Here is a 288,358-nt window from a genome sequence, read left to right as displayed (position 1 = left end):
CTCAGCCGGCGCCTCCTGCTGACGCTCGCCGGGGGGGATCATGACAGCGCTGGCCCCCCTCGGGATCTTTCGGGGGGCCTTCCCGCCCTCCGTATCGGAGGGGGGAGAGGAAGCCCGCGAACGGCGGGCTTTGCGCTTCCCCCGGACGAGCGTCCAGTCCTCCAAGGTGGAGGTGGAGGGCTGGTCAGCAGGGGCAAGGCCGGGGGGCATGTTTGATTTTCGGGGGGGGCGTTGTGGCAAAGGAGAGAAGGAGGGGGATACCTCCACCTGGGGAGGGCCCTCTCCCTTGCCCGGCGGCAGCCGCGCCACCCTCTCCTCCTCGGGCCCCGCAGAGACAGATCGTGTAGAGGCGGGGCCCGCCTGCCCGCTCGGGCACGTCGGAGGGGGCGCCTCCGGCTCCCGAGCAGGGCCGTCGGTTGGAGGAGGGGCGGCCGCGGATCCCGGACTACCAGGGGGGCCGGCGGTGGTGAGGCCGGCGCCCTTACAGGCCCCGGGGGGCCCGGACGCCTCCTCCGACCGGGCCAAGGGACAGTCCCTCCGGACGTGCCCCATCGCCCGGCAGAGGAAGCACCGGGTCTCCCCCGAGGAGTAATGAATCCGATAATGGGCCCCCTGGTAGGGCACCAAGAAGGACCCCTCGAGCGCCTCCCCGCCACGCGCCGCCGGCGGCAGCTGCAGTTGTACCTGCCGGCGGAAGGATAGGACGTGGCGGAGGGCGGGGTCCTTACAGCCCAGCGGGAGAGGGCTGATGGTCGAGATGGGCTTCCCCAGGGTGGAGAGGGAAGGTAACAGGGCGGCATTAGGGAGGAAGGGCGGGACGGAGGTGAGCACCACCCGTACGCCCAGGTCCTCCAACGGTTCGAGGGGCACGTGCACGCCCCCCACCGCCAGGCCCCTCTCCACCGCCTCCTGGGCGGCGGCCTCCGAGGCAAGGAAGAACACCGCCTTGCCGTACATCTTGGAGGCCGCCACCACGGCCGAGGCCCCCACCACCCTCGCCAACGCCCGCACGTATGTATGTTTCCATGTGGGGCGAGGCGGCGACCAGGAGGCAGCGGACGCCGTGCCTCCTGGTCATGGTGGGAAAAGGGCCCCGGCCACCAGGGATGGAGCTGGAGGCGGCAGTCGGGGCCGATGACGGGGCAGGTGAGGGGGTAGCAGCGGCCACCTGGGCGTACGCTCTGGGGGCCTTGGTTGTATCACCCCCAGAGCTGGTGGAGGGAATAGCAGGGGAAGGAGGGGCTGCGGAGGGCGGGGCGGCTTTGGCCGTGATGGATTTGGCCTTTGGGGCCGGGCTTTTGCCCTTTTTCTTCCCCCCGCCCTTTTTTCCGGCCGAGGTGATGGTTGCTCCCGTGTCTGAGGGAGCGGCGGCCGTGGCGGCGGCGGAGCTCGGGCCTACGGTCGGGAGGTCAGCCGCAGCAGTTGTCGGGCCTGGTGGTAGCGAGGGGGCCGTTGTAGGGACTGCCTCCATCATGGAAGGGGGGGGTAGGAAGGAGGCACAGATAACAGGAAGGGGAAGCAAGGGTTTACCGCTCCTCCCCACCAGACAGCGGGTGAGGGAGGAGGGTGTCTGAAATGGAGGGGGTGGGAGAGAGGGAGGGTGCTGGTTTTGGGGAGGGCAACTGAAGATATGGGGGGGGGGGGTTAGCAGCCTCACCTCCCTGCTGAGGCTGTAGCAGAGGAGGAGGGCGCTAATACGGGGGCGGGGGCACGCAAGGGAAGGGAAGGGTGGGGGGGGCGTATAATTGGGAGGGAAGGGGAGAAGGGGAAAAAGGGGGGGCAACTACTCCCTCCCGCCGACTGGTTGCTGGGAGGGAGAGAACCAAAAGGGGCGGATAGAGCAGGGGAACCGAGGGGCCAGCAACCACTCCTCCCCGCAAGGCTGGAGCGGAGGAGGAGGGTGCCGGCAGGGCAGGCAGGGGGCAAGGTAACGGGTACAGGGCGGGGGCCGGCTCCTCCGGCTGCACTGGGATACGGGGGGGGGGGGGTTGTGGGGCCGTTGGGGAGGTGCAGTGAACAAGGGGGCTAACTAAAAGGGGGGGGCACAAGCGCTCAGGGCAGGGAGGGGGCGAGGCAAATCAGGTGGTGCTCAAGGGCTGGGGGGGGCTGGAGGGTGGCTGGGGGGGGTGGGAAGGGATAAAATGGAGGCAAACAACAGCTGGGTGGGGCGGGGCACACACTCTTGGGCTGGCTGGGGCAGGGGCGTGGCAGATGACTTTGGGAGCAGGTGTGGTGGGTAAGTGGATTTGGGAAGGGAGGGAAGGAACCAAACTAAGCTAACAGGGAGGGGCAGGCAGTGGGGGAAAAAAAAACCAAGCTGCTGGGGTAGGGTGGGTGACCGGGGGTAAGGGTGGCCCCCCAGCCAGATGTAGCTGAGGGAGGGGGGCCAAGTCCAGAAGAGGGGGGAGGGAGCACACCCACGAGCGCTGTGTGGGGCTCAACCTCGCCCACCGCTGCAGCAGAGTCCCAGGTGGCAGGCAGGGCAGCAAACCCCACCAGGGGGAGAAGAGGCAGTCCAGGTGGCAAAGGGTGGTGGAGGGGGCCTTGGGGGTGGTGGCAGCGGGTGGGGGGGGCAGCTGGACTGGGGGGAGGGCTCCGAGCCTCTCCCCCAGCCCCCCTTTTAACAGTTCAATTCACCACCACCCCGGAGCAGATTGAAAAAGCTCAGTTTGTGAACAAACCCCCTCCACAGTTCTCGGTGGCTTCCTCCTCTCCCCCTCAGCGGGGTGCAGCAGCAGCAGCAGGCAGGCGGCAGTGGAAGGCCTCCGGGTGGTAGGTGCTGGTGGGGTGGTCCTCCTCCTCTGGAGCAGTGGTGGAGGGGAGAGGGAGGGCAGCTGGCAGGCCCCCCCTCTCCCCCCAGGCAGCAACAGCAGCAGGTGGTGGTGGTGGTGGTGGTGGTAGCGGTGGTGGTGGTGGTGGTGGTGGGGTGCAGTGACGTCCGGGGAGCAGGCCTCAGCAGACGGGCGGGTAGGCAGGCAGCTGGGTGGGGAGGGCTCCGGCTGGTGCAGAAGCAGGAACCAGGAACCAGCGGGGTGGGGGGAGAAGGAAGAGAGCAGCCCCTGCACCCTGCTGCCTCTCCTCCTTCTCACGAGTGTAGAGGGGTCTATTTGAAAACATGGGATGGTGGGCGGGCGAAGCCCGCCCACCTTCTAAAAGCCCCTCCCCAGCCTTATGGGAGGGACACTGGACCCATGTCCAACTAAGTGCTTGGGGCAAATAATGAATAAAGGATCAAGGAGTGCGGGTTAAAGGTTCAAAATAAGGGAGCCGGATGGGGACACCGAGCAGAGAACCCCGGACAGCGCCCACTGCTCCTCAAAGCTGTCGATGGAGCCAGTGGACGCCGCCCAGAGGAACTCTGCCCGGATTCGTGACACAAGGGAGGAGCGGAAATAGGCCCCACAGTCGCAGAGAACCCCCTCGTCTAGCATCCTCCTCCTGGTATTGTAGATGGTGCTCTTAGCTAGAGCCAGGAGGAGGTTGACGAGGAGGTCTCGCGACTTTGTGGGGCCACGGATAGGGTGTGCATAAATGAATAGGTGGGGGGAAAAGTGCAGCCAGAACCTCAATAAGAGGTTCTGGAGGAGCCGGAATAGGGGCTGCAACCTGGCGCATTCGAGGTAGGCGTGCGCCAGGTTCTCCCTCACGCCGCAGAAGGGGCAGGTGTCTGGAATGGGGGTAAACCGCGCCAAGTACACGCCCGTGCTCACGGCTCCGTGAAGGAGCCGCCAACTGATGTCCCCGATGGGCCGCGGAATCAGATCGGAATAGACGCTGGCCCACCGGGGTTCCCCACCCTCTACGGGTCTTAGATAGTCCCGCCATTTGGTATCAGGGCGGGACACGAGGGTGGGGAAATGCAGGGTGTGGAGCACGAGCGTGTACAGATGTTGCCTTGGCGCGGCTTGGAAACAGACCGGCTGCAGATTTTGCAGCCGGCTGGGGGTCCAAGGGTGGGGAGGCCGGGGGGGCCCGTGGAACAGGGGCCCAATAATAAGGGACGGAGGCTTTGCAGGAGGGGAGGGGCGGGGTGTACCCTCTCGCAAGGACCGCTGCAGGAAGTCGAGAGCGGGCCGCGGCAAAGCCGCCTTCACCTCCTGGAGTAGGCGCAGAGGGGTTCGGGGGGTGGAGAGCCCCATGCGCCGAGCGAGCGCTCGGGGATCCACCCAGTCCCCCCTGTCGTAGTCCAGGAGGTCTCCGACCGTGGTGGTTTCTGCCAGGATCAGCCTCCGGCGCACCGAGGGAGACTCCGCCACCTGCACGCACAAGGCTGGATTGTGGAGCAGGGGCTCCGCGAGGAGGTCTGCCCCCTCGGAGGCCACAACGGACCTGGTCGCCGAGAACAGCTTCCAGGTCTGGAGGAGGTCCTGGTAGAATTCCGGCAGCTCTGAGAGGTCTCGCGGAAGACCCCTCGGATGGATAAAAAAGAGCTGCCGGTCGTATCGGAGCCCTCGGAGGCGGCGGAGGAAAGCGCGCGCCAAGGTGCCCCATGCCGGACTACCTGCACTGAAGAGGAGTCTCTGCAGGGCCTGGAGGCGGAAGGTCCGGACCTGGCTGCGTATGCAGACCAGGCCCTGACCCCCCCCCTCCAGGGGGAGGGACAGGACCCCTGCAGAGACCCAGTGCAGTCCTGGCCAAAAGAACCCCAAAGCTGCCCTCTGGAGCTTGGCCAGGACCTCCGGGGCCGGGCGCAGGGTGTTGAGCCGGTGCCAGAGCATGGACAGGACCAGCTGATTGAGTACCAGCGCTCTCCCGCGAAGGGAGAGACACCGGAGCAGTCCCGTCCATCTCCGCAGCCGCTCACCCACCCTGGCCTCCAAACCTTGCCAGTTTTCCGGCGGAGAGGGATGCGTGGCGGATAAATAAACGCCCAGATAGAGCAGCGGACCCGCGCTCCACCTGATGGCCTGAAGCGCGGGTGGGAGGGAGCCGGCCCGCCACCCGTCCCCGACCACCAGGCCAGAGCTCTTGACCCAGTTGACCCGGGCGGAGGAGGCTGCCGAGTAGACGGCTTGGCAAGCCTCCACCCGCGCCAGGTCGCCCGGGTCCTGGACCACGAGGAGCACGTCATCGGCGTACGCCGACAGGACCAGCCGCAGCTCCGGCTCCCGAAGCACCAACCCCGTCAACCTCCTACGGAGGAGACAGAGGAAGGGTTCGATCGCCAGAGCGTACAGCTGGCCCGACAGCGGACACCCCTGACGTACCCCCCGCCCGAAGCTGACCGGCTCGGTCAGGGTCCAGTTGAGCCTGACCAAACACTCCGCGAGGGCGTACAGCACCCGGAGAAAACCCACAAACCGGGGCCCGAAGCCGAAGGCCTGCAGGGTGCCCAGGAGATACCCGTGGTCCATCCTGTCGAACGCCTTCTCCTGGTCCAGGGACAGGAGGGCGAACGACAAGCCGTCCCTACACCCGAGCTCTAAGAGATCCCGGACCAAATACAAGTTATCAAATATACTACGGCCCGGGACGGTGTAGGTCTGGTCGGGATGGATCACGTCCGCCAGCACGGACCGCAGTCGCAGCGAGATGGTTTTCGCTACGATCTTGTAGTCCGTGCTGAGGAGCGAGACGGGACGCCAATTCCGTAGGTCGCGGAGGTCCCCCTTCTTCGGCAGTAAGGCGAGCACCGCTCGCCTGCACGACAGAGGGAGGACCCCGCTCTCCAGGGACTCGGCCCAGACGGTGACGAGGTCCGGGCCGAGGACGTCCCAGAACACGCGGTAGAACTCCACGGTCAGCCCGTCCATGCCCGGGGTTTTGTTGTTGGGCATGAGACGGAGGGCTTCCGAGAACTCGGCCAGAGTGAGAGGCAGCTCCAGCCGGTCTCGGTCGCCCGCGCTGACCGTCGGGAGCTCGGTCCAGAGCGCCCTGCAGGCGTCGGCTTCGGTCGGATCCGGGGAGAACAAACTGGCGTAGAAGGCCCTGGCCCTTCCACGCATCTCCACCGGATCCGTGAGGGGGGTGCCGTCCTCCGCCAAGAGGCAGGTGACGTGCTTTTTTGCCCCCCTCCTTTTCTCTAGGGCATAGAAGAAGCGGGAGCCGCGATCCATCTCCCGAAGGAGGTGGATGCGGGATCGGACAAAAGCGCCCCGGGCCCTGTGATCTTCCAGGGCTCGGAGCTCCTCCCGCTTCTCCCGGCACGCCTCGCGGAGGAGTGGATCCTCGGGGGCGGACGCCAGGCGCCTCTCAAGCTTCAAGACCTCCCGCTCCAGCTGCTCTATCGCCGCATCCCTCCGCCGGCTGGCGCCCCGGGAGTAGTCACGGCAGAAGAGCCGGGCGCGCACCTTCCCCACATCCCACCATCGCCGCGCCGAGGGAAAGGCGGGCCGCTGCCCCCGCCAGGCCTGCCAGAACTCCCGGAAGGACGCCACGAAGCCCACGTCCTCCAGCAAGCTATTGTTAAAATGCCAATAGGCCGGCCCCAGCCTCTCCGAAGTCAGAGAGGCCTTCACGGACACCAAATGGTGGTCCGTGAACGGGGCCGGCCGGATGCTGGAGGAGTGGGCTCGTGCCAGATGGAATCGCGACAGGTAAATGCGATCCAACCGGGAGTGGCTCGACCGTGTTTTCCCCACCCGGACGTAAGTGAAGGTGGTACTGTCGTCCGGGTGGTGGTCTCGCCAGACGTCCACCAGGGAGTGATGTTCCACGATCTCCCTGAGGACGTCCGCCGCGGCCTGGCAGTTCGCGAGTCCTACACGGTCCCGGTCATCGAGGGTGGTGTTGAAGTCCCCGCCCAGGACCAGGCCCTCGCGAGGATCCAGAGTGCCGAGGAAGGTGGCCGCCTGCCGATAAAAGGTAACCTGGTCCGGGCCCGCGTTCGGGGCATAGACGTTGACCAGGTTCAACGTCCGCCCCTCCACGCGGGCCCGGACGTGCAGCAGGCGGCCCGGGACAACCTCGGCGGTCCCCAGCACCTCGGGCCGTAGGGCAGGGGAGAACAGGGTGGCCACCCCGGCCGAGTGGGCGCCGAGGTGGCTAAAATACACCCCGTCCCCCCACTCCAGCCGCCAGCCAGCCTCGACGGCTGGAGTCGTGTGGGTCTCCTGCAGGAAAACCACCGAGTACCCCCCCTCCCGAAGGAAGGAGAGCACCCGGCTCCTGCGGAGACCCGCCCTACAGCCCCGGGCATTCAATGTTGCGAAGATGGTACAGTTCATAGTGAGGGCTGGGGTAGATCCTCGCGGACAGGCGAGTCGGCGGCCTCACGCAGGCCCCGCAGCAGACCGCTCCCCGACCCGAAGGTCAGGAGAGCGTCCCGAAACCTGCGGGTCTGACGGTAGGCCGCGTCGTCCTGCCTACTGGTCCCTCTCCCCTCCTGCAACAAGGCTCTAGTGGCCTGGAGGATGGAGTGGAAGTCCCCCCAGCGCTGGAGGGCGAGCTGCACCTTTCCCTTCGCCCCGCGGTTATCCGCGAGGAATTGGCGCAGCTCGCCCCTCAGCACCGAGGGGGAACCAGGATTCTCCTCCGTCCGGGCCCCCGGATGAAGCTCACGGGCCACGGAGACGGGCAAACAGGGATCCGATCCCCGACGCGGCGCAGTTGCTGCTGGCGCCGCGCTGCCCGCCCCCGACCCCGGCAGGGAAGGAGGCGGCGGAGGGAACAAGGCAGCCCCTAACGGGTTGGGGACCGGGGATACAAAAACGACCCCCGAAGGGCCGCCCGCAGCTAGCGGGAACGAGACGGCCCTCGCGGGGGTGGCACTGGCGGACGTTTGGGGGGGTAGTAGGGACGGATCGGGCAACATAACGGGGACCAGGATGGGAAAAGAAGGGGGGGACGGCGAGGGAGGGGTTACCTCCACAGCAGAGCCGGGGGGAGGGGTAGGTTCAGGGCCGGACAGTGGGTCGGGGACAGGGAATGGGGCAGAGGTAGGGGTAGGGAAGGGATCGGGAACAGGGGAGGACTCGGGGCTGGAGATGGGTTCGTAAAGGGCGGAAGCGGGAGTAGGGGGAGGATCGGGACGTGGGAGGGAATTGGGATCCTGGACGGGGTCTGGGAAAGGGTCCCCTGTGGCAATCCCACCGGGCTGCGGCGCCTCCCGAATGGGAAGTTGGGGGTCGGGGACAGGAAGGGGGCCCGCGCCGACGCCGGGCTCAGGTGGAGAGGCAAGTGTTAATGCCTCGGCGTCGGCCTGGATGGCATTTTCTGCTGGGCCCCCAACAGGAAAGGGGGATGGCTGCCCCGCCTCGGTAGCTGGTGAGGGGGCACCCCCAACCCCGGGACCCGGCCGCTCGGCGCCAGCCGTCGCCCCAGAGGGCTCGGCGGCATCCGTTCCGGCGCTCGAGTCGGCCGGGCCAGTGGGCAGTATCAGGGGCGCCCCGAGCGTGAGGACGGGGTCAGCCACCTGGGACACGGGATCGGGGAGAGGAGGGGGCGGCGCCACAGAGTCGCCGCCCAGACCGAGGCCCGCTGGCGGAGGGTCGTCCTCCCCCTGGGTGAGCGGGGTCAGACCCAGGGCCTCGATCTCCTCGAAGATGGAGCTAAGCTCCATCCCCTCGGCCCCGGAGCCTTCCCCTCCGGCCGCCGAGGCACCAATTACCTCGGCGGGGACGGAGGGGGTCTCAGTTGAACTCAGGGCCGGGGGGGCTCCATCAGAGGCCTCCTCGTGGATTTGCTCCTCAGGGGGGACTTCATCGTCCCCCCTCGCTGCCACGGCTTCCTCGGCCGGCGCCTCCTGCTGACGCTCGCCGGGGGGGATCATGACAGCGCTGGCCCCCCTCGGGATCTTTCGGGGGGCCTTCCCGCCCTCCGTATCGGAGGGGGGAGAGGAAGCCCGCGAACGGCGGGCTTTGCGCTTCCCCCGGACGAGCGTCCAGTCCTCCAAGGTGGAGGTGGAGGGCTGGTCAGCAGGGGCAAGGCCGGGGGGCATGTTTGATTTTCGGGGGGGGCGTTGTGGCAAAGGAGGGAAGGAGGGGGATACCTCCACCTGGGGAGGGCCCTCTCCCTTGCCCGGCGGCAGCCGCGCCACCCTCTCCTCCTCGGGCCCCGCAGAGACAGATCGTGTAGAGGCGGGGCCCGCCTGCCCGCTCGGGCACGTCGGAGGGGGCGCCTCCGGCTCCCGAGCAGGGCCGTCGGTTGGAGGAGGGGCGGCCGCGGATCCCGGACTACCAGGGGGGCCGGCGGTGGTGAGGCCGGCGCCCTTACGGGCCCCGGGGGGCCCGGACGCCTCCTCCGACCGGGCCAAGGGACAGTCCCTCCGGACGTGCCCCATCGCCCGGCAGAGGAAGCACCGGGTCTCCCCCGAGGAGTAATGAATCCGATAATGGGCCCCCTGGTAGGGCACCAAGAAGGACCCCTCGAGCGCCTCCCCGCCACGCGCCGCCGGCGGCAGCTGCAGCTGTACCTGCCGGCGGAAGGATAGGACGTGGCGGAGGGCGGGGTCCTTACAGCCCAGCGGGAGAGGGCTGATGGTCGAGATGGGCTTCCCCAGGGTGGAGAGGGAAGGTAACAGGGCGGCATTAGGGAGGAAGGGCGGGACGGAGGTGAGCACCACCCGTACGCCCAGGTCCTCCAAAGGTTCGAGGGGCACGTGCACGCCTCCCACCGCCAGGCCCCTCTCCACCGCCTCCTGGGCGGCGGCCTCCGAGGCAAGGAAGAACACTGCCTTGCCGTACATCTTGGAGGCCGCCACCACGGCCGAGGCCCCCACCACCCTCGCCATCGCCCGCACGTAGGTTTCCATGTGGGGCGAGGCGGCGACCAGGAGGCAGCGGACGCCGTGCCTCCTGGTCATGGTGGGAAAGGGGCCGCGGCCGCCAGGGATGGAGCTGGAGGCGGCAGTCGGGGCTGATGACGGGGCACGTGGGGGGGCGGCAGCGGCCACCTGGGCGTACGCTCTGGGGGTCTTGATTGTGTCACCCCCAGAGCTGGTGGAGGGGACAGCAGGGGAAGGAGGGGCTGCGGAGGGCGGGGCGGCTTTGGCCGTGGTGGATTTGGCCTTCGGGGCCGGGCTTTTGCCCTTTTTCTTCCCCCCGCCCTTTTTTCCGGCCGAGGTGATGGTTGCTCCCGTGTCTGAGGGAGCGGCGGCCGTGGCGGCGGCGGAGCTCGGGCCTGGGGTCGGGAGGTCAGCCGCAGCGGTTGTCGGGCCTGGTGGTAGCGAGGGGGCCGTGGTAGTGACTGCCTCCATCATGGAAGGGGGGGGTAGGAAGGAGGCACAGATAACAGGAAGGGGAGCAAGGGTTCACCGCTCCTCCCCACCAGACAGCAGGCGAGGGAGGAGGGTGATTGAAATGGAGGGGGTGGGAGAGAGGGAGGGTGCTGGTTTTGGGGAGGGCAACTGAAGATATGGGGGGGGGAGTTAGCAGCCTCACCTCCCTGCTGAGACTGTAGCAGAGGAGGAGGGCGCTAATACGGGGCGGGGGCACGCAAGGGAAGGGGAGGGTGGGGGGGGCGTATAATTGGGAGGGAAGGGGAGAAGGGGAAAAAGGGGGGGCAACTACTCCCTCCCGCCGACTGGTTGCTGGGAGGGAGAGAACCAAAAGGGGCGGATAGAGCAGGGGAACCGAGGGGCCAGCAACCACTCCTCCCCGCAAGGCTGGAGCGGAGGAGGAGGGTGCCGGCAGGGCAGACAGGGGGCAAGGTAACGGGTACAGGGCGGGGGCCGGCTCCTCCGGCTGCACTGGGATACGGGGGGGGGGGGTTGTGGGGCCGTTGGGGAGGTGCAGTGAACAAGGGGGCTAACTAAAAAGGGGGGGCACAAGCGCTCAGGGCAGGGAGGGGGCGAGGCAAGTCGGGTGGTGCTCAAGGGCTGGGGGGTGGCTGGGGGGGGGGGAGGGATAAAATGGAGGCAAACAACAGCTGGGCGGGGCGGGACACACACTCTTGGGCTGGCTGGGGCAGGGGCGTGGCAGATGACTTTGGGAGCAGGTGTGGTGGGTAAGTGGATTTGGGAAGGGAGGGAAGGAACCAAACTAAGCTAACAGGGAGGGGCAGGCAGTGGGGGGAAAAACCAAGCTGCTGGGGTAGGGTGGGTGACCGGGGGTAAGGGTGGCCCCCCAGCCAGATGTAGCTGAGGGAGGGGGGCCAAGTCCAGAAGAGGGGGGAGGGAGCACACCCACGAGCGCTGTGTGGGGCTCAACCTCGCCCACCGCTGCAGCAGAGTTCCAGGTGGCAGGCAGGGCAGCAAACCCCGCCAGGGGGAGAAGAGACAGTCCAGATGGTAAGGGGTGGTGGAGGGGGCCTTGGGGGTGGTGGCAGCGGGTGGGGTGGGGGGGCAACTGGACTGGGGGGAGGGCTCTGAGCCTCTCCTCCAGCCCCCCTTTTAGCAGTTCAATTCACCACCACCCCGGAGCAGATTGAAAAAACTCAGTCTGTAAACGAACCCCCTCCACAGTTCTTGATGGTGATGATCTCCTCTTCTCCCCCTCAGCGGGGTGCAGCAGCAGCAGGCAGGCGGCGGTGGAAGGCCTCCGGGTGGTAGGTGCTGGTGGGGTGGTCCTCCTCCTCTGGAGTGATGGTGGAGGGGAGAGGGAGGGCAGCTGGCAGGCCCCCCCTCTCCCCCCAGGCAGCAACAGCAGCAGGTGGTGGTAGCAGTGGTGGTGGTGGTGGTAGCGGTGGTGGTGGGGTGCAGCGACGTCCGGGGAGCACGCCTCAGCAGACGGGCGGGCAGGCAGGGAGGCAGCTGGGTGGGGAGAACTCCGGCTGGTGCAGAAGCAGGAACCAGGAACCAGCGGGGTGGGGGGAGAAGGAAGAGGGCAGCCCCTGCACCCTGCTGCCTCTCCTCCTTCTCACGAGTGTAGAGGGGTCTATTTGAAAACATGGGATGGTGGGCGGGCGAAGCCCGCCCACCTTCTAAAAGCCCCTCCCCAGCCTTATGGGAGGGACACTGGACCCATGTCCAACTAATTCCTTGGGACAAATAATGAATAAAGGATCAAGGAGTGCGGGTTAGAGGTTCAAAATAAGGGAGCCGGATGGGGACACCGAGCAGAGAACCCCGGACAGCGCCCACTGCTCCTCAAAGCTGTCGATGGAGCCAGTGGACGCCGCCCAGAGGAACTCTGCCCGGATTCGTGACACAAGGGAGGAGCGGAAATAGGCCCCACAGTCGCAGAGAACCCCCTCGTCTAGCATCCTCCTCCTGGTATTGTAGATGGTGCTCTTAGCTAGGGCCAGGAGGAGGTTGACGAGGAGGTCTCGCGACTTTGTGGGGCCACGGATAGGGTGTGCGTAAATGAATAGGTGGGGGGAAAAGTGCAGCCAGAACCTCAATAAGAGGTTCTGGAGGAGCCGGAATAGGGGCTGCAACCTGGCGCATTCGAGGTAGGCGTGCGCCAGGTTCTCCCTCACGCCGCAGAAGGGGCAGGTGTCTGGGATGGGGGTAAACCGCGCCAAGTACACGCCCGTGCTCACGGCTCCGTGAAGGAGCCGCCAACTGATGTCCCCGATGGGCCGCGGAATTAGATCGGAATAGACGCTGGCCCACCGGGGTTCCCCACCCTCTACGGGTCTTAGATAGTCCCGCCATTTGGTATCAGGGCGGGACACGAGGGTGGGGAAATGCAGGGTGTGGAGCACGAGCGTGTACAGATGTTGCCTTGGCGCGGCTTGGAAACAGACCGGCTGCAGATTTTGCAGCCGGCTGGGGGTCCAGGGGTGGGGAGGCCGGGGGGGCCCGTGGAACAGGGGCCCAATAATCAGGGACGGAGGCTTTGCAGGAGGGGAGGGGCGGGGTGTACCCTCTCGCAAGGACCGCTGCAGGAAGTCGAGAGCGGGCCGCGGCAAAGCCGCCTTCACCTCCTGGAGTAGGCGCAGAGGGGTTCGGGGGGTGGAGAGCCCCATGCGCCGAGCGAGCGCTCGGGGATCCACCCAGTCCCCCCTGTCGTAGTCCAGGAGGTCTCCGACCGTGGTGGTTTCTGCCAGGATCAGCCTCCGGCGCACCGAGGGAGACTCCGCCACCTGCACGCACAAGGCTGGATTGTGGAGCAGGGGCTCCGCGAGGAGGTCTGCCCCCTCGGAGGCCACAACGGACCTGGTCGCCGAGAACAGCTTCCAGGTCTGGAGGAGGTCCTGGTAGAATTCCGGCAGCTCTGAGAGGTCTCGCGGAAGACCCCTCGGGTGGATAAAAAAGAGCTGCCGGTCGTATCGGAGCCCTCGGAGGCGGCGGAGGAAAGCGCGCGCCAAGGTGCTCCATGCCGGACTACCTGCACTGAAGAGGAGTCTCTGCAGGGCCTGGAGGCGGAAGGTCCGGACCTGGCTGCGTATGCAGACCAGGCCCTGACCCCCCTCCTCCAGGGGGAGGGACAGGACCCCTGCAGAGACCCAGTGCAGTCCTGGCCAAAAGAACCCCAAAGCTGCCCTCTGGAGCTTGGCCAGGACCTCCGGGGCCGGGCGCAGGGTGTTGAGCCGGTGCCAGAGCATGGACAGGACCAGCTGATTGAGTACCAGCGCTCTCCCGCGAAGGGAGAGACACCGGAGCAGTCCCGTCCATCTCCGCAGCCGCTCACCCACCCTGGCCTCCAAACCTTGCCAGTTTTCCGGCGGAGAAGGATGCGTGGCGGATAAATAAACGCCCAGATGGAGCAGCGGACCCGCGCTCCACCTGATGGCCTGAAGCGCGGGTGGGAGGGAGCCGGCCCGCCACCCGTCCCCGACCACCAGGCCAGAGCTCTTGACCCAGTTGACCCGGGCGGAGGAGGCTGCCGAGTAGACGGCTTGGCAAGCCTCCACCCGCGCCAGGTCGCCCGGGTCCTGGACCACGAGGAGCACGTCATCGGCGTACGCCGACAGGACCAGCCGCAGCTCCGGCTCCCGAAGCACCAACCCCGTCAACCTCCTACGGAGGAGACAGAGGAAGGGCTCGATCGCCAGAGCGTACAGCTGGCCCGACAGCGGACACCCCTGACGTACCCCCCGCCCGAAGCTGACCGGCTCGGTCAGGGTCCAGTTGAGCCTGACCAAACACTCCGCGAGGGCGTACAGCACCCGGAGAAAACCCACAAACCGGGGCCCGAAGCCGAAGGCCTGCAGGGTGCCCAGGAGATACCCGTGGTCCATCCTGTCGAACGCCTTCTCCTGGTCCAGGGACAGGAGGGCGAACGACAAGCCGTCCCTACACCCGAGCTCTAAGAGATCCCGGACCAAATACAAGTTATCAAATATACTACGGCCCGGGACGGTGTAGGTCTGGTCGGGATGGATCACGTCCGCCAGCACGGACCGCAGTCGCAGCGAGATGGTTTTCGCTACGATCTTGTAGTCCGTGCTGAGGAGCGAGACGGGACGCCAATTCCGTAGGTCGCGGAGGTCCCCCTTCTTCGGCAGTAAGGCGAGCACCGCTCGCCTGCACGACAGAGGGAGGACCCCGCTCTCCAGGGACTCGGCCCAGACGGTGACGAGGTCCGGGCCGAGGACGTCCCAGAACACGCGGTAGAACTCCACGGTCAGCCCGTCCATGCCCGGGGTTTTGTTGTTGGGCATGAGACGGAGGGCTTCCGAGAACTCGGCCAGAGTGAGAGGCAGCTCCAGCCGGTCTCGGTCGCCCGCGCTGACCGTCGGGAGCTCGGTCCAGAGCGCCCTGCAGGCGTCGGCTTCGGTCGGATCCGGGGAGAACAAACTGGCGTAGAAGGCCCTGGCCCTTCCACGCATCTCCACCGGATCCGTGAGGGGGGTGCCGTCCTCCGCCAAGAGGCAGGTGACGTGCTTTTTTGCCCCCCTCCTTTTCTCCAGGGCATAGAAGAAGCGGGAGCCGCGATCCATCTCCCGAAGGAGGTGGATGCGGGATCGAACAAAAGCGCCCCGGGCCCTGTGATCTTCCAGGGCTCGGAGCTCCTCCCGCTTCTCCCGGCACGCCTCGCGGAGGAGTGGATCCTCGGGGGCGGACGCCAGGCGCCTCTCAAGCTTCAAGACCTCCCGCTCCAGCTGCCCTATCGCCGCATCCCTCCGCCGGCTGGCGCCCCGGGAGTAGTCACGGCAGAAGAGCCGGGCGCGCACCTTCCCCACATCCCACCATCGCCGCGCCGAGGGAAAGGCGGGCCGCTGCCCCCGCCAGGCCTGCCAGAACTCCCGGAAGGACGCCACGAAGCCCACGTCCTCCAGCAAGCTATTGTTAAAATGCCAATAGGCCGGCCCCAGCCTCTCCGAAGTCAGAGAGGCCTTCACGGACACCAAATGGTGGTCCGTGAACGGGGCCGGCCGGATGCTGGAGGAGTGGGCTCGTGCCAGATGGAATCGCGACAGGTAAATGCGATCCAACCGGGAGTGGCTCGACCGTGTTTTCCCCACCCGGACGTAAGTGAAGGTGGTACTGTCGTCCGGGTGGTGGTCTCGCCAGACGTCCACCAGGGAGTGATGTTCCACTATCTCCCTGAGGACGTCCGCCGCGGCCTGGCAGTTCGCGAGTCCTACACGGTCCCGGTCATCGAGGGTGGTGTTGAAGTCCCCGCCCAGGACCAGGCCCTCGCGAGGATCCAGAGTGCCGAGGAAGGTGGCCGCCTGCCGATAGAAGGTGACCTGGTCCGGGCCCGCGTTCGGGGCATAGACGTTGACCAGGTTCAACGTCCGCCCCTCCACGCGGGCCCGGACGTGCAGCAGGCGGCCCGGGACAACCTCGGCGGTCCCCAGCACCTCGGGCCGTAGGGCAGGGGAGAACAGGGTGGCCACCCCGGCCGAGCGGGCGCCGAGGTGGCTAAAATACACCCCGTCCCCCCACTCCAGCCGCCAGCCAGCCTCGACGGCTGGAGTCGTGTGGGTCTCCTGCAGGAAAACCACCGAGTACCCCCCCTCCCGAAGGAAGGAGAGCACCCGGCTCCTGCGGAGACCCGCCCTACAGCCCCGGGCATTCAATGTTGCGAAGATGGTAGAATTCATAATGAGGGCTGGGGTAGATCCTCGCGGACAGGCGAGTCGGCGGCCTCACGCAGGCCCCGCAGCAGACCGCTCCCCGACCCGAAGGTCAGGAGAGCGTCCCGAAACCTGCGGGTCTGACGGTGGGCCGCGTCGTCCTGCCTACTGGTCCCTCTCCCCTCCTGCAACAAGGCTCTAGTGGCCTGGAGGATGGAGTGGAAGTCCCCCCAGCGCTGGAGGGCGAGCTGCACCTTTCCCTTCGCCCCGCGGTTATCCGCGAGGAATTGGCGCAGCTCGCCCTTCAGCACCGAGGGGGAACCAGGATTCTCCTCCGTCCGGGCCCCCGGATGAAGCTCACGGGCCACGGAGACGGACAAACAGGGATCCGATCCCCGACGCGGCGCCGTTGCTGCTGGCGCCGCGCTGCTCGCCCCCGACCCCGGCAGGGAAGGAGGCGGCGGAGGGAACAAGGCAGCCCCCAACGGGTTGGGGACCGGGGATACAAAAACGACCCCCGAAGGGCCGCCCGCAGCTAGCGGGAACGAGACGGCCCTCGCGGGGGTGGCACTGGCGGATGTTTGGGGGGGCGGTAGGGACGGATCGGGCAACATGACGGGGACCAGGATGGGAAAAGAAGGGGGGGACGGCAAGGGAGGGGTTACCTCCACGGCAGAGCCGGGGGGAGGGGTAGGTTCAGGGCCGGACAGTGGGTCGGGGGTAGGGAATGGGGCAGAGGTCGGGGTAGGAAAGGGATCGGGAACAGGGGAGGACTCGGGGCTGGAGATGGGTTCATAAAGGGCGGGAGCGGGAGTAGGGGGAGGATCGGGACATGGGAGGGAATCGGGATCCTGGACGGGGTCTGGGAAAGGGTCCCGTGTGGCAATCCCACCGGGCTGCGGCACCTCCCGAATGGAAAGTGGGGGGTCGGGAACAGGAAGGGGGCCCGCGCCGACGCCGGGCTCAGGTGGAGAGGCAGGTATTAATGCCACGGCGTCGGCCTGGATGGCATTTTCTGCTGGGCCCCCAACGGGAAAGGGGGATGACTGCCCCGCCTCGGTAGCTGGAGAGGGGGCACCCCCAACCCCGGGACCCGGCCGCTCGGCGCCAGCCGTCGCCCCGGAGGGCTCGGCGGCATCCGTTCCGGCGCTCGAGTCGGCCGGGCCAGAGGGCAGTATCAGGGGCGCCCCAAGTGTGAGGACGGGGTCAGCCACCTGGGACACGGGATCGGGGAGAGGAGGGGGCGGCGCCATAGAGTCGCCGCCCAGACCGAGGCCCGCTGGCGGAGGGTCGTCCTCCCCCTGGGTGAGCGGGGTCAGACCCAGGGCCTCGATCTCCTCGAAGATGGAGCTAAGCTCCATCCCCTCGGCCCCGGAGCCTTCCCCTCCGGCCGCCGAGGCAACAATTACCTCAGCGGGAACGGAGGGGGGCTCAGTTGGAACCGGGGTCGGGGGGGCTCCACCCGAGGCCTCCTCGTGGAGAAGCTCCGCAGGGGGGGCGGCGTCGTCCCCCCTCGCCGCCGCGGCTTCCTCGGCCGGCGCCTCCCGCTGATGCTCGTCGGGGGCGCTCTGGGCAGCGCCGGCCCCCCTCGGGATCTTTCGGAGGGGGGCCTTCCCGCCCTCCTCATCGGAGGGGGGAGATTGAGCCCGCAACCGGCGGGCTTTGCGCTTGCCCCCGACGAGCGTCCAGCCCTCCAAGGTGGAAGTGGAGGGCCGGTCAGCGAGGGCAAGGCCGGGGGGCACTTTTGGGGTTCGGGGACGGCGTTGTGGCAAGGGTGGGAAGGAAGGGGATACCTCCACCCGGGGAGGGCCCTCTCCCTCGCCCTGCGGCAACCGCGCCACCCTCTCCTCCTCGGGCCCCGCGGTGACTGACCGATTAGAGGTGGGGCCCGCCTGCCCGCTCGGGCGCGCCAGGGGGGACGCCTCTGGCTCCCGAGCAGGGCCGTCGGTTGGAGGAGGGGCGGCCGCGGATCCCGGACTACCAGGGGGGCCGGCGGTGGTGGGGCCGGCGCCCTTACGGGCCCCGGGGGGCCCGGACGCCTCCTCCGACCGGGCCAAGGGACAGTCCCTCCGGACGTGCCCCATCGCCCGGCAGAGGAAGCACCGGGTCTCCCCCGAGGAGTAATGAATCCGATAATGGGCCCCCTGGTAGGGCACCAAGAAGGACCCCTCGAGCGCCTCCCCGCCACGCGCCGCCGGCGGCAGCTGCAGTTGTACCTGCCGGCGGAAAGATAGAACGTGGCGGAGGGCGGGGTCCTTACAGCCCAGCGGGAGAGGGCTGATGGTCGAGATGGGCTTCCCCAGGGTGGAGAGGGAAGGTAACAGGGCGGCATTAGGGAGGAAGGGCGGGACGGAGGTGAGCACCACCCGTACGCCCAGGTCCTCCAAAGGTTCGAGGGGCACGTGCACGCCTCCCACCGCCAGGCCCCTCTCCACTGCCTCCTGGGCGGCGGCCTCCGAGGCAAGGAAGAAGACCGCCTTGCCGTACATCTTGGAGGCCGCCACCACGGCCGAGGCCCCCACCACCCTCGCCATCGCCCGCACGTAGGTTTCCATGTGGGGCGAGGCGGCAACCAGGAGGCAGCGGACGCCGTGCCTCCTGGTCATGGTGGGAAAGGGGCCGCGGCCGCCAGGGATGGAGCTGGAGGCGGCAGTCGGGGCTGATGACAGGGCAGGTGAGGGGGTAGCAGCGGCCACCTGGGCGTACGCTCTGGGGGCCTTAGTTGTGTCACCCCCAGAGCTGGTGGAGGGGATAGCAGGGGAAGGAGGGGCTGCGGAGGGCGGGGCGGCTTTGGCCATGATGGATTTGGCCTTCGGGGCCGGGCTTTTGCCCTTTTTCTTCCCCCCGCCCTTTTTTCCGGCCGAGGTGATGGTTGCTCCCGTGTCTGAGGGAGCGGTGGCCGTGGCGGCGGCGGAGCTCGGGCCTGGGGTCGGGAGGTCAGCCGCAGCAGTTGTCGGGCCTGGTGGTAGTGAGGGGGCCGCGGTAGGGACTGCCTCCATCATGGAAGGGGGGGGGTAGGAAGGAGGCACAGATAGCAGGAAGGGGAGGAGGGGTTTACCGCTCCTCCCTACCAGACAGCAGGCGAGGGAGGAGGGTGTCTGAAATGGAGGGGGTGGGGGAGAGGGAGGGTGTTGGTTTTGGGGAGGGCAACTGAAGATATGGGGGGGGGAGTTAGCAGCCTCACCTCCCTGCTGAGGCTGTAGCAGAGGAGGAGGGCGCTAATACGAGGGCGGGGGCACGCAAGGGAAGGGAAGGGTGGGGGGGGCGTGTAATTGGGAGGGAAGGGGAGAAGGGGAAAAAAGGGGGGGCAACTACTCCCTCCCGCCGACTGGTTGCTGGGAGGGAGAGAACCAAAAGGGGCGGATAGAGCAGGGGAACCGAGGGGCCAGCAACCACTCCTCCCCGCAAGGCTGGAGCGGAGGAGGAGGGTGCCGGCAGGGCAGGCAGGGGGCAAGGTAACGGGTACAGGGCGGGGGCCGGCTCCTCCGGCTGCACTGGGATACGGGGGGGGGGGGGTTGTGGGGCCGTTGGGGAGGTGCAGTGAACAAGGGGGCTAACTAAAAGGGGGGGCACGAGCGCTCAGGGCAGGGAGGGGGCGAGGCAAATCAGGTGGTGCTCAAGGGCTGGGGGGGGTGGGGAGGGATAAAATGGAGGCAAACAACAGCTGGGTGGGGCGGGGCACACACTCTTGGGCTGGCTGGGGCAGGGGCGTGGCAGATGACTTTGGGAGCAGGTGTGGTGGGTAAGTGGATTTGGGAAGGGAGGGAAGGAACCAAACTAAGCTAACAGGGAGGGGCAGGCAGTGGGGGAAAAAACCAAGCTGCTGGGGTAGGGTGGGTGACCGGGGGTAAGGGTGGCCCCCCAGCCAGATGTAGCTGAGGGAGGGGGGCCAAGTCCAGAAGAGGGGGGAGGGAGCACACCCACGAGCACTGTGTGGGGCTCAACCTCGCCCACCGCTGCAGCAGAGTCCCAGGTGGCAGGCAGGGCAGCAAACCCCACCAGGGGGAGAAGAGGCAGTCCAGGTGGCAAAGGGTGGTGGAGGGGGCCTTGGGGGTGGTGGCAGCGGGTGGGGGGGGGCAGCTGGACTGGGGGGAGGGCTCCGAGCCTCTCCCCCAGCCCCCCTTTCAACAGTTCAGTTCACCACCACCCCGGAGCAGATTGAAAAGCTCAGTTTGTGAACAAACCCCCTCCACAGTTCTCGGTGGCTTCCTCCTCTCCCCCTCAGCGGGGTGCAGCAGCAGCAGCAGGCAGGCGGCAGTGGAAGGCCTCCGGGTGGTAGGTGCTGGTGGGGTGGTCCTCCTTCTCTGGAGCAGTGGTGGAGGGGAGAGGGAGGGCAGCTGGCAGGCCCCCCCTCTCCCCCCAGGCAGCAACAGCAGCAGGTGGTGGTGGTGGTGGTGGTGGTAGCGGTGGTGATGGTGGTGGTGGGGTGTAGTGACGTCCAGGGAGCAGGCCTCAGCAGACGGGCGGGCGGGTAGGCAGCTGGGTGGGGAGGGCTCCGGCTGGTGCAGGAGCAGGAACCAGGAACCAGCGGGGTGGGGGGAGAAGGAAGAGAGCAGCCCCTGCACCCCGCTGCCTCTCCTTCTTCTCACGAGTGTAGGGGGATAAGGAATGGCCACCCTCTGAGCCGGAAGCAGAAGAAACCCTCTGGGAGCCATTTTGGGGCCAGCCTAGCTCCGCCCCCTCACCTGACCGGAAGTCAAAGGGCGGGGCTAGGACTATAAGAAGGCTGCCTGGGAGCTCAGTCAGAGGCCAGCCTCCGAGGGAGCCAGAGGCCTGGCTGGAGCTCCTGCCTGGGGAGGCTAAGACCCGGGGTAGGCCGCCCTCAGCCACCTTCCCAGAGGCGGGCCAGAGACTCCCTGCCCCGGCTACTAAGGCCTGGCCCGGCCCGTCAGCTGAACCACTCGCGGACCCAGAGGACGGGACCGCACCGCTGGACCAGCTGGACCCCTGGTGGGTACGGGAACGCCGGGCTGGACAAGCCCCACGGGACATGACAAAGCTCCAACCTCTTAACCCCTGGATTGGGCCGCCAGCCCCTGCGGAGACGACGTGGGCCTCAACTCCCCAACAGGCCGCTGAGGCTACAGGTACTGGAGAAGGGGGGGGGGAGACGAGGAGAGGCCCAGGGGGTAGCATGGGCTGAGGACAGCCCTAGGCCAGCAAGTTGCGGGCTGGAGCCCCTGCTGAGCCCGTAGCAGCGGAACGGCTGCATCCAGGGCCCCTGGGCCGGGGCGCAGTGGAGTGGGTGGGCCTGCGCCCCCTGCCACCCACTAACCGGGTGGCAGTCTCCCACCCCCCTTGCCACTGCGACAGCTGCACTGCCCGGCCCCGCTCTTGAACTAGGAGCTCCTACAGACCTGTGGGTTTGTTTGCGGCCCCGCCTTGCGTTGGGGTCTGGCCAGCAGTTGCTGCCCTGCCCCGCTCGAGGGCCTGGGCATCTGTATAAGGGTTTTGGCACCCGGCCAGCACCCGGACCGGACCTTTTTAAAGGGCCAGGGCTCGGACTACTCTACGGCACGGAAGGGCCATAGGACGGACTAGCCATCCAGTATACCAAGGCGGAGGATCCGCCTCCTAAAGGCCGGCTGGCCTATAACGAACCTTCCCCCGGAAGGGGGAAAAGCTCAGGCTATTGTGGACATTGCCGGAGGGCAGTGTCCCGAAGAGACCGCGCCACCTGCCGGCAGATATAATTCCCCGAGCAGATGGCAGGGGCGCTGTGGTGGAGCGGAAAGCCCGCTACAAATGGTGGAGAATGTGGGCACTCCGACCCCGCCCCTGATGTAAGGGGCTGAGTGTGTGCCTCAGTGGGGTTAAAAAAAAAAAAAAAAAAAAAAAAAAAATGTGGGGTTAGGTTTTTTTTTTTTTTTTGGTGGTTGGGGTTTGTTGGGGTTTTTGTGTTCTGTTCTCCAAAGCCAGGATGGAACTGGACAGCGTGGTGAAGGCGGTGGCGGAGTGCCAGAACCAACAACTGCAACAACTGGTGGCCCGACACTGGCAGATGGCTCAGCAACTGGTCACACAACACGGGCAGTTGGTACAGCAGCTAGGGCTTCAGTTCCAGCACCTCCAGGCGCTGCAACACCAACACCTCCAACAATTGCTCAGTTCCTGGACTCAGCCCCACAGGTCAGTACCGGGACCGGCCCCTGGGCCCGCCTACCCGGCTGGAGGGATTCGGGCCCCGAGGGGTGAGGCGGTAAGTCCACCCGAAACTGGCATGGGGCAAATGGACAAGGTGGGGCCTAGGGACATTACTAGTCTAGGGGCGTGCTCTGCAGCACCCCGACCCAGGACGCTCAGTCCCACGCCCTCTTCCCCGTTGCGATTCCCGACAGCCCCCGAGAGGGGACGGTTACCTCCGAAGGGCTTGAACCAAGGGGTGACGGAACCACCCAAGGGGTGGCAAGGGAGCTGTCTGGAGGTAGGGTGCGACTACGGACCAAGGGGACCCGAGCAGAGTTACATCCTACCGGTCAACCAGGTGGAATTTGTGCTCCAAGCGCCGACGGATACAGATAAGGTGGCCGTCCTTCTGGACTCCGGCTGTGCGCAGACTCTGGTGCGACACGACCTCCTGCCGGAGGGCCTGAAGCCAGAGGGGGAGCTGTACCTGCGTTGTGTACACGGCGATGTGAAGGCCTATCCCCATGCAAAGGTCAGACTTACTATACAAGGGAGGTCAGCAGAAATGATCATAGGGGTAGCGGCGACACTCCCATACCCGATTGTCCTAGGCCGCGACTGGCCCGGATTTGCAGATTTGATGCGCGAAGTCACTCGCAAGGGAGCGGCCGGTCACGGAAAGGTAGAGGGAACCCTGCTGGGAGAAACGCTGCCGGCGGATAAGCCCGAAGAGGCAGCTGCGGAGGAGGAGGAGACACCGGTAGGTGAAGAGCTCGACAGGGCGCAGGCGCCAGTGGAGGCCAGTGCCCCGGCCCTGGCCCTGACAGACTTTCCCCGGGACCAGAGGGAGGACCCGACCCTGAGGGCAGCATATGAGCAGGTAGCCGCGATCGATGGCAGCGTGGTGGACCCCCAGAGGGCAGCCCAGTGGCCCCATTTTGAAATAAAAGGCGACCGCCTCTATCGGGTGGTGCAAGACCCCCGGACTCAAGAGATCAAGACCCAGATCCTTGTGCCCCGGGTCCATCGCCGGGCAGTATTGCAATTGGCCCACGATATTCCTGCCGCTGGGCACCTGGGAACTGAAAAAACATTGGCGAGAGTACTGTCCCGGTTTTTTTGGCCCGGGGTGCACCGGGAGGTACGAGACTATTGCCAATCTTGCCCAAACTGCCAGTTAGCCTCCGACCCGGGAGTGCCGCCGGCCCCGCTCGTCCCCCTGCCGGTAGTGGGGACTCCTTTTGAAAGGGTGGCAATTGACCTGGTGGGCCCGCTGCCCAAAAGTAAAGCGGGGTTCCGCCACATTTTGGTTTTAATGGACTATGCCACCAGATTTCCTGAAGCCATACCACTGAGGAACACCTACGCCCGAACCATCGCCTCCGAGCTGGTAAAAATCTTTGCTCGGGTTGGGCTTCCTCGAGAGCTCCTCACGGATCAAGGGACTAATTTTACATCGCAGTTACTCCGACAGGTGTGTGCCATACTGGGGATCCGTAAATTACAAACCTCAGTATACCATCCCCAAACCGACGGGTTGGTGGAACGCTTTAACCGGACTCTAAAGGGGATGCTACGGCGGTTTCCTCAAGCAGAGTTGCAACAGTGGGACCTGCTGTTGCCTCCCCTGCTGCTTGCAGTCCGGGAGGTGCCCCAAGCGTCGACCCAATTCTCCCCCTTCGAACTCCTATATGGGTATCGTCCCCGGGGAGTCCTGGATCTCGTGAGGGAAACCTGGGAGCAAACCCCTTCAACCTCACAGGGCCTATTACAGTATGTTTTTCAGCTCCAGGAACGAATAAGACAAGCCGGAGCCCTGGCACAGGAAAACCTACAAGCGGCTCAGGCCCGCCAAGAGCTGAACTACAACAGACGAGCCCAGGAAAGAAGTTTTAAACCGGGGGATCGGGTACTACTCCTCCTCCCCTCAGAGGAGTCGAAATTTCTAGCACGTTGGAAAGGACCCTATGAGATCACCCGCCAGGTTGGGCCGGTGAACTATGAGATTTATCAGCCGGACCGGAAAAAGAAAACTCAGATCTTCCATGTAAATTTCCTGAAGCCTTGGCGAGAACGGGAGGCCCTGATGATCACCCCCTACCCGTCAGAACCTGCGTTAGGGCCTGAAATCCCCGAACTGGCAGAGGAACAGGAACCACAGCTTGGAGACACCCTCTCGGAGACCCAAGTGAAACAAGCCCGCCGTCTCATCTTTGCATTCCAGAAGACCTTTACAACCCGACCTGGACGTACCGTGGTGATAACGCATAGGATTCAGACCCCTCCAGGCCAGGTCGTGCGGGAAGGGACTCGTCCTCTCCCTCGCCGGATGCGGGAGGTAGTCGAGAAAGAGGTACAGTCTATGCTGCAACTGGGAGTGATAGAGCGCTCTAAGAGCGAGTGGCGTAGTCCAATTGTACTCGTACCAAAGCCGGACGGTAGTGTCCGCTTTTGCATCGATTTTAGACGGGTAAACGCTATTTCAAAGTTTGACGCCTACCCCATGCCACGAACGAATGAACTTCTGGACCGCCTAGGGACGGCCAAATTTATATCCACCCTTGATCTGACAAAGGGATATTGGCAGATCCCCTTGGATCCAGAGTCAAGAGAAAAAACGGCTTTTTCAACCCCCTCAGGACTGTTCCAATTTACACGAATGCCCTTCGGACTTCATGGCGCACCCGCAACCTTTCAGAGAATGATGGACCGTTTGCTAGCACCACATACAGCGTATGCTGCCGCCTATTTAGATGATGTGGTAATTTATAGCCAAGATTGGGAGGAACATCTCTTGCGGGTAGCGGCCGTCATGCGGACCCTTAGAGATGCAGGCCTGACCGCCAATCCAAAAAAATGTAAAATTGGCTGGCAGGAAACAACTTACCTGGGGTACCAACTGGGAAGGGGCCTAATCCGGCCGCTAGTGGGGAAGGTGGAGGCAATCCAAAACTACCCAGCGCCGACCACTAAGAAAAAAGTACGGCAATTTTTGGGTTTGGCCGGATATTATCGCCGCTTCGTGCCGCAGTTCGCGACCCTAGCGGCGCCCCTCACTGCGCTCCTTACAAAAGACCGGCCTCAAAGGGTCACCTGGACGGCCGAGTGCGAAGCCGCTTTCCAGAACCTAAAAGCGGCTCTTTGTAGTGAGCCGGTTCTATTTAGCCCTGACTTCTCCCGACCATTCATTGTCCAGACAGATGCATCGGACTACGGACTTGGAGCGGTGCTGTCTCAAGAAGTTGACGGAGAAGAACACCCAGTGCTGTATATCAGCCGAAAATTGTTTCCTCGGGAACGCAGTTACGCCGTAATCGAGAAAGAGGCCCTAGCGATAAAATGGGCCATCGAGGCCCTACGATATTACCTCCTTGGAGACTCTTTTATCCTTTTTACAGATCATGCACCCCTACAATGGCTCCATCAGATGCGGGACACCAACAGCCGTATTATGAGATGGTACCTGTCCCTCCAACCGTATGTATTTACAGTGAAACACCGAGCGGGGAGGGACAACGCAAATGCAGACGCCCTGTCCCGCATAGAGAAAGAACAGAAGCCCAGTCCCGGAAACCGGGAACTGGACTTAAGGGGGGAGGAGTGTAGAGGGGTGGAATGGCCGCCCTCTGAGCCGGAAGCAGAAGAAACCCTCTGGGAGCCATTTTGGGGCCAGCCTAGCTCCGCCCCCTCACCTGACCGGAAGTCAAAGGGCGGGGCTAGGACTATAAGAAGGCTGCCTGGGAGCTCAGTCAGAGGCCAGCCTCCGAGGGAGCCAGAGGCCTGGCTGGAGCTCCTGCCTGGGGAGGCTAAGACCCGGGGTAGGCCGCCCTCAGCCACCTTCCCAGAGGCGGGCCAGAGACTCCCTGCCCCGGCTACTAAGGCCTGGCCCGGCCCGTCAGCTGAACCACTCGCGGACCCAGAGGACGGGACCGCACCGCTGGACCAGCTGGACCCCTGGTGGGTACGGGAACGCCGGGCTGGACAAGCCCCACGGGACATGACAAAGCTCCAACCTCTTAACCCCTGGATTGGGCCGCCAGCCCCTGCGGAGACGACGTGGGCCTCAACTCCCCAACAGGCCGCTGAGGCTACAGGTACTGGAGAAGGGGGGGGGAGACGAGGAGAGGCCCAGGGGGTAGCATGGGCTGAGGACAGCCCTAGGCCAGCAAGTTGCGGGCTGGAGCCCCTGCTGAGCCCGTAGCAGCGGAACGGCTGCATCCAGGGCCCCTGGGCCGGGGCGCAGTGGAGTGGGTGGGCCTGCGCCCCCTGCCACCCACTAACCGGGTGGCAGTCTCCCACCCCCCTTGCCACTGCGACAGCTGCACTGCCCGGCCCCGCTCTTGAACTAGGAGCTCCTACAGACCTGTGGGTTTGTTTGCGGCCCCGCCTTGCGTTGGGGTCTGGCCAGCAGTTGCTGCCCTGCCCCGCTCGAGGGCCTGGGCATCTGTATAAGGGTTTTGGCACCCGGCCAGCACCCGGACCGGACCTTTTTAAAGGGCCAGGGCTCGGACTACTCTACGGCACGGAAGGGCCATAGGACGGACTAGCCATCCAGTATACCAAGGCGGAGGATCCGCCTCCTAAAGGCCGGCTGGCCTATAACGAACCTTCCCCCGGAAGGGGGAAAAGCTCAGGCTATTGTGGACATTGCCGGAGGGCAGTGTCCCGAAGAGACCGCGCCACCTGCCAGCAGATATAATTCCCCGAGCAGATGGCAGGGGCGCTGTGGTGGAGCGGAAAGCCCGCTACACAGGCACTGGGTCTCATTGCTAGAGGGTGATTGGGTGGCCAGTGGGGGTGCTAAGGCAGCTATCTGCCTGTCCTGCATCACAGACTGCATTGTGCCCCAGAAGTGGCCAGCAACAGGTCTGGCTTCTACATGGGGTGGGGGAGAGCGCGCAGGGCTCCACTCACTGCCCCTGCCCTGAACACTAGCTCCACGCTCCCATTGGCTGGGAACCTGCTGCTGGCTGCTTCGGGAGGAGACGGGGACCAGGAGCCAGTCAAGATAAGCCCCTCCTGCCCCAGCCCTGACACCCCCAATGCTGGAGCCCACCTGTTACAGCCCTCAGCCCCACCCTCAGCCCTCAGCCCACACTCCAGTCAAATTGTGTTGGGTCGGGGGCATCAACAATGTTCTACAACTGGGTCATGAAAGAAAAAAAGTTTGAAAACCCCTGACCTAAAGAGTGAGTAGCAATGATTCGTATTCACGTAGTGTTCTATTTCTGTGCAATGGAAAAAATATACTTCTGTTTCTCATGTACTACTGGCTGACTGACAAATCCTGTGTTCAGAACAAACACCCATCAGGAATTACATTTAATGCCGGGAATTCATTTCTGCTGTTCACTGTTATCTGGGAGACATACAAACATAAGGTTGCATCACCCAATGTCCTTCAAAATATTCCTGTGGTTTGGTCTGAAAATACACAGCTTGATTTCTGGAAATAATATTGTCTCGCACATGCTCCTATCAATGGGAGAGGTTTATTTTTTTTTTATTTTAAAGGAATGGAGGAAGCATTGATTTCATGCATCTTTACATTGACTCTGTGCAACACTTTCCCCCCCTTTCCTTAAAGATCATATAATATTTGTTCTAAAGCATTAAGGGCTGACGCAGCATCCCCAGCCCTGCAACTAAACAAGGAGGGTCCTTCATCTGTCACCGCTGTCAACTTAGAACAAAAACTGAGATGAATAGGGAAAAATAAATAAATCTTTTGTTTTCAAAGCTAAATAGCCAAAAATGCAGCAAGAAAAGTTCCATAAAGGTTTAGCTTTCAGCAACGCACAGCGGAAACAAAGCTGAGTCCTCCCCTTGCTGTGCCCCCTGACCTCAGAGTTTTATATGTCACTGCCTAGAAGGCCTCCAGTCACGGCAGCCTCTGTGTATGGCTTTCCCAGGACTTTCAAGGTTTTCCTTGGGGGCTGTTTGAGTAGGGGGAGCGGAGAAGGGTTTTAGCACCAGCCTCAGATTTAAAATAGCAGGGGGAGTTTACTGATTAATATTCATGAGGAAGGAACAGTCTGCTTTTTGTTACTGTTGCCGTTTCTCATGCAAGGTGCGTTTAAAGGGAGGAATACATTAAGAAACATATCCGACTACCACAACCATCACCACCTTTAGAGACACAGAAAGGCAGGAGCCTCTGCAAAGCTCAAATGGTAAATATTTAACAGGGAAAGAGCTTGCCTTTCCTTCTGCCCTCTCTCTCTCTGTATATATTAAACTCATTATTTCATTTTAACAAGGGGAACTGTGTTTCCCTAAAATCTCCACCCCAATGAAACGCTGGGCCAAAGTGGATAGTTCACACACATGCCTATAAATCCCCTCCGCCACTGCCACCATTGATTGTGTTCCTTTGTTTGCTCGGTTTTTAAAGTCACTACTGAACATTCACTTTGTAGCTGGGAAAGCTGATAGTTCTGTTTGTTGAGACGAGATGCACAGGGACTGATCCTCCGTTCACTGACACCAACGTGAGTCAGGAATAACTCGAGTAATATTAGTAGATTTAACCAGCATAAAGCTGGAGTAAAAAAAGAAGAAGAAGAGGAGGAATCAGTAAAGCAAAACATTTCAAAAGGATACTCAAATTTGGGGTGTCTTCATTTTTGGACACCCAGTTTGAGAAACCTTGCATCTTATGTTCAGAGGCAGTGAGCGCCCATATCATCCTGGGACTTCATTCATGGCATTCAGCATCTTAGAAAATCAGGCTAAGGTCTCATGTTGGGCATCCAATAATCAGTGACCACTTCTGAAAAAAAATAAAAAACAACTAATAGTCCTGGAGCACCTTAGAGACTAATAAAAAAGGTAGATGGTATTATGAGCTTTCATGGGCACAATCCACTTCTTCAGATAAATGAAGGAAGGGGTCTGGAGGTACAAATTAATAGCAGAAAAAGAGGATATCCTTCTCTTTCCCTCCATATTCCCTCTTTTTCTGCTGTTTCTTTGTACCTCTGGACCCCTTGCTCTATTCATCTGAAGAAGTGGGTTGTGCCCACGAAATGACCCCATCTACATTTTTGTTAGTCTCTAAGGTGCTGCAGGACCATTCGTCATTTTTTAAGGTTTTTTCAGTTAGGGTATGTCTACACTACCCTCCTAGTTCGAACTAGGAGGGTAATGTAGGCATACCGCACTTGCAAATGAAGCCCGGGATTTGAATTTCCCGGGCTTCATTTGCATAAGCGGGGAGCCGCCATTTTTAAAACCCCGCTGGTTCGAACCCCGTGCAGCGTGGCTACACGGGGCATGAACTAGGTAGTTCGAACTAAGGCAAGTGCAAAGTACTGCACAGAGGGTATGTCTACACTACAGAGGAGGGTTTTTTTTTTTTGAAAAACGGTTCGTTTTTCTGAAAAAACCTTCACTTACGTCCACACTGCAATCACGTTCTTCCAAAAGAAAATCAAAAGAAATGAGGGTTTTTTCCAAAATTGGTAATTCTCATTCTATGAGGAAGAAGCCTTTTCTGAAAAAACTCTTTCGGAAAAAGGCGTGTGTGAACGGGGAAGAGGGAGTTCTTTCGAAAGAAGAGGAAAGAGGAAAAAGCACAGGTGCCCTGGTGGCCTCTCCATCCATAGTAATCACAGCTAAAATGCAAGATAGCATCCATTCAGTGTGGACGCTGTCTTTCGAAAAAGCACGTCACTTTTTTGATGCACTTTTGCAGTGTGGATGCTGTCTTACGCAAGAAGTTTTTCTGGAAGATGTATTTTGGAAAAGCTTCCTCCAAAAGAAGCCTGCAGTCTGGACATAGCCTGAGAAAGGAAACGTCGAATGCACACTATGGCAGAATGGGGAATAGCTGGCAAGGTGGAAATACTGCTGAACATGATCTGGGGGGGTATAGTGAATCCCAAATGGAATATAATCAGAGTCAACTATGTGATGCAGTTGCGAAAAAGGTTAATCTCATTCTGGGATGTATTAACAAGAGTGTTGTATCTAATGACATGGAAAGTAATTGTCCTACTCTATTAAGCAGAAGGTTTACTGAGACTAGTTCTGGGTGCCACACTTAAGGAAAGATGTAGGCAAATTGGAGAGAGTCTGAAGGACAACCAACAAGCACAAAAAACCTACACCACAAGAAAAGGATTAGAAAACATGACCTAGGAGGAAAGGATAAACAACACAGGGCATGTTAAGTCTTGAGAAAAGAAAACCAGGAGGAACCTAATAATAATCTCCAAATACATTAAGGACTACATGGCTGGATCCTTGGAGGCCAAGTAGCCTAATGGCTAGGTTGCCAAGTAGTTGGAGAGGCTGGCCCCTTGTCCTCCAGTGTCTCTGGTCTGGGAACTCTGAGCTGCTCCCTATTTCAGTCCTTACGTATCAAGCATGGGCCCAGGAGTCCAGATTTTCCTTATTTGGAGTTTTTCAATAGGCCCCTCCCTCCTTTTTCCAGAGTGGTGGGGTGAGGGCTTACTTGCTCCCATGACTGCTGGGTAGGCTCTGGTTCATGACCTCAGACAACCAAACCAATCTCCTGGCTCCTTGCTAGTCACCCCCCCAAACTCAGCCAGGCTCATTCTTTTTCTTCCCTCTATAGGCCTGGCATTGGTTGCAGGTAAAAGGGGTGGGGGCTAGGTGGGCCCAAAGGCTTTTTTCAGTCCCCGGGATGCCAGACCCTTCTTTCTGCAGCCCCTCACACACACACTCTGGTGTCCTCTTTCAGGGTGGGCCCCACCTCCAACTGTGCTCCACTCTCCCGGGAGAAGAAATCGGCACTAACATGAGCCCTCCCGGCCCAGGGTTGGACCCAGAAGGACTGGAGGGAGAGATACCACCTCATGATTCTGGGGTTCATGTCCTTCATCGCATGCAGCTAGCAGTGGGGGGCACGGTCCGTGACTAGGGTAATAGTGGAGTAAGTCTATTTCCCACTTCACCACTAACGCTTCCTTCTCAATCACAGCATAGGCCTCCTTCCTCGGAACAACTTCCTACTGATGTACAGGACGAGGTGTTTGTCACCATCCACCATCTCTGAGACAACAGTTCCTAGGCCCATATTGGAGGCATCTGCTTATAACAAGAACTCCTTTATGAAGTCCAGGCTATACAAAATGGACTCTCAACAGAGCCTGGCTTTTAGGTTTGGAAAGCCTCCTCAGAGGCCCTGGTGTACTGGATCCATTTCAGACTCTCATTTTTGAGGAGATCAGTGAGAGGGACTGCGATGGAGAAGAACCCCAGGATCGAGCAGCGACGCTAACCAGCTGGCCACAAAAACTGGTGCACTTGGGGTTTTTGACGATGGAAGGGCACCCAGCATGGCTTGGACCTTTGCAATCAGGGGTCAGGAGATACCTTTCCCCAGTGTGTACCCAAGTTAGGTGGTCTCATTCCTTATGAGGTGGCATTTCACAGGGTTTGCATTAGACTGATCTCTTTGAGTGACCGTTGCATGGCAGCTACACATAGGTGGGCCTTCCAGTTGCAGCTATAAATCAACATGTCATCCAAATAAGCAGCCATGAACAGGCTGTGGGGGCAGAGAATGAGGACTATTCACCTCTGGAACAAGGCAGGGGTGCTGTGCAAACCAAAGGACATGGTTCCGCACTGGAAGACTCCGAAGAGGTTGGAGAACACTATCTTCTCCTTGGATTCGGGTATTGGGGGGAATCTGCCAGTACCCTTTGGTTAAGTCCAGGGTAGTGATATACTTGGTCTCTGCAAGCTGGTCAAGCAGCCCATCTAGGTGGGGCACTGGGTACACATCAAATTTTGATACTGCATTCACCTTGTGGAAATCAATGCAAAAGCGAGTGAATCCATCGGTTACGGGGACTAGAATCACTGGGCTTTTTCAGTCACTGAAGGACTCCTCAGTTACTCCCAATACTAGCATCAACTGGAGTTCCCATCTCCTCGTTCCCCTTAGCTTCTGGGGAAGGGCCAGAGGTTCTCCTGAACCCTAACTTCCAGTTCCATCAGGATGTGTGATTGAGTTCAGAATGATTTGGTTGAAAAGACAGATGAGAAGGTAGCGATCAGTTGTTGTGCCTGATGTCTCTGTTCAGAGGTGAGATTGGGTCCAAAAAAGCTTCTGAACCAGGGCAGAGGAGAGCAAATACCAGCCCCCAGGTCGGATCCGATTCCCCAGGGTTAGCCCCTGGCAAGCCACAGCTGCTATATTTACCTGTGCCTCCACAGGTAGATGCAATTGCAAGCTCCCATTGGTTGCGGATCGTCATTCCCAGCCAATGGGAGCTTGAGAAAGTGGTGCCCCAGTCTGCACCATTTCCTGCAGCTCCCATTGGTTGGGAATAGTGATCCAGGGCCAATGGGAGCTGCAATTACCCATACGTGCAGAGGAGCAGATAATATAGTGGTGGTGGCCTGCCAAGGCCTAACCCTGATGAACTGCCACCCTTTTATTGCCTACTCCTGCTCTGGACCATCATCAGGACCTATTTTAGCAAGCTTGATAGGAGCAGCGCAGGCAGCTCTGCTGGGGTCATGAGCCGCAACACAGAGGCCACCTGTTGGACCAGCTGTTATTGTTGAGCTGCTAATTCACCAACAAGCTGTTGCTGTGGCTGGGCCATTTGCTGTAAGAGCTGCTGCGTCTTGCTTGGCCATCCGCCTCAGCGGCGGCTCCCCCACCATTCACAGGCTCTTTTTTTCCTTTGGTAAGTCCCTTCAGCAGGGCTAAGGCGCATGCCGACGCTCGCATTCTCTGCCACTTGTGGCCGGTCCCTGGAGGCTGGGTAACCTAGTAGGTAGGTCGCTGAGTAGATGGGTGGAAAAGTGGGGGGCTGACCCCTTGTTCCTGGCCCAGAAACCAAGCCACTCACTATTTCAGTCCTTACATTTGGAATGTAGCCCCAAGAGTCCATATTTCCCTTGGTTGCAGTTTCTTAATAGGTCCCCCCCCTTTCCCCAGAGAGGTAGGGGTGCGGGCCTACTTACTCCTGTGACTGCTGAATGGACAGGCCATCAGACCCATGATGATCCAAGCGCCTGCCTCCTCCCTAGTCTGCTAGAGCCAGGTTCCTTCCCTTTCTACCCCCTTCTAGGCCTGAGGTTGGTTGCAAGTGGGGCAGGGCTAGCTTTGTCCAGATGCTTTCTTTAGACCTTGGAATGCTGGGCACCCCTTTCTCCACTCCCTCACAAGCTATTATAAAGAGGACTGTGATCAATTGTTCTCTATGTCCACTGAAGGAAGGACAAGAAGTAATGGCTTAACCCCCAGAAGAGAGAGATTTTGAAAATCTTTCTAATAAGGGTAGTTAGGTTCCAGAAATAGGCTTTCAAGAGAGGTTGTAGAATCTGGGTTTTTTACTTGATACTGGTCCAGAGCCTGGGCTAGGTGTGATGTTGCCTTAAGGTCCTCTGCCCTACACATCTATGATTTTATGATCAAGGAACACAGAATCCCATTGAACACCAGTGAGACCTGTGCTTCTAAACCCAAATCTGGAAACTTGGGCCAGAGAGTATCACCGTGACCATCTCGTACAGCAGTCTCCAACCTTTTTATGCCCAAGATCTACCCTGCACCTTCCCCAAGGCCACGTCCTTCCCCAAAGCTCCACCCTGCTCCCACCAACCCCCCCTCTCTCCGACTCACTTTCACCAGGCTGCTTCTCTCTGCTGGCACTGACCCTCAGCTTCCGTTGGCCACAGTTCCTGTTCCCAGCCAATGGGAGCTGCAGAGGGCAGTGCTTCCAGGCAGAAGCAGTGCACTGAGACTTGTGCCGCCCCATATAGGGGGCCGTGGGGCAATGGTGTGGGGTCAGGGCAAGCAGGGGATCCTGCCAATCACGATCAACCAGTTGGCGACCACTGACCTAGTCTGATATCTTGCATGTTGTGTGCAAGAACCTCGTCCACTCACTCTTGTAATAAAGGCATAGAGGCTGTTATAACCAACAAAATAGCACCTTTGATTGCATGGCTGGGTTTTTTTGGTGGAAAAGGATAACAGAAAAAGCACATTTTTGCCACAGTAGCTGCTTCTACACAGGAAGGGTTTGGACCGTGCCTAAATCACAGTGCATTTGAAAATCCCACCCCTTAACCTCAGCACTGGGACTTTTGATTTCTTTGAAGAGTAACTTTTTTTTCCCCCTGGATTGCAGCCCTCTGTGTCCTTGCCACAACCCTAAGGCCCATTTTACAGAATTTTTTTCACAGCCCATCAATGACACTATTGGCTGTGTCCAGACTCAGGGTTTTTTTGAAAAAAGTAGCCTTTTTTCGAAAAAACTTCACCTGTATCTAGACTGCAGCTGCGTTCTTTCGAAATTAAATCGAAAGAACGCGGCTTTTCTTTCGACGGCGGTAAACCTAATTCCACGAGGAAGAACGCCTTTTTGCGAAAGTGCTCTTTCGAAAAAAGGCGTTCTTGAAAGCAAACAGGGCTTTTTAGAAAGAGAGCATCCAGACTCACTTGCTGCTTTCTTTCAAAAAAGCGGCTTGCTTTTTCGAAAGTTCCGCGTGCAGACTAGACGCTCTCTTTCGAAAGAGGCTTGCAGTCTAGACATAGCCTATTCTGTCTCCAAGAGCCAAATGCTCCCTTCTTTGCTGAAGCAAGATGCATGATGGTTTGGCCAATCCAGAGGACAGGCAGACTGGTCTTGTGAGGTTGAGAGGAGGCTTCTCAGACACTCTGCAGTCAGGGGACAAGGAACTCTGCTGGGCATCTGCATAGCCTGGCCCTTCTCTTCTACATAGGGTTGCCAGATTGCCACCTAAAATGTCCAGTATTTTTTGATTTTTCCCCCCGACAGGAGGCGAAAATACCGGAACACCTCACAACCCTACAACACACTCAGCAACCAGGCCCAGCCCCCGGATTCCCCCCCTGACCTCTCACCAGGTCCCCCCACCCACTCCTGCTTACCTGGTTCTGCAGGGAAGCTGTCTTGTGGCTGGAGCAGAAAAACAAGATGGCCACCGGCAAAAAAGCCTCTTAAAGGGGAGAGGGTTTTATATTTATTTATTTATTTCCTTAATAACTGGTGTCGGGGTCCTTTTCTGCAGGGAGGAGGGGTGTTCGGTATTTTTGGTTAAATCATCTGGCAACCCTTACTCCTACATGCAGTGAATGTGGAGGTTATTGTTATTGGGAGCCTCCATGGAGCACTTGTGGGACACAGAGTGGGAGTCCAGGGATCTGGCACTCGGAAACAGCCTGTCAGGAACAGGAATGTCAGGGGAAAGGTTAGAAGAATAGCCCAGAGCTTGTAGGGCCTGAGACTTCTTTTCCTCTGGGCTGGGGGGTGGGCATCTCCAGACCGCATGGACTCTGCACCAGAGCTGGCTCTGTCTGCTGCCACGGTGTGAGAAAGCTGACAGAACAGTTGTGCAGCTCCTTGGTGTCTCCTCAGCTGTCACTCATCCAAGGAGTCTCAAACACCATCCCATGCTAGCATCAGCTTCCCCAGCAACTCCTGCCACCTCCTGTGGCAGTGGAATGAAGGCCTTCTCCTCCTGGGGGGAGAGGAAGGAAGCCATGCCCTACCCCCATGCTGTGGAGTAACACTTAAAAATCCTACCCACGCTTCAAGTACTATGTCTGCCACTCCCCTGCTCAGGAGAACTCTGCCTGATTCTGATGTTCTTGTGAATGCAGTGCATGTCCTGGATCAAGCAGGTGGTCCAAGAAAACCCTGTTTCTTTCTGCCTTGAGGGACCTGTTCACAACCCAGAGGAATGACCGTGAAAATGTTTTCCATGCTGTTTGATGTTGTGGAGCAGTCAGTGAGAGTACAGAGAGCATTAGATGGGCGGTTATTGATTTGTTCTAGTTTTATTAAATTAAGTTAATTCAGAAGCTGAAATCCTTCCTCTGAATGCTGTCTTGAGGGGGGGGGAAGAATTTGAAGATTGAAATACTTATCTAAAGAAATCTGTGATGTTAAAATGGACTCCATAAAAAGTATATATTAATCAGTCATACTATATATTCTTTCGGGGCATGGTTTTCCCTGCACTCTGGAAAAAACTGGATGGGGGGGGTGATATTTCTAATGACAAAACACACCTCATACATGGAAACATGAAGAGAATAAAAATGAGGCTACCAAGAGATTTGTTCCTTTTGTCAAGTGAAGAGGGGGAAGGAAGATTATACCATCAGCTTCCTTCTATGACCCTGAGATGTATGGGCTTTGCAATCTATACCCACAGAATAAAGACAGACGCATTAAATGCCCAAAGTCACCAGGCCAGGCCTTTTACCCTTCCCAATTCCTCTGTCTAGACACCCCTGGAGCAAAACCCATTTCAAGGAAATTTTACTCTGTCAAATGAAAGCTGTGTGGGAATTAGGGGTGTCCTCCCACCCCATCGCCATGCAGCCCCTCCCCCCACTCGGCCTGCAGACTCTGAAGGAGCAGGGGGCAGCCACATAGACAACTGTGGGGGGCAGGGGGACAAGGCACAGGTGGGTTCAGGAGCTGGCGCTGAGCCTGTAGGCAGGTGGGGGAGGCTGGCCTGGGGATGTGGCCACGGAAATAACTTCACAGAAGCTGGTGCAGAGCTCTTGGGTGGGAGGCTGGCAGGGCCAGATTAAGAAAGGGGCTTTAGGGGCTGCAGCCCAGGGCCCTGAGCTAAGGGCAGCTGCCCAAACAATCTCTGGGCCACTAAAAGTACAGATCTTTTTGCGAGGCCCCCTTACCAAGGTAACACACACAGCCACCTGCCTCCTTGCCTCCCTGAGGCCTGGACCACCAAAGGGGCTGCCCCAGGTAAGCATGCTGCCCTCCAGCTCTCTGCCCTAGGCCCAAGCCCCCTCCCATACCCTAACTCCTGCCTAGACCCTGCACCCCCAGTGCCACTTCCTGCTCTGGTCCCCTTCCCACACCTGAATTCCTGCCTAGACTCTGCACCCTCAACCCCACCTCTTTCCCTGAGGCCCCTCCTACAATCCAAACCCCTGGGCCCGAGCCTGGAACCCCCCTCCTGGGTCCCAAATGCGTCATCCCCAGCCCCACCCCAGAGCCCACACCTCCAATCAGAGCCTTCACCCCCCTCCTGCACGCAAATCCTGCTTCGACCACAGCCCGCTCACTTTTGGCCTCACCCCAGAGTGTAAGAGCCTGCAAAATCTAATAGCCTGGGCACTCAAGTAGAGTGAACCTGGCCCTGCATCTACAAAGCATTCCGAGTTGCAAACAACCCGACTTTTGGAAGACAACCCGTTCGTAAGTTGGGAACTTCCTATACATCTGTGTGCAATAAACAGGATAGCAGTGTGAGATGTTCTCCCCATTTATATATTGTGGTTCTGTTTGCATGCTACCATCTCCTCTTCTTACAGTCAAAATTACTATAGCCAGTTCTCTAATTGAGGGTGAGGCGTTGACAACAAATCTACTATTTTTCAAGCTGCAAAGAGAACTAGGGATGTGTGGCAATCACACAGACACCTTCACCCCCCCCCCCCCCGCCAGTCCAACTCCGCCTGTAGCAGATTTCATTTTTGAGAGTGAGGCAGTTTTCCTATAAGTATGTTATTCCTTCCACCACAACACCACACATTGTTCAAAACACATGAGTGGGTTAAAACTTGCAATTCTCTCCCCTCTCTGGCACTGGATATAGTTTGAGTCAAGATGTATTTGTGTCTGAATCAATTTTTTGAAATCATTAATTGAAACTCTCTGTCTCTATCTCTCCCCGCTTCCCCCATTCTCCACACAATGAATCAGTAAATTGTAACAAGAGAATCTGGCTAAACAAGTTTCTAATTCAAACGCCATTTTCGGGACAAAGAACTCTTTGAAAATGGTTCCCATCCTCTGGCTCCCTGGGATAAAGTAGAAAGTTGCGTTTTTACTGTTGATGGAATTCATCTCTCCCCTCATCTCTGTCAAATCTCAAGAGCTGTACAGTAATGTGGGATTTGGTGAAGGAGATGAGGGGCGGAAAGAGGGCTCTCTGTTATTCGAGCCCAAGTCAAGCAATTTCCTGCCAATTAACATATGGCTGTTGCTAATAGTTCTCCCAAGAACAAAGCTCCAGCCAAGGAGGATTTTTATACCAGAGTTGATACAAGGTTATCGATAAAAGCTGCCCTTGCTAAAGCTCTGGTCTTGCTCCCACGGAAATAACTGACTTCAGTGCAAGCAGTATTGGACCCTAGGGGATCCACAGCCAAATTTACTGAGACTGCTGACATTAAATGATTGATAGAAAACTCCCTTTTTATACCAGAAGACTTCAAAAGCAGCCACTAAACTTGCACTGACAATTTACCACAGCAACTTTCGCAACGTTCACACTGTAATTAACTCAGCAGTGCCACGTACAAATTACATTTGCATTCACAAATATTGTCACTGAGCACATCACAGGCTGTCGCAAGGCCAAATTAAATAACGGTTGAGATCCTTGCTATAGAAATGCCAAGGATTATTAGACCAAGATAATAAAACTGAAAAAAAGCTAGAGATCTTGGAGACTTCTCTCTCCGCAAACAAGTGTACTCAATTAAACTTAATTATACAGGAAAAGCCAATGTGGTAGGGTACCTGAGTGAAACATAGGACTTGGAAATCAGAAGAATAGATACTTGTAACTATAACTATGGGACATTTTGAACACTGAGATGAGGCTCTTTTCCTTTCCTCTTCTGAATCTTGTAGCTTCTTTGAGAAGGCTGGTGGGAAGAGGTTAAAGGTCACACTAAGCTGCCAGTAAGAGTGAAAAATGGTGGATACTGCCTCTGAGCTTGGACTATGAGTTCCATTATTTCCCTTTGTAATGGCGATACCTTCCCATGGAAGGCCTGAATGTTGCAAATTAGCGTTCTGACTTATCTCTAATTACCTCTTCAGGTGTAACAGCAAGCCAGCTGTTGGGAAGGACAAAGGAAGTGGCTCGCAAGTGTCCAGATGCAGGCCTCTGTTACAAATGCCTGCAGAACTGTAATGGGCCTGGGTTGTTTTTAAATAATAAAATGGCTTTTTGCCTCCTTCCTGAAGAAACAAGGCTAATCCCACATTCACTTAAGGCCCTCACAGAAATGATGGTGAAAATCTCAATCTCGGGAACAGAAACTTTTACCAACAAACTTCGGAATCTGTTGTCCACATAAGTAGGCAAACCTTCGAACAACGGTAACATAAACACTGAGCTCAGAGGGGCAGACCGTACGCATTATGCAAATGCTAGAAGATGTACCTGGCCTTGCTCAGGCCCTTAACTTGATTAAGTTTTGGTTTTTGGAATATATGAAATGAAAATGTATAGGCTTCATATGAAATATGGGACAACCCCAGCCCTCTCTCACTGCAGCAGTTTGGGACCAGGTAAGAAGCACCTCCCTGTGGCCACTGCAGCTCCAGTGGGCGCTAGGGTTGCCAGGTGTCTGGTACTGACCCAGACAGTCCGGTATTTTTGGCTCCTGTCCGATAAAAAAATTCAGAAAATACCGGACACCTGGCAACCCTACACACAGTCAGCAATCGGGCCCAGCCCCCCACCAGAGCAGGGAGGGAGCCAAGATGGCCACCCGCAGCCTGTTAGGAGACGCAGAGCCCAGCTCCTCCTGTTCTTAAAGGGGCCATGCTGTTCTTTACTTTTTTTTTTTTTTTTTTTGGCTCAACAACTTTGGTCCTTCCTTCTTTTTTTCAACAAAATTTTTTCCCCATTTTTTGGGCGGGGGGGTGTTCAGTATTTTTGGTTAAACCATCTGGCAACCCTAGCAGGCAAAACTGGAGGAGGGGTGCATGTCCCTCAGCTGGGGCAGATCTAGGTTCGTCTGCCCCCCCTGCACTCCCCAGCCAGAGTGAGGAATGTAGCAATGGGCTTAAACTGCAGCAAGAGAGGTTGAGGTTGGACATTAGGAAAAACTTGCTACCTGTCAGGGTGGTTAAACACTGGACTGAGTTGCCTACGGAGGTTGTGGAATCTCCATCTCTGGAGATATTTAAAAGCAGGTTAGACAGACACCTGTCAGGGATGATCTAGATAGTAACTGGGCCCTGCCATGAGGGCAGAGGACTGGACTCGATGACCTCTCAAGGTCCCTTCCAGTTCTAGTGTTCTAGGATTCTATGAAATTGTGCACTTTCCCCTCACTCTCTGATGAAGGGGAACAGCCAGCAATATTCCCATACAAATCGGGGGGAGGGAGAGGGAGGCTTCATACCTCCCTGGCCTCCCTAAAGGGCACTTGTGGAGTGGGAGTATTGGAGCTGGAGTAGTTCCAGACATCGGGATGTGCCTCCTGCCAGCCCTTTCACCTAAGCCACTTTTGGGTATGGTTTTATGAGAAGCAATTCCATTCCAGACTAGCAGCGGTGGATACAGGTTAGGGCGAGCAGGGCAGCTGCCCCGGGTCCCGCGCTTCAATAGGCCCTGCACCGAGCCGTCACACAGGAGCAAGCAGTGGCGCAAGCGGCCATTTGGGCCCCGCACTCCCCATGCAGCATGAGGGTGCAGCGCAGAGTCCAAACGGCCTCTTGCACCGCTTTCTCCCGCGCAGTGGAGAATTCAGCCGAGCACCAAGGCAGAAGGTGAACGGCATGACAGAGGATCCAGGTCCCCCACCCTGGCAGTGTATGTCACTGCCCCACCCCACTTCGCCTCCTGCCATGGCATTCAGCTGAGTTCTGTGCTCTTCAGTTGGGCGCAAATGGCCATTTGGGCTCCACAAGTGAGAGGCAGGATGGGGAGGAGAAGAGAAAGAGAGAGTGAGAGGCAGGAGGGGGAGAAGAGAAAGAGAAAGATGGAGAGAGAGGCAGCAGGCAGAGGAGAGCTGAGAGAGAGAGGGGGGAGACAGTAGGAGGAGGAGAGAGAAAGAGAGAGAGAGAGAGACATATGTGGAGGAGAGACCCGAAAATCCCATCTTATGACGGACTATTGGCTAGTTTTTTTAATAACGAACATTTAATATTGATATGTGAAACGTGTAATGAAGTAATGTGAATACGCAACGGGCGATGGATTGAAACTGATTTGCGCACACGCTACTACCTGTTGGCTGTGGCCGTGGTGCATGCGCCATGTCACTCACTCTGTTTTTTACAGATAAATAACAATTTTATAAGTGTAAATTCGCCGAAACCCCCAAATTATGAAATGACTATCAGAGCAAGAGATGCAGGTAGAAAATATTTGTCAGGAAGCCAGAAATTAAAGAAAAAAAGAAAACTTGAAGAATGTAATCTCAGTCTAAAAGGTACTATGGAAAAATTGAAACTAATAAAGAATTACTTAAGATCTACTATGAGCCATGAGCATTTTGTAGGTCTTTCGATTATATCGATTGAAAACGACCTGTCAAGAAATGGACTTTAATGACATAATTGAAGAATGTGCTGCCAAAAGCTAGACAACTATAATAGACTTAAATACAAATGAAAATTTTTAATTATTAATGCAGAACTTTGTTTAAGAATGACTTACAATATAATTAAAATAAAAATTATCCAACTAAATTAAGTTTCTATCAAATTTACCCAATTCACGTTTAATATGAATATAGCCTTCAATCTGTGCATTTGGCACCTTTTTTCTATTTTTTCTCCAAAGGGGGGAGAAGACGCTTTTATCCACAGATGCACAGGGATTGACTGGGCAACCTTGACTCCTGTTGGTGAGCACTTACACAAGAAATGGCACCAATAGCTTGATTTCTCATGCTTTCTCAGAATAACCCTTTGCAAACCTTACACTGAAATATCAATCCTCATCAACATTTTCTTTCCTCCACCACGCACCTAGGTTGCTTTATTATTGTAGTTTTGCTCATGGTGACTGGAATCCTGCCATTTGGCGGGGGATCTTTTTGTTTAATTAAAATAATTAACATTAGAAAAGAAATCTGCCCCTGTTATGAAATTATGACTTTTCATAAGGCTGGAGAGCTTTTTAAAAGTTGATTATATATAGGGCATATGAAGGGAATTTACAAAGATTCAGAACAATGATTTGATGTTTCTAAATAAAAAGCACTACAATGTGCCCCAAAAGTTTTGTTTATGCAAAATATAGACCTTTGGTATACATCCTCTCTATGTATAGAATGTAACAGGCTTATAGAATGTAAACGTGCATCCATATCTCAAGTACAGAACTGAAAGGCATTTTCCTTCTTTTTCTCTTTATAGGAACATTTAAATGGCTAAGAGCTAAATTCTGCTGAAGATAGATGTCCTATATTTACTACATTATAATAATGCATAGTCTCTGGCAGACAGCTCTCAGGAGACAAGGATGTTGCATATTATAGATGGATATTATGCTACATGTTTATATTGTGGATTTCAGTGGCTCTATTTCAGTGACAGAGGGCATTAGAGTGACAGCACAGTGAAATAGTGATAGAAATGTAGCCGTGTTAGTCTGGGGTAGCTGAAGCAAAATGCAGGACAATGTAGCACTTTAAAGACTAACAAGATGGTTTATTAGATGATGAGCTTTCGTGGGCCAGACCCACTTCCTCAGATCAAATAGTGGAAGAAAATAGTCACAACCATATATACCAAAGGATACAATTTAAAAAAATGAACACATATGAAAAGGACAAATCACATTTCAGAACAGAAGGGGGATGCAGGGGGGGGGGGGAAGGAAGGTGATTAATTGAACACATATGAAAAGGACAAATCACATTTCTATCATTACTTAAATTGGGTGAGAGTCTTTGATAACAGCCTAATCCCAGATGTCCAGATAACTTCAACCAGCGATGCGCATGCTTAGGGCCTAGCAGAGCCACCCAGTAATTAGCAAGACTATGGAAACAGACCTCTAGAGAGTACAATTCTATTTTTACATAAGGAGTGGCCTCCCCCTGGAAAACGTAATTAAGGGGTCTCAATTATTAATATCTATTTTACACAAAGATGAGAGAGAAAAATAGAATCTTGCCTTGTTCCACTCAACTAGGAAATATCACGCTTTAACAAGAGGCTGGAGATCAGGCTGAATGCTTTGACTTTCTGATCGGAAGGGATTCTCCAATAAACAGTCCTCCAGTACCCAAAGGGTTTTACTTGTTGCTCTGTAAAATTGAAGTCCCCAAAAGCACAGATTTGCCTAAAGCACTGGCAAATCTGCTCAAGAACTCTTTACTTAGACCAAGTCAGCAGTGAGCAAAAGTTTATCACCTTTTGACGTCAGGGAGCCTCATCAAGTTCATGGTGAGCAAATCACAATAGCCATCACTCTTATTAGCATTCCTGATAGCACTCAGCATGGGCGCCAAGAAAATCAATTGCCACGGATGTGGAACTATCCCACAAACCCTACCCCAGAGATCGTCCATTGACGTCAAAACCGAGGTACATTAGACCCTGGGGCAACATGCTGCCTTACATCACTTGTGAATAGAGGGCTTCTTTTCGAGGCTTTGTCTATGCTACAAAGTTGTGTTGCCAAAACCTGCCTTTTGGCGACAAAACAGTGAGAGTGGCTGCACTGCAATGTGCCCTTTATTGGGGGAAAGCACCCCGTTTGGGCAACAAAAATCGTCCTCTCCTACGAGAGACTTTTTTTTCTTTTCTCGTCCCTTTATTGTTGACAGAAAGCCAGTGCAGTCTCTGCTGTTTGTTTCGTCCATAGAACGGGCTTCCGACAGCATCCCACAATGCCTGCACCTCTCTGTGCATGTGTAAGCATGTTCATTCCAGGGCACACATGGGCACCTGCTCACAGCTTGGGGAGGGCCCTACTCATGTCTGACCCCAGGGAGGGCTGTCCTCCCCCCACCAGGAACTGCGGGAAGCAAGCCAATCACAAGGGCATGTGCACGATACCACACAGACCACCGCAAGTGTCATACCTAGCACTTGGACACAAGCGACACAACAATCGGTTCTGCAGACAGTGCTGCCACGGGCAGGCGATGGGTGTGTGGTTGCGAGCCCTGGAAGACTCAAGCTGCTCCAGGCCCCCGTCCTACGACTTGTGACCCACTGTGGCTGGACACTTCCCTGAGCTGTATGGCCATGGTGGGGGATGGTGTGTTGGGGGGGGGATGTTGCCCTGACCACCTTGGGGCCCCTGTGAGGCTGGGGCAGCTGGCCAGGCCAGACGTGGGCTCACAGTGAGAACATTCCCAGCCCTTGTTCTAAGGACTTACTCACTGATCATAAGCAGGGACAGTGTGTGCATTCACAAAAGTGATCACATCTCCCTCTTCCCCTCCTGCCGGATCAGACCACCATACGACACCCGGGCCAGCACCCACCCAGTCCCACGGAAGCCGCAGCCACTGGCGGGTCTACAATAACCTCATGCGAGACGTAGAGGCCCTCAAAAGGATGGAAGAGACCATGGCTGAAAGGGCATGGGAAGAGGCTCGGTGGCACAACCGCTTGCTGGAGGATTTCCTCCCGCAGTGGACGGCAGTGTGTGGGAGTATCCGAGAGGCCCTGGGTGTCCCAGGTCCTGTCCCTATTGCTGCTCCTCCCACTCAACCTGCTCCAGCCTCCTCTGCCCCCCTTCCTGTCCCGCAGCCCCTGCCCCCTTCCTCCCCCTCATCCCTGCCTCCCCTTCCTACCTTCACCCCCTGACACCCTCCCCGACTAGTGCACAGCCAGCTGCAGCCCCCACACTGTCCCAGGCAGTTGCCCTATCTCTGAGGCCACGCCAGAATCCACCCCACCTCCCTAACTTGAGGACGTCCCTTATCCTGCCTTCATAGTGCTGGAGCCGAGTCCCTCCAGGAGGCGACTGAGCACGTTTAGAACCACAGACTCGAGGTGGCAGACTTTTGTGGGCCAGGTACACCCTGAGACCTAAACCGCCCTCTCTCCCTCTGTCCCTGCCTCCTCCAGGTTTACATCTCCCCTCCGACCCAGTTTTAAAAAGACTTTGGTAGTTGAACAAGAAAGTTTATTTTTGAAAAGAATTTGCAGTTTTATTTTGTTGCAAAAAGTTATTTCTTTGCACATTGTTTGTTAATAAACATAACGTTTTTTATATTAAGCCTGGTATGTGTGTGTGTGTGTTCACTGTCCGGAGACTGGTGCAGGGATTGGTTGTGGGAGGAAAGGTCTTGGGGCAGGGGACCCAGGCCTCATTGGGGAGACCCTGTGGAGAACCATTGGGCTCCTGCTGAGAATCTCTCACGCAGAGCCTCCCGGATGCGGACCTCCACCTGATGGGCTTGGCAGATGGCAGCTGTTCAGGGCTGCTCGTACCCCTCCACATAAGCCCGTATCCCCCACCCTGGGAGGAAGGCCTCCCCTTTGCTCTCCATCAGTTTGTGGAGCACGGAACACGCAACCACCACTTCAGGGATATTGTGTTCCCCCATATCGAGGCGAGTGAGCAGGTACCTAAACCTGCCCTTCAGCCGGCCAAAGGCGCATTCAACCTGCAAACGCACCCATATCAGGTGCGCGTTAAATTGTTCCCTGCTCGCGTTCAGATGCCCAGCGTATGGCTTCATGAGCCAGGGCATGAGGGGCACGCTGCATCGGCCACAATGCAGATTGGCATCTCCACATCCCCAACAGCAAAGTTTTGCTGCAGGAAGAATGTTCCAGCTGCAGCCTGTGGTAAAGGTAGGAATTTCAGAAGATCTAGGCATCATGTGCCTGGCCCGACTGCCCCACACAAATATCAGTGAATAGTCCACGGTGATCACCCAGGGCCTGCAGCACCGTGGAGAAGTGTCCTTTTCTGTTGATGTACCGGGCTGCTGGATGGGGTGGTGCACGGATCAGGATGTGAGTTCCATCGAGCGCTCCTCCACAGGAATCCCAGCCCAGCAAAGCCGGCCATGATGGTGTCTAGGTCTCCGAGGTGGACAATCCTGTTCAGCAGCTCTGAGTTGATGGTCCTCATCCCCTGCAGAAATAGACATATACAAACACACAGGATAGGAAGTTAGAGGGGTTGCCTGAGTCCTTTGGTGGCCCCCACTCTCTCCTCCCCCGAAGACCCCAAGAGCCCCCCCCCAGTGGCCACTCCCAGCAGTAGGGCAGGGTGAGGTCAGGAGCCCCCCCCTTCGCCCTTTCCTGTTACACTTCCCCTACCCCGCATTGACTGTCCCCCCCCAGAGGGACTTGCCTCCATCAACACGGCGCCAACAGTAGCTCTCCCCATGCCAAAGTGGTGTCCTACCGAACGGTAGCTATCGGGGTGGCCAGCTTCCAGAGTGCAATAGCCACCCTCTTCTCCAGGGGGATGGCAGGGCGCAGGTGGGTGTCCTGTCATTGCAGGGTGGAAGCGAGCCAGGTACACAGCTCCTGGAATGCGGACTTCCGCATATTGAAGTTCTGGAGCCAAGCCTGGTCGTCCCACCGCTCCATGACGAGCCGGTCCCACCAGTCTGAACTTGTCTCCAGCCTCCAAAATCACCTCTCATGGAAGAAGCTGGGTGGCAAGAACAGGGTTGCTGCAGCCAGAGCGAGGGGCTGAAGGCTGGGTTCAGAATCCAGACCTGGCATGAACATCATGAAGGTCTCATGGAGTTGCAGCAGAACTTGAAGCACTACAGCATGGGGCCATCACCTGCCCAGGGCAGCTCCGGCTCTATGGCAAAAAAACAATTAAAAGCACAAAAACCAACCAGGAAAAAAATGCTGTGGTGTCCCAGAAAGCAGGGCACTCCAAGCAAGCACAGCAGAAGCTTTGCTGTCCCTTTAGGAGGTAGGCAAGCCAGCTGCAGGAGCAGAGGAACGGCTGTTCAGGGGGGTCCCTTAAAGCACACGTCTCTGCAAAGAGCTTGCTGCAGGCGCCGGAAGTAAAGGCTGCCCCCATGCCCTGGCACAAGTGCTTCCTGGTGCCCTTTTTTGCCTGGACGCTCTTTTTCGAAAAAGCGGATCGCTTTTTCGATCCACTTAGTGCAATCTAGACGCTCTTTTTTGAAAGAGGCTTTTTTGAAAACACCTTTCGAAAAAGGCATGTAGTCTAGACGTACCCGGCATAAAGCTGGAGGAGCCATAGCAACTGGTATAAACACATGGGATTGGGGGAACCCTTTGTTTACCTCTATGGACCCTGTATGGAACTGTGCAGCGGGGAGAAGAGCCAGGAAGACTCTACGTGGGGCTGGTGAAAACTCTCTTAGCATGTTGTTGGACAGGAGAATCCAAGGGCAGCCCTCCACTCCTCCAATCCTAACTGCAAGAAAAAGCAAGTTCATCATCCACTAAGGATCCTTCTTTAGTTCCCAAGGAGGAGGTTAGCAGCAGGGAGGGCCTAGTTTGACTAAGATGATGTTGCTATGGAGGAGGCGGGCCACTACTGTGTACACAGGATGGGTGAAAGGCAACCCCATTCCAAGCACTAGTAGAGCCCTGCACGGATATAGCATTTGTATCTGCATCAGCAAAAGAGATCCATGGATGTGGATACCCAAAGATCTAAGGCAGATATCCATGGATTTGTAGGATTCTGCACACTTGGTGGGTTTTCTCTCTGGCTCCCTCCCCTTTGCTCAGGCATGTCCAAAGTCCGGCCCGCGGGCCAATTGCGGCCCGTGTTCCGGTTTAATACGGCCCCACAGGTAATTTGGCAATATCTATCTTTTATGGCCCCCAACGAATCCATATGTATTAAGATGAATACATTGTAAAATCTCAGTTAGTCAGTTGGTCTAAATCAGTTATAAATATATTTGGACACAACATGTATACTTGGTGTTATGTTCCTGTTCATATTTTTTGAACTTAAAAGTTGACAGACAACCTTTATTACCAATAATATGTAATGTACTTTACAATGTTCCTGACATATATTTCAGCTTCCTGGATTTTTTTTTCATCTGGCCTTCAGATATGAAAGGCAGAGTGATTTAACACCTGTTTAGATTTGTCATCCATGTGACGAAATGAAAAGTATGCCGTTTGCAATAAACTTTGCATAAAATAGTTAATTTGCATTTAATTTTAATGGTTCAAAGAATGTCAGGCAAAATGGTCGGCCCTCACACATGTTCACTTCATCAAATCTGGCCCTCTTTGAAAAAAGTTTGGACACCCCTGCCTTTGCTGAAAGGTCCTGTAGGATGCAGTAGAGAAACGGGGTGGGAGAGGGGACTTATAAAACTTCTCTTAAATGGAATTTCAAAATTTTAAAAAATGCCTGCATAAAGGGTAAACAATCAAAAATTAGGATTGTAAAAATTGAGCAACTTTTAAAAAAAGTTTACAATGTCCCCTGCAAGTATGAGTGTACCTTAATAATCACCTTTCTCATCATCTCCAGCATCTTCAAGCTCATCCTGTGTGTCTAAAAGTGTAATTACGAGTGGACTGAAGTTGATTATATTTGCACAGGGAGCTGTAAAAAACTTTCACAGGGCTGCCTAAAATGCTAAGGCAGGCTCTGCTAAGGCAGGCTCTTTAGACTTCCTCCAACTTAATTTACTGGGATAAAAGCATTTGAAAATATAAATCAGCTGTTACATTCTTTTTGCTCACTTTAGGCTCAAATCTGTATGATCTATAATGTTCTCCTACCAGTATTCTTAAAACTGCAGTAAAACTGAATGCCACTTGGAAAAAGTGATAGGCTGTCTGGATGCATCAAGAAAGAAAGCTATTGTGCAAGTATGAAAAGCGGGAGGAAAATGTCAAGAGACGGATTGGCAGGGAGATGCTGACAATGAAGAAAATTTGCAGGGTGCACTAAGGGCACATCTCTAGAAGAGATTTTTTGCACATGTGTAGTTCACCAGTGTAGCCACACACATCCCATGAAGATGCCTCCCCACCTCAGGCCAGACTAAGTCCAAATTTACACAGCTGCTGTTCAGCAACTTTGAGGGTTTGCACCTGTGTAACTACACCAGGCAAAAAATTCCCTAAAATGCAGACAAGCTCTGAGTTTTCTGCCACTGCCTCAATCACCCAGGAGTGAACGCACCAGGCTTGCATGGATGGCTGTTACTTGGCACAATTAAGTTCTCATGCCACGGCCATCAATGGCTACTACAGTTATCAGGGGAAGATCTCTTTGTATTTTGAACTGTGTATTGCAGGGAGAGGCCACAATTCTGTTTATTTAGGGCCTGATTTTCAAAAGCACGGGAACAACCGCTGCTGAGCAGAAGTCAATGGGATCTGTGTCTGGGCGACACCTTTTCAAATCATTTGTAAATGGTTTAATTACCATTATCTGTCTAGACAGTGTGAGAGGATTAACCAATCAAAAGACAAAAGCCTACATTTCCTTAGATAGGCTTCATTAATTGATTTGGGAGAAAAAGACATTAAAATATTGGTTTGAGTTCCAGATCAGAGAATGGAAACAGAACAGCGGCACAGCAGCTTTTTTGTTTGGGGTGGGGGGAGATGAATTGTAAGTGAGATCAGTCCACTTTCCAAATGGATTTCATTTGTTCATCTGTTTGTATTGAAGATATTTTAAAATGCCAGCATATTTTTTTCAGACATTTTGCAATTCTGTGTGGAATAGAAATGCACTGGTGTGGTTAGAGGGCTAAATTTGCAGTAGTCTCTATTTAATTTTTGTGTGATATTTTTAATACCGTCTAGCACCCATTTGTTACAAGAGTGGATGATGCAGAAAAGGTCATTATTAGAATTGCAAATACTGATGAAGATAGTATTGATAAATTACATCTATACGGATCATTGTGTACATTTTAACCAAAAGAATTGCATACAATTCTGTACAATATAAAAATGAAGAAAATGTGAATGGGTAAAACAAAACTGAATGGATAGAAAATGCCATATCTTTCTTTATATCTGATTTATTTAACCTTTAAGTAAAGTATGAGGAGCTGAACTCTGACACAAAAATGTTCTCCAAATTCCTTTCACCTGGGCATCTTAGTTGGAGGAAATGAATGATCCTCAGGGACAGTTCCTCAGAGGAAAGGAAGTGTTTGATGAATGAGGATACAGGGGTCTCAAAGTAGCTGTGTTGCGCATCAACAAGGGCTTCCACAAAGAAGACTGATGCCTTTATAGATGTGGAGATAGTCAGGCATCTGTGGGACAGTGTGCTCTTAAAAAAATAATTCACTGTGTTTCCATAGCTTCATCTACTGGAGTAAACCAGATACAAGTTATTCAGTTGTTGAAGTGTTATAATATAAATCAATGTTCTCTGTTAAAAAGATGGGGTGGAAGAGATGTTTTTACATACTGGGAATTACACTCAATCAGAATCTGATATTTTTGACAACCTTTCCAGACTTTCACATTCACGGTCACTCAGGGACAAAATAAGTGAATAAAGGGGAGAGAGAGCAAGAGGGAAGATATAAACAAACACAGAAAAACTGCAAAAAAAAGGGGGGGGAGGGGGGATAGAACAAGCTAATAAATAAAACAAGAGCCTGAAAGGAAGCGCTCCTTTGCTAGAATATAAATATTTCCCTTCCTCTTTTATCTTTATTGTGCTGCAAGGAGTGTATTAAAAGAAAGTTTCCCTAGGTCTCTGGAGCTCATCCACATAGCCATGCAAGAGGCTGAATTCCACAGGACTAACATAGCCATTCATTTATAAACTCTTCCCTGCTGGAAACAAATGTAATGTACCCAGTGAAAAAAGGAGAAGAGGGAATCCATTATAGTCATTAAAATTCTTATCTTGATGGGCCTGGTGTGGTGTGTGTTAATAGCTGGGCTATACCAACAGAGGCCTAGGTAGAACTGTCTGAGCTCCTTGGGTTGGAATTCCAGGGAAATCTGACATTACAGACATATTTCTACTATTACATTGTTTCTTAAGAGGAGAGAACAATGCTCCAATTTATGACAAAGGTTTTCTCTTCTAGAGAACAAAAGAGGGGAGCCCCCCAAATTTTGGAGCCCCTGATTTCCCATTTGAGTTACTTAGCAGCCTGTTTTGGAGTCCAGTCCTTTCAGTCCAGTGTATGAGGTAAATTGTTCCTTTTAACCACTGTCCAGCAAGAACTGCTTCTCACTGTGAAACAGTGAAAAGGAATTTAACCTTGCCAATGTTTCTTTGAGCCCTGACTACAGAAAAGGAAGACACTGAAACATGAAACAAAATTAAGAAGAAAGTAGCATTCCCCTAGCTCCAGTCTGTCAGAGATCTGGTTTCCAATAATGACTTGATTTCTATTCCCAGCTCTGGCACCGGCCCCTTTTTGCTGCGCCTTCAAGATGTTTCACCATATGGCTCCACAAAGCTAAACCATCAGTCAAGGCTTCCAAGTCAGGAAGAGGTATCTTTCAAATGGCTGCCAGGAGATTTTTTCCTTCTATTTCCCTTGCTTGAGCTGTCTCAGATACAGGTGTCAAGTGAACCTGGGTCCTTCACTGCTTAACTCTTAATCTCCCCCCAACAGACAATGAATCTAGAGGGGGTGGAGGAAATACTTGGCATTTCCTCTACTCAGACCTTAAGTTAAAAAATGAAAAGAATTCATTGTTGGTGCTTACTGACTCCCCGCCCCCCTGCTGCCCCACTGTAGCCCCCTGGGCCTGACCAAATGAACTCCACAGACCTAATTATGCAGCTGCTATCACACTGCAAACAACTAACTCCAACCAAAGTCAATGGAAATTTCTGATATTAACTGGATGCCTAAATTGGACCCACCATCCTTTGGTTTTGTTTCAAAATAGCTTATTTTGAAATTGGGAGCGTCTACACAGCACTTATTTGGAAATAGAGCACACTTCCTCTGACTTCCCTTACTCCTTGTACAAGGAGGGTTACAGGACTCGGAGTAAGAAGTCCTCCAGCCTGTCAGTATTTTGACATTATTTCAAAATAACTGCCTGCTGTATAGATGCAGAGTAAGTTATTTTGAAATAATGCTAGTTATTTTGAAATAATGTTGCTGTGTAGACATACCCTTATTTTCACTTCTATATTTTGTTTAAACAATTGATCAAAATCTCCTTTTAACTGCACGCAGTGTAAATCAGGAATAGAACTGGTCAGAACTGTTTTGCAAGACCCCCCACATTTTTTTGGTGAACAATGGTTGGCATTTACTTGGTTTAGAATGGTTTCTTTTTTTTTATTCTGAATTTGTGTTTTCCTGAATGCAGATGCAATGTATGTACCTTTGCCACTGAAAAACCCGCCAGCCCTTGCAATGGCAACGATGGAAATAAAGAAGTAGGAATTAGCCAAAATACCAGAGTTAATGGCCCTCGTTTTGCAATAAGCACCATTGGATGTTTAATGGCCATCGTCATATTTCAGACCTTGCATCTCAGTCTTACTGCCCTCTTCAGTAGAGATCTGCTACTGAAAAGTGCAATATAAGAACAAGATATTATTACATCTCAGCTCAGTGCCAACATCTTCAAAAATGCATCTCTCCGACAACATATTAGGAAACAGGATCAGAGAGAAGAGTGCCACCTACCAGCGTATTAATCCCACTTCCTGCATCCCTCCACACTTGCTTTGGAGGCTTTCCCTCAAAGTCCTATCATGTAAGATTTCTATGCGATTTCTGCTTGAGATAGAAATAGTCACAGGTAAGTATGTTATTAAAGCTGTGGCTTTGTCAGACTTGTGCTGCAGCTGAACAAGTGGCTTTAGGAGTTGCTACATGCATTTTAAGTGACAAACAAAAATACCCTACCTTACCACACTTTCCCCAAAGTAAGCCACCACGCTGTGTCCTGCTTCCCAGTGCTCATCCTCAAAGGAAACCTGCACAACAACGTCAAAAGATGAACCTGGGAGCTTAAATTCATAACTTTGCTAGATACTAAAAACCATGGATTGAATAGAGACACTGGATTTATCGTTTACTAGCAGCACCTCCTGCTGGCCAGCCTGGGAATTAGCCCCTCCAGGTTGTGCCCTCCCTGCAGGGGTGTCTTGCCCTATCCTGTCTCATCTTGTGGCCACCTTGTGGCCCTCTTCCCTGCCTTTTGCCCCCAGGTACATCCTCCAGCCCCCAAGCACAGACCCTTGCCCTGCCTTCCCCTCCCAGACCCCAGGCGCCGCTCCCTGCCCTCCACCTCCTGATGTGGGGTTAACTCTACACTCCGCTTCCCTGCAGCTCCCACCTCCATGGGGAGTTTAGGAGGGCGTGACTGCTGCTGCCTTGCTGGGCCAAACACCCTTGTAATCCCCAAGGTCACATCCCTCGGGGGATGGGTTGTCCAGGGAGAAGAAGGCAGGGTGATGGCTGGAAGGGACGGGGACTAGAGACAGCCCCTCCTTCCCTCTCTATAAACAACATTCCTGACAACCACGTCATTTGAGGTGATCCATTGTCCAGACGCTCTGGGAATATGAAAGGGACATTGATCAGAGGACACCCTGACATTCTGTGGGTCTCCAACTCGGCTCAGGGCAACATACATTTATCAAACTTCTCAAGTCTTCCAGTGTATTCTCAAACATTCTCTGACAGATGGCATGATGGACACCTCTCCTTTATAATAGTAACATGGAGCATTACAACAATCTATAACCCGCTTTACCTTCCTCCCCCAGGTTTTTCCCCACTTTCCACCCTCTGACTGGAGAGGTGGCAAAATAGCCCTTGGCAATATGCGTTAATTACTTATACTAAATGATCTATTCCACCTTGTGGTTCCACCTATGACATTCTGAGTACATTTCCCAGACTTGAAGAAGAGTTCTGTGCCGGCTTGAGAACTTGTTTCTCTCTCACCCACGGAAGCTGGTCAAATAAGAGATATTATCTCATGCAGTCTCACACTAAAATAGTGGCAACAACACTGCATATGACAATAACTGACATTTAAAAATCTGAAGGGCCAATCCTGAACAACTCTCTTGTAGTTGTGTGAGTATAGTGAAGATTTTGACCTTCTGGTCATTATGCATCATAGCCAGGATCTCTCATTCGGTGCTGCAAATGCCAAGCTATATAAGGGTGAGTCAAGAACAGAATTTCAGCCTTAACTCTGAATGTCTTAACATGGGAAGGTGAAAAATGGACATGCAGTGATTTCATTTTAGTTGGTGTAAGAAAACGTTATATGCCGCTGAAATCTCTCCGATGGCGTTTCCACGCCATAACAGGATTTTTCTTGTTTTCTAATGTACTGCATTGTTCCTCGTGCTCCTAATTATTGTTCCATTCAAAAATCTGTTTCACGGGAGTTTCAAAAGGCACTTCTGTGTAGGCAAGCAGTAGAGCACATAAATAATTTCACAAAGTATTAAACAGTGGAAGTGGCACAGCTCTCCACTCCAAGCTGACTGTGGTGGTGTTTCAATAAACCCCTAAGGCTTTACAATAAGTTACTACAATCTCCCCATGTGGCTGAATGACAGAAGAGAGGGAGGAGACCACTAAATATATTAGTCAACATATAATTAAGAAAATGGGCTCTCATTCCCACTAGTGACTTAACTTAGCAGGAGAGGATTATTTAAAACGTTGCTTTCTGGTCCCACCAGGGAAATCAGCTTAATGACTTCAAGGGCAAAAAAGAACCCATCATTGGCAGATCTAAACAGCTGTGTCTAGACTGGCATGATTTTGCGGAAATACTTTTAACGGAAAAGTTTTTCCGTTAAAAGTATTTCTGCAAAAGTGCGTCTAGATTGGCACGGATGCTTTTGCGCAAAAAGTGCTTTTGCGCAAAAGCATCCGTGGCCAGTCTAGACGCAATTTTGCACTAGAAAGCCCCGATCGCTATTTTAGCCATCAGGGCTTTTTTGCGCAAAACAGTTCTTCCCTGTCTACACTGGCCCTCCTGAGCAAGTATTCTTGCACGAGAGGGCTTTTTCCTGAGCGGGATCGTGAAAGTATTTGCACAAGAAGCACTGATTTTGTACATTACAAAGTCAGTGCTCTTGCGCAAATTAAAGCAGCCAGTGTAGACAGCTGGTAAAAATCTTGCCCGTCTAGATGCACCCAACAGGTTTAGTCAGTAAGGTCCACCACTGAGACAAAGGAGATATTTTTGTAATAGTTTACTGAAGAAAAGACACGATTAATTTAGAGGATCTGTCTTTTCCTGGCCTCTATTATTCTGTCTGTATCAAATTTCACATCTTGATCCTATATTTGTTGCCCTACTAGGATCACAGTATTCTGGAAGTTTCTGTTTCAGTTAAGGACTTTCATAAATTAAATCACCAGGGAACAGGAGCCAGATTACCCCTCTTGCAGTAAAACCCATAGGAGAAGGGGAGGAACGTGTTCTGAAGGTGCCTTTTCAGAATTTCTTCTCTATTGTTCTATGGAATGGAGGGTCCTCTGGGATGATATATGAGGCCTAACCATAACCCCTGTAGATCTGATCACAATGAAGCCACAGCCTACTGCATAGAGGCCTCAGTTAGCTCTGAGCTCCTAACAGTTTCTTTTCCCCTGGCCACATGACTCCACAAAAAGAATTAAAATGTTTGTTTTGCTGTTGGTTCCATTTTGGCAAGACAGTCTCTGCTATGGAATTTTTTCCCTTAACAGGGGGGCAGTGGTAGTGATTGGTCATTTAAGCATGGGGGAGAAAAGGAGAGAGGATTTTGTAAACAACGGCTTAAAGATTCCCCGGCTTAAAGACATCTGGCAAATTCTGAATCAAAGAACAATTCCTCTTCTCTCTTTTGGCAGACTTTGGAAAACAAGTATTTCAGGAGACAGTACTCTTCCTTGGCAAGTTTTAATCCAGCAAAGATAAACCAGTTGCTTGATTGTGTGATCTGTACAATAGTCTTCCAAAAAGTCCCCAGAGTGGCTCCACTACTTGGGCCATTTAAATTCGACCAGAGAAGCCACTGGGAAATTCTCAGAAGACGAGATGATCTAATAGGTCTCTGCCATCTTTTATTTGGGCCAAATCCTTCTCACCTTACCCACTCAGCCACTCCTGTTTCCACCAACCCAGGAGCTGAGCAAGAGAAAACTTCACATTTGTGAACTGTAGGGATACCTTCCATAGCCAAGAGTCAGATGGGAACTCGTGTGTGATTCAATTACATACATCAGGGTTATCAGACAGAGCTAGGAATGGACCTGCTGCATGGAGCATTGCTGTTGAAGTTGAGAGAATTGAGCAGACCGTGTTGCTTTCAGAGAGATTAATATTCCTCCCACCTCCCAGGCCTTGGCTGGATTCAAAAATTAGCTGTAGTCATCCTCTCATTGACTATTGACAGGTATTTCTCCCCCCCCCCCTTCTTTTTCTGTTATGAATTGTGAGGGTCCCCCCCTTTTTCTCTCCACTCTGCTCATCTGAGGAAGTGGGTCCACGAAAGCTCATGATTCTACACATATTTGTGTTCCTCTCTAAGGTGCTACAGGACTACTCATTGTTTTTAAAGTTACAGACTAACACGGCCACCCCGCTGAGATTTTTAATCATGGTTATCTGTGAGGAATGTTCCCCCTTGATGAAAGGGAACTGCAGGCATGGACCCCATCTTGTTTGTCAGCTCCAGAGGCCTTTACTTCATCCTATACAATGACACAATTATATCAAGGCAGGATGTTAATTGATGCCATGGATACCAGACAAAATGTGTATTGTCAATAATGCCCACAGTTAAAGAAACAAATAATCTCTTCTACATTTTATTTCATAAGCCTGACATCTAGGGCACTGCAGCTTAAAAACTGTACCGGTTACTAAACAACTGAAAAGATTCAGAGGGGCAATCATGTGAGTCTGTAACTGGAAAAACTTAAAAAACAGGGAATAGTCCTGCAGCAGGACTATTTGCTGTTTTTAAGGCTATGTCCAGAGGTATCCCGGAAAAGCTCTGCCATGTCCAAGGAATGCGTCTGCTTTTCCGAAAAAAATTTCGGAAAAGCAGATGTGTTTTTCGGCATCCTTGTAAATCTTTCGTAAGAAATGCGGAAAAAGATACCATGCTTTTTCTGCCTGTTCTTTGTACTGTAGACATAGCCTTAGTTTAAACAGATGAAATTTGCTTCAAATCAGAGGTGCCCAAAGTGTCACCAAAGGGTTAAATGTAGCTCCTTGTCACTCTCTCACCAAACTGCTGAGTGAGGATGAGATTAACTCCACATTTTTAAGTCACAGAATGCACAAAGATCTGTAAGCCAGCTAGCCCATCTCCACACCAATGCAGAACTATTCCCTCTTGCGTACTTAATTGTTTTGTCCAGCTTGATTTTAAATGTGCCAGGCAATGATGCTTCCATGGCATCCTTTGAAATATTACCCCATAGGCTAACAATTATCTTAGATAGCCATCCTGCAACCAGCTTTTACCTCTCTCTCCCTGTGGGAAGCTCCATCCATCCCCTGCAGCAATCTCCCCCTCCTTTTGTCATCTGTGTCCTCCCCATATGCTCTTTGTCAATCAGTTTGTTATGTCTTCAGTCTTCAGATTAAGCTCCTTGGGAGGCAGGGGCATGGTCTTTTTTCCCTTGAGAAGCATCATGCTGTCCTATGTCACCAGATAAATACCAGATCTCATTGATAAACTCAAACAATACGCTATTTGATTAATCTACCCAGGCTGATATAGGTAGAAGTAAATACTATTGCGGCACAGTTGTTTTATTTTTACTATGCAAATTAGAGGCACAGCATAGCTGCCCCACAAAGCCTTACATCTCACCAATTGTGATCAACTCTGCTCTGTAGCATGCCCAGTCATGGATGAATGTACACAAAATACACTTAAAAAATGCTGAGGTTAAAAATGACGGCAAAGTAATTTAGCTAAATGAAACACTAAAAACCTAATTCAGCTAGGTAAATCTGGGGCTTTAGCAAACTGAGTAGCAAAAAAACAAAAACAAAAAACACTATGAGAACTACTGAACAGCGGCACGTTTCGGTAGGACTCTGTCAATTGGGAATGAAGTAGTAAGTACAGCAAAACAGACCTTTGTTATTTGTTTGATCTTTGTTGTTTTAAAGAGCAGTGATGATTGGAACTCTTATAACAGTTCATCTAAAAATGTTCACCCTGAGGCTTCCAGGAAGGACTGGCTTGGAACACAGGGGCTTTAGGGGAGCTCCGCTAGCCTGGGGCCCTAAGCTGCAACCCCTATAACCTCTTGCCAAATCAAAGCAAGCCAGGGCCAGATCCAGCCCGTAGGCCCCCCCCCCACCTCTAAACAAAATGATGAGCTTTCCCCCCATGTGAAGGGTTCAGAATTAGATAAGAAACACCAAAGTTGAAATCCACACTGCATTACCTCAATGGGAAAAGCTGTGGGGATGTAGGGATACCTTTTTTCATTTAAAAACCTAACTCAGAAAAGAAACTTTAAAAAAAATGCATGGACGGAAAGATTCACCATGTAGAATTTCTTCCCCTCTGCAGCACTCCCCATAGCTGATTGGGTTAGCTTCCAGAGTTCTGTGTTCAATCCATCCAGCTGGCCACACGCTGTCCAGACATCTGGGTATTATTCCTGCGTCAGGGACCAATCAATACCTCCCATGATTTGAGTAAGGGCCACTCTCCTAGGGTATGTCTACACTACAGCGCTAATTCGAATTTACTTAGTTCAAATTAGTTAATTCGAACTAAGCTAATTCGAACTAACGCATCCAGACTAAAAAACTAGTTCGAATTAGCGTTTTGCTAATTCGAATTAACATGTCCACATTAAGTGGACCTTGAACCGGGGTTAAGGATGGCCGTTAACCATTGTAAGCTCAGGGCTCAGGGTCGGGGGTCTCAGTGGACCACCTTGATTTTCATGCACACCTGCTCCTGGGTGGCCAGGCTGGCAGCTCTCCTGCCCTAGATGGCCACTTTCCTGTGCCTAGTGCGGAGGTCGTGGATGAGTCCGCACTAGACCAGGCGGGTGCCCGCCTCTTGCGGTCCCGGGCAAGCTCCCGGGAGCCGCCAGCCTGGTCCCGGGAAGACGGGGAGGGCTGGGGGGCATCGGGTGGCTGGCTCGAGCCGTGCCAGGTGCAGGGTCTGCTGGCTGGGTGCTGGCAGGCTTGCACCTGGCACAGGCACCGTAGCCAGCCCGTGCCCTTTTAAGGGCTCCGGGGCCGGGAGGGGGGCAATAGAGTTTCCCTGGTGTTGGCCAGAGTGGCCACCAGGGAAAGCTGGGGAGGGCTAGCCTCCCACTAGTTCGAATTAAGGGGCTACACACCCCCTTAATTCAAACTAGTAAATTCAAACTAGGCTTAGTCCTCGTAGAATGAGGTTTTCCTAGTTCAAACTAAGCGCTCCTCTAGTTTGAATTAAGTTCGAACTAGCAGAGCGCTAGTGTAGCGCCTATCAAAGTTAATTCAAACTAACGTCCGTTAGTTCGAATTAACTTTGTAGTGTAGACATACCCCTACTGAGGCAAGTGGTTGGGATCTGATGGGCTACCCTCAGAGACTAAAGGAAGCCAGGTGCTTCCATAGGGGTCTGAGGGAGAGTAGTGGGTTGCCAACAAACCACCTCTTTACTGAGTGTACCTTTTCTTCAACTGTCGAGGAAGATGCAGAAGGGCTATTTCAGATCCATAATCACAGTCGACCATGATTTATAGCTAACCTGCAACAAATGATATGACAAGAAAGACAGAACCTAGTGGAGGACATCATGGGCTGAGCAACTGCATCAAAAAGATCTTCTGGAGTTCTTACACAGCTGCAAAGGATAGTTTCTCAGCATCTATTTCTGTGCAGCAGGGGCCTCATCTGAGAAAAAATTGGAGGAGAGGAGACCAAGGTGTGTCAACATGCAGAACATAGTGATTATATCCTGCAAAGTTGGGGGAGGGAAGGAGAGAGAGAGAGAATGACAAAATGTGGAACATATAGACATATAAAAAGTCAGAGGGGAGGAAACAAAGCTGAGGGGTCACTGCCCCCCTTGACCCACAGAAAAAGATGCCCCTGCTAGTCAACAAATTTGTTCTGGGTGGCTGACAACCCCGCTAATAATGATTGACTGCATTCAGCTGCTGATGAGAATCCCTCCTGCTATGTAAAAGTTATTTTGCAGATTAAAACTAGTGAAATTTACACTGAGCTGCCTGTATCGTTGAAGACTTGGCAATACCTGGGGAAGTAAGTGCTATGAATTTCCCGCTTGAGTTTCAACCAATATCATATAGAGATTCCGGATCTATTGCCACAATCTGCGTAGCCTCTGTTCCAGAGTGAAGAGCTGGCAGGACAGGGAATGGACTGAATGCCCCTGAATTGCTTGAAACTTGCAGGAGAACTGATCTCCTGATTTTGTAAAAGGGACGTAAAATCCCGTTTAATCAGTTAACTGGCTAACCATTATGTTTAACCAGTTAACTGCTTAAACAGGGATCAATGAGGGAGGGCTGCTGCAGTCAGGCTGGGCCACTGCAGTCAGGGGCTGCTCCAGACAGGCTGGAGCATCCCCCCCTCCCACAGTGCTCTGCTCGGGCCAGGCCAGGCCCATTGCAGGCAGGGGCTGTTCCAGACAAGCTGGAGAGCCCCCTGGCCATGGTGAAGCAGGCTGCTCTGGCCTGGCTGGGCCCACTGCACCAAGTCACGGGGCTGGCTGGGCCTGGCTGAGCTGGAGCAGCTCCCTACCCTCTGGTTAACCATAACTGGTAAGCATCACCTAGTAAGGGTGATGCTTACTGGTGAACTGGTTAACCATTCACATCCCTAATTTTGTAATGAGTCTTATGATCATTGTTTGTACTTAAAGTCCCAGCTCCATATCAACCTTCATGATCAAGATTTCAACCTTCATTCTTCAAGAAAAAAAAGTTAGTTTCTAGTCTTCATGGACATGGAGAAAGCTTACAAATATGACCTAGTTCATCCTACACATTCTTTCTGTCTGGCTGTCTCAGGGGCGGGCAATGGAAGGATTGGGCAACTACAGAGTACCAACATTTCAAGGCTCTGTTCCTGGGATTTAAGCCAAGCTTGCAGACTGGGTTATCCTCAGACCTCAAACTGCCACCCTGGGATCACTTTCTTACAGTGGCTGTTTTTTTTGTTCCCAAGGTCTGTGTTTTTTAGGGAAAAAACCTGGAATGGCACAGCATGCTTCACAGACTTCCCTGCTCAGAGGTAGATTCCTTTTGCATATTTCTAACATCTAGAACAGCCTTTCAGTGTCCTTTCACATCCTTAGCACTGTCCCTCTCTTTTCATATCACCTCAGGAACTAATTAAGATATCCTTTCCTTCTTGCCTGTATTCCAGTTTCTCTTCCCTTCTGCTATGGGCATTGTATGAGTGAACTCTATTGTCTTTCAATACAGTATTAAGAAATATGGTGCACATAAAATGTCTGACTATATATGTTGGTGAAGCATCAGAGTCTTTCATGACATTTCTTGTAAATTCTATGATGGGTTGGACCACTGGCCTAATGAAAGTGCTATTAGGAAATGAAAAACTAGGGGATCTTCAAGGTTTCCAGTAGGAAAGGACTGGGTCTCGCATTTCCCACTATCCTAAAAAAGCACTATTACATGGCTTTAGAAAAACTGTAGATGTATGTTTGAAACAGAAACTTCAAGACTTCAAAGTGAAAACTAATATTTGGGGTCATACCGACATATTTACAGCGGTAGTGCCAATAGGTGCAGCTTCTCTGAATGCAATGAATCTATACAACTGCTTCCACTGGGTTGAATTTGGCCCTGCATGCTTAATTTGTCCCATTGTGTGGAACTGCAGCAGGGCCTTCTGATTAGCCCATGATGCAATTTGCCATGACCTACAAATCAATTTTGAAGTTCCCTAGTCTTGTTGGCTTCAGTCATAATTTCTATGTTGCTGAAACCTAGTTCTGAAAAAAGAGAGGATCTGTTGCTACACCAATTCACCAGCAGTGAATCCCTGCTTTCTTACATCAACGAAGCGGAATGGGCAAAGCAGCAGGCAGAAAGTCTGCAGTTAGTTTCTCTCTTTGTATTGTAGCATTTCTTTTCATATCACATTCTTCATAGACAATACCACAAAATACTTTGCACATGAAGCAGTCATATAATCTAGAAAGAAAATTAAGGTTTTAGGGCAAGTTTTAAAGAAAACTAATTCAGTAGCTCGTGGAGCATTAAAGAAAGCTGGAGCGGCAAACACTGGAAGAGCAATCTTTTAAAGCTTTATTGATGGCAAAGGGGAAAGTGATACTGTAGGCAAGCCAATATAGTTTTTGCTGGGGGAACAAATTAAAGTTCAACATTGGAAAATCATTTTTGATGACTGGGTGCATGAAAGCAAATTAGTCAGGAAATAAATCATGCCAGACTGAAGAAGAAAAGGTTCTCCAGGATGGTCTCAAACTTCTATAAGTAAAAATAAAGGAAAGATGGGTTTCTTCTCCAGAAACTGCTCCTGCAGTAATGAAATGAGTTCAGTCTCACCACCCCATGTATTTTTAAGAGCTCAGTGTTTTTATAAAAACACAAACACTTACACTTTCAGAGAACTGAATACTTAGCAGAATGTCCATTCATTGCTGTATCTAATTTCCTTATTCAATATTTTATTAACACTGAGCTACACAGTGGCTGCTCTGAAGAAGTTATAAGTCTAGAAAACAATTTTTTCCCCACAAAACACATCGGCACAGTCAGAATGTCCCTGGGCACAATTATGAGGGCAGTGTAAATCCAAAGCAACATCAGGATTTAGTCTAGATTTATGCTTCTCTTATTGAGATCACAGTTGGTCTTATTAGTCCATGAAGTGGAGTATACACTACGGTGGCTGGGCAGACCTTCACTGACCACAAGCAACGGAGAATGTGGCTGGGATGAGTGGTGCATGACCAGGGCCAAAACAATGCTTTTTAGGGCCTCCTTCCCATTGTCACTTAGTGGTGTTCAATGGCCAATGCTCAAGGAAAGCACACACAACTTATTCTTCGGGGGAGGGGGGGGGGGAAGCAGGATGGCTCCAGTGACTGTTGTTCAGATGATGCACCTTAGACAGAAATGTGGCTGCAAAAGCCACAATGAAGCTTTTTTGTCCATAAATTCGTCCAATTTTACAGATACTCCCAGCTCTCTAATGATGTCAATGTCCTAAGCTATGAGGACATTTTTCCGAAGGGCAAGGAATACATTTTCATAGAGAAACCTTAAAAGACTAAAGAATCTTGAGGAAAGAAAGTGGGGTTTCATGCATGATCTCAGCATTCAAGACTGTTATAGTGGAGACTTTGCATCAAGATTGCAAATGAAATTTTAAATTTCTCAGTGATCTGTAACAAAAAAAGTTTTAAAAAATGCCTGAAAAATCTATTTACAAATCCATTTATTTTGCCAGCAAAAATAATAAAGCTGTATGTCATAATAAATCTGATCCCTTATGCAATAAATAACCATAGGCACATTACAAATCCCAGAGTCATTCATTCACTCCGTACCTGTGAAGAGGATGTTGCTCGTTTTTCCATTTTAATAATTCGTGGCATTTATATAGCTCTTACATTTTCAAAGCCTGTGCACACTTTACTTAATATTAGATTTTCTAAGGCCACCCAGAGCGCAATCTCTGGATCCTTCTCCGACAGGACTGCCTTTTTCCACTGCACCTTCCAGCTCAGCATCCCAGAGGGAATTTGCTGGGGGCGCCTGGTAGTCTCAAAAAATGTGTTTCCGGGCAGGGGAAAGGCAGCTCTTTTCAGGCACATTTCTCCCACACCCAACCCGTCTTCGCCACTACCCGATGCCCCCTTAACAGATGGGGGCGGGGAGGGAAGTTTCTCTCAACTTTTCAGCTGAGAGATCCCTCCCAGAACTGTCCAGGCGCCTCCTCTCCCGCCCACGCCCCTTTTTTTTATTCCAACCAATCCCGAGCAGAGCTGTAGAGGAAACAGAAGCGGCGATTGGCCAGAGCGGAGGTTCTATGCCCCGCCTGCTGTGTGGTTGTGAATGGGGGAAGGGGCGGGGTTCCGTGGAATCCTGAGACATATATGTATCTTTTTTGTGTGCCATTAGTTGGACTGGAGACGCTCGCTAGCCCGAAGACGTTGTAGTGGCTGCTGTACCCTCGCTTCGGACTGTACCCGCTGCAGAGCGTTTCGCCGGCCCTGTGAATTGAGAAGGAGCCTAGAGGGGAAACCGTCGGAGCCAGAGGGAGAACCGCGCCGTAACTGGATTTTGACAGTTAATTAAGCCCCCCAGTAAAGGACACAGATCAGTCGGGCGAACTAATAATCCGTTTAACTGTAACCTGAAGCCCAAGCTGTAGGGCTGAGCAGCCAGGCGGGGAGCGGAGCCAGCGAGTTGCCGCCGCCACAGCCACGGGATTTTCTGCACAGGCGGCTAACACTTTGCCGAGATTTGTGGGGGTTTTGTTTCTCTCCCCGCGCCCGCGGCAGGCCTCTCAGGAAACTTCGCGGGAGGGCTGGACGTCGGGGACAAGCCCCCCGACCCGTGGAAAACAGCAGTAGTGCGGCTGGGATTGAACAAGGACTCTCCGGCCCCTGGCAAGCGCACCGCAGAGCTTCTCTGCTGATGTTCCGGCCCTGAAGGGCTCCCCGCGCCTCTGCTCCCTCCGGCTGCCCCAGCAATGTGGCCTGTAACGGCTGCTTCTCTGGGCCTGGCCGTCCTGCTGGCTGCCCTCCTAGGCTCGGCGGCCCAGCAGTACCACGGCGAGAAGGGCATCTCGGTGCCGGACCACGGCTTCTGCCAACCCATCTCCATCCCGCTGTGCACCGACATCGCCTACAACCAGACCATCCTGCCCAACCTGCTGGGCCACACCAACCAGGAGGACGCGGGGCTGGAGGTGCACCAGTTCTACCCGCTGGTGAAGGTGCAGTGCTCGGCCGAGCTCAAGTTCTTCCTGTGCTCCATGTACGCGCCGGTGTGCACGGTGCTGGAGCAGGCCATCCCGCCCTGCCGCTCCCTGTGCGAGCGCGCCCGCCAGGGCTGCGAGGCGCTCATGAACAAGTTCGGCTTCCAGTGGCCCGAGCGCCTGCGCTGCGAGAACTTCCCCGTGCACGGCGCGGGCGAGATCTGCGTGGGCCAGAACACCTCGGAGACCCCCGGCCGCGGCGGAGCAGGGGCCGGGCCCCCGACCGCCTACGCCACCCCCGGCCTGCCCGACTTCCTCACCCCGCCGCCGCTGCCCCCCGCCGGCTTCACCTTCTCCTGCCCCCGGCAGCTCCAGGTGCCGCCTTACCTGGGCTACCGCTTCCTGGGGGAGCGGGACTGCGGGGCGCCCTGCGAGCCCGGCCGCCCCCACGGGCTGATGTACTTCAAGGAGAGCGAGGTGCGCTTCGCCCGGCTATGGGTGGGCGTCTGGTCGGTGCTGTGCTGCGCCTCCACCCTCTTCACCGTGCTGACCTACCTGGTGGACATGCGGCGCTTCAGCTACCCGGAGCGGCCCATCATCTTCCTCTCGGGCTGCTACTTCATGGTGGCCGTGGCCCACGTGGCCGGTTTCCTGCTGGAGGAGCGGGCGGTGTGCGTGGAGCGCTTCTCGGAGGAGGGCTACCGCACCGTGGCGCAGGGCACCAAGAAGGAGGGCTGCACCATACTCTTCATGATCCTCTACTTCTTCGGCATGGCCAGCTCCATCTGGTGGGTGGTCCTGTCCCTCACCTGGTTCCTGGCCGCCGGCATGAAGTGGGGCCACGAGGCCATCGAGGCCAACTCGCAGTATTTCCACCTGGCCGCCTGGGCCGTGCCGGCCGTCAAGACCATCACCATCCTGGCCATGGGGCAGGTGGACGGGGACGTGCTGAGCGGGGTCTGCTACGTGGGCCTCTCCAGCGTGGACTCGCTGCGGGGCTTCGTGTTGGCCCCGCTCTTCGTCTACCTCTTCATCGGCACCTCCTTCCTGCTGGCCGGCTTCGTCTCGCTCTTCCGCATCCGCACCATCATGAAGCACGACGGCAGCAAGACGGAGAAGCTGGAGAAGCTGATGGTGCGGATCGGGGTCTTCAGCGTGCTCTACACCGTGCCCGCCACCATCGTGCTGGCCTGCTACTTCTACGAGCAGGCCTTCCGGGCCACCTGGGAGAAGACCTGGCTGCTGCAGACCTGCAAGAGCTACGCCGTGCCCTGCCCCGCCCACTTCGCCCCCATGAGCCCGGACTTCACCGTCTTCATGATCAAATACCTCATGACCATGATCGTGGGCATCACCACCGGCTTCTGGATCTGGTCCGGCAAGACCCTCCAGTCCTGGCGGCGCTTCTACCACAGACTCAGCAGCGGCAGCAAAGGGGAGACCGCGGTATGATGAGCCAGCCCCTCGCTGCTCTCCCCTGAAGGCTGCTGCGGCTCTTGGAGTGTGTGCCCGGGAGAGCCACGCAGGCCCCAGAGGGACTCTCAAAGGGTGGTGAGTGGGCTCCTTTTGGGGGGGGGGGATTCTGCTACTCTGCCGGCCCCAAAGGCAAAATCCTCAGACAATGACTTGCTGGCTGGCTTGCCAACCCAGTTGAAAAGCACAGAGTAAGCACCCTTCTTAGACTGCGGATGGGGAGTCCTTTCCCTGCAAAAAGTCCCTTTTTAAAAACCACTCCTGTAGTGTCTGGGCAACAGGTTAAGCTGGATCTGCTGTGTTAGTGCCGGTAGACAGTGTGGGCCAGGAAACTGGAGTCAAGAAATGGTCAAATCCATAGTTGACCTCGGTTATGCTGCAACCAACCTTGGCTTAATTTCCTGAGTCCTATTTCATTGTCTTGTCATTCCAACCCAGAGAAAGCATGTGAGTATTTTAAAAGAAGCTGCCAATTATAACCAGAAGCCCTTGCACTCCCCTTTCTATTGGACAGAATATGGGTTGCTTTTATAGCTCATGATGGCTTATCAAGACGAACCTAACTGGAGTAGGGGTAGCCTTGCTGTTTTGAGGAGGGAGCTGCTATTTAATACTCTAAAAGACAGAACTTGTTGCTTTTCAGCAAAACGTCCCCCCCACCCCTTCCTTTGTTATAGGAGACAAAGAGGAAACAAAAGTGTTTTCTCTGTGGAAAGGCATAAGCATGAGACCGTTTTTTATGGGCAAGCTAACAAAAAGGAGTAGTTAAAATTCAACCTTGCCTGTGATTAGCATATACCTATAAACATTCTTATGAAAAAGGAGAAGGCAGATTGCTTTCATACACTGTGCAGTAGGGGTTTCTGTTCTAGCCAAAAGAAATGCCAGACTTTTGGTTAAACAAGTTTTAATTCAGAACACCTGACAAAACAGGATGCATTAAGATATGTAAGATAAGTATATACAATTTTTCTCTTCCTTCCCATAAGCCTTATTTGTTTGCTATTTTGTTTGGATTGTTCTAGGGTACAGTGAAAGAGAGCAAAGTGACTGGATTTGGGGGACAGGTGGGATAGTTTTTAGACCGTGAAGTGCAAATTTGCCTTGTCATCTAATTCCCTAAACTACATTGTAACAATAGTGCAATGTTGTTGGGGTTTTTTAAAGATGGAACTGCTCACCTTTTAAAAAAGGTGTGAGAAATCTTGTACTTTCTAAATAGAAGTACAAAGACTTAAGTTCCCAGTGATCATATCTTGAAACTTTTGCCAGAGAAGGGAAACTGATTAAAAAGAAATTAAACTTCACAGTCTTTCATATTCCTTTTGATATATGACTAGTGACTTATTCTTTCAGAGTCTTCAGTCATGTTACATTTATGTGTTAAATTTATAGATTGACTTTCATATTTTAAATACTACTTTTTAGCTTTATGATCTAAAGGGTTTGACTTTTATTTTTGCCTAAAGACTAATCAGGGAATTATGGATTTTTTAACAAGCCCTGCCCCCTAACTTTTTTCCCTAAGTCTGTAATCACTGCTCATAATGAAGAGCAGAGATTTTGAATGAAACTTTTAAAACTGTTCAGGGTGAGAACAGACTGTTACTGCCTAATGGGCATATACAGTAGCTTGAGGAGGGGGAGAAGGAAATATCCCCTCAGTCAAATCCTTCAGGACATCTGGTCCCAAACTCAGAGGGCTTGTTTTGTCCTTTGATGTGCACATTAAAAACTGTAGGAGAAATGCAGTATGTATATTTTGTAAATGTCTCTTTTTTGTAAGAAATATATATGTATTTATACATTTTTACTTGATTTTTGGGTTTTTTTCGGAAGGCCTGGATGAGGCCAGACTTCATCACATGTACAGATCACTAAATAAATTGTTTGTATTAAAAAAAGAAGTTTATTTCTCTAAAATTTAGGTTTCTGGCTACTCCATGGAGGGGAGGAAGAGAAGAGAACCTTCCATGCCCAATCTCAATTAGACCTTGTTTTTGGGGGTGACAAACACACAAGGGATCTGAAATTCAAGGCTCCAAGGTATTATTATTTTTGATGTAATGATTTCTAGCAATAGAAGAAAGATCCATTTTTTGGCTATTGCTATTCCTGGATCTACCCTTCACTGTAAAATGGCATTTTCCCAGGCTCTTTCCACACTGAGATCTATTACTGAAAAGTGCCACACCCTTGCTAAGTATTATTCATCCATATATTTAGTTTGACTAATGTTTTATGGGGTTCTTTGGTCAAGTAAGAATTCAAACTAATGATCACGGGCAAGTGGGATGGGAAGAGCCACTGCTAAGTAGCTTTTGTAATGGAAGTGGAGAAGGGTCTTATTTTCACCCCAAATCCCTCCACTGTGCCTGGTTTTACTTTCCCAAGCCTGTGGGGGTGAAGTTGCTTTAATTTTTTAATAGTCCACCTCACAGATGGAGGTGGATTATGAACTCCTCCAATCCATCCCTAACAGCATGAGCTCCACTGGCCAAGTGATGGGACAGATTCCAAATCCACACAGGTTTTACAATCACATAACATAGGTTTAGCAACAGCTTTGCTTCAGTATTAGTGACAAAGCAGTGTGTGGATGTATCTGTCTTCTGACTTACTCTGTTCAACTTCAACTCCTCCTAGAAACTGAAAAGTATTCTTAGATTAAGTTTGTTGGCCCTTTTGTTGTGGGTTTTAAGGGGGGTAAATATTGAGTTTGGACATGGCCACAGCCATTTCATGATGGGGACTGCCCTTAGACTCTCAAGTTTTACTATGAGCTTAGGCTGCCTGACCAAATCTTCAGGTCCCACAGGGCCTTTTTTCACCGACTCTTGGGAACAGTGGATGCACCATTTTTTTATGACACTTTGATCTGGGCATTGTACTCTTACGCATTTAAAAAAAACAAAATGGTTGTTTCAAGTTACTTTCAGAGCAAACCCATTTATGCTGCTCTACAAAGGACACCTTCATGATTTTAAAACTGCTAACTGCTCACCAAAACCATTTCTATCAGATTTCCTTTCCTTTCTGTTACAAGTCAGACCTCTTCAACCCGAGCCTAGGACATGAGATCACCGATAACTGCTCAGAGTGGTTTCGCTGTGTTCACTTAGGAAACCTGAACCTTTCTATAAACATTTTGCTCCCATAAATCCATCACTATTTGCCATCTGTAGTGGCTGTAGCAGTAAGGACCTTAAAAGAATAGTAACTCTCTTATACGTGTGCCTAAGCCACACTGTTTTCATAGCTCCGGTGCAAAATCTGCAATTAATATGTAAATTGTTGAACAGTTAAACATGTAATTTAAACAGATTGAATACCTGTATCATCTCCCTATTCCTGTACTTTTTCCACTGGGTAATGAGTAGGCCTCCGTTAAAAGTTGTTGTGAAACTGCAGTTAGGTGCAATAGTTGTCTTTGTCCAGGAACTAAAGAACTTCAAATAAAGTATTTTTACTGGTACAAGAGACAAGTGCAGGGTAACAACTTTGTATCTTCCTGAGAAAAACAATATGATGGTTATGTCCTGAAACCATTAATATTAAAGCAGTATTTGACTGGGTGTTCCTCATTAAGAAATATTTCTGTATTTGAAACCACCTGTAGTATACTGGGTATATCTCTAATCAACTATTCTGGATTTAATCTGAAACTTTAGGCCAAATTCAACATGAGTGTAAATGGGAGCAATTCCCATTAAGTGTTAAGCAGATGTGACTCATACCAGGACTGAGTTTGATTTGTAGATACAACTATCAGACTTGCGAGCAATGATGGTATCTGGAGTGTTGGAGCAAAAATATTACCACTGTGCCTTATATCCTGTCTGGAAAGAGGATGTTCCATTAGCATGTTACTTCTGCCTGAAATCACACTAGCCCTATCTTCTTGGTATTCTGTGAAGCAATCTTGAAGAAATGGCTAAGCGGAGGAAACAGATTTTTGCTAATAAAAAAAAAATCAGCATTGATCTCCAGTACTGACTTTCCATTAATAACTTCTCAGTTTTAACAAATTTCAGGTCTTTCACATTTTTTCACCTTCAGTTCTCATGTAGGCAGGAATTCTCACCTCACAAGACCAGCAAGTACGATCCCAAGTATTTCTACATACAGTGCGTTGCAATAACTGGTTTTACAGAACAAGTTTCATAGGCTATAGACTCATCAATGGCTATTAGCCAAGATGATTAGACATGAAACTCCATGCTCCGGGTGTCACTACGCCTCTGACTTACACATACTGGGATAGGAGGATGGGACGGTCTTTGAAGCATCTGGCATGGTCACTGGCAGAAGACCAGATACTTCTCTTGTTTACAGGTACGTAAGTGCTTTTATACTACAGCCGGATTATTTTTTTAATAGGATACCCACATGAGCAAATTATTTCCTTTGGTATTTCGGTCAGTCAGCAGGCTTATCTGTCAGAGAAAGCCACACACGTTTGTACTCAGCAACTAGCAACAATAAACTTTCTTGTCAGTTTAAAATCAAAATTGATAGCTTGTATCTTGAGCAGCTGTCTTAGTAGATCATTTTTATTGCCTTTCAGACCCTTGCATCTAACTTTGTATACAGTAGACTCTTCACATTTGCCACCTACCGCTACTATTTAAAACCCTGAATTTTTATCAGATAGATTCACTCTGTTGCTTGGAGAGGTTGCTAAAGCACCCTTTCAGCATTATGACTGCTCACTAAGGTAGAATAGTGCCACAGCTCCTCTGTATAAACGAAGGTAATTGTTTCATGCCCACATAAGTGCGTGGTTTTGGCAACTCTGATTCTCTATAAGATAATTCAGGAATGGAAAAACCAGAGTATAGGGCAAGCTCCCAAATGCCCTTTTATAAATGCCAGATTTTAACCAACATGATACCCAAACTATAAAAGTCAAACACTCACCCCAGGGCTCAGCAATTCTCAGATGTTTGCTATTTCAGTGGAACTGAAAGGGCTTCAGGCTAGCAGGATTTCCCTGATTAGTTGGGACAAATGTCTTGGAATCACTCTGTGATACAGGTTCACTCTACGGTGGCTTTCCAGCTCTAAAAATTATGCCTCAGCTCAGTGTCACTATGGTTGCAGCCAACCAGAGCTAAACTACAGCCCATAAGGACACTGTTCTAACGTAAGTCGGTCCCCTCCGCTCTGACCAGCTAAACCATGTCAGGAAACATATGGATGAAAAGCCGGAATAGGGAAGTCCTAGAGTTTTAAACAAAAAACAAACAAACAAACAAAAAACAACCCTCAACTCTCCAGGTTAGTTAGAAGTTCCACATTCATGAGGGCTGGCCAAGCCACTTCACAATTTGGCTTGGTTATATCAAGCTTCACCTTTGCTTAAACATGGTATTATTACAAATACAGCTGGAAAGACAGTGTATACAGCACAGGGGAATAGTGAATACAATGAGGCTTTGACTGCATGACTCTCAGAAAATAGCCATGTGGCGATCGGGGTATTCATGCTAAAACATTGCTAGTAACAATTGTGGATCCTTGGGATTGAATGGCACCTTGGAAAAAGGCATACATCCGTACAACCCCTGCACTGCAGAGGGGTTTGGAACTAGCTGACACAACCCACAAAGGAATGGGAGAGGGGCAGTGCTCTTGTCAGTGTATACAATGAGATACGGTTATTTCCAATGTCTATTTTTGTCACATGAACAGAGATAGGTGCTTTAGTAAAAGCTCAAGGTCAATAGGGGTATGTTTGCAGGACAAGGTTGGTGTCAAACTTGGACAGAGAGGGAGGATGGTCCAGCAGTTAGAGCACTAGCCAGAGACTTGGATTTAATTCCCTGTTCCACCTTAGATTCCTGTATGGTGTTGTGCAAATCATTCCGAGCCAGATTTGTGCAATGGTAGTTAGGCACCTCAAGATGCAGAGAAGTGTAAAACACCTGGGAGTTAGGCACCTAACTGCATCTTGAGGTGCCTAACATACCTTTCCAAATCTGGCCTTTTGCCTAGCTGTATCTCAGTTTCCCATCTGCAAAATGGGGACAACTGAATTTTCTCCTTCCTACGTATGTTGTAAAGACATTAAAGATTGTGAGGAAATCAAATCCTACGTTAACAGGCCACACAAGTATCATTGAAAATAAGAACGTAAGAACGGCCGTACTGGGTCAGACCAAAGGTCCTTCTAGCCCAGTAGCCTGTCTGCCGACAGTGGCCAGCATCAGGTACCCCAGAGAGGGTGGACCGAAGACAATGATCAAGAGATTTGTCTCCTGCCATCCCTCTCCAGCCTCTGACAAACAGAGGCCAAGGACACCATTTTATCCTCTGGCTAATAGCCTTTTATGGACCTAACCTCCATGAAATTATCTAGCTTCTCTTTAAAATCTATTATAGTCCTAGCCTTCACAGCCTCCTCTGGCAAGGAGTTCCACAGGCTGACTACACGCTGTGTGAAGAAGAACTTTCTTTTATTAGTTTTAAACCTGCTACCCATTAATTTCATTTGGTGTCCTCTAGTTCTTCTATTTAGGGAACTAACAAATAACTTTTCTTTATCAGCCCTCTCCACACCACTCATGATTTTATATACCTCTATCATATCCCCCCTCGGTCTCCTCTTTTCTAAACTGAAAAGTCCCAGTCGCTTTAACCTCTCCACATATGGGACCCGTTCCAAACCCCTAATCATTTTAGTAATCATTGATAGACTCAGAAGCTGCATTTGTGTGAATAGGTCCAATTTCAGAGTCAGTTAAATTAAGACATTCAATGGGAATAAATTACTTGTATTTTCCTCATAAATTATGCACATTAGGGAGGCTGACCACATAACTTCACAGCAGGGTTCAAATATAAGGTACTACTGGTCCTAAGCTATTGCAAGGTAATCCGAGAAGTACCATGTTATGAGTCAGATGCACAAAGTACTCCACTCCAGGTCAAACATAATGGCTACGTCTACACTGGCCCCTTTTCCGAAAGGGGCATGTTAATTTCACAGGTCGTAATAGGGAAATGCGCGGGGGATTTAAATATCCCCCGCGGCATTTAAATAAAAATGTCCGCCGCTTTTTTCCGGCTTTTAGAAAAGTAGGAATAAGATCCTTTGAAGTAGGAATAAGATCCTCCGGAAAAGGGCTTTTTTTCCGGAGGATCGGGGCCAGTGTAGATGCTCTTTTCCAGCTTTTCTAAAAGCTGGAAAAAAACGGCGGACATTTTTATTTAAATGCCGCGGGGGATATTTAAATCCCCCGCGGATTTCCCTATTACAACCTGTGAAATTAACATGCCCCTTTCGGAAAAGGGGCCAGTGTAGACGAGCCCAATGGGTGAACTTCTTCCCTCAATTACACCCAGGCCTCCTGATGGGGGAGGGAAGGGAGGGCAAAGAGGGCAACTTTTGCAGGGGCCCAGCAATTCAAGTGTCCACTACCCAACCCCCCACCCCTTCTGCGAGTATGCAGCTAGCCCCCTCCACTTTGCCAAGGGGCCCAGTGAGTCTATTGGCCCCACTAATTAACACCCATGCATTTGAGTAAGTGAAAAGTATTTGGACATGTGTACCGGTATTAGATACATTTAGCAATATACTCAGCTCTTCCAGGGCACATCAATCTTAGGTGCTGCTGTCGTATACATTAACATAGTGCTGTTCTGTACATTAATGGGCACTAAAGAACGTTTAGTTTCTGCCAGCCGGGCTTACCTGGGCCAGTTAGCCTGCGTTTTAGAAATCACACCCCTCCAGTGTGCATTGCTGCTTCATGAAGACATATCCTGAGTTGCAGCTTGCATTTGAACAAGACTATATTAAGTGTTGAGATCCAATAAAAAGTACTGGAGATGTCCAAGGCTCCAGCCCAATTCTTAAAGCCAGTTACCACCTGACAACACTGGTGCGTGGTAACCGTGGGTATGTCTAGACTACAGGGTTTTGTCAACGGAAGTTTTGTCGACAGATACTGTAGACATAGAGCGTCTAGACACATTCAGTTCTGTCGACAAAGCAAGCTGCTTTGTCGACAAAACCCTGTAGTCTAGACGCAAGCCTACAGGCAATAACACCTTCTGTCGACAGAACTCTGTCAACAAAAGGCGTTATGCCTCGTAAAATGAGGTTTACCAGCGTTGACAAAACTGCTGAGTTCTGTCGACGTTATGTATAGTTTTGTCGACAAAAGTCCACTTTTGTCGACAAAACTCAGTAGTCTAGACACACCCAGTGTGTTGGCACACGGTGCCTCACCTCAGTTAACTGCACTGCAAATGTATAACCGACACATTCAAACACACCTTTCTGTGCCATCTGGTCTTCTCCTCAGTAGAGCTATCAAGTGGGCAAATTAGATGGCAGTTTGTTGAGAAAGGAAGATGTTCAATAGGGACTCGATGAGACTGTGAAACTTCTTTCATTTGTGACCTAAATTAAATACAGAGAAATCTAGGCTGCCTGAGGTAAAAGTTTTCCACATTGCCTTACTAAATCTCTTTATAGTGAGACACGTACACCACCCACACGGTTTCATCAGACTTTACTTTTCTTGTCAATAATTTACCTTTTTTTTTTCTTTTACAAATACATCAAAGCATGTTCATGGACAAAAAAATCCAGTTTTTAAAATAGAATTTCTACTGAAGACAGACAAAGTGAATTGCTTCCCAAATGTTTGCGTAAATCATGAACCAGATCAAGTGTCTGCCATGGCCCCCTTCCAAAACTTTCCCTGAGAGGGTTTTTGGTTTTTTTTAAGCACAGCAGCTGAGAGAGGTACAACTATAAGTAAATGTAAGATCAAAAACTCCGCAAAAAGGCAAAATCAAAAGGCCCTTGCCCAGTGCAGCTGCCTGCTAATTAAACACTGGTGTTAATTGCAATATGTGTCTGGATCCCACTCCCTGTGTTTGTTGCCGTGCCTGTGAGAGCTTTATTTTGCTCAGAACTTTCACATTCTCGCACAAAATGAAACCGTGAATAAAAGAATTAAAGGCTGTGATATGTATATATCTATAGGGCTATATTTAAGGGGGGGAAGATGTATGTGCGTGTGTGTGTGTTAGTTCAAAGTCAGCTTTGATTATTCAAAGGGAGAGTCAGATAGAAAGGAAAAAAAATAAATGTAGAGGGGGAATCTTTTGTATTTAATCCACAATAAAAAGAGCATTTTCTACTCTCTCTCTCTCTCTCTCTCTCTCTCTAAATTAACAGAGAAATGTAGATGTTTGAAGCAGTATTTCCCGTCCTTACTTTATGAGCTGTGTTAAGCAGCATTCCACTGGGGCCAGCCGCCAATAAAATGGATGTCATCTGACACCCTTAAACAACTACACATACCAGTCTGAAACTGAGTGGTGTTATGTGAGTAGAAAGAAAGCCATTCTACAGAGAAGTTACTCCTTGCTTTTCTTACATATTCTCTTCTCTATGGACAGTATTTCAGCCTGTGGATCCTGTGCAAACAACTGACATGAAGTCAACAGTTCTTAGGCACAAGTAGCTGAAGGCAAAATCTGGACTATGCTAAGTAATCAATTACAACTAAGCCGTGCTCTTATTCTGAATTTTTCCCCTCTACAGAAGGAGGGTGAGTTCAGAATCCTCTTTCAAATTCTATGGCTGGTTTCTACTTCTGTGAGGAGCTAAAACAAAATCCTGGATCTGAATTTTTTTGATGTCCAGATCCAGATTTTGCATTTCCGATTGGAAAGAAACTCTTTCTTCAGTAAGGAATCACCTATCTGCATAGATGGATTAATGAGTGAAATATTTGTGCTGTGCTTTGAAGATGTAAAGCTTTATATAAGTGATAAGGAACACAGACTTTGGGGTTTTTTGTCTTCACTGCTTCTTGCGGCTTTTGCCAGTGTGTCTTAACTCTGCTCTACTTTTTAGCCTCAGTTTAAAAAGATCTGAGGGATGGAGTTAAAAAATCTTGATTAAAACCACTCAGGAACACACAAAATGAGAACAAAACAGAACAACCTCAGGGATTTAGGGTTTTATTTCAATGCTTCTGTATGGAACTTTTCTGCTTACATAAATGAAATTCATAGTTCCCTTAACAAAACTGACTTTCAGTCCAGCATTTGGCCACTGCCCTCAAACTTAAATACATTTAACTAGAAGATTTAACAGGTGTTGCTCAGATCTTTAACTCAATTTTTATTTTTTGGAAAATAAAATGAAAATGTCCACGCTTGAATCATTGCTCTGGGGTGGGGCTGGGGATGAGGGGTTCAGGATGCAGGGTGCCCCGGGAAGAGAGGACAACCCCAGCTCTCTCTCACTGCAGCAGCATGGGGCCAAAGAAGAAGCACCTCTCCATGGCTGCTGAAGCTCCGGTTGGCACAGCCAGAGGAGGCGTGCAATGTCCCCCGGCTGGGGCAGGTCCAGGTTCATCTGCCCCCTGCATTCCCCAGCTAGCCAGAGTGAGGAATGCAGCAAATTGTGCACTTCCCCCTCGCTCCCTGGTGAAGGGGAACTGCCGGCACTGTTCCCATATGAATCGGGGGAAGGGGCTTCATCCTCCCTGCTGCCCTCCTTGGCAGGTGGGAGGCTCAGGACTGGGGCAGTCTCCGATGGGCAGGGGATGAGCTCCTAGCCAGCCAGCCTCTTTCACCCGCCTAGCGAATCTGTCTCTTTTCTGTAGGGTGTTTATGAGAAGCAAGCCCATTCCAGGCACATCCCATTGTCCTGGCACAACCAAACCCTGCCCTTGCTTTAAGGAAGAAGAAGAGGAAGCTGCGTACAGAATTTGCTGGCACTAGCTCTGACCGGTTCAGAGGAGTTCTTGAACAAACAGCTGGACACAGTGACAGACAAACTCTCTCAATTATGTAGCACACATTGGACCTCTCTGATCTGGCACCCTTGGGACTTGACTGGTCCTGCACGAGGGGATTTGCCGGACCCCAGGAGGTTCCCTCTCATTGGCCTCCCAGCCCACCAACCCTTCCTGCTGCTGGCTGCTTCTGATCTGCGCCAGGACCCACTTCCCCCAAGCTTGGGCTCCAGCCTCATTACGACAGGCTCAGGCACCAACTCCACTGCTGCCAGCTCACCCGTGCTCCCTGGGCTAGAGCTCCCTTAGCTGCTGCTGGGGCCATAGCTTTCTGTCTGCTGGGGCCGGAGCTCCCCACCGTGCCCCCACCCCAACGCCATGGAGCTCCAGTCCATGTCACTGCCCCCTCCCCACTGCACTCCCAGCCCTGCCACCAGACCTTCCTGTCCCTGGACTCTGTGGTCCGGCAACATCCATGGTCCTGCTGGACTTTGCATTTTGCCAGACCAGAGAGTCCCAGGTTAGGGAGGTACAACCTGCAGATTAAATAAAAATATTAAGAGAAACTAACAAGATGGCTAAATACAAAGAAGGACAGAGAATGGATAATCTTTCGCTATTAAGGGTATAGGGCATATGGCCACTGAGAGACACAGCGTCTATAACGCCTTCTCTTTGCTAAGACAAAACGGGTTTAGTTGAATTCTATGAGCATGAACTACCTATGTGTGTCCTACTCTCCCAACACTCCCCAGAAGGAACACCCTGTGTGCTCATTTTACAATCCGTCACCCACTTTTATAAGGCCTTCGCCCTTCCACACAGGATGCACTTTCACTTACCCACCATTAATCTCACAGATCACCCTCCTATCTTACCTCACTACTGAAAATCTCCGCAGCAGTGACCCCTATGTACCACTCCTGACACATCCCTCTAAGCTGCATGCCTGTGTGGGTGCACAACAACAATTTAAGTCCCGCCCACCTCCTTAGCAGAGCCCTGCAGTGGCTGCACAGCTGCTCCGGGGCAGGGGCACGTGGCAGGCAGCTGCCCCGTGTGCCAGGACTGGAGCCAGGTTGCAGTGCAGCTGCTCCTGGACCAGGATACTAAAAATAGCACCACGGCCCCGACTCCATTCCTGGCACACAGGGCAGCCACCTGCCACACCCTGCCCTGGGAGCATCTGGGAATAATGAAAATGTAGGAAATGATACTTTTTTCCTCAATGCAACACTCCAATATAGTGTGCAACCCGACAGTGTGGAACATGAGCAAACAACAAGGAAGCCTGCTGTTTACTTGTTAACCTCAGTGTTGAGATGCATCTTTGTTGCTGCACCTAGGTATCCTGGATCAGAGCAGTTTACATGAACAACTCTCCAGCAAGGCATATGTGATATAGATATTTAAATGCTATTCTTTACACCCAGACTTTATGATACACTATGCAGAAGCTTTCTGCTGACTAGCCTTCACTTACAGCGTCACTATGTTTAATTACACTTTTACTGTGGCCCCCTTAGCAAACTGGCTACTTTTCAAGGTTTGGGAAGGTGGCATGAGCAACCAGGGAAATGTTAGTGGTGGCAGGCTTAGAATCAGAGCTGTACAAAGCTATAACTTACTCAGTCAGCTGTATCGGTGCTTAAGAGACTGAAAGCAAGTGTCATGTTCCAGCCTCAACGTTGATTTGCCTTCAGTGTTGGGAAAGCAACGGGGAAGCATTGCACCTCTAGCTGCCCCTTGTACGCAACATTGTTCAATTACACGTGGCTCCATGAGGCTGGTTCAGTTAGTCCCATCAGAGAAGTGTAATTAAGGTGTTGGAATGCGCAAGTCACACCTGCCTTGGAAACAGTATTTACAAAACTTCAAGGAAAGAAATTTTTTGGCTTGTTTGCCAGCAGGTTGAAGTTCTCGTTTCACTTTATTTTACTGGGTAAAATAGATGATTAGTTGTTAAAGAACCTTCTGAATTAATAAATATGCTTAGAGGTAGTGTAAAGACATACGACCTCCCTGCAGCCCACGGCTTGCATGAAATCCTGTTTGCAAGCAGTTTGCAAGATTCTGGGGTGTTCTCTGTGGCCATTTGAGGTGTTGCTAGCGCTGTGTATTAACTGTTGTGGTTGCACATCTGATACATCAGTGCATTGGGAAGTAGACTAGTGTACACAGATACAGATGTCATTAAATATACTCTTATGGACTATGGTTAGTAAATTACTAGATGTCAGTGTAATAATTGTAGTGTGTTATTTGGGGGTTGACATATTACCTATTCAGATCACCCTTTCATGCACTTCTCGCAGAAGAGTATTTTCTCTCCCCTATTTTCTGTTGTAAATTCACTGCGGGTCAGTAGAGCGTAGATGCTTTTCTTGGAATGCTCCAGACCAACCCTTACAAGCATGCCAGAATTTTGTTGTGAATTTGAGTGTCCTGCTGCTCGCTCCCTATATGCTGTTTTGCAGGCTGTTTAAATACATACGTCATAGTGTTCCCTAGAAAGCTCCAAAAGCCTACTTACCATACAGAGGGCTAGTGTATGCTACTCTCAGCCGCCCACCATGGGGCCCGGCCCCAGCACTGGGGGTAGAGGGAGTTGAGGGGTGCGGGTGTCAGGAAGGCAGAAGGTGAGGGAAGGGGCAGGGGGAGAATTAAGGGGAAGGTAGGTGATAAGAGGAAGGGGCTTGTGCCGAGGGAAGAGGAGGGTGCCAGAGCAGGAGAAGAAAGGAGAACGCATCAAGGAGCAGGGTGGAGGAGAGACAAATGCCCAGGGGCCAAGATGATACAATGCAGGGAAAGGACAACAGGAGTGGGGCAGGAGGAGAGGGGAAGGGAGGGGAGGAGGATGGAAAGGTGTCAATGGGGGTGGAGAAGAGAAGGGACAGAGTTCTGGGAAAGGAGAGAGGAAGAGTAGAGGGGAGGGGCAGAAGGGGCAAGAGGGGAGGAGTGGGTGCTGGGAAAAGAGGGGTTGAAAGGAGGAGTGCGCATGAGGAAGGTGGGGGATGGAGCAAGTCATCGGTGAGGGCACAGAGGGATGTGAGGAGAACTGGGGACCAGGGAAGAAGAAGGCAAGGGGGGCAGGTGTTGGGAGAGTAGGGGCAGTGAGGGAAAGGAGAGGCAGGAGGGTGCAGAGGTAAGGGAAGGTGCACGTACCAGGAGGATTGTGGGGGTGAAGCACAAAGGCAGACACAGGGAGGAGAGTGGAGAAGAGGGCCGGGCACCAGGGACAGAGGAGAGAGGCAGGGCAGGTGAATAGAAGGAAGCATTAGGGAAGGGGGAGGTGGGGCTAGAGGAGGGGTGTACCCAGGGGGAAGGGAAGGGTGGGTTCAGGGGTTAGAGAGGATGGGGACGGAGGCAGGTCCCAGGAGGACTGAGGCGAGTGAGAAGGGCAGGAGGCAGGACAGTAGAGGAGGGTGAGGGGTGAGGAGCAGCAGCAGGCACTAAGGGAGAAGATGGGGTGAGGGGAGGGTGGGAGACATGGCAGCAAAGTGAAAAGGGAGAGGTTTAAGGGTATGTCTGCACTACAGCACTAATTCGAACTAACTTAATTCGAATTAGTTAATTCGAACTAAGCTAATTCAAACTAGTGCAACTAGACCTAAAAACTAATTTGAATTAGTGTTTTGCTATTTCGAACTAGCATGTCCACATTGAGTGGACCCTGAACCGGGGTTAGGCTGGCCGGAAGCAGTGCAGGCAGGGCATCAGCTTAGGACTTAAAGTGTGGAGCTGCTGTCTCAGGCTAGCCGAGGGCTGTGCTTAAGGGAACCCAACTCCCACCCCGGACAGACAGTTCTCAGGGTTCCCCACTTGCTTGTCTACCTCGATGAGGGACAGCAAAGCAGTCCTGGCTTGGAGTGCCCTGAGAGCCCACACTCGGCACATCACAGCACTCGGCCATCAGCCCGGCTGCACTTGCCACAGGCTGCCATCTGGGTGGGAGGTCAATCAGGGGGCTGTCAGGATCCAGGAGGCCCTGCAGGAGAGCTTCCACCCCAAGGAGCCCGCAGAGCCACCCCAGTCCTCCCCATCGGGGGCTTGTGCCCCATTCCTCCCTCACCTCCTTCCACTTACCCCTCCCTAGCCCCCCTTCCTGATGTAAAAAATAAAGGACACGTGTGTTCAAAAATAGAAACTCTCTTTAGTTAACAAAACTGGGGGAGGGGGGAATGAACCTTTGGGGAGATTGGGAAAAGGAGGTAAGAGAGGGGAAGAGAGAGGGTGAGAGAGGGGAGGGGGAAACCTGGGAGGAGGGACCTGGAAGGGGGAAGCAAGGGGAAGAAGGAGGAGGCAAAATATAAAACTATGGTACGCCTTATCTTCAGTGCTGTGTACAGATGTGATCTCCTCACCCCAGAAAAGATAATTTGGCCTTGGAAAGGGTTCCGAAAAGGGCAACTAAAATGATCAGGGGTTTGGAACAGGTCCCATATGAAGAGAGGCTAAAATGACTGGGACTTTTCAGTTTGGAAAAGAGGAGACTGAGAGGGGATATGATAGAGGTCTATAAAATCATGAGTGGTGCGGAGAGGGTGAATAAAGAAAAGTTCTTCATTAGTTCCCCTAATAGAAGGACTAGAGGACACCAAATGAAATGAATAGGTAGCAGGCTTCAAACTAATAAGTGAAAGTTCTTCTTCACAAAGCAAATAGTCAACCTGTGGAACTCCTTGCCACAGGAGGCTGTGAAGAACTATAACAGAGTTTAAAGAGACGTTAGATAAAGTCATGGAGGTTGGGTCCGTGGAGTGCTATTAGCCAAGGGGTAGGAACGGTGTCCGTAGCCTCTGTTTGTGGAAGGCTGGAGAGGGATGGCACGAAACAAATGGCTTGGTCATTGTCTTCAGTCCATCCCCTCCAGGGTAGCTGATGTTGGCCGCTGTCGGCAGACAGGCTACTGGGCTAGATGGACCTTTGGTTTGACCCAGTATGGCCGTTCTTATGTTCTTATGTTCTAAACTCAGGGCTCAGGGTCGGGGGGCTCACTGGACCACCTTGATTCTCATGCAAACCTGTTCCTGGGTTTGCATGTGGCCTTTGGTGGCCAGGCTGGCAGCTATCCTGCCCTAGACGGCCACTTTCCTGTGCCTAGTGCGGAGGCTGTGGACGTTGGAGGCCTTCCCCCAAGCGTGGATGAGGTCAACAATCTCCGCACTAGACCAGGCGGGAGCCCACCTCTTGCGGCCCCAGGCAGGCTCCTGGGAGCCGCCAGCCTGGTCCCGGGAAGAGGTGGAGGGCTGGATGGCAGCAGGTGGCTGGCTCGTGCCGTGCCAGGTGCAAGGTCTGCTGGCTGAGTGCTGGCAGGCTTGCACCTGGCATGGGCACCGTAGCCAGACCGTGCCCCTTTAAGGGCTCCGGGGCCAGGAGGGGGGCAGAAGAGTTTCCCTGGTTGTGCCCAGAGTAGCCACCAGGGCAAGCTGGGAAGGGCTAGCCTCCCACTAGTTCGAATTAAGTGGCTACACAGCCCTTAATTTGAACTGCTTAATTTGAACTAGGCGTTAGTCCTCGTAGAATGAGGTTTACCTAGTTCTAATTAAGCGCTCCGCTAGTTCGAATTAAGTTCAAACTAGCGGTTTGCCTGTGTAGCGCCTATCAAAGTTAATTTGAACTAACGGCTGTTAGTTCGAATTAACTTTGTAGTGTAGACATACCCTAAGATATTTGTTACTAACTTGGATGCCCCGGTGGCACCCATCCTGACAAGCGCACACGACCTCAATACTGGTGCAAAAGACAAAACTCCCTCCGCTAACGGATGGAAAATGAGTGGGAACACTCATTTCTTATTTTTCAGATATTTGAGTTTTGCTGAACTGGATGTTCTGGAAAGGCACAGGATACCACTCGACAACCTGAGCTTTGTGGTAACTATGGTTTGTGTCAGCCAATATGTAAGCTAGGCTCTGGAACTAAAACGTTCTTGACGAATGAGGCAGAACTACTACTTAGAGCCACTACGCCAAACAAGTAACTTGGGTGTATAAGTGATGGATGTTGTTCTGCCATCATTTGTGCTGCAGTACATACTCACCATTTTCTCTTCCCTAAGAAGATTATATTAGCTTTTCTTCCCACTTCAAATACTCAGTAGCCACCATCCTTTATTCTGTGACATTTCATCTCACTAGCATCTCTCAAATATGTTCATATTTCTATTTGGCCTTACTAGTGCTACATACTTTAAAACCTATTACTTGCCCTCCACAGTACGCAAGTAACATTGAATATAACATAACATGTTAGCCTCATATTTTTCAAGTCTTTTAATGCCTGTAGCAGCAGAAATCCCCAAAGCAAACAAAAGTCCTCTTGTTGGTCGGAATACACATACTACTGTTGGCTACCGTGCTCTCTCTGCAGTTAACTGTTTTCTAGCTTTACAATTACAGTGCATTTATAACTAATAAAGGCCTGTTCCTTGGACATTTATAATTCCCCTTAATTTCACTGGGAGTTTTGAGCTAGCAAAAATGCAGAATGGGGTCTTATGTGATTTATAACATGTAAGTGATAGAATTATATTACACAATGGATGTGTCACTCCAACATTTCTGGTTAGTTTAGTCTTTTTATATGCACAAGTGGTATGTGCCGTTGTTGATATAATGATGAAATCTAGAGATAGACTACAGCTGGAACCTTGAATACAAACCTCTTCTAGTTTTAGAGATCCAGTTTCAGATCCTTTAATCTAGACACTCTCTACAGTTTTAACTGCCAGTCAGATCCAAAAATCAGAAGGGACTGATTTTCTATTCTGATTTACATGAGGTCAAAATACAGCAATATCCTGCAAGAATAGCTAAACTCACAGGATATTGATTGTTCCAGTCAGCAAAGTTCTCATGATGCCCGTACATTTTAGAACTGAAACTCAGAAAAGGAGAAGAGACTGCAATACTGCAAATCTCATCCTACACCCATAGACTCATAGACTCATAGACTTTAAGGTCAGAAGGGACCATTATGATCATCTAGTCTGACCCCCTGCACAGTGCAGGCCACAGAATCTCGCCCACCCTATTGAGGCTACCTCTGCTCTACAGCCTATGTCCACAAAGCTTATGGTACTATGGGCACAGCAAAACTACATTCCTCTTTCGAAAGAGGAATGTAAATGAAGCAAATCAAAAGTGCAAATGAAGCGTGGATTTAAATATCCCATGCTCCGTTTGTATATTTGTGTCCGAGTGCTTTTTCGAAAAAGGGTTTTTCAAAAATGAAAGCGCAGTCTAGATGGGGTTCTTTTGAAAAAAAAACAACCCTTTTTCAAAAGAACCCATACTCCTAATTTTTCAGGAGGACAGGTTCTTTCAAAAAAGAGGGTTTTTTTCTAAAGAACCCCATCTGGACTGCGCTTTCACTTTCAAAAAACCCTTTTTCGAAAAAGCACTCAGGCACAAATATGCAAATGATGCGTGGGATATTTCAATCCACGCTTCATTTGCACTTTCGATTTGCTTCATTTACATTCCTCTTTTGAAGAGGAATGCAGTTTAGACATAGCCTCAGGAGCAGGGATGTGAGTGCAATTGTTTACATGGTTAACCAATAAACCATGTAATAAACCTGGGCTTATTGATTACCATGAATGGTTACGCGCAGGCTCCCAGGAAGCCAGCTGCCACCCTGCGCTACTCCCTCTGTGTCAGAGGCAGCAGCAGCACGGAGGTAGCACACAGTTCCTCAGGAGTGGGGCAGGAGCCAAGAGTCGTTACATGCTGGCTCCTAGGAAGCTGGCTGCCACCCCGTGTTGCGGGTGTGTGTAACCATGTAACCGCTGAACTTTTCAGCGGTTACATGATTACCCCATTACCCACATTTTCACATCCCTACTGAGGAGTGTGAATATTCCATCCCCTCATGTGCACAGTGCTATGTTGGTAGGAAAACTTTTTTTATGCCAACAGGAGAACTCCTGTCGGCACAGAGCATCTTTACCAGATCACTGCAGTGGCACAGTACATATAGACAGACCCTTAGTCTCAGACTTTAACTTCCTAGCCCACGTACAATCAGTATCTGAAAACTACCTTCTTGGCAACTCTCTAGAAATAGCCATTGCATTTCACATAAATGAACTTATGACCAGCAATGCAAGTGGTATCCAATAGGGTCAATCCACTGTACCATGTATTAACGGACTACTCTTCATTTGCCTGCTTTGGTTTTCTCTGTATTGAACTCCTTCTGAAGCAGTTTCAATGTCCCATTTCTGATCTGTGAAGTATCTTTCATACATTAGATCTTAGGCCCTCTCCGGTACAGACATTCCTCCAAGAAATAAATTGTTCTGTAAACACGTTCACATTATCTGCTGAGAGTGAGAATCTTATCAGACTTGGAGAGAGAGATAAATTGAAGCTGTTTAAAAAAAAAAGATTCAGAATTTACTAAAAGCAGCTGTGATTTCAGGCAAGAATTAATTAAGCCAGATGAAACACTTCTAATAGGATTTATGCTATCAGATCATTTAATTAGTTCTGGCTTTTAGTTCATGATAAGTTTCTGTGAGGGTGAAAAAGAAATAATTGTTTTTTCGAATGGCAATAATTTGGGTTTCTCTAATTGACTCCTACTGTGACAGAGTTGATTCCTGCTGTTTTCTAAAAGGAAGGGTGGAAAAGTTCCAGCAAGAGCTCAAATTCCAGAGGCAACTCAAGCGTCCAGTTCCCACTGCCACCTCTGTCTGTGATCTCGGCTTGATTTCAGTCCTATCAATTCTCATGGTTTGCCTGTATGCAGCACAGTGACATGCTGGAGCTCAGCCCTAACAGCCCCAACCAGAGAACTGGACCTCACTGTCTTCAGCATAGTCTCTGCAGAAAACAAAACAGATAGACTGTAAAATCTTTGGGCAGAAATAGCTAGAGGGACAACTGAGGCAACTGAGATTAAGTGGCTTCCCCCAAATTTCATAGAATATCTGTGACTGAGCCAGGGATTTGAATCCATGCTCCCAAGGCCTAGGTCGATAATTTAGTCACAAGACTGCTCCTCTTTTTTAATTTCTAAACTACCTATCAGCTTCGCATCTTGGTACCAAAGAGCAGTAATGGACATAACACATCATTTGTCCCAAGAGGAGTTTTCTTCCCTTTTCCCCCCATATTCAGTGAAATATATGGATTAATTTGATCTTTTAAATAGGTGATGTTCCTAGGGATCCACTATTCGAGAGGACATGGTTTATATTTATAACCAATCAAAGCAGGCATCTGCTCTCCTCTGGCAGGGAGTTTAATAATTTCCCTCCAAATGCTGAAAATGCTCTGTCCTTCCACAGCCTAGCTTTTATGGCTGACCACAGGTGTCTCCAGCTGCCTTAGATCTGGGGAGTACAACTGACTCAGAGGTTATCCTGGAGGATAAGGCAGTCCCAAGGTTGTGGGGCTAAGGCCCAGGGAAAAAAAGGAAAATGTCCTTTTTAAACTTCTAGCCCATGAGGCCAAAATAATTCTTCCCAGGAGAGCCTTGTGGAGGGAGTTTTAATTTTCATGTTTATTAATCAGCTCCAGCATGAACCCCAAATACTAGAAAGTATAGGGGATATGTCAGTACCTCCAATACATATTTTTCAACTTTTATGCAACCTCTGAAGTGCCAGAAATCCCATTAAATGAAGCCCTTCAAGTGGCTTAATGTGAACTTTTTATTCCCATTGTTCTCCAGTTCACATGTTGGGAGATTTCATCTTCTTCTTCCTGCTTGTCAGGGAACAAGACTTTGACAATATGGATTTTATTGTGCCCGTCTCTGCATCCCACTACTGTCTCTTGTCAACAGCAGAGAGGGCTGACACCCTGCGAGCTAAAACAGGAAATGACTATTCATTAAATACCGAGGCTTATGGATTTGTGCTCCACAACAGATTATTCCTAAGGGGACTTTTCAGGTGCTGATCCTATATCTCTTCCAGTAGAAAGCCAGATATCTTCCAGCATACCCACTACAAACCAGTGCATGAACTGTCTAGGGGCAGGTGTACTACATAGAGATAGCCTCTTAATCTTCTCGCATTCACAAGCACTATTTTTCATACCAGCTGCATCTTAAACTCTCAGTTAAGATGGTGATTAGTGGTGGTGGTGGGGTGTCACAGTGGGAGCTTCCTTAAGAAGAAAAGGCTTTGATTGAGCCAATGAAAGCTGTTGCCAAGGAACCAGATGCCATGAACACACCACTTCAGCAGTGCAAGAATACAAACCATGTGAGTGCCCGACTGAGCGAGCAATAAGTGCATTCGGTGGCTGAGGCCTGAAAGATCTCATTAACTCTTTCAGTACCTGGCAGAGCTCACACAATAAATCAGGAAGGTGGGAGACTGTTAGAAAAGCGTTTGAAAAGCTTAGCTTTACTAGTATCTCCCTATTAGACAATACTGAGCCAAAAGAACACCGAGGGAAAAACTTAAAACGTTCAGTATTTGACAACGTATTTAAAAAACAAAAACAAACTATATCGTACCACACATGATTAGGCAACTTTTCTTCAAAGCAACAATTCATTTTAAACCGATATAGACAGTAGAGGGAACAATCAAATTAATGTAGAAATAACCCTCTTCCATTTGTAACCGTGTTTATGTACAAAGTGTTCCTCCCACCTTAGCTCTGATTCTGCAGATTGTTTGCAACTCAGTTCTTCAACAGGAAGAGAATAGCTTGGAGTCGGCTTTTCCCAGATTTGGCTTGATTTCCAACACAAATGTTACCAATTTGAATTTGTATCTGATCGGTTGCCAGTTTGTTTCTAAGTTGGCTTTCCGCTCTGATTACTAGACAGTCCCGTATGATATTGATAGTATATTTTTCTTAATGTAAATTCCACGGTGTTCTGCTGCCCGCACAGTAAAACACAGCTAAAGGCCTTAATTGCAAATCATGCTTTCCATATGTCAGACCATAGGCACAAATACTAAAGTAACCTTGTGGTTCTGAAACCAATACTTTTTCAAATACGGGCGCCTCACTGCCCCATTTTGAAGCAGTCACATTTTGAAAACTAGATGGTTCTGACTACGGCAAAGACAGGACACAGCCACTTTCAAAGGACACGAGCCTGACTGCATTATTGCCTCTTCGTATTGCTTCAGCAGTACAAAAGGGCAGCAAAGATTCTGAATATATGGAGTCTCGGCTTAACAAAGCCCTGGCTGGGTTGATTTAGTTGGGATTGGTGCTGCCTTGGAAAGGGTGGCTGGACTTGATGACCTTCTGAGGCCTCTTCCAGTTCTATGATTCTATGAGCTGCTGGAGAACTCCTTTGCTGTAGGGTAGGGGTGGACAGTAAAAACGTGGTGGCCCAGCAACATTTGTCCCTGGTGGGCTGCTGCCGCTTCCCACCACTCCTATTGGTCGTGAATGGTGATCGGTGGCCAACTAGAGTTATAATCACCTGATACTTGTAAATATAGAGGTGAGGGCCCACCAGGGACTAACCCTATTGGACTGGATCCAGCCCACAGTCTGGTATTTGCCCATCGCTGGTGTAGGGAAATCCTCAGCTGTAGAGTCAGCATAACAACTATACTCAGTCCCCAGTGCACGGTATCTATGACCTGGGGAAGAGGGACATAGCAACATCAGTGTTTTGCTCCACCTGCTGGAAAGTCCCCTCCATGACCATAGCAATCTGGACGCAAGCTAGAGGAGTCCTTGGATGAAACTAACTTACTGCAGGGTGTCAGCAGGATCTTGCGTGGCACAAGAAAAATGGGAGGAAAACAAAAGTGGTTTATAGTCCACTCCCATTCCTGCACCTAGCACAGCTTGGAAGGAACAGAGAATCAAGCCCTGCAGCATGATCCTCACTATTGTCACTGAGACTAAGGGTCCCTTCTATTGGCAGTCTCAGAGGGTATGTCTACACTACAGTGCTAATTCGAACTAACTTAGTTCGAATTAGTTAATTCGAACTAAGCTAATTCGAACTAACGCATCCAGACTAAAAAACTAGTTCGAATTAGCGTTTTGCTAATTCGAACTAGCATGTCCACACAGAGTGGACCCTGAACCGGGGTTAAGGATGACCGGAAGCAGTGCCGGCAGGGCATCAGATGAGGACTTAGAGCGTGGAGCTGCTGTCTCAGGCTAGCCAAGGGCTGTGCTTAAAGGGACCCAACCCCCACCCTGGACAGGCAGTTCTCAGGGGTGCCCCACTTGCAAAGCAGTCCTGGCTTGGTTTGCCCAGAGTACCCACACTGGGCACGTCACAGCACTCAGCCATCAGACCGGCTGCACTTGCCGCAGGCTGCCATCTGGGGAGAGGGGGCAATCGGGGGGCTGCAGGAGAGGTTCCACCCCCAGAAGCCCACAGAGCCAGCCCAATCCTCCCCATCGGGGGCTCGTACCCCATTCCTCCCTCACCTCCTTCCACTTACCCCTCCCTAACCCCCCTTCCTGATGTACAAAATAAAGGACAATTGTGTTCAAAAATAGAATCTCTCTTTATTGAACAAAACTGGGGGAGACTGGGAAAAGGAGGTGGGAGAGGGGAAGAGAAAGGGTGGGAGAGAGGAGGGCAACTACAATGATGAGGGGTTTGGAACAGGTCCCATATGAAGAGAGGCTAAAGAGACTGGGACTTTTCAGCTTAGAAAAGAGGAGATGGAGGGGGGATATGATAGAGGTCTCTAAAAGCATGAGTGGGGTGGAGAGGGTGCATACAGAAAAGTTCTTCATTAGTTCCCATAATAGAAGGACTAGGGGACACCGAAGGAAATGAATGGGTAGCAGGCTTCAAACTAGTAACAGAAAGTTCTTCTTCACAAAGCAAAGAGTCAACCTGTGGAACTCCTTGCTGCAGGAGGCTGTGAAGGCTAGAACTAGAACAGAGTTTAAAGAGAAGTTAGATCAAGTCATGGAGGTTGGGTCCATGGAGTGGTATTAGCCAGGGGGTAGAAATGGTGTCCCTGCCCGAAGTTCGTGGAAGGCTGGAGATGGATGGCACGAGACAAATGGCTTGGTCACTGTCTTTGGTCCATCCCCTCCAGGGTACCTAGGGTTGGCCGCTGTCGGCAGACAGGCTACTGGGCTAGATGGACCTTTGGTCTGACCCAGTATGGCCATTCTAAGCTCAGGGCTCAGGGTCAGGGGTCTCAGTGGACCCCCTTGATTTTCATGCCAACCTGCTCCTGGGTGGCCAGGCTGGCAGCTCTCCTGCCCTAGACGGTCACTTTCCTGTGCCTAGTGCGGAGGTCATGGACGAGGTCCACGATGTCTGCACTGGACCAGGCGGGTGCCCGCCTCTTGCGGTCCTGGGCAAGCTCCCGGGAGCCGCCAGCCTGGTCCCGGGAAGAGGGGGGGGCTGGGGGGCATCGGGTGGCTGGCTCAAGCCGTGCCAGGTGCAGGGTCTTCGTGGTCCGGGGTCGGAAGGGGGGCAATAGAGTTTCCCTGGTGTTGGCCAGAGTGGCCACCAGGGAAAGCTGGAAAGGGCTAGCCTCCCACTAGTTTGAATTAAGGGGCTACACACCTCTTAATTCGAACTAGTAAGTTCTAACTAGGCTTAGTCCTCGTGCAATGAGGTTTACCTAGTTCGAACTAAGCGCTCCGCTAGTTCGAATTAAGTTCGAACTAGCGGAGCGCTAGTGTAGCACCTATGAAAGTTAATTCGAACTAACGTCCGTTAGTTGGAATTAACTCTGTAGTGTAGACATACCCAGAGAGACTAAGGACTGCAGGAGCATCATGCTTTTGTTACCTTCTCCCCGCCCCTCCCTCCCGATAGTGGTGGGTAAACTTTGCCTGTGTTATTACCTATATATACTGGTTTTTCCCTGTGAGTGCTCCAGCCCCAGAGCACCCATAGGGTCACCGATGATGCCAGAGCAGGGGTGTTGCTGGAGTAGGGAAGACCAGATTACAGAGGTCAAGCTCTACTTCATTAGGGTTAGCTAAACACACAAGAGGCATTGCCTGTGGTTTTAAGTGAGGCCTACAACATTACCTATGTCATTCATCACACAGGGGAGTAGAATCTTCCTCTTAACTATTGCATGGCCACACTGTACCTCTGTTGCAGGGACAGACCATTCTTTAGAGCAACGGTACTAAAAAGTAGACCATGCGTTTATATCCCAAAGGATTCTCAACCCCCTACCCAGCTCTGAGACAAGTCCTAAACAGTTGGGCTACGTCTAGACTGGCATGTTTTTCCGCAAATGCTTTTAACGGAAAAGATTTTCCGTTAAAAGCATTTGCGGAAAAGAGCATCTAGATTGGCACGGACGCTTTTCCGCAAAAGCAACAGTGCACACTCGTTTAGGTGAGGAAGTGAAGAATACCTTATCTACTTGAATTTCAAAAGGCAGATAAGAATTTGGCAGCATGTCAGAGCTAAGAGTTCAGTCTCATAACAAATCTCACACAACTGTCAGTGTTTTACAAGTGGTCTATATGTCAGCCTACAGAGAGGACGGTGACCCTGGTGCACTAGTTTTGCGGGACGTGGAAGGAAAGAGCCAATTACTGCCTCCACAGCACCACTTCTGCTAGCATCTCCTTTGGCAATCTCTCATCAAGGGGATTGAGCTGCTGCTTTGTTTGTGACCTCAAACAGAATCACTGGACAAGACAATATGGGTGCAGGGCAAGTCTACACTTAAAAAGCTGCAGCGGGAGACGGGAGAGTTTCTGCTGTTGGCATCATTAATACATTGACATGAGAGGCCGTAGCTACATCAGCAGAAGCTTTTCCCCCAAAAGCTCTATATACTCTAGGGATTAGGTCGCTGCAACTCCATTGCTCAAGGGGTAGGGGGGATTTTTCACACCCCTTAGTGATGTAGTTATACCAATGTAAGTTTGTAGTATCCTGGTCTGCAACACGTCCCACAGCTCCCATTGGCTGGGAATGGTGATCCGCAGTCAACGGGAGAGGCAAGCACCACACTTGCAGACATGCGGGTAAATACAGTGTAGGTAACCTGTTAGGATCTAATCCTGGCGAATTGTGTCCAGCCCACAGGCTGCTTAGTGCCCACCCCAATACAGATCCATCTTACTTCATTAACTGATGCTTATAAAGCACTTGGGAGAACCACAGATGAAAGCTGCTATAGAACTACAAGGCAAGAAATTCATCACAAGGTTTGCATCTGAGTTCAGATCCCGATCCTGACCCAAATCCAAATTTTTCCAACATAGTTTGTGTCCTGTAATATGGAACCACATCTGGATCTAGGACCAAAATTATCCCAAGTTTGGGAGGATTTGCACCTGGCATTCCAGTGCATACTTGTGTCTATTATTGTTTTGCCTTGGAAGGGTCCACTTCTCCCTGTTGAAGAAATCAGCGCTTTTATGGGAAGGCTGATTTGATTTGTGCACTTTCCATTTCTGTTTGTCAAGCACTTTGAACACATATTGCATGAAAGTCACTACATGAAATGAAGATGAAAGTAGAAGGGTTCTAGCCAGCTGTAAATCTTTGTACATGGCAGCAGGAGGCACCTCTGCAAGGTTGGCAGACTATAATGGTTTCAGACTAACTGGATTGTCCAGTGTGTGTGTCCCATTAGTACAATCAGAAAATGTTTTTATTAAATGGTTACTCCCTCCCCTCTTGTTCCTCCTGGAAAGCTCAAGGCAAATTAGGTAAGTTAGCAAGAAAGTTAAAGAAACAGAAACTTGCACCTATCTGAAAGATAAAGACGTTAAGGATTTGCACACAAATACACACCACATGCACAGAAAGGAGACAGGACAAAAAAAGCAGGGTGTGTGAAAACATCTTCTCAGTTTTGATAGAGAAATTGGAGTCTCAACCTGAGGTCACGCGAACAGATCTGGAAGGCACAAATCTCCTTTGCTTTACAGTTACCTGGGAGGTTGATTCCGGAACCTTTTTCTGTTGTAATCCAGGATCACTGTATGGAAAAGGTGGAGAACCAGAGCTCCAGTGTCATCAGAACCCTCCACAGATGCAAGGAATGGGAGCAATGAAAGTTACACTAAATGGCCCAGGCATTGGTCTCTTTCAGTTGTAACAAATCTGTGTCTCCATTAATACCAAGGTTGCAAATAATGGAGGTTTGGGTGTTGCCGGGTGTGGTTTAAAGTAAAAGGTTCAGTAATGTGGCTAGTCCCAGGAAGGCGCAGAAACAGGCAAACTAAATATCTTTTAAACTTTTATTAGAATGCTTCCAATTATAACTTTTCTTTATTAGTCTCTTACATGCGTGGCCACCAGATAACTATTAGTAGGAGCAATAATCAAAGTGCAATACAGGCAGTCCCCGGGTTACATGGATCCGACTTACATCGGATCCCTACTTACAAATGGGGTGAGGCAACCCCACACTAGCTGCTTCCCCCCAGCAGACCAGGGAGACGCGAAGCTAGCCCCCCCCCCCAAGCAGACCAGGGAGACACGGAGCGGCTTTTCTCAGCAGACACCTCAGCTTGAGAATAAAGGACTGAGGGAAGTGAGGTGTGGGAGAATAAAACTGAGCTCTGGAGAAATGTTTGGCTAGAGTTTCCCCTACAATATGTACCAGTTCCGACTTACATACAAATTCAACTTAAGAACGAACCTACAGTCCCTATCTTGTAGGTAACCCGGGGACTGCCTGTACAATAAATGAAAATTCCCTGAGATTTTTCTAAGTCCCAATAGTTGTCAGTAAGGGTCCAGGGATTGTCAACAGTTACATTTACATCAATCTTACTCATAAGTCTAATTACTTATCTAAAACTCTTAACAATACTACTTAACAAAACTTTTAACTAAGTTTAGATAGCAATACCGTATTTTCCAGCGTATAAGACGACTTTTTCTGCTAAAAAACATCCCCCAAAAATCGGGGGTCGTCTTATACGCCGGGTATACAGGCAGTCCCCGACTTGCAGGTACGAACGGGGCTTTTCTCGCCCCGGAGGACACAGACTGCTGGACCTCACGGTCCCGCTGCCCGTGTACTCTGGGGCGAGAAAAGCTGCTCCGCGTCTCCCTGGTCTGCAGACCAGGAAGACGCGGAGCAAAGCCGCGGAGAGGCTCGGGCAGCGGGGCAGCCCAGGCGCGCCTGGGATGCCCCACTGCCGGCTTCCCCCGAGGCTTTGCAAAGCCGCGGAGGGGCTCGGGCAGCGGGGCAGCCCAGGCACGCCTGGGATGCCCCGCTGCTGGCTTCCCCCGAGGCTTTGCAAAGCCTCGGGGGAAGCCGGCAGCGGGGCAGCCCAGACGTGCCACAGCTGTCCCGCTGCCGGCATCCTCAGAGGCTTTGCTCCCGGTGTCCCTGGTCTGCTGGAGACGGTCCCCAGCAGACCAGAGGCACCGGGAGCAAAGCTGCAGCCATGGCGGGGTCCCGCGCCTCTGAGGCTTTGCCAGAGCAAAGCCTCAGAAGCGCGGCACCCAGCCGCCGCTTCGACTTTGCTCCCAGTGCCCCTGGTCTGCTGGGGACCGTCTCCAGCAGACCAGGGACACCGGGGGCAAAGCCGGGGAGGTGGAGGGGCGCTGGGGCGCTGACGGTTGGCCTCTTAAGGGGGGGTAGTCTTATACGGCGAGTATAAGACGAAAACCTATCTTTTAACTAGAAAATTAGGGGGTGGTCTTATATGCCCAGTCGCCTTATACGCCGGAAAATACAGTACTCGCACTTAAAAAAAACACAAAGTACAACAGCAACAACAGCATAGTTGTTATACGTTACGCTCTACAGGAACTCATTCGGTTCGGTGAGCGGGAGGTGGCCCTCGGGTGATCAGTCCTCGCACCTGGCTCATATTCTGCCATCCAATGTTTATTCAGGATTCCTCAATTTGATACAGGAGGGGAAGCTGTTTTATAGAGAAAGCTTTTGCGCACTTTTTGTGATAGGCTAGCAGACCCTGTCTGTTAAGTGACAGGAGTAAGGGGGTGAGATGGTTTCCTGTTTTTCCTTTTCTGCCCTATCGGGCATGGCACAGTCAGCACAACCAGCACAAACTTTACATGAACTTTTGGGTCTGGTTTTGGTTCCTGATCTTTAAGTTACATAGTGTAAGGGTTTTCATCAAGGGGAAGTTGACCTTTTGCTTGGATGGCAAGATGTGTGAGAGGCCTGGCAAGCAAAGAGCCTGCTTCCACACCGGGAAGGGAAAATAAAGCAGCTGTTGGAAGGATAATGTGATTCCTTCAGCTAAGGATGATTACTGCATGGCAGCACATCCTTGAAATCCGAGCCTGGCCCTTTGAATATCTCAGTTCTTTCACAATCTCTCTAGCTGGTTTAAGAAACTTAATTTCCCTTTGCTGCCATAGCGACAGACAAACAACCTCTGATCACAATAAAAAGGATGGTTGTGTTTCCACAAATCCCTAGCTGTACCAAAGCAACCAGAACAGAAGGAACAAGAAGTGCACTGGACAGGCGGGAGAAAAATAACTGACTTTCTAGAACTGTGAAGGAGACCGAGGACTCTGGGAACCCAGTGAGGATTTTCTGTTATTCAGAGCTGCACATTAAGGAGGACCTGATCTATAAATTAATATATTTCATAACAAAGATCTTATTTACAAAGCTCCCTGGCTGACTGCTCCGATAACAAGGTTACAAGATGAAAAGTTACTAATGAAAAATGCCCAATCTCTCCCTATTAAGCCGTGGTAAGGGACAGGTGGTCAGAAAAACCCAAGAGAAATTGGAGGTGCACTTTGAACCAGAGGTGAGTCCTGGTTACATAAGTGCAGCAAACAAACCATTATGCATTGTACAGTAATTTTCTGTTCTATGATTTTAACTAATATTGAAATAACTGATATGGAGACAGAATTTTTTTTAGTGAGGTCTTATTTGTTGTTGAAGTTAAAATATCTTCGTAACCTAAGAAATATGAATGCCTGCGGAAATGAAAACTGGAGAATCTTGAACCAGAACGCTTGGCAATCAAGTTAAAGAAACAGAAACTTGCACCTAGAGATCCAGAGGAAAGAACCTAAATATAAAGAAATAGATTCTTCTAGGGATGTCCTTATTCTTTGTTTCTGTTTTGTGTTGTTGTTGAAAATGAGAATAGGTTACTGAGCATACACATGTCAGTTCTGAGATCTGCATGGAGTTGTGAATCAGAACCCCATAGTTGAAGTTTCATTGTGCTGCTTTTACATAATATTTTGTTGAGATTGCAGAAATAGCACTGTCCAAAGCAATTTTACAGCAAATAGAATAATAGATTCACTTCACTAAAAATATTTACATTACAGTTATAATTAAAACAGTGAATTCATATAATCAATCTTATGCCATAAAGTATGGACTTCAGGATTATTTCTGGTGTGACCAACTGCAAATCAGAGAAATATTTTTTGAGAATGTGTGAATCAGAATCCGATCTGTTACACTGGGATAACTCCACTGAAAGCAATAGAGTTACTCTAGGTTTGCACCAGTGTAAAATGGAGATCAAAATATGTCTCAAGTTCTCATTTCATCTTATTTACATCAGCACAATTCCATTTGATCAGTAGAGTTGGAATCAGAGTGTAAGAGCGGAGTAGTTGCACTGTTTGTCTGTTAAGTCATCTTGCTAAAATGAGGTAGTGGGAATCTGCCATTTCAAATCTCTAAGTACACACTATGGGAACCAAGTGCTGTGATAAGTGAGGGTGCTTACCATCAAGAAATGAAACAATGTGTAGCTGAGAAGCAAACAATGGCACTGTAACTTCTTGTCAAGGAGAGCTTATGAATGCATCTATGTATAGCACAATTTGGAAGCTTCTGAGTAATTTGAGAGTGTTCAATGAATCTCACCTACCAGGTCAGTGTTTTTACTGGAGAGATTGTTCCATGGCTGTGTTCCAGGTCTTTCTTCATGGTTTATGACCAGTGATACATCGGAGTCCACTCTAAGCACCTCACTCAAAGGCATAGCATGGAGCAACAAGCTCAGGTCTGTCTACCTTATGTGGCTATTCCCCGTGGGTCTCTCGCCACTGGCAGATAGCGTTAGCCTCAGAGACGTGCTGTGGCTTGCCACTCGGCCTCTCTCTCTTTTACTAGAAGCAAGAGCCACAGCCTACTGAGCCGTCCTCATCACAGGATAGTTCATAAGTTTGGGGTAAAATCCTCTCTGGAGTCCTGATCTCCCTTCTCGGGGGCCGATTTTTGAGATGTCGTGTGGAGGTTGGGGGAACCCGGGCAGGCCACTACTCCGGGTTCTGGTCCAGGGACCTTAAGGCCGTGGCAACAGGCAGGATTACTGCCACTCCCAATCTGGCAGCTTTTCCTTGGGCCACTTCCCCATACGATCCCTCCTTTGGTACCTGCTCATCAGCCCTCAGCCCACTTCCTCCTTCCTGTCCTTTGCTCTTTTCCTTCCTCCTTCCGTGCCTGGGGCAGGGGAGAGACATTTTAAAGCAGCATTACAGGGCTTAATTGGCTGCAGATGTCTAATTAACCTATAGTTTCTATCAAGTTCTAATTGACCCCAGGTGCCTGCCTGATTACGCTGGACTTAGGCTTGGACCTTTTTTTAACTCAGGAAAGAGAAAGCTGTTCACCCAAGCTCCAGCATGTCTTCCCTCCACTTGCAAGCAGCCGACGGCTGGTCTGGGTCTGTCACGTCCCAATGCTATTCCTAGAACTCCCACCATAGTAATATTTGAGTGCAGTGGGCAATATCTGAGGATAAGTATATGGTCACACTCTTTGATATAAAGTGTTGTTCCACATTGCCATCTAGCACACTGCAAAGAATTGAAAGGTATTTGAGACAGATTCCCATTCTGGAAGAAATCCCCTTCTCAGACCACTAAGCACGGTATACTCTGCTCTGCAAACTGATAATTAAGGGCTACTGAGAGTAAGGAAAGATTAAAAAAAATTTTTAAAAGTTTGGGGTGGGAATGAGGTTTTCCGATCTGTTCATAGAGCATCCAATGCAGGGGGACTCTGATCCTGATTTTTGGCTCCTGATATTAGAGAATAGAAATAATTATTATTTCTATTATGATAGCAACAATAGGCCCCAATCTGGGATCAGAGCTCCAATATGCTAGCTGTTGTTGTTGTTGTTGTTGTTGTTCATCCATCGTATTCGAAGAGGACCTTGACATCTAACGGGTTGTGGACTGTCCACGGTGTGTCCGCAAATGGCTGATAAGGCCGATACGGGCACGGAATGTTCTGCCACATGTCGGGCAGACATGTGTGGGCACCACTGTTGCAGCTTTTGCAACTCTGGCTTTACGGAGTGCTCGCTTCTCTTGTGCTATGGTTATCCTTCTGGCTTCAGATGTTTGACAGCCTTGGTAGATCAGCGTGTGCCATGTTGATCGGTCTTGTGCCAGGGTCTCCCAGGAGGTCGTGTCAATATCCAGGGACTTGAGAGAGGCTTTAAGCGTATCTTTGTATCGCTTCTTTTGTCCCCCATGCGATCGCTTCCCTTGAAACAGCTCACCATAGAAGAGCTGTTTAGGGATGCGATGATCTGGCATCCTTGCAACATGGCCTGCCCAGCGTGTCTGAGCTTTCATCATCAGGGTGTAAACTGACGGCAGACCTGCTCTAGAAAGGACTTCTGTGTCTGGCACCTTATCCTGCCACCAGATCCTCAGAAGTCTGCGGAGGCAAATCGTGTGGAAGTGGTTCAGTTGCCTAGCATGCCTCCTGTATACAGTCCAAGTCTCACTGGCGTACATCAGGGTAGTTAACACTACTGCTCAATAGACTTTAAGCTTTGTAGCAAGGCTTATTCCACGGCGGTCCCACACTTTGGTCAGCAGTCTGCAGTTGACCTCGATGTCAATTGTCACTGCGCGGGAGAGGGTGCTGCCAAGATATGTAAATTGGTCCACTGCTTGCAGCTTTTGTCCCTTCACTGTGATGGTGGGCACTTGATGTTGAGCTTTCGGAGCTGGCTGGTGCATCACTTCGGTTTTCTTTGTGTTGATGAGAAGGCCGAAGTTGTCGCATGCTGCTGCGAATATGTCCATGCTGGCTTGCATTTCCTGCTCTGATCTAGCATTCAGGGCGCAGTCGTCAGCAAAAAGGAGATCTCGTAGCACAGTCTCCTTTATCTTGGTGACAGCCTGGAGTCTTCGCAGGTTAAACAGTTTCCCATCGGTCCTGTATCTCAGTCTGATTCCCAAGGAACTGTTCTGAAAGGCGTCTGACAGCATGGCTGAAAACATTATGTTGAACAGGGTCGGTGCCAGCACACACCCTTGTTTGACGCCGTTTGTGACGGGAAAGGCCTCTGAAGCTTCTCCATCATCCAGAACACGAGCCATCATGCCGTCGTGGAACTGACCTACCATCAGGATGAATCTGTCAGGGCACCCAAACTTCGACATGATGCACCACAGACCTTCGCGACTGACAGTGTCAAAAGCCTTGGTGAGATCCACAAAGATGGTGTACAGTTCACGATTCTGCTCTTGACACTTCTCTTGGAGCTGTCGGGCTGCGAAGATCATATCCACCGTGCCACGCTCTTTGCGGAAGCCGCACTGTGTCTCAGGTAATAAACCCTGTTCCAGGTGGTCAATCAGGCGATTCAGCAACACTAGTGCAAGGATCTTACCTGCGATGGAAAGCAGTGATATTCCTCTATGATTATCGCAAACTTGTCGATTTCCTTTCCTCTTGTAGAGGTGTACGATGGATGCGTCTTTCAGTTCCTGAGGAATAGATCCTTGATTCCAGAAGGACTGGAACAGCTGAGTGAGTTTGTCGACAAGCACTGCACCACCACCCTTATAGACTTCCACTGGGATCGCATCAGATCCTGGGGCCTTGCCACTGGACAGCTGGCTGATGGCCTGTAAGGTTTCAGTCTCTGATGGTGAGACATCCAGGCTGTGGTTGATATCCGCCTGGGGCATTCTATCAATCGCCTCGTTATTGATGGAAGATGGGCGGTTCAGTACGGATTGGAAGTGCTCAGCCCAACGCTGTAAAATCAGAGTCTTCTCAGTAATGAGAGTTGCACCATCTGAGTCCAGTAGAGGGGAACTCCCTGAGGGCTGAGGTCCGTACAAGGATCTAAGGGCTTCGTAGAACTGTTTGGCATCGTTTCTACCAGCAAACTTCTGGATTTCATCTGCTTTGGCACTCAACCAGGAGTCCTGCATCTTGCGAAGCTTGCTCTGTACGATCCTGCGAATGTTGTTGAAGGCATTTTTCTTAGCTGTTGACGACGGGTCATTCTGATGAGCACGGTGAAGGCGATGCTTTTCAGCAAGTATGGCCTTGATCTCTTCATCGTTTTCAACAAACCAGTCCTGCTGTTTCCTGTGTGAGGGTCCAAGAACCTTTAGTGCAGACGAGTGCACAATATCCCGGAAGCGTTCCCAGTCCTTCTCAGTATTTTCCTCTAATTGCAGCTCTAAAAGTTGGTTGCCAAGATCTTCTGTTAGTGAAGCTGCTGTGTTGGGGTTCCTCAGTCTACTGACATTGATCTTTTTCATCACAGCTTTGTTTCCCTGAGGATGTCTCTTTGGCTTGATGTGAAAGCTTAATTTGGAGATGATAAGTCTGTGGTCAGTCCAACAGTCAGCACTCGGCATGGCCTTGGTCACCCTTACATCCTGTCTGTCTTTCCTCCGCACAATGACATAATCAATGAGATGCCAGTGCTTAGAGCGTGGGTGCATCCAGGACATCTTTTTGCGAGTGGGCAGGTGGAAGATGGTATTGGTGATGATCAAATCATAGTAGGCCATTGCTGTTACATTTACCGATTCCATTTTTTCCAATGACGCCATCCCACGCAGTGTGATCAGATCCTACTCTCGCGTTGAAATCGCCAAGTAGAATCAGCCTGTCGGTGCGCTTCACGGATGAGAGTAGGGCATCGAGATCTTCATAAAACTTGTCCTTTACTTCATCCAGATTCGTAATTGTGGGCGCGTAAGCGCTGATCAGTGTGGCTTGCTTTCCTCTCGGTAGTGGAAGATGCAGTGTCATGAGTCGGTCATTCACGCTCTTGGGAAGACTGGCAAGTTTGCGGACAAGATGATTCTTAACCACAAAGCCAACTCCAGATTCACGACGTTCATCACTGCTGCGTCCATGCCAGAAGAATGTGTAACCACCTCCTGTTTCCATGAGCTGACCTTCATTTGCTAGACGAGTTTCACACAGTGCCGCAATATCAATGTTAAATCATGTGAGCTCTCTGGCAACCAGGGCTGTTCTTCTTTCTGGTCGATCTGCTGAAGGGTTGTCTTGAAGCGTGCATACGTTCAATGTGCCAATAGTGAGTGGTGTCACCTTGCATTTTGTTTGAAATTTTATTGTTCGACCGCATGAGATGGGATCCCCTCCAGGGTTCTGTGAAGCAAACAATGTTTAGGGCACCTTTTCTAGCCCCTTCCTCTTACTACAGAGGTGAGCACTGCAATCCTAAAGAGGGCTGCTCAGTCACTCAGGTAGACGCCGAATCCAGCTGTTGCTTCGGCCAGCAAGAAGACGACCATTAGACCTGAGCCGCCTGTGTGCAGGTCCGCGGCTACAGCTCCCAGTGAATCCACACTTGCTGCTACATCGCTCGCCCGTCGCCACAGGACTTTAAGGTTTACGGGAATTAGGGGATGTCGAGATGTCAAGACTTGCGCGTGAATTGGATTAAAGTGAGGGAGACGTGTGCATAGTCAGCCTCACTCTCTCTTCCCAGATTCCATCTTGCTCCAATGGCAGGACTAATGTCAAGACGGTTGGAGATGGGCTGGGCGCAGTGGTTGACCAGGGCATCTTTCATGTCTTGCCGTGCTCTTAGCGTACCACATCGCTTGCAGAAACCACCTTCATGACCGTTGGTCCTATTCTAGTAGGTCTCATCCACTCGATCCGCTGGAGTCTGTCTTCACATGCTCGGGATAGACAAGTCCCTATCTCACCGAAGGTCGATGACCCGACGGCTACTCTCAACCTGGTTTAGCCAGCCTGTCGAAGCTGTTGCCCGGGGTGTGGCCGCTGCACATGCTACAGCTACTAGGAGCCACAGGTGAGAGCTGAGTAACAAGTGGGGACCAAAGGTGGATGAGCTGCCCTAAAAGGACACGACATGCCCGTACACCAGAGGTGCTACCCTTCCCTGAACACCCCATGCACCCCAATATGCTAGCTACATAGACTGTGAAGACAGTCCATGCCCCAAAGAAATGATGTTAGTATTGTAATGATATTACCAAAAGGGAAGGCATTAAGAATATAAATGGACAATAAACTACAATTATTTTTAATTACTAAAATAATTCAGCAAGATAATTTTTACATTTCAAAACCACTGATTTACTATTGGGACAAAAACCCGTTTTGGACAACAAACTGCCCACCCATCCTAATAGACTCGGCATTGTGATCCAGTAAAATTTACACAAGTCACCCTATGATTTTAATCTAGACCCTGACTCCTAGTAAGGACCAGTGTGCAGATGACTTTAGAATTTAAGATTATCAGCTGACATCCCTCCATCACTTTTCTTAGAAAAATAAATACCATGCAATAAATTTCACTATCTAACGCATGTCAAAAAAAACTCCTTGCCAATACAGGATTGTCTCCAGTGGTATATTTGCTAGTGTTTGCATCTACTCTAGTATGAAATATCTGAAGCAAGGGATTATCATCACCTGAGCCCATTCCACAGCCCAATAGACCTGTTGGTCATATAGGCCATGAGAAGTCAGTGAACACACTCACTAAAGGTCAATGATAGTTCTGCCCCAGTAATGCCTTGCCTATGCTTCCAACAGTGTGTAGAGCATGTGTAGCTACACACGGCAGCGAAAGGTTCCAGCAGCAAGGAGGGAACTGGACACTAGGCCGCTAAAAATAACAGTGTAGACACAGGAGGTACTGTTTGGGCATGCAGAGAGCTGTGTAGGGCATGTGACCTGGGGATTCAGGCGTACAGGGCACTTTATTCTAATCTACTTGCCTATGCCATGATGACTTGTTATCAGCACCGCTGTTTCTACCCAAACGAGCGGGACGTGCAGTGGCTGTACGCCACATATGGCCGCCATATGTGTATAGGTACCTTAAGAATAGGGTAAAGCTGTAGCAAACAAGTCAACTGGGTCAAATTCTAAATTCACAAAGTAAGGCCAGAATGGTGTAAACAGGCGAGGGCAGCACAACTTCCTGTGTATCTGGCGAACCACGTACTCTCAACCTTCCCAGGCTGAGGAAGGTTTTCCTCCCCCCGAATCCATTGTATATTTTGATTTTTCCTGTGACAGGATTATCTGAACTGGAAGCCTCATGGAGGTTACTGCAGATTGCTGAAGAGGAGGCAGATTATGAAGGGCTGCTGCCGTCTGTGTCTTCCTAAAACCTACAGCACAAAAACTGGTGCTCTGCTTCTCTACTCGGAAGATCTAGCAGAGCCCTCCTGGAAACAACGAGGAGGGAGGAGCAGCTGGCTAGGCCACAAACACAGAAGGAAGAAGCTACAGATTGAACTGCACACCCTCCAAGATTTGACAAGAGCCATCTTGGCATATGGTGGCGGCAGACAGGTAAGAGCACACATGATGATTCTTTCGCTACCAGAATTGAGATTACGGGAGGCCCCTTAAAATATTAATTTTGCTTGTCTGGACTTTAATCATATGGGACTCCAGGAGTTGCAGGAATATATTTTTTGACTGAAGAAAGCAAGCTCCCAGTGGGATTAAGCAGGCTTCTGTATTCAAGCAAACACAAAAGCAGCATCTCCATCATCCTCTTCTTCTCCTCTTCTCTTTAAGCATGCTCCGGTATATTTACATATGTGTTGCAATTTTATTTGCACCAGTTTTCAGGATTTAAAAGGGGCTTAAGTGTGGGCCCTCAGTACAGGATGAATCTCGCCCTTCTGTAAATCAATATAGAAGGCAGTGGTAACCATTTCCCTATAGCCAATTTGGGGTGAAATCCTAGCTCCATTAAAGTCAATGGGAGTTTTGCCATTGAACTTCAATGAAGCCAGAGTTTCACTCATGGGGTCGGTACCAAACAGTCTCAGTGAGAGGCAAGTCTCCCCTATTTATACCAAAGTGGAAAACCAATTCACACTAACCTGGCATTTTTCATCCTTGACCTCAAAAAGAAAGCGTTGCTCATCTGTTAGCCAGCCAGTCTTGTGCCACGTGAGAATCATCACATGAACGCTTATATTTCCCAAGCGATGGTATATTTCTCAGACTTGTTTTATACTCTACAGCTACGTCTACACTGGTGCGATCTCACGCAAAAACTCTTTAGCGCAAGAGTTCTTGCATTAAAGTAGTTGCGCGAAAGAGTGTCTACATTGGCTGGGGCTCGTCATCAGAGTGATGCATTTTTGTGCAAGAGAGCATCTACGTTGGCAGGACGCTCTTGCGCAAAAGCATGAGCCCAGAACCACTTTGGAGAGGGCAGGTGGGGGCTGGAGCTCCAGGACTTTCCGGGGGTGGGGGCTGGAGCTCCTTTGAGACACGTGCTTAAAGGGATCTCCTTGGACAGACGTTTCTCTCCTGCTGCGAGCTTTAGGACCTCTTGCAGTGACTGGCAGCCATAGCAGTTCTAATTGTGGTTGCCCTCTGCCTTCTTGGACACCACAGCTTGTGCCTTAGTGCCTTTTGGTGATTTTTTGCCATCACCTCTTTTGTTGTGCCATGGAGCCAGGGGTGGCCTTGTGCCTGCTCTGGCCCCTTCCAGCCATCTTGGAGTGCCTGCAGCTGCTGCTCCATGCTGCTGCACTCCTCGTCCAGGACCTCGAGGCGCAGGTTGCTCTGGACTCCCTCACCATGGAGGCGGTGGCGTCCCTGTGGCATCCCCACCCCACCGTGGAGAGGCCATTGTGGAGACTGGACACCGGTACCAACTGGTGGGACCAGCTGGTCCTGGGGCAATGGGATGACCAGCAATGGCTCTGGAACTTCCGCATGCAAAAGCGGACGTTCCTGGAGCTATGTGCAACACTCACCAGAGGAACCTTCCCCGGTCTCCGGCGACGCACGGTAGATGTCCGGGCTGCCTGACATCGTTTCGAGGTGCAGGGCCTTGCTGTGCCTGGTAACAGGGGAGCACCTGCTGGTGTCCACGGGCACCGAGGGTCCCTGGGGCACCACCTCACCCAGGATGGCATGCAGGCAGTCGTAATGGGGGCAGCTGTCAGCTCCTGCCTCCTGGCCTGGACATAGCCCAGGCACAACTCCTTTACTTTGGCCCGGACCTGTTCGATGGCCCTGGAGGGAGAGCACCTGGGCCAAGTGGCAGAATATATCCGCATTCCTCCGACGGACACGGGGGTCCTGGAGGGCCTCCTTGTCAGTCCAGATGTCCAGCAGGGCCTCAATATCTGCTGGGGACCAAGACGGGGCATGCCTCTTTGTGCCTCTTGGGGCCTCCTGCGCTGGGGGTGCAGGTTGCTGGTGCCCCCCTGGAGCAGCCATCCTGGTGGTGCTGGTGACTAAAGCAGAGCAGAGCCACGTGGGAGAGCTCGGTGGCAGAGGTGCTGCTGCCATGTGGCCTCTGCAGGCTGCGTGTGCCTTTAAAGGGGCTCGGGTTATCAGGAAGTTCAGAGCTGAGAGTGTGCGTACAGAGCATCCAGGCGGCCACTAGGGTTTTTTTTCGTTTGGCTGGTTCTTGCGCAAAATCTCTTGGCTGCCTGTCTACACTGGCCTCTTGCGTAAGAACGGTTGCGCAAAAGGGCTTCTTCCTGAGCGGGAGCGTCAGAGTTCTTGTGCAAGAAGCCCTGATTTCATCCATGAGAACGTCAGTGTACTTGCACAAGAACACGCGGCCAGTGTAGACAGGCAGCAAGTTTTTGCGCAAGAGTGGCCGCTTTTGCACGAGATCACACCAGTGTAGACTCAGCCTACCTGTGCACATCACTAAGCCCCACCCATACCAATGACATCGTTCTTTCTGTGTTGTAGTAAGTAACACCATAGGCACTGGCTCCTTGAGTTCTTTAGGGCTGGAGTAGCCACAGTCAGCTCCCCTTTAGCCCCAGTGCCTCCCACCTGGTGGCCCTGCTGATCAAGTCCTGCCCCTCTCTCCCAGCACCGACCATTGGCCACAATCAGCTATTTCACTGTGGAGGAGGCTCTGGAAGGGAGCAGGAAGAGTGGGGACAGAGTGTGCTTGGGAAGGGGACAGGAAGATGCAGCGAAGATAGAAGAGATGAGGCAGAGTGAGGGGCTGAGCACCCTTTGGGCCCAGAGAAAGCTGGCACCTGTGTATCAGTCAGTATTTATGTTGCAGTTAGCAATTTCAGCCATGTTGGGATCTCCACTTGTAACACCCAGGGGAAAACAGGAGTGAGATTTTTAAGAAGACAAAGACATTGGATTTAACAACAGCAAAACGCATGATAGTTGTTACTACCACTTGTCTAGGAAGACTTGCTAACTCCACTGCTCATGAAGAAATAAGCTCATCCCAGATTTATAGCATTTTTTACATCTGTCATCACCGCTCGCACACATACACACACACACACACACACACACACACACACACACACTGACCTGTATATGGAGAGAGATCTGTGTATGACAGTAAGTCCTCAAATTTAATTCACGCCTGAAATATTCCCTTGCTGTTGACACAGCTTCCCAATAAATGAAGGTGAATATCAAACATTAGGGATCTTTACCCAACATTATGCATTCTCACACTCTGTCAAAATATGTCAATATCACCCCCACCCCTCCATCATCATTATAAAGAGAGTCAGAGCTGACTAAATGCTTTACGAGCCAAGCCCATGCAGTAGTTGTGCAAGTCACAGCCATATGTTCTGCTATAATGATCAGTGTCAGAGACTGAAAGCTTCATACACGGGGTTAGATTGTTCCCAAGGGAACCCACGGCCTGGTAGTGAAGGCAAAAGGAGCCTGTGATCCTCATCCCACTCAGGGACCAGTTCCCATCCAGGTCAGTGCACTCCAAGCATGAGACATGAACTATGACTCCATTATTACCTGGGTCCCCACTCTGTAGATGCTGGGTCAGACCCTCAACTGTGCCAGAGCAGCATCTGGTGTCACTACAGGGTCTGTGAAAATGACTTTGTGCCTCCCTCTGTGCTTCCCTGGGGCTGGGGAACCAGAGGACTTCTGAGCCACAATGTAACTTAACATTGGGGCTGCCTGAAGTTGCATTGGCTGCCAATGGCCCCAAGGGGCTATTCTAGCAGCTTGGGAAATGAAATACTTAGGAGAACAGCTTCTCCATAAAGACTGTCACCTCATCTCCCTAGCCGGCATGTCAGACCCAGTATCCTCAAGTTCTTCTTCTGAACTCTTTTCTCCCTGATTTTCAGCCCATCCAGAGATATATTTAGTTTTGTTTTACGATAACTTGTATCTTTTAATAACACGAACTTAGTGCTAATGGAAAGGTGGCAGCTGTACAGCACTGAAACGTGAAATTCTCTGGGTAGCAACAAATCAAGCACATGTTGGTCAGTGGAGCAACGACCTCACGCCCTCCATTGCCACTAATATCCCTCCCCACTGTCAAGCAACCAACAGTAGGAGCCAGAGGGCAAGGACAGACCTCGGGAGGAGAATACAGGAGTCCTTGGCGCATTAACAAAGTGAGACACTCATTCGTGAGGTGCTAGGGTTTTCTCTTTGCCCGTTCTGTGCCGGTGGCCTGCCCCCACTGTTCCTTATCATTTGTATTAGGTAGAAATTAGACTCCTGCAACAGGGTGGGACTCACCACCATGGGCACCTCCTGCCGGACACTCTGGGAATTAGCTTTTCAGCTCTGGAGCGCCCGCCTGCATCTGGTATCTCACCCACCATTACCTGTTTTTCTCCATCACTGTGTACTAGGACCTACATCCTTTCCAGACTGTGGCATTTTCCCCGCTGCGTACTGACCTGCCACAGGGCCCCCACCCTCTGGGGTCCTCATACAGGAAGATCTGGATGAACTTGAAAATTGGAGTGATAGCAATAGGATGAAATTTAATAGTGAGAAGTGTAAGGTTATGCATTTAGGGATTAATAACAAGAATTTTAGATATAAGCTGATGTCAGCTGACGGTCAGGGCAGTGTGTGCGTGTGTGCTATACACCCAAGACTTCAACTGCTGAGACCGGGGTCCCTTGCAGCAGGCAACCTGGAGGAGGTTGATGGGTGCCCCAATAAGTTTACAGGGAGAGCTTATAACACCTCAGATTTTAGCTGCTAGGATACAGAAATCCCTTCGCAGCAGGCAGCCTGGGGAGGCTGAGAGGTGCTCCAACGGATCTTTCCCCTGGAAGCGACACTATCCAAAACGCCCAAGCTCTCCCTATATCTGTCCCTTATGACCGGCTGAAGTTCTTTTAAAATTGTGCTTGGTTCTGTTACAGCAACTGAAGGAGTCAGGTTAAAGCTTAAACAGGTACTATTTTATTGTTACAGGGTAAACTTAGTTGTTAAATGCTACTACTGTGTTACAGATAACACAGTCACTACAAAGGACAGGACAGAAATTACACTAATAAGTCACTTATAGGTACCATGAAACCCCTTTGGTTCTCTGAGCTCTTATTAAATGCATGCAAAATAGACACATAGCAGGTATAATTCTCACCCCTACGTTCCAGACTTGGCATTGCCAGCGTCTTTCTCTCAATCCCTCGGGAAGAAGTAGGACGAGGTTGGGCGTCCCACAGACCTCGGGAGACAATCAATACCTGCTAGCAGGTATAGATGATTGGAGCTCAAATGGGGTGGGCTACTATACCCCTCTTTATACCCCTTGGGTCATGTAGGCTTCTTCCTGGTCTCAAGTGGCCAATTAGGAAAAATGGCTTTGAATGCCAAGCTTCCCACGAAGGGTGCAAAGCATAATTCACACCTGGGAAAATGCAGACAATGGACACCTCTGGTATGTGATGGGCGAAGATTCCTCTCCTGGGACAGTGCAGGTGTGTCAATTACTGGTACTAGCCATCAGGACGGCGGGAGGCCCCGGGTCGTCAGCTAGCCCATTTACTGTCTGGTTTCTGTTTATGGTAGAATCAGGGACAGACAGCACACCTGCGTTCCCAGGGCATCAAAGGCTGACTGCCTTTCTCTTGCTCTCTGGGGGGGGAGGGGAAGAAACAAGATGGGGTTCATGTCTGGCTACAGCTGGGGACACATCAGTTGGAAGTAACGGAGGAGGAGAAGGACCTCAGAGTCCTGGTTGATTATAGGATGACTATGAGCCGCCATTGTGACATGGCCATGAAAAAGGCTAATACGGTCTTGGGATGTATTAGGCGAGGTATTTCCAGTAGGGATAAGGAGGTGTTAGTGCCATTATACAAGGCATTGGTGAGACCCCATTTGGAATACTGTGTGCAGTTCTGGTCTCCCATGTTTAAGAAGGATGAATTCAAACTGGAACAGGTACAAAGAAGGGCCACTAGGATGATCCGAGGAATGGAAAACCTGTCTTATGAAAGGAGACTCAAGGAGCTTGGCTTGTTTACCTTAACCAAAAGAAGGCTGAGGGGGGACATGATTGCACTCTTTAAATATATTAGGGTATGTCTACACTACAATGTTAGTTCAAACTAACGGACGTTAGTTCAAACTAACATTCATAGCCGCTACACTAGCACTCCGCTAGTTCGAATTTGAATCGAACTAGCGGAGCGCTTAGTTCGAACTAGGAAAACCTCATTTTACGAGGATTAAGCCTAGATAGAACTTACTAGTTCGAATTAAGGGGTGTATAGCCCCTTAATTCGAACTAGTGGGAGGCTAGCCCTCCCCAGGTTTCCCTGGTGGCCACTCTGGCCAACACCAGGGAAACTCTATGCCCCCCTCCCAGCCCCGGACCCCTTAAAGGGGCACGGGCTGGCTACGGTGCCCGTGCCAGGTGCAAGCCTGCCAGCACCCAGCCAGCAGACCCTGCACCTGGCATGGCACAGAGCCATCCACCCGATGTCCCCCAGCCCACCCCCTCTTCCCGGGACCAGGCTGGCGGCTCCCGGGAGCTTGCCCAGGACCGCAAGAGGCGGGCACCTTCCTGGGCTAGTGCGGACATCGTGGACCTCGTCCACGATCTCCGCACTAGGCACAGGAAAGTGGCCGGCTAGGGCAGGAGAGCTGCCAGCCTGGCCACCCAAGAGCAGGTGTGCATGAAAATCAAGGGGGTCCACTGAGACCCCTGACCCTGAGCCCTGAGCTTACAATGGCCGTCCTGGGTCAGACCAAAGGTCCAGCTAGCCCAGTAGCCTGTCTGCCAACAGCGGCCAACCCTAGGGACCCTGGAGGGGATGGACCGAAGACAGTGACCAAGCCATTTGTCTCGTGCCATCCCTCTCCAGCCTTCCACAAACTTTGGGCAGGGACACCACTCCTACCCCCTGGCTAAGACTACTCCATGGACCCAACCTCCATGACTTGATCTCACTTCCCTTTAAACTCTGTTCTAGTTGTAGCCTTCACAGCCTCCTGCAGCAAGAAGTTCCACAGGTTAACTATTTGCTTTGTGAAGAAGAACAACTTTCTCTTACTAGTTTCAAGCCTGATACCCATTCCTTTCCGTTGGTGTCCTCTAGTCCTTCTTTAGGGGAACTCATGAAGAACTTTTCTGAATGCACCCTCTCCACCCAACCCCTGCTTTTAGAGACCTCTATCCTGTCCCCGCTCCATCTCCTCTTTTCTAAGCTGAACAGTCCCAGTCTCTGTAGCCTCTCTTCATATGGGACCTGTTCCCAACCCCTGATCATGTTAGTTGCCCTCCCCTCTCCCAGCCTTTCTCTTCCCCTCTCCCACCTCCTTTTCCCAGTCTCCCCCAGTTTTGTTCAATAAAGACAGAGTCAATGTTGGAAGAAACGTTATCTTTATTTTGTACATCAATAAGAAGGGGGGCTAGGGAAGGGTAAGTGGAAGGAGGTGAGGGAGGAATGGGGTACGAGCCCCCGATGGGGAGGACTGGGCTGGATCTGCGGGCTTCTGGGGGTGGAAGCTCTCCTGCAGCCCCCCGATTGCCCCCTCTCCCCAGATGGCAGCCTGCGGCAAGTGCAGCCGGGCTGATGGCCGAGTGGTGTGATGTGCCCAGTGTGGGTACTCCGGGCAATCCAAGCCAGGACTGTTTTGCAAGCGGGGCACCCCTTAGAACTGTCTGTCCGGGGTGGGGGTCGGGACCCTTTAAGCGCAGCCCTCGGCTAGCCTGAGACAGCAGCTCCACGCTCTATGTCCTCCTCTGATGCCCTGCCGGCACTGCTTCCGGCCATCCTTAAGCCCTGTTCAGGGTCCACTCAATGTGGACTTGCTAGTTCGAATTAGCAAAACGCTAATTCGAACTAGTTTTTAGTTCTAGACGCGTTAGTTCGAATTAGCTTAGTTCGAATTAACTAATTCGAACTAAGTTAGTTCGAATTAGCGCTGTAGTGTAGACGTACCCCTAGAGAGATAAATACCGGGGAGGGAGAGGAATTATTTAATACCAATGTGGACACAAGAACAAATGGATATAAGCTGGCTAGTAGGAAGTTTAGACTTGAGATTAGATGAAGGTTTCTAACCATTAGAGGAGTGAGGTTCTGGAACGGCCTTCCAAGGGACGTAGTGGGGGCAAAAGATCTATCTGGTTTCAAGATTAAACTAGATGGGTTTATGAAGGGGATGGTTTGATGAGATAACATGATCTTGGTAACTAATTGACCATTCATTATCAGTGGGGAATAGGTCAATGGAGGGATGATAGGAGTTACTATAGAGAACTTTCTGGGTGTCTGGCTGGTGAGTCTTGCCCACATGCTCAGGGTTTAGCTGATCGCCATATTTGGGGTCGGGAAGGAATTTTCCTCCAGGGTAGATTGGCAGAGACCTTGGAGGTTTTTCGCCTTCCTCTGTAGCATGGGGTACAGATCACAGCTGGAGGATTCTCTGCATCTTGGGGTCTTCAAACTATCTGAAGGCTTCAATATCTGAGATATAGGTGAGAGGATTATTCTAGTAGGGGTGGGTGAGATTCTGTGGCCTGTACTGTGCAGGGGGTCAGACTAGATGATCATAATGGTCCCTTCTGACCTTGAAGTCTATGAGTCCTCTCCCTCTGGGATTCCCCAGCCCCCTATACCTACCTTGCCTCAGTGACCCACGGCCAGTCTTCATCTAGCCCCTGCCTCAGGGGCAAACTGCTGTCTGAAATGGCCACTCATCATTGGCAACAGGGTGTGGACCTGCTGCCTTCTGCTGCCCTGGCTGCCTCCCCACAGCCCTAGTACCTTTAGGCCTTGCATCAGGCCCTGCAGCCTGGGTGCTTGTCTGGCCAGAGCTTCACCAGCCCTGCCTGCTTTTCACCAGCTCTGCTGTAAGTCAAGAAGCCTTTGCCAGAGCTGCTCACTCCACTGCTCCAGCCCTCTTCCCGGGCTGGGTTTTAACCCTTAAGGGTCCACTGCCCCAACCAAAATCTGAGCTGAAGTCTGCCAGACACTGTACAAACACAAAGCGAGACCATCTCTGTCCCAAAGAGCTGGCAGTCTAAACAGGTAAGAGAGAGAGAAAGGGCGTTTTATTGCCATTTTACACAGATGAGGAACAGATGGCTAGAAAGGCCAAGTGACTTGCCCAGACTCACACAGGGAGTCAGTGGCAGAGCAGGGCATTAAACTCAGACATCCTGCATTTCAATCCATTGGCCTAATCACAAATCCAAGCTTTCCCTCTAGCTTACAGCCACAGTCACACACCTGCAGCTCAGGAAAAAGACAGAGGGAACATGCGGAAGTTCTAGTATAATTTGTGGCAACCCAGGCACCCCAGTCCACAACAAACACCTGCCCAAAAATTCGCCCAAAATTCAGGGTGAACCATGGCCACTGGCTTTACAGACCCCCAACAAGCACCTCATGGGAGTTGTGGCGAGGAAAGTCATGAACAGGCATCACTGTCACTAACCTGTCAGCCATGAGATCTGTTTACAGTTTCATGGTTAGAACAGCTAGAAGCTTTTCTCCTGCAAAATTAAATCTGAAAATTTTAGCCATACCATTTAAAGGATCTCTTGCTCCCTCATCAACAAGTCAAGTCTGGGGCTTGCCCTCTAGTTCTGGCAAGAGTAGTGTTCAGTGTTCAGTCCTATTCACAGCCTGAACTTTTTTCTGTGTCTGTCAACAATTATGCAAATGATCTCATGTACACTAGGAACTGGACTGAGACTACCAATTCATTTCACACATACAACTGATTTGAATCAGCAACCTACATGTGGAAAGATCCGGATCATATTTACCAGTATCATGACTACCATCTAGTCCTGTATTACATTCCATTTTAAATTGATAGTGTCCCTAAATATACAACAAATGTGTAAGCCATTTCAATATTAATGTAATTGTAATGTACAAATAGAGAAAAAAAAGTGAAGGCTCCAAATTATTAATCATATTTTGCAAAAAATGCGTAGGAGCTTCAATAGTTACCTAGAGTTTGTTTTTGACAAATCCTGCTCTATTAATTATCTGAATTGCAGTAGCATTTAGAGACCATATTCCCATTGTAAAGGCCTTCTAGAAACACATGATATAAAGACAGTCCTTCTTGCACAGACTATATGTTCTTATAGTCTAACAGGAATTTATGACATTGTCGTTTTCACTATATGCAATACACATACACTCTCTTGGAAAAGCCAAAATAAGCCAAAGTCTTCATAATTTATGCACGTAAAACTGCAGGAGACACCTCAAATACTTCAGCTGTACTGCAGCAGCAAAGTGTAAATAGAACAATTATTTAAATGATTAAAATGTGAAAATTATCTCAGATACCAAGAATTCTATATACAATATTTTCAGAACCCTGGAAATAATCCCCAGTAATGACCTTCAGTCCTAAATTTACAGTTAAAATATTAATCCAACTTCTCTGCCTATGATATGAAAATGTACCTTTAGATATAATAATGCATACTGATGACCCCAATTAAATATTTGGAAAAGTCCCAGGAAATTCAATCCATGCATATCCAAGAATGAACATTTTGCACACTCCTAATTACGGGACTGGCATTTTTTTTTTAAATTACTTCAGTAGCAGCATTTATGTCAGAAGAGCAGCTCTATCCCTTCTCCATCACATCAGAGTGAAGATATCCTTTAGGGATCAAAAGTGAGCTCTTTAAAAGAGAGCCTTCAATAAATCTTCTGAACCAGCATCTGAACTAATGAGGAAGACCTCAGTCCAATCAAGGTAGCTCTTGCCTAATGCAGCCGGCATTTTGGAACAGATTAAACTGATTCTAATGGGCTGTGATGTAGCTTTCCCTTTAAAAACCCTAGGATACCATTAATAAATATTGGCCATCCCACTAGGAATCCACACTTCTGGAGTAAAGGCAAAACATCTTATATGAAATCACTGCCTACTGTGTCATCATGAGCTACATCAATGAAACCAGGCCCGACGTTCAAAGATTAAAAGAAGAGAAAACGAATACTGCTGTGACCAAACACATGAAATCATCTGCTGACTGCCGCAAACAATTAGAACTGAATAGGGATATTTTCAGGCACTTGCAAATCATGTGGCTGCAGGAGGTCTGAGGAAATGAGGCTGGGATTAACCCATCTTCAGCCGTAGCAATGCTCTAGTACTGAAACAGAGGCATGAGCCATCGTCGTAATGAAAAATCCTCATTTATGGGAACACCCTGGAAACACAATTCATGTTTTTTTCTGTTACAAATTAAGGAGCCAGCCAGTACCTTGTGGTTAATGGATTTGCTCTGTAATATGGAAGACCTGGGTAAAAACTTTCTTTCACCAAGCCAGTAGGAGATCAGAACAACATGCAGGCCACATATTCAGTCCCTTTGAGGAAGGAGACTCCTCCTGTCAGTCTGTCTCAAGGCTTCTGGAGAATGTAGGTGTGGTGTTGAAGGACACAGCTGTATTGGACTCAAAAGGGAGGCCCATTCTGCCCTTTTTATCCAGAAGGTAGGCCACTGTGAAAGTAGAGTTTGGGAGCAGTGTCTGTGGGTGCTGGGAGGTTAGCAGTGGATCCTGAGAGGTTCAGGAGTGTGTGGAAAACTCCTGTGCAAACTGAATTGGGCAGAGCAAGGACTTAAACATGGATCTCCCACACCACAGGCAAATGCCCTCAGGCACCAAGATACTGGCTATTTTGGGGGCTCCCAACTGGCACCTTTCCACAAAGAGTTTTTATTTCGCTCAACTGGCATTTTCCAACAAAAAACATTTCATCAAGCTATTGCCACCAACCAGCACTGGCTATGTCATCCTTTTTAAACAGCTCCGATTTTTATACCACGCCTCAAAGGAAAACACAATGAAGCAGCCATTATTATTATTCATGTCTTTTCTGTTACTCAAATTACAAGAAAGAAATATGCCTTAAATGACGTGTTCACAGATGCTGGGGTGAACAGCTGAATTACCTTTCACAGTTGCTGCTATTTCTTATCTGGATTGCTGTTGAACAAAAGCAAAAGTTCATGTGGCTTCCCATTTACAAAATGTAAAGGGAAGAAAAACACAAACCACTGTGAGCAGCTCTTGGAGAAAATAAAAAAGGGCCACTAAGGAGAGGAGGTAGAACAGAGCAGGGAGGGTTTAAAGGGGCTCCACACACATAGAAATGGGTCGGGGGCTCTGGTGTGTGCACATGTATAAAAGGGCAGGGGAGCTCTGCAACAGGCATGTCTGTAAAGGACCACGGGACTCTGAATGTGTGGGCGCACATGCATGTGTACAAATGATGGGATTCTGGATGTGTGTGTAAAAGGGTGGGGAGCTCATCAGGCCTGGCTAGCACTGGGGCTTTTACCTGGCTATCAGACAGCGTTATGTGACACAAGGCCTCTTGCTCTTCTTTAGTAATTCCATCCCTCCTGGCCAAGCCCTTAGATGCCTGCTGGGCAAACCACAGAGGGGCTCCCCTGCCGGAAGGAGGCTCAGTTTACAGCCAGGCAGCTCCCCTCAGTTCTGTAGCCAGGCTGTTACCCACTGGACCCCGCCAAGCTACCTCACAACCCTCTGAGGAGAATGGCGGGAATTCCCACATGCTCTCGCCAGCCCTGCAGGGACCGGCTGCAACCTCTGCAGGCCAGGGAGTACAGAGCAGTGTCTGCTCTGCAGCAGCGTCCTGCGGAGGTGGGGCCCTGTAATAGGGTTGCCCACTTTTTATCGGTACAAACTGGAGCAGCCTAACCCTGCCCCATCCCTGAGGCCCTGCCCCCGCTTGCTGGGGCAGAGGGGTGGTGGATGGGGAAGGGGTGGGGACTTGGGCGTTCGGGTTCTGGGTACAGAAGGGGACTCTGGGCTGGGGCAGATATTTTGGGGCGTGGCAACTGCATTTGTTCAAACTCCATTTGTTCAGTTTGCTCCAGCTGGGCATGGGACTGGGGATGAAGGATTTGAGATGCATGACAGGATTCCACAATGGCGGGGGGAGGGGCTGAGGGGTTTGGACTGTGGGAAGGGCTCTGGGCTGGGCAGGTATTTTGGGGCATAGGGGAGGGCTCTGGGCTGGGGGCGCGGGTTCTGGGGTGAGCCTGGGGGTGAGGGATTTGGGATACAAGGGTGAGCAGCAGGTTTGAGGAGGGGCTCAGGCTTGGGGGTGGGAGTGCAGAAGGGGGTACAGGCTCTGGTTTGGGGGTGTGGATTTTGGGATGAGGCCAGGGATGAGGAGTTTGGTGTGTAGGAGGGGTGACAGGTATGTGAGGGACTATGGGGTGAGGGAACTGGGGCTTGTGCCGCACTTGAGCAGCTCTCAGTCAGTGGCACTAAGGCCTGCGTGTGCTGGGGAACTGCGCTGCACCTCGGAAGTGGTGCACCCCAGCAGCGACCAGCAGGTTCAGCTCCTAGGCGAGGGGTGGGAGGAGTGAGGAGGCTCCACAGCATGCAACTCTGCAGCACCACTGAGCAGACTTTCAAGGGCCCAGTCAGCGGTGCTGACCAGAGCCGCCAGGTTCCCTTTTTGACTGAGCGTTCTGGTCGAAAACCAGACACCTGGTCACCCTACTCTGTAGAATTGGGGAATTCCTGTTGCTGCAGGTTTTGCAGCTGCTCTCTGCATGTGCCTGTCTTTTCAGACAAGCGCAGCCCTGGTGACGTTAGTTTGTCTCAGTACCTCAAGCTGTGCAGCTTGGCACAGGCTCAAGGCTGGGCCTACGCAGAAGGCCACACAAGAGTACAGTAGCTATCTGCACAGCCACAGCACATAACACACGACTTGATAATCAATGGCTATGCTAGCATGGCTGGCAAACATTATTCATCATTATAGCTGAAAGAGGCCAGGAGAGTGAATTTTGCTTCTTGGGCATTTTCTGGCAAACTGCAGTGCATGCAACAACTGATCCCTTAACACTGAGAGATGAACAGATTGTTTTTCTTTAAGTTTTCAGCATTCCACTTCCAGCAAGCTTAGTACCAGTGGTACAAAGCCCACTATTTGGAAATCCATCAACTAAGCCATCAGACCTGCTCTGATTTAGATGGGACACCTCCAAGAGAAGGTGTGTCAGATTGGTGATATTGGCAATCCTGTGCTTCCTACAGAACCAAACCTCCAGTGGAATATTGAAGAAGAAACAATGGTGTCTTTGGCACATAAATTAGAGATCTTGGCCACCTGTGGTCATTAGGGAACCCAGGACATGTTTCCCAAGAGTTGGAATATTAGCCCTGGTACACTACCCAAACTCTATCCTGGATATTTGTATTCTCTCCACTTTAAACTCCTCCACTTTCAATTAGAAAATTGTCTTTTCCATTCCCTTTTCTAAAATGTTGTATAGAGTTGCAGTGTGCTGTTAAACAGCTATACATCTTTCCAAAGTCGTGTGGCAGTAATTCCCCCTAGAATTCTTTGGGGAGAGGGGTCAACAAATGAGTGAACAAGAGGCATCGATCCATATAGTATATTCAAATTTTCTGAAAGCCTTTGGCAAGGTTCCTCACCAAAAGCTCTTAAGCAAAGTAAAGTGTCACGGAATAAGGGGGAAGATTTTCTCATGTACTGGTATATGGTTAAAAGATAGAAAACAAAGATTAGGAATAAATGGTCAGTTTTCTGAATGGAGAGAGATAACTATTGGTATCTGTAGGGACCAGTCCTGTTCCGGGCCATCCTTACCCATATGCAGATGTGACGGATCTAGTTTTGGGTGCGAGCGCGCAACCCCCTCTGAGGGGTCACGGCCCAGCGAGCCCGCCGTCTCGTTCTTACGGTTTCAGTATTTTGATGGGCACGAGCTCCCGACGCCCCCCCCCCCCTGGGGGGAGGGCGAAGTGGGGCCCAGCAAGCCAGGCATTCCCGGTTCCCCTCCTGGGTGTCTCAGTCTTTCCCCATGGTTCTTGGGGTGACGGTGCCTCCTGTCTCCCTCTTGCTCCCTTTTCTCCCACATTGGGTGCAGCACGGAGGAATTCAGGAGGTTAGGGGGACCCGGGCCCACCCTCTCCACTGGGTCCCAGCCCGGGGCCCTAAGGGTTTGGGTGCTGACCCTCACCCTGCTGATGGAGTCCCACCCTGTAACGCGTCAGCCCATGGGTGCCAGAAGGGCCCTGCCCTGGGCTACTTCTTAGCCACCCTTGAGTCCATGGTTTCTGGGCCCGAGCCGGTGATCCTTACCTCTTCGTTGGGGGGGGATGCAGGATTTTGCTTCACAGCTCCCCCAGGGTCCCGTCTCCACCGGGGAGGGAGGACTTGCATCCCTGGCGTCCTCCTCCTTGCCTTGGCTCCGGGGCGGCTTTTGAACCTCCCGCTGAAGGTCACGGCGTCTCCCTCGTCCCCGCCCCCAGCCTTGCCGGCGTCCCTAGATCGGGATGCAGGGGGCAAAGTTGCGTCCCAGCGCCCTCCACCGGGAGTGCGCGCGTCCAGCCTGGCCCACGGCCGGCCCTATTCCCCGAGGCCGTGGGACTCTGCTCCTCACGGTGTTCGGCAGGCGCGCCTTCCTGATGGCACGCCGGCAAGGCAGCCCCTCCCAGGCACTCTGTGTGAACACACAGCTGTGTAGGGCACCTAAAAATGTGGTGCACCACTAGGTCTTAATGTCCGCCCACCTGCCTCTTCCTGTCCCTGTTCTGTGGCTCGGCTTCCTCTGGAGAAGATCTAGTTAACCTAAAAGTGAAATAGCCAGAGTGAGACAGGCCTATTGGTAGAACACTGAACTTCAAGAAGTACTGAAGCCATTTAACAGGCATTTGCCAACCCCACGTGTATACTGTCAGTTTCTGAATGCACTGTGTTAGTCGACAGGACCTTAGTTTAAAATTTCCTTTAAAAATCATTCATTACTGTGTTGCTGAAAATTACAAAATTACATGTCTAAAAAATCATCACCTTTCCCCCTCCTCGCTGGGCTGCCATTGGGCATAGGAGCACCAGTTTAATAGCACTACAGAGGGTCCCATAAATACTAAGGATGTCCCTTGTCCTATTCAACATATTCATCAATGATCTGGAAAAAGAGATAAACAGTGAGGTGACAAAACTTGCTGATGTTACAAAACTACTCAAGAGAATTAAGTCTTAACCAAATTGCAACAAGCTTCATCACACAAAACTGGATGATTGGGCAACAAAATGGCAGATGTAATTCAATGCACAGTAATACACACTGGAAAACATAATCCCAACCATACATATAAAATGATGGAATCTAAGTTAGCCGTTACCACTCAGGAAAGAGTTCTTGGAGTCATTGTGGGTAGTTATCTGAAAATATCCACTCAATGTGCAGCATCAAAAAAGCAAACAATGTTGAGAATCAATGAAAAAGGGATAGAGAATAGAACAGAAATATCCTATTGCCTTTATATAAATCCATGGTACATCTACATCTTGAACACTGTGTGCAGATGTGGCAACCCTATCTCAAAAGAGATTATACTGGAAAAGAAAAAGATTAAAAAATAGACAACAAAAATTATTAGGGGTATGGAATGGCTGTCATAAGAAGAGAGAGAAATAAAACTGGGACTTTTCAGTTTTTCAGCTTGGAAAAGAGATGACTAAAGGGGGATATGATAGAAATCTATAAAATCATGACTGGTATAGAGAAAGTAGATAAAGAAGTGTTATTTACTTCTCATAACTCAAGAACTAGGGATCACTAAATGAAATTAGTAGGCAACAGGATTAAAACAAACAAAAGGAAGTATGTTTTCACATAGTGCACAGTCAACCTGTGGAACTCCTTGTCAGAGGATGTTGTGAAGGCCAAAACTATAACAGGGTTCAAGCAAGAACTAGATACGTTCATGGAAGATAAGTCCAACAAAGGCTATTAGCCACAGTGGCCAGGAATGATGTTTGCCTACCTCTGTTTGCCAGAAGCTGGAAATGAATGACAGGGGATGGATTACCTGTTCTATTCATTTGCTCTGGGGCAGCTGGTATTAGAAGACAGGATACTGAATTAGATGGAACCATGGTTTGACCCAGTATGGCCATTCTTATATTGTTATCTTCTGGTTAAAGCACTTTGTGATCTTTCTGTACAAACAGCGCTATATACATGTAAATTCTTCATTATGGCATTGGGAGTCACTGCATGACTTTAATGCCCTCTTAAGATACAGACTTTTTGGTATGTGCTATGCATACAGTGCCTTAATCTACTATTTAAAGGGCAAAATGGAATCCATATGGGTTATGTATTGACTATCTAGAGGAGTCTGGGGTCCTCAAAATACTACAAGAGTGGTTCTAGCATTTTGTTTAATTATCCTGGAAACAGAGTTGTGCAGGGGAGCAGTTTCCAAAGGGGAGAGTTAGGCTGGGTTTTCTCTCTTTCATTGGAATTTTTTTATGTTTTCAGTAAAAGCTAAGGTTCATATTTTCAGCAATTCATACACAGAGGTTGATGCCTCAGTTTCCAGATGCCCAACACAGGACCTGCCTTCAACTGGAGATGTAGCTGAAAGTCAGACTCTCAGTGCATCAAGAAGGGCCTTCTCTTTGAGATATCCAAAACTGATGGATTCTTGAAAACTCAGGCTTAAATATTTACTAGGAGGCTGTGCCCGCTGCTCGCTATGCTTGCCTACCCACTTCACTTGAGAGAGTCCATTGACGCTGATGCTGTGATGATGTCATTCTGTCACGTGTTGGGAATACTCTGTCGTCCAGCAGGAAAAACTTTTTTAAATATAGAGAGAGATTAAATGGGGCAAACTAGATGCTGTGTGATCCCGCAATACAAAACAGGCTCTACTTGGGAAGAACTCTTGGTAGAAGAAGTTTACTGAAGCCAGATATGCCTACACAAATAATCTGAGGAAAATGCAAGTGGGGACTTAGGAGCAGAGTGATTACATAGAGTAACTGGCTGTGGCATGAAAGAAGGTAGACAAGTCTCAACATGCTTGCTGCTATTATTGAAGCACTGTGGCAGTTTTCATTAACAGACATTCAGTACATGCTAATAATTCAGCTCAGTAGAATCTAAACTAACTAGAAACAGAGGCTAACTAGCAAATTTTGCTATAGCACTATTAAGTGTCAATTATTGTGAATTAAAACCCAATTCTGCCTCCCCTCCCTGAAGCTGATGGAAATTTTAAACATAGCTTTTAAACGGGAGTAGTCACATCTCTCTTCTTTCTGGGGTCCTAACAGTTTGACAGTCTTCCAGATCTGACAAATTGTTTCCTTGCCATTTAGGATCATCATGGGACACAAAGTTTTAGGGAGCTCACAGACAAACTTTTCATTCCCCATCCCTCCAACACACACACACACACACACACACACACACTTCCAAATCCCTCCAACACATACTCACTCACGTACACGCTTCCAAATCTATGGTATTGCTGGAGACGACGCTGAAGATTACTGTGTCTCATTGTTTGGGCTACATTACAATTGCCACATCTGTGAATAGTAGCAACATACTGTACTATAATCCCACCAAGTATCACCCTATATCCTAAGCTCTTATGCTGCAGTTGTGGGCACTTTCAGTCATTTCCCTCTCATTCCTCTTTTCTCCCTCTCACCTCCCCAACTCTGCATTTGCCCTTTGTGGATGATTAGAGTTTCCTATATTTACTTGCTTAGTTTACTTGCCATTTCTTTCTTCCAATAGACACAATCATTTGCTCATAAAACCCAAGTACTATATCCTCCTGGTGGCTTAACTGGAAAGATACATATTTCATAGAATATTAGAACTGGAAGGGACCTTGAGAGGTCATCAAGTCCAGTCCCCTGCCCTGATGGCAGGACCAAGCACTGTCTAGACCATCCCTGATTCTCAGCTCTTAAATATCTCCAGTGATGGAGATTCCACAACCCGCCTAGGCAGTTTATTCCAGTGCTTAACCACCCTGACATGTCCAACCGTAATGGCATTCAAATAGTAGATTTTTTTAACACTTTAAAATGAAATTCTAAAATAATGATTTAGTTTAATTTGACGTAGATCTGGGTGGGCAATAAAAAATATGGTGGCCCCCCAAAGTTAGTCCCTGGCAGGCTTCCATCATTATATTTACCTGTACCTCCGCAGGCATCAGGCGATCGCAGCTCTTGTTGGCCGTGGGTTGCCGTTTGTGTCCAATGGGAGCGTCGGGAAGCGGTGTGGCCCAGGACACCGCTTCCTGCCACTTCTGTTGGCCACGAATGGTGATCTGTGGCCAACAAGAGCTACAATTGCCTGATATCTGCAGCGGTGCTGGTAAATATAGGGCCCACCAGGAACTAACCCTACAGACCGGATCCAGGCCACTTCTGATGTAGAGGATAAATCCATTACATAATTTTATTCTAAATATATAAATGTGTGTGGATTCTCAGCTTTATTGCAGTCAATGTTGATGAGATTAATATCTATCTTTCTCCCACTTGTGGCACTGAGTGGCTCCTCTATTTTCAGTATTTTCACTGTGCACTCCTGCTGGCTATGATGTGCAGTATGGAAGTTCTTCTAGCAAAAGAAGAGTGGCAGGTCCCCTTGGGTGGAGTATCTCAATGGTACTCCTAACTAGCCAAAAAAGTTACAATAGGGCACTGTGAAGAGCTCCTTCTCTCCCTCAGCAGGGACGGACTGTGCTACCCCCTCGGGTTTCTGTGGGGCCTGCTATTCACAGGACTGAGGATCATACTCACAAGGCACAAAGAGTTCCAGGACACATGAAGCACCACATTGCAGCGTGGTGTCAAACCACCGCAATGCAACATCACAATGCTCGAAAGCAGCATTACTACACTGAGCCATAACACAAGGACACCAAATCCCAGCATCACAGCATTTGCGAGAGTGGAGTTTATTCCTACTGACTAGTCTAAACTGGTCCACAAGCCAACAAAAGAGAAGTGAAGGAGAGAATTAAGCCTGCATTTCCCCATATGGCAGTACAGAGTACAGCTTTGTCTCTGGCCTAGACCCATCAAGATGCTTTTAAATAATCAGTGTCTAATTCTATTGAACCGTGGTCTCATTTAAATTTAATCTAAGTCTACATTTCATGACTTTTAACAAAGGTATTTTTTCAATCACTCTTAACTAAATTGTATTGGAAAACAGTTCTTGAAGACCCATGAGTTGGTTGCATTAATAATATTTATTCTCTTGTCTAATGTACTTTCCTTCAAGTTTTGTGTTAATGTGGAAGGACAAATTACCTGAAAAACCATCTTAAAAAGGATCGTGGCGGTGACTGTGCACTCAGCTGCTATAGGAATCAGAATAAAATCAAACTCAAAATAAACTTAAATAGCTTTGTATTTGTATTTAAGTTTTTTGTAGATTTATTTTAGTTTAGTTTTGCATTCGAGTAGCCAATTGTGGAACTGAAGTTACTCCAGAGCTCGTTTCTTCTTGGTATTTCCATCAGCCAGCAACCAAGAGAAGACCAGATCTCTCATTAATTCAATTCCATTAATTGGCTCCTTGCAACATTATCATAACACAAACAAATAGAAATTGGGTTGGAAATGACAATTTTAGGTACTTCCTGGTTTTGTGTAGCATGCAAATATATAAACATAGCTTTTCTTGCTATTGGCTGGCATTTAGCACTTGCACTTTCCAGTCTCCAGTGAAAGTAAGCCGATAGCAGAGCTGATTAAGAATTTGACAAAACTTTCACAAATTTCCTGGAGGGGTTCCCCACACCACATTAGCTGCTAACACGATGGCTGGGACACTCTTTTGGCATATCAGAAACACAAGTTCCTTCCTCTCCCAGATTTGGAGCAGAGACTTGATCCTAGGTCTCCCAAATACCAGGTAAGTGCTTTAATCACATCAGGACACAGAGTCAAAGTGGAATAGCATCTACAGGAAAAACAGAGAGAGAGAAAAACTGACTCAGGGATTAGGACACTTACATGATTCTCCCACATTTCAGGTGATTGGCATTTCTGTTCTGACATGGAACAGATACAGATTGCAAAACCTCAATAATTTTCATGAAACAATTCTTGTGTTCTGGCCCACCTTCATGTAAAGCTCAGATAAAATTAGAAAGCATCAGAAAACTAACTAAACTTTTTCATGTTTCAGCATCCTGTCAGAGTTTGGGTTTGGTTGGGAATTTCAGTTAAGGTTCAGGTAAAGTCCAGATCAAATTTTATTTAATCCACTCTCATTTTCCACAGGGGTAGAGAGGTATTTTTTTTTTAAATAATCCATGGCCTGATCCTGCTACCTATAAAACCAAATGGAGCATAGCCATGAACATCAAAAGAAGTAGGCTGAAGTCCTTGATGTCCAAAGTATAACATTTATTTTCTTGGCAGATGATCTTTACCCTTCACTGGTATTTAATTTTAACTGAAGATCTGAATTGTTCCCTTGTTTTGTTTTGGGGTTGTTGTTTTTTTGGGGGGATTTTCAGACTCTTACTCTCAACCTGCTTGTTATAAATTCATCATCATGTTATTTCCCCATCATAATCTAGTGGCACTAGATCCCTGCCTTTGGGCAACTATGCCTTTGGGCAACGTCAGGTTTTTTTTCTGAGTTATTGATTAGAATCTGTTAACAACAATTCATCAGCTTTAGAGAGAAACAAAATGTACAGCAGCTGAAATCTTGCTATGTGTATTATTGCTGCAGAAGGATCAGAGAGGGATAGCTTGGCAGCCACACCTTCACTTCCTGAAAAAGCCAGATAACCAGACTGACCGACAGATTCGTCCCGGCTATTCGGCCAAGCGGTACCTCTTCAGACTCTTTCAGACCTGGGATCCTAGCATTAGATACAGGCTCCAGTGTGCAGGTCAGTAACCTAATGTTAAGCAGGGTTAGTGCAAATATTTCTGAGCTATCATTTGGGGGACAGAATGCATTCAATTCACTGTGTGTTACCAGTGTAATTAAAAGACCAAGCCATTTCTTGCTGATAAGTAGAAGGAATAGACTACATTTCTAGGTGCCTAATCCAATTTCCTTGAAAATCAATGAGAAGAAATGTTTGTTTCAACAAGAGTTGCATCAGACTCCCTTGTTATGTTAATGTTTATGAATATTAGAATCTGATATGCTCATTATATACAAGTGAGATGTAACATGGAAATGATCCCTGTTCTGTATTTACTGATATGCGTTTTCCTCTCTAATGCTCTCCTAATCTATCAAAATGGAGGTGAGTCCAGGGTGCAAAATTTGTATCCTGAGTCCTATCTGAAACTCCTCCCAAATTTAGAAGTGTGGTTGGCTTAGTTCACACTGGTAGCAGAGGACAATCACAAAGTTTAGAGCTGCATTCAAATATCACCATACATCAGGGGAGTTCAGATCTGAAGTGTTCATTTGAACCAATTTATAACCATCTGCATTTTCCACAGAAGATAGCTTATTCAGGCTCTATATGTATTTTTAATTCTTAAAATCTGTACACATTTGAATAACCTACAATTTACAGGCAATTTGTAGTTTACAGCCTGAGCCAATATACTATACTAGAAACAGTATCCTGTCAATATCGGAAAATTGTTTGGAAAAATGAAATAAAAACATGGCCTTCTTTAACAAAACTGAAAATGTTCATGAACAACATTCATTTTTTCAAACTTTATTTTTCAGCAATATTAAACATTATTTAATATTTTATTTTTCAGCAATATTAAACTTTATTTTTCAGCAAGATTAAACATTTAATCTTTTCCAGTTTTTGTTTTATTGTTTTTTCCCCTCTTCTTCAAAAAGAACAAACTGAAAACAAAAAATTAGAATTTCACAACCGAAATTTTTGAACAGGCAGAAACTCATCCTTTTCAAAACCTCCAGAAGAATGGCTTTGTTTGTTTACTATTTCTCCTTCCTCCATTTTTCAGTCAGTCTAGTCAATACATGTAACATTCTCTCCTATCTTATCCCAAGTGACGTATCTTTGCTTGCAATATATACTTTCCAGGATACATCAGGGACCCTTTATTGCTTCAGGAGAATTCCCTATACACACCAAATCACAGACTAGGACAACAGGACCTGTCAACTGTACCCAAAAAATATCACCTTCTGCCTGTGATCCCATCTTTCTGGGATGAGTCAAATCAACAGAGTCATCTAGGTACAGTAGCAAGTACATTTCTAATATAAAAAAATCCAGTCTGTGTAAGATTTATGTGTTTATGCCTCTAGGCAGATGATGTGCATAATAAAGTCTTCTCTGAAGGAATATATTGTTGCTAAGTTATCATCTTATAAGATAGCTCTCAATAAGAAAAAAATCATAGAATAGGCATAGTTAAAAAAATGAGTAAGGGAATGTTTGGGATTAGAACCAAAACCTATTGCATCCTGAATAAGATCTCCAGGTAAGATAAAAGAATGAGTAAGCCGTGCAGATAAGGGCAAGGAACAAGGACCTGCATGTACAACCCTCTGTTGCAGTTAAAAGGAGTTGTGCATTAATGATTTACTTCCTTATGTTTCTGCTCAGTGTCATTATTTCTGCACCACTATCCACAAACTCTGCAAACACAAGAACCCAGCATTTCTCTACATACCACTTTCTTCGTTTTCCATGGGAAGTAGAAAAGCACTGTAATACGGAGCTGGCTGTCATAATACCACCCCCAGGTTATCTGTGGTGGTGATGACACTACTCTGAGACAGGTCCCAGTGCCTCCAAAATTCAGTTAGCTCTGAGCTCAAGAGGCACCATGTGCCCTCAGCTCCCATGGCAGATAGTGGGGGCTCAGCACGGCATGGGTGGTGCTCAGAACATTTAAAGAGCAACCTTGTGCTCTGCCTGCTCATGAACTGACCCAGCCAGACCCTGGTTTGTGCACAATGGGCACCCTCAACCAATGTTCCCTCTAACTTTTTCCATCCGTGTGCATAATAAATTTTGTTATGTGCGCTGCGGTATGTGCAGAGGAGCACCCCCAGGGGAAGCACATGCTGTTGGCTGTGGGCGCTCTGCTAGTCAGCTAAGTGGCATTTGAATTTTTGCTGGGTGGTCGCCCAAGTGCTCAGTTTATGGGGAACGTGGCCCTCAGCTCTGGAGCCATGAATGACAGTTCCACAAATGCAAACATCTCTGTTGTAAGAGACGGACTTTTGAAGTTATTATTCCAAAGGGTGCGTTCACTGGCCACGCCAAGAGAGGAGAGCTGCATTTATCCACAGCAACATCATGAGCAGCAGCAGAGCCAGCCTACCCACAAACGTCACCTCTGGGAACTGGACTGCAAAGTCCTTTTAGGTGACAGAACACCCCTCAGACAGTAAGGACTGGCCTGGATTCAAACCCATGACCTAGGTGAAGAGCTCGGTATCCCATTACCAAACTTCTTAGCTCCCCGTTAGCGTATGGAAGGGACTCACTGCTGCCTCTGTTACTGCTGCACCAGTACTCTTGTTCATACATCTGTTTCCAAGTGGTGTCCACAGCCAGAAACATCTTCTCTCATATGCACCTGGGAAGGCCGCTGTACTCTGACAATTTCTCCGAGGCTTGGACCTTGCCTCAGTCACTCACTGCCTTTGCAATAATCCCATCTGGAGGACACAGTGGGTCTATTTAGACTGTAGCTGGGGGCAAGGGTAGACAGGTTCACAATAGCAGTGTTTGAGCTAGCACACCAAAAATAGCCACCGGGACATGACAGCACCAGCAGAGGCTCGGGGGAAGGCACCCAAACTAGACTCAAGAGGGTCAAGCAGGTCTGAGCTCAGGTGACTAGCCCACGTCCATGCTGGTGCAGCAACATCTGCCTTGCTCTTTGGGGCGTGCAACCCCACTTTCTTGAAGACAGTATTAATTCTGAGACGCGCTGTGATTCACCTGCTAGCAGGTGCATGGTACTGCAGGCAAGCAGCTTTCTCCCCTTTTTGTGCTCTGCAGAAAGATCACTCACAACTGCTGTCCCTGAGGCTGGGGGGCTGTGGCCCGACACTCCGCCAGATCATCCCATTCCTGAAAGATGGTTCAACACATGTCCCAGGTCATTCTGGAAACCAGCTTGTCCCTGCAGCCTGGCTCTCCTGCTGGGCTGGGACAAGCCTCAATGGCTAAATGCCACCATTTGGCCCTAAACAGGTTAGAACCTCTGGGAAGTGTGTAGGTCACTTTGTGATCCAGTCCTGGCCCCCTTGTCTTGCAGGCCACCGTTACTCATTGGAGGCTGGGACTGGAGAGAACCTGGCGGAAGGGGACGGAGCGGAAACACAGGGCTGGAGGAGAGCTCGAGTACCTGCTCAGGTTTCGGTGAGAAAACTGAGTCTAGGACTCAGACCACCAGCTGCAAAGGAGGCCACATGGAGCCAGAAAGCAGCATGCATAAAGGTCCCACAGGTACCATTTCTTCATGGTCTCGGTCCTCATACGGAGCAGAACCCCTCAGTTCCCCTTGGCACTGTGCTGACAGCAGGGTGGCTGTTCTTACAGCAGAATTTTGCTCATATGAGCCCTGGATTCAACATGAAGCAGATGTTGAGTTGCTAATGCACCACTGAAGGTACCATGTACTATGATGGTGAGGCTGGTGTAAGAACCTACATACAATAGAATGCTAATACAGGTTGGATCTCACTGGTCCCACACCCTCAGGATCGGACCAGTCCCGAAAGAGGGAATTTTCCCAACCATGGGAGGTCCCCTGCCACTGGCCTCCCAAGACACTGCCCCTCCTTCTGGCTCCACTTCAGCCCCATTGCCACGGGGCTCCCGGCCTGCTGCTATAGAGCTTGAGCTCTGGGGCACTGCCACCAGTCAGCTGGGGCTCTCTGAGGATGGAGCTCCCCAGCTGCTGTGGACTTGCTTCTGCCCCACCCAGCTGAGACGCCCCAGGAATGGGCTGCCCCGCTGCTGCCCTGACTGGTCAGAGCTCCCTGGTCCCAACCGTGGGGCTCCCTGCTGCTTGACTCCCTATCGGTGCTGGGACTCTCTGGTCCAGCAATATCCTTGGTTCTGCTGGACCACAGATGTTGCCAGACCAGAGAGTCCCATAGGGTATGTCTACACTACAGCGCTAATTCGAACTAACTTAGTTAGAATTAGTTAATTCGAACTAAGCTAATTAGAACTAGCGCAGCTAGACTTAAAAACTAGTTCGAATTAGCGTTTTGTTAATTCGAACTAGCATGTCCACACAGAGTGGACCCTGAACAGAGGTTAAGGATGGCCGGAAGCAGTGCCGGCAGGGCATCAGATGAGGACTTAGAGCGTGGAGCTGCTGGCTCAGGCTAGCTGAGGGCTGTGCTTAAAGGGACCCGACCCCTACCCTGGACAGACAGTTCTCAGGGGTTCCCCGCTTGCAAAGCAGTCCTGGTTTGGAGTGCCCTGAGTTCCCACACGCGGAACATCACAGCACTCGACCATCAGCCCGGCTGCACTTGCCACAGGCTGCTGTCCAGGGGGAGGAGACAATCGGGGGGCTGCAGAAGAACTTCCACCCCGAGAAACCCGCAGAGCCAGCCCAGTCCTCCCCATCGGGGGCGCGTACCCCATTCCTCCCTCACCTCCTTCCACTTACCCTTCCCTAACCCCCCTTCCTGATGTACAAAATAAAGAAAACATGTGTTCAAAAATAGAATCTCTCTTTATTGAACAAAACTGGGGGAGACTGGGAAAAAGAGGTGGGAGAGGGGAAGAGAGTGGGTGGGAGAGGGGAGGGCAACTAAAATAATCAGGGGTTTGGAACAGGTCCCATATGAAGAGAGGCTAAAGAGACTGGGACTTTTCAGCTTAGAGAAGAGGAGATGGAGGGGGTTTTGTTAGAGGTCTATAAAAGCAAGAGTGTTGTGTAGAGGGTGCATAAAGAAAAGTTCTCCATTAGTTCCCATAATAGAAGGACTAGAGGACACCAAAGGAAAGGAATGGGTAGCAGGCTTCAAACTAGTAACAGAAAGTTCTTCTTCACAAAGCAAAGAGTCAACCTGTGGAACTCCTTGCTGCAGGAGGCTGTGAAGGATAGAACTAGAACAGAGTCTAAAGAGAAGTTAGATCAAGTCATGGAGGTTGGGTACATGGAGTGGTATTAGCCAGGGGGTAGAAATGGTGTCCCTGCCCAAAGTTTGTGGAAGGCTGGAGATGGATGGCACGAGACAAATGGCTTGGTCACTGTCTTTGGTCCATCCCCTCCAGGGTACCTAGAGTTGGCTGCTGTTGGCAGACAGGCTACTGGACTAGATGGACCTTTGGTCTGACCCAGTACGGCCATTCTAAGCTCAGGGCTGAGGGTCGGGGGTCTCAGTGGACCACCTTGATTTTCATGCACACCTGCTCCTGGGTGGCCAGGCTGGCAGCTATTCTGCCCTAGACGGCCACTTTCCTGTGCCTAGTGTGGAGTTTGTGGACGAGGTCCACGATGTCTGCACTAGAACAGGCGGGTGCCCGCCTCTTGCGGTCCTGGCCAGGCTCCCGAGAGCTGCCAGCCTGGTCCCGGGAAGAGGCGGAGGGCTGGGGGGCATTGGGTGGCTGGCTCATGGCGTGCCAGGTGCAGGGTCTGCTGGCTGGGTGCTGGCAGGCTTGCACCTGGCACGGGCACCGTAGCCAGCTCGTGCCCCTTTAAGGGCTCCGGGGCCGGGAGGGGGACAGAAGAGTTTCCCTGGTGGTGCCCAGAGTGGCCACCAGGGAAAGCTGGGAAGGGCTAGCCTCCCACTGGTTCGAATTAAGGGGCTACACAGCCCTTAATTCGAACTAGTAAGTTCGAACTAGGCTTAGTCCTCGTGCAATGAGGTTTACCTAGTTCGAACTAAGCGCTCCGCTAGTTCGAATTAAGTTCGAACTAGCGGAGCGCTAGTGTAGCGCCTATGAAAGTTAATTCAAACTAACGTCCATTAGTTCGAATTAACTTTGTAGTGTAGACATACCCATATTTAGGAGGTTCAACCTATAATACCTAACTCTTCTATAACGCTTTTAGTGAGCAGCAGCTATTAAAAGACTTTACAAAGAAGGGCAGTATCAATTGCTCCCAAGCATGCCTTGGCAGCACTGAATACTGTACTGCTATAAAGAACTGAAGTGAATCTGTGAGACCCTTCACATTTCAGCTTTTCCTCAGCGCCGTATCTTTCTAAACAATGCCTGATTGCACAATTGCCAAATAGAGAGTAAAAGATAAAGTTACATACAAATCAGGTGCTACCACACAAACTGTAATAAAACTTCAGAGAGACAGTAGAAGAGAAATACCCAGAACCAGTATACCCATTAGAAGTTCTTAATCTTTTGGAGCCTATGTCTTGCACCACTCAGGTCAGCGAGAGTTTTGATTTCTATGCAAGAAAACACAGCCCTTTAGATTTTGTGGCATACAAAAACATAATGCATGCAATAAAAAAGAAATGTTTGTGTATTTAAGCGGTTCTGACCCCACATAGACTGAAACCTATGACGACTATGTAGAGACAGACTGAGCATTATAAGTCAGGCTGAAATAGTATTCATAAATGAGGGCTTGTAAAACATGGGTGGTCGAAAATTTTCTATTCAAAAATTAGTTTTGACTAAATAAAATTCTGTGGAAAAAACAAGTCCACTTTCTAAAGAAAGGGTTGAGTTTTGTATCAAAACTGAAGACATTTTTTCAGTTTTCTGAAAAAAAGTTTAAATTATCTGCAGAAAGTTGTCAAAAATTATTTCTTCCACCCCAATTTTGACTGAAGATAGCCAGGGAAAACCATCTTCTGTTCAACTCTATTGTAAAGTCGGTCGTTCTTCTGTCTCCCAGGCCAGAGAGGTGGAAGATCACCAAGATGTGATCAGGGAAAAGCCATGTCAGACAGAGAGTCAAGAGCACCGTGAAAAGCTGAACGAAACCATCAAGAGCTCTGTTGGGAATGCAACTATTGATATTTCTCAGCTTTTGAGTGTGCAATCCCGTATAACTTTTTATGGAGGCTATTTCTCCGGAAGAAAAAAGCTCTACAACAGTAAGAAATACATCTCCTGATCTTTATTTCTTGTCATGGTTGTGTTTGTAATTAAGTTAATGGACTCCTGAAGAACGCAGAGTCCAGTAAATTTTATGGGCACTATTACAACAGACACCTCTGGATTAGGGCACAACCAGGAACGCTAACATTATATTTTAATGACTATGGTTATGTGTTGCAGTGCTCACTGGGAAGAAGGCAAATGGTGCAGTGCAACAATTTCAAGAGTTGTACTAGTAAACTTTCCTTCTCCTCATTACCAGGGGTTCATGGATTGCTTCCTGCATCTTCCTCCCCTCGACACATTCAGTGACAGAGTAAATACCGCCTCTTATCTGATGCCACTAAAACATGATTTAATTTCTTCCTCTTTTTAATTCCTCTCCATTTCCACCCCACAGTTAAACGAGGACATCTAAATAACCAGGATGGCAAAAAAGGACATCTTATTGAAACAGGGTTTTTTCCTCCTATTCAGTCTGCCATGAACTCAGAGCAAAGTGTGATCAGGGAGGAACACAGAAAGGTCAGATTTTTAACACAGATTGCAATTGTTGGAATAATTTTTTAAAAATGTTGTAAGACACCTCAAACATTTTAAATAGAGAGGCAGGATAAAAATATTTTAAATCAATAAAATAAATAATAAATAAAGTAAGAAGTGTTCTCATCGCTGGGGTCATATCATGAATGTAGATAAATTTGGGCCCATACAAATGCCATATTAGATCAGACCAGTGGCCCATCTAATCCAGTATCCTATCTCATACAGGGCCAGGATAAGATGCTTCAGAGGTGCAAGAAACCCAGTAATGGATAGTTAGTGGGTAGCCTGACCCTGTAGAAAATTCCTTCTTGAACACCAATAGTTAGAGGTTGGTTTCATCGATTTGAATATATACAAAATGGTGGAAATGAAGCTATAATGGATGGACGATAAAACAAAATGCTGGAGATGCCAAATACAGGCATGTTTATGAGGTCAGCCTTGAGACTACTCTATAATATGGGAATAAAGGCATTTGATGTGTGAAAGTAGCAAGTGATGCTACAAAAGACACTGAGGATGTGAGAGAACAATACTTTAGGCCACATCTGTGCTACAAAAACAAGCATGGTTGTTCCTTGCCATGGTTACAACATTGTAACAGAATATTTGTCTAGGGTTAAAGTTTTTGTTACCACTTGATCAGGTACCGGCCATAATGCACATTTTAATCACCGCTGCAACAGGGGACCACAACGTGGAAACCAGGCCTTGTGCTACACTGATATTTATAGTGTAGTCAGACTCAAAATGGAGCAAGGGAGAGTCCAACAGGTAAAGAGGATGTAGTCACTGGAAGTCTGAATGCCATATGATGGTACCCACCACAAAGCCTCAGTAGACAGGACTGTGCCTGGAGGCATAGAATGCTTCTATGCTTGTACGTGCACGTATGTACGGCTGCCCATGGGCTGGGGGTGGGGGGCAAAGAGGGCAGTTGCCCTGGTACCCAGTATTTAAAAGGCTCCAGCCACTGTGGTTATCATGGCAGCAGCAGCAGCCAGCACCCGAGCCCTTAAAAGCACCACTGGAGCCCTGTGCCATGTAGCCAGGCAGTGCTGAGGGCTGGCTGCACAAGGCCCCACCTCTTCTAACTAAGCCCCCAGCCCTTCTGAGGGGTTCCAAAGCCAAGCCCTCCCCCATTGCTCATGGCCTGCCTAAGCCTGTCGCCAGACCTGCACATGTGCATTTGGCCCTCTGCTGGGAAGATCTTGGGTACCCATATGCCTGCTGGTTCTTCAGATGCCCCAGTTGCATTTTAAAACATTATATTGCTTGACTTTAAAAAACACTAAATGTTAAGGCAAATCTGTCCCACCTTAACCACACCTGTAATCTCATACTCATAAGAACAAGGCTATGTCTACACCTGTAATCCTATACTCATACAAGGATATGTCTACACTTAAAACAGGGCAGAACTGCAGCTGCAGTGTAGATGCCTACTACTGCAGCAGGAAGGGTTCTCCCATCTCTGGAGGTGATCCACCTCCCCAGGAGGTGATAGCTAGGCCAACAGAATAATTCTTCCATTGCCCTAGCTTTGTCTGCACTAGAGATTAGGTCATCTTCACTGCCTGTCTGAGGGGTGTGGATTTTTTACACAGCTATGTAACTTTTCAGTGTAGACTAGGCCAAAGGTAAAATCTGATCCAGTCAAGAGAAAGATTCCTGTTAACGTCAGTGTGTACATATATCTGTGTTTTAGAAAAATAAGACTTTAAACAATTCAGAACTAGCAAGTTAAGCACCCTGGGCCCAATCCAGCTTCTTCCTCCACTGGGATCCAAGGCTTTGATGTGAGTGACCAAGACTGGGGCAGAACAGTCAGAAAGCCCCTATTCCACAGAAGATGCCCAGTGGAGATAGAGAATGGAAGCCTGAAACCAGCCTGGCTTTGTTGACCCAGTAGATTGTGCTTTAGAAAGGCTACAGAGCGAGAAATAAAAACATAAGTCAAAAGTCATGAAGTATTTGGGGTTTCTGACATTTTGAATTTATAACTCATAGCAGGCGCCAGAGACTTTGAAGTTTCCTTCAATCTTGGAAGAATCACCCAGCGCCCAAGTGCCCCTCCAGAAACAATTTAGATCCAGTGATCCCCCAAAGGAGCTTCTGATCCTCCCTTGGCTTATTCAGTTGCAAGCCCAGCCTGAGACCAAAGCAAAGAATCAAAGAGGTACCATCAGCTATAGATGAAAGATTCTCTGATCTCTCTACATTCAAGATATTTGTAAGTAACCCAACAATTAGACTGGGATTGCAGAAAGAGGGAACTCTCCCCTCCTGGACTGCATCACTGCCATGTTAGCTGTTGTGTTCCTGAAAATATTTAGGACAGGTTTATTTTTGAGTCTGCATTGTTTATTTCCCAGTGATGGGGCACAGCCTGTGCCTCCATACAGCATAAAAGCTGGGCAAAGATTCTGTTAATATTGGTCAAATGACAGGAAATTCAAATCAGATAAAACATCCTCAAACTCAAATGGTTGAATAAGCCAAAAAAAATTGGCATGAAAAGATTGACTGGTATTTCAATATCAGTTGAGGACAAGGAATGTTGGATATGAAATAAAGATGATTCATTACATTGAGGCACGGGGGGGAATTGGCCAGGAGCCCAAAAGCAACATCTGATTTGTCTTTGATGGAGCAGATCGCGGCCTCCTTCCTTTTGAACATAGAGGTGTGCCTCGTGTAGACTACAGGTCTCAACATGCACTGTACTATCCACATTTGAGTGGCCTGCTCCTCCAGATAGACCCTACATATTGGGACTTGTCATCTCAGAAGGCAACATCTCCATAGTAAAGATCAAGGTGGCCATCGGACGGATTGTAGAACTTCACAGATCACCTAAGGTCCTTTCACAGTTTGACAGTATGACATACTGCCAGAGGGAATCACCCTGGGGACTGTCACTGCCCAGCCAAAGGCTGGGAAAGCGAAAGACAGAGCACACTCTCAGCTTAGGGAGTAGAAAAAGAAATTGCTTCGGATAAATACACAAGTCCCCTGGCCAGACACAAGGGACAGTGCTGCTGGGTCTCAGAATAACTGTGTTCACCATTTCCCACTGAAAAGAGTCATTAGAGTGCAGGGGGAGAGAGGAACAGGTAAAATGAGAAAAGAGGACACTTGGATCCTTTGATTTCTCCATCCCAGGAAAGGGGATTCCATTTCTCTCAAAAAGCGTTGGAAGACGCTGCTGGGCCCAACTATCAAATATGCTCCTGCTAGAAACACTAAACTGGTTCACCCATCGCTGTAGCCTGGTTTCTTCCATTTCAGCACTGTGCCAACCATCTGGCTGAGAGAGCAGGTTTTGTTAGTCAGTTTGTCAATTTCTGGACACGAATAAGAGTTTAAAGATGCTGCTCATGGCTTGATTTTGCCAAGTTTGATTTCAAAACACAAGACGAACAATAGAAGACTGCATAGCTGTTCAGAAACTATTTTTCCAATAAACCTGTGAAAGGAATGAGTCACATGAGCACTGGCTAATATCTCCATTTCATGTTTCATTCCAGGCGTTCCTGGTGGCAAATCCACACCAGAGGCCGACAACCATGAGACGTTATGGGTTCCTTTACCGAATGATCTCATTTCTGTGCTAGAGGATACAACTGAGTCTCACCCAATGGCCACTGGAGAAATCCCAGAGAAATATCAAGGTAGCTTCTTCCTACCTCCAATAACCAATGGAAATTTCACTCTGGAGGGGAGGAAGACAGGAATAAGAGGGATGAATGCTGGAAAGGAGAGTCACTATAAAAGAGGTCAGTCAATAAAAATAAGAGATTCAGCTTTTGCTTCAGTTGTAGCTAGATTAACAGCATCTCTGCTATAAAATTAATTCAGCTTCTAGCTAGGTATTCACCCACTGCCACTCACCTTTGTGGCACTATTAACCCATAACATAAACAAACATATCTGATGGTCTAAAGGACTTTATTTCATATTGAATTGTGTCAGGAGATTGTGTTGCATCTACACTTTGCATTGTTAAGATACCACTCTAAAGGTATGTCTACACAGCAAAGTTATTTCGAAATAACAGCCATTATTTCAAAATAACTTTACTAGCTTCTACACAGCCAAACCGCTATTTTGAAATTAATTCAAAATAGTAGAGCACTTATTTTGAATTTGGTAAACCTCATTCCATGAGGAATAACGCCAAATTTGAAATAGCTATTTCAAAATAAGTGCTGTGTAGACACTTATTTTGAAATAGGGGGCCTCCAGCCTTCCCAGGGTGCCCTGGTAGCCCCTCCAGCCTCAACCAAGAACATTCCTCTCCCTCCCCTGTCCCTGGAGCCCTTAAAGGAATAGACTCTGGCCACAGTGCCTGTACCAGCTCCAAGCCTGCCAGCCCAGAGCCAGCAGTCACTGCCCCTGACCCAGTGGCCCCAAAACATGAGCCAGCAGCCACTGGCAGCCAGCCCTCCACCGCTCCCCAGGAGCAGTCTGCCAGCTCCCAGGAGCCTGCCAGGGATCGGAGAAGGCAGGCGCCTTCCTGGTCCAGGGTGGAGATCATGGACCTTATTCAGGTTTGGGGGGGTGCCCCCCAATGTCCGTGATCTCACTCTAAATGGAGGAACACGGCCGTCTATGGCAGGATAGCTGCCAGCCTGGCTGCCAAAGGCCACATGTGAACCCAGGAGCAGGTTTGCATGAAAATCAAGTTGGTCCAGTGAGACCCCCAACCCTGAGATTCCCCTCCCCCGTCTTCCCCTTGTATCCCCCTTCCAGCTCCCTCCTCACAGGTTTCCCCCTCCTCTCTACCCTCTCCCACCCTCTCTTCTCCCGTCTCCCGCCTCCTTTCCCCAGTCTCACCAGAGTTTCATTCCCCCCCACCCAGTTTTGTTAAATAAAGAGAGTTTGTGTTCATGAGAATGCATGTATTTTATTTGACATCAAGAGGGGGGGTTAGGGAGGGTTAAGTGGAAGGACATGAGGGAGGAATGATGCACAAACCCGCAGTAGGGCAGACCAGGGAGGCTTTGCTGTCCCTCATCGAGGTAGGCAAGCAAACAGGGAAAGCTGAGAACAGGCTGTGGGGGGGGGGAGGAGGGGCGGGCGGCGTTCCTTTAAGCACAGGCCTCAAATAGCCTCAGGCAGCAGCCACACAAAGTAACTCCTGACCTGATGCCCTGCTGGACCTGGTTCCGGCCAGCCTTAAATGTGATTCAGCGTCCACTCAGTGTGGACGCGCTATTTCAAAATAGCAAAACACTATTTTGAAATGCATTTTGTGTGTAGATGCGTTATTTCAAAATAACTTATTTCGAATTAACTTTTTTGAAATAAGATATTTCAAAATAACACTGACGTGTAGACATATCCTAAGAGATTGGTTATAACAGAATTTTGTTAATTCATAATTACCAACATCTTTTCATCCAAAGATCCCAAGAGGGTCGACAAATTTATATAATCCAGGTACAAGACGTATTAGGCTTTACTTCATTTGTTACAGAAATGCAGCTACTTCAGGTATAGAAGATATTAGTTGATTACATAATAATTCAGGAGAGAAATTAAAGAACATCTATGCCACTTGAAACTATAGGGAAATTTTAAGAAGACAGAATTCATTAATTAAACTGGAATTTAGCCTGAATATCAAAGGAAGGAAAGTGGAATCTTTAATAACAATACTTTGCCATAACCCATTACCTGTCATTTGAAAGAGGCCACTCCAACTGCGTAGCAGCCCTCTAGCATGGCTTGTTACTGATTCATAGGAAAGAATGCCCCCGCTCTCCCCCCGCCATCAACTTCCACTAACACCTTCCTGCAACAGCTAGGTTTTCTTTGGAGACCTTGAAACTCAAGCACTGGCTGCAAATAATTGTATAGAACAGAAAACACTGCTGTGTATTTAATATCTTAAAGATATCAAAGTCATCAAGGCAGTAGTTATTTTCTATAAACTATACTCATCACCAAGAACATTTCAACATTTACACATTACCCTGGGGAATCTAAGATATAGCTGTTATTTTCTATTCCAAGTACAGGGATAAATTTGTATCTCAGATAGTATTATAGAGTTACTATAGGGAAATTAGTCTTTTTTTTCCAAGTGCAACTATTGTAATTCTGGTATCAGACTCGTCACTCTAATTCTGTACCAGAGCTCATGAGTTCAGTATCAACAAAATGTTGATGGAATGTTTAATGTTTTTTCTTATTGCTCATCAGTTTTCTGCAGCACTTTGTAGAACATTCAGCACTTTACACACATTGGCAGTGAGGATGCAGATTAGTTAGATGGGGTAGCTAAGTAGGATAGACAAACAATATACCAGTGAGTCACTGATTAACTGTGGCCCTTTTGTGCATTCATTACCTCTGCCTAGATCTCTATTTTTCCCTTCCAGATATGTATTATTTTATGCAACTCTATAGTACTATTCTTTAATGTTTTTTTCAGATGGTGATTTATTCACCCAGAATGCAGTCCCAGGATTAGCTCTGCTGCCCCCTATCTACAGGAAGAAGGGTTCAAGGAACCAGAGTAGCAAGACAAATGTCAAAACTGTCAGTAGCAGCACTATCACCAGCAGCACTTCTAAGGCTCTAGGAATCACTCGCGGTGCTCTCCCCGAAGAACTGAGAGGTAACAGTCAGAATGGTGCATTGTTTGTACTGAAGCAAAATGCAGGACAATGTAGCACTTTAAAGACTAACAAGATGGTTTATTAGATGATGAGCTTTCGTGGGCCAGACCCACTTCCTCAGATCAAATAATGGAAGAAAATAGTCACAACCATATATACCAAAGGATACAAATTCTTGTTTGTACTGGGCATTCAATCTGTACTTACATTTATCTGTTTGCAAGGTGCATCCTGGAGGGGCACAAGATTTTTTTTTAAAGCCCCTGGATTTCAGGAGAAACTAACATGCTATTTTTAGTAGCAACACTCAGAATCTCAGAAACTGATTAATATTCAGTGCATGCGTGTTTCTAGAAAAGTTAGTTCCTGTTTATAAAATGCTGCTGAGAAATCATTCTAACTACATGGATTTTTGGGACCTGAGAAGGGAAAGTGGCAGTGCTTCCTTCCACCAGGAAGGAGATATCTACCCAGCGATACAAACAGACAAGAAAAGGACACCACAAGCATGTACACAGATATGCCTGCTAAACATGAAGTCAGTTATTCTCAGGAAGAAGCCATTGGTGGAACTAAGCTCCAAAGACCTACAGTAAGGAACTGTAATCCAGTTAAAGTCAATGGAATACACTAGGGAGTTATTTCATCCCTTTCTTATTAAACACGGCTCTCACAAATCCACAGTTCTGTTTCTATACCAGTCAGCCAACAGCAGAGATCAGTTAGTGTCAGCGCCTGAAGTTGCCACTTTATTGGAACGAAAAAAAGATAAGGAGTAGACACCCAAGTGTAGCTTCATTTGCAGATGGTGGGTGGGGAGTAGTGTGACATAGAGATGGAAAGAAAAATGCCACATGAAGTGCACTTTTCATGTCATAATAGGCTCAGGAGAGGCATATTCAGAAAGATAAAAACTGTAAAAAGTGCTAGTTCTGCAGAGCCCCCACCCTTCGGCGGAATGGAGTTCAGAACTCCAAACCTGACCTGATCTGAATGTCCTACTGGACAGATCCAACACCTCAGATAAAACACTCATGAACTTTGGGAATGGGTTTCAAAAGCTGTTCCTGAATGGTATGTTCCAACCCATCTCCTGTAATGGGCAGGGCTTCCTTAGCATTAGCCTTTCCCTTATTATGGCATGACAATGTGGATGTATGCATAGAGCTACTGAGAAGGATATTTTCATGCACTGAGCATCAATGGAGTATATCTCCAGATGTCCATCTTGACAGTGTGTGTTAGTAACGATGTTCATCTTTATGTTTTCCAGAGTGCTGCGACGGTACTTCACTAGGCAGCCTCATAATGGGCCCTGATGGAGAAATTGTCTGTCTGTCCCTCTTGGGGTCTGTCCAAGATGCAGATGTTCCTGCTCAGATTAGCTTCATTCCGCATGAAGGTAAGGACATATAATCCGAAGGAGTTTTCCTTCCAAGAGGAAGAAATTGCATGCATGACTCTCCACAGTTTCAGACAAACAAAATAAATAAAAATCAGCCCCAGACACAGTGTAACTTCTGCCAACTCAGCTACCACAACTAATGTTTGCAAAACAAATCCTGTGCTCTAGAATAGGTGAGATCATGGAATTGCTATTGAAAGCGATGCTGAGTTTAGAAAGGGTTTACAAAACTGCCGTGGCATTTGCCCCATAGAAACAACGTCCTTCTCTCCTTTACAGTGAACCTCAAAAGGAGGAGGAGACCAATTCATAATCTGCTCACGCACTGTGCGGTGTGCCTCAGACAGCCAGTGTGAACGAGCTTCTGACAGACACGTCATGCAATCTGCAAAATCTGACAGTGTTGTGAGCTTGTGGGAATAGAAAATGGTTTTTTTGAGCAAGGGCCATCTCACAAGAAAAGCCCAAGAGTGGATAGCGCCAAGCCGTCGGAGTTGTTTCCCCAAGAACAGCCAAGAAGTGTGCTGATGGGGTAGAGCTCTGCGGCAAGGAAGCCATTATTCATGATATGGTCACTACAATTTGCAGGGGGAGGTTTACATGACAGACTACTAAGGAAACAGCTAAATTGTATCATTAGAGAATGGCCAAGCCATTTGACCAAACCCACAACACAGCAGCCTTTGGTCTGTCACTATACTCTCTGGCTCAAAACCCAGATCTTTTTCAAAGGGGAGAGATGCTACCGCTTCCCAGTGAAGACATTATCTCTCACTGAAAGCACCACAAGCATTTTACAATCATACAAGCTGTGAAAGCAATTTAAAATTCCTTATAGGTCCTGCCCTATTGCAGCTCGGGTCCCTGCCAGCTCTTTCAATAGCTCCCTGCTGGCTTTTGCCACAGCTCAGCCAGCTCTTGCTCGAGCTGTGCACCACGGCGCACCCACTTGCTTACACCTATGATAGTACATCGCTGTAATTATGGTCCCTTTGTGCCAGTTACACTGGAGTGAAGGGGACAGCCATTAATTGGAAATTCCCCAGACATGGGATCCCTTCCCAGCTAATTCTGCATCCCTGTCACCAGAAGTCGGGGCATTCTCAGAGCACTACTGCACCCCTGCTATTCCCACCAGGGACTATAGGCAGCTGGACACAAGCTGCCCTCAGAAGCCAAAGCAGCACTTGCTTTGACTATATATAGTGACTCAAAGTGACTCAAAGCCACCTTACTCTGCCCTCTTTGCACCATATTCCCATTTGCATCTTCTACATAGTTGATTGGTAAAAGCACTTATTTGTGACTGACAGCATGCCAGAGTCAATACAGCTGCAGGCGTCTAAGCAAATGGATGCTGCTTCTCCTTGCCTAACTCACTCTGACATCTGAGAGCTGGGTTTTCATTCTCTGGCACATCACCTCGGTAACAGAGGTCCTAAAGCCAAGTTAGGCGTTCAGTTGTACCTGTTCAGCTCCAAGTGGTCACAGTCCGTGACACCAATGCAAGTCCCATTGTCTTCACTGAGTTTGGATGGATGTAACAGGTTGGAGTCTAGCAGACCATTATATTGATACAGCAAAAGGAATGGAATCCAGCCCATGTTTCATAGCGCGGCTGGATCTGTAGGGCTTCCAAGAGCAAGACTGACATATTTTGGGTCAGGAAGGAATTTCCCCTGGGTCATATTGGCATAAACCCTGAGGGGTTTTCACCTTCCACACCAGCCTAGGGGCACAGGTCACTTGATGTTCTGAACTAGAGTAACGGTAAATTTTGCATAACCTGAAGTCTTTAAATGATGGTTTTGTGGTTTAAAGTAAAAGGTTCGGAAATGTGGCTAGTCCCAGGGAGGCGCAGAAACAAGCAAACTATTACCAAATATCTTTTAAACTTTTATTAAAGGCCTTCTACATATAAATTATTATTTTATCAATTTCTTACATGCGTAGAATAGTGATAGAGATGTAGCCGTGTTAGTCTGGTGTAGCTGAAACAAAATACAGGACTATGTAGCACTTTAAAGACTAACAAGATGGTTTATTAGATGATGAGCTTTCGTGGGCCAGACCCACTTCCTCAGATTTTTTCTTCCATTATTTGATCTGAGGAAGTGGGTCTGGCCCACGAAAGCTCATCATCTAATAAACCATCTTGTTAGTCTTTAAAGTGCTACATAGTCTTACATACGTAGGCACCAAATAATTATTAGAATGACCAATAAGCAAAATGCAATACAGTAAAGAAAATTCCTCGAGGTTTCTCTAAATCCCAATAGTTGTTAACAAGGGACTAGGGATTATTAACAGTTACATTTACATCAGTCTTACTTATAAAACTAATCATTTATCTAAAACTTTTAACACTACTACTTAACAATACCTCTAAACCATTTCAGATAACAATACTTACATTTAACAAACACACAAACTACAACAACAACATATTTGGTATTCGTTATGTTTGGTATATGTTACGCTCAACAGGAACTCGTTTGGTTTGGTGAGCAGGAGGTGGCCCACTCGGGTGGTCAGTCCTCGGACCTGGCTCATATTCTGCCATCCATTGTTTATTCGGGATTCCTCAATTTGATACAGGAGAGGAAGCTGTTTTATAGAGAAAGCTTTTGCGCACTTTTTGTGATAGGCTAGCAGACCCTGTCTGTTAAGTGACAGGAGTAAGGGGGTGAGATGGTTTCCTGTTTTTCCTTTTCTGCCTTATCGGGCATTGCACAGTCAGCACAACCAGCACGAACTTTACATTAACTTCTCAGGTCTGGTTTTGGTTCCTGTTCGTCGCTGATCTTTACGTTACATAGTGTAAGGTTTTTCATCAAGGGGAAGTTGACCTTTTGCTTGGATGGCAATACGCGCGAGAGGCCTGGCCAGCGAAGAGCCTGCTTCCACAGGTTTGAGGACTTCAGTAAAACTCAGCAGCAGCTATGGGTGTGTTGCAATTGGGTGAGCAAGGTTCTATGACCTGAGACAGGCCAGATGAGATGATCACAATGGACTCTTCTGGCCTTAATGCTTATGACCAGCACAGGCTTGTGTCACTGACGTTAGCTCTGACGATACACAGGTGATGGGACTGTTGGTTACAAGAATGACACAGTCTTTCTAGAGTGCACAGCTGCACTTTGAGATTAGATTCCATAATCTTGGTGGTGGGTGAGAAGTGTACAGTTTAACGTTCAACACTCACATGAAAACTTTTTATGTCTTATTATGAAAACATGTAGAACAGCTAGATTTCACCTTTCAAAAGTTAGTTGTCTGAACATTACTAACTTCAGACAAAGTTCTGTAACCAGTGACAGAATCTAGGTTTTATAAAGATTCCTGCCCCCGTTGTAGCTGAGCATGTCCAGATTGTATGTTCCCCGGATCTGTACGTGAAAGGTGCCAATTGGGCGCAGATCTATCCTCCCACGTGCAAGGGAGACTGCAACTTCCATGGTACCCTCCGCCATTCCCACTGTGTCGGCCACACCATAGAGGCAGGGGGGTGGGCTGGCAGGTGCTTGATGTCATCTCCACCTCTGGTCCTATAACATAGACCCTGCAAATCCACAGATATCCACTTTGTATCTGTGGGTATCCACATCTCATTTTTGCACATATAGATGCAGATACAAATTTTGTATCTAAAACTCTGCAGATTTGTTTATCTCCTTTATTTCTGTGGATATCCACATGTAATTTTTGCAGATGTGGATACCAATTTTGTATCTGCATATAGAGAGCCCTTGAGGAGACAATAAAGCCTCCAGATACAAACAGGAGGCTGTGACAGGATTTCTGAGAGAGAGGCATTACTAATATGTGCTCCCCCAGCACTTCCTCCTCTGGGTTTCTTTTCTACAATCAGGGAAGAACTGAGCATTTCTGATATTCTGTCTGAGTATGTCTACACTACAGCACTAATTCGAACTAACTTAGTTAATTCGAACTAAGCTAATTCGAATTAGTGCATCTAGACTTAAAAACTAGTTCAAATTAGTGTTTTGCTAATTCGAACTAGCATGTCCACACTGAGTGGACCCTGAACCGAGGTTAAGGCTGGCCGGAAGCAGTGCCGGCAGGGCATCAGATTAGGACTTAGAGCGTGGAGCTGATGCCTCAGGCTAGCCGAGGGCTGTGCTTAAAGGGACCCGACCCCCACCCCGGATAGACAGTTCTCAGGGGTTCCCCGCTTGCAAAGCAGTCCTGGCTTGGAGTGCCCTGAGTGCCCACACTTGGCACATGAGAGCACTCAGCCATCAGCCCGGCTGCACTTGCCGCAGGCTGCCATCCAGAGGGGGGATCAATCAAGGGGCTTCAGGAGAGTTTCCACCCGAGGAGCCCGCAGAGCCAGCCCAGTCCTCCCCATCGGGGGCTCGTACCCCAGTCCTCCCTCACCTCCTTCCACTTACCCCTCCCTAGCCCCCTTCCTGATGTACAAAATAAAGGACACGTGTGTTCAAAAATAGAAACTCTCTTTATTGAACAAAACTCGGGGAGACTGGGAAAAGGAGGTGGGAGAGGGGAAGAGAGAGGGTGGGAGAGGGGAGGGCAACTAAAATAATCAGGGGTTTGGAACAGGTCCCATATAAAGAGAGGGTAAAGAGACTGGGACTTCTCAGCTTAGAAAAGAGGAGACGGAGGGGGTATATTATAGAGGTCTATAAAAGCACGAGCGGTGTGGAGAGGGTGCATAAAGAAAAGTTCTTCATTAGTTCCCATAATATAAGGACTAAAGGACACCAAATGAAATGAATGGGTAGCAGGCTTCAAACTACCAACAGAAAGTTCTTCTTCACAAAGCAAATACTCAACCTGTGGAACTCCTTGCTGCAGGAGGCTGTGAAGGATAGAACAAGAACAGAGTTTAAAGAGAAGTGAGATAAAGTCATGGAGGTTGGGTCCATGGAGTGGTATTAGCCAGGGGGTAGGAATGGTGTCCCTGGCCTCTGTTTGTGGAAGGTTGGAGATGGATGGCACAAGACAAATGGCTTGGTCATTGTCTTCGGTCCATTCCCTCCAGGGTACCTAGGGTTGGCCGCTGTCGGCAGACAGGCTACTGGGCTAGATGGACCTTTGGTCTGACCCAGTATGGCCATTCTAAGCTCAGGGCTCAGGGTCAGGGGTCTCACTGGACCACCTTGATTTTCATGACAACCTGCTCCTGGGTGGCCAGGCTGGTAGCTTTCCTGCCCTAGATGGCCACTTTCCTGTGCCTAGTGTGGAGGTCGTGGATGAGGTCCACGATGTCCACACTAGACCAGGTGGGTGCACACCTCCTGAGGCCCCGGGCAGGCTCCTGGGAGCCGCCAGCTTGGTCCCGGGAAGAGGCGGAGGGTTGGGTGGCAGTGGGTGGCTGGCTCGAGCCGTGCCAGGTGCAGGTTCTGCTGGCTGGGTGCTGGCAGGCTTGCACCTGGCACGGGCACCGTAGCCAGCCCATGCCCCTTTAAGGGCTCTGGGGCTGGGTGGGGGGCAGACGAGTTTCCCTGGTGGTGCCCAGAGTGGCCACCAGGGAAAGCTGGGGAGGGCTAGCTTCCCACTAGTTCGAATTAAGTGGCTACACAGCCCTTAATTAGAACTAGTTAATTCGAACTAGGCGTTAGTCCTCGTAGAATGAGGTTTACCTAGTTCGAATTAAGCGCACCGCTAGTTCGAATTAAGTTCGAACTAACGTTTTGCATGTGTAGCGCCTATCAAAGTTAATTCGAACTAATGTCTGTTAGTTCGAATTAACTTTGTAGTGTAGACATACCCTCTGTGTGCTCTTTATCAGATACAAAATTTACCTTAATCCAAATTAACCCAGAGATTTTTCTGAATATATCAAGGATCCCATTTAAACACAATAGAGCAAGGAAGTTCAGAACAAAGGCTAAAGACTATTTTTAACCTACCTTATCATGCCTATGCAATAGAAGTGATCAACACAACTGGGAAAATGTTTGTACATCAGTCTTCCTTGTGGCAGTGTGGGATGAAAAAAACAGGGTTTTATAATGGTGTTAGAGAATAGAGTTTTAGCCTAGCTCAGTTTTAGCCTGTTTCAGAACCATGTTTGAATTTGATCATTTTTGTAGCATGGATAGGGCCTTTTATAAACTGTAATTTTAATCTTGCTAGAAATAGCTATGTACAAAATGAATGCCACGCACTTCTCCAGAACTCAGCAGGCAAACAGCCTTTTTTCCAGGTTTCCCTGTTCATTAGGGACAGGCCTTTTGGTTTTTTTTTTTTTTAATTGTAAGAACTGTTCTACCCCCAAATAATGCTAGAGAGTATCTTCTTGAAGAAGGCCATGTGCTATGTGATACGTTTTATAATTGTGTTAACTATGGGTGCAAACTATTAACCATGACACATTTTTTTAAAGAGCATTAAAAAAAATGTAACTTGTTAGTTAACTTGCCTCTAAGACCCCCATCTGCACTGGCTTTTAAACCAGGCTTCGGAATGGTGGTTGTTGGAGTATCTGTTATTTCTTTGATAATATCCAGGCTTTGCAAATTCATTTTATAGCCAATGATCCCTTATACTACAGGACAATAGTGGAGGCTTCCAAACGAGGCTGTGAAATGATCTGGGTCAGATATCCTGTCATATGCAAAGTTGGATATCCTAGGACCTAGCAACCAAAAGTTTTGCATTCCATTCTTTAAATCATAGTAATAAGTCACAATAAAATGTGCATCATTTGGCTGTTAGGATTTGATCCCCATGGAAGGACTTCAGTGGGCATGGGGCCAAGCCCAGCCTGGAATGCCCGATGAGGCACAAGACATAGATCCTTTCTTAGGCGGCCTACTCATGCATACCCTGGAGTGGTTTACTGTTTATTTTTTAAACAGGAGAAGGGGCTTGGGTGGGGGAGGGAAAGGCACGAAGGGACAGGGTGCAGGAGAGAGACAAATGCCAGGGGGCCAAGTGCAGACAATGGAAAGGGTGGGAGGGGGGACAGGGTGATGCTGGGAGAGGAGCAGAGAGGGGAAGGGCGTTGGGGGCTGGAGAAGGAGGTGCTAGGAGAAGGCTTGAAAGAAGGGGTGGGCATGAGAAAGGCCAGGATGGAGCAAGGCATGTGTGAGGGCCCAGAGGGGCAGGAGGGGAATGGGGCAGAGAGTGGTGAGGGTATCAAGGAAAAAGAGGGCAAACAGGGCAGGGGCAGTAAGGAAGGGGGAGGCACCAGGAGGGTGCAGGGCTAAGGGAACGTGCAGGTACCAGGGGATTCTGGGGTGAAGCAGAAGGGCAGACACCTGCAGGGGAGGGACCAGCATCAGAGGAGAGAGGCAGGGCAGGTTTGTAGAGGGAGGTGTTAGAAGAGGGGATGAGGAGGGGTAGCTCACATGATCAGAGTGGGGCTACTGGAGGAATGGGCACGGGGGGAAAGAAGGGCTGGTGGAGGGGGGCAGGTCGCAGGAGGGCTGAGGGCAGTGAGAAGGGCAGGAGTCAGGACAGCAGAGGAGGGTGAGGAATTGGGGGGCAGCAGGCACCAGGGGAGATGATGGAGCAAGGAGAGGAGACATGGCAGCAGAGAGAAAAGATAGAGGTTTATAAAATATTTATTAATAACTTGGTATGCTGCCCATGGCCAGTTTGTTTGCACCCCATGGTGTAGTTTGGGTTTATGTGGGAATCAACAGGTGGCCGGCGAGTGGGAGCCAAAACTAAAAAGTAGTCAGTTTAATGATCTTCTGTTGATGTGTTTTAGTAGTTAAATTCTTGGACTGTCATTGCTCATGAAAAGTGCTGTCACATGGGTAGAAATCGGGTAAATATTGCATTTTATTAATATCAGCAGAACTGACTTAAATGGGGCCTGTGTGTTGTGTAGTCTTGCCTTAATCTTTGTATTCATGTGAGAGAAGCTATTTGTATATATTTGCTTGCATATGCAACCACACTTAAGTTGAGGCCCTCAGCATGTTCTGTAAGTATCAGTGTGGTCCCTGGGGTTTCCAAAGTTGAGTTGCCCTAGCTAGGTGTCTGTCTAACCTGGTCTTAAATATCTCCAGTGATGGAGATTCCGCAATCTCACTAGGCCAGCGTTTCCCAAACTATGGGCTGCAGCCTGGTACTGGGCCGCAGGAAAAAACTACCGGGCCTCAGAGTGGTTGCCGGGGTGTTCTGCGCTCCCAGAGTGCCCGTGTGGTGCTGGGTCCCCCAAGCCCTCTACTGGCCTGGGTGGAGACTGCAGCCGGATGTTCTGGCTCCTGGCAGAGTCCTAGCTAGGGGAGGTGTGTGGGGGGGAGGGCTAGGAGGAGGGAAGAGCCAGCCACCAGAAGCAGCACTGAACTGGGGAATCGGGGCGGGCTGGGGAGATTGGGGGGACTGGTGGAAGCAGGGATGCCAGGGGGCGCAAGGTTGGGGGCAGGGAGTTGGCCAGAGAAGATGTGCAGGGAGGGTAGGGGGGAGAAGCGGCCGCCGGAAGGAGGGCTGGATGTGGGCTGTGGGGCTAGCCAAGGGAGATTGGGAGGAGAAGCAGGGGAGAACTGGCTGCCTGGGAGGGGGTTGGGGGAAGTAGGGCTGGCCAGAGGCACAGCGGGGGGAACAAGTGGGAGGAATGAATCAGCCTGCGGGGAGTGGGACTGATCTGGCCATATGTAGATCTCAGGGCGCTGTCCCCCTGACCCTCTCCTCCCCACAAAGCACGAGTTAGTCCGGCCCGGGGACACACACACACACCCCCTTGAGTAGTTGCAAACTATCTGGCTGGTAGACACGCTCATGCAGCCTGAGCACATTTACCAGCCAGGCAGTTCGAAACTACAAACTGATACATCTAGTAATAATAAAACTTACCTAATGAGAAAATGCCAGACATGTTATACATCTGGTATTTTCTCAGTTTGTTTTTTACGTGTTTATATTTTTGGGCTGCAAAAAGCAGAATTGAAAAAAAAGGATTCCAACTAATGTAAAAAGTTTGGGAAACCCTGGTCTAACCAACTTTCTGTCTGTCTTACAGTCCATTTATCCAATCCATATTCCTTAACTTGCTGGCAAGAATATTGTGGGTGACCATATCAAAAGCTTTGCTAAAGCTGGCACTGGGGGTTTGGGAGGACCAGAAACAACTCATTTGAATATTCATCATTTGATTAATGAATACGGAAATATGCAAATGAACGTTACCAGTCCTCCCAAAGTTCGTGAATGGATTTACTGGTCCCCGTGTCAAAAAGTTTGGGAACCCCTGATATATATGATAAAAAGCAGAGCGTCCATACTACCACACCCATTATTTTGAAATAACTCCTGCTTTCCTTGGGGAATAAGATTATTTTGAAATAGTTATTTTGGAGGTTATAATTCATTTCAAAATAATTTCCTAGTGTAGACATGCCCGAAGGTGCTAGAGAACTACTCGTTTTTTTCAAGTTACAAACTAACATAGCTACTCCTCTGAGAGAGAACAGGGAAAGTCATATATTCAAAACAGCAGAAAAAGGCATTTATGTTTATTACATATTTATACACACACACACACACACACACACACACACACACACACACACACAGAACTATTTGGACCGTGCAAATGGAGATTATTTTTAAAAGCTTATAACTTAGCTTAATGTGGGGGCAAATTTCACAGGTATAGCAAGAGGCACATCTCGGACACAAAAGCATTCCTCCTGCCAAATTCCAAGACCCTGCTCTTAAGCATGTAGATGTTAGAGCTTCCTGACTCACTTGATCTAAGATTTTTTTATATTTTATTTTTAACTTGGGCAAAGGATATATTTTTCCCTAACCTCATTCTTGGAGACGGCTGAAACTTTCAAAAAAATTAAAACAAACAGAACCATACACTCAGCCTGAGGCAGAGACCCAGGGTGGAAAATTTAATCCCAAACAATTTAAGGTTGGCAAAGTTATAAGCAAGTGAAAACTAGGTTGCCTGACACTGCATAAAAAGACACTAACTGGAAGCATTGCTACATACATTGTTTGGGTGTGTCTACACAGCCTCCTAAACTCGAAATAAGATATGCAATTTGCGCTATGTGAATTGCATATCTTATTTCGATTCTATTTCGAAATAGCTTATTTTAAAATTTGGCACGTCTACACAGTACCAAATTTTGAAATAACACACGATTTCGAGACTTTCCTTAACCTTTGTGGAACAAGGGCTACAGGGCTGCCGAAATAGCATGCCCATTATTTCAAAAAATATTCTGAAATAATGGGCAGCTTGTTAAGACGCAAGGTAGCTATTTTGGGATACTGGAAGTAGACCGTGGTGGTAGACGTACCCTCTTTAACTACAATATTGCTAACTTTTAATTGTAAAACCTTTGTTTTCAAGGGTTTTTTATTAATTATTATTATTTCATAGGAATTTTTGGTGTTTATTCCCAAATTTTAAAAAAGGTGAAAAATAAATAAAAACCAGTGGACTGAGGGTGGGGGGGGCATGGCACTTATTGGGTGCCTGTTACAGTAGTGACTGTAGGGACTGAGCTCCGTGCCTGCCTTGCTTCCCATGGCGTAGAGGAAGCATGTAACATGGAAGGGCACTGAAGAGCCAGGGGGATCCGCGTAACTCGGGGACTGCCTGTAATATAAAAAAATAAATACATGTAGGGTAGCTTTTAAAATTCTTTTTTAAATATGAAAAAGAGGAAGATTCACCATGAGATAGATGGCTAAGAAACCCACCTAATATTGCAAGACTCACAATAAAATTGGCATATGTACAAATTTCCCATTTCATTATCTCTTTTTCGTAGAAGGATCTCTCTGTCTCTCTCTCCATTCTGTGAGAGAACATTAACATTTATTATGCTATTTATCTCTTTTTAGTCCAGAATATGTGTCTTCAAGCTCCATTCTCAATAATTAATGTGTGTTCTCATTTCTCATTCTCCTGAGCATCTACCCTTGAATTCTATGGTCAACAATTAACACTAAGTATTCTTTCCACGCTGTTTGTTTCCAGAATCCTGATTTAATATGTTTATTCAGATTTTCTTCCTCTCCATTTAACAGGGTCACCATTATCCATACTTCGAGGACCACACATTTCCATTCAAAATATACAAGTTAGTTAAACACTATAATCCTCAAATCAGATTAAAAGGACAAGGTCAATATTTAAACATTTATTTTCTCATCAGACAGTTTATTTTTTGACTTTGTGCAACAAGGGTGATTATTTTCAGGGAGAAAGTTTGTGGTAATTTATTAATCAAGATAAGATTTAAGAAGCATGGTTTCCCTCTCCAGCAATTATTTACCACTAGCCTTCATTCCAAGTTACTATTGGGAGTGCAACCAGATACAGTTGAAAAACCTCAGATCTTAAGAACGGCCATGCTGGGACAGACCAAAGGTCCATCTAGTTGAGTATTCTGTCTTCATACAGCAGCAAAAGCCAGGTGCCCCAAAGAGACTAAACAGAACAAATAATCAAGTGATCCCATTCCCAGCTTCTGACAAACAGATATTAGGGATGTCATCCCTGCTCATCCTGGCCAATAGCCATTGATGTACCTATCCTCCATGAATTTATCTAGCTCTTTTTTGAACTCTGTTATAGTCTTGGCTTTCACAACATCCTCTGACAAGGAGTTCCACAAGTTGACTATGCATTGTGTGAAGAAGTACTTCCTTTTGTTTATTTTAAACCTGCTACCTATTAATTTCATTTGGTGACTCCTAGTTCTTGTGCTCTGGTAAGGAGTAAATAACTTTTATTTATTCACTTTCTCTATATCAGACATGATTTTATAGACCTCTATAATATCCCCTCTTAGTCTCCTCTTTTCTAAGATGAAAAGTCCAAGTCTTTGTAACCTTTTTTCATATGGGACCTGTTCCAAACCCCTCATCATTTTTGTTACCATTTTCTGAACCTTTTCCAATGACAATATATCTTTTTTGAGATTAGGTGACCACATCTGTATGCGGTATTCAAGATGTGGGTGTACCATGGTTTTTTATAGAGGCAATAAGATGTTCTCTGTCTTGTTCTCTATCCCTTTCTTAATGATTCCCAACATTCTGTTTTGCTTTTTTTGACTGCTGCTGCGCACTGAATGGATGCTTTCAGATAACTACTCTCAATGACTTCAAGATCTCTCTCGAGTGGCAATAGTCCCCAACATTTTATAGGAATAGTTGGTTTTATGTTTTCCAATATGCATTATTTTGTATTTATCAACATTGAATTTCATCTGCCATTTTGCTGCTCAGTCACCTAATTTTGTGAGATCCTTTTGAAGCTCTTCTCAGTCTGCTTTGGTCTTAACTGTCTTGAGCAGTTGTGTGTCATCTGCTTATTTTGCCACCTCACTGTTTATCACTTTCTCCAAATCATTTATGAATATAAGGTTCTATGCCCAGATAGTGCACCTTGACGCAAATTCCTCTAATCTTGGACACTTTGCTCAAGTTGAAATTCTGGCCTCATTAAAGTCAGTGGAAAAATAACCATTGATGCTACAGAGACAGGATTTCACTTCTCCATAACTCACTGGCTATGTTCTAAGGTTAGTTAACAAATGTTACAGCTGGTACAAAGGTAAGTGACACTCACTCTGACCCATATGTACTGTTTTGTTAAAAGGACTAACATGCACTAGACAGGGCAGTAACTCGAGCTAGTTGGGAATTTTCCAACAAAACGTTTTGTCAGAAAATACCAATTTTATCAAAATTGAAACCGTATGAGGGAAACAAGGTAGATGAGTGAAAATCTTTTATTGGATTAACTTTTGTTGGTGGAAGGTATAAGCTTTTGAGCTATAGAGCTCTTCTTCAACTCTGCGGAAAGAAGCAGAGTTCTGAGCTAAATACAAGCCAGGACAGATTGTTAAACAGACGGGGTACCATGTTGGACGTGGTCACTTGAAATGAAGTGAGCAACTGAGAGATAGATTGTTGTGCACGAAGAGTTTGAAGTAGTCAGCGGGGCGTGTTACAAATTGTAGTAATGAGCCATAAAACCTGTGTCACTTAAGCCCAGGACTTTTGGTGTCTAGCAAAGTTATGAATTTAAGTTCCAAGGTTCATCTTTTGAAGTTATTTTGCAGTTTTCCCTTGAGGACAAGTATTGAAAGATCAGCTACAGAGTGATCCCTTTCTGAAAGGGGTTCACCCATGTGTGATATGCTGGTTTTGTCTTAAGATTTTCTTGCTTGAGTTCACTCGAGCTCAGGCTATGTCTACACTGCAGAGCTTTTCCAGGATACCAGAAGTATCCCGGAAAAGCTCTGCTGGGAGCAATGAATGTGTCTGCTTTTCTTAAAAATATTTTGGAAAAGCAGATGCGTTTTTTCAGCATCCCTGTAAGCCTCATTCTATGAGGAAGAAGGGATGTTCTGAAAGAGGGTTTTTTTCTGACATTTGGCCCCGTGAAGACGAACCAAATGTCGGAAAAGCCTCTTTTGTAAGAAAAGGGGAAAAAGACTGCAACTTGCCTATCTTTTTCCAACTTCTCTTTGTGGTGTAGACATAGCCTCAGTAGACATAGCCTCAGTGATTGTCTACTTTCATTCATGTTGTTATTGGGGCATTTGATGCGCTAGGTGAGGTTCGTCTCATGAAGATAAGTACTTGTGAGACCCATGCATCTTGAAGGGTGTGTTTTGGGGGTGATTATTGCATCAGTGGAGGTTATGTTTTGCAACTGTTGTTCTGGCAGGGTCCTATCACTTTGAATTGGTGGGTTCTGATCTATGGGGATATTGCTTCTGCTGATCAAGAACTTGACAAGGTTAGGAGGTTGTCTGAAAGCCAGAAGAAAAAGGGTCAGTGTCAATCAATCAATCAGTCCCCCTGATTTGAATGGTTTTTCAGAAAAAAAAAGTTCTGAAATTGTTGACCCATTCATCTCAAATTAGAATTGTAAGCTGTTTTGGTTTGAACAGCATGGCCTAGTGGCTAGAGCCCTGGAGTAGGACTTGGGAAAACTGGGTTCTATATATGGCTCTGCCACTAATCTACTGGATGACCTCAAGTAAGTTGCTTCCCGGCTCTGAAAGCTAAGCTCCCCATGAGACTTATCCTTTGCAAAACACTTTGAGCTTTACTGATAACAATCACTATGTAAGAACTTTATAAAGTAGACATCCATACTAAATGTGTTCACTGATCTGATCGAGATTTTTTTCAGTTTATTGGTTTGTGAAAATTCAAGATAGACTCTTCATCGTGATTTAGGATCAGGGAAAAGGTTGGAATCTCCAAAACTCTCACAGGGCTGGAAAAACATTTCCCACTCAGCTCTAGCTGCCACCAAGATATAATGGAGGTGCTACAATAGACACAAGTCAGCATCTCTTTCCACCGCTAGGCTTACCAGCCAATGTATATTTTCAATCTGTACATACTTACATTGTTCAAATATAACAGTTACCAAGCTGCCTACAACACATTGCATCTAGTTATCACTAATATGCTGTACACCACACTTAGACTCCAGCATCTATCATTTTAATGTTCTTGCACCATCTGGTCTGTTTGTATTTAGAGGCCCATGAGTGTAATATCATAAGCAGTCTCTGTCCTCTTCATTTCTGTATCTGAAAATTAACAGCTACACTAAAGAGAGTACTCAAAGGTCTACGGAAAGCGATTAGCCATTCCTCAGTACTTTTAGGGGAATAATTATTCTTATTTTGAATTACCAACACATAGATTCACAGAATCATAGAACACTAAAACTGGAAGATACTTTGAGGGATCATTAAGTCCAGTGCCCTGCCCTCATGGCAGGACCAAGCACAATCTAGGTCATCTACAATCCGTAGCCCCAGACCAGAACCCCGCGGTGCTAAAGTGCTTACAAACAGTATAAAATGACAATTTCCTCCTCAAGTGCTCACAGTTTAAGTAATATTCTCCCTCATTTCTTGAATGTCTGTCTTTGCATTCAGCTTGTTTGCAGTCTTGGCTTAACTATATTAGTCTGAGGATATCAGAGAGGCTATGAATTACTATCTTGTATTGGACCAACTTCTGTTGGTGAAAGAAACAAGGTTGCTAGCTTACACAGAGCTCTACTTCGGGTCTGAAGAAGCTATTCTATAGTCATCCGTAATGCCAATTAATTTTAAAAAGGCTCCAGAGACAATCTTTGCAATTACAGGCCAGTAAGACTAACTTCAGCACCAGGCAAACTGGATGAACCTAGAGTGAACGACAGAATTATCAGAGCCATAGAGAACATGATATTTTAAGAGAAGAGTCAACTCAAGCTTTTGTAAAGTTAAATCACACCTCAACAATCTACTAAAATTCTTTGAGAGCATCAACAAATATGTGGAAAAGAGTTGATGCAAAGGACTTGGACTTTCAGAAAGCCTTTGACAACACCCACACCAAAGGCTCTTAAGCAAAGAAAGCAATCATGAGATAAAAGGGACGGTCGTCTCATGGTACAGTAATTGGTTAAAAGATAGAAGAGGGTAGGATTAAGTCATCAGTTTTCACAGTGGAAAGTGGTAAGTCATGGGGTTCCCCAACGATCTGTACTCAGACAAATGCTGTTATGCCAATTCATAAATTATCTGAAAAGAGGGATAAACAATGAGGTGGAAAGTTTGCAGATGACACAAAATTACTTAAGTCCAAAACTGACTGAAAAGTTACAAAAGGATCTCACAGAACTGGGTAACTAGGCAACAAAATGGCAGATGAAAAATCACATGTTGATAAGTGCAAAGTAATACGTGTTGGAAAACATAACTGGTTCTGGCTCCCAACACTGACATGCAAACATCGAAAAGCCTCCCTCACCATGCTGCTCAAACACATGGGAGACCTTAAACAGAGTAAACCCTTGCTGTGCTGTTCTATATCCACCAATGCTAAATTAGCCAGTACTCAAGTATTCAGGCATTTTGCATCGACTCTACCAACACAATTGGCACCTTACAGCACCTTCACTTACACAAGTGAAACCCAGGACTAGATGTGCACAGAGCCTGTAGCATCCTCCTACCACAAAAGGGTTCAGATAGAGAGATTTGCAGGGTCTCACTCTTGTGGGAAAGCTTGCACTGAAGAGAGATAACTTCAGTCTCCTGGGCTCAGGGGCTGTTAGACTAGCATGTTTTAGAAAAGCATTAAAATCACTCTATAAAATATACATTCTGAATCTAAATGATTCTGATATGTGATCCAGATTTTCTCAATTTCATTGCAGGAGATTGTGGATTATCCCTTGAAACAGGAACCAGCCTTCATATACATCCACATGAAACCTTCCCTTTGTGTCAAGAGCTGAATGACAAGGTGAGATCTATGATACTATTTTGGAACCGCAATAGAAAGGCAAGATGGAAGTGGTGCACATCAAATAGTTATGGAAAGGCCTGGTATAAGTTTGCTTTGCATCATGTGAGGAAAGAATGATATATGTTTCTTTCTAGCATACTTTGGTGTTTTTCTCCACAGTTTGAATAGTTAATCAGCTTAAGTATACCTAGAATCTGTCCAGGAGTTCACCTTCTTCTGAAAAATCTCATACTGGCTCTCACTCGAGGCAGGACTAGATGAAACAGTGACATAATATGGAAGAGCAACCCAGTCTTATGTAACCTAAGGAAGGAAGGTCATCTGAAAATAGAGGAATAGAAATTAGGGATGTAAAAAAGTAAAAAAAAATTAACTGTGTAACTGATGACATTTCTATCACTTACATAATTAACTGCAACTCCTGGGGGGCTGCCATTTTTCCTGGTCCCACAGGGCTGTTGGGGTGGCCATGGCTGCCTGGGTTTAACCAGTGCCGATAACTAATAAGCATCAGCTCATCGGTTAACCAGTTCTCCGGTTAAACTCTTATATCCCAGATAGAAATCGATGATATTGTTTAAGTGAAAACATCAAGACTGAGGGGGTCTCTGCTTTAGGCAAGGCTGAAACAGAGACCAACCTTTAATTTACTGCGTGGATGGCAGAGGCCCAAAGAGAGATGCAGTGTGCTCCAGTTACAATATATTTCCCAGCCTCATTTGGCGTTTACTTATCTCTTCCTCCCACACTTTCAACAGAAGAGGGGTTTTGTTGTGTTTTGTTAACATTCCAAGCTTTGTAAGTCAACTGGGCTACCTCAGTTTTACTGTAGACTTTCTAATCCATCAGTCCTCTGAACTACAATGCAAAGGTGGGACGCTACTGGTAGTCATATTTAAAAAGGAGGTTTTTTTCACCTAGCCTCTGAAGGTGGCTCACGCATTAGGAAGGCAGGATATGGGACCTGCTGAAGGTAGGGAGATGGAGTGGGATCTCCAGTAAACTTGGGGATAGGGCATCAGTATCTAGAGCATAGAGTGGTGGCTTCAAGGTCCCCCACTCAGGCAGCAGCCAGACAGCCAACACAGGTTGCCCCAGGGATGGAACTGCCTCCCATACTAGGAAGGCAGGATAAGAGATGGCCTGAAGGTAAGGAAGGGGTGGGGGTTCTTGAGTGGACTAGCAGATAGGTCATTTGCCTACAACTACTTCCCTGTAGCTTCTCATTTGTCCTCTTCCTGACTGCATAGTAAACCAAAGGACAGGGGTGGCAGGTTTGTAGACATGTCGATGGTGCTTGGAACCCACACCCTTTCCCCACTAAGTGCAGAATCACCCCGCACGCCTTGCCCAGAGGCCTGGCACTACAGTCAGAAACGCTGCCCCTTCCATGAGGATCCCCTTCCTTAGAATCAAGGTGAACGGAATGAGACTCTGTCAATCAGCCGTAATAGTCACTAGGGTGTAACACAAGTTACACTCTTGATACCAGGAAGTGAATGACAGTCTGCCCTACGCATCCAGTGCCATGAAGACCAAGAGAAGAGAGGGCTGTTATTTTGAAATGCATTTTACTAAGTCGCAGGGCCCTGTCAGTCCTGATATAAAGGTCTGCTTCAGGGATTTGGCTCTGCTTAAATAAGCAACTACAAGAGAACATCCCCAGGGAGCTTTGCCCTGCAGAAAATGGGGGCAAACAGGAGAAATTCAGGAGCAGTGTTTTAATCTCATGATTTTATCCCGGATCTCATATTAAAGGCCCAGATCCTGGAATCATCTGGTTACAACATGAGAATCTCAGCACTGTTTTTTTTTTTTTTTTTTTTTAAGAAATTGATTTCTAGCCCTCATGGGTGCAAAGAAAAGCTTGAAAGCATGACATAGTTGAGACCCAAAGGCTCAGAAATCAGAAGGTAAATAGGAAGAGCCCAATGTTTTTACAGCATAGTTACTTTTAAGCCTTTTGGGGAAGGGGGGAGCTAACGTGATTTTTGAACACCTAGTGAGGGCAATATTGAGTTCTGTCATTGGGCACAGCCAGACTTCAGGATAGGTCCATCAGAGCAGTTGTGCTGCTAAAGCACTTCAGCGAGGATGCCACCGACACTGACGGCTTCTCCCATCGGCATAGGTGCAGCATCTCTGCAAGCCAGTGACGTCAGCAGGAGACTGCTGGGGGAGTACGGACTCCTCAAAGTCTGTATTCTGGCCCATGCACTATCAGAAAGCATGGAACACATCAACGGGAGATGAAGAGAGCAGTTCACATCGTGTGGATCTATTGTTCTTCTTCGAGTGATGTCTCCGTGGGTGCTCCACAATAGGTGCTGGGCTTGCCCTGGCGCCGCAGGACGGAGATGTTCAAGGCCGTAGTCAGTCAGACCGCACATACGCAGGAGGGGGCGTTTCGCGGCGTTCGCACTCTCCCGTGCTGCACACTCTGGTCTTATCCAGTTCCTCTCAACTGCCTTAGGCTGCAGACGGAGCGAATCTTCTCTCCTCCTCCTTAACACTTTGTGAGATAAAACCAGTTATATTTTCTTCAGTTTATTTCTTCTAGTTATTACTTAGACATGTTCACGTTCCAGTAGAAAAAAAAAATTTTCTTCTTGGTTAGTGTGTACCGCTAAGTTTCCATTCTCCTTCCCTCTCCCGTGTTACTGCCATTGGTTCATGTATATAGTTTGCCATTCCTCTATACTTTAAAAAAAAAAAAAAAAAAAAAAGAGAAAAGGGAAAAGGAAGAACAACATAGATATTAAATATGCCGGGTTCCCCTGGGTATAAAAAGTGCTCCCTGTGCCGCGATGCCATGCCTGACTCTGATGGCCACGCAGCATGTATCTACTGCCTCAGCAAAAGTCAGGCTCAACAGAATACATTGTTCTAAACATACATTGTTCTAAACTCACAGCTAGGGTCCGCCGTGATCATGAAATGAGGCTCCACATGATTCTTTTTGATAAGGCATTCCAGCCTGCTGGTTCATCCTCTCCACCTGGGCCCATCCAGCAACCTCAGAAACAGAGCACCTCCTCTCCAACTAGGTCGACTCCCAAGAAGCCCAGGCCCTACCCCACTAGATCGCTGCCTTTAACTCCCCCTGGCAGAACTAGCTCAGGGTCTAAGTCGGGCACTTCGTCTATAAGTGCCCGTTCAGTTTCTAAGGCATCTAAAAATCTGCCTGGCACCTCCCACAACATGACCGTGATTTCTTCAATGGCAGAACCAGCAGCGGTGGCACTGAAGTCATCAGCACCGCCTCTGGCGACGGAACTGCAGGTGCAGTCGGCACCAGTACGGATCGCGTCTATTTCCTCTGACTCGGGCTTGGCACCAGAGGAGTTACCAACCTCAGCACGGGAGCAAACGGCGCTGATCCTGGCGCTAGACCGTATGTCACCAACTAAGTCACGGAACTGGGAACCACCGGCACCAACTCATGGCTGCTCAGCACCGGCCTTGGCACGGCTCAGGGATGCACCGATCTTGCCAAGGAGTCGATAGGAACCAACATCAGCGTGGAGTCTCTATGAGCCGGCCTCAGCACTTCAGCAATCAGCACCGTCCTCGGTGCCAGAGCAGACAGCACCCAGAGAGCCCATGGCGTCATCCTCAGCACTGGAATGAGCGGCACCGACCAAAGCACGTGCAAAGACCCACCACGTTCACAGTCCGTCCCCAGCTTCGCCTCCTCTTGCATTTTCACCGGCTCCCTCACCTTCTCCACCTCCACGATCAAATAGGAGATCATCCTGGCTTTCTAGGAGATATACCTCTCCTGATAGACTCCCATCTCCAATTCTGATGCCTCCTAGTTATACCCATGGGGACTCTCATCATTTCTCTGCCTCTCCATCTCCACCTGCGAGGAGATCGTACTCCCCCTCTCCATCGCTCTGGTCGCAGAGATCATCTTCTCGACATGATTACTCCAGGCATCATCAATATAGGCATCCCCCTCATGATCATCCTGCTTTTACCGGGACCGCTATGACTACCCTCACTATGAGGGAATACTCACCACACAGCTGCCATTATCGCTACTCGCTCAGATCCCTGCCAAGAGCTATGACAGGTTATTCCTCCTCCAGACACTCCCTGCTTTCGGCCCCTCTGCTCCCGGAGCAAGGCTCATCTCCGCACCACCCTCCTCCTTCTGTTCAGGCGGAAGAACCCCGTACTACGACAGAGACACAGCCTCCTGAAGTGTCTCCTACAGACCAATCCTCCTCTCCAAATGAAGCGGTCATCCCTGGAGACGTGTCCCCACCAGATGATTTGAGACAATTCCAGGATCTTTTTAAGAGAGTGGCAGTGTTGCAGGACATACAACTCAGGGAATTTAAGGAGAAGGAACACCATCTCCTTAAAAACTTACAAACCACCCACAGCACCAAATTGGCTATACTCCTGGATGAAGCTATCTTGGAGATGGCTAACAAATTATGGCAAACTCCTGCCTCTACCCTCCCTACTAACAAATGGGCTGACAAAAAATATTTTGTGCCCCCGAAAGGGTCAGAATTTCTATTTAGTCACCCCCAGCCCAACTCTCTGGTGGTTGATGCCGCACATCGGTTAGCAAAAGTGCCGCAATATAAAACCAACGCAACAGACAGGAAGTCGAAAAAGCTGGATTTATTTGAGAGAAAAGTGTACATCTCCTCAACTTTACTCCTCAGGATTGCTAACTACCTCACGCACTTATCAAATCATAACTTTGATAACTACGCCAAGCTGACAGCCCTGATGGAGGCACTTGTAGAATCCAAAAGGCCTCTGCTTAAGTCCATGGCTCAGGAGGGCTATGCTTCCACTCAAGCAAGTCTTCAGATTGCCATGGATGTGGCAGACATGGCAGCCCGCACCACCGCTACATCTGTGGTCATGTGAAGGGCTTCATTCCTTTAGTCCATGGGAGTCCCTAAGGAACTGCAATCAAAAGTCGAAGATTTACCATTTGATAAAGATACATTGTTTGGCAAAAAGACAGACTTGATTCTGCACTCTAGTAAAAACTCTAGAACAACATTACGATCACTGGGAATGTATACCTCACAGTATAGAAGGAAGCGTTATACACCCTTTCAGAGACGCTATGACTATTTCCATTCCAGACAACACTGGCAACCTCAACAACATCAGTTCGATCAACTATGTCATCATCAACGCCACAGACCAATGAGACGCCAGAACCTAAACAACTGCATGCAGACTCAGCCCGGCAACAAGCAGCAAGTTTGACACATTGGTCGAGAGCAAGCACACAGCCCCTCCAAGTTTCACCCACGTTTCACCATCGTTTGAGGCCCTTTTACAACCAGCGGGCCAACATTACCTCCAACAAGTGGGTTCTAGAGATAATCCGTTCCGGATACGTCATCCCATTCCATTCTCTTCCGCCCACTACCTCACCATCCCCATCCCTCTTCAGGGACCCCTCTCACGAAGACTTACTATGTGCCAAAATTACTCATCTCCTTCATATAGGAGCGATAGAAGATGTACCACTTCAATTCCAAGGGAGGAGATTCTACTCCCATTACTTTCTGGTACAGAAAAAAAACCCAGCAGATGGAGACAGATATTAGACCGCCAACAATTAAACAAACATCTCCAGAAACAATGCTTCAAGACCTTAGTTTCCATACTATCTGCCTTGGAGCAAGGCAACTGGTTTGCTGCTCTCAACCTCAAAAATGCTTATTTTCACGTGATTATTCATCCCACACACAGAAGATTTCTACACTTCATGATCGGTACAGACCAATTTCAGTATCGAGTTCTGCCCTTCGCCCTTGCAACAACACCCAGAGTGTTCACAAAGACGATCGCAGTGGTGACCGCGCACCTTCGACGCAGAGGCATCATGATATATCCTTACCTGGACGATTGTCTTATAAAAGGATGATCGTATGCGGAAACTTCTGAAATGGTGCGAATCATGGCCGAAAATGTCCTTCTCCTAGGTCTCCTCTTCAATGAGGACAAATCTACTCTGCTCCCTACTCAGAACCTAGAGTTTATAGGTGCTTGCCTCGACTCTGTTACAGCAAAGGCATATCTACCCATTACCAGATTTCAAGCAACCTACTCCCGTTACTTTCTACAGAAAAGAACCGGCGGATGGAGACCGATATTAGACCTCCAACAATTAAACAAACATCTCCAGAAACAATGCTTCAAGACCTTAGTTTCCATACTACCTGCCTCGGAGCAGGGCGATTGGTTTGCCCTACTGGAGACCTATTGAACGAGCTCCTGTACAAGCGCTCGGTACAGATTATCACAGTACTCAAACTGATGGGTCACATGGCTTCCACAACATAGGTCATTCCCCCATCCCAGATTACACTTTTGGCCGCTACGGCACTGGCTGATCACAATATACCATCCTATGAAGCACAACATACACAAGCTGGTGACCGTCCCATCCACAGTCAGGTCTTCCCTCCACTGGTGGGCGGTAAACAACAACTTACTGTCAGGCACCCTGTTTCATCCACCGCCGCCTCATTGTCACATTACCACAGATGCCTCCCTCATCGGCTGGAGCGCTCTTATGGGCAAATTCTCTATCCAAGGCCATTGGTCACCACAGGAGTCTTTACTACATATAAATCTCCTGGAACAGAGGGCTGTTGCCAACTCCTGCAGACATTTTCATAGTGGGCGTTCTCACAGACAACATAGCGGCCATGTATTATATAAATCATCAAGGTGGTGCACGATCCCAATTGCTGTGTACAGAAGCAACCTGACTATGGAAATGATGCATTGCCAACGGCACTACCCTTGTGGCATCCTATTTACTTGGCATCAACAACACGATGGCAGATTCCCTCAGCAGGATTTTCGCAATAGACCACAAATGGGAGATTGATCGAGAAGTCCTCCACTTGGTCTTTTGCCATTGGGGCACTCGTCGAATAGACCTATTCACCACCACCACCAACAGGAAATGTTACTACTACTGTTCCAGAGTGGGCCTCGGCCTCCACTTCTTGGGGGTCACCTTTCTCCTCAGTTGGAGAGGTTCCCTCATGTATGCTTTTCCACCTACTCCTCTTCTCTCCAGAGTCCTACAGAAGATCAAACTCGACAGAGCCTCGGTAATATTGAGAGCGCCCGAGTGGGCATGCCAACATTGGTACCCATTCCTCTTGCGACTCGCATGATTCCCGCCATATAACCTCCCACTAATCCAGAACCTCCTAAACCAGAAGCGAGGTTCTGTCCTGCACCCACAACTGCACACTCTTCATCTCTCAGCATGGTACCTAGTTGACTGAATGCCTCCGAGGCCCTCTGCTCTGACCGTGTCAAGGACGTTCTTATACACAGTAGGAAACAGAATACATGGTCTACTTATCTTGTCAAATGGCAACGATTCACTTCCTGGTGCTCTGAACATCATATGGACCCTCAATCAACCCTAGTCAGCATAATTCTGGACTATATGTTGCACCTGCAACAGGGCAGACTAGCCTTAGCATCCCTAAGAGTCCATCCTGTGGCACCGACTGCCTTTCAGCAACCAATAGAAGGGTTTTCGCTATTCGCCCACCCTCTCACCAGGAGATTTCTCAAGAGCCTACTAAACCTAAACCCTCCTTTGTGTGCTCCCACCCCGTTGTGAAGCCTGAACTGGATACCTGCAACTCTAACAATGCCATCCTTTGAGCCTCTAGCCACTATTCCTCTTCAGACCCTTACCACAAAGTTGGTCTTCCTCATCACCATCACTTCAGCACGCAGAGCAAGTGAGATTTCAGCATTGATGGCATTGCCTCTGGACATCATTTTTAACAAGGGTAGTATTATTCTAAGACACCTTCCAGCCTTTATTCCTAAGATCTGCTCAGAATGTCACCTCAACAAGCCAATAGTGCTACCCACTTTTTATCTGACGCCTCATGCTTCACCACATGAGGCAGCTCTCCACACACTAGACGTGTGTAGAGCCGTAGCCTTTTATTTAGAGTATACTAAACTGTTTAGGAAAACCGATAGGTTACTAGTCTCCCTCGCTGAACGCTCTAAGGGGGAGCCCTTGTCATCCCAGAGAATCTCCAACGTCATTGTTTCCTGCATAACCAAGTGCTATGCTATACGAAATGTGCCTCTCCCACAATGCCTTAGAGCCCACTCTACGAGGGCAGTAGCAACTTCCACTGCTTTCCTAAAAGGTGTTCCCCTTTCTGATATATGTAGGGCCGCCACCTGGTCATTTTCTCTCACATTTGCCAAGCACTACGCTATCAAAACAAGATGGCTTTCGGATACTTCCGTAGCATCTACAGTGCTTTCTCCCTTACATACATAGGGACCTTCGAATCCCACCTCCTTTCCTTGGGTGGGTACTGATACTTAGTCACCTATTGCGGAGTACCCACAGGGACATCACTCGAAGAAGAAAGCGAAGTTACTCACCTTGGTGCAGTAACTGTCATTCTTCGAGATGTGTGTCCCCGTGGGTGCTCCACTACCCACCCACCTCCGCACTTCGGAGTCTGTTTCTCTCTCTTGCAGATTCTGAGGCGGGTCCAAGGAACTGGATAAGACCGGATTGCGCAGCGCGGGGGAGCGCGAACGCCACAAGACACCCCCTCCCGCACATGCACGGTTCAACTGACTACGGCTTTGAACATCTCCGTCCTGCAGCACTGGGGCAAGCCCAGCACCTATTGTGGAGCACCCACGGGGACACACATCTCGAAGAACGACAGTTACTACACCAAGGTAACTTCACTTTTCAGCCTCTTTGCGGACCCAGGCATTAGACCCTGCCTCCATTTACACTCTGCCCCATATTTGTGGTTTGCTCCACAATCGTAGGAATCATTTTTTAAATTAAAATGTAAGATAGAGGCACAAGAGCACAGTTCTCTGGCGGGTCCGTGCACATGTGAAGGCTGCTGAAAGTTTTGTGACAGCTAATTTGCGCAGTCTGCTGGGCCCAACTCTTGGGCCTCGCGCCACTCAAATCCTTACTCAGTGACCTCATCGCCTTCAGTGGAAGCTTTGCCTGAGCGAAGATTGATTAAAAACCTCAAAGTCTGCTGGACTTCACCCTGTGATAGAAGGAAACAGCCTGGGGTTACATTTTAAATGATTTGTACTTGTGGAAGGATTGTGGCTACTCAGGTACCGCAATGTGGGGCTGAGGAAAAAGACCCTTACAGACCGAACTCTTTTTTTTTTTTAATTAGAAGTATTATTTGCAACATAGAAATAGATCTTATTCTACCATGATCACAGTTACCTTTGTACAAACTAATTGGAACAGCTGACCAGGTCCAATCATGGCCCAGAGAGGCTTTATTGGGCATTTAGAACCCTCTGAAGACCCAATTTAGATACACCTTGATGGGACCTTGTTTTTAGATGACAGGTGCTCACCACATTCTGTCAGCAGAACTGACACCTTCGTGGGGCCCCCACAAGGGGTGGGGGTGAAGGCAGAAGGGGCAGGGCCAAGGACAGCAGAGACTTGGTCAGTCTCATAATATGTGACACATGTTATGTTGTGATACAAAGTCAGGAATCGGTTCCTGAAATTCTCAAATAGACAGAAAAATGCTTCTATGGGAGTGTGCTGGCTACATGCATGCTGTCAACTGCTGTGCCCTTACTAGCTCTTGAAAGTAGAACTAATGTTGCAAAGTGTTTTATGATGCACAGAGAAAAAGAGAAGAGAGACTATAAAAGGTAGGGAAAGAAATGCACAGTCAACGGAATCTCGCAGGTCTATTGCATTTTCCCTGTAACACAATGAGCTGTTGCCAACTTGCAGACAAATTGACCTGTGCGCTCATGAAAGTGAGGTACTGATACCACCAGCTAGAACTTGTATTAAACAAGCTTCCCACACATCCGTGCCAATTGAGGCTCAATCCTGACCTGCTCCAACCTAGCTAATGCAATCCCAGGCCTGTTGTGAGCAAAGTCTGCCAATCAACATGAATGAACTGTGCCTCGAAATTGTCTGACGGTTTAGTGATTAAGTGTTTTTAAACACTGATAAATAGTGATGATTGTTATGTGAAAGCATCAGCTGGCAGCAAAATTGCCTTCCTGCAAGTTACTACCCATCCACAGTGACATGATCATATCTCTTAACAATATGAGATCTTAGTGAGCGCCAGTGTTATTTATAGTTCATTATTTATACAGCACCATAAATGTACCCAGCATTTTATAAAGCAGAAAATAGAGATACTATCTCTCCAGAAGTTAGCAGACCTTATACTACTTCTCTGCAACAGCTCAGGAATGAGAGAACATGGCTACAACAAAAATGAGGACCACAAAACAGGTTGATTAGGACTAAAGGGGTATGTCTACACAGTAACATTATTTCTAAATAACTAGCACTATTCCGAAATAACTTAGTCAACGTCTACATAGCAGACAGGTATTTTGAAATAATGTCAAAATACTGTCAAGCTGGAGGACTTCTTACTCCGACTCCTGTAATCCTCATTGTACGAGGAGTAAGGGAAGTCAGAGAAAAAGGGCTCTATTTCAAAATAAGTGCTGTGTAGACACTCCCAGTTTCGAAATAAGCTACGCAATTGACGTAGCTCAATATGGATGGCTTATTTCAAGGTAAGCCCTGCTGTGTAGACATACCCAAGAAAAGCGCATAGTGAATAAGAAGTGGGAAGCTGGTCCAGGCACAGGGTGAAGCACAACAGGAGACATGAAGCTTCTTCCGTGGCCTCATCTTCTCTAGACAAGCACACTAACCGCCTCTTCCAGCACTCCTGTAAAACACTTCCAGATATATCCCACAAGGCCTTTCAAAATTTCCCAGACTCCTCTGCTCCTAGGAGCTGCGCAAGCATCGGTGGGATAAGAATCCAATTGACATTGCACTAGTGGTGTATGGCAGAGCTAATGTGAAGCGAGACAAAATGGAAGCAGGCTGTTTCAGTTAACTACGGTCTAGTGTGGACATGCAATACTATGGGCACACAATGGTATGATCTAGCGGCACCAGTTCAATTCTCTAGCATAGACCATCTGTGTCTGTCCTCAGAGGTTCACATCTGTAACAGTAATCTGCTTTTGTGTAACACATTTCTTTCAAAGAGCTCAGGAACACTTATAAACACTGCTCAAGACAATACCCCAATAGAAAGTAGCACAGTGTTTCACAGTATGCAGCAACACCGTACAACTGTACAACTCTTTAGAGCAGGGAGATGTGCTATTCATAAATCAGTCTGTGCTAGTTTCAGGCTACACTCAGAAGTTAACATTGAATGTTTGCTTGTAAGAAAGCTATTTCTGAAAATATTTGTGATATTAAATAGCTTTCATTGTAGGTCAGATCTCTGCAAGTCTTGTTTATCTTCACAGAAGAGCTCAGAGGCCTTGGGGGTAGCTGTCCTGAAGAAAGGAATGCCCCACAGTTATAGAAATAAAAAGCTGGTATGTTAAAACAGGGCAAAATTACATATGTTACATATAATATGTCATTACAGCCCTTTATGTCCTATGCGGGGCTCAAATTAAAAAATGTTTTAATTGCACTGCAAAGAAATTCTGCTAGATTATTTAATTTCTTGGTAACAAATTTGGGAACAGAACTCAGCAAAGGAGTCAAAGTTAAAAAAATTACATTTCAAAATAGCTAAACTAGGTATTTTCCATGTGCATTTAAAAATGAATTGTAAAAGAAAGCCTTGGGTCAGTTTTATTGGTTAAAATCTAAAACCAGAAATATTCATTTTAAATCATCTCTAAATGTTAGACTCCATGAGCAAGATGTTCAGTTGGTGTGACTCAGTGTATCTCCATTGACTTTAACAGGGCTACTACAGCTTATACCAGCTGAGGACTTGGACCACAATCTGACTTTTAGTCACAAAACTGTAGCCTTTCATTTGCTTTTCTTCTTTTAAAATAAAGTTCAAAATACCCGGCAATGAAGCACTTTTAATGCAAAACACTTGTTTTCAGTTGTACAGGGCTTTGCATCTTAAAGAGCTTTGCAAAAGGGATCTCAGTTTTAAGGCCAAAGGGAACCACTAGATCATCCAGTCCAAGTACCTGATCAATATTCCTATTTTATAGATGGGGAAACAGAGTCCCAGAGAGGCAGATCAGATCTCTCAAGTCCCTGCGCCACTTCAGAGTCCCAGTCCTCTCCTGTCCCTTGGATGTTTTGGCTGAAGTAATGAGTGTTCACATTTAAATTAGTTAATAAATAGGCTACACTACAGAATTAATACACCATTGAGATGAATGGGGCAATTTACAAATATTTCTCTTTAGACTATCTGCTAGATTAACACTGCATCTTGTTCCACTTTACATCTGGTTTACACTGTTAAGATTTTCTTCACAATCACAAAGTCTAAAGAAATATTTTAAAATCATTACATCTGATTCTGGAGCATAGTTTTGTGGGAAAAGGATAAATTCTACAGGCAAGTGGCTGAAAGGGCCCTACGCATACATTATTTTACTCTTTTACAAGATGCTACACATCCTGCTCTTTGAGTTTGATGATAGTAAATAATGTTTCCTTTCTGTGGTTTATTAAGCATTAACAACATGCTCTGGACCCATCTTCCTGACCTTGTCCATAATGGCTCTGCTCTTTCCTCCTATGAAATTCCTCTTCCCTGAATCATATGAACCCTGCCCTTCTCTGAAATATGCAGAACTGCACAGGCACACAATTTAAAGCCAAAATGATTTCATTGCTGTTAATCTCAGATTCCCTTCCCAGTAATCCCATAGCTTTTACAATGGCTGCTTGTCATGTAACTTTATCGGCAGTCCTTCACTCGGGGTTCTTCATGGTGCAGAGACCTGCCCATGCTGATCCGGTTTCATTATTATGGTCTTTGCCTATAACTTCTTTGTGGCAGAATTTACCTGTCTGTAAAACACAATGCATATTTGAGAGGCTGTATAAACAAACAACAGATGTCCCTAATCTCATAGACTGTATAACAGCTTTGCCTTTTGTGTGTGTTTGTTCTTATTTCAGCAGTTGATATCACAAGGCATGAAATCAATAGAGATGTGAACTATTTAAATAGTACTAACTATAACTGTCATGCCTCTGATGGGATTTTTCTTCACAGGAGGCCACCCAGCCTTTGGAAGCAGCTGCCCTGAAGAAAGGAGATCCTGGGGCTTATACAGATAAAGGATTGGTATGTTCGAAATAGGAATTTACCACAATGTATTTAAAGAAAAGGGAGGAAACCCTTGGACAGAACGCACATCCCACGTCAATGGGCTGTGAACTCAGAAAAACCAAACAGAGCTGAGGAAATGTGGTCCTCAGCCTAAAGCAGCTCATAATTGGCCCACAGACTGAATTAGCGGTTGTAGAGAAGAACAGTGATATAATCTGCCATACCCTAGTGGGCTATTTGTCCTGTTCGTTTTAGCTATGTATGAACCCCCTGGCTACCTGCCAGTCACCAGAGCTACATAGTCCACCTTCTCCTCGGCTGCAGAACAGTTCAGCTCCCTGACACGTGAGGGGTTGCAGAATTCTCCTGCACAGAACCCTACATTGTGTCCTTTACCCCAACATAGCGCAAATGCCACATATAAGCCTGGGAGCATCCACTAATGCATCCACTAACCCCTCCAGTGCATCATTGACCATCTACAACCTATCCTGGAAAACGATCCCTCACTCTCACAGGCCTTGAGATACCAGCCAGTCCTCACCTACAGACAACCCCTCAACCTGAAGCAAATCCTTTCCAGCAGTCACACATCACACCTCAGACATGCTCACTCAGGAACCTCCCTCTGCAACAAACCCCATTGCCAACTCTGACCACATATCTATACAAGCGACACCATCACAGGATCTAACCACATAAGCCACAATATCAGGAGGTCATATCACTGCACATCCTCTAATGTGATATACGCCATCAAATGCCAGCAATGCCCCTCTGCCATGTAGACTGGCCAAATTGGACAGTCTCTGCAACTGTGGTGTCCAACACACTAGTCACATGTGGAAATTTAGCTAGTTGAGTGTGGCTAGTTCACTATAGCAGTAGCCACTATATTGGCTACTGCTTCAGAACTAGTTGGAAACCACAGCTCAACAACAAAGAATAAATGGACACAAATCAGACATCAGAAATGGTAACACACATAAATCTGTAGAGGAACCTGGTCACTCAATCATAGATTTAAAAGTGGCCATTCTTCTACAAAGGAATTTCACCACCCAATTACAGAGAAAGACTGCAGTACTGGAATTCATCTATACATTTGATGCTGTTACCCAGGGCTTGAATATAGACATTAACTGGTTGGTGCATTACAAAGGCATATTCCCCTGTCTTAATAGCCACATTTTCACATCAAAAGCAACAAATGGGACAGATTCAGCCCACTTTAATTAGCCTCATTTCTATTATTTCCATGCCAACTCATCTGATGAAGTGGGTTTTACCCATGAAAGCTCATGATGCTATCTATTTTTTAATCTCTAAGGTTGTGTCTAAATGACATCCCTTTTTCAATAAAGGGATGTAGATTAGGCACGTTGATATTGCAAATGAAGCTGGGATTTAAATACCCTATGCTTCATTTGCACAATGGCAGCTGCTGCTTTTTTCCCAAAACAGGGCTTTTTTGGAAAAAAACCCCAGTAGTTTAGATGGGGCATTTTCGACAGAAATACCCCATTTAGAAAGATCCTGTACTCAGTCGAAAATGCCCCATCTAAACTGCCGGAGGGTTTTTTTGTCTGTTTGTTTGAAAAAGCCCCGTTTTGAAAAAAAAGTGGCAACCACCATTATGCAAATGAAGCATGGTATATTTAAATTCTGGCTTCATTTGCAATATCGACATGCCTAATCTACATCCCTTTATCGAAAAAGGCATGTAGTTTAGACACAGCCTAAGGTGCCACAGGACTACTTCTTGTTTTCTTAGGTTCTATCTAGAGATTTTAACTGTGATTTGGAACCAGTTAGTTGCATTTATAAGTAATATGGTTCAGCTTTGTGTCCATCCCACACTGAAGCTCTTCTACCATCTCAGCTATATTTGTATCAGAAATACACTACAGGGTTTTTGTGCAAAAACAGCTGTTTTCTCACAAAAACCCATGGAGCGTTCACAACTCAAGCACGTTTTTGTGCAAAAAAAATATAGTAAATAGACAGGACAGAGCTTTTCCTGGTAGAGTTATTTTTCTCCTCACAAGGAATAACTCCTTTTTGTGCAAGAGCTCTTGCGCAACAAGGTGTGTGTGGACACTCCACAGGGGTTTCTTGCACAAAAAGAGCCTATCACAAAAAGCACAGGTGCTTTGATGGTCATTCTGTGAATAGCAATCAGAACTGTCTTGCGCAAGAGTGTCCATGCAGTGTGGACGCTCTCTTGTGCAAAAGCGCATCGTTTCTGTGATGCACTTTTGAGGTGTGGACACACTTTGCACAAATTTTTGCGGAAGAAGCTTCTTGCGCAAAAACTCTGCAGGGTAGACAAAGTCAGAGTGCTTAAACATCATGACCTGAGTCAACTTCTGAGGTAGGAACAAACTTCCCCAGCCCTACTTCCCCTCCCTATCAAAAAAGTCAGGTAACAGTGAGAAAAATAGGAATACCCGTAATCAGAAAGGTGTATCCCAGCTTCTTAAATTGCATCAATTATCTCCCCTCTACGGCACCTCCCTTTTCTCCATGACTGAGTGCTGTGTCACATCACTGCTTTTAAATGTACTGAAATTTAATGGATATAAACTCCCAACATATAGAGAATTCTGGTGGCAACTTAGGATGAAGAAGTCATGTGTGGGAATTCATAAGCAAATCAGAGGGGAGGTGAAATGAGAGGAGCCCTTCTTTCTTCCCACTAAAGAAGTTTAATTAATCCAAGTAAACTTAGGCAACACTCAAAGGAGGCAAGAGGCGCCGCACCACCTATACTTCTTTTATGTACATGTATGTTATACATACTTCAAAAGCTCTTGTGGGTGGGAATTTTTACTAGTTTTAACCAAAACCCAGGAATTTTGCTGTGACAAATCTGATTTTCTCCCAAACGTGCCATAAAAAAAACCTAGAGCTCTATCTTATGCAATAGTGACAGCTGTGGGAGAATGACTCAAATTCTACCTGAGGCTAGATCTGTTCAGTGACTAGTGATGCAGAAGGAGGAAGGAAGCTAATTAACCCTATGTATCAATCAGCAGCTTCAACTGCCTTTGCCACATAGAACATGGTGTTGGTTATGGACACAACCAACTAACCTTGCAACTGAAGAAAAGCAACTGAGGTGAGAAGAGCTAACAAACAGAGACAGGATCTGAAGAAAACACACATGAGTAGAGTAATTAGGCCACTGAAATGAGTAGAGTTTACTCCGGATTTGGGTGGGTGTAAACAACAGCAGATTTTGAGTTAAATTAGAAGCTAAGGGCATGATTCTGCTGCCCTGTCACAGAAAAGCTATTGCAATCAATGAGACTTTTGCCTGTCTGTTGTCTGCAAAATCAGGCATTGGAACAATTTGTTACTCTCTTTTAAAAGAGCTACCCCAAACAGGCAGGTTTCAGAGTTGGCTCAAAGTTACAAGGTGAGAATGGAGGGCACCTCTTCTCACTGGGCTGCACTTTGTAGAAGTGAGTCTCACATGTCACAGGCAACAATACCTATTAGGGATGTTAAACTGAGAGTAATTGACTAACCAAATAGTTAATGCATTTTGCATTGACTATTCGATTGGGCACCTCTGCCTTTGCAGTGTACCAACAGCTTTCAAAAGCGAAAGTGCCCCACTGACCCTGGGCTCCATGTGGCGCTGTCGCTTTGAAATGCCACGTGTAGCCTAGGGACACCCTAGCTGGCCCGGGGCTGCACATGGTGTTTCAAAGTGGCAGCCTCGCATGGAGCCTAAGGTCAGGTCCCAGGCTCCATGCGGCGCTGGCACTTTGAAGTACCCCCTTTGATTCCCCCTCTTGCTGCCTCTTTCTTATAGACAGAGTAAGGCAGAGGGGAGCGACTAGTTGACTAGCCTGCTGACTATCTGATAAGCAAATGCTTATCGGATAGTCGACTAGTCCTTCACATCCCTAATACCTATCCTGCTACTGTTCCAGTGTTTAGAATAATAGAATCATAGAACTGGAATAGACCTCAGAAGGTCATCAAGTCCAGCTCCCTGCTCTAGGCAGGACCAATCCCAACTAAATCAACCCAGCCAGGGCTTTGTCAAGCCGGGACTTAAACACCTCTAGGGATGGAGACTCCACTACTTCCCTAGCTAACCCATTCCCATGCTTCACCACTCTCCTAGTGAAATAGTTTTTCCTAATATCCAACCTGGACCTCTCCCACCACAACTTGAGACCATTGCTCCTTGTTCTCCCATCTGTCGCTACTGAGAACAGCCTCTCTCCATCCTCTTTGGAACCTCCCTTCAGGAAATTGAAGGCTGCTATCAAATCCCCCCTCACTCTTCGCTTCTGCAGACTAAACAGACCCAAGTCCCTCAGCCTCTCCTCATAAGTCATATGCTCCAGCCCCCTAATCATTTTGGTTGCCCTCCGCTGGACCCTCTCCAATGAGTCCACATCCTTTTTGTAGCGGGGGGCCCAGAACTGGACACAATACTCCAGATGCGGCCTCACCAAAGCCGAATAAAGGGGAATGATGACATCTCTGGATCTGCTGGCAATGCTCCTCTTAATGCAACCTAATATGCCATTGGCCTTCTTGGCTACAAGGGCACACTGTTGACTCATATCCAGCTTCTCATCCACTGTAACCCCCAGGTCCTTTTCTGCAGAACTACTACTTAACCGGTTGGTCCCCAGCTTGTAACTATGCTTGGGATTCTTCCGTCCCAAGTGCAGGACTCTACACTTGTCCTTGTTGAACCTCATCAGATTTCTTGTGGCCCAATCCTCCAATTTGTCTAAGTCATTCTGGATCCTATCTCTGCCCTTAAGCGTATCTACCTCTCCCCCCAGCTTAGTGTCATCCGCAAACTTGCTGAGGGTGCAATCCATCCCCTCATCCAGGTCATTAATAAAGATATTGAACAAAACCGGTCCTAGAACCGAACCTTGGGGCACTCCGCTAGAAACCGACCGTCATCCTGACATCGAGCCATTGATCACTACCCGCTGGGCCCAGCCTTCTAGCCATCTTACTGTCCATTTATCCAATCCACATTCCCTTAACTTGCTGGCAAGAATATTGTGGGAGACCGTATCAAAAGCCTTGCTAAAGTCAAGGTATATAACATCCACTGACTTCCCCATGTCCACCAAGCCAGTTACCTTATCATAGAAGCTAATCAGATTGGTCAGGAACAACTTGCCCTTTGTGAATCCATGCTGACTATTCCTAATCATTTTCCTCTCATCCAAGTGCCTCAAAATGGATTCCTTAAGGATCTCTTCCATGATTTTTCCAGGAACCAAGGTAAGACTGACTGGCCTATAGTTCCCTGGATCATCCTTCTTCCCTTTTTTGAAGATGGGCACTACATTTGCCTTTTTCCAATCATCCGGGATTTCTCTTGATCTCCACGACTTTTCAAAGATAATAGCCAAAGGCTCCTCAATGACATTTGCCAACTCCCTCAGTACCCTCGGATGCACTAAGTTCAGACCCATGGATTTATGTACATTTAGCTTTTCTAAATAGTTCCTACACTGTTCTTTATCCACCATGGGCTGTCCATCTTCATCCCATCTTGCGTCACTTAGCGCAGAAGTCCAGGAGCCGACCTTGTCCATGAATACAGAGGCAAAGAAAGCATTGAACACTTCAGCTTTCCCCACATCATCTGTCCCTAGGTTACCTCCTTCAACCATTAGGGGCCGCACACCCTCTCTGATCACCTCCTTCTTGTTAACATGCCTGTAGAAACCTTTCTTGTTATCCTTCACATCTTTAGCCAGTCACAATTCCATTTGCGCTTTCACCTTCCTGATAACTCCACGGCATTCTCGAGCTATACCTTTAAACTCCTCCCTGGTCATTGTCCAAGTTTCCACTTTTTGTAAGCTTCCTTTTTGTGCTTTAGTTCACCAAGGATTTCCCCTGTAAGCCAATCCGGTCTCCTACCATGTTTGCCTCTCTTGCTACACGTCGGGATGGTTTCTTTCTGTGCCTTCAATAAGGCTTCTTTAAAATACTGCCAGCTGTCCTGGACTCCTTTCCCCTTCATGTTAACATCCCAGGGGATTCTGCCCATCAGATCCCTGAGGGAGTCAAAATCTGCTTTTCTGAAGTCCAAGGTGTGTATTTTACTACTCTCTTTTCTTCCTTTGGTCAGGATCCTGAAATCTACCATCTCATGATCACTGCTTCCCAGGTTGTCACCCACCTCCACTTCCCCTATTAGTTCCTCCCTGTTTGTGAGCAGAAGGTCAAGCTGTGCACGGCCCCTGGTTGGATCCTTCAGCACTTGTGTCAACAAGTTATCCCCAACATTCTCCAAAAACTTCCTGGATTGCCTGTGTACTGCCGTATAGGTTTCCCAACAGATGTCAGGGTAATTAAAGTCCCCCACAAGAACCAGGGCCTGCGATCTGGAAGCTTCGCTCATTTGTCCGAAGAAAGCCTCATCTACCTCATCCACCTGATTCGGTGGCCTGTAGCAGACACCAACCACAACATCACTGCTGTTGTTTGCTCCTTTAAACTTAACCCATAGACTTTCAACTGGTTTTTCTCCCTCTTTATACTGGAGTTCAGAGCAGTCGTAGTGCTCTCTGACATATAGCACAACTCCTCCTCCTTTTCTCCCCTGCCTGTTGTTCCTGAACAGTCTATACCCTTCGCATGACTGGAGCGCTGTCATGGAGTCATCCCACCAAGTCTCTGTTATCCCAATTAAATCATATTTCTTGGTGTGGGCCAGGGCCTCCAGTTCTTCCTGTTTGTTGCCCAGGCTTCTCGCATTAGTGTACAAACACTTCAGGTAACCAGTTGATTGTCCATCTTCTCCATTTGAAACATGGGTCCTCCTTTCTTGCCCCTTCCTCTCTGCATTTCTCCCCAGTATCCGACTTTCCCACTCCCCTCAGGGTTTTGGTCACCATCCCCCGACGAACCTAGTTTAAAGCCCTCCTCACTAGGTTTGCAAGCCTGCCCGCGAAGATGCTCCTTTCTCTCTTCGTTAGGTGGATCCCATCTCTTCCTAACAATCTTTGTGCCCGGAACAGAATCCCATGGTCGAAGAAACCAAAGCCATCTCTGCGACACCATCTGCGCAACCACGCATTTACATCCTCAATTCGACGATCCCTGCCCAGTCCTTTCCCTTCAACAGGGAGGATGGACAAAAACACCACTTGCGCTCCAAATTCTTGGATCCTTCTTCCCAGCGCTACATAATCCGCAGTAACCCGCTCAAGGTCATTCTTGGCCGTATCATTTGTTCCCACGTGGAGAAGCAGGAAGGGGTAGCGATCCGAAGGTTTAATCAGCTTGGTAAGCCTCTCAGTGATATCCTGAATGTGAGCTCCCGGTAAGCAGCACACCTCTCGAGATTCCAGGTCCGGACGGCAGAGGGATGGCTCAGTCCCTCTTAGAAGGGAGTCCCCGACCACCACCACCCGTCGTTTTCTTTTGGGGGTGGTGGCCGTGGAACCCCCATCCCTAGGACTACGCATCCCATGCCTTCCAGTAGATGGTGTTCCCTTCTGGTTTCTTCCTTATGAGGTCCCGTCCAGAGCTTTCAGCACTGCAGAGCCTGTGGAGAGATCTTGAAAACGATTGCTTACCTCTATAGCATCGGGGGATTCCCGTGCTGGCCTTTTTCCTCTTCTAGAAGTTACATGCTGCCAGTTCTCTTCCTGGTCACGTACTGCCCTCTCTGGCTCCTCTGCCTGCCATGCTTGAAGGATTAAATTCTGCCTTCTATTGAGGAAGTCTTCATCCTCTCTGATCGAGCATAGGGTCGACACTTGTCCAGTCCTCTAATTTTTTCTTCCAAAATGTCGACCAGCTTGCACTTTGGGCAGATGAAATCAGTTCTTTCTTCCGGGAGGAAGACAAACATGGCACACGCTGTGCAGGTAACAATAGCAGACCCATCACCATCCATCGCTGCTGTCCTGTTTGCAAGCTCCTTGGTCACTTGCCCACTGCCTTATAAAGCCGTGGAGTGCCTGAAAGTCCCTCCCCCTACCAAGGCTCAGCCAATCAGCAGAGGCTTCTAGAATTCAAACTTTAATTAGAAGCCAACAGTTTCCACCTGCCAATCACAGCCAATCACAGCCCCTACCAATCATAGCCAATCACAGCACAAACTCCATCAAGGGGAGGGGAAGGGCAAAGGGGAAGTGGTTAAAAAAAAAGCCTCACTCTCAAACACAGGGGAAAATAAATAAATAAACAAACAAAAAACAAAAAAGAACACACACCAACCCTCACTCTCAAACACAAGCTCAGCACACAGCAAGAAAGCCCCAAACACAACACACACTTCCCTGCATTGTCTCTGTCTCTCATCTACAACCCTTCTCACTCTTTGCTGTCCCAGCAGTCGAAGGGAATCTGCTCTTGAATAAGTGGCTTATTAGTCATCATTAACATGGGAGCAGTACTGCTGTTGCTCCTAGACATTTCTGTCTTCACTTCCCAATGTCTCTCCCTGCCTTGTCTGTCACCACCTTGTTTGTTCATTTTCTTTTTGTAGACATTTTTGTTACTTGAGGGATGAAATGAGGTGCAATGTGAAAATTAATGTAACTTCAGTGGAGAGAGCTGGTTTACTAACTTGAACACAGAACTGGGATCCCAGAGCTCCTGGCACTCAGTCTAACAGACTTCCCCAGTGATTTTCTGAAAGCCAAATCTTCCTCCCTCTCTCCCTCCCTGATCTCAGGTAGCCAGGTTCACCACAAGGGGGTAGAAGGAATCCTTCTCCCAGGCTATGTCTACATGATAAGCTTCTTGTGCAAGAAGCTTTTTATGGAAGAGCTCCTCTGCAAAAACTTCTTGGCAAGAGCGTATCCACACTGCAAAAGCGCATCAAAAAAGTGATGCTCTTTTGTGCAAGAGAGCGTCCAGACTGCATGGGTGCTCTCTCAAAAGGAAACTCTGATTGCTATTTATAGAATGGCCACCAGGGCACCTGTGCTTTTTTTATTGCGTTTTTGCACAAAAAATCCCTGTCCCCACACACCTTTTTGCACAAGGGCTCTTAGAAGAAGGAAAGGTCCCCACGCACCTTTTTGTGCAAGAGCTCATAGAAGGAGGAATATCTACACTAGAAAAACCACTCTGTTCTTTCATTTTACTTGCACAAGAACACGCTTGAGGTGTGGACAATCCGCGAGTTTTTGCGCAAAAACTCTGTAGCGTAGACCTAACCCCAGATGGCTGTATGTAGGACTATTGCAGCAACCTCTTCTTCAACTGTGGCACCTTTGTACAGGGAGCAATGGGGCTGCTCTTCACTAGACAGTGAGTTAGACTATGACCCTAGATAATAGTGAACTAACAGAATGTCGATCCAAACTTTGCAGGCCCCATAGACAAGGGCAAGTCAATTTCCTTGAGTCAGCTGGTCTTGCATAAACCTTTTTGGGACTAGGGTTTGTTTACTTACTTATTTTTGGGACGGGTTTACAACAGCTGCCCCATTGTTGCATTTTACCTGCCCCCATCTACACTGGCTGCAAAGTCATGGTCAGCATCATGCTTGACACAACCATGAAGATTTGTGCAGAGTCAATACAATTGTTTCCTGCAGACAAGCCCATATGTACAGCATTACCTTACATCTCCCATTATCCACCACTTCCTCACGCCACACCTCCTGTACAGGCTCAGAAATCCAGCCCTCTTCAACATGTTGCAGATTAAGATGAAGTTCTGCTGTGTTAGGCCCATCTTTGCACAGAGCACAGGGCAGTTTACATTGATTTCCCCAAGACAGTGCTATGAATAACACCTACTTACCTAATTGAGTTGGGAAGGTTACAAGTAATTAATGTTTGAATTAAAAGGTGCTTCTCTTTTAAAACAACAGGAAATTAGAACAGAAGAAGCATATAGGCACAGAACAGAAAATGAACAAGATAAAGGTAAAATTAGTTGGTGCTTACTCATTCATTTTTTTACTGCATCGTTTGATCTGTGCACAAACACTATTGCTAATTCTTTCTTTTTGCCAGTAGGAAATGGGGACCCTGTTCTTGAATTCAGAGAGGAAACACAAGGCCAAAACAGTCTCTCTGGACATCTCAAGTTGACACAGGCTCAACAGACTAAGTTGTGCTCCAGCTCATTGCTGCATTCCAACAGTGTGATCCAGACACCTGGAGCAAAGCAGCAGGAGGAGAGTGACTTTGTGAAAGGTAAGAGATCCATGATCATCTCTATTTTTCATACAGGGCTGGTATCTGTTGAGCGCACAGTAGGAAAAGGATGTGCCTACCATTTAAAAATGCTTTCGATTGGAAGCTGAAAAATGTGGTGACTTGTGCTGGTTTTGAGAATCATTGCTGTGCTATTTTCTTCCTAGGTAATAGTCCATATTCTAAAGCTTCTCCAATAGTTAGGTCTCTGTGGAAACACAAAGTTCACATGACAGGTGCTTTCAAAAATTGTATCCTAATTTATCCTAAGTGCCAGTGGAGTGTCAATGAGATTTAGTGTCCTAAGGGCCATAGGCACTTTTAAAAATGGAATATAGGAGCTTTTGAAAAGTTTACTCCTTTGTGTTTTCTTATAGTTAAATCCTAGAATCATAGGGTTGGAAGAGACCTCAGGAGGTGATTAAGTTCAACCCCTCTGTCTTTTTCTCCATTTTAATGTTACTCCCCTGGCTTTTTCTCCACTTTAAGGTATGTGAGAATTTAGTCAACCATAAGTTGGTACCTTAGTAACCAGCAGCCATCCTTTAGATTAACTGGCATCTGAGTGTCTTCAGGTTTGAGTGCCCAATAAATAAAAATCATATAATATATGACATATTTTGTTTATTATTGCTCTGAAACCAAGACCTACTGTTCCAATGATTGTTCCAATCATTCAAATGCCACTCAAAGTTGAATCAGGATTTGGCCTAATATTATTAAACACTCTTTCCTTCCATCTACAAACTTTCCACATTAGAAGTTGGGGATTATGAATCAAGCTGAGTCATTGGTTTCATTTCAGAGGAAGGGTTGGGTGAACATTTACTGTAGTTTCATTCTGGGTGGGTTTACACTACTTGACCCAAAGGAGATGCACAGGTATAACTGCAAAACTTGACCCTGCCATTCCAGGTTCAAACAAGCTAAAAACTTAAAGCAAAATACACTCAAAATGGAGGCACAACCATAAGTGAATCCCAGCCAAAGTCCAGCTCAGAAGCTTGAGAGCCTTCACAAACCTTTCAATGAAATTTACCAAGTTTTAAATGCCAGTCCAGGAGAGCCGTGTGTGGTTCTAGGTTTCAGTGCAAACACCTCACATGGTTCTAATCCCAAAGTGTTCCTTGAACCCAGATCTCATGTCTGTTAAGTAGCCATGGGGCCAGTTCATCTCTAGTAAGAATCCATTGAACTTTGTGGGGTTACACACTTGGATTAAGCTTAAACCATTGTGTTAAAAGCAGAGGACTTGGCTTTGCAATTCTTATTAAACTAAGCAGCACATAAGGGAATAGCCCCATTGTTACTACTTGGGCGTAAAGGATGCAGAACTGAGCCCCAAGCTAACAAAGTCGACTTTAACGTCATTAGCCAGCTGGTTTTGCATGCAAGAAGTTCTTCGGATTCTGACTAAAAAGAATGCATTTGCCCCTTAATGTGAGGCGTTTGTAGCCTATACATGAAGGGAAGGATCATGTGGCCTGTGTTGCTTTTTTTAAACTTCCCGTGCACTTTTATCTTATTTTTCAAACCACAGGTCAGTCAATGACAAACGTGTTTCCTTCCAGCAGTCCACTTACTCCTGGTGGCATTTGTGGAGCATTTGACAGCTTTATCTTCCTTCGGAGTTACTTACACCTATGACTTCATTACTTCCCAATTGATTTGGGATTTGGTCTGACATGAAGTGTAGATGTCAATGACGGGGGCTAAATATGCCACCTGCATTTGTTTATCTTATAGCCACCAATTTAATCGTGCATAACTTCTTGTTAAGACGTGGAGGTGAGGTGGAAATACTGACCAGAGTTTCAGGAAATTCTTTCCTTGTTGCTAGCAGACCATTTAATATCTGATAGACAATATAAAATGTTCTCCAAAGGGCTTAGAATATTTTGGGGTGTTCTTTTTATAGTGCAGGAGGCCATTAATAAGCAAGTGAAAGAAATGAGGCAATAGCTTGACAGGTCTTGTTGAGTCAGTGAGAAACTATCACACTACTCCTGCGCTTTTTCTTCTCCAGCCTAGTAACACTCATATATGTCTGAAAAGACTGAAGTTACAGGTCTATTTTAATGCTTGAATCATTTCCCTGGCTGTTAGATCTTGGATCATAAAGAAGTGTAGTTTATCCTCCTTACATATGACCCTTTCAAAACAGTATCTTCTAACTCTCTCTCATGTTTTTCCTTTTGATTCCTTGAATTTCATAGGCTCAGCTCAGAAATTCAGTTCTGGAGTAGGTAGGCGCAGTTTTCCTATAGTCACCGGATAAGCACAAACTTACACCAGATCTGATTTTGGCCCCAAACTCCATTTACTCTCTCAAGTTAAATAGACAAAGTTTTATAGAAAAAGCTGCCACATTCTCCCCGTTTCAGCATGGTTGTGGCCTGGATTGAAAAGACAAACTTTGGAGAGGAGCCTACCAAAATTCCTAGAATTTTTTTTTTTTTGATGTTACGCAGAAATTAATTCCCATTTACTTTAATAGGAGATACTTAACTAAGGGCAGATCTACATTTGAAATACTGCAAGCAGCATTGATGTAATGCTTCAGTGAAGACACTACTACGCTGATGGGAGAGCGTCAAGAGAGGTCCACATAGAGGCCTTCCTTTTGTGGGATTGGCAGGGGAGGATCCTGAGGGTCAGTTCATTGTTCAGTGGTGTGTTGGAATCCTTCAACTCCCCTCGGTGTAGTTTATGCACATCCATGAGAGGAGGTAGCAGTGTTCACGGAAGAAGCCCTCCCATTGTCTATACCAGAGGTTAGGTCAATGAAAGTACATCCCTCAGGGATGGGATTTTTCACAGCCCTGATTTTTTTTAATAAATACACACACACACACACACACACACGGCTTGACAAACTATAGAATCACCATGGGTGAGTAGATTTCAGCCACGCGCCCCATTTACCGGAGGGGGCACGTGCGCAATGCGGTTCTTGCGCATGCGCAGTGCAGGGCTGGCGAGCAGCTTTCGCCCCCGTTTGTCAAGCCCTGTATATATTTATGCGCGCACGCGCACGCGCACACACACACACACACACACACACACACACACGACCAAAATTACCAGCATCCCACACATCTCCAATACAGAAGCACAAGGGTTTTCTTTAAACAGCTTTTTCTACTAGCAGGTCTCCTTTGTCAAAAACAGGCTAATAAAATCGAAGTCTGATTCAAAGCACCAATGGGTAACAACAGGAAAGAATCAGTAATAGGAACTGGTCCAAAAATACTGCAGAACCATTAATTTGAGCTCACCCTGTAATTATTCAACTGAGAGGAGTGCCAAGTTAGAACAGGAAGCAAGAGAAAAAATTCAGCACCATTTCAGTGGGTTTCAGCCAGGGCATTTAGACCTGGGAGATTAGGTGATGACAGTGGCAGATTACTAGAATAATCCACACCCCTGAGTGACACAGTTATACTGACTTAAGCGTTAACATAGACAGTGCTTTGGTGGCAGGAGAAACTCTCACAGAGGTGGAGTTAAGCCAACGGGAGAGCTCTCTCCCATAAGTGTAGGCTTGGTCTACACTATGGGTGGGGCAGCGATCTGCAACCTCAACTATGTGAATAATGTAGCTGAAGTCTATGTACTTACACCTACTTACTGCAGTGTCTTCACTGCGGGAAGCCAACAGCCGATGCTCTGCCTGCAATTCTTGTTCCACTGGTGTACCAGAGTCAACGGAAGAGCACTTAGAAGTCGATTTATCGCATCTATACCACTGCAGGTTTATAGTGTAGACCCACCCTAAGGCTACGTCTACACTTCATGGTTTTTGCACAAAACCCGCTGTTACTAGCAAAGGCACACTAGTAAACTAAATTTAGTGGGGCTGATCTGAATAGATGGAAACTGCCTTTGTCCCAGAAGGTGGCACAACCTGGAAACCACTGTATCTGTCACCGGCGGATTTCTCCAGTCCGAAATAAGCACAGACACGAATGTCAAATTTAAAAGATATATTGAATACAACAGGTAACAACACAAAGAATAACCCCAGAATACAACACTGCAGTTTATAAAGATCCCAAGGCAGGAAACAGCAGGATGCAGATTAGCGTTCCAGGTGCAGACTTTAGTGCCGTGTGCAGAGCAACAGTGTTGTGTGCAAATGATGATTTTTGGTGGCAAAAATCTTTTAGTCTTTGGGGTTCCATTTTGATTTCTGTGTCAAACTCAAGACTCCATTTTGATTTTAGCGTCCTTTTGGTTGTAACATCCTTGATCTTAATGTTCTAACTTACAGTCAACACCACTGTTTTTGCACAAAAACCCGTGGAGCGTCTACACCTCAAATGCACTTTTGCACAAGGAAATCAAGAGTAAAATGGCAGGACAAAGGGTTTTTTCCGCCATAGGTAAACCTCCTTTTATGAGGCATAAACTCCCTTTTGCGCAAGAGTTCTTGCGCAAAAAGGCAAGTGTGGACACTCCAGAGGAAAAAGCACCAGTGAATGGCCATCAGAGCTTTCTTGCACAAGAGCATCCATGCAGTGTGGATGCTCTCTTGCACAAAAGCACATTGCTTTTGTGATGTGCTTTGAGGTGTGGACATGCTCTTGTGCAAGAATTTTGTCTTGTAGATATAGCATAAGTGTTTTACAAGACTAGAGGCAGCCTCAGCAGGCAAAATGTTCACCCGTCACCATCGAACCGCCCTTTAACATCCCTGCTGGTTGGTGGAGCCTGGAGTGACCAAGCCCTGGGAACCTTCCCATTCCCAAAAGGCAGACAGCAGTGCAACTTGCTCCCCTCTTTACACAGTTTGGAGGAGGAGGGAAGAGCAAGCCTCAGAATGACCTTGCCTCCCATCAGCCAGAAAAATGACTATTGACACTGCCTTTTCTGCAGCCTGTCTGACCTGGGCCTGCCACTGTGTCAGTTCTTCTTTCGAATGTCATGTTCACCCTTGTATCCCATTAGCCTGACACTTCTTGGTCCACTGTCTTACCACAGAGCCACACTCAGTTCACATGCCCCACCTGCTGGAGTTTCCCCGTGAGGTATTAATTGTTCAGTCCTTGAAGTTCCCATTTTCTTTTCTGGATCTTCCATTGATATGGGCCAGTTTCATTCAGGCCTGTAATGACCTGACCCATTCATTTGCCTCAAACAATAAGGACACACTTCAGAACTCTTATTCTGCCCCAAGAGCTGATCTAACCCTTTTGTGCTCCTGGGGTAGCGATGCATAGCAAAGAGGGAAACTGAGGCATGAACAGACATCCTAAAAATATCACAGAAAAATTCCCACTTCATCCCAGGCAGCTTTCTATCTCCATTCCATCCAACACAGAGGGTGCATCAAATGCCTGGGTCTGGTAGAGATCAGGTCTTGGGCTATGTCTACACTGCAGGCTTATTTCAGAAGCTTTTCCAGAAGAGATCTTCTGAAAAACTTCTGCCAAAAGAGAGCGTCCACACAGCAAAAGTGCATCAAAAAAAACAATCTGCTTTTTCGACTGATAGCATCCACTCATTGTGGACGCTATCTTGCATTTTAGCTGTGATTACTATGGATGGAGTAGCCACCAGGGCACCTGTGCTTTTTCCTCTTCTTTTAAAAGAACTCCCTCTTCCCCATCCACACACGCCTTTTTCCGAAAGAGCTCTTTCAGAAAAAGGCTTCTTCCTCGTAGAAAGGGGTTTACCAATGTCAGAAAAACCCCTCTGTTCTTTCCATTTTTTGTCGAAAGAATGTAATTACAGTGTGGATGCAAGTGAAGTTTTTTCGGAAAAACTCTGTAGTGTAGACAGCCTCGGATGGGAGCAAGCTTGTTACAGCTCGGTCTGGATAAGAGATGACGATGGGTGGCAGGAGAAAGCAAATGGAGCCTGTGGCATACATTACATTAGAAGCTCTGACTGGATCTGTGCTTCTTCTACTTCTTCAAGTTCATTGGGTCCGGGAGGCGGTTAGATTGCCAGCTGCTGTTAGACGGGCACATCGTAGGAGCAAACTGAACCCTGGTCAGTTCTGCCCCCTCCACCATTTTGGTATCTCCCAGTCATGAAACCCATGGCACTGTCGGGCACTAGAGTAGAGGCATTTACAGATACTCCCTGCTGGAAGGCACTTACGACTTGTCATTTGTTCACAGTTTATCAGTGGGAAGTGTGGCAAGGAAACCAGGGCCTGACTTTTCACTGGCCTGTAGCTTTAATCATGTGCAGACAGAATGCAGCAAGTGACCACTCTGATGGGGTCGTGCTTACACACTCACTTGGCTCAGGTTTAAATGACTACTCCAACCAGGAGAGAATCAAGGCAGGGAAAATACGACATCAGAGGCTTTCCTGGCAGGATAATGATAATCAGGTAGAAGATTAATAACCTGAATCAATCTCACTCAAAGTGCCAGATTACAGCTGGCTCTGCCTGGCTACAAAAGGGGGTGAAAGGCCATAGGGAGAAGCCCCACGTATATCAGGGCCACCCAAAATCAGATGCAGAGCGCAAGGGTGGCAGTAGATTAGTGTCAATGGTAGCTGTAGCTGCCTCAAAAAATGAGGGGTAAACAGAGTCATGGCCCCATTCCCGCTTTGCATTCTCAAGCAGATCCAAGCCTATGCAGAAGAGCACTAAAGATTTGTCTACACAGTAATTAACCCCCTACAGCCAGCTGATTTGGGCCCAGGATGCAAAGCTGTAAAATTGCTACGCAGCTATTTTTATCTTGCAGTCTGAGGCTACATCTAGACTGCAGCACTTTTCCGGGATACCAGTATCCCAGAAAAGCAATGGAATCCAAGGAACGCGTCTGCTTTTCTGAATAAGGAATAAGGGATGGCTCGAAAGAGCAGATTTTTCCTGAAATCTGGTGCCGTGCAGATACGCCAACTTTTGGAAAAGCCTCTTTTGAAAGAAAAGTGGAAAAAGATACGCAGTTCGCAATGTGCACAGGTGCAGCCTAATAGTATCCTGTGGCGTCTTGCCCAGTCCTTCAAAGCCAGAACAATGGTGACTGCACTACTGGGTCTGAAATCTGAGTGGAATAAAGCAGAGGGAACTGGAGGAGACCTATAGGACTTTATCAGGGACATAGAATAACCTTGGGGAAACGTGAACAGGTTTAGGAGGAGGAGAAGTGAATTGACATTGATTTTCTTTCCTGCATCTTACAGACTTCCATCCGTATTTCAGACTATAACCACTACCACTGAGCAATCTCCACTTCTCTCCTGCTGTCTATAACATTAAAGAAAACAGGGCAGTGCATAAGCAGGGGAGTTTCAGTCTCTTATCCGTGATTCTCCAGCATTTGTTAGCTAAACCTCTTAACTCCCCCAGCTATCCATTACTCACACCAGGGAAGTGCTTAAAGCACACCTTTTCACACAGCATGAGTTTCATCTCTTCCTTGATTCCTCCTTCTGAACTCCGCACAAATGGAATCTCTTGTTAGTAAGCCCATAACCAGGATACAAGCCCACTTCTGAAGACTCCCTCTAGAGCTCATTTCGAGGTTCGTTTCTTTTCTCCTCCAGACAACAACCCACTGAAAATCCTGTGGTGCTTCCTGCAGTGAGGATGCAAAGGCCAGGAGCGGAGTTTGCTGGAGATTTTAAACCTCAGATCAATATGGTCACACAACAGTCCAGGTGAAATCATTTTCAAACGCCACCAAGAGAAGGGGGGGAGGAAGAGAGGAGATATGGGTATTGCTCAGGCCTTCAGCGCTGTAGTATGTCACAAGGTTCCTGTGATGAAATGAAGGTGTGTCATGGGGGTTTCCTTCCCCCCCCCCCCCAAATATCCCTATAACATTTTTGCCTGGTTCACTATGACCCCCATGTCTTATCCAGGGTAGAGAAACAGTGGGGGAATTCCCATAAGTATAATACCATTGGTGCTCAGCCCTCATTGTTAGCAACAGCAAAAGCACTACCAGAGACTGGCTGCTACGTTTTTAACCAGAATGCTCAAAGCTGCTGGGGCTGTATGTTTCCGGGGGTCAGCTAAGGACCCAGCCTGTCTGGATTGGGCAGCAGGATGCAACCAAAAATGGCAGGGTCCCTGAAGAAGAGAGATCTTCCCCTACTATTAGAAGAGACTGACTGCACGAGCAGACACATCACTGCTCTGCCCTGCTCCATCAGCATTTCAGGTAGCAGGGCCAAATGGCGGGAAGAAATTGAAGGGAGGGGGAAGTGACCCTGCATGTCTCCCCCACATCTGGTTGAGGGTACACAGATTTGTCTATTTAAGCTTAGGCATCCCTGGTTTAAAAGACTGACAACCACTGCTCTAAGCAGGGCTAGATGACAGAATCAGAGCATCATGGAGTTGGAAAGGACCTCAGCAAGTCATCGAGTCCAACCCCCTGCCCAAAGCAAGACTGATCCCAACAAACGCCGGTTTCCTCTCTGCGCTGATGTTCTTGCCGTTGCCGTGGCAGGAGACTTCCCCAAAAAGGCTCAGTGCCAATACAACTATGGTGCACTAAACTAGCCTTAGCATTGCAAGAAAACCCTGCATCCCTCCAGTGCCACCGGTGCTGCCTGTGATCTGCACTCTCCACTTGTGCTGCAGGGAGGGATAGGTGCACATTGGGCAGCTCAGGTGTGGTGGTGGCAGCTGCCAGGACACTACCAGCCAGGCTAGTTTGAGGGGAGAATGGCAACTGGCATTAAATATCAAATCACAAATGAATTCACTTCTCCTTTCCCATAAAGGTTTCAGAGGCCATTAAAAAAAAATCCTTGAATTGTTTGGTAAGAGAGAGAAATGGAATGGAAAAGTGGAAGCAGCGACAGCTCAAGAACATTTAGCAACAGCAAAAGCACTACCAAAGCATGGGACACATGATTGGAATGTTGGTATGGAAGGGTACGGCTTGCTCAGGAAGGACAGACAGGGAAAAAAGGGAGGAGGGGTTGCCTTGTATATTAAAAATGTACACACTTGGACTGAAGTGGAGATGAACGTAGGAGATAGCTGTGTAGAGAGTCTCTGGGTTAAGCTAAAAGGGGTAAAAAATGAGGGTGATGTCATGGTAGGAGTCTACTACAGGCCACCTAGCCAGGTGGAAGAGGTGGATGAGGCCTTTTTTAAACAACTAACAAAACTATCCAAAGCCCAAGATTTGGTGGTGATGGGGGACTTCAACTATCCAGACATATGTTGGGAAACTAACACAGCGGGGCACAGGCTATCCAATAAGTTTCTGGACTGCATTGGAGACAACTTTGTTTCAGAAGGTTGAAAAAGCTACCAGAGGAGAAGCTGTTCAGGATTTGATTTTAACAAATAGGGAGGAACTAGTTGAGAACTTGAAAGTGGAAGACAGCACGGGGGAAAGTGATCATGAAATAATAGAGTTCATGATCTTAAGGAAAGTTAGAAGGGAGACCAGCACAATTGAGGTAATGGATTTCAGGAAGGCAGATTTTGATAAGCTCAGAGAACTTGTAGGTAAGGTCCCATGGGAAGCAAGACTGAAGGGAAAAACAACTGAGGAGAGTTGGAAGTATTTCAAAGGGATGTTGTTAAGGGCCCAAAAGCAAACAATTCCGCTGTGTAGGAAAGATAGAAAATATGGCAAAAGACCAGCTTGGCTTAACAAGGAGATCTTGCATGATCTCAAAATAAAAAAGGAGTCATAAAAAAACGGAAACTAGGACAAATAACAAAGGATGAATATAGGCAAGCAACACGGGAATGCAGGGGCAAGATTAGAAAGGCAAAGGCACAAAATGAGATCAAACTAGCTACAGGCATAAAGGGAAACAAGAAGACCTTTTATAAATACATTAAAAGCAAAAGGGAGACCAAGGACAGGGTAGGCCCACTGCTCAGTGAGGAGGGAGAAGCAGTAACAGGAAACTTGGAAATGGCGGAGATGCTCAATGACTTCTTTGTTTCGGTCTTCACCGAGAAGTCTGAAGGTGTGCCTAACGTAGTGAATACAAGCAGAGAGAGGGTAAGTTTAGAAGATAGGATACACAAAGAACAAGTTAAAAATCACTTAGGAAAGTTAGATGTCAGCAAGTCACCAGGTCCTGATGAAATGCATCCCAGGATACTCAAGGAGCTGATAGAGGAGGTATCTGAGCCTTTAGCTATGATCTTTGAAAAATCATGGAAGACAGGGGAGATTCCAGAAGACTGGAAAAGGGCAAATATTGTGCCCATCTATAAAAAGGGGAAGAACAACAACTCAGGAAACTACAGACTGGTCAGTTTAACCTCTGTCCCAGGGAAGATAATGGAGCAGGTAATTAAGGAAATCATATGCAAACACTTGGAAGGTAATAAAGTGATAGGGAATAGCCAGCATGGGTTTGTGAAGAACAAGTCATGCCAAACTAATGATAGCTTTCTTTGATAGGATAACGAGCCTTGTGGATAAGGGAGAAGCGGTGGATGTCATATACCTAGACTTTAGTAAGGCATTTGATACGGTCTTGCATGATATTCTTATTGATAAACTAGGCAAATATAACTTAGATAGGGCCATAATAAGGTGGGTGCATAATTGGCTGGATAACTGTAGTCAGAGAGTTGTTGTTAACGGTGCTAAATCCTGCTGGAAAGGGATAACAAGTGGAGTTCCGCAAGGGTCTGTTTTGGGACCCGTACTATTCAATATCTTCATCAATGATGTAGATATTGGGATAGAGAGTACGCTTATTAAGTTTGCAGATGATACCAAACTGGGTGGGGTTGCAACTTCTTTGGAGGATAGGGACATAATTCAAAATGACCTTAGCAAGTTAGAGAAATGGTCAGAGGTAAACAGGATGAAGTTTAAGAAAGAGAAATGCAAAGTGCTCCACTTAGGAAGGAACAATCAGTTCCATACATACAAGATGGGAAGCGACTGTCTAGGAAGGAGCATGTCGGAAAGGGATCTAGGGGTCATAGTGGACCACAAGTTGAATATGAGTCAACAGTGTGACGCTGTTGCAAAAAAAGCAAATATGATTCTAGGTTGTATCAACGGGTGTGTTGTAAGCAAAACTCGTGAAGTCATTCTGCTGCTCTACTCTGCACTAGTTAGGTCTCAGCTGGAGTACTGTGTCCAGTTCTGGGCGCCACATTTCAAGAAAGATGTGGAGAAATTGGAAAGGGTACAGAGAAGAGCGACAAGAATGATTAAAGGTCTAGAGAACATGACCTATGAAGCCAGGCTTCATGAACTGGGTTTGTTTAGTTTGGAAAAAAGAAGATTAAGGGGGCGACATGATAGCGGTTTTCAAATATCTAAAAGGGTGTCACAAGGAGGAAGGAGAAAATTTGTTCCTCTTGGTTTCTGAGGACAGGACAAGGAGTAATTGGCTTAAAGTGCAGCAGGGGAGGTTTAGATTGGACATTAGGAAAAAATTCCTAACTGTCAGGGTGGTCAAATATTGGAATAAATTGCCAAGGGAGGTGGTGGAATCTCCCTCTCTGGAGATATTTAAGAACAGGTTAGATAGACATCTGTCAGGGATGGTGTAGGTGGAGCTTGGTCCTGCCTTGAGGGCGGGGGGCTGGACTCAATGACCTCTCGAGGTCCCTTCCAGTCCTATGATTCTATGATAAGAAAGAGTCAAGTAGCACGCTGGTGGTTAAATCAACATTATTGGGATTTCTTGGTTTTATTCACAAGGCTCTGCAACTAATTTCATTATATTAACCCACTTCAGTAGCCTGTATCTCAAAGTGTAACACGGAGTGCCTGCCTACTGCACAGAGCTGACATGAGACTATCTGAAGGCGTGTAAAATGTTCTGAAGGAGGCTACTGTAGAAATGCAAAGTATGGAACATGCTTGAGAGAGACATGGTCATCTTCATGTTCTGGGACTTCTCTCAGATTTGGGGGGAGGAAAATCCAGAAGTGCTCTGGAATGGTTAGTGCCGATAGCCATGTGACATCCTCCCTTCTGAGACTCCCCTCTCCTCTTAAGTCAAGTCGTTCAGGCTTTCCTGCTGCTTGCCAATGCCTCATTTGCATCTTCTAACCTCCCCACATCTTGGTTATTTTTTGATAAGCAGGGCTGTGTTTGCCAGGGAGGATTTCTTTTACTCTCAGGTTATGCCTACACTACAAGGTTTTTGCACAAAAATGGCTGTTTTTGCACAAAAATTGGCGGAATGTCCACATCGAGTGCATTTTTGTGCAAAAAAAATACAGTAAATCGACAGGACAGAGGGCTTTTGCTGGTATAGTTATTCCTCTCTCCACAAGACATAACTCCTTTTTGCGCTACAGCTTTTGCAGAAAAAGGTGTGTGTGGACACTCAGCAGGGGTTTCTTGCGCAAAAAAAGCCTATCACAAAAAGCACAGGTGTTCTGATGGCCATTATCTGAATGGCCATCAGAGCTTTCTTGTGCAAGAGTGTCCATACAGCGTGTACTCTCTCTTGCACAAAAGCATGTCGCTTTTGAGGTGTGGGCATGCTTTTGCGCAAGAAGTTTTTGTGGAAGATTTGTTCCACAAAAAGTGTCTTGTGCAAAAACCCTGCAGTATAGATAAAGCCTCATTCTTTAATCTACATTTTTGTTTGAAGCTTTGTTAGTGAAAGACAGGACTGTTGTCCCGAAAGGTATTTTCTTCATGCTGGCATCCCTGTTCCGCACATGCTGACTCCTCAGGAATGCTTTCGCTGGGTATTACACAAGTATCTCAGAGAGGTGGGGTACTGGCTGGCTCCCTCCTCATCTGTCACTAAGAAAGGGCAAAATCCCTTTCAACTGATTAACCAGTTAAACGTGATGTTTAACTGGCTACCCAATTAAAGGGGGCACAGGTGGGAGAGGGAGGGAGTGGTGCACCACTCCCACTGGGCTGGAGCAGCCCCCCACTCACCACAGGCAGAGGCTGCTCCAGCCCAGGCCTGCCTGTCACAAATGGGACTGCTCTGGATGACCAGAGCATCCCCTGCCTGTGACATGCCCAGGCTTGCCATGGACAGGGATTGCTCTGGACAACCAGAGCAGCTCCTGTCTGTGGCAGGCCCCCTGCACAGCTGGAGAAACTCCCTGGCCACCGTGGGTGGGGAGCTGCTCCATCCCCTTACCGGTTAACCAGAACCGATAAGCATCACCCGTTAACCTTTCACATTCCCAGTGTCTATACACAGCCTAGCCTCCCTATGCCAGCTTGAATCCAGCTAGCCCAGGTCATGCTAGCAGTGTGCAGACAACACAGCATGGGTTAAATGAGCCAAATATGTAACCAGAGTCCACGCTGGCCTTGTATTACCTGCCTCATCTCCACTGCTACTGTCACCTGTGCTAGCTTTGGGTAGTTAGCCTATGCAGTATTTTCTGTGTAGACTTACCCTAAATCAGTACATCAGCCAGCATGAGAGAGCTGTGGAGGCATTGCCTCTCTTTACAGGCAGAAAGACAGTGGGAGTTTGCTCCCCAGGGAAAGCAAACAAGCCATGCAAAATGCCTGTGATGAAATCCAGACTCCTTTGGTTTCACATTTCATCACCCAACTAATTGAAAGGTGAACTAAGGTGAGAGAGAACCTGGCCTAATGTATGGTTTTGTGTCAGAGTCATGTAACGTTCGTGGTTTGAGCTGAGACTTAGCTTTGGCTGAGTAATAATTTGAGATTTTTTGTTCCTTCAAGCTCAGAATCAAACAAAACCAGACACCCACCCAGACCCCAGCAAAAGGAAACTGTCACGTTAGTCTTAGAGACAGGCACAAGGTACAGGAGAGCTGGAAACTTGACACCTTCATCTTTAGCAGACTCAAGTGCAAATTTTGCCAAATGCAGCTTAGAATACATAGTGCGACTCCCATGAAAGTTTCTGTGCCACTGACTCCCTTCTTTCTGTCACTCCTGTAAGTTATGGGCGTAAACTAAGCATAAGACTAGTGCCCAGGCCAAAGTAGCAGAACTTGCTCCCATTTGGCATTTAGTGGTTGTGCAAAATGAATAACTTACATGCTGAAATAGTGGAAGCAGGAGGTGTAACAGGGAGGTATAAATTAAATCATGCCAAATATTCTACTGTAGTTTAGACTGCACCATTTCCAGCACGCCTGGTGACACAATAAGTCTGGCATGAGTGTGTTAAATGCAGTGGGCACTGCACCTAGTGACACAAAGGCTGAATTAGCTCCCCACGGAATTTGATGCAAATTCCACAAGTCACGCTACTACTGACTGTCTGGTTAGTAAAAGTTTAAATTACTTAGTCATTTACAACCTTCTTATGCCCCAAACTATCATTTATGACATGTAAGATTAAGCACTGGACACTTTTGAGACCTTCCAGAAGCTGTCTCTATGTAATAAAGACAAGTCATTAAAAGGCCACAACACAGGCACAGAGCTACAGAAATTCATACCTGCTTTCTTAGCTCCTTATGTGACTTTCTTTATCCAGATATTTCAGTGCAAAGTCCCAGGAAAGGATCCTTCCATAAAAAAGTTTATTTCATTTAAAAACAATTGAGGTTTTGCAATAACATAGCCTCTTGGAACAGTAGAATAAATCACTGGAAGCAATCAATGCTGTCTGACTTTTTATGCATGCTTGAAACAAGGGCTCTCCCTACTGGTGCCTTGATGTCCTGTACCACAGGCCAACGCTGCAGAGAAAAGTCGTTGATCTCTGACATGGCAACTTATTCCTTTGAGAGTAAATCTTACACCCCTGCACTGAATGCTTCCCAACACTCTCCTGTTTACAGGCCTCAGCACCCACCTGAAGGCATGAGAGAGTACTTTAATCTCTAGGTCCCATTGAGTCCTGGGGCTGCCTGCTGAGATGATATCACACCTTCCAGAAGTAGGCATTTTTGGCAGTGGAAGAGCATCCCAGCGCTAGGAAGCCCCTTCATTTATTTTTATAAACATTCTGGATTTCATGAGAGCCAGCCTCAGAATTCAGAATGTGGATCCATCACTTTGGGTTCAGCCTGTTAGAGAACAAGGGTCACCTGCAAAATTTATAACTGTTTTTGCAAACAATATCCCGCCTCAGAGATTGCCTCCGATTCCTGGCCGTTAGATTCCATGAAACTTCTTGGTGTTTCAAGATTCAAAAATGTTCAATAATATCTAGAGATGGGTCTGATCCAAAATCCTCCTAGCCAAATTGGCCTCCCACCCCACCCCTCAAAACCCCCAAACTTTTGAGGAATTCAAAATTTCAGTACCAATTTTGTTTTTGGCCAACTTAAAAACCCTCAACTCCAAACCAAAGTCAGTGGAGTTGCTCTTGATTTATACAGCTGTCATCGAAAGCAGAGAGTAACCCTCCATTTTACATTAAATTGAATGTGTAATGTACATAATAATGGTTTTCATCTAAAATACACTCTTGGCCTGTTTCCAGAATATGGAATAATCTGAGACAACAGGCAGCAACCCATAACGAATGGGATTTCAACCTCCACAACTGAATTGTGTTCTAAATCTAGATTCCAGGATATTTAAGTGGTCTCTAAAACTGGCAAAAACCACCTTGTTTTTGGACATTTGTCAATAGGGAATGGTCACCAATGCTACTCAAGTTTAAACAATGTAAAGCATTGATTTAAAACAAAAGTGCATATGCCTGGTGAAATGACTCAGTATAATCCCAATTCCGGCCTGTCTTGGAAAATAAGGATTTTTTTTTACTTTTGCAGATCCAGGGAAGCAAATGGATGAAGTACCTGGGTCCCATAGTATTTCAAAGCTGGGTTCCCATGTTGCCCAAACACTGAGCCCTACTGAAGAAATGTGAGTAACAGGAGTCTTTTTATTTTAAATAAAGTTTCCTTTTTGGCATCCTACTTTGGTTTTCAATTATATTTCATTTCAATTGGGAGAATAAAAATATAGGAAGATGAAACCTACCTGTAGCCTGGGCCTTTGATTAATTTACTTTCTAGCAAGTATTGAAACATCAGGGTAGGATTTCTCTCTGATTTTGCCTTACTTAAGCAAACTACATATTGTGAACAATATTCAGAACAATGGACGGCACCAGTGTTCTCTTGTTACATGAGATCAGAAACAGAGCTCTCCATGGACAAGGGGATATGATAGTAAAGAAACGATGAGGAAGGGTCTTGGACCCTGATTCTACAAAGTCTAAATATTTTTAGGGCATGCTGCAAAACCCTCCTCAAACCAGGGTTTGGTGAAGAGGAGACTTCTTTAAATTTGCTAAGGATCTCCCTGTGTTAATCTAATTTAACTCAGAAGTGCTTAGATGGTACTGTACTGGACAGATGAGGAAACCTACTTTGGTAGGAGTTTAATACCTCAGATGAAATCAGATGCCTCTTCTACTTGTCTTACCCCTGGCCCCTGTGACGCACCTGGTGCAAACTCCCTTGCTTTCACGAATTTAATGCAAATGACCCCACAGTACTGCAGCTTCAAATCAAGTGAGCTGTTTGTCCCAGAAAGTGAGGAGCAAATTGTTACATTGATCATGAGCACACTCTGGAAAGATGCCTCTGAGGAACACTAAGGTGACCATCCATCCCATTTTTAACAGGATGGTCCCTATTTAAGCCCTCTTGCAGCTGTCCCAGCTTTCCCAGCGTTTCAGCTCTGGCACGCCCCCTGCTGGGCAGTCGCCATCAGCACAGCTGCAGCAGCCTGCTATTTGTGGCTGGGAGGCGAATGCAGCAGGTGGTGGCCAGCAGGTGGCGCTCTGAAGTAGGGTGCAGAGGCCAGGAGGAGGAGGGGGAGCTTGTCTATGACAGAGTGGTAAGGGCAGGGGAGGGCAAATACCAGCCTGTGGACCAGATCTGGTCTGCCAGGGTTAGCCCAACAGGCCTTCACACCGCCATATTTACCTGCAGGTACAGGGGATTGCAGCTCCTCTTGGCCGTGGATCGCCGTTCCTGGCCAGTGGGAGGAGCAGGTAACTATGGTGGAGTAAGGGCCTGCCAGGTTCTAACCCTGGCAGACAAGATCCAGCCCACGAGCCAGTATTTGCTCACCCTTGGTCTTGCTCGTGTAGCTGCCCCCAGTGTCCCTCTGCAGTATAGCTCTCCTCCAATCAGCACCCTCCATTTCCATGTTATGGAGACCAATAGAAGTCCAGGTTCATCCCCTTTTCCTGGTACAAATAAACCCTGACCTTGCTTTAAGTTAGAAGAAGAGGAAGCTGCACCCCAAATGTGGTGGTCCTAGTTCCTACAGTTAAGAACAGGTGGAACAAGTCCTTTGTTAATGAACAAATGGAATCACAGACTGACAGATGCACATTTATGATATAGATAGATAATAATGCAGTGTGTCTTTTAATGGGGGCTGAAACAACTTAATGCTATTTTGAATGTTTGTACTGCATTGCTGATTGCTTGCTGTTGAACTCACTTAAATCAGAGCAATTTTACCTAGTGTCTCTTGTTGGGCATAGGGAAATATGGTCACCCTAACTAACTCGCTTAAGCAGTGCAGTAAAAGAGTCGCATCCTTCTGGACAAAGGCATTGTCTCCCACTGCAAATTAAATTACAGGAAGGGAAATGGATTACTCCTGCTCTCTGGCCTCTGTATCTCACATCTCTCCCCGCTCCAGACCAGTCACTTTTGCCCAAAGGCAATCAATTAACTTGAGTTAAAACAGAACCACCGACTCTTGTCTAGACAAACCCCAAAGTAAGAAGGAAAACAAACAATGGTGGATTGCACAGAAAATCCATTACCAAAAATGAAGAGGTTTGGATAACATTGAGATAAATTCTTCAATATGTTCTGTCGGCTTTGCACTGCTCCAGTATGCAAACCAGCTGGAGACACACAGCAACTGGACATTTAAGCCAGATTTGTGAGGGCTTTCCATCAGTGAATTGGTGCAAAGCACCTGGACTCCACTAGATAACCTCTTCCTTTTGGAGCAGATAAAGGTAGGATCTTAGACACGTAGCGGTGTGGAGAAGTCACAGTGCTTCATTGAAGGAACACACCTCAGTGTGACTGAACTGGGTGTACATATCAGAGCAGGGCCGAATTTGTCCCTATCAATTTTTTCTGGTAGGACTGGACTTTATCTTCAGATTTATCATGGCCCCTTACCTTTAGTAAACAGATTTATTACATGAAAGTTCCATCTGCAGCTAAAACTGCTACATCCTCTGCTAGTAATGATCATTCTTTATGTCTTTGAGTATAGGATGGTATTATGTCCCTTAGCAGCCAAAGCAATTCCAGAGCTAGAAGAGTACCTCTTGCCATTTAGATGACGGAGTTTTGTTCAGACCAGTGATTTTCAAACTTATTTTTTTCATGATCCAGTTGGTGATGTCTGCGGCCCAACATAATTTGACTAGAGTGTGCGCTCAGGGGTGGGGCGAAGGATGAAAACTTTGGCATGTAGGAGGGGGCTCTGGTGGGGGAGTGTCAAGGCAGTGGCAGGAGGTACTTATCTGAGTGGCTGCTAGTCAGCGGTGTAGCAGGGGTGCTAACAGTCTTCCTTCCTCTCCTGGCACGGCAGACCATGCTGTCCTCAGAAGCAGCCAGCAGCAGGTTCCCAGCCAGTGGGAGTGTGGAGCTAGTGTTCAGGGCAGGGGCAGTGCGCAGAGCCCTGTGCACTCTCCCTCACACACACTTAGGAGCCAGGCCTGTAACTGGCTACTTCTGGGGCACAGTGCAGTCAGCAGTGCCAGGACAGGCAGGAAGCTGTAGTTTGAAAACCACTGGTTTAGAGGATGGATTGAAGTCATGCCTTTCCCAGTTCTGATATCAGTTCACTAGGAGACTTTCAGCAAAATTCTTACTCCCTGTCCCTCTGATTACTATAGTTATTTTATGAATTGGTATAAGACCACTATGTACCTGCATGGCAGCGAGATGCTTTTGAGCATTTTAATACATGTGATTTTGTTACTAACTGTCCAAAGCACCCGCCAATCAGACTTTGAAGTTTTGTTATAGCACAAGAGAGAATGTTACTTGCTTTCCTCAGTAATGAGGAGACAAGAGACCTCCAAGCAGAAAAAGCAGCTTCCTGCTGGGGCCATTACAATTACATAAGTTGTTCACTATATGATACTGACAGATTACTCCAAAGGGTTTCAGGACTTGCAAGGGAAAAGATAAGACAGAAAACATACCAGCTTTTTCTACTCCTTCAGCAGGAGACTCTCTCTCTGGAACTCTGAGATGTCACCAAAATCTTGGTCTGGTTATATTTATTGCTTTAATTTTAAAGGGGTCAAGAGTCTGAATCTGGTAACCGTCACCTAGGACCTTCCAGTCTTAGGGTGGTGCTACAAGAGAATGTTGGAGTAGACACAAGTCATTCTGAAAATCAGCATGCGACAGAGAGAGAAAAAACCACCCTGCCAAAGGAGCTCTACAAGCAACCTACTGCCGGCTTCAGTTCTGTAAGTCTCACAGGACACCTCTCCAGTAGCAAAATGCTTATTACACCCTACTCCTGGAAGGGGTTTGAAAAGAAAGTTAACATTATTCATATTGGAAAGTCTCAGGGGTAACCATGTTAGTCTGTCACTTTAAAAACAACCAGTAGTCCCGTGGGACCTTAGAGACAAATAAAAATATATAGTATCATGAGCTTCAGTGGGTAAGACCCACTTCATCAGATGAGTGTGGGTCTTAACATAAGATAACATAACATAACATAAGAACGGCCGTACTGGGTCAGACCAAAGGTCCATCTAGCCCAGTGTTCTGTCTGCTGACAGTGGCCAGTACCCGGTGCCCCAGAGGGGGTGTACCAAAGACAATGATCAAGCGATTTGTCTCCTGCCATCCTTCTCCAGCCTTTGACAAACAGAGGCCAGGGACACCATTCCTTACCCTTAATAGCCTTTTATGGACCTAACCTCCATGAATTTATCTAGCTCTTTTTAACTCTGTTATAGTTCTAGCCTTCACAGCCTTCTCTGGCAAGGAGTTCCACAAGTTGACTGTGCGCTGTGTGAAGAAGAACTTTCTTTTATTAGTTTTAAACCTATTACCCATTAATTTCATTTGGTGTCCTCTAGTTCTTATATTATGAGAACAAGTAAATAATGTTTCTTTATTCACTCTCTCCACACCACTCATGATTTTATACACCTCTCTCATATCCCCCTCAGTCTCCTCTTTTCTAAACTGGAAAGTCCCAGTCTCTTTAGCCTCTCCTCATATGGGACCCATTCCAAACCCCTAATCATTTTAGTTGCTCTTTTGTGAACCTTTTCTAATGCCAAAATATATTTTTTGAGCTGAGGAGACCACATCGGTACACAGTATTCAAGATGTGGGCGTACCATAGTTTTATATAGGGGCAGTAAGATATTCTTCGTCTTATTTTTTATCCCTTTTAAAATAATTTCTCGCATCCTATTTGCTTTTTTGACTGCTGCTACACACTGTGTGGACATTTTCAGCGAACTATCCATGAGAACTCCAAAATCTCTTTCCTGACTAGTTGTAGCTAAATTAGCCCACATCATATTGTATGTATAGTTGGGGTTATTTTTTCCAATGTGCATTACTTTACACTTATCCACATTAAATTTCATTTGCCATTTTGTTGCCCAGTCACTCAGTTTGATGAGATCTTTTTGAAATTCTTCACAGTCTGCTTTGGTCTTTACTATCTTGAACAGTTTAGTATCGTCCGCAAACTTTGCCACCCCACTCTTTACCACTTCCTCTAGATCGTTTATGATTAAGTTGAATAGGATTGGTCCTAGGACTGACCCTTGGGGAACACCACTAGGTACAGCTCTCCATTCTGAAAATTTACCATTTATTCCTACCCTTGGTTTCCTGTCTTTTAACCAGTTCTCAATCCATGAAAGGATCTTCCCTCTTATCCCAGGACAACCTAATTTACACAAGACCCTTTGTGAGCCTTTGGTGAGAGACCTTGTCAAAGGCTTTCTGGAAATCTAAGTATACTATATCTACTGGACCCCCCTTGTCCACATTTTTGTTAACCTCTTCAGAATGTTACGAACCAGGATTTCCCGGGACAATCCTGCCCGTCCTGCTGTCTGGTTTTGGTCCAGAAATCTGTGGACTGATGTCAGAGTGAGGTGGAGCAGTGGGGAGGGCTAACAGAGGGAAGGGAATGGTGGATGGTTCGCTATGCGTGATTGTGGGCAAAAAGCGACTGACTGTAAAGCCGACATCTATTTTGTTTTACAACATTGACTCCTGAGGAATAAATGAAAGCTTTTCTCGTAACACGGGTGTGAAACAACTAAGCTATTTCTCCCTATGTCCCATGAAGTCAGTTGTCAGTGGTCCTGAGATTATGGCTAATTCCAGGATGCCAAGGTAATTCCTGGACTTGTTCCCCAATGTGAATTTAAGAAGTGGTGAAACCTTAAATGTGGGATGCTCTGAAAACAATGTATGTTATTGCTGGATGTGTGATGAAGTTACATTGTGCCTACAAAAAAAAATACTCTTCTGTCTCATTTCATTCTGAACACTGTTTGAGGTAACTACTATGAGCTGCTCGGTACAAAAAACCTTACATTCTTGTTTTTAACCAAATCAATATACCTTATCAGTAAGTTTCAGAGAAACACTATTACTGTCAATTCCTGTTCCAGGACACAGAAGTTGCAGAGAACAAAGCCATGAAAGGAGAAAGAAATGAATTGACCAAGCTGGTCCCAGTATCGAAAGCACAGAAAAAGAACAACAACATAGACAAACGACACAGCAGAGATGAATTTGTTGTAGGTAAGATCATCACACACAAAGAAAAATTCTCAACTCCAGTACCCTACTTGGTTTTTTAAAAAACACACATGCACACACACGCAAATGGGATATCTGGAAGAAACATCGGGAGCAGAATATTAGAACCAAGATCTGCCATGCAGAACTGAAAAGATCATATTTTTACAGAGCTTTTGTTTTCCTGTCTGCTCTGTTAGCTCAAAAGATCCAAAGGCATTCATTTCTTATTTGTAGATGTGTGATAGCTTTTATTAAGATTAATTCCCTTGCGATTTACCTCTGAACTAGGTAAGGCCAACAGTCACTGCAGTAGAAAATAGCTGTGTTGCAACCATGCATACCTGGAAGGAAATATCTTCTGTTTTGCCAGAAGCAAAAAATTGTATGTAGTTGTGCAAATAGACAGGGTTTATAACTAGATTGTCCCTCCAAGGGTCCCTGCAGTTTAGCAGAAAAGAAACATACATATTGAGAGTTGCACATACATAGTAACTACTCTTCATTTTCATGTTATTTATACAGTATTAAATATTTGTACTGCAGTAGCACTTAGGAGACTAATGTTCTCATTTTGCTATTCACTATATGCAGATTAACCCCCTACCTTAAAGGTCTTACACTGAAAATAGACAATCGAGCAGGGAAGGGACAGGAAATGACCTATCCAAGGCTAGATACCAGGTCAGTAGCAGAATTAGGAACAGAACCCAGATTTACTGTATCCATCCATTAGACCACATTGCCTTTTGGCATGTGTTCACAAGAGAGAGAAACTAAAAAAAAACCCGACAACATCAGCATTTCATATTATTTTTGTCTAGAGAGATAAGGCCTCAAGCAACACCATGAGAAGAGAAAAATACAATTAATGCAATAATTATGACTCTTGTTTGATATAAGAATAATTTAGATAGTAAATCACAGTTGGCTGTCACAAAAAAAACTAATCAAGCATTTCTTTGTAATTGTCCTGATAGTCATCTCTAAACATTGACAGAGCTATATTATTTTTTTTTTAATTTCATCATTGCAGACCTAAATGTTTTGCAGACATAATGTTTTGGCTCTTTAATTTAAGCTGAGCAGGAAACATGGCAAAATCAGAAAGACAGGAGCTCCAAGTTCTTCTTTTCTATGCAGGAGATTTTGCACATCTAAAATGAGTGTTTACAAAACAATCTTGGATCTTGCCTAGTATTCACACTGCCTCCCAATAAATTAATACCAGCTCCTGAGCATAAAGACATGGAATAGATTTGCCTATAGTTGTAGGTACCTGCATTGCAGATGGGCATGTAGACAACATGGAGACATCCAGAACACACTCTGCAACTTGACCATAGTTAAGATTACAGCGGGTGGCTGCATCAGCTGACAAAAAAAAAAAAAAAAAAAAAAAAATCAACATTTGGAATGCATTGTGTTCTGACAGGAAAACCAAAAATGAAAAAGGCTGATGGGAAAAGAACATTCTCTCTCAGGAAAGAGACTACCAGAGTCAAAAGACCAGAGACCATCCAAGAACCAAAGCATGAGGAAGGAGGGCAGGAAGCAGATCAGAGCAGTACAGCCGCTGGGGATGAGGAATCAGGTGCTGACAGGAGTCCTTCTCCCTCCAGCTCTTCTATTAAGGACCATCTACTCCCTCCTGGGAACCCCGAGTTCTGTTTTGAAGACAATGGCAGTCCTTCTGGGTCTAGTCCAGTTCCCATTCACAAAAAAATGTCTCAGAGTCGCCCAATAATCACCACCACTGTCAGTGGCATGGAATTGGACGTAGGCACAAACAGCAAAATTTCAGAGGTAAGATCTGGGGTTTTCCTTTCTAGCCAGCGACGGAGCAGAGTGAAACACTGAACTGCCTCTCACATTCTAGGATGGTAATAGGGACCTACCTGGTCTGGCTCTCAGCCCACTTCAGTTTCCTTCATCTTCCTTCCGTGTGGTTCAGCTGCTGAGGGGACAGCCCTCTGGCCGGCTCACAACAAGGCATCAAGTCCAGACCCAAAACACATCAAAAATATTCTGTCCCTGTCTCAAGTGGGGCTCAGCTTTGCCTTATGGAACACCTGTCTCCTCTTTTCACATTGTTCTTTGAACTCACCTGTCCTACCAGCTTCCCCTTGATCTCACTGGCGAAGAAACCCACACTCACCCACCTTCCCCTAGAGACCAGAGCATTAAATACCATAGGGATTTTAAAAGGCTGCGTAATGTTATGACCAAAAATCACAACATGTGGAACTACATTTGTTGCAGTAAATGTAACAGATATTTCACCTTCTTGCTCTAGGAAAGAGACAACTGCCTTAGCTGCGCTCCTCAGAAATGGTTTGCCTTAGAATGGGGGGAGAAGCCTGGGGAAAATGGAAGGCTATGAAATCAATCTGGATCAAGCAGGCTCAGCAGGTTTTTTCCCCAGTGCTAGCTGTGATCTGCCCTCCTGATGGGAGTACTGTCCTCTCTGGAACCTCTGGCACAAGATCTCTAAACAGTTCAACACTGAACCACGCGTTCCCCCAGGACTGTATTGTCCCAGGCTCTCTCCTTGGCTATTTTCACCCCTCCCCAGGTTCTTCTATTTTCTGTTTCTTCATAGGCCTTTCCCACAGCCCTTCCAATGCTTTGTTAGGGAAAAACCCTGCAGTAGGCTTCAGGCCCGAGATCTATCAAGCAACCTTACCCACTCACACCCATGCAGGTTCCTTAACATTCCTTCCCAGCATGCTTTGTAGTAGCCTGCAGTCCTATAATAGGGAGACTACAAGTTCTGGAATGCCAGCTTTTCAAGAGCCAGAATTCAGAGCCGGATGTGGCAGGCCCAAGCCTATCCTTAAAAGCATAGTAGTCATGTGATGTGAAGAATAACTTGAATGTTGTGTTTCAACAGAGATGCAAACATTTTTTCTTTGGAGGGGCCAGAGTTTAAAAACAATACCTGTCATCTATCACTCCAATGAGTTGTTTTATACCATAACTAAATTTGTCTATTTTTAACAGTGAGATGAACAAGCTTCTGTACCAAATTCAGTGTTTCTACCATTTATTAGTACAATACCTATTTTTTCAGGCGTGGGAGGTAAACCTCCATGAGCCCCAAACTGTCTACACTCATTTGCATGAGTCTTGGTCTCATTTGCATATTTTCTGCCAATCCGTTTATGCACTAGGGCTTTTGCACAAAAACAAGCAGTGTGGACATTTTCTTTTTGTGCAAAACCCCCTTTTTCCGCAAGATCCTTATGGAGTATACCGATCTTGTGGAAAAAGGGTTTTCTGAACAAAAAGAAAACGTCCACGCTGCTTGTTTTTCCGCAAAAACACTAGCACAAAAATGGATCGGCAGAAAATATGCAAATGAGATCATGACTCATGCAAATAAGTCCCTCATTAGCACATTTTTTGCAGACAAAACTCAATACTGGCTACGTTTACACTGGCAGCTTCTTGCGCAAGAACTGTTTTGCGGAAGAGTTCTTGCGCAAAAAGTCTTCCACAAGAGCGTGTCTACACTGGCATGTGCTTTTGCACAAGCGCATCTATGGCAATGTGGACGCTGTCTTGCACAAGAAAGCTCTGATGGCCATTTTAGCCATAAGGATTTCTTGTGCAAGAAATTCATAGATTCATAGACTTTAAGGTCAGAAGGGACCATTATGATCATCTAGTCTGACCCCCTGCACAGTATAGGCCACAGAATCTCACCCACCCCCTCCTAGAATAATCCTCTCATCTATATCTCAGATATTGAAGCCTTCAAATAGTTTGAAGACCCCAAGATGCAGAGAATCCTCCAGCTGTGATCTGTACCCCATGCTACAGAGGAAGGCGAAAAACCTCCAGGACCTCTGCCAATCTACCCTGGAGAAAAATTCCTTCCCGACCCCAAATATGGTGATCAGCTAAACCCTGAGCATGTGGGCAAGTCTCACCAGCCAGACACCCAGAAAGTTCTCTATAGTAATTCCTATTATCCCTCCATTGACCTATTCCCCACTGATAATGAATGGTCAATTAGTTACCAAGGTCATGTTATCTCATCAAACCATCCCCTTCATAAACCCATCTACTTTAATCTTGAAACCAGATAGATCTTTTGCCCCCACTACTTCCCTTGGAAGGCCGTTCCAGAACCTCACTCCTCTAATGGTTAGAAACCTTCATCTAATCTCAAGTCTCAACTTCCTACTAGCCAGCTTATATCCATTTGTTCTTGTGTCCACATTGGTATTAAGCTTAAATAATTCCTCTCCCTCCCTGGTATTTATCCCTCTAATATATTTAAAGAGTGCAATCATGTCCCCCCTCAGCCTTCTTTTGGTTAAGGTAAACAAGCCAAGCTCCTTAAGTCTCCTTTCATAAGACAGGTTTTCCATTCCTCGGATCATCCTAGTGGCCCTTCTTTGTACCTGTTCCAGTTTGAATTCATCCTTCTTAAGCATGGGAGACCAGAACTGCACACAGTATTCCAAATGGGGTCTCACCAATGCCTTGTATAATGGCACTAACACCTCCTTATCCCTACTGGAAATACCTCGCCTAACACATCCCAAGACCGTATTAGCCTTTTTCATGGCCATGTCACAATGGCGGCTCATAGTCATCCAATAATCAACCAGGATTCCAAGGCCCTTCTCCTCCGTTACTTCCAACTGATGTGTCCCCAGCTTATATCTAAAATTCTTGTTATTAATCCCTAAATGCATAACCTTACACTTCTCACTATTAAATTTCATCCTATTGCTATCACTCCAATTTACAAGATCATCCAGATCTTCCTGTATGATATCCCGATCCTTTTCTGAATTGGCAATAGCTCCCAACTTTGTGTCATCCGCAAATTTTATCAGGACACTTCCACTTTTGGTGCCAAGGTCAGCAATAAAAAGATTAAATAAAATTGGCCCCAAAACTGATCCCTGAGGAACTCCACTAGTAACCTTCCTCCAACCTGACAGTTCACCTTTCAATATAACCCACTGTAGTCTCCCCTTTAACCAGTTCTTATCCACCTCTCAACTTTCATATTAATCCCTATCTTTTCCAATTTAACCAATAATTCCTCATGTGGTACTGTATCAAATGCCTTACTAAAGTCGAGGTAGATTAGATCCACTGCATTTCCTTTATCTAAAAAAATCTGTTACTTTCTCAAAAAAGGAGATCAGGTTGGTTTGGCACGATCTACCTTTTGTAAAACCATGTTGTAATTTGTCCCAATTGCCATTAGCCTCAATGTCGCTAACTACTTTCTCCTTCAAAATTTTTTCCAAGATCTTGCATACTACAGGTGTCAAACTAACAGGCCTATAGTTACCCGGGTCGCTTTTTTTCCCTTTCTTAAAAATAGGAACTATATTAGCAATTCTCCAGTCAAATGGTACAACCCCTGAGTTTAGAGATTTATTAAAAAATTTTGCTAATGGACTTGCAAGTTCATGTGCCTGTTCCTTTAATATTCTTGGATGAAGATCATCTGGGCCCCCCGATTTACTCCCATTAAGCTGTTCAAGTTTGGCTTTTACCTCGGATATGGTAATATCTACCTCCACATCCTTAGTCCCATTTGTTATGTTACCATTATCCCTAAGATCTTCATTAGCAGTCCTACTTCTTTTTTTGTTTTTTCCTATTTATATGACTATAAAACCTTTTACTATTGGTTTTAATTCCCTTTGCAAGGTCCAACTCTATCTGACTTTTAGCCTCTCACTTTGTCCCTACATGCTCTAACCTCAATAAGGTAGCTTTCTTTACTGATCCCTCCCATTTTTGACTCCTTATATGCTTTCTGCTTTTTCTTAATCACCTCTCTGAGATGCTTGCTCATCCAGATTGGTCTAACACACCTGCCTATAAATTTTTTCCCTTTTCTAGGGATACAGGCTTCTGACAGCTTCTGCAACTTTAACTTAAAGTAATTCCATGCCTCCTCCACCTCAAGATCCATAATTTCTTTAGTCCAATCAACTTCCCTCACTAATTTCCTTAATTTATTAAAGTTAGCCCTTTTGAAATCAAAAACCCTAGTCTCAGATTTATTTTTGTTTATCCTTCCATTTAATTTGAACTGAATTAGCTCATGAACACTCGAGCCAAGGTTGTCCCCTACAGCCATTTCATCTATGAGGTCCTCGCTACTCACCAAAACCAAATCTAAAATAGCATCCCCCCCTTGTTGGTTCAGCAACTACTTGATGAAGGAATTCATCAGCTATCACATCTAGGAAAATCTGAGCCCTATTATTATTATTACTAGCACTTGTTCTCCAGTCTATATCTGGAAAGTTGAAATCTCCCATGATCATGCAGTTTCCATGAGTATTTACTTCATTAAAAACATTAAGGAGGTCTCTATTCATATCCAAATTGGATTCTGGTGGTCTATAACACCCCAAGCACTATCCCAGGGGAGGATCTGATAGTTTTCTTTCCCAATGTGATTTTTGCCCAAACAGACTGTCTTCTCCATTCCATCATTTTTTATTTCTTTACAATCTACCTCATCTTTAATATACAATGCGACTCCACCACCTTTACCCTTATTTCTGTCTTTCCTAAACAGCACATATCCTTCAATACCTGTACTCCAGTCATGCCTAGTATTCCACCATGTTTCTGTTATTCCTATAATATCTGGTTTCATTTCCTGGACCAATAGCTCTAGTTCCTCCTTTTTGTTACCTAGGCTCCTCGCATTGGTGTACAAACATCTTAATTTTTGCTGTTTGGCCTCATTCACATTCTTTACCCAATTTGGCACGTACATTGTACCTCCAATATGACCTATTAGACTAGTATCCACCCTACCCTTCCTCATGTACCTTCTCCTACCCCCAGCTATATCCTTTCTTACTTCGTTTTCCTCCCTCTCAGTGTTAAAATCCGGCGTAGAGATTACCTGGACATCTCCCAACCGTCTCCCCCAAATTCCTAGTTTAAAGCTCTCAATCAGTTGAGCCAGCCTCCATCCTAGAAGTCTATTTCCCTCCCTACTTAGGTGAAGTCCATCCCGAGAGAACAGTCCTCTGTCCATAAATGCCTCTCAGTGACCATACATCCCAAAGCCCTCCTTATAGCACCACTGCCTAAGCCATCTATTGATCATCATAATCCTGTCACATCTTAGTTGCCCTTCTCTAGGAACAGGCAGAATCCCACTAAAGATCACCTGAGCCTCAATTTCCTTGAGCGTCCTCCCCAGCCTAGCATAGACTCCCTTAATTCGTTCCAGCGAGAATCTAGCCGTATCATTTGTTCCTACATGAAGGATGATCAATGGATTCCTTCCTGCTCCCTTAATAATCCTCTTCAACCTCAGTTCCAATTCATGTTGCCTGTCTACACTGTCCTCTTGCGCAAGAGGGCTTATTCCTCGTGGGGAGAGGAATAACTCTTCCGGAAGAAGCCCTGTTTTCCAATGCTGTACTGTAAATTTACTTGCGCAAGAATGCGCACTCAGTGTAGACACCCAGCAAGTTTTTGCACAAGAACAGCAAAAACTCATTGCAGGAGGTGTAACAGTTAATCCGACTAAGGAATTAGTTCGGATTAACTTCTAACTGCCGTGTGTAGCTGCGGGCAGTCAGTTCGAACTAAGGGGATTTAAAAATGGCGCCTGCCAGGGAACATGCAAATGAAGCCCGGGATATTTAAATCCTGGACTTCATTTGCAAGTTCGCATGCCTACATTAGCCACCCTAGTTCGAACTTAGAGTTCTTAGAGTTCAATGCTGAGCTCTTTCAAATCTTTCCATTTTTGTTGTAGTACTTTCAACTGTTAGGCTTGTTTTCATTATAAACATTCTTTTGCCTCACAAATGAGAGACACATCATTCATATCCCTTTCCTGATACTGCCAGACAAACCCAGCCCTTTACCCTCCTCTTTCTGCAACATACTTTTGGAGAGCAAAAGCATTTCTGAAGAATAAGAGCAGAGGTGGTATCAGAAATCTCAAGGTAAGCAGAGCTTCATAAAACAGCGTTTACAAAAGTGAAAAATTAGGGGACTGTAAACTGTTGAGGGGCTTTCTAATAGTCATCAGATGTCATAACAGCGGCCAAGTGCTAGGAGTCACCCATGCAATGAGAGTTGTATTTACAGTCTAAAGTAAACAGTGCAGGTAAAGTCACATTGACAAAGAGTCCCAGGTAAGGCACATCTACTCTGGGATTTGTAAATCTCACATAAAGTGCATCCTTTTCAAGGACTATGAATCGAATTTAACAATAGAAAAAGTGAACCAACTGGCAATTTCCAGAGTGCAAACTTTATTTAGTAAGTATCTTTTCCCTATATCCAGACCATTCAGGAACTTCTTGGAAACCAGCAAGAGGAGAAATTATCACGGGACAGAATGCGAGCAGAGAAGGCAGAGAGACGACGGCGAGAGGTAGAAAGGAAAAGACGGGAACAGGAGGAACAGAAATTGAAACAGCAAAAGCAGCAAGAGCGTATGGAAAAAATGAAGGAAGAACTGGAACAGGAACAGAAGAGAAGAGTAGAAGAGATACGGTTAGTTGGGATGGCCCTGGAGGTTTTTCGCCTTCCTCTGTAGTATGGGGCACGGGTCACTAGCGGGAGGATTCTCTGCATCTTGGTGTCTTTGAACCATCATTTCAAGGACTTCAATATCTGAGATATAGGTGAGAGGATTATTCTAGCAGTGGGTGGGTGAGATTCTGTGGCCAGCACTGTGCAGGGGGTCAGACTGGATGATTGGAGTGGTCCCTTCTGACCTTAAAGTCTATGAGTCTATGAGGATGAGGCTCTGACTGGAGAAGGAAATATTTGGGTGCAGGGCCAGCCCGAGTCTTGTTGGCACCCTGGGCCCGGGCATGCGGCACCACCCCCAGGTGCAGGGTGCATGCATGGGCCTCGGGCGTGGGCCCAACCCCCCGGGGCACACGGCACATGTGTGCTCCGGCCACAACCGCTGGTGCGCAGCCGGGACGCCCATCAGGCGCCCCCCCGTCAGTTGGTGCCCTGGGTAGCTGCCCGGATCACCCATGCCTCCGTCCAGCCCTGTTTGGATGGAACAGCCACATAAAAAGCAGAATTGCTCTTTTCCATTTAAGGAACATCACATCAAGCACTTAAATCTTCAACCTTCATCTACCCTTGCATCAGGAAATATGCCTTTCCAAGTATCCCACTCTCACAGCAGCATCTCAATATGACATCTCAGGGCGGGGGGATAGGGTAGACGTCATCTCATACCGATACTCCCTGACTGCATTTCCAAAGAGTAGAATAAGGCAGCACAAATATGCTATTCTAGAACCTTCATACATACGGCGTCTCCTGGTCCGTGTCACTTCCCGCAGCTCCCATTGGCCGGGAAGGGCGATCCATGACAAACGAGAGCTGCAAACAACCATACCTGTGGACACAGAGGTGGCCAGCCAGGGGCTAACCCTGGCAAACTGCCTCCAGCTTATTGCCCACCCTTGCTCTACAGGCACCCTTCTCAAAAAAAAATTTTTAAAAAATGAAGGGAGTTTACAGGTCTCTGGGTTGGATCATGCCCCTAGGCCTGCACAGATCTGCCTTGACTTGAGTGGAGACAAGCTGGGCCATCTCCACGGCATCATCTCTGGAAAGGTGGGAGCTCTGAAAGCTCAATGAGCAGTGGGGTGAGAGAGGGACCAGAGGCAAATAGCCCTAGGTGCATGACACGTCATCCCTCAACAACCTACCAGGAATCCATAGGACAACTAATACAGCTCTTGGGCCTGTTTTTCTGTGGAAGCTCTCGGCTAAGGCACTTCCCCTCCAGACCCTTTACTGAGCGTTATGGGGTTAGCCCTGGGCAGTATCGCTCCTTTGCAAGCCAGAGGAGGTTTAGGGGGCTCCAATCAACACACAGGCAACAGACACCTGTAAGGTTTGGAAGCTGGACCTCCAGCTTCTTTCACCTTCAGCAGAATTCATTAAAAACCTAACAAGGTCCCTCTTTCTTCCAGTGGAATGATGGCTGTAAGAGGAACTAGACAGGAAGAGTCGGGTTTCAGGAGGGCATAAGAGGGAGAGGCTCTCAGGAATGCAAACCTAGGGACTGGCAGACTCCTGTGTGTAGCTCACAGAGAAGCAGCAAAGCTTTAGCTGTTCAATCTTCATTTCTTACAACTCTTTCTGCACCTCGCACTGCTAATGAAACAGTAGCAGTGATTCAGCAGCAACAGTTCTCCAGCTCATTAACAGCAAGTCTGGGCAGTCAACCCTCCCTCCTCCCCCACACATACACAGACCGTCTGCCTGACATTTGGGCGGTGCTGCGCCTGGTATCCAGTGAGCTGCTGGCTGCGTCGCTGGGTCTGCACTTCTGGCAGGGTTGGGGCTTCCACATGCCCACCTGGTAGCATTGCCAGTTGTTTAATCACACAACACAAAGATCCTTGCCCCAGCCCCTGCCCCTTGAGCTCCCCCACTCACTTTCACTGGGATAGGGCTGCAGGCTCAGGGGCCAGGAGTAGGTCAGGGGGTGAAGGTACAGGAAGGGATGGGGGTGCTTACCTTGGGCAGCTCTGAAAAGCACCTGGCACACCCCTCTGGCGGCAGCTCCTAGACCAGCAGGGCTCCATGCATTGCTGCTCATGGAGGGGGGGAGGGGGGAGCATTTGGTTACAGTAGATAACCGAACTTCTGAGAAGTGGGTACCCTGACTATGAGAGGAGGAGAAGTGATTTGCAAGATGCAGCATTCCAGTCCCCATGTGCGCCAACAACAGACCTCAATTTACCTATCAAAACTTGAATGAATGAATTCAACCATGAGCATTTGACAAATTACAGCACTTCTTTACATAGCCACTGAGCAGATGGAAAGTGGAATCATCAGTAAAAACAGCAAAGAGACGATTACATAAGACTGTTTCCACAGCATCCAATCCCTATTTAGCATTGGAGCACACAGGAATAATCCAGCACAGGCCCAGACGGGACACAAAACCAAATTGCTGCCGATGAGGAGACCAATAGAGATAGCTGGTTATTATAGGATGCAAATGATGAATTACAACCAATCAGCTAAAGACCTACCATTTCTAGAGAAGGGGACATTCCAGTATGCATCCAACCTACTGAAAGACACAGGAAAGAATGGTCTACAGGAGTCATGTAGTGGGTCCCAGGTCATACCAGGGATAACAAGTTGCCAGATGCAGAAATAAGCGACACTGACACTGTGGTCCAGATCCAGTCACCCTGAAGAAAACCACACTATTTTTATTCTTCAAGTGCTTATACAGCATCCATCATTGTGGTGTCTGAGTACCTGTATCACGGAGCACATATCTATTTGACTCCCTGATAAAGATTCAACTCTGCCTAGGCCAGGTACTTAGCACTCTCTGGTTCTGTGAGTCAAAGTTACTTACTGTTAGCTCTTGGTGAAATGAGAAAGAGAGGATTAAGTTTCAGGAGGGGCATGTGTGTGTGTCTCACTAGAGATGAAGAAACACAAGCCGCGGCATGTAATACTGGCTTCTCTGTCATGTCGAGTAAAGCCCCATTTCATTCATTTCTGCCTGCTTGCTCTATCACTTCTTGCTAATGGAACACCTCCCAGAGCACCTCTCCAGGTTTTCCCCATCTGGGCCTTTTAGGGTATGTTTCTACAGGGATAAAAACCCACAACTGGCCCAGGCCAACTGACTGGGGTGGGGGTGGGCAGTGGCTCAGGTTCTAGAGCTGAAAAATTGCTGAGTAGATAGTCAGGCTCAGGCTTGTACTCTGAACGGAGGCAGGGTCCCAGAATTTAGGTTCCAGCCCATAGGTCTACACTGCAATTTTTTTTTCAGCCCCACCATCCAGAGTTAGTTGACCCCAGCCAGTCACAGCCATGTGGCAGGTCTTTTATCCCTGTGTAGACACATACTCACTATGGATGGCAGTACAGAGACTGATCTGGTGGCATTTTAGAATGGCCAGAGGAAGCCTGCAATTACACCTTTTTAAAGAATTGATAGAAGGAAAACAATTCCCTCCACCATCTACAATTCAGAAACTGTGGATGGGGAAAGACTGTGAGGATTCTGGGTTATTCCAGTTACTGCAGAGGGAAGGTACCTTAGCGGGGTGTTTTGCAGCAGTGTTGTATGTTTAATAACTGTCATACAAACTATGTCCCCCATGGCTTAGGAATGAAGAGGAAGTCAGGAGGCACGATATCAGGTAGAAGGGAAAGACGGGCAACCTCCAGCTATAGAATGGCCTTTATGGGGTGTAGTCACGCCGGACCCCTGGGAAGGGAGAGGGAGGGGGACAGTTCCACTGCCCTAGAAGGAGCAGGACCAGGGCAGCCAACCCTCAGCACAGCTCAGAGCACGTTGCACCATAGCACTTAGAGCTGCACTGAGCACACCATATGGTGCTCCTATGGTGATTTAAAGGGCCCTGGGCTCCAAGTGCCACCGCTGCCGCAGTAGCGGCATCTGGGAACCCTGAATAGGGATGTTAATAAAAGTGTAATAGAATAGTTGTGTAACCACACAAAATCTCAGCAGTTACATGACTACTGGATAATCCCTGGGGGCGGGGCTGGCAGCCAGTGTGCTCCTGGCCCCATTCTCAGGGAGCCCCCTGCCACCCACGCTGCTGCCTCTGTATCAGAGAAAGCAGCTCAGGGTGGCAGGCAGGAGCTGGTCCACGAGGGGTGCCAGTTTAAAAACCAGCGCCCCATGCAAACTGGCTGCCTGCCTACCAACAGTATGGGGTGGCAGCAGCCCCTGTTCGCAGGGGTTAGGGGCAAGAGACTGAGCTCCCCACAGAGCTCCCCTTTAAAATCGCCAGGCCCTGGTGCTGCTGGTCCACAGCAGCAGCCCCTGCACTGGGGAGCAGGAACAGGTGGCACTGCAGAGCTGATGCTGGAGGGACTGGCTTTTAAGCCGGCTTCCCCCAGCACCTGCGCCTGCCTTCCCCTCCCCCCACCACATCTGCGGGAGGCAGCAAGGGGTAGGGGCAGGTGGGTCTGCAGAACTGGCATACGTGGAGAGCCTGCTTGAAAGCCAGCTCCCCACATGTATCTGCTCCAGTCTGCCCCCCTCACTCTCTACCCTGCTGCCTCTATGTCGGAGACAGCAGCAAGAGGGTGGGAGGGCCAGGTGGATCCGGTGCTAATAGGGAACCTGCTTAAAGCCAGCTCCTCACAGGCACGGGTTCCTGCTCATCCCCTCTTGCTGCCTCTGATATAGAGGCAGCAAGGGGGGGGGGGGAGCGGCATGTAGTCAATAAGATTAACCAATAAGCCCAGCGTTATCAAGTAATCATGTAGTCAACTACATGTTGACATCCGTACCCCTGGGCCCTTGAAAATCGCCAGGCCCTGGTGCAGTTGCTCTTTTGTCACTCCCCCCTCTACTCCCCATCGGTGGGCCTGGGTGCAGCTGTCTGTCTCTCCTCCATTGAAAGGGCCAGCTGTCAGACAGGGGTAAGGTCCTTTAAAAGAGGTGAACCTAAACTGGAAATCTCAGTTGTCACTAAACAACTGGACTGATTTGCCACCGTCTTGTACCACTGCACTGGTGCAAAATGAGTGCTGATAGGGTAAAACATACAAGCAAATCAGAATGCCTTCCATTGCTTTGAACAGTTTCACCTTGTTTGTGATTTGAACCATGTTCTAATCTGGTCTAACTGGGTAGTGTGGAAGAGGTACATTGGTGTTAAAATCTGGTTTAAAAAGTATGCTCCATTCAAGGTCTCCACTTGGGCCTGAACACAGCTGTTCTAATTCTAATAGCACTGGATCCCACACTGAATTTTACTCTAGTTTGGCCAGTCATTTTTAAACCATACTTAAACACAGCCAGTTGTCAGACATGCAAATGTGTCCTCCTCTGCATTGCTAATGTGCTCCAAAAGCAACTTGCTCTGACCCTTGACAGTACTGTGTGCATCACAAGTAAACAGAGGAAAAAATGTGGCCTCCTTAAGCAACAGGAGGAAGGGGAAGGGGGTCAGGACGATCTAATTCACTATAGATTCACCTGTGGAACTCACTCCTGTATGATATTTTTGAGGCAAATAAGTTTAAATTGATTAGATACTTGAATTAAAGCAATGTTTACAGTTATAGGAAGCAGTTGGTGAAAACTACAGGGCTATGAATCTTATATTTCATAACATAAGATAATCACCAATGGAGCTCAAGAAGCAAGCCCCACCACCACCTTCCCTCACCTCCAATAGTATATTTCTGCACAGCTAAGCATATGGGTTTCATTGTCAGAAACAAGATACAGTACCAGACTAAACAGACCACTGTTCTCTTCCCTAATGGCAATTGCTATTAGTTTTTCCATAGTGTTCTTTGTCCCCCTATTTGTCCCCATGTCCACTCCTACTTCAAAGGCCTTTGCTCAAGTCCTGATCACTTTGCGCTTTGACTATTGCATTCTCTTTCTTCTACACTGCATCCTGGACTTTATTCTTGGTCTCCTCTCGCGAACCCAAATCTTGGTAGAAAAACTGCTGACTTTGCCCACCACTGACCATGTGCAAACCTCCTTCAATTTCCTGCATTGCCTTCCTCATCACATTTCGAGCTCTCACCCCCACCTCCAAGATCCTGTACAATTTGGCTTCTGTCTCCTCTTAGTTTCCCTTTGCTCCCCACACCCTTGCTCCCTTTACTTTTTTCATGCTAGTTGTTCCTTAGTATCCTGTGTTTAAGTCTCGGCTTGACAAAGCTCTGGCCGGGTTGATTTAGTTGGGATTGGTCCTGCCTAGAGCAGGGGGCTAGACTTGATGACCTTCTGAGGTCTCTTCCAGCTCTATGATTATATGATCCTTCTCCCATTCTTATCTCCATACCTTCTTCCATTCTATGTGGCCCACGCATCTGGAACCCCCTCCTTGGCCCTCTCTACCTCATATCCCTCTTTAAAACTCACGTCTTCTAGGAAGCTTAAAAACCCTCATCCACCTTTATAAGGACAGTAGAAAATACATATTAAAAATACAAATTTCTGGTACCAAGAGGACACCACTAATCAGCCACTCTTCTATTTTAACCCATCCCCTCTCCTGTATTATACACATCTCTTTAGATTTTTGGAACAGGAACCCACCCGCTCTTATGACCTATACTATAGAGTGCGCTCAGCCAGCCCTTAATGCTTTAATCAATTAATAATTTCTGTTTAGTCTACGGAAACAAAAGCTAGAAGAAGAGCGCAGGCGCCAGGAGGAAGAGGCAGCGAGGAGGCTGCAACATGAGAAAGCAGCACAAGAACGTGTCCGACAGCAGCAGGAGGAGCATCGCAGAAAACTTCTGGAGCTGCAGAAAACAAGACAGCAGGAGGAACGAGAGCGTGCAGGTGCTCTAAAGAAGGGCTAAAACATACTGTATGTACAGGTAACTCACCCAGAAGGGTGGTTTTTCTGGTGAAGGCACAGGACTTGGATGCAGGACCTGCTGGCTCTGCTTGGAATTTCTTGAGAGACCTTGGGCAAGTCTCTTAATCTCTGTGTGATAATAATGCTCCCTTTTTCAGGGAACATTGAATTAATCAATGCCTGTAAGGCACCCAGGTGCTACTGCAATGAGGGCCATCTGTAAGTACCTAGCTAGAGCATCTTCATTACATTTCTCTGTAGCTCTAAGAATAAGGGATCCATAGGTGAATCTAATGAGTTAATAGAGGGCTCTCTCAAGCAGATCATAATACAGGAGACACTCCTTATAGTGGAGTGAAATTGCATCAGCGCTGTTAAAGCGAATTTCATACCACCAATGGTGGGGTTCATTGTTCTGATTCCTCTAGGAATATTTTGTTCTAAGTACACTTTACCATGCCCATCTCTGTTCTGACCAAAAAGTTGCCGCCCCTGCTGGGTAGTTAAGTGAGAGGCAAGGGAATCCTTACCTTCTGCTTTGGTGGCAACTACTGTTGCTGAAAGTGGAGCTCTGGGTTTTGAGATGCATGCAGGTTGCTCCTAGTGCCCCCTGTGGCAGAGAGAAGGAAACGAGGTAGAAAAAAGACCAGCCACCCTAGGTGAAAAGGGGCTTTGGACTCTCCTCCAGTTACAGCAAAATGCAGCTGATATGAGATTTCCAAAACACTCCCCTCCATTCACTTGATATTAGCCCTACTGAGAGAGGGAGTGGCTAATTGCTGGGTTCTAGTTCCATCTTTGCTAGTGATTTGCCCCCTTCACCTTATACATGTCACTTAGCCTCAAAGTGCCTCATTATCCCTATTTTACAGATGGAGGAAATTAACACATCACTACTCTCAGGCGTGTTGTGAATTTTTTAATACATTAAAATTGGTAAAGCATGGAGAGATTTTTGGAAGAAAGGCACTGTGGAAATACAGAGGTTGCATATCATGCCCTAGCCTTCAGGCAAGAGCAGAGAATGACAAAGCTTGGGCTGTGAAGCACTCAAAAAATCATGAGATTTAAAAAGTTAATGCAACTAATTGGTTTTAATTGCACAGTTAAAAATATTAGATACCATCAATTTATATTTTGGGAGGTTTCCTATATTTTCAAATACAGGGTCAGGGCTGGGGGCTTCAGCCCCTCAGGGCATGATTCCAAGCTTCAGCCCCCCTCAAATCTCAAGGACTTTGCCACCCAGGAACTTGCAACCTAGGGCTGCTTTAGCCCCTCCACCATCTCAGGAGCTGCATTTGTTTCAGCCCACCTGCCATCCGCTGAACTGAGGCATCAGCACTCCACTGCCACCTCCCACCCTGCCCACAGGCACACAATTAACACATTCAAATATTAATGTGTTAATTTTTCTTTCAGTTAACTGCAGGCATTAACAGGTCTAGAAAAACATATGACCACCCATGAAGAAAGGTTGATTCAAATAGATTTATTTCATAATTCAGTGCACTGTGTGTTTGAAGGTGCAAAATCAAACACAGACTTGGACATCTAATATGGCGATGACATCAGTACTGGCACATCTTATGATTTTATTTCAAGTCTCACAGTATCTGGTGTTTTTCCCTTAGATGGTTCCTGAGACTGAAGCATTAACTACATGAGGTTCTCAGTTTACCTTAAAAATAAGTAAATTTCTAGGATTCATAGCTGAAGACAAAAAACTTGACAGTGTGCCGAATGAGAAGATAGGTTCAAAATTTGTTTTAAATCTTGAGTTTGGGGGCACACTGCAACAGCAGTATCATTTTATGTTTTTAATTAAACAACCTTTTCCTAAATGAGAAGTGTTGACAGTTACTAATTATCTGGTCATCCATCCCATAGAGGCAGAAAAACAGAGACAGAAAGAAAGGGAAACGTGGATAGAGGCAGAACGACACCGGCTAGCAGAAGTGGCAGAAGAAGAACATCTTGAGTATGAGAGAAAGAAACTAGAGGAAGAGGAACGGGCAAGGCATGATGCAGAGGAAAGGAGAAAGAACGCAGAAGAGACAGCTAGATTAGCTTTGGAAGAAGCAAAGACACAAGCACTCCTTCTAGCCAGGTAAACAGCCTTATTCAGCAAAGGAAATTATTCGTGATGAATAGTTACACGTCAGTAGTTAACAGCAGTCACTTGGGTCCAACCTAAACAAAAACACTAGTAGAGCTAGAACTATTTAAGAGAAAATTTAACCTTCAGTGGTTCACACTACTGGAATTCCAGTAACAAGGCTCAATATTTAACATTTGTCCTCTCTACTCCGTAACTCCAAATTACAACATAGTTGTTTGTTGTATAGATAAGACTCAACCTTGTTTTCACGACATCCCCAAAGTGCACTAGAACCAGAATCCAAGGCTCTAGAAGAGCTCAGAGAACATAGCTACTAGCTCCATTGATACTACAAAATAATGCAGAGAGCCCAGGTTCCCTACTGCAGCTGTAATTGGAGTGTGGCTAAAGTAAAAAAAGTTACACCAGCAATGAATTTAAGTTGCAGCATATGTAATTAAGCAGAAAAATATTGACCTAGCCCACTTCTAAAGATGCAAGCAACACTAGCTGCCTTCTTTTTGTTTACCTTTATTTAATTAGTACCGTTTGTTTTCAGGCAAAGAGAAGCTCTGGAGCAACACCTGCAATTTCAGCAGGACCTGCTGGTGGAAGCCAGGGGACTGGAACATACACAGAAAGTTTCACGACCATGGGTTTATTCTTATTTTCACTTGTTCCAAATACTAGGTCTGGAGACACCAAAAGAAAATAAGTTATAGCATAGTGAGGGGACAAGTTATTGCAGTGGACTCTTCTGATTCACTGAATCCAATCAGGAGTTCCCTTTACCTCATGTGACCCAATGGCAAGTACAAAACATGGCCTAAGGCTTCCCTATTCCTTCTTGGGGAGACATTTTTCCCTCTGAAATCCTCTTAGCCTGTAGATAAGTACAGTTTATATGCCCATCCTACAGACAGGAAATCAAGCATTCAAAATGTTGTAGTCAACCAGATGCCCTAATTAACAAGGTGAGTTAGCCCAATGGTCTATTGTGGACCTTGTAAGTGGAGACTTCTATCCAGTGCCCTCCCCACAAATTCTCAGGCCCAGTCTGTAAAGCAGTGTTTTTCAAACTGTGCTCCGCGAAGTCTCAAGACATCTCCAGGGGCTCCGCAAGGTTGACAAACTGGAATCGTCAATAGGTACACAACACATACAATCGGTCCCGCTGGGGATCTGCATAAAAATTTATTTATGTAAAGGGCTCTGGAGCCCCAAAAGTTTGAGAACCACTGCTGTAGAGAGTAAGAGGGCCTCTCTTTCTTAGTCTAGCATACTTACCTAGGTTCATTAGATCTGCAAGCAGCTGGATTAAGTATTTTGGCATCATGCAATCCCAAGCAGCCAACAAAGACATCAAATACAAACTGCTACTACAGAGAAAACAATTCTTGTTCCCCAGAATCAGGTTAGTCATTTTTTTCCCCCTATAGTTGTGTTACATGCTATAATGTAAATAATCAATTTATTTTACTGCTAGCATTGGTAGTTAGTGCTCATATTTAATTCAAATGAATTTACAAATTTAACAACATTTAAATGTACATGTGCAAACCAAACTGCACATTTTAAAAGGTTTGAAACAATTTTTTACCAGACTTTATTTGCTGGAGCTGGACTTCATTTTAATTAAATATGAGCACTAACTACCAGTGCTAGCAGCAAAATAAATTGATTTACAGTACTTGAGCTTTCCTGTAAAAATGGTATTGAGTGGTATCTTAATACACGTTAACTCTTTTAACCCTTTGTATATATTACCTGTAGCAGATCTATCACAAGAATATTTGATTGTGCACCAGCAATTCAGAGTTTGCACTTGGATTCACACACTTAAATATATTCCATATACAAAAATAACTCTCCCTTAAAGAAGCAAGGAAGTTGAAAAATAGAGCATCCGTGCTAAGTGCTCCCTAAAAGATGAACCAAGATGGAAGTTAAATGGAGCAAGTTATTTGCTTTCTAACAAAGGTCATACAAACATTTATGCACTTGCAATCTCCTGTGAAGCTACACAAGGATAAACTTGCTTATCTTTTAGATTTTAAATATTTTATACTATAAACTGCCAAGCAGGGACTTCATTTTATGCAGCACTTACAGTAACAGGGCCCAACCGGAGGTTGCGATTTTAGCTGCTACTGTAGGAAATGAGAGCCACTTAAGAACTAATCACATTCTTTTGTGGAATACAGATTATATGGTTTCCTCTTTCTACCTTATTATGAGACTCTATCCACCTGAAAGTTATTTCATCATACATGTTAAAAGACCTCTTAATGAATGATACTTACCCTTATTTTACAAAGATGCAATTTGCATTACAGATTTTAAGAAAAATACATTATGGTTTGTGCCTGGTATACAATATCAATACAGAGATTTTGAGAGAAGGGACAGGATTTGAGTGATTTCTTTTCACTTTCAGTCTTCCCAACGTATGCACAAAGCCCAGCCCATCTTTCTGGCTGAAAGAGACCTGGATATAACTCTAAGAGCTTATAAATCAGTGGTGGGCACCCTGCAGTCTGCATGCAACCCACTGGGGCTTCACCTGCAACCCCTTGCCTGCTTCCCTCCCCCATGCACCTCTCCCACACTTCCTACTCTTCCCTCCCAGCACTTTCAGAGCACCACAGATCCTTCTCCACCTCCCTCCCAGAGCTGTTTGTGGCTGTTCCAGTTCTGGGAGGAGTGGGGACAGAACGCAAGCTAGTGGATTCATGGATCTCTAAAAGCGGTGGTGGAGGGAGAAGCAGGTAAGCGTAGGGCTCCCGTGCCTTAATGGCAATAGGAGTATCAGGGAGGGGAACAGAAGGGGTGCCCACACACTACTCTCGGTTGCCCATCGTCGTTATAAATGCTGCTGCAACAGCACTCCCTTTCAGCCAGAAGTGTTTGTCCATCTCACTGGACTCCTTCCAGGGCACAAGGGACCATCGAAAAACATCAAAACCACAAAACATATCAGCATGTGATTACAGAGACACAAGATTGTTGAGGTAATTATCTTTTATTGGATCAACTTCCGTTGGCGAGAAGGGTGAACAATTGAGCTTACAGAGAGCTCTGCAAAACAGACTCAGCATTGCAGCTAAACACAAGGTATAAACAGATTGTTTACCACAAAGGACCCTGGGAGCTTACAGATGTTTAAAAAAAAAATCAGACCGAAGAGACATGGGAACAGTGTTCCTACATGGAGCCTGGGTTTAGTTTCCAAAACTAGGGTGCAGTGGGGGAAATTAGAGTACACTCTCCTAAATCTTCCCAACATTTCAGCTCCACTTTTGGCCACAATGGTAGAGGAGTGTTAACAATAGATTGGCTATGAGCAGTTAGGAAAAGTGGATAAAGCATTGTTGCTGAACAGCAGCGTCTGCATGCAGAGGAAGGACGACAAACTTCAGGAGAAAAATCTACTATAGAAGAGCCACCACCAGTTCAGCTTCACTGGAGGAGAGAAGGCCAGCAGCCAAATCTCCCCCCAAACCTCTCTAAGGACAAGTCTACACAGGTACTTTACAGCGCTGTAAAGCGCCAGCATGAACCAGGCTACAGCCCAGCGCTGTAAGCTACTCCCCTCACAAAGGTGGGTTACACAAAGCGCTGGGGTTCCATGGCCACGCTTTTGGTTTAAAGCATTGCCATAATTGTGCTTTAAACCATTAAGTATAGATCTGTCGAGAAAGAAAGCCTTTTTCGACAGATCCTGTAAACCTCCTTGCAGGAGGCATAAGGGATCTGTCGAAAAAGGCATTCTCTCTCAACAGATCCCCTCTAGACTGCCACTTTTTGCCGATTAAGTGCTGAGTCGGCAAAACGCGGTGGCCATTTTTATGCAAATTAGGCACAGAATATTTAAATCCCTGCCTCATTTGCAATGTCAACCTGCCTAATCTGCATCCCTCTGCCTACAGAGGGATGCAGGCTAGACATACCCTGTGAGGCTGCATTTATTAGAAAGTTGGAGAAGCACTCAGATCCTGTTGTAACTGAGGCAATATACATACTTAAGACAGCGATATTTGGTATTCTGGAAAACAGTATTTTGCTCCAACATACATTATTCTGGTGTGATTATTTCTTCCCTTCCATTTTCAATGTCATTTTTCTTCTAGGAATCATTTGGTTAAACACAACACTAAAAAAAAAAAAAAAAAAAAAATCCATATTTTCTGACTTTACTAAACCAAAATTTTAATCTTCAAAAGAGATTGTTTAGTGCAGCTATGAGTACAAAAGCAGTGTATTAATACATGGGAAACAGGACATCGAAACCACTAGCATGAAAGGAAAAGCACGTATAACTTTACAGTGAGCTCCATAAAAAACTCAAAACCCATCTGCGATTTCTGCAATACAAATATGCCATTTTGCAAAAATGTTTTACTGTTAACTGAGTTTTCACCAAGCACTTGATGTAAAAACCTACACTCTCAAGTCCTATTTGAATGTCACATGGGCAGAGTAATGTATTTTTCTACACTATCCAGCCAATTCACCTCCTTGCTGAGCCCTAAGACTCATCTGAATATAACATTGAGTGTGACCATTCGTAATTCTATGATGCACTGTTGAGACTGCCCAAGCAGGTACCCCACAATGGTGGTAACCTCCTGAGATGAGGATACCTGGTGAGGAATAGGGATGAGACAGTGTATTCATTTAAACAATTAACTGATGAGCCTGGGCTCACGAGTTAACCTTCACCGTTATATGTAAGCCCCTCTCAGAGGCAGTGTGGGTACCAGGCGGGAGCCAGTGCTCAAGGGGAGCCGGCTTTTAAGCACCGGCTCCTGCAGAGCCACCACCTCCTCCCTTCCCTGCGTGTAACTGCTGTTGATAAACAGCATTTACACACAGTTTATAAAAAAAAACAAAAAAAACCCACTTTTTAACATCCCTAGTGAGGAACTGCAGTGAGCCCACAACTCATTTTAGACAGGACTCCATTCACACATCAGATAGTAATTACATCAGGGCACTACTGACTAGACCATATGTGATGCAGTGATCTAGAGGAAAAAGGTTAACTTTTTTATTTTGTTTTTTTAAGTCTGTTTTCTTTCAACTTTCCCTTCCAAGTTACAGGTTTCAATCTAACCTCTAATTTTAGAATCCAAGCTGAAACTACAAGTATATATATTTTCATCATCTTACAAGTACAGTTAATAGCTTCAAGAGAAAGGAATGCACATAACTATAAAAATTATTGTTCAATACTTGGAGTGAGCAGGGAACAGAATTCTAGTTTAGAGAATATGTTTTTAGAATGTAATATTTACTGGCTTTGATCAATATTTAGTAGATAGGCATATCCAGTGTATTATCATTTTCCAGTTGCTCTCTTGCTTTCATCTCCAAATATTTGAAAAGAAAATACAAATTGTTATGTTTATAAAATTGTATTATCTTGTTTATTTTAATGAAGCTGGTACAGACACAATGTCCATTCAAAACCCATGTCCCAGGTCAAAATGTACAAAGAGTATCAGAATACTACCAGTTGCCTGCTGTGTACACTCTTGTATGAATATCTGTGTATCAATTGCTATTTGAAAGTTAGAACTTTTCTGGGCTCTTCTGCCAAAATTTAAGAAACAAGGTTTTCAATTTTGTGTCTTCTGTGAAGCCATCTCTGGAGTAAGGTACAGATGACACCAGTTCTATCTTTTCCATTTTCAACTGGACAGTCTTCTTTCCTGGGCCACCAGCACAATTTAAGGAAAATCTCCCTGAATTATGGACCCACAACTTCTCCACTGTTTAGTTCTCTGACAAACTTCATCTCCCACAGAAAGTTATAGTCCAGGAGTGAAACAGTCACACATCAAAACTTCGGGGCTGCTGTGGAAGTCATGAGGAACATTTACCCACCTGGCAGATCTTAACCTTCGTGCCTGAAACGCACGATCCTAGTGAACATACAAATGCATGTGTATACATGTAATTTTAAAAGGAAGGGGGAAGGGAGCAGGGCTGCAGCTGGATCACAAGAGTTCAGCACAATGAAAACAGAAATGATAGTATATAATGAGCACGAGAATTCAAGATACCAGATGTTTGAAAATAAATTCCCAGAGGTGGGGTGCGAGTTTCAGTTCAGTGTTGAACGCCACATTACAAAAGAACTATTATTTAAAAATAAAAAAGGAGTAAGGGGAAGGGGGGGGAGAAAGAATCAGAAGAATCTAAACTGTCGAGTGACCCCCCGTCTGTTCCTGATAAACTTCAATCACATCTTCCTCCTCCATCCCCAGCTGTGAGAACAGGGGAAAAAAAAACAAAAACACAATCACAATCACACAAAATTGTTATAAATCAGTTGTTCTGAATGCACAGCAGCTCCTGGACAAGCATGTTAAAGATTTTACTACTTTGCCCAGTCATATTTCCTCAACAGAATAAAAGCAGTAGGAAAATAGTCTTGCCACTATACCTTATTAGCCAACACCAACAACATTACCTAGTCCTAACCCCATGCTCTCCACTTGTTTCATCTTTGCAGTACATCTAGTTTGGAGTCAGCAGCAGTGTCTGGTAAGCCCAAATGATTTTCCAGATCTCAAAGTTGACCGGCTTTTTTTTTTTTTTTTTTTTTTACAACTTCTTGAACTTTATTCTTGTGCAGCTGTTCCATTACGGTCATGCAATTGTGTACCAATCGCATAATGATTATGAGTGTGTAGTTTACTTGGTTACAAACAAAGGACTTCCACCTCAGAAACTACAACCAATACCTAATGTTTTCAAGTTTGTTTTCAAATCTCCCCAAAAGATGATCAGATCAGCACTGCATCTCTCACAGGCAGTGTCCCAAAGGTCAGTTCATAACTACTACAGTACCAGAAAGAAATGTATGCAACAATTACAGTACAATCTTGATACGGATGGCAAACAGAAAACAAGATACATGTGTTTCCCCACCCCTCTCCCCTAAAGATGAGCACTTATACTTGTTGCAATAAAACCTTGCAGATAACAGAGGTTAGGGTGAACAGTGAAATCCTTAGCATACAAAGCAGAGTCTGATTTTTTTTAATTGTCCTGGGGGTGCATTGTTTAAGTTGCCAATTGCCTTCTTCTAATAAGGAAAGAAACTCACCTCTTTGGGGGTATGATTATCAGTAATTCTCTGACCCTCGAAGAGGAACCTGAGCGAATTCATTGGAACTCCCTACAAACAAGCCACACAAATGTTTAATAAAACATATGTAAGGATTTTATTTTAATGTTTGTCATCAATCACCACCACAGGAAGTTTGTCCAGTTTATAAGCAAAGAGAGTGGTTTTTGAATCCTTTCCACTCTGCAAACTCTACCTAACTGAAAGTCCAGTTGGGTTCTTCTGACCTGCAAATTAACACTCGTAATATTTTTGGTATCAGGAATTAGGTAGTATTACGGTCAATGTGCATTCCAGCACCCCCATTTCTCAAATCCTCCCACACCCAGCATCCCCACAAACTAACTACACTTCTTTCCCCCATCCTTTCTGCATGGGTTAGGGGGAGGGGAGAAATCACTCACTCATATCTGGGAAAAGGGGAGCTGGAAGACTGGAATCCCTAATGGGAATGAGAAAATGGTGATGCATTGTTTGTGATGTATGGTAGTTGTGCTAGTGGAAAAACAGAGGGCATATAAACAGACACCTTAGCTTTTTGATTAGATGTGTAGGGGGGCGGCTTTAAACACAACATAGTGCTTTTGTGTATTAATTTCCCCAGTACTTTCAGATTTAAAAAGGCTCTGACATAATGACTAACTTAATTAAGAACAGGATTTTTGTGAAAGAGTCCAATAGACTCATATGTTTTCTACCCCTGAGCAGGCAGAGGCCTTCCACAGAAGCCTTATCCTCTCCTACAGGAGGGCTAGTCAAAACTATTTTCCTTTTCAAAAAACAGACATTTTGGCTTTTCCTCAGCTAACCACTGCTCACAAGTATTAATTAATGATTAACACCACTAGAAGAGGAGATCTCCAATACAGAACTGTGCACAAAGAACTTGGTATTTGTCAGAAGCTGTTGACTTGTCAAAAGGTGCTATATTTCTTGTGAACCTATTTCAAATGGTTCAAGAGCTCCACCCCTCAACCAACTGAAGTTTCTCTTAGACTAGAATCTCCATAAACAGTTCATGTTGACTGTACCATAGGGATGATACTAAACTGTTCAAGATAGTAAAGACCAAAGCAGACTGTGAAGAACTTCAAAAAGATCTCACCAAACTGAGTGATTGGGCAACAAAATGGCAAATGAAATTTAATGTGGAAAAGTGTAAAGTAATGCACATTGGAAAAAATAACCCCAACTATATATACACACACAATATGATGGGGGCTAATTTAGCTAGAACCAATCAGGAAAGAGATCTTGGAGTTCTCATGGATAGTTCTCTAAAAACGTCCATGCAGTGTGCAGCAGCAGTCAAAAAAGCAAATAGGATGCTAGGAATTATTAAAAAAGGGATCGAAAATAAGACAAAGAATATCTTACTGCCCCTATATAAAACTATAGTACGCCCACATCTTGAATACTGCATTCAGATGTGGTCTCAGCTCAAAAAATACATTTTGGCACTAGAAAAGGTTCAGAAAAGGGCAACTAAAATGATTAGGGCAGTGGTCTCCAACCTTTTTACACCCAAGACCACTTTAAGTCTTAGAACAGGTGAAGATCTACTGCCCCGCCCCTTCCTTGAAGCCCCACCTACATTACACGAGGAAATCTAATGTAAATGCACTGCGCAGGTGCACAGTTCAGAGAGGGCTCAAGAGCTATTCTTGGAGCCCCTGAGATCTACCGGTAGATCACGATCTACTGGTTGGTGACCACGGGATTAGGGGGTTTGGAACAGATCCCATATGAGGAGAGGCTAAAGAGACTGGGACTTTCCAGTTTAGAAAAGAGGAGTCTGAGGAGGGGGGGAGGGGGGGGAGAGATATGAGAGCGGTATATAAAATAATGAGTGGTGTGGAGAGCGTGAATAAGGAAAAGTTATTTACTTGTTCCCATAATATAAGAACTAGAGGTCACCAAATAAAATTAAATGGATAGCAGGTTTAAAGCTAATAAAAGAAAGTTCTTCTTCATACAGCGCACAGTCAACCTGTGGAACTCCTTGCCATACTATAACAGAGTTTTAAAAAGAGCTAGATAAATTGAGGTTAGGTCCATAAAAGGCTATTAGCCAGGGGGTAACGAATGGGTGCCCCTGGCCTCTGTTTGTCAAAGGCTGGAAAAGGATGGCAGGCGACAAATCGCTTGATCATTGTCTTCGGTCCACACACACCCCCCCCCCCCCCGGGGCACCTGGCACTGGTCACTGTCAGCAGACAGGATACTGGACTACATGGACCTTTGGCCTGACCCAGTACGGCCATTCTTATATTCTTACCATGTGACAAAGCTCCTCCTTCTATTTGTTTTAAACCCGCTGTCTACTGACTTCATCAGATGGTCAGTGTTATGTGAAGGGTTAGAACTTTTCCTTATTCACTTTCTCCATACAATTCATAATTTTATAGACCTCCATCATATTCCTCATTATTTACCTCTTTTCCCAAGTTGAACAGTCCCAATTTTTTTAATCTTTTCTTGTATGGAACTTGTACCATACCCTTAACCACTTGTTACCCTTCTCTGTACCTTTTCCATTTCTCTCTCTCTCTTTTTTTTGTTGGGGGGGGAGGGGTAGATGAGGTGATCTGAACTACACATAGGATTCAAGATGTGGAAGCAGCATGGATTTATATAGCAACATTATGATATTTACAGTTTTATTATCTCTTTCCTAATGGTTCGTTGTTAGCTTTTGTGACTGCTGCTGCACACTGAGCAGATGTTTTCAGAAAATTATCTACAATGACACCAAGATTTTTCTTGAGAAAAAGAAAGCTAGTACAGGCCCTATAATCTTATAGAATCATAGAATACTAGAACTGGAAGGAATCTTGAGAGGGCATCAAGGCCAGTTGCCTGGCTTCACGGCAGGATCAAGCACGATAGATATCTGTCTAACCTGCTCTCAAATATCTCCAATGATGGAGATTCCACAACCTCCCTAGGCAATTTATTCCAGTGTTTAATCACCCTGACTGTTAGGAAGTTAAGTACAGGTATAGGTATACTTGGCATAAGTATAGGTATAGTTGAGATTCTGTTTCCCCATGTGCATTAACCTTACATTGATCAAGACGGATTTGTGTGTGCCATTTTCTTGCCCTATCACCCTGGGCAAGAGATCCCTTTGTAACTCTTCATACTATTCAAGGTAGATCAGCCGAAAAGCAATTTATCATATCCAACTTAGCCACCTCGTTGTTAACCTCTTCTACCTACACAGAGCGTTAATGCACTGAATTTAATAGTCACATTGTCAATTTATTGTCATATTAATACTGGCAGTTGTAGGTTTAAATCTGCTCCCACACAGCAGCAAAAATATTCTAGAATTCTAAATATATTTCACATTGATAGTAAAAGGTCTTTAAGTGCATGCATGAGCATATAAAAAATGTCAACAAATAATTTGAATGTATTACAGCAGGACAAAGTCTACATCATGCTATCCCAAATGAATGCTAGTGATTATCAAACCTAATTAGGAGGTCCACTGTATTTGAGCTCTTGTTTTTGAGACTATCCCACTGGTGAACAGAGATCTGACATGAGTTCATCTGTCCAAGCAGATCCCTTCAGTTGGGAAAGGGAAGAAAAGGAGAGTAAAAGTGCTTTTTCAATAGAATAGGATCATTGTTTCACAAACCTGTCTTTGACAGTATGATTCTTTAAGTTTCTTGAGATGTGTCGTCATTTTCACCTTGAAATGAATTTCACTGCTGTCCTGAGAACAGAACAGGAGAGGTTACCCCTTTTGATAACTATTTGCTTTGTTTGAAGCAGATTTTAATTTTCATACTTTATTGCAGTAAAGCTTAACAAGTTATCCTATTAGAGAGTTTACAGCACATTAGGCAGAATTTCCATGGTGGTATGACATGGCTCATGATTTGCTAAAGACATTTTGAATTTAAAAAAACATTAAAAAGCCTATCTGTCTTTATCCTCTCAACTACCTATTAAAAATAGCTGTACACAGCAGATCTCTGCTTTCAAGTTCCAGAGAGAAGCAAGTTAAGACTGCACTTCAAAATACATAATAAATCCCTACTCATTTAGCGTGTCTACCACTGTAAACATGCTCTCTCAGCAATATAATAGTAGGTTAAAGAGAAGGTGTAAAGGATTTGTTCTTCCATAGACCTAAAAGAGATATATTACTGACAAAATGACTACAAATGCAAGTGTCTGAGGGTATGTCTGCACTATGCAATTTAGAGAGACAAGTCTTTGTCGACACAGCCCTGTTGCTGAAAGTCAGCATGTGTGAACGTTGTCTGTCAGTACTATTGCTAACCAAATACTTCCATCCCCAGTGAGCAGGTTTCATTTTGTTGGCAGGAAAGCGCTCCTGAAAGATCTGCATCACTGGGCCATAATCAGCCTTTATGTAAGTCATTACAATTTCTAATTAAGCTAACTGGAGTTGTACCACCTTATGCCTAGACTAAATTTGGCCCTCAGATTCCAACCAGCACAAAGATGCCAGGCTAATACAGTCTTAAAATTCCTAAGATTAAGAGAGTTTAAGTGAACCAGTAGCTCCCACAGTACTCTGTGGCTTTACACAGAATTGCTCATGAAGGTCCTCCCTGCATTACTAAAAATTACAGTCTTTATCTTCAGAGAGAAGTTGCTGGCTACAGTGGTAATTAAGCTCAATTCCCACAAACTGTTAAGTAAACCACCACCGGCACCTTCACCCCCCTCCATGTCTAAGAGGAAAGATGCTCTCATGCTTAACCTGAGTCCCTGCCCAGCATTATCTAAAACCAGCTGGTACAGACTTCCGGTATGACCTCATCTAGTCATCAATTCCCTGATCTATAAAACATGGATAACACTACTCTTTTCACTCACAAAGGAGTTGAAAGGATACATTTCATTAACATTTGATTAACATTAACACCTCTAATATCATCAATTCACAGACACTTTCTTTCCTCTCCCCCCCCCCCCCCCCCGCAACCCCTCCTGTTCTGAAACATGATTTGTCCTTTTCATATGTGTTCATTTTTTTTAAATTGTATCCTTTGGTATATATGGTTGTGACTATTTTCTTCCACTATTTGATCTGAGGAAGTGGGTCTGGCCCACGAAAGCTCATCATTTAATAAACCATCTTGTTAGTCTTTAAAGTGCTACATTGTCCTGCATTTTGCATTAACATTTGAGGCACCTAGAGCTGTACTAAGAGCTACCATTAGCAACTCGTAAACAGGAGAGTAATTTTGGGGAGATACGCCTCATCAAGTAATTGTTAGGGTACTGGAATTCATGTGTATAATTAAGATAAATGATCTATCTGCAAACTGTATGCAGCCAACTATGAAAATAACCGATTATGTAAAAACTCACCTGCCCAATGACTTTGAGTTTAATGTATTCTCCCTCTTTCTTATCTCCCAAGTCCTCAGCTGAAGGTTTTGCTTCCTGAAAAAAAAAATTCCACAAGGATACTGATAAGTTTCACTTAACAGTTTTCATTGGATAGTACAATCATCTCTCCCTTATTACACTGAATCAGCACCACACCAGTGACTCAGTACTAACCAGCGATGCTCAGTAGTCCTTTAGAAAGAGGAACAGATGAAAGAAGGGAGGAATTAGAAAACAAAAACAAAGAATGGAATTTTACACCAGTTTAACTCAACTGAAATAAGCTCAGAAAGAGAAATATGAAGAAAGCAATACTAAGAGATCTTTGTCCATATGCTAGAACAGAAGCAGAAATAAAGGGATTTTGTTGGGTATAATAGTATCAGTGTGTAAAGTTTTACCACAAGTTACCATCACTTTCAAAGAATGAGCAGACCGCTCATATAAACAGCACCCCTAATTAATAGCTTGTATCTGGTACATTATAAACTATAATGTCTCTAACTAGAAACAGGAAACATTTTATAGGCAAGTTTGATATATGAACTCTGGCACAATAAGGTCTTCTGCAGGAGTGAAATACATTGAATAATACACAAAATGAGTACATTAAACAAAAGAGTTTTCATATTAATTACTGACAGTTTAGATGTAAGGCAAAGACTTGGTTACATCCAGCCCCATCTTACCTATCATTGCATATTTTAGGCTAGACCTAAAGTTTTGAACATTTTGATGAATCTGATGTATTATAGCATGGAACAAGGTTACAGCTACACCTCTAGTCACTGCATAAATTCAGGCTTCAGAGAGGAAGATTTCAACCACCATTCTTCAGCATGCTGTTGCTCAGCAAGATGAATATCAAAGTTTTGTCATTCCTCAATGCCAGAATTTCTTCTGGGCAATAAAGACTTCCACGCTCACTACCAATTCTCCCCGCCCACTGCCTACTGCTACACTAACATGCCTCAACTCCAATTTCATAAGACCACTTGTAGGAGTGAGAGGGTAGCCTGGATCACATTCTTGGCTAGAAAAAGACCAAAAGACAATTTCTGGTGACCTAGATCATGGACCTCTTTCATCTAGTGGCCAATTGCTCTCCTGTGAGTATAGAAAAGATTTGCAGAGATAACATTTTTAGCACTTGAACTCTGGATAGAATAATTTGCCAGAAGAGGAGACATACTAATCTCCGCACACCCAATAAAGCATAACACAACTTAATGCTAGGCACCCTCTCTGTTCCCTTTGCAAAAGAACCAGTTTGCAAGCCAGCCTGCTGTCCTACTAAGAGTGAACTTCACTACCCGGAGGATTCAGATTATCTCCAGTAGCTGTTCTAATTCTCCTCACCAGAGTTTGAGCTCTTGTGAGGGGTATCACAAAGTTCATGCTCTTGAGTGTAGAGTAGCAAAATCACTTCTATGACTGCCCTCCTTGGTTGATATGAAGGGAAAGCAATGATCCCTAGGTGACTTGATTCTTGTCCTCAACTCTAGGCAACTAAGGCTGCACATGCCAAATGCAATGAGAAAAGGGGCCAGTAGGAAGATAAAGGAATTTATGAGATCAGAAGACCAGGATGTCACAAAGATACACTCAGGTTAGATTCATTACACCCCAAACCGGTTAAAAGAAAGGAAAAAAATGGATGGAAATTAAAGAAAATATGCAGAGTTAGGTAGATTTTGTAAATTAAACATTTCAAAATCAACAATTCATGTTCAAATCTCTACCACTTAACATGCAGTTACAAGACTGGTACTCACTATCATACTAGGAAAGAAATTTCCACTTCACAGTAAAAATAAAAATGTGAAATATAGTAAAATCCCTTGTATATCCAGCATGCTGGACAAATGGGGCGGGGGGAAGCTACCAGTAAATTAAAAATGCTGGCTAACTAAAAGGAAAGGTTTTGGAGTGTGGGGTAGGGTCATGGGGGGTTGTGGGGCACATGCACTGGGCCTGGGTTCAGGCATGTGCTGCCAGATGCTCACTGCCTCCTCAAGCAGCTCCCCATCCCTACTGCTCCCGGTGGAGATGCAACCAGTCAGTTCTGCTGCAAGCAGGTACGTGGCCTCCCTCTGCAGGCACCACCCCCACAACTCCAACAGCCATGGCTTTACAGCCAATGTGCTGCGAGTCATGTAGTCAGCACTTGGGAAGTGGGAATGGAGTTAGCACGCCTGCACAGTCACCTCACCATGCCTCCTCCAGCAACAACAGGGAGCCATTTGCGGTGCTGCCGCAGGGGAGTGTACCCCCATCTGGACACCAAACCTTTCCTGCACCCAGTGCTTTTTTTGTGATGGTACTGCCCGGTATGCAGTACTGGCACCTCCATTCAGAGCTCAACAACTTTTCCCCTGGAGTACCAGCACTTTTTTTTTTTTAAACAAAAAAAGAGTACTGCCCGTACCCTAATCCCTGCTCCCAAGCTCCCTCCCAGAACATGCCCCATGGTTCCACCAATGCTCCAGCCAGCTCTACACTAATCACACTATAAAGCCAGACTTTCTATGCAGATCAAAAATGCCAATTTATTGAGCTTATCAGTGGAGAAGTGCTAGATAAAAAAAAGCTTGTACTGTAAAACCATTTCTGAATCACAGTCAGACTTCATTAGGGCCATAAAAAGATCCTGCAGCCTCTGCTTTACTAAGAGTTCCTAAGCAGCATTAAAAAAGGTGCTCTAATACCAACCTCTCACATGTCATGAGATGTAATTATTTAGAACTTGTAAAACAGTTTGAAGTCCATGGATGAAAAGTGCTGAGTGCACCAAGTATTTATCATTGCAACTAACGGAAGGAACCACAAAACATACCACCAAATGTAGCAGTGTCATTTGTTAACAAATTATTTGTAATAGATGAAAAGTGAAGCTCACAAAGTTTCAAAAACATGATTTTAGAATTGTAATTATAAAATTAGTACATATACAGGCAGTCCCCGAGTTACGCGGATCCGACTTATGTCGGATCTGCAGTTACGAACGGGGATTTTCTCGCCCCGGAGGACTGGAGCGGCGGGACGCCTGGTCCCACCGCCCGCAACCTCCCGGGCCAGAAAAGCTGCTCCCCGTCTCCCTGGTCTGCTGGGGGAGCCAGCAGACCAGGGAGACGGGGAGCAAAGCGGCAGAGGACCTGGGGCCAGACCCGCGGCCGCTTCCAGATCAGCTGGAAGTGTCGCGGGTCCGGCCGGGTCCTCCGCGGCTTTGCTCAGCGTCTCCCTGGTCTGCTGGGGGGCGGGGGGGAACGCAGCTAGTGCCCCCCCACAGCAGACCAGGGAGACGTGGAGCAAAGCCCGGGGCCTGTGGTAGAGCAGGTGGGGCGCTGCCAGTTGGTCCTGCAGCACCGCTCCTCGGCGCTACTGGACCAACCCGGCAGCACCCGAGCTGCTCTGCCCCAGGCGTCCCCAAGTTAGCCGCTGCTGAAACTGACCAGCGGCTGACTACAGGAAGCCCAAGGCAGAGTTGCTCTGCCCCGGGCTTCCTGGAATCAGCTGCTGATCAGTTTCAGCAGCAGCTGACTTGGGGACTCCTGGGGTTCTTAAGTTGAATCTGTATGTAAGTCAGAACTGGTGTCCAGATTCAGCCGCTGTTGAAACTGATCAGTTTCAGCAGCGGCTGAATCTGGATGCCAGTTCCGACTTACATACAGATTCAACTTAAGAACAAACCTACAGTCCCTATCTTGTACGTAATCCAGGGACTGCCTGTACCCAGGGCTTGCTGACCCGTGGCGAGTCCCGCTCACCAGCCGCGCTGTCCGGCGATCTGCGCATGCGCAGATTACCCCAACCCAGCTCTTCCAGGTTGCAATCTACTCACCACAGGCGAGTAGACTGCATTATTTGTCGAGCCCTGCATATACCAATACTGACAGTTAGCAAACAAGTGGTGTTTAGGCAGAATACATAAATTTATTCCTAACAGTTGGAAATATTTTAGCTAAAAGAAAAGCTACATGAAGACAATATTATGTGGATTCATTCTTGCATAAATCTGGTTTTTTAGATTGGTTTAATAAAAGGGGGGATTGTACAATCTACACACACAACCCCTTTGTGACTATGTTCCCTATATTCTGGGATTGTTATTTAGGACCCATAAGCCTCTTATATCCTCTCCTAACCCAGCTTTTTTCTTCACTATCAGTAAGATTTTCAACAGGAGGAGAAGATAATTAAACTGATAATATCCCACTGTTTATATTAAGATAGCTGTAATTGCCATTAACAAAATGATTATATCCCTGGAGGACAAGGTCCTCAGAAACAACTATTTCCAGCACAAGATTGGAAAAACAAGACTTTCTCCTAACAACATTTGTATGGAAAGATGCACACTTTAAATCCCATTCCCTCTATCATGAATGCATGTTTAACTCTTGTCAATTAGTCATGGACTTCAACTGATTTAACCGAAAGTAAAAGTTCAGCATGTGTTTACATGTTTGTCATACTGTACGGCCCTTTTCTTCAAGCACTTACATGAATGCTAAACTTTATGGGTTGCAAATGCTTCCACTGAAGTAAAATTGCAGAAAGTTAAGTATCTGCATAAATCTTTGCAGACTTGAGGCATAACAAAGGATTACAGAAAAGCAGCCTTGAATAAGTAAAAGATATGTGGCTTAACTGAATGGTCATATTGAGTCAGATCAATGGTCCATCTAGCACAGTATCCTATCTTCTGACAGTGACCAATGCCAGATACTATAGAGGGAAAGAACAAAATAGGGCAATTATTGAGCAATCAATCCCATAGTCCAGTCCCAGCACCTGGCAGTCAAGAGGGTCATAGAGGCCCACACCATGAGAGTGCTAACCAACTTGATTATTCACCATTGATGGACCTATTCTCCATGAACTTGTCTAATTCTTTTTTGAACCCAGCCACACTTCTGGCCTTTGCTACATGCCATGGCCACAAATTCCCCAGGTTGACTTTGTGTGTTTGTTTTAAACCTGCTGCCTATTATTTTCATTGAATAACACACACTCCTCATTTTTGTTATGTGAAGCAATAAATAACAATTTCCTATACACTTTCTCCATGCCATTCATGATTTTATAGACCTCACTCATATTCCCCTTAGTTTTGTCTTTTTTAAGATAAGTAGTCCTGGTCTTTTTACTCTCTCCTCATATGGAAGCTGTTCCACATCTTCAGTCGTTTGTCATCCTCCATGCCTTTTCCCATTCTAATATCATTTTTGAGATGCAGTGATCAGAACTCCAAGCAGTATTCACAGAATAGGTGTGCTATGGATTTATATGTACTGTCTTCTTATCTATGCTTTCTTAGTGGTTAGCTTTTTTGACTGCGACTGCACACTCATCATGAGTTTTCAGTGAACTATCCACAACCCCAAGATCACTTTCTTGATTGTGAACAGCTAATTTAGACCACATTTTTAATAGGTACAGTTGAGATTATACTTTTCCATGTGCATTACTTTGCATTTAACAGATTTTGGTGTGCCATTTTCTTGCTCACCCAGTTTCATGAGATCCCATTGTAACTCTTTGCAGTCTGCATTGGAATGAACTATCATGAGAAATTGTATATAATCAGCAAACTTTGCCACAACAATAGCCCCCTTTTCCCAGTCATTTCTGACTATGTTGAACAGCACTGGTCCCACTACAGATTCTTGAGGGACCACTATTTACCTCTCTTTCCTGTCTTTCTTTCAACAAGTTACTGATCCATGAGAGGACATTCCCCTTTATCCCACAGCCACCTTTCTGAACAAATTTAGTTAGAACCTGATTTGTTAAATGTAGTAGTTTGGTGGAACACTGTTGCCTCATTGAACAGCTTCTCCTTATCACTATTACTAGTATCAGATTAGATTCCAATGGAAAAGAGTTCTTAGCTTGCAGCAGAAAACCCTTTTTCTATCAACTTAAATAGTCCTTACCCAGACAAGTAGTTCCATTTATGAGAACAGCATGGCTTACATCAATAAAGACAAATACATGAACAAAGATCTGCAGGACCTGTTCCATAATTTCCTCTCCCCCTCCTCCATTTATGTTGCTAGTTTACTTTCTGCATTTTACTGAAGCTGTCTTTATTTGTTGGATTTTTTTCTGATGAAAGCCATCAGCTTTCAGACACCTGCACAGCTCTACTAATGTAAACCCTTAGCAGCAACAGGCAATGCCATTATTTGCACTAAGTCTACTTTTGCTTGACCTCAGGGTAAAGTCCACCTACGTAAATTGTGACTTTTTGCCCACCCTTGGTACAAGAAGTCCCTAGTGTGGACAGAATGGAGCCCAAGCGTTGGGTAAGGCACACCATCATACTCTAGGCTGCCAGCATACCGCAACTCAACAGGGGTAGGCTTCCTGCCTGACACGACCCTAGAAGCCTCTCAAAGCAGCCGGCTGCTATAGCCAAGGTGTGCATCTCTGTTCAGCATGCTCCTCAGGAGGGGTCTCCGTGCACTACCCCCACCCCCAGCACAATCTTTGAAGCTTCCATTGGCTAGAAATAAGTACACTGACACTTCCAACAGGTGGCTGCTTTGAACAGCCTGCAGGAGTGCAGCAGAAAGGAAGCCTACCTGGCCAGGAACCACCTACGCTACAGTAAGCACTTCCCAACCAGAGCCTACCCCTGACACTCCACCCCCTCCTATATTCCAACTCTCTGCCCCAGATCACAACCCAAGCCCTCTGCCCCCTTTCTGCATCCCTGCCCTTTAAACCCTCTGCACCACTGTCAGAACTCTCTCTCCTGCATCCAACCCCCTCCAAAACTCTTCACCACCACCCCTTAGTACCCGAATCTCCTGCCCCAGGTCACATCCCTCCTTCATCCTAACTCCCTCCCAGACTCCACACCCCCTCTCTTAATATCATAGAAAAGTGCAGCCCTTGATCACTTATCAAAGTCCCGGAGTGCCTCCCCCATCAAAAGTACTGCCTACCCTGGTAGGAACAACATGGTAGGAACATGTAATGAGGGGGTCTATGGTGAGGATTTGTTGAGGCCTGAATTTCACTTTCCTCTCTGTCCAGTTTTATTTACTGATTTTCAGGGCATAGTTTCATAAAGCTACAGAAGCATTTCCAGGCATTTCCATTGTTTGTTTTTAATTCCACCCATTGCTTCTCAAGCAAGGTTTCACAACACTTGTATGACAATCCACATTTTTCTTGTTGATGCAAAGTGTGTCAGCTAAAGCCAGAATCCATCGGCACACACTAGCATGCGAGGCCTGTCCTTGCTGTTACCCGAGCAAGCCACGGGACTGAACCAAGGCTGCCTGGCTGCGATGTGAATTAGGGACACTGCACAAGCAGTGAGGACAGACCCAGCAGGAAAGAAGCTTGAGCCCGGCTGCAGCGAGCAGCCCACCCGTCCTGCTGTCAGGCGAGCCAGGCTGCAAACCCCGTGGCTGCGTCTCCGCGCGGCACGGGGCAGGCCAGAGCCGGGGGCAGCGGCGAATGACACCCAGGGAGATTTCCCCGGTATGGCCCGGGGTCTAGGCCGGCTCCAGCAGCCCCGGCTAGAGACGGGGCAAGGGCACCGCGGAGCGGGGGACCGAGATCCCGGCCCCTCCCCCGGGGTCGAGGCGGAGCCCCGCGGAGGAGGCGCAGGGATGGGGGCCGCTCTGGGGCACCGGGCGCCCCCCTACCCAGCGCCGCTCGCCCCCCTTCCTCCCGTCTCCATTGCGGGGAGGGGAGGCCGCCGGGCCGGCCCCGCTCGCTCCCTCGGCCCGGCCGCCAGGGGCCCTACCTGGTCAGACATGACTGTGCCCCTGGTCTCCGGCGCCAGCCCCGCTCGGTCGCTAGGCTCCTTTCTCTGCCCCTCGGCAGCACCACACAGGCCAGGCGGGCGGGATTTCCTGCGCGCTGAGCTCACTTCCCGCCCGGCGTGGCAGCCTCCCTCCCTGCCGGGGCAGCCTGAGGGGAGCGGGGCCCCAGCGGCGCCTCAGAGCCCGGCCGCACGCCCACAGCTGCCCCGGCCTCTGCCGCGCTCGAAGCCCGCCGTGGGGCCGCTCCAAATCACCCCCCCCATACACTCACACTCACTCCTCCCTGCTATTAAAGGCCCCGCCTAGGCCAGACTCGCGCCTTGTGGGCCACGCTACAAAGTTAGGTCAAAGTTGCCTCATGTTAACCTACCCTTCTGTGCACTCAAGTGGGTCTCTCCCTGACCTGTGCAAGGCAGCAGCATCCCCTGAAGAATTGGGAAGCAGCCCCAGCTGGAGCAGCCCCCTCCTACAGAGATGCACCACTTGGCACAAGCAGGGGCAAGATCAAGGCTCAACTCCCTAGTGCTGTATCACAGCAAGGCACAGGGCAGGCAGAGAAGCCCTGCACACACCACACGTGTGCAAAGGATTCACAAACATGGTTTGGATAATAAAGCAGAGATCTGCAGGGTTCTTGTTGGGAGCAGCCCAAACTGCTCGGATACACTCAGTCTATATAAGACTCCCTACAGTGCATCATTGAAAAACAGTCTTGAAAAGTAACTTGGTTTATAATAAACATGGTTCTCTATATATGAAAATCTCTTGGTGCTTATTTCGCATTTGAAGGTGTTGTTCATCTGTTTTACATGGCAATTGAGCACTATGAAGATGTCACTAACACGATTAATTTAATCAAAAAACAACTCTCAATTTACATAGCAAGTGCCATAACAGATGATCACAGGTCCATTTTGAATTGTATTGTCTCCCACAGCGGCCAGTACCAGCTGCTTCAGAGACTGGTACAAGCAGCCAATTGCTGAATAAAGCATCCATGGCGGGGGTGGGGGGGGGGGGGGGGGGGATCATCCTGAGCTCCCCTCCCCCCATTATAGGTTGGTTTATGACCTGAAACATGAGGTTTTACAAAGCAGTTAGTTCTATAATTGTCCTAAAGCAATTGAAGATCACATGATCCTGTTTTATTAAACATTTTATTGAATATTTTTTCATGTTGCATATTAAAAATTTAGCATATATGGGCTTTTAAAAACTTTTCTGGTAACAGTAGTTTTAGTATAAAGGTGTAGAAAAAAAAAGATACTTCATGTAAACAATAGGCCCTGTCTACATTGCCTCAGTGTAAACCTTTCATGTAGACATGTTGAACCACTGCAAGCCCTGGTTTGCATCAATACAGCAGTGGCATAGTATAGATATGCTTCAGTGCCTACACTGGGGCAAATTTTTCTAATAGAAGCTGACCTACACTATTGGTGAGTTGGACTGCAACACTTACTAGTATTCTTCTATACCAGTTTTTTTGTTTGTTTTAAATAGTAGTACTCCTGGATCCATTCTGTCTTCTGAACATGCTCACTGTGAAAAAGACTATATTGGTAAATACATATTTTGCTTTAGTACCAACTACATGAAAAAAATACATGTCATAAGAGCTGACTGGCAAGGGGTAGTGAAAGCACTTCTTCAGATACACGGACTATAATTCCTGGAATTTGGTCCCACTGAAAGAAAAGACTTCTACATGAACTCCTTTACCAAGTTGTTTTGATCAAATTAAATGCCTGGCTAGCTATTGAAAAGGTAATTCACACTTCCCCAGGGCATCAATTCTGATTACAGAAGGCTGCATTCATCCTGCCCCTTCTATAGTTCTTTATCATACAAAACCCTACTAACTCAGGTGATAATATTTTACATTCATTTTACAGTGATATAACTGAACACACAAGGTGAAAAACAGAATCTGACTCTAAATCTATATTGCTGTGTTTCATGACCAACTGAAGTCTACTTGAAATAACTGCATCAAGAGGCAGACTTACAACAAGCAACTGGGAGGTGCACTACTACAGTTATGAGAAACAGCTTGTATGACAATTCATGCCATGGAGAAGGAATTCATGTTTAGTTGTGGCATTGAAAGACTAGAAGAATCTGACAAACAAAATTTCAGCATGGACCCATATACTCAAAAACAAAAATGCATTTTTTCCCCTTTTAAGAAATGCTCTCTTGGATAGCAAAGCCAAAAGCTACAATCCAACAGCATGAGAGCTAAAGGTAAAAGCTCATAATGAACAGAAGAGACTCTTAGGAATCTAGACTCCACAATGGATACTTTAAAGTAACCCAAATATCACTAACAAAGTAGAAAATAGGGGCTATACCAAATCATGTTTCCAGTTCTATTGCTTAGAATCCCCTCACCACATAAGTACAGTAGAAAGAAATTATTTTGTGGCTAACTAGATTGGAACTTAGATACATGTTCAATTCTCAGCTCTGCCAAACACTCCTTAAGTGACTCTGAGGGAGTTACCACACTTACAAACTGTCCACCCTGTCTTGTTTACAAAACAATTAATTGCAGCAGAAACTTTAACGGTATTTTTGTACAGCATCTAGCACAAAGAAGGTCTTGATATCAGCTGGGCCTCCAGGAAGAAAAAGAATACATCAAAGTAAATTACACAACACAAATCTCAATTATAGTTTAAACACTTTCAAAACATACTTCATTTAAAACTAAAATTACAAGTATCCTGTCTTTAAGAGCCAAACATACACACCAACAGTCTCTCTTAGACATGTCCACAATAATCCTTACTATTACCACCACATCTCTTCTGCTAGCTCACTCCTACCTTCTTTCAGTTCAGTCCCAGGTGCTATATATAATCTTTTATTCTGATCCTTATTCACCTACTAGGGAAATCAACTGCCTGATGACAATAAGATTAATCACCATTAATTAAATAAGCACCTAATCTGTACTTATTTACAGAATTCAGAGGGTGATGAATGTTTGGTAAAGCTTCCCTGCCTGTCTGCATGTAGCTCCTTTTACTCCATCACACTGTTCCTTTCATATCTTTAGATTAGAAAACTCAGTATATCAACCTGTAAAATTGGAAGGTGCCTAGATATTAGGGGTGAGCACCCATATAAAACCTGATATACTTATAAAGGATGAGAAATAGTCAATGCTGAATCAGCAAAAGCGACGAGGAGTCCTGTGGCACCTTATAGACCTCGCCGCTTTTGCAGATTCAGACTAACACGGCTACCCCTCTGAATGCTGAATCAGGGGCACAGTTATAGTCCAAACCTTTTGAAACAGCAAACCTAAAAACTGGGGTTTTTTTATACCAGTGGAATGCAACATCTTTTCCTAGACCAAGATGACTGTCAGATATTGGATTTTAAACTCTTTGCATTAATTTTATTTTTTAGTAATCATTTTGGATAATTTTAGAGATTTTTTAAAAATATTCTAGTTAATTAGTTATTTTTTGCTCTCCCTCATAAAGCTATATTGCTGGATTCACAGTGCTAATTAAACCTAGCTGCGTATTTTAAAAATCCTGATAAATAGACAAATCATGGTCACTTAACTATATTAGAGACCTTGCATTACCTGCAGTGGCATAACCTGTATTAATAAAGTGAAAAGATCTGGGTCAAAATTTGCATCAGATCTGGATCAAAACACTCAAATATATTTTTTGTTCTTTGGAAAACAAATTTTTGCTCTTCTACAGCAACTTCCATCTGCTATTTGTAAGGTACTTAGAGATTCACAATTATTTTAGCTTCACAACACACTTATCTATGGGATCTGATCCTTGTAGCACTTTACTCTCCTGTTTAAATAATTTGTCACTGTGATGTACACACATATTTTATAGAAATATGTTTTGAATGTACATAAATGTGGCATGTAACCTGTCATTGAAAAGCTTGTAATCTGCTGAACATGTACATTCTATTTGTGTGCATGTATCATTTTCATATATGATATTAGAAATATGAAGTATAAACCCATTTTATATATAGATGTGCTGTGTTAGCACTACCCAAGCAATTTAATGGCTAGTGTTCACAGGGCAGTCCCTACCAGTGCTGTTGCCCTACCCAGTCCAGCATTGGTAACACTTCCCCACCCCCCGGAGAGGTGGGGGAGTAGTAGCTGCTCCACATTTAGGGTGGGGACCAAAGCTGTGGGGGAAAGAAGTTGCCAACTCTCCCAGGCCAGATGGACTATATGCCATTTACTGCAGTGACGTCCAGTCCAGGAGAGTTGGCAACCTGGTGCATGGCTGGCAGGGAGATGTGGACTGGAGGACTCAGGAGTAGCAGCAGGAAGTCAGCAGAGAGAAGGAGCACTTTTAAAGGGAAAGCTCCGCTTCTCTTCAGCCACCTGCTGCGGAGCTGCCCCCTGCTCCTTCTGAGTCCTCCTGCTTGCAAGGGCTGCTCACTGCCTCCTGATGAGCCAGGGCTGGGTGCTGAGCACTGAGCCCCAGGGCATGGGGGATGGGGCAAGAGGCTGCCAGACTGGAGCTTAACTGGGGTAGGGGGGCAGCTGGAGGATAGGGCAGGGGGCAGCCATACCAGTGCTGATCTGGGGGAGACTGGGGATGGGTCGGCCGAACGAGCAGTGAGGGGCTGGAGCTGGGTGCTGTTAGACTGGCACTAAGATGGGGGGTCAGGAGGATGGTAGATGAGGATGGGGGCCATCGGAGCCCATACACAGCACAAGGCTATGTAGAGCACCATGAAATTTGGGGCAATTTGGTACTCCACATTTTATGGTGCCCTATGCGACTATGTGTTTTGTATATGGGTAGGGGTGCTCCTCGGTGCTCAATGATCAGGAATAGTCTTGTTTTTCTGGTAAGCCTGAAATATGGTTGGTCCTACAAAGACATGTGACCAGAATCCATCTTGAATTTTGTACTTTTCCACAGATGTGGGAGAAACTGAACAAAGCTCTAGCCTGAAAAGTCTTCACCTGAAATAAGAACTAGCGTGAAAAGTTATGATTTGTAACAACTTCTTTTAGTGTACTAGATTTAGGTGATGTGTTTTATTTTAGCTTAATAGTTTACTTTGATATGTCTGTTACTACTTGCAACCACTTAAATCCTACTTTTTATACTTAATAAAATCACTTTTAATTAGTAATGAACCCAGTGTAAATAATTGTTACGGCACTGGGGAGGACAGCAGTTGTGCATAGGTCTACCTCACTGATAAAGGGGGAAGATAGATTTATCTGGAGTTTTTATCCCATAGGAACCGTACATCTGAGTGCTATGTCAAGTCTCTGTGACTGAGCCCTCCCTGAGCTGTACACAGGGTTTGTGTTGCTCTGCTGTAGGCTTTAACTCCAACGCCATGCCTTTGCTGGGGGAAACCAGAGGTTCTGGCTCTGCAGGACAAAGTGGTGGGGTACCCCAAAAAGCAGGTAGGAGGGCTCATTAGTATGATCAGCCCATCAAGTGACTGGTGTTAGTCTCTGTTAGAAAAAAAACTGCCCTCACAGTAAAAAAGTTTGGCCAGGCCACTCTTGCTATAGTGGGCTGCAGTACTCCTTGGGAGAAACCGGCCACACCCTTCCTGCATACCATTGCCTTTAGAAAAAGGGAAGGTGTGAAATGGGGAAAATAGCCTCAGACTCTCCCACCCCTCACCTTGGCTTGAGAACTGCGGTGCGTACCTGGTCACATGTAACCTGCTCAGTTTCAGCCCAACCCCTGCAACACAGACCCCCCACTTGGTGAGCATTGGGCCATATATGGTAATATGCAAGTGCAGGAAAGCGATGTGCAGATTTGGGAATGAATACCCATCGCACAGTTCGCTTGAGGAGGTCTTCACAACACACGTACCATCGTTCGTGTGCCTTCCCATATACATCCCGTATACTTCAACCGACCAGCCACCTCCCCCGACTCTCGGGCGTAACCAAGGCCTTCGCAACCGAACTGATATCTTTGAAATGTTCCGTGTGCTGTGTAAGTTGGTATGTATGATTTGATTTTTTCTTGTTGTATAAGCTTAGTGTTGTAGTTGTTTTGGGTAGTACATAGAGTTTGTAGTTATCACTGTTATTTAATTAGTGTAGCTGGATATTTTTAGAATAGAGACTATTCCCCTTGCCATTCCCATCCTTATATCTCTGACACGTTTAACTAAAAATCGTAGAATAAATATAATAAATACTGTAAATTCTTTATTAACACGGTCTATTAAAATCTTAGAATAAATACTATAAATTCATCATTGTTATAAATAAATATTTTTTATTTGCTAAAACGGTCCACCTGGTTCTGTCCTTCCTCCCTTGGGTATGCATCATCGGACCTGTGATTCTCGTGACAGTCTCAAAGGGATATCTGTGACTCAACCCATCACAGTCATCATTTCATTAAAGTAATTTTAAATAAAGGTACTAAGCTATAAAGGAAAACTGGTAAAGTGAGGAGCCAGTGCCAAAGTCTTTTCACATGCAACTTTCCATTGAAATTTATGATAGTAGTATAAGGGTCCTATCATCAATCTAACTGCAGGCCTTGCCCACCCACTGGTCCAGTTCCCTAGGGAATTAATTTTGGGGTCAAGATGGACACATGACCAGAAGCAAAGAGTGTCATGTAAACCCTCTAATAACTCTTCCCAGCACCCTCTACCAATCAGGATGGGTTTTGGCTTCACAGGACCACTCCGAGTGTAGGTTTGACCAAACCAGAGTCCTTCTGGGGCCTGGTGATCTGTCTTGGAAGTGGGTCATAATGAGCCTCTAAAAACTCCTCCCACTGGTTTCTACCAACTGTGATGAGTTTTGGCCACAGGGACCATCCTGAGAGTGGATTTGACTGAACAGGGTAGGTTTTGGGGTTGGGTGTCCCACCCTGAAAAGGGTCATGTGACCTCTCTAAGAGCTTCCCCAACCACCCCTTACCAATCAGAGCACAGCACCACTCCCAGAAACCCCAGCACCACATGGAAGAGGCCATCTTATCCCAAGAATGAGTGTTTCAGAAATCTTGGAAATCCTTTGAGGAAACAGGGACTCCTTCACCACCCCCTTGTGAACTTTGGACAGTTTTAGCCCTGAGCATTACATCAGTGACTGTTCCAAGGAGGAACTGTTCTGAGGAGAACCCTTTGGCTCAGCTGTTGCTGGATATGTTGGGACCAACCCCGATACCCAAGTGCTCATGGGACAGCCCAATGAGCATGATGGCTTCTCATCCAACCCTATGGAAGAAGGTGTCCCCAATGAACAAAGTCACACAGATAAATGACTGATGAAGAAATGATGGTTGATGATGGAGTATAATAGGGTTAGGAACCAAATCATGACTGTTTAAATCTAGCGTGGGAGCTCATGCTGCTTCCTTTCTGAAAATCTCTTGACAGCTCGATGATGCCTTTCTAAAGTCCTTTGAGAACCTACACATTGGTAGCTCTGTGGGAGTAAATCTGTCATGCATCAGCTGTTTTTGTTTGTGTCTGAGACACACATCTTGAGAGGAAAATCCAGAAAAGAACAAAATGGACGAATAAACTAGCTCAGGTTCTCTAATGGTTATCGTGTTCATTTTCACAGGCTGCTATAAAAGGATGTGTTAAACCAGGCAATTAATAACATTTGTTTAAATTTATCTGTCTGAATGCATCCCCTCCATACGTGTAATATCTTTTGCTAACACACTAACAGTCATGTCTATGTAGACGATTCTGTTAAAGAAAATTTCTTACACTCCCCAGAGAAGTTAGGAGCTTCAGCGAGGTAAACCCTCTGTTTCAAGCAGCCAAAAAGCATAATTATTTGAATAGAAGACAGGTAACAGCTTGGCTTTCAGATCAGGACTCTTACGCATTACACAAACCAGCTCAAATACATTTTAAAAGAAATAAAATCTTTTTTTTTCAGATGTGGATGTGCAATGGCAGCAGATTTGATGGACATGTACTGGTTCTCCAAACACAACAGCAGTTTTAAGTACATCTTAACAGCGATAAACATTCTATCCAAATATGCCTGGGCCTGTAGACATAAAAGACAAGATGGGTGGTGAGGTATCCAAGGCCTTTAACCTATTTTCAGAGAAGGTCTGAAAATTACAAATTGATTGGAGAAAAGAAATTTTAAACAAACTTTTAAGCACATTGTTAAAATGGTATGGCATTCACTATTTTGTTAGTAATAAACAGAGATTTAGCATTAAATAAAAATTTCACAAAACTTAATTCTACCATATTTCTCACCCATACCTATGCATCTATTTAACATATAAAAATCTAATAAAACAACAAACCAATAAACAAAATATATTTACTGGACTTTGTCCAACCATCAATTGTTGCTGCTAGTGAATTTTTCTTTTGAGCTTGTTTATTCTCTGGTCTATAGATCTCTCAAGTTTTGATTGTACTGTGGAGCAGACAACGTTATTATAAAACAATGAAATAGTCTCATAAGCTTAAAAATAAAATGCTCATTAGGATGTTTTTTCATTTAAAAAGTCATAGCTTTAAACAAAACAATCAATTTCAGGCTGTAAAAAATATACCAGTTTTGCTTTATTTTTAACACTCGTGTTTCTCCAAAACTCAATATTATATATTTTCAGAGTTAAATACAAGCCACAAATCTCACATCACAGTCCAGCAGCAATTCAATTCAGGATCATTTCTACTGAAAGAGGATTGTCTCCAAAAACCTGAGTTTTTTATACCATCCTCTTTGTTTCAAACAAACTTTAAAATCTGTATTTAACAGGTTAGCTAAATCATCACAACTCTGAATTAATAGATAATTTAAGGAATTTAGGCATCCTTCTCCAAACCTCCCTCTTCTGTGATTGGGGTTGGGAGTGGAGAAATTAAGTTGTCTGCACAACTGGGCTGCTTTAGGCTATTTTATTTTATTAGTTACAATACTTTTTTTCTGTTTAAATTAAAAAACAAAGCACTGAGGGCCTTCTAACAATATTAAACAATAATTCACCATACACAATCATCCTTAATGTTACAGTAACCTCTCTAGAGTGGGGGAGCCTTTGAAGATATCAATGTATATCTTGAGGGGTGGTAGGTTTTTTCATGCTTAAAGTTTTGGGTTGTTTTGAAATAAAATGGAAGTATCATAAGCATGTTTTCATAAAGGTCAGTATGATGTCTCTTGTTTGTTGCACCATAAAAGAACCAGATTTGTTAGGAATATTTATCAGGTTCTTTCTGATGCTGGAACAAGCCAGGGTTATCTCTGGGACTAATCCTTTTGTGAGTATTCTGATCAAATGCTTATGAATGTTTGTTACTGTTTGCGTCTAGTAACTGCTTATTCTTTAGGTTTTTAGACATGTTTATAGAACTCCATTGGACAGTTTCTATATAATCCCAGGAGTTGGTAGAACTCTATTAGGCAGTTTAAATAAACCCATAGGAGTTGGTTGAATACCATGGGTCACTGTAGTAATACAAACTCATTAAAAGTTTAAAAAATAATTACAAAAAATAAACAAAGGTATAGCCCAAAACTGAAATATTTCAAGGATTCACAATTCTCCACAATACTTTACATTTTCTGTAAAAACATTTAAAAGCCAGATGTGCTTTTGCGCAAGAGAGCATCCACACTGCATAGGTACTCTTGCACAAGAAAGCTTTGATGGCCATTCACAGAATGGCCAGCAGAACACCTGTGCTTTTTCCAATAGGGGTTTCTTGCATCAAAACACCTCTAGAGCACCCACACTTGCCTGTTTGTGCAAGAGCCATAGTGCAAAAAGGAGTTATTCCTCATGGGGAGAGGAATAACTACCAGCAAAAGCCCTCTGTTCTGTCAATTTTCTTGCACAAAAACGTGCTTGAGGTGTGGATGCTCTGCCAGTTTTTGCGCAAAAACCTTATAGTGTAGACATAGCCTGAGTGGATGTTTTCAGAGCTATCCACAATGACTCCAAGATCTTTCTCTTGAGCAGTTGTAGCCAAATTAGTCCCCATCATACTGTATATACAGTTGGGATTATTTTTTCCAATGTACATTACTTTACATTTATCCACATTAAATTTCATTCGCCATTTTGTTGCCCAATCACTTAGTTTTGTGAGATCTTTTTGAAGCTCTTTACGATCTGCTTTGGTCTTAACTATCTTGAGAAGTTTGGTATAATCTGCATATTTTGCCACCTCACTGTTTATCCCTTTCTCTAGATCATTTATAAATAAGTTGAATAGGATGGGTCCTAGGACAGACCCTTGGGGGACCCCACTAGTTACCTCTCTCCACTCGGAAAACTTACCATTTATTCCTACGCCTTGTTTCCTGTCTTTTAACCAGTTATCAATCCAAGAAAGGACCTTCCCTCTTATCCCATGACTATTTACTTTACTTAAGAGCCTTTGGTGAGAGACCTTGTCGAAGGCTTTCTAGAAATCTAAGTAGACTGTATCCACTGGATCCTCCTTGTCCACGTTTGTTGACCCCCCTCAAAGAACTGTAGTAGAGTAGTATGGCATAGTTTCCCTTTACAGAAACCATGTTGGCTTTCCCCCAACAAATTATGTTCATCTACGTGTCTGACAATTTTATTCTTTACGATAGTTAGAAACGGTCTGCCCCTAATTTGCAATGCAATCGGTTCTGGAGCTCGCGTCGCAAGTCGGGGCCGTCGTAACTCGAGTCTGCATTTCTGACAGACATCGTTCCACTGTAAATGCGGGGACAGGGATGTAAGTCGGGGGGGGGGGGTTCGGCCCCTTCAGCACTTATGGAAAAGGCCGTAAGTGCGGGGGCTCGGAACTCAGGCCGTCACAAAGCGGGGGCCTCTTCTAGTTGAACCCATCTCAACCCCTTTAGAATGAACACGCTCTCCGCAGCCCCGGTGCTTTCTGGAGCTTGAACCAGGTGGGTCCCTCTCTTCTGGACTGTCTCGAACGCGCCCAAGCCCAGCGGCGGGCGGGAAGTAACACGGGGGGGATCGCTCCCTGCTCGCCACCCTCAGACAGGACCCGCCGTCCCTGCGCCGCCAGCCACAATGGGCGGGGTCAGGAGCTGTAGCCCCGCCTCGCAGCGGTTGAGTCCGCCCCCTTCCTCCCAGCTTGGTCCGGGCCATCCTTTGAGCTAATCCCACTCTTCTCCCTCCCCCCCGCTCCGGCTCTTTCTGTCTCGTCATCCTCTGAGTTCCGCCCCCTGGGCTGCCGAGGCCAGCTTCCTGTCTCCTCACTTCCGGTTGGCTGCCGTGCGCGCGCTGCTTGCTTGCGGCGGGGCGGTCGAGGCCTGGATCCCTCACGTGGCGTCGCCTGGCGCGCGCGCGGGCCGTTGGCGCTGCGGCCGCTCTCGCTGACCCGGGCCCCCTCCCTCACCCGCCATGCTGGTGCTTTTCGAGACCGCGGCGGGCTACGCCGTCTTCAAGGTGAGGCAGGCGGCAGGGGCGCGGGGCGGCCCGTAGCCTTCTGCAGCAGGAGCGCCGGGTGCTGCCCCGGGCCCCGACCACGTGCCTGAGGCGAGAGCCCCGGGTCTGTCGCAGCTGGGCCTGGCGCCGGTACCGAGTAGAGGCGCGAGGTCCGTGGGAGGCGGTGGCTGGGCTGGGGCGCAGGTTAACGCAGGAAAGGGAGGCTCTGCCCTCGCTGCCTGCTCGGCCCCCCCGGGGGTCTCCCTCGCCGGGCTACTTGCAAGGCAGGTTTTTCTGCGTTTGATCCGACAAGGTCAGCCCCTGCTGCCTAGGGCAGTGGCCGGGTAGAAAACCGGACCTGGGCAGTCGTGCAGCGTGTAGCACAGGGATACATCGCTTCCTCGCGGATCCTGCATAGATCGGCTTCTCTCCGAGCCTGAGCTTTGATTCATTCCGCAGGATAAAGTGTAATTGTAAATGTCAGTGACCACGTGTCTGCAGCTGCAGCTTTTCCCTGTGATCTCTTGTGGTACCAACAACTCACTTCCTGTTTGCATCCGGGAAGAGCAAGCTGGTCTTGCATTTGTTAATTTTAGCCACCAGTTTTGGAATGAAACAGATCCGTTAAGAATTATCCCCTTGTGATAACTATTAGCAGAAATTGTGGCGTTTATACAACTAACTAATGTTCTATTATTGCCTTCCAAATATGTTCACATTGCATCTGTTTCTTCTGGGACTTTTAGCGTTTATTGCAAGTAATATTATTCCTTTAGTCCCTAAATGAAAGCATTGAGGCTAACTTAATAGTAATGGTATTTTAAATACTTCATTTACAAGATGTGTTCAATTTACATTTGTCTGCTAATGTTTATGTAAAATGCTTAGCTTGACTGGTGTACATTGAAAAGCAAAGATTCCATTCCAGAAACTTTAACTGGACACACAATCTTATAGGGATGTAAGTGACTAGTCAACTATCTGATAAGCAAAAGCTTATCAGAGGACACACGGAGGACTGGTCACTTCCCCCCTCTCCCTTACTGCCTCTATCAGAAAGAGGCAGCAAGGCGGGGGGAGAGCAAGGGATCCTGGAGGGACTGGCTTTCTTGTTCTTCCAGCTCTGGGAGGGAGAAGGAGCCCAGTGGCGGTGTTCCAACTTCGAAATGTACAAGAGTTTCCACTGCGGTGGAGGTTCCCCACTCCCGGTTTACCATATATGATAAAAATTTAATGGGGGAGAAGAGCAGATTTCACAGTCCATGACATGTTCTTCATAGTCATGAATTTGGTAGGGCCCTACTTTTTTTTATATAAGCATAGATGGGTTCAGGAATTCTCAAACTTCATTGCACTGCAAACCTTTTCTGACAGACTATATGTAAGGGCTGAGGATGGGAGGAGGTGGCGGATGTAGTGTAGACCAAGTCTTAGTGCACTGCTTATTAAGAGCTCACAGAAATATGGTAGACTAGTGAAACTGTGGATTAATCTTTTGGGAGGCAGAGGTGGATTTCTTTTGTTGATAGCAATCTGAAATATTAGTCTGTTAGCCAAGGGTGGTGTCTTTAAAATTTACTCTGAAGGCTGTGTAGGTCTGAATGCATTGTACTGCAAAGAGAGTAAGTCCTGAGCAGCAGGTGGGAGCTGGTCTGTGCAGGGAGTTGATTTTTTAAACCAGCTTATGTTGCTGCCTCTGGTACAAAGGCTAGTCACCATGTAACTCAGGGTTTCCCAACATATGGGTCGGGACCCAAATATGGGTCGCCATTACATTTCAAAAGGGTTGCCAGGTGTCTTCCCCAGGTGGCTCTGCCTTCCCTCCTCCCTGTTTTTGAATTGCCTTAGGTCACCAAGTATTCCTGAATTGTCAAAATGGGTCCCCATCTGGAAAAGATTGGGAAACACTAATGTAACTGAAAACATTTTTTTTGTAGTTAACATTTATTTTAGCAATCATGTATCTACCATCTCTAGATCCAGTGTTCCCTCTAACTTTTTTCTGTCCACCTGCAGAATAAATATTATGTGCCCCTAGGCATATGCAGATGTGCATCAACAGTAGAAACATGCTGCTGGCTGTGAGTGCTCTGCTAATCAGCTGGGCTGCATTTGACTCTCTCCTGGGTGGCTGCCATGTGCTCAGCTTACAGGGAACATTGATCTGGCCCCTCCACACTCACTGACAGTGGTGCAGGAAGCAGAGCTGCGTGGCCCTGGCTCACTCTGCTCCCCAACAGTGAATGTGGAAGCAATCCCAGAGCACCAGTTCCTCTGCTCCCCTCCTGCTAGTGTCTCTAAGCTCCGAAGGTCAGCTACTTAACATGTGTCCATTCCTCCCCCCTTCTCCCCCCCCCTCCACACACCTGCTCCAAACGTCTTTAAACATTGGTTTCATTTTTTATCCACAGGTTCTGGATGAAAAGAAACTCCAGGAAGTTGATACTTTGTGGAGAGAATTTGAAACTCCTGAAAAAGCAAATAAAATGTAAGTCTTTCCATGAAGAGCTAACAGCCTGGGTATGAAAGATAACTGTGTTTAATTGTGTACATAGGAGATGAAGGACTAAGGCTTTGTGTTTCAGTATAGTTCACAGCTTTTACATGTTAAAAGAATGATCTGACCCAAGATCTCTGGGTGCTAGAGATCAGAGTGAAACCTAATATGGATGTGTGTAGCTGTGGCAGAGTATCTGTTCATGGCAGGGTTCTTACACCTTCCTCTGAAGTGTGACACTTGATACTGTGGGCCAGAGTACTAGCCTAAATGGACTTTGGTCTAATCCAGTTATGCTATTCCTGTGTTCTTAAAAAGATGTTGGTCTCACTGTGCCTTGCAGCATAAGCCTTGAGCTGCTGTTGGAGGTGATGCAAGTTCAATTTAGGAATTTCAGAGAGGGTACCTTTATCTATGACCTTGCTTCTGTTACAGATAACATAGCCTTTTCTGAGACAGATTAATCAGAATTGGACTAGAGTCAAAAATCTAAGCCTGGAGATAATTGTCCTGGGTCCCAATGGCTGCTTAAGTACAACTTTGTATAGATAAGAGAGGATTATTACAGAAGGAGGAGGAAGTTAGGATCAGGGAGGTGATATAGCAGATGCAACTGGAACTGTCCATAGACTTTTTGGATTGGTAAACTGATGGGGAGTAGAAAATCCTTCCATACACACATGGATGTCATAGGTATTCTCATGCTCATTCTGCAGAGCCATTGATATAGTGTGCCTCTTCTCCCACCTTACCTTTCAGCCTTAACAGTGTATTCTTGGTGTATGCTGCCAGCATGGCTATCTTCAGCTTTTCACCCAGAAGTCCAGGGTTTCCCCAGATACCTGCTCACGTGGAGGGGCATAGAGAATTTAAGCACTAGGGATGTTAAATTTAGATTAATTAACTAATTGAATAGTTGATGGGTTTTCCATTGACTATTCAATTAGTCTATACGGGCACCTCTGCCTTTGAACTGTAGCAAGAACCCTACTGGGCTCTTGCTACAGTTCAAAAGTAGAAGCCCCTCAGGCAGCCCAGGACCAGCGGGGGACTCCCGGCTGGCCTTGCGCTACCTGTGGTGCCTGAGCCATTGACATTTCAAAAGGAAGCCCCACAAGGAGCTGTACATTGCCTGTACATTTCAAAAGGAAGCCCCACAAGGAGCATAGGACCAAAGTCCCCTGCTGGCCTCACGTTCCCTGTGGGGCTTCTGTGTGTTTTTTTTTTTTTTTTTTTTTTTTTGAAATGTACAAGAGCCCCACTGGGGCTCTTGTACATTTCAAAAGCAGAATTGCAGCAGAAGTGGCACAAGCAGAGACTTCTTCAGTCACTGCTCACGCTGTTTCCCGCTGTGCCTCTATTTCTCCTGCACTTGTTGGAGACGGTACTGGGGGGGAACCAGCTCTCTTCTCTCCCCCCCCCCCCCCCGTTTTTGCTGCCCCTCACTGATAGAGGCAGCAAAGTGGGGAAGTGACTTGTCACATCACTAGTTGACTATTTGAGAAGCTTATGCTTATCGGATGGATGACTAGTCGCTTACATCCCTATTAGGCACTGTGGATTCTGGCTCATGGAAGGGAAAATGTGGGGCCAGCTTGTGTTCTCACTTCATATTCTTCCTGCTTGTTCTGCCATTCATCTTTGTTTATTCGTGCTCCATAACCTTTCCTTCCCTCCCTGTAATCATAGACCCCTTACCCCCTAATTTCCTCTCCAGGTAAACACTTGTAGGTGTAATGTATTTTCTTTCCAAAAATAGTTTGGAGGTCTTCTGAATTTTTTGCTATATTCAAGATTGTTTCCTCCAAATAAAAAACACAAGAACCTAGATCATACCTTTTTTCCCCTCCTAGTTTTCATCACAGCCAAATTACAGGGTATTGCACAGATATGACTTCAGTGCGCCCCTTTGACTCATACAGGTTTTGAGAGTCCTTGCTACCTAGGAGACGTCTTGTGCAAACAGTGCCCACGTGCAGTGTAGTCCGTTTGGCTTGTGAGTGTTAGGAATGTGCTTATCTGAAGAGCCAAACTTTTTCAAATTCTGTTTTCAAAATTACTCCTCCAAGGGTAGTGGGTATCATGCAAAAACAAAATAGAAAAGTACAGTCTGTTAATTTTTGCGAAAATTTGTTTTTGAGGACCTGTATCTCAGGAATCCTTTGGCCAAATGACCCCAAATTTGGATATGTCTACACTGTGCCGCCGTGCGGTCAGTAAATTTCAAGGAAATCCAAGTATCTGACTCTTCTAAAAATCCAGTGTAGAAACAGAAACTTAAGTAGACCCGGTGCTCTGCTGTAGTAGAGGCAGTATGCTGCTTGCTTTCACTAGTTAATCAAAGAAGCTGTGTTGAATTTTGAATTTTTGTTTTTTTTTAAAATATGAACTGCAATACAAAAAGAGGGCCATGTTTTGGTGGTGGGGAGGTTATATGTATGTTTTCATTAGACATACTAGATCTTGATTTCTCACCCCTTTGAAGGTCTTTTGCAAGATCTCTGGGGGCTTGGGTGATGAAATAACAGGAGTCTGAAAGCTGATTTGTAGTTTCAAGACTGTTCCTTTTTTTTGGAGGTTTGGAGATTGAAAATCAAACTTCAGCCTCCTGTGATGTTACAGGGAATTAGGGGTCTGATATTTATGATAGGAGCTTGGAAAGTTAAGATGTGCTATTCATCATAAAGGAAGAGAGAAGGACGAGACTACTCTGATATAAACTAGAATATAAAAATTCTCTCCTCTAGAGTGAAGTTGAAACACTTTGAAAAGTTTCAGGATACAACAGAAGCCCTTGCTGGTAAGTAAAGGCATGAAAGCTAAAACTGACAGCTGTTTTTTTCTGAAAAGAACCAATCACATACTTTCATTATATACCCTGCGCTCTTCTTTTACTATATCTTAGTTGTTTAAGGTGCTTCTGAACAAAGACCTAGGTATTTTCTGGGGCAGCTGCCGTGCCTCTGGACACCATATAAAAATATTGAAATCTAATTATTTGCTCCTGTATTTGTGCTTATGAGTATACAAACCAATAGTGAATAAAAACTCTTGACATCTTTATGCTGGTTTGTTCTTTATACTCTGTTGTCAATGATGCATTCTTGGTTAAACTGAAATGTAATGATTTAATACCACATTTCGTCACTACCACTGAGACAACAGATAAAATGCCAGTAATGAATACATTAGAGCTGTTTACTCTGCACTTTGTGGAGATGTATGGTGGATATCTTTGCATACTAGATAAATGCCTTTTTCTCTAAGATTATAAATTCCTGAATTTTTTTGTAAGCCTATGCAAAACATGCCATTTGAGTAATTTTTAGGAATTAAGAACAAAAGCATTGTAGGCTCTGGATAATCTGTGAACATTTTGCTACATTTTCTTCATTTGAATGACTTCAGGGTAAAAAAATTACAACTTCAATTCTGATTAAAGTAGCTTGTAGAGGTGTGAATGTGAGTGTACAACGTTGTGTATCCAGGTGAACATAGTTATTTTTAGTACCTGTTAGATTTTAGAAAGTTTTATTTGTTTATTTTTTACTTGAATCTTTGTTCTCCTCTTCCCTCTGCAGCATCCACAGCCCTGGTAGAGGGCAAGCTCAGCAAGAGCTTGAAGAAAATTCTAAAGAAGTTAGTGGCAAAAGATGCCCATGAACAGCTGGCAATAGCAGATGCCAAACTTGGAGGTGTCATAAAGGTGAAAACTGACTTTTCTTTTCTAATTTAGTTTTATTCTGCTAAGATATTATGAACAAAGGCTTGTGGCCTTTGTGGTTCTGTAGCCATGTTACAGATAATGAGTGTTCATTAGAAATAAGTTTCTGGTTCTTATAATTGGAAAGAAACTTTCAGGTGTGAGCTGAATATAAGATGAGAGGGTGTTGTCTGATTTAAAAATGGACAACCTGAAACTTCATTCAGGTATGCACACTTCTTGCCTCAATGAGGACTTAACTATGAAATCAGACCGCATAAATTTATTAATCATTGACCTACTGATCTTATTTAAGGAAACATACAGTTGATCTGCTTATTCACTGTTGGTTGCTTTGGCAAGAAAGACAGCTGCTTCTTATAAGGGTCACTGGGAGTTCACAGTCCCTCTGCCCCCAAATATGTTCATGTATTCTCCACTTTCTAATGTGATCTGCTCAATGGCACAATGGTAGGTTAAGAAAAATTATTGTCCAGTGTACACCTAATCACTTGCAAAATCCTGGTCTTGACCCAGATTTAGGGGCAGAATACACAGGACCTTACTTACAAGTGGTGTTGCACCTAGGATCAGGAAGTTAAAATGACAATTACATATGATTATTATAGTGCTGGAAATCCTAATATTTACCCCTGAGGATTGTCACTGCTTCTGTCTGCAAAAAATCTTTGATTAGTATAAATGGCTAGCAAATATATCTTTGTAGGAGAATAATCATCAATATAAAGTACTAGGGGGTTGTGCCCCGTGCTTGCTATGCTCTCCAACCCCCTTCTTTCTGGCTGCTTTTGCTTTGCTGAGAGAACCTGTAAATGCTGATGACATTCTGTCGCCTGGCAGGGAAAAGTATTTTCATATAGAGAGATAATTGAAAGAGAATTTGTAACAGGATTTAAATTAACTTGATTAACACCTAACATTCATCTTAATTTTATAGGATAAGCTGAACTTAAGTTGTATTCATAGCCCAATGGTTACTGAACTGATGAGAGGAATTCGTTCTCAGATCGAGGGGCTTATTACTGGCCTTCCATCACGGGAAATGGCTGCTATGTGTTTAGGATTGGCGCATAGGTGAGTTGCTGTTGATGCTGTAGTTCAATACGCTATACTGTATTTCTTCCATTCCTGAATCTTTGGATACCCAAGACTCCCTTTGATATCAGAGGGAGTCTAGAGTGTGAAATGAATACAGGACTAAGCCGAAAGTCTCTAAGCACAAAATTTTGTTAAATCCTGTCTTAGAATAAAACTTGCAGAGTTCACTGTGTTTAGTACAGCAGGTCCCTCTTTATACTTGATGTAGCTTTAAGCTGTGTTGAGTAGCTTTTTCTTGTTTATTATGAATATACTTGAATAATGTATTACTCAAAATGCAGTTACTGGCAAACTGATTCATAATCACTCAGGTCTCTGATACTTCAATGCTTTAATATAAACTAAAAGACTTATCTGGCATTGCTCAAGTCCTTCAGGGCAGGAGTCTGGTGCCGTGGGAAGTGCAGGAGTCAGGGCAGGAGGTTGGGTGTGTGGGGGCTCAGAACAGGTGTCTGGGGGGCTCATCAGGGCCACCTGCAGCAGTGAGGACAATGCTGCAGCTGCCCCCCTAGCTCCTCCGGAGTGTGTGCGCTGTGGTACTCTGCCCTGGTAGGGAGACTGCCTGGCCCCAGCCCATGGTGGTGCTCCTTGGGGAGGAGAGCTACCTGGCTCCCAGCAGTACTGCTCCAGGGCGATGTGGCTGCTGGCTGGAAGACGATGCTCCCAGTTCTGTGCTGCAGCTGGGGAGTGGAGGGGGATTTGGAATAGGAGGGCTACTAACCTGGACAGGTGGCCACTCTATTCCTGATGCACCTGCCCCCTGTGGTTACTCAACAGAAGACCATTATATTAATTAAAGTATAACAGTTCCTGCTAACAGCACCTTTTTTGTGTTTTGGAAAACAGTCCCATTCCAGGTGCATCCTTTTTTTCTGGCACAACCAAACCCTGACATTGATTACAGTTAGTATAAAAGGAAGCTGCCTACCAAATTTTGGTGGGCCTAGCTGTTACCATTTAGGAGGAGTTCTTGAACAGACTCACAGATGCACAAACACTCTAAAATATGTTGTTCAGGGTCTCTTGGAGATACATACGTTCTAGTTCCATGACACAATCTAAATGTTAAAGGCAATGTTCTTGATGGTAGATGTAAGCAGAGTAGTAGCTCAACACACAGAGGTATGACAAGTACAGTTAGGTGCCAGAGGCTAGACTTTGCAGGGAATTTGTTTCCTGGCCTTGAGCAAGTTACTGAATCTTTCTAATTTACTCCTCTGAAATGGAGGTTGTTACCTTTCTTGTTCACGTAATTGAGAGGATTAATGTTTGTGCAGCTTTTTGAAGATATAAATCTGTATGTAACACGAGAGGTTTTTTTCGACATAATCCAAATGCAAGATCCTGGAATGTATTTTAAATGTATAAATGTTTGGCTTGTCTTAAAATATAACTAGAGCAAGGGAAGTTTATCGGTTAGTTCTTCTGTCATATTCCTGAATTTTACTACTTTCTAGACAGTTTTTCCCTGAGACCAGGGCTAGGCAACATGAGGCCTGCGGGCCGCATTTAGCCCACAGCCCGTTTGTTTGAGGCCCGTGCTACAGTTTGGGTTTACGTGGGGTCAACATGTGGCCCGCTGGTGGGAGCCAAAACAAAAAAGCAATTAATATAACTAGGGCTCGACAAATAATGCAGTCTACTCGCCCATGGTGAGTATATTGCAACCTGGAAGAGCCAGGTTCGGGTGATCTGCGCATGCGCAGATCGCCACACAGCGCATCTGGCCACAGTCCGGCGAGCCCTGAATATAACAGTGATATGCGTTTTAGTAGTTAAATTCCTGGACTGTCATTGCTCATTAAAAGTGCTGTTATGTGGGTGGAAATCAAGTAAATATTATATTTTGTTAATATCAGCAGAACTGACTTAAATGGGGCCTGTGTATTGCGTAGTCTTGCCTTAATCTTTGTATTCATGTCCATCAGTGTAAAATAAGCTATTTGCATATATATTTGCATGTATATGCAACCACACTTAAGTTGTGGCCTTCGGCATGTGCTGTGAGTATCATTGTTGCCCCCAGGGCTTCCAAAGTTGAGTAGCCCTGCCTTAGATCAATCCCAGCCACTGCAAAATTGGGAATATTTAGTCTGTTTATATCAAGAAATTTGCAAAAAGTAACTCAACAAATTTCCTGTCACAGTGTATGTGCAGCCAATGCTGTGGTACAGCCAGCCATCTCCTTTTTAGTGCATGGATTCTGCCCTTCATACTGGCTAGTGTTGTGCTATAGCTGTTATGGGATTAACCAGCAACAGTGCTTCTTTAAAATAATCATTATGTCCAGCAGAGGCCAGTCTTTAGCTTTAAATTAAACAAGTGTGAATGAGCCTACAACTGGGCACATTCATGGAAAATAAAACAGGTGGAGAATACAAGGTTTTTGCATTGGAATGCTTGGGTGCAGCTAATAACGATATCTGCGTTTTTTAGCCTCTCCCGATACAAGCTGAAATTCAGCCCAGACAAAGTGGATACAATGATTGTTCAAGCAATCTGTGAGTATATTTGGAATTTTATATTTAAAGTATTCTGTTGGAGGCTGCTAATAGTTATTAAAATGTGCCCTTTTGCTTATGAATGGTATTACTGTAATTTAAATATCAAATGGTTGGAGAGGGTGGTATTAAAAGGTGAAGAAGTCCTTTGGTTGTCCAGAAAATAGCTATAGCACATATAGTGGCAGTTCAAGCTTCCCATTCCTTCAATTCCCAGTGTGACTCAACCTGAACATTGATGAGAAATTAATTGCTCCCCTAAGAATTGGTCCTTTGCACCTTTGCTATTGGTACCACTTGTGGTAGCTTGTGTGAAGTGAACTCAGACCACAACACAGTAACAGTTCAGTGATGCATGAAAATAACTATTTAAAGGACAGTGTCATTCTGTATCCTGGCTTTTCTTAAAGGAAGCCGACTCAAATTTCTTTGTCAAATTGAAAATCCAGACTAATCCTTATTATTCCTTGAAGAATACATGTTAAAATGGAGTTGCTCACTCTCAGGCAGTGGTGGCTGGAACATTCCAGTACTGCAAATTCCATGTTCTGTCAGCGGAATCTGGTTGAGGTGACAGTGATTGAATTCAAGATTTCATTACTTCTCCTGAGACAGCAGATGGGAATGCCCATATTGTATTACAAGAAAATGCTTGTAGCCTTGGGGATTTGTAACAGTATGTACAGTGGGTATCCTATGCTGCTATGCTAGAAATAAGCTTATAGCTCAGATCTGGAGCACAAAATGGAGTAGACAGCCTATTGCATTAATTCTAAGTATGTTTCTATTTTAAACATGCTTAAAGGGTTTATTACAAAGCAAAAAGTTTCTTTGGCTGAACCTATAGCTCTTCAGTTTCTTTTATTATTACATTTGGGGCAGGCTATGTGGACTCTTCACACCTAATTCAAACACACATTGTAACTTACATGTCATATGGAGCAGGTCATATTTAATTTATTATGCATGTGTAAATGGCTGTAAGATAGTGTATCACCTCCATGCTGTTTGTATTTATATCTGTACAGTGCCTCACATGGTAGGGTCCTAATCCTGATCTTGGTCTTGCGGTGCTACTGTAATTTAAAGTCAAGCAGTGTGGCTTTTGGCATTTGCATCCTGTTCAAAGAAAAAAAAAAAAGAGGACTACACTTTATACCTGAGACAGCCTCATATTCACTGTCTTGAATGGATGACTCAGAGCTCCCAGATAGCCAGACTGCTGCTCTTTGTTTCCCTATCACCACCAGTGTTGTAGGAAACTTTTCATATGCAATATATTCAGTGCATGAAATATGAAAAGCCCATTATTTGAATAGCAAATTCCTGTGACGAAACCTCAGGCCTTACTATCATGTTAACTAATGATTCTTTTACATTATTGGGGAGATATGTTTGATTTAATGAAAAGTTTGACCAAATAAACAAAACATTTCAAAATCAGAACTCATCCGTGTGTCCACCATTGTGCTCATATGGGATTATTCCCTGCAAAACCTCGGCCCATTGGGATGAGTTAAGAATAGAATGGTAGCCATAACTCTAAATTCCCTCTCTGTTGGATGTTTAAATTGAACCTTTTCTGGTGGCAGTTACCTATGGGAAACAAATTAGTATCAGTTAAACTTTCAGAGAGTCTATTCCAAAGTTGCTTTGTACAGAAGATCCATAGCACACATATTGGCAGGTACAATTAAGTCAGGTCATTAAGTGAGGAAAAGGTTAATGGATTTTCATCAAATCATGCATTACTGAGAGGTAATGTTCAGTGAGGCTTATTTCTGTGGAAGATAATACAGCTCCCTTTGAGAATGCAAAGTTGCATATTCATCCTTAATCTAGCATGTCCTGACTTTTGAGTGTTTGACTAAGCAACCTTAATGTTCCTTTAACATAATGTGTCATTTGATCAATTTTGTTTGAAAAGTACATTTTTTCACTGAAACATTTTTCAGTAATTTTAAAATAAAATGATGACCATCTTTGTCACAGAACATTGACATTTGTATTCATTCAGGGGAAACATTGTGGGAAAATATATTGTGGAAAAATTTCGTTTTGCTGTGTTCATTATATCTGATTTAAAATCTTCCCTTCACAATATATTTTTGTAACATGTCTGTCCTATTTGCAGCCCTTCTTGATGATCTAGATAAGGAGCTGAATAACTATATCATGCGCTGTAGGGAGTGGTATGGCTGGCACTTCCCTGAACTAGGCAAAATCATCACAGATAACCTAATGTACTGTAAATGTGTGTGGAAAGTTGGTGAGTAAAACTTTTGAGCATGTATTAGTATGACTGGTTACATTACTATTAAGTTGCAAATGAGGCTAATCCAAGGTGCGATTATTGCTTATTGGAAACACTTTGTGGACCAAATTTCCCACTGTTTGCTAATGTGTAGACCATTTTACCTATTCATGATCATATATCCTCTCCGTGACAACTCCAACAAATGTTTCTGAGAGAAATTGATGTTAAGAATGTAATATAATTTGGCAATAGTTAATAATTGTAATGTAATATAATTTGGCAATTTAGCCGTTGGAAACAAGGCGAGCTAGCACTGGCCTGTTCTTGCTGGTGGTACATTGAGTACTCTACAGATCACCATTAGTTCATAGGTGACAGTTGGGAATTACTGCTTAAAAGTAATATATAGAGAGAAACACTTGTGGGTTTGGGTGTTTCATGAAACCACAGATATTTTTATAGTTATTCCTTGGATGAGAAGTAACAATGGATTTAATCTTGTGGACATGTGCATTTCAACATCTAGGCATGGCTTTTCTATTGATTTGTACAGTGATGTCATGGCTTTACAGCTCACAGTGGAATTTGTGACTTTAAGGGCATTTCCAATAACATGTTGGGGAGGAATAAATTAGGACCTGATAGTGATAAATGACTGACTTAGCTCTCTTCATTAAATTCTCCCTTTGTATTTGGTGGGTCAGAACTTTTAACATTAGCGCACTGCTTTAAAATGTTATACATGCGTATTAATTTGTTTTCCCTAAAGCTAATTAAGTATTTTAGGACAAAATGTAAGCAATGTAGACACGCTGAGGCTACCAAAACATTTATTTTGAGAACCTCTGATCTACACCATCCCTGACAGGTGTTTGTCCAACCTGTTCTTGATTCTACAACCTTCCTACGTAATTTATGCTAATGTTTTAATGCAGATATAAAATCCCATTTAATCAGCTAACTGGTTAACTGTAAATGTTACATTAAACTGATTAAACAGGGTCCTGTAGACGGGGGCACACCAGTCCAGCCAAACTGGAGTCGCCCCTTCCCTGTGGCATGGTGGGCCGGATCAGCCCCCAACCGTGGGGCTGCCAGTTAACGGCTCATTGGTAAGCATTACCGTTACCAGATAGCTGGTTACCCATTCACATCCCCAGTGTTTAGAAAGGTTTCCTAATATCTAACTTAAATCTCCCTTTCTGCCCATTACTTGTTGTCCTGACTTCAGTGATTAAAGAGAACAGCCTCTTTGTAACAAACTTTTACATACTTGAAGGCTGTTTATCCCGTCCCCTCTCAATCTTCTGCAGACTAAACAAATCTAATCTTCTCTTGTAGGTCATGTTTTCTTTAATTTTTGTTGCTCTCCTCTGGGCTTCCTCCAGTTTATCTACATCTTTACTGAGTTGCACTGCCCAGAACTCAAATTGAGGTTTTATCAGTGCTGAGTAGAGTGGAAGAATTATTTCTTGTGCCTTGCTTACCACACTCCTGCTAATACACCCTGGAATGATACTTGCATTTTTTCAAGAGTATTACATTATTCACTCATATTTTGTTTGTGGTTAAAAGAGAGGAAACAAGGATAGGAAAAAATGTCACTTTTCAGAATGAGGAGAGGTAACTAGTGGTGTCCCTCAAGGGTCTGTACTGGAATCAGTCTTATTCCTAAACAGTGATGTGGCAAAATTTTCAGATGATTATCCAACTGCTCAAGATAGTTAAGAACAAAGCAGACTGAAGAGCTTCAAAAGAATCTCACAAAATTAGGTGATTGGGCAACAAAATGGCGAATGAATTTTAATGTTGATAAATGCAAAGTAAAGCACGTTAGAAAAAGTAATCCCAACTATATGTACCATATGATGGGACTAATTTAGCTATAACCACTCAAGAGATATTGAGGTCATTGTGGATAGTTCTCTGAAAAAATCCACTCCGTGTGCAGCAGCCATAAAATAAGCAAACAAAGTTAGGAATCATTAAAGGGATAGAGAATAAGACAGAGAATATCTTATAAATAGAATCATAGAGCTGGAAGAGACCTCAGGAAGTCATCAAGTCCAGCCCCCTGCCCGAAGCAGGACCAATCCCAACTAAATCAACCCATCCAGGGTTTTGTCAAGCCTCTGCCCCGAACCATGCCCCACTTGTTGCTTCTGGGCTGGGGTGGCAAGGCAGGTGCCAACCCGGGAGCAACAAGCGAGCGCGCAGCGGGTCCATCGTGCGGCAGCTGCAGGCAGGGAAGGGCCACCCGGCTGGATCGCGCAGGAGCAATGAGCAACAAGCACCATGCCCTGGCCCCACTCCTGTGAGCTGTGGCCGCCTGCAGACTCCCGTCGCTGCTGCTGGCCACCGAGCAACTTGCTCCGGGCTCCTTCCCTTTGTCAGCCCAGGCTGGGAACCTCCCGCATTGCACCTCTGCTGGGGATACCTCTGCCCTGGCTCCAGAGCATTCCTGGCTGCTGCGCCCCTTGTAAGTTTCCCCACGTTGTTCAGTCGCGAGCTGGGAGCCTAACCCCAGCCTGGCAAAGGTAGTGAAAGGGTGGGGAGATCCTCTTCTATCGAGTTAAAAAAAAAAAACCTATATACTCCACGCACGAGTATAATCCGCCGGGAAGGGGAGGGGTGTGGGGTTTGTAAAAAATGAATATAACCAGCAGGTTATATTTGCTAAAAGGCAGTAGATAAATTCATGGAGGATAGATTCATCAATGGCTATCAGCCGGGGTGGGGTAGGAATGGTGTCCCTAGCCTCTGTTTGTCAGGGTCTGGAAATGGATGACAGGAGAGGGATCACTTGATGATTACCTGTTTCTATTCACTCCCTCTGGGGCATGGGGCATCTGGCACTGGCCATTGTCGGCAGATAGGATACTGAGCTAGATGGACCCAGTATGGCTGATCTTATCCATTGGTACTCCCTGGATCCTTTTCTGCAGTACTTTCTAGGCAGTCATTTCCCCTTTTGTGTCTGGGCAGTTGATTACTCCTTTCTAATGGATAGGTGTTGCCATGTTGATTCACTTGGATCTGACTTCTTTGTGATCCCTCTGTTTTTGTTCGACCTGATCATCTTTCTTCTTTTCTCCCCACCTTCAATCTTGTCCTGCAGGAGACAGAAAAAACGTTTCTACCGCTGACCTCTCAGACATCCTGCCAGAAGAGATTGAGGAGGATGTCAAGACTGCTGCAGAGATCTCCATGGGGACAGAAGTATCAGAAGAAGATATAAACAATATACTGCACCTTTGTAACCAGGTACATATTAATTTAGACCTTTAATTTAAGACGTGTAGCAATTTGGGTGGCTGCTTCTGCAGACAATTTTATAAGGGGCAGTTTTCCTATGACTGCTCCATCATACTTTCTCAATGGCAGTGATGATTACTGTATTGTTGCTCACCTGATGTACAAACATGAGGGTGCACAGTCACTACCTCATCTGATGCCATCTTATATTGCTGACACTAATGTTATTAGATGTGACTGTGGGAGAAAAGCATATTAAAAAGTACTCAGAGATCCTTAGAAGGATGCTATTTAAATTCTAAGTTATATAGCCCCTTTATCTGTGTTTCAAAATGCTTTATAAAAGTATGGTGCTGGCCCCATTTTGTAGATGGAAAACTGACTCCAGATGGGTTAAGGTCCAAGTCTTGTGAAAGATAAAAACTCCCATTTGAGTTGTGCAGTCAGACTATTTAGTACCTAACCAAGCTAACACAGTCGGGGTACGTCTACACTACAGCGCTAGTTCGAACTAACTTAGTTCGAATTAGTTAACTAAGCTAATTCGAACTAACGCGTCTAGAACTAAAAACTAGTTCGAATTAGCGTTTTGCTAATTCGAACTAGCAAGTGCACATTGAGTGGACTCTGAACAGGGCTTAAGGATGGCCAGAAGCAGTGCCGGCAGGGCATAAAAGGAGGACTTAGAGCATGGAGATGCTGTCTCAGGCTAGCCGAGGGCTGCGCTTAAAGGGTCCCGACCCCCACCCCGGACACATAGTTCTAAGAGGTGCCCCGCTTGCAAAGAAGTTCTGGCTTGGAGTGCCCGGAGTACCCACACTGGGCACATCACACCACTCGGCCATCAGCCCAGCTGCACTTGCCGCAGACTGCCATCTGGGGAGAGGGGGCAATCGGGGGGCTGCAGGAGAGCTTCCACCCCCAGAAGCCTGCAGAGCCAGCCCAGTCCTCCCCATCGGGGGCTCGTACCCCATTCCTCCCTCACCTCCTTCCACTTACCCTTCCCTAGCCCCCCTTCTTATTGATGTACAAAATAAAGATAACGTTTCTTCCAACATTGACTCTGTCTTCATTGAACAAAACTGGGGGAGACTGGGAAAAGGAGGTGGGGAGAGGGGAAGAGAAAGGCTGGGAGAGGGGAGGGCAACTAACATGATCGGGGATTGGGAACAGGTCCCAGATGAAGAAAGGCTACAGAGACTGGGACTGTTCAGCTTAGAAAAGAGGAGACGGAGGGGGGACAGGATAGAGGTCTCTAAAAGCAGGGGTTGGGTGGAAAGGGTGCATTCAGAAAAGTTCTTCCTGAGTTCCCATAAAGGACTAGAGGACACCAAAGGAAAGGAATGGGTAGCAGGCTTCAAACTAGTAAGAGAAAGTTGTTGTTCACAAAGCAAATAGTTAACCTGCGGAACTCCTTGCTGCAGGAGGCTGTGAAGGCTAGCACTAGAACAGAGTTTAAAGGCAAGTGAGATCAAGTCATGGAGGTTGGGTCCATGGAGTGGTCTTAGCCAGGGGGTAGGAGTGGTGTCCCTGCCCAAAGTTTGTGGAAGGCTGGAGAGGGATGGCACGAGACAAATGGCCCAAGAGTCACTGTCTTCGGTCCATCCCCTCCAGGGTCCCTAGGGTTGGCCGCTGTCGGCAGACAGGCTACTGGGCTAGCTGGACCTTTGGTCTGACCCAGGACGGCCATTGTAAGCTCAGGGCTCAGGGTCGGGGGTCTCAGTGGACCCCCTTGATTTTCATGCACACCTGCTCCTGGGTGGCCAGGCTGGCAGCTCTCCTGCCCTAGACGGCCACTTTCCTGTGCCTAGTGCGGAGATCGTGGACGAGGTCCACGATGTCCGCACTAGCCCAGGAAGGTGCCCGCCTCTTGCGGTCCAGGGCAAGCTCACGGGAGCCGCCAGCCTGGTCCCGGCAAGAGGGGGTGGGCTGGGGGGCATCGGGTGGGTGGCTCTGTGCCGTGCCAGGTGCAGGGTCTGCTAGCTGGGTGCTGGCAGGCTTGCACCTGGCACGGGCACCGTAGCCAGCCCGTGCCCCTTTAAGGGGTCCGGGGCCGGGAGGGGGGCATAGAGTTTCCCTGGTGTTGGCCAGAGTGGCCACCAGGGAAACCTGGGGAGGGCTAGCCTCCCACTAGTTCGAACTAAAGGGCTACACAGCCCTTAGTTCGAACTAGCTAGTTCGAACTAGGCGTTAGTCCTCGTAAAATGAGGTTTACCTAGTTCGAACTAAGCGCTCCGCTAGTTCGATTCAAATTCGAACTAGCGGAGCGCTAGTGTAGCGCCTAGGAAAGTTAGTTCGAACTAACATCCGTCAGTTCGAACTAACTTTGTAGTGTAGACATACCCTCAGTGACAGAGGTGGGATGAGAAGTAGAGAGTTCCTGGCTTTTACAGCAGACTAAGTTTAGTGTCATACTAGCTGCCTATTAGTACACTTCAATTTTCTTTGTCTAAAGAATATTCTTTGAGGTAAATAGTATCCCATCTTAAGAAAGTGGTTACAAATATTTGGTAAAGCAGAATGTTCCATGTTTTATATTGCAGAAAATGGTCTCAGTAATTGTCCTTCCCTTTACTTGGCATATTGTCAGTCCCTTTACTGATAACAACAGCGTAACATTTGTATTTATCCTCTGTATGTATTGTATTCATATGGATCTGTCATGAAGCTGCCCATATAAAGCTTTCAGATAAACCTCACTTTTGGCTTTGTTAGGATTTCACACTCCTGTTACATTTCATTCTGCTATAATTCACATTAGAAATTTGAATACACAATTATATTGTGAATTTGTAATTGTATTATTGAATTAGCAGCCTCTTGACTGCTGTCTTTGGGGCTTTCCCTTTTTGACACACACTAACACTTTTACAGTTGGTTAACACCTGTTAGATTCCTTTAACCTGATCCTATGTGTCTGTGCCAGGTGATAGACATCTCAGAGTACCGAACGCAGCTGTATGATTATCTCAAGAACAGAATGATGGCCATTGCACCTAATCTCACTGTTATGGTGGGTGAATTGGTTGGAGCAAGGCTCATTGCTCATGCAGGTAAGTCACTTTGATCAGTGTATAGCAAATTAGATGTGAACTGGCTTCACAAGATAAGTCCATTAGTAGCTTTCCCTGAGGACCTGGTCAGTTGAAACCGTTTTGCTCAGCTCTTGATGTACAGCATTTTGATGATACCCAGGAGAACATGCAGTGGTGTCAGAATGTTGGCATGAGCACAGAAGTAGTCAATGATGATTAATTTTTCAGTTTGCCTGATTTCTTTTTAGAATATGAAGGCAACTTCAGTCACTACCTCTTCTGAGACACTTTCTGAGCCTGTTGCCAATAGTTTCGGCTTTCTTTGCTGCACAGTTTTTAGCAACAGTCTTGTTGACAAGGCCATGTCACTAAATTCTGACAGCGCGATTGCTGTTTATTTGGTACTTTTGCTGACAGAATACTTACACACACCCCTACCAGTGGGGTTCATTGCCACTTGCCTTTGGGGGGGGGCTTTTTAAGCACTTGTGAACAACAGTTTTATCTTTCAGTTGACAATGTAGACAAAGCCTTAGTCACATCTGAATTAAACTGTGAGGAATTTAGGTTTAAGCTGATGTCAGACTGCCTTTAAAAAGTGTTAGGGTTCTCACCTTCTTAAAGTGGTAGTACCAGCTACAGATCAAGCTGTCTGCATTCTTACTGCAGAGTGCCATCAGCACTAGCATTAATCCAGTGGGATGTTTCCTTTCAAGTCAGTCTTCCCACCTCCTTTCCAAATGTAAGCCTGGAGGTGGGACAGAATTGGTCTGAAGCATTTTTACTTAAGTTGCAGTGTATCAACACCACAGCTTCCTCCTAGAAACTAATGTAAATCACCTTATAAATCCTCTTGTTATGAAGCTTGTCCTCCTACTGTCACTCATTTCTTGTTATCCTGCTCAGACTTGTGCAGTCTCAAAATGTCGGCACTGCACTAAAATATCCACCAGGGCTGGCCTGGGTCAGCTGAGTCAGGCGGCAGGGGTATACAATGATAGTGTAGATGATTGGGCTTGGACTGGAGCCTGGGACCTGTGTGGTTTCAGAGCCCAAGATCCACTTCAGTTTTATAGCCCATCAGCCTATGTTAGCTGACCCGGGTCAGCCACTGTTATTTTATTGGAACGTGGGCATATCCTTCGGCCAGCGACAGACAACCTAGGTTAGTGAGTGGGCTGCATGACTGTCCCTTCTTCATCTCATTGGGCCGCAAGATTGTCGTAATGGTCTCCCAGGATAAGGCAGTTTTGCTAACTGAACTTGTGTGCGTAGAATTTGCCAGGTGTGCCAATTGATCCATAGCAGCGAGTGCATGGGCCTCCCAGTTCAAGTGTGAAATCAGCATGCTCCTCACTTCACCCTTTCTTTACGTGCTTTACTGGACCCGCTAAATAGAACTCCAGAAGATCAACTGCTGCAGAGTTGATCTTCCTGGTAATGAAGAAGTAGCCTGATAAACTAACAGTTCCATAACTTTTGCTGCCCTAGGTTCCCTTTTGAATCTGGCTAAACATCCAGCTTCCACTGTTCAGATTTTGGGTGCTGAGAAAGCTCTTTTTAGAGCCCTGAAGACTAAACGGGACACTCCCAAGTTTGGCCTAATTTATCATGCTTCCCTCGTGGGACAAAGTGCTGCAAAAAACAAAGGAAAGGTGAGTTACAGAAATGATTTATCTTGCTAGTTAGCTTTTTCATATGCAGGTGAACATCTATGGAGATTAGATGGATAACCTGAGAGTCATGGGAAGGATTTTTCCATTGCTTGCTATGCTTTTCTTCTTTTGTGATTGTATGCAAATACCACTGTGCCACAGATCTTGCAGTCAGCTGTCACACACTCTCTCATATTAGAAAGAAGGATTAGTTATCAATGCAAAATGTGCTAAGAGTACATTAGACGTACTTAGTTTCAGAGGAGGAAATCCCTGAAATGATAAGCTTCTACTCCATATTGGAACTAACAACCTACGTGTAAAGGAAACAAATTTAAAGGTGTTTTTTTATAACGTGACTTTGAACATGTGTTCACACTGAGGTAAAAAGTTATTTAGTTGGTTTTTAAAGGCAGATTGCTTCCAGCACATATGTCAAGTTGGACTGATTTGGGTGATTGGTGAAGTAAAGTTAATATCACAAAATCTCAACACTGCAGATGTGGCTGAATGGGATGTACTTATTTTCTAAGCTAAATATTACTTACACGGTCATTTTGTTCTCCTGTTTCTTGACATGGTTTACAGAGCTGAGAACATAGTGAATTATTGTCTTGGGTTCTATCTCAGTATTTAACATTCATCTTTTTTTTTCTAGATCTCTCGAATGCTAGCAGCCAAAACTGCATTGACTATTCGTTATGATGCTCTTGGAGAGGACTCCAGTGCTGAAATGGGAGCTGAGAACAGATTAAAAGTAGAAACTAGACTGAGACATTTAGAAGAGAGAGGGGTAAGCCTACAATGCAATGTTGAAAAGATAATTAAATTAAAGCTATTCAAGAGGGAGGAGACTTCCATTTTGTTTGTGCAGAGTGAGGGGTGTGGTTCTTAGACTGCACTTCTGCTAACTTTTCTTTCCATCATAAGATTGTGATACTTTCTTTTGCCGTACTTTTCCTTGGCCTAGCCTAGAACAGAAAGTCTCTAGAACAGGGACTTCTGGGTGGGCCCATCTCTGCATTCCTAAACTATCACTTGCATTAGGTTTCCCTCCTTCCATATTTACATTTAGATCTCAGCGTGAAACTTCAATTCTGATAAGGAGACAGACAGACAGACAGACATATGTTCCCTGATATTGCTAGTCTGGTTGGTTGATAATTTGTGACATTTTTGTTTCAGGAAGTAAGCTCCTTGGAGCTTTAAGTATTCTTCTCTTCTAATATTGTCTGCATTGGACCTCCTAATTCTGAAAATCTTTCTTGTGTCAACTACACTTGTAGACCACAAGAACTCTCTTTAGAGCCAGTAAACAGAGCCATTGTCAGCCAAAGAGGATGTGTTGTGCTCACTTGCTCTCCCATTACCAAGAACTAAGCATCCTGCCACCCTTCCAACACTTGTGTTGCATCTGTTTACATAATACAGTAAAACTCCAATAGTCCAGCATCCAATAATCCGGCACTCCTGATAGTCCGGCATCAAAATGGCAAGAGCCTAGTGAGTGAGCTTCGGCAAAAAATGAGTCACAAGGTAACAGTGGTAGCAGCTGAACTGAGCAAAAAGGGTAAAAAAGGCTTAAACGAAAACATTACAGTATACTGTCTACAGTATGTACAATAAAAAGGGTTAAGAACACTTTATATACAGTATATATACTGTGTGTGTGTACACACACACACACACACACACACACACACACACACACACACACACACACATATATAAACCATTTTACAGTACCTCCTGATAATCCAGCATATCTGATAATCCAGCATCACCTAGGTCCCATAGGTTCCGGATTATCGGAAGTCTACTGTATGTTGCTCTTGTGACAGTATCATTGCTCTCTTCTGGGTGAAATATCTATTCTGCTCCAAGTGGTCTTGTTTAGCTCCAATGGGTGCATCTTTTAAAGTTTAGACATTTTACCACACACAAGCTTCAGTACTGACACTTCTTGTGAATTATAAAAAGGAACCTGCACTTCATGAACCTTGAATGGGTTAGAAAACTGTACATTTGACACCAATGCTTTTAAATCCAAATGACCCCACTCACCAGCTTCTCCCAAAAAGTAAATATTGTTTAGCTGTACAGGCAGTCCCCGGGTTATGTACAACATAGGGACTGTAGGTTTGTTCTTAAGTTGAATCTGTAAGTCGGAATTGGCGTCCAGATTCAGCCGCTGCTGAAACTGATCAGTTTCAACAGCGGCTGAATCTGGACGCCAGTTCTGACTTGCATACAGATTCAACTTAAGAATCCCAGGCATCCCCAAGTCAGTTGCTGCTGAAACTGATCAGCGGCTGATTCCAGGAAGCCCCGGGCAGGGGCTTCCTGTAGTCAGCCACTGGTCAGTTTCAGCAGCGGCTGACTTGGGGACGCCTGGGGCAGAGCAGCTGGGGTGCTGCCGGGTTGGTCCAGTAGCACCAAGGAGCGGTGCTGCGGGACCAACCAGCAGCGCCCCACCTGCTCTACCACAGGCCCCGGGCTTTGCTCCACATTTCCCTGGTCTGCTGGTCTAGCTGCCCCCCCCCAGCAGACCAGGGACACGGGGAGCAAAGCTGCAGCGGCTTTGCCTCAGCCTCCCCGGCTTTGTTCCAGGTGTCCCTGGTCTGCTGGAGACGGTCCCCAGCAGACCAGAGACACCCGGAGCAAAGCAGCAGCAGCGGCGTGGTGCCAAGCCTCAGAGGACTCCGCTTCCGCTGCCGCTTTGTTCCCGGTGCTTCTGGTCTGCTGGGGAGCAGCTTTTCTCACCCCGGAGGTCGAGGTGGTGGGACCGCTGCGCTGTGGGCAGTCCTGCTGCCTGCGAGCTCCGGGGAAAGAGAGCCCCGTTTGTAAGTGTGGATCTGACATAAGTCGGATCCGCGTAACTCGGGGACTGCCTGTACTTCGCTGGCACCTTGAGAGCATGTAGGTTTTTTGCCAAGCATTGTATGCTTGTCTTTACAGTTTAAAATTCCTTTCAAGGGCTGTGGTGTTTGTTCTAAATTGTTTTCATTGTGAGTAATTTGTTTTTCACGTCTACATTTTTGTCCTAGATAAGAAGAATAAGTGGCACAGGAAAGGCCTTGGCCAGGGCAGACAAATATCAGCACAGAAGGTGGGTAGTTTTCTGTTCAGCTTAGCTGGGTATAACTTTATTTTTATTGCCCAGGGACTTGGGTTTTGATCTCTGCTGACTTGAGTTCCAGGAAACATTTTTCATGCGCTTGAATACTGATAACATGCCCATTTCTAAGGCTACATCCCTTTTTCGGTAAAGGGATGTAAATTAGGCATGTCGATATTGCAAACGAAGCTGCAATTTAAATATCCTGCACTTCATTTGCATAATGGCAGCTGCCGCTTTTTTCCAAAATGGGGTTTTTTCGGGGGGAAAAAACCCGGCAGTTTAGATAGGAATCTTTCAAAAATAAAAACATTTTTTGAAAGATCCTGTACTCCTCAAAAAATGAGGTTTACAGGATCTTTCAAAAAATGGTTTTATTTTCGAAAGATTCCTATCTAAACTGCCATTGTGTGCATGGGTTTTGGTTTTTTTGTGTGTCCCCGCCCACCCCTCCTCCACCGAAAAAAATCCCCTTTTTGGAAAAAAGCGGCAGCTTTCATTATGCAAATTAAGCACAGGATATTTAAATCCCGGCTTCATTTGCAATATCGACGTGCCTAATTTACATCCCTTTACCGAAAAAGGGATGTAGTTTAGACACAGCCTTAGTGCCGCCTACTTTTCTTTTAGTTTACTCAATTGTCAGAATAAAGCAGGTGGATTAGGATAACTGCCCTCATTTTCTAAGAATGTGTTGCTGAGACATCCTGTGGGAGGACTTTGGGTATTATTAGCATCAGTTGTGAAACTCTGATAGCTCTGAGGATCTATCTGGGTTATTTCATGCAGGGTTTAGGTAAACTTTCCACTTTTCCCATAATATGTTTGATAACCACACTAGAAACTGGCTTTCTGACAGTTCATTTATAGAAAATGCTCCAGTCATTGTGCTGAGCAAAATTTCTTCTTTTTATTTGAATCCCATATGCAACCAGTATTACTGTGTCCTTACCAATAAATATTCTGTGTAAATATTAAAAGTATGACAAAATATTAAAAAGATAATTTCTGGTATCTGCAGTGATGCTGGAAAATGCAGCTCAAAATGTGAAACACCCAACTTTAGGAGAATTGGCATAAACAACAGACAAGTCATTAATTTCCCGTGTGGGCCGAGGACAGTTTAGCTTATTTACCCTGGTGAATTGTCTGGTGCAGGTGGACACTGGATATGTGTGCAGCAAAAGCACTGTTGAAAGGGTAGTTCTGTTTGCATTGCACATGCAGTCTCATAATAGCTGCTTCAGTCCTGGCTGTCAGTCACAAAGCTAAACATCTCCCATGAGAAATCTTCAAAAACTTCAGTGATGTAGATTGGTTCCCTGATGTGATTTATGGCAGGGTTTTACATATAGAAAAGCTTTGAAATAGAAGCAAGTGGAGCATCAGGGGCTTTTAAAGTGGAGAGTAGGAGGATAGTGTGATACCTTTATATCCTCAATTTGTTTACTTTGGAAGTCCTGATTTCCTGGCTGGACATGTTACAGCACTAACAAATGAAACTCCAGGCTTAAAAGATGAACACACACATGATAATTTGAAATCTCTGACTCTCACCCTAGCAGTCTGGAATAGAAAAGGTGAAGAATACGTTAATTTCCACAGTTTATTTGCAGTAAAATATTTGAGCTTCCTACCAGAAGTGGCCATCTTGTTGAAAAGTAGCAGCTTTTCTGATGCTAGTAATTTGGGAGCATGATGTAAACTAGATTCTATTCTACAGTAATACTGATTTAACAATCAAAATAATTTTTGCTTTCACTATTTGAAGTGCTAAATGTCAGTTTTCTTTGTGACTGAATTGATATCATAGTGTCTTAGGGATCTCTTGTTACTATCTGACATGGACCATCCCTGAATGACTGTGTCACTCATCTAACTTTTGACTAAGATGGCCATAGCCAGGCAGATCAGAAATATCCTTCTCACATTTTGTGAAGAGTGAGAGTTTACTGCCACATGAAAGCAATGTGGGCTGTAATCTCCTTTGAGAGTCATAAATGTATCTGACTGCACTTAGAATCTGTTGTACAGTGTTTTGTGGAAATGGTCTAAACACTGTCTTTTCCCAAAAAAAGCTTTTCAGCACATCAAATTTTGCCTATCTATTGATGATCAAAGGCTTACACTAGTATTTTAGTGATGAACAAAAGGAGAAATACTACGGTGGTGCATTCCTCCTGCCATCACTACTGAAACAGCAAATGCATACTCATAAAATATTCTGATTGTTAGAAGGGCTTTTTCCACTTTGGGAGAAATTCTTTTCTTCACTGATGCCAAAGACAGCAAGTAACTGTCTTTGGCTGGGACAAGCCTTTAACTGTCCCAGGGCCTGGAACAGATGTTGCGGTAGTGAAAGAAGTCTGAATATAGGAGCGAGCAGAGTACTGAGGTGGGGCATGCTGATGAGGATGAGTAGAGCTGGGAAGGTTCCAGGAGAACTTGTAGCTGCAACTCACAGAGCCTGGGTCTGTGGAACTGGGAGTGTGCTATGATGCTAACGGCAGCAATTTAGATATTGTAGCTGGAGCTCAGAAACCCACCTCCTCTTTGGGCTTCATTGGCTGAGCTCCACCCCAAGCCCAAACATTTGCACAGCTTGTTTTAGTGCTATACCATAAGCCCATACCTGGGCTCTGAGACTCACTGCCGTGGCTTTTAAAGTGCAGTGTAGACATATAAGACACTTGCAAGTAGAATTCCCAAGGCCAAAATCAGAATTGAATTTCTAACTGCTTCTCGTGCCTTTAAAAAAAATCTGTCTTGTATGTGCTGTTGAGTAGACTTTCTGAATTGCAGGGAATATCTATACTGCATTTTAAAACTTGCAGCAGTGCATCTCTCAGAGCCCAGGTCTACAGACCTAATTCACCTTTGAAAACATAATCCCAGCTATATGTACAAAAAGATGAGGGTCTAACCAGCTGTTATAATTTGAGAAAGATCTTGAAGTAATTGTGGATAGTTCTCTGAAAACATCACCTCAGTATGCAGCCCTAGTCAAAATCTAATGTTAGGATTCATTAGGAAGGGGATATACATAATAAGACAGTAACTATCCTAATGCTACTATATAAATCCATGTATTCAGCACCTTGAATGCTGCATGGAGGAAGGTCACTCTGTGGGTAAGTCAAGGGCATGGTAGCCTCGGGTTAAGTAAATATGGCTGCAGGACCCAATGGCTGCCATCAATGGGACTCCTCTTGGCTACAGATAAATATGGCCTGATGTATAGAGACAGTAGGAGGGGGTTTGGAGGGCTGGGTTAGGGGGTACCAGGCCCTCTCTGCTCCACCACATCAACAGGGAGTCTGACTGCAACATATACCCACTGCTACAGGGATACTGGCTAGACCCTCCCCAGGTTACTTCCTGCCATGATTCCTGCAGTTGAAGTCAGGATATCCTCAGTCTCTGGTTCCTTGGATAGTGATGACATTCTCCCTGGAATGTCCTCAGGTACCTGGGTATCTGCCTCCTGTTCCTGTGTTCTGGGATCCTGGCTGCTCCTCTACTGGAGCTGGTGACTTCCTCCTCACTCCTCAGTGGCTTCCTTTTATACTGCAGCAGCCTTGGAATGTGGCTTCTGCTGCTGAGAGTACTGCCGTAACCCCTTCAGTTCCATTGTGGGGCAAGAAAATCCTGCCTCGCTATCTCATCTGATAAAAAATATGCTAGAATTGGAAAAGGAATAGAGAATAGCAGCAAAAATATTACTGGTATGAAAGAGTCTCCATATAAGAGGATATTTTGAAAGATTGGAATTGTTCAGCTTAGCAGATTGATGACTAAGGAGCATATGAGAGGTCTATAAGATCCTGAAAGTGAATAAGGAAGTATTACTTACCTTTTCATATACAACAAGAACCAGTGGTCACCCTTTGCAGATAACACACAGCAGGTTTAAAGCAAACAAAAGGAAATACTGCTTCATATAAGTGTCAGACTGTGGAACTTATTCCCAGATGATGTTGTGAAGGCCAAACTGATTGGATTCAGAAAAGAATTAGCTAAGTTCATGGAGGATTGGTCCATCAGTGACTGCTAGCTAAGACTCTGTGCTCTGGATGTCCGTTAGCATCAGATTGCCAGAAGGTGGGCATTGACAATGGGATGTATCACTTGATAATTGCCGTGTTCTGTTCACTCATTTGTAGCATCTGTCTTGGCTGCTGTCAGAAGACAGGCTACTCAGCTAAATTGACTATTGGTCTGACCCAATATATCTGTTCTTATGTTATGCGTGTGCACATGGCCACATCCTTTTGAAGGAAAGAATTGTTCAGGCTCAGAACTACATAATGGACATGAGGTCTCTGACTAGAATAGAATTGAAATCTTGATTACAATGACCCTTATAATAAAAAATACAATGTGGCTTATCTAAATTGGGCTTTTTGGTGCACTGCATTTGCCATGGTGTTGCAGCCTTGTTGGTCCCAGGTTATCTTTTACTGGACCAGAGGAAGAGTAATAGAGTCCAAATGTGTACAGCCACTCCCTGAGTTGCGAACAGTCGAGTTACGACCGTTCGCACTTACGACCCAAAGCTCCCATGGAGCGGTTGTAAAGGCGGTCCCTGAGTTACGAACGCGACCCGTGCTTACGTACAGCATGTAACTCAATGGGGTGCAAGTTACGAACGGATCGAGTTACGGCCAAGTGTTTAGTCTGTATCTCGTTCGTATCTCGGGGAGAGGCTGTAGTCCAAATGCTTGTCTTTCACCAGCGGAAGGTGCTCTAATAAGATACTACACTTAATGTTGTTTTACTATTGTATCTTATTAACAGTGTTGTTTTTTTTCCTTGCAAGTTTACAACTACTTGGTTTTCTTTATTCTAGTGAAGTGAAAACATATGACCCCTCTGGTGACTCTACACTCCCTGCTGTTCCAAAAAAGCGTAAAATTGAAGAGATGGAAGAAGGGCAGACGGAGGTTACAGTGAAAGCAAAGAAGATCAAAGTAGAAATTATAGGTTGGTTATTGTATTTGTGCCTAAAGTATTTCCTGTATGCATTTTATAAATAGTTAGAATGGCATCTGATGACCTTTCAGAATACACATTTGTTTTCCATGATTTTGGTTTTTTAATCTTGATGTGGGCTGAAACTGGACTGCTTTTATTTTATATAAGTTTCTAAAAAGGTAGTGGTACTGTATACATAACATAGAAGAGCTTAAAAATAATAAGCTTCAACTGTCTGTTACAGAATTACTTGCTGAATAAATTAATCCTTAACAGACACTGTTTGGTATCATAAAATGAAAGGGCTCACATTAAAAATTTGGCACAGTGCTCCCTTGTTTTATCCTGTTTCCGTATATGGATAAACCTCTTTTATCCAAATAGCTTGGGTTGTATCCAAAATTAGAGGAAAGAAGAATTTCAGATAAATGACATTTTAGATCTCAGAGGGGTAGTTGTGTTAGTCTGTTTCAGCAAATCCGAGTCCCATCAAGACTAAAATGTATTTGGGCATAAGCTTTTGTGGGCTGGAGTTTGATAGGGATATTTACACATGCGAAGATAGGAGTGTTACATTACTAGGAGGAGGATGGGTGCTAACAAGGCCATTCAACCAGGGAGGGTGTAGACCACATCCAAAGGTTGATGAGAACGTGAGAATACCAAAAGTAGGAAAATAACTTTTTGTAATGAGAGAGCCACTCGGAGTCTGTTCAGACACGGTCTAATAGTATCAGGTTTGCATATGAACTCCAGCTCTTAACAGTCCATTTTCTAAGGTTTTTTTTTACTCGATTATGGCAATTTTCAAGAGAGACTAGTTTGGCCAGTGTACATGACCGTGGGGCATTACTGGCACATGATGACTTTAGGGGTGTTAGATATCGAGTAATTGAAAAGTTGTGTAATCACAAGAAATATTAGCGGTTACATGATTATTTGATAGTCCTCGGGGAGGGGCCAACAGCCAGTGCGCTCCTGGCCCCACTTCCGGAAAGCCCCCTACCACCACGTGATCTGATACAGAGTTTAAAAACAAGCAGCCTGCACAGACAGGCTGCCCTGCTGCTTCATGGGGTGGTTAGGCCTGCCTTGGACAGAGGCTGCTTTGTGACAACCTCCCAAGCTCTCCACCATCCAGCCTACCTGCTACTGCTGCCTCTGATAGCAGCAGCAGGAGGGTATAGGGTGGGGGAGACAGGCGGTACCTCAGACTTGATGCTGTGGAGAACTGGTTTTTAAGCCTGCTTTTCCTCTCCAACCTTGCTGCCTATGATACAGAGGCAGCGGAGGGAGGAAATGTATGTAGTCTACAAGATTGACCCATAAGCCTAGGTTTATTGGTTAATCATATCGTCAAGTACACATTGACATCCCTAGATAGCATATGTCACTACAAACCTGATAGCTATCTTTGACAGGATAACAAGCCTTGTGGATTAGGGAGAAGGGGTAGATGTAGTATATCAAGATTTTAATAAGGCATTTGTACACTCTCTCATGACCTCGTTTACAAACTAGAGAAATACCTAGCTCCATTACTGGTTGGATAACCATTCCCAAATACAGTAAAACTCCAATGGTCCAGCATCTGATGGTCCGGCACTCCTGATGGTCCGGCACCATCAAGAACCCGGAAGTGCTCCAGGCAACCGGACCAATGGAGCTGCTCTGCCCCCAGTTTCCCGGATTCAGCCACTGCTAAAACTGACCAGCGGCTGAATCCGGGAAGCCAGGGCAGAGCAGCTGGAGTGCTGCCGGATAGGTACCGTAGCGCTGCCCCTCAGGGCTGCGGGACCAACTCGGCAGCAACCCAGCTGTCCCCAATTCAGCCGCTGCTGAAACTGACCAGCGGCTGACTCCAGGAAGCCCGAGGCAGAGCTGCTCTGCCCCGGCTTTCTGGAATCAGCCCCTGATCAGTTTCAGCAGCAGCTGACTTGGGTACACCTGGGACAGAGCAGCTGGAGTGTTGCCGGGTTGGTCCCCGCAGCGCCGAGGTGTGGCGCTGCAGGGACCAATCCAGCAGCGCCCCAGCTGCTCTGTCCCAGGCGTCCCGATTCAGCTGCTGTTGAAACTGACCAGCAGCTGACTCCAGGAAGCCCGGGGCAGAGCAGCTCTGCCTCAGGCTTCCTGGAGTCAGCCGCTGATCAGTTTCAGCAGTGGCTGACTTGGGGACACCTCGGGCAGAGCAGCTGGGGTGCTGCCGGGTTGGCCGAGGAGCGACGCTGCCGGACCAACCCGGCAGCACCCCAGCTGCTCTGCCCCAGGTGTCCCCAAGAGCAGCTGGAGTGCTGTTGGGTTGGTCTCGCCGCACCAAGGGTCGGCGCTACTGGACCAACCCAGCAGCACTCCAGCTGCTCTGCTGAATCAGCAGCTGAATCAGGGATGCTTGGGGCAGAGCCGGACTATCGGAAGGGGGGGCTATCAGGGGTCTGGGGACAGACCCCTCATAGCCCCCCCTTCCGATAGTCCGGCATATTTGATAATCCGGCACCCTCTGGGTCCTAAAGGTGCCGGATTATCGGAAGTTTACTGTATTAGTTATCAATTGTTCATAATTATGCTGGAAGGGCATAATGAGTGGGATTCTGCAGGGATCAGTCTGGGGGCCTGTTCCGTTCAATATCTTAATGATTTAAATAATGACACAGTGAGTGTCCCATTTGAGGATGACTCCAGGCTGGGAGGAGTTGCAAGTGCCTTGAGGGATGGAATTATAATTCAAAGTGATCTGGACAAACTGGAGAAACGGTGGGAGGTAAATAGGATGAAGTTTAATAAGGACAAAGGCCAAGTACTCCACTTAGGAAGGAACAATCAATTGCACACATACAAAATGGGAAATTACTATGTAAGAAGGAGTACTGCAGAAGGGGATCTAGGGGTCATAGTGTACCACAAGTTAAGTATGAATCAACAGTGTGACTCTCTTGCAAAAGTCACAATGCTGACTTTGCCCAGTGCTACAGCATAATACATCTGTAGCACAATCATTTTCAGACAAACTTTCTTAAATTGGATTTTAAGAGTGTAAGTAGTTCAGGAAAAGAAATATTTAATTTACCAAAACAAAAACCCAGAAAATACTGAAGAGCTGCAAACTCCTAAGTGAAGTTAGAAGTAAGAATTTGATTTATAGGAAGGCCAGTTGAGGTACCATAAACCACCTTCATGGTGTCTCATCTTTCATCCTCCACCAAAACACACAGCTATACATACTTCATGGTCTGTATTAGCAACATATATGCTTTGCACTGTCTGCAAAACATCCCTTTTACATCCATGCATCCTGCACATCCTGACATTTTTCCAGTTCTCATTGCTTAAGCCACCTGTACTATGCTTACTGTTTCCCAGATGTCTCAGTCGTGACTGAGGTGTGATTGTGCTGGGGCTGTACACACTAATAGGCATATCTGAAGAGATTATTTATCTCTTACTGCCCATGTGCAGACATATCCTTTCTCATCATCTTCCAGCACCCGCTGGTTAAACAGAACCGGTGAGCATCACCTGTTGAGAGTGAAGCTTAAAGGTTAACTGGTTAACCTTTCATATCCCTCTAGGAGATTGGGTATGAATCAGTGCAAGCATATGTTCAACAGAGTGAGTTGAGGTTTTAACCTTCTAACATGCTCACTGATAAAGCTCACCCAACCCACCAGTAAACCATTGTGTACAGTATTGGTCATAGTGTAGCTCTGGCTTGTCTCTTAAACTCCTGCCCTGCAAAGAGGGGAAAGGTCTTTTAAAATAAATTGATGATGTTAACCCTGCAGAGCAGGCTCCAGTGACAAGTGCTACCTCTCAGGACATTCCTTGCTATTTGACCTGCCATCTGTACACTGGAAGAAGTGAGTGGAGTCTGATGCATATATGTATAGTGCCTGGTCTGTAAAAAATGCATTGAATATTTTTGAATGGTAAAAAGCTCATGGTGTAACTTATGGTACTGATACCTGCCAGTACTGATGGAGCATAGGGACCTCAGTCAAGCTAATGCATTGTGCGTGCTATTCATTCTGTTCTAAAGCCTGCTGGCAGAAGCTTTTGTTATAGAAACCCCCCTACTGGGCTGAGTGACTTGCCAATGCCAGGCCTGGAAGGAAAGAACAGCTTCCCTGGAGCGCTTATCCTCATTGTGTTCAGGTTCAAACACGTGAAATCTTGTGATGAGCTCTGTTGGAAGCTAGCAGTTGAAGCCTTTACTGAGGCGTCCTCCTGCTAGCTCTGAGTAATGACAAGGCCTTTAAATGTCAAACCCGTTATTTTGCATTGAAATTTATGTGATAGTGCCCTTGCTTGGTGTCTTAAAGCAAATGACACAGTAATAACACAGGTTAACTTCCAAAGGTAACCACAGCACATTGCTTGAAAACTCGGTCTTTTCACTCATTTGGAATACTGGGCAAAAAAAGTACGTTATTTTGAGTCACAATTATATAGCAAAATAAAAATAATTGTACTGATACACATTTATGGTACTACTACTACTTTTTACGTATATATTATCAGTTGGTGCAGGAGATTATATACACACACATTAGTTGCATGCTTCACATGTTGGCCTGCATATCTGCTGTGGAATCAGTTTATTATTGTACATACAATGTCTTTCATCTGGAATCTTCTTCTAATCTTCTGTTTGGGCTTGAGACAAACGTTAAAACATTCCTTTGTATCATATTACTCTTCTGCTGGTCTGAGCAATTAGTCTGCTACACTTTTGCAAGTTGGGAAGTCCAAGTCTGTTTGGTTTATTTTGTTGGAAGTGATTCTTTACTTTTTTTTGTGTTTGATTCACCCACTCTTTCACAATTGAGTGTGTTCTGATTTTTGGAAGTGATATAAGGATTGTTTCCCCTTCTGAGTCATGACTGCGTGCCACAAATGCTGCTGGCGTCAACATCCCAGTTGTGTAGAAACTGAATATTGTTGCTACATCATGAGTTCATGGGTTAAAAAAGCATAGAGTTACCACTGGTACTACAGACTCTGGTATCTAAGACTGATTCAGTTAAGCAAAGAAATGTAATGAGGTGGGGCTGTAGCGGTAGTGTGCCCGTGCTGCATAGGATGTTGGATCAGTAGTGCTTTTTCCTTGGTTTCTTGGAAGGTTCCTAAAGCTAAGTGGAGTGTCTGAGTGTTTGTGTTAGGGATGTGAATGGCTCACCAGTTCAGGTTAACCTGTGGGGGCTGGGGATGCTCCAGCTGGCCCACTGCATGCAAGGGCTGCTCTGAAGTCCCAGACAAAGCAGCCTCTGTCCATGGCAGGCCCAGGTGCCCTGCAGGCAGGAGCTGTTGCGGTTGGGCTGTAGCCCCCCCCCCCCCATTTATTTGTCTGTTAACAGCTAAACATTATTTAACCAGTTAACCAATTAAACAGGATTTTACATCCCTAGTTTGTGTTATGAATTACTAGATTATCCTGTGCTTGCCCATGTTTTCTGATATGCTAATAGCTGTTGGGAGACCATACTGAGGTAGCAGCATGTTCAGACTGATTTGAATGATGAAATTTTAAGCAGAAATGTGAATCCTGACATCAGCAGGCACCAGGCATGTGAAAAAGGGAGGTGTAATGGAGAGGGATAAAAGGGTGGTGTGGAGAAATGAAACTGCATGTTGGACTCCTGAATGCGCTGTAACATGCACAGCTTCTCCCTCGTATGGCACGTACAGGGCACCTATGGCTTTCATTCTGCTTTAAGTGCTTTTAACAACTGACAGCCTGCATTTTGCTTTTCTCTGGTACAGAAGAGGAAGATGTAGAGGAAAGTGAACCAGTCAAAAAGAAGAAAAAGAAAAAGGAAAAAAAACAAAGAATCGAGGAAGAGGCAGCTTCCACTGAAGAGCCATCCACTAGCACAGCAATGGAGGTGAGATGAGAATTCTTCTAAATCGGTGTCTCCAACCATTCTGTGCCAAAGATCACTTTTTGAGTTTAAGGGAAACGCAGAAATTCTGCCCCCTTCCTGAAGCCCCACTCCTTCCACAAAGCCCCGCCTACTCTATCCCCTTCTTCCCCTGCCTTGCCTTGGTTGTTCCCTCCCTCCCCCCCCCACCATACACACTCACTGTCATTTGGCTGTGGCAGAGGGTTGGGGTGCTAGAGGAGATGAGGGTGGCAGGCTCTAAAAGGCATAGGCGGAGGATCCAAGTTGGGGCAGAGTTTTGGGGTGCAGGAGCAAAGAGTGCAAGCTCTGGGAGGGAGTTTGTCCCAGCCTGTGCCCAGATTTGCATCCAGAACCCATATCCCTCACTCCTTTCTGCTCCCCAATGCTCTGGGAGGGAGTTTGGGTACAGGAGGGGGCTCCAGGCTGGGACAGTGTTGAGTTCAGGACAAAGTGAGGATTGTGGGCTCAGAGAGGGAGTTTGGAGGCTGTCTGGGGGGTGGAGGTGCTGGCAGCAGCCAGGAAGCACTTACGACAGACAGCTTCCAATCTGCAGTGCAATAGTTCGGGCAGCCTGCCTCTCCCTGACCCCAGGAGGCTCCTGGAAACTCTGGCTGGCTGAGTGCAGGCACCCTCTGTGTGCAGCCCCTGGAGGAGAAGGGGAAGATCTGCCCTGTGCTTCATTGTTGCCCTGAACCTGCAAACGCTGCCCCTCTTGGCCAGTTCCCAGCCAAAGCAAGCTGCTCTGACCATGCTGGAGTCAGAGGCAGCACAGAGCTGCCCTTCCCCAGGGCTGCAGAAACTGCTTGCACTCAGTCAGACTGCTGCTCTGGAAGAAGTGGCTCTGCAGGCAGCGCTTCTCTGCAGTGTGCAGACACCTGTGCACCTCTCCCTCGGGAGCTGCACCAGGTAAGCACCCACGTGCCCTGCTCCTGCACACACCCCACTCAGACCACACACCCTGCTCCTGCTCCCTCCCTTCTTCCCAGAATATCCATCCTGCTCCTGCACTGTCCCTCTGTCCCATCCAGCCCCCCACAACCTTTCCACATACTGAATGCCTCATTTTTGGCTGCACCCCAGAGCCCTGGGGAGGCCCCCATAAAATCTAGTTGGACCCTGAGAAGACTTAATTCAGCTCTGGGATAAGCACGGAGCTGGGGAGTGAAATGAGTACCTTTCTTTTTCCCTGCTTCTCAGTTGGGGGCCGCATCTGTAAGGCGGTATTTTGTTTTTTGTGGGTTTTTTGCTTCTCACGCGTGTTGGTCCCCAACTGATTTGTTTTTTAGTCAGTCACCTCCAACTCAAAATAGGTTCCTCCCCCTTGTAAGGCTAGCTCTGCAACCCCTCAAAATGGATCTCTCCAGTCCTTGATGGTGAGTTTTGTGGGGGCAGGGAGGAAGAAGCAATGCTAGCAGCAGCTCCTTCAGACTACACCCTTTCCCATTCAGCAGCCCCAGCTGTTCCACTGCTCAAAACCTTCCGGTCTTTCTCTCTGTAATCCCCAAACCCATGATGTTGCGGCCACTGTACATTGGGAAGCTATGGCAAGTTGAGGGATGATTTTTCAACCATGTTGTGGATTGTTGGCCAAAAAGGTTGAGAGTTTCTGACAAACATTACTCCTTAGCAGGTGTGAAAGTAACTTAAGTTTCTCACAGGTACTGTTGTATCGCACCTTCTGGGGGGGAGCCTCAGGATTGGGGGACGTGCATACCACAGTACCTGTTAGAAAATGTATGTATGTGTTGCAGGGAGGGGCTCAGGACAAGGGGGCGTGTGGGTGGTGCAGCAGTTGGTTTGGGGATGAGGCGGAGCTATGAGCGGAGGTGTGGGAGGCTCAGAGCAGGGGAACTGTACAGGTACAGAAGTTGGTAAGGGGCTGAGGGTGGGGGGGCTTAGGGCAGGAGGTTGAGGCATGCAGGAGTGAGTGCGGGGGGCAAAGGTGCCGTTTCATGAGGGCGGGGGGTGCAGCTGCACATACGGGATCACTTCTGTTCTTCCTCTTTTCTTTCTGGTCAGCGAGCAAGGGGAAAGTGCGTAGTGTGTGGCATTCCTCCTGTACCCCCTCTCCTTAGCAGCGGGGAGTTAGAGGAAGGCGCACAGCCTGCACACTTTCTCCTTCCTCCCTGACAGTCAGGGAAGGGGAAGAGCATCAGAGTTCAGGATATGCAGTGGTTGGCGGGAGGGGGCTAGAGCAGCCTTGGATGAGAGGTGGAGGTGCATACCCTCATAGCCAGCCCCTTTCACCTGCCTGCTTCTTAGAAAGGCAGCCTGGCAGGAGAGCTCTGGGAGCAGCTGCAGCCAAGTGCCCTGCTGGCTGAGTGCTTCTTGTAGTTTTGGGAGTTATTTTTGGTTCCCACATGTGAGTGCCCCCCTATTGTTATATGGGTTAATGGGCCCCGACTGAAAAAAAGGGTTTCCCATCCCTACCTTAGAAATCAGTCTGTTCTGTGACTGAGCTCCATATTTGTAGCCTTCAACTTGCCGTGCTTTACATTGGAGGTGACTGTTGGTTCCTGGAGTCCTGTGAGCATCCTTTTCTTTTGAGACTAGAGAAGGAAATGAATGAGTGCATCCCTAATGGTAGAACGTGAACATTTGTAAACTGCTTTGTGAATATGAGCAGCACTGACCAAGTGCTGTGTTATCTATCTGTCCCGGTTGGTGTTCTGAATTTCCTGTTACATTATCATTTCGTCACAGAAGTATTTCTCTTGATTTGTAGAGTACAGAGAAAAAGAAGAAAAAGAAGAAAATCAAAATAGAACAAGAGGACTAATGGGGAAGAAATAATTCCTTTGGACACTTTACTTCAGAATATATTCACTAAAACACTTTCTCTTTAAATACTTACTCAAAACCCAATAATAGGAGAGGGCAGGTGAGCTTGATAAGTATATGCCTGCTCTTCTTCAGAACAAAATATGTTTTTGGGTGGGCCACTGCCTTATTGCAATTTATTTGAGAAGCTCACAATAGGTCTTTGTTCTATTGTGGTCTTTTGTGATACCGAATAAAACTGCTTTTTGTATACATCTTGAGCCAAGTTTGTTTTGCCTCTTTCTGATTTTCTGGTACACAGTAACCAATTTCACTAACGTTTCTAAGTCAATGTGATTTTGTAAAATTTGTGACCATGAAGAGAAGGATCTGTCTTTTACCTTTTTTTAAATGTTAAGAGGTTTTTGTTGTATATTTTTCCAAAGTCAATTCAAAAGGTGTAGTACTATTCCAGTGTTAAGATATACCCTAAAATTAATGTAAATAGCTGTGTATTCATAATAACGTTAATCTTTACAGAAGAATTGTGTATAGAACAGAAGAGCTACATTATCAGTGTACAGTGCAGTTTTAATGAGACCTTGAGAGAATTTGGAAGCAAAGATTACAAGATTTTGCAGATGACTGATAAAACAGACAATTAAGTTTATAATAATGTGAGTGAACTTCTAAATTGTCTTTTGTGGCTATTTAACAATTCCATTTTACTTGACACTCAAATTCAAAGGATTGAG

At 46.9% G+C, this 288,358-nt stretch overlaps 4 protein-coding genes and 3 non-coding genes across 11 annotated transcripts; 6 read left to right on the top strand and 1 right to left on the bottom strand.

The window, feature by feature from the left end:
- Positions 1-63,583: 63,583 nt before the first annotated feature.
- On the top strand, positions 63,584-72,570 carry FZD7 (frizzled class receptor 7). The gene has a single exon (XM_075933859.2). The coding sequence runs from the start codon at positions 64,218-64,220 to the stop codon at positions 65,895-65,897; it is 1,680 nt and encodes a 559-aa protein (XP_075789974.1). The 5' UTR covers positions 63,584-64,217; the 3' UTR covers positions 65,898-72,570.
- Positions 72,571-94,685: 22,115 nt separating this feature from the next.
- KIAA2012 (KIAA2012 ortholog) lies at positions 94,686-220,577 on the top strand. 2 transcript variants are annotated; one of them, XM_075933852.2, is made up of 23 exons: positions 94,686-95,340; positions 102,867-103,145; positions 124,636-124,798; positions 125,936-126,091; positions 128,133-128,323; positions 131,706-131,907; positions 132,312-132,436; positions 134,468-134,636; positions 135,988-136,236; positions 138,900-139,085; positions 140,360-140,488; positions 156,645-156,733; positions 169,846-169,917; positions 179,744-179,798; positions 179,889-180,071; positions 195,685-195,778; positions 199,211-199,385; positions 201,576-201,708; positions 203,141-203,511; positions 210,014-210,225; positions 216,858-217,030; positions 218,940-219,159; positions 219,710-220,577. In XM_075933852.2, exons 1-23 carry the CDS (start codon positions 95,254-95,256, stop codon positions 219,870-219,872), a joined length of 3,876 nt encoding a protein of 1,291 aa, XP_075789967.2. In that variant the 5' UTR covers positions 94,686-95,253; the 3' UTR covers positions 219,873-220,577. The 2 variants fall into 2 exon arrangements, with proteins under 2 accessions (XP_075789967.2, XP_075789968.2); XM_075933853.2 differs by having other exon boundaries at positions 94,687-95,340; positions 179,892-180,071.
- SUMO1 (small ubiquitin like modifier 1) lies at positions 123,720-239,713 on the bottom strand. 4 transcript variants are annotated; one of them, XM_089779806.1, is made up of 6 exons: positions 239,439-239,711; positions 231,650-231,724; positions 229,938-230,015; positions 226,268-226,339; positions 202,985-203,079; positions 123,720-123,852 (listed from the first exon to the last, which is right to left on the bottom strand). In XM_089779806.1, exons 1-6 carry the CDS (start codon positions 239,448-239,450, stop codon positions 123,735-123,737), a joined length of 450 nt encoding a protein of 149 aa, XP_089635932.1. In that variant the 5' UTR covers positions 239,451-239,711; the 3' UTR covers positions 123,720-123,734. The 4 variants fall into 4 exon arrangements, with proteins under 4 accessions (XP_089635932.1, XP_089635933.1, XP_089635931.1 ...); XM_089779807.1 differs by lacking the exon at positions 123,720-123,852 and adding an exon at positions 161,363-161,671 and having other exon boundaries at positions 239,439-239,707; XM_089779805.1 differs by lacking the exon at positions 123,720-123,852 and adding an exon at positions 201,978-202,146 and having other exon boundaries at positions 239,439-239,713.
- Positions 239,714-250,652: 10,939 nt separating this feature from the next.
- Positions 250,653-287,884, top strand: NOP58 (NOP58 ribonucleoprotein). The gene is made up of 15 exons (XM_075933851.2): positions 250,653-250,853; positions 253,244-253,320; positions 256,077-256,129; positions 256,911-257,035; positions 257,991-258,127; positions 260,588-260,652; positions 262,787-262,921; positions 266,028-266,173; positions 269,091-269,217; positions 270,691-270,854; positions 271,513-271,647; positions 273,902-273,963; positions 278,822-278,955; positions 284,704-284,825; positions 287,569-287,884. Exons 1-15 carry the CDS (start codon positions 250,809-250,811, stop codon positions 287,620-287,622), a joined length of 1,581 nt encoding a protein of 526 aa, XP_075789966.1. The 5' UTR covers positions 250,653-250,808; the 3' UTR covers positions 287,623-287,884.
- Positions 256,410-256,498, top strand: LOC112547042 (small nucleolar RNA SNORD70). The gene has a single exon (XR_003090786.1). It is a non-coding gene; the product is annotated as a small nucleolar RNA SNORD70 (small nucleolar RNA).
- LOC112547044 (small nucleolar RNA SNORD11B) lies at positions 266,285-266,369 on the top strand. Its single transcript, XR_003090788.1, has one exon. It is a non-coding gene; the product is annotated as a small nucleolar RNA SNORD11B (small nucleolar RNA).
- Positions 269,402-269,487, top strand: LOC112547043 (small nucleolar RNA SNORD11). The gene has a single exon (XR_003090787.1). It is a non-coding gene; the product is annotated as a small nucleolar RNA SNORD11 (small nucleolar RNA).
- Positions 287,885-288,358: the final 474 nt, after the last annotated feature.

The sequence above is a fragment of the Pelodiscus sinensis genome, chromosome 7 (genome assembly GCF_052426305.1).
Source record: "Pelodiscus sinensis isolate ZL-2025 chromosome 7, ASM5242630v1, whole genome shotgun sequence".
Taxonomy (NCBI): Eukaryota; Metazoa; Chordata; order Testudines; family Trionychidae; genus Pelodiscus; species Pelodiscus sinensis.
This window is presented reverse-complemented; position numbering and strand designations above follow the sequence as displayed.

Excerpts from the sequence above, each read along its gene's own strand:
- KIAA2012 (XM_075933852.2), top strand. The coding sequence starts at position 95,254 with ATGCCCAATCTCTCCCTATTAAGCCGTGGTAAGGGACAGGTGGTCAGA. Across the intron at positions 95,341-102,866 it reads AGGTGCACTTTGAACCAGAG|GATTATCTGAACTGGAAGCC; the intron begins GTGAGTCCTGGT and ends TTCCTGTGACAG. Across the intron at positions 124,799-125,935 it reads ATACAGGCTCCAGTGTGCAG|GATACATCAGGGACCCTTTA; the intron begins GTCAGTAACCTA and ends TATACTTTCCAG.
- SUMO1 (XM_089779805.1), bottom strand. Across the intron at positions 230,016-231,649 it reads AACTCAAAGTCATTGGGCAG|GACAGCAGTGAAATTCATTT; the intron begins GTGAGTTTTTAC and ends TTCTGTTCTCAG. Across the intron at positions 226,340-229,937 it reads AATCATACTGTCAAAGACAG|GGAGTTCCAATGAATTCGCT; the intron begins GTTTGTGAAACA and ends GCTTGTTTGTAG.
- FZD7 (XM_075933859.2), top strand. The coding sequence starts at position 64,218 with ATGTGGCCTGTAACGGCTGCTTCTCTGGGCCTGGCCGTCCTGCTGGCT.
- NOP58 (XM_075933851.2), top strand. The coding sequence starts at position 250,809 with ATGCTGGTGCTTTTCGAGACCGCGGCGGGCTACGCCGTCTTCAAG. Across the intron at positions 250,854-253,243 it reads CGGGCTACGCCGTCTTCAAG|GTTCTGGATGAAAAGAAACT; the intron begins GTGAGGCAGGCG and ends TTTTATCCACAG. Across the intron at positions 258,128-260,587 it reads TGTTTAGGATTGGCGCATAG|CCTCTCCCGATACAAGCTGA; the intron begins GTGAGTTGCTGT and ends TGCGTTTTTTAG.